Raw genomic sequence first — 243,793 nt, 5'->3', positions numbered from 1 at the left:
CAGATGATACACATTTGAGAAGGGATGTTGTCAGACCTGATTACTGCAACCCACCTACCAGGACAAAGCAGTCCCAGCTGTTGAAAGAGCACAACAAATTCTGGACGCTAATATTGGCATTAATGAGTTGAGTAAATACAGAATCATAGAATTTAGGTTGGAAAACTCTTTTAAGATCATCAGGTCTAACCATTAATCTAACACTGCAAAAGTCACCACTAAACCATATCCCTAAGTGCCACATGTAATTGTCTTTTAAATACCTCCAGGGATGGTTACTCAACCACTTCCCTGGGCAGCCTGTTCCAGTGCTGGACAATCCTTTCAGTAAAGAGACTTTTTCCTAATATCCAATGTATAAACCTCCCCTGGAGCAACTTCAGGTTGTTTCTTCTCGTCCTTGGAAGAAGAGGCCAACCCCCACCTCTCTACAACCTTCTTTCAGGCAGTTGTAAAGAGCAATAAGGTCACCTCCAAACCTCCTTTTCTCTAAGCTAAACACCCCCAGCTCCCTCAGCTGTTCCTCATCAGACTTGTGCTCCATACCTTTCATCAGCTCCACTGCCCTTCTCTGGACCTGCTCCAGCACTTCAATGTCCTTCTTGTAGTGAGGGGCCCAGAACTGGACCCAGGATTTGAGGTGGGGCCTCACCAGTGCCAAGTAGAGGGGAACGATCACTGCCCTGGTCCTGCTGGCCATGCTGTTGCTGATCCAGGCCAGGATGACATTGGCCTCTTGGCCACCTGGGCACTCGCTGGCTCATGTTCAGCTGCTGTTGACCAGCACCCCCAGGTCCTTTTCCAGCTTGCATCTTTCCATCCACTCTGTCCCCAGCCTGTAGCACTGCAGGGGTTGTTGTGACCCAAGGGCAGGCACAGGCACTTGGCCTTGTTGAACCTCAGAGCTCTGGCCTCTCCCCATCAATCCAGCCTGTCCAGATCCCCGTGCAGAGCCTTCCTGCCCTCCAGCAGATCAATACTCCCACCCAACTTGTTGCCTCTGCAAACTGACTGAGGGTGCCCTCAATCCCCTCATCTGGATCATTGATAAAGATATTAAGCAGAACTGGCCCCAATACCAAGTCTGAGGAACAGCACTGATGACTGGCCACCAGCTGGATGTAACTCCATTCACCAACATTTTCTGGGCTCAGCCATCAGGATAGCTTTTTACACAGCAAAACTATTGAAAGAAGGGGAAGACACAACTTTTAGAACGACTTATTTGACCTTGTGTGACTTAAGGGGAAACCTTATAGAATATAAGGAAAATATAATATAGGAATCTTGAGTGCAAGAAGTGGTGTTGCTCCTTCTCTTGGATTTATCTATCATAAAAGTGGGATTTCAGATTTTATGGTTCTCTCAGAGTAATGTCTAAACAAATTTTAAGAAGTGGAAGAGACTCTCTGTTGAGATTTGTAAAAACGTAAGTGCAAAAGTTCACATTGTGACCTTCCCATACTCTGTGTGTGTCTGTGGATGGACATCCACCTCCACCAGCTCTTACCTATCACTCAGAGCAAATTCTCACCATTTATTTTACTGCGTTGCCCTTCAGGTTATCCTCATTTTCTATGGTACCCACAAAGTTATTGTAGGGAAATTACAGGTTTAATGTTAGCTGCAACCTTTGTCACAAGAAGACGTTAGGACTCTCAGAAAAATCTACCACAAGCAGCCAGCACCTCATTAGAAGAAAAATCTGATCAAGTGGATTTTTTTATGAGAAGTTTGAGCACTTTGCCATGAGGATAGATGCAAAAGGTGTGAATAAATCAGGGGGTAAAATCACTGCTATAAAATCTTTTCTTGAAAACATTACACCAGGGATCCCAGATATTACTTTTCCCTACACTTATATTTTTCATCCATCAGTTTTTTCAATGTCATCTAATTTTGCAAATCCTGAAAGGTCACCGGTTGTAGGTGGATTTATATACTTCTGTTATTTCAAATAGAAATACAGCACTGAACTTTGTGTGTTTGGCCCTTTATATATCTTCAGGAAATTCTAGAAATGAAATACTGACGGATAACACAAATCCTATAACTAACCCCTGCCACTTTAGGGAGAAAGAAAACTGCTAGTGAAAATGAAATGAGCTTCTCAGCAGTAAAGTCTTGCAGACTAGGGGAATTGACAGTGAAACCAAGGGTACCCTCAGCCCAAAGACATTGCTAAGAGAATTGAGAGAAGAGTTAGGGAAAAGCAACATACCCTGTGCCGAAAGGGTGGCCGAGGAGTGAAGGAAGCATGTGCTACATGGTATCAGAATTATTGCAAATGCTTCAAAATGTTTTAAAAAGCATTCACACTTATGTTTAGATCATACATATTTAAACCACAGACTGAGCATTGAGACCTCCTCTCCAACACAGAAGAATGTAAGTATAATGTTTACTGGGGAATGGGCAGACTAACAAAGAGGCAAAGGCTTCTCTTCAGTAAAGCAGTGTTAGTGTGCTGCTGGGAGTAATCTGGCAGGGAGAGAGATCCTGAGGGACCTGAGGAGAGAGCACAAGAGTCGTCAGAGCTCTAGAAAATATGACCAAAGAAGAAAAAGATTGAAGTCCCTGTGGTAGCTCAATCCAGAGAAATCTGAAAGTGGATATGTGCAAAATCTAAATGGTACCTCCAAAGAGGAAGGAATGAATAGTTCACCATATTCACTGTGTTGGCACAGGAAAAATAGACTGACATTGAAACAGGGATAAGCAAGGATGGGGAGCAAGGTTAGTGGGGCAGGCATCTGGTTGCTAGGAAAGTCTGTGGAATCTCCACCACTAAGGAATTCTGAGAAATTACTTAATCCTAGAACAAGAAGTATGCTTTCAGGTGCATTTTAGTGGTAAAAGTGGGTGACTAAGAACAGTGGGGCAAAGCTTTAGGGGAAGAACCATTTTCAAAACTGACATAGAGGTACAGACATGGAAAAAGAGAGAAACTGAGGGCCAAAACCTCTGGGCTAGACAGAATTGATTTGCACTAGCCCCAAGGACAAATGAGAACTCTCAGAGCACAAACCTTTCTCCAGTGCTCTAACTCACCAGGATCTAGAGAGCTGTGTGCTAAATTTAACACTGTTCGCAATCTGGTATTCTCTGAAAGAAAATGTTGAAAGAAAATTTCCTATGGAACAGAACTAGCTACACAAGGCCCTTCTGCCTCTGGGATAAAAAGGAAGGGAGACACAGTACAGAGCAGATTAAAAATTATGTGGGGAAAGCCATGAAAGGCACCAGGAAACATAGCTGAAAACTAGACTATGCAAATGCAGACCAGACATAAAGTGAGAAGCTGGGACACAAAAGATGACAGGTGTTGCACAGAGATTAATAGTTCCTGTGAAGATTAAGAGTGTCCGCTGCCTCTAAAAAATAAAATGGGAAAAAAAGAAGGGAAAAACTCCAAAGCTGGCAAAGCTGCAGAGGGAATAGCAAGGTACAGGTGAGTTCTAAAAATAAGGGAAATGGAAATGAAATGGCTTGGAAAGAAAGTCAATGGAGAAGATAACCAGAGAAAAAGGAATGAGAGAGGAACAGAAGAACTAAGAGATTTAAAACCTTTACCATCACATATTATCACTTCCCAATAAAATGTGTCATTACCAGGGTGCTGCTGCCAGAATCAACAGAAAAAAGGAGAAGGGAGATAGCAAAGATGGAAGAGTACCAGGGTTTTACAGATGATTTGAAGGAGAGCGTTCAGATGACAAGAAATGAAAGATGGTAAGAGTTAGTCGACTGATAAAACTGAACACAGGAAAGAGATCAAAGAGGCAACATCCAAGGGCTGTCTGCAAGTGAGAATGCAGAGCAGGGAGGGAGAGAAAGAGAGAGATATCCTGTTTAGAGAGGTGCAGCTAAGCTTGAAATGGCTGAATTTATGGGGTGAAAACAGGAAAGACAAGAGCAAATTCAGATGAGAGTTATAGGCTGTCTCACACTATGAAACAGCCCAGGGACCATTTGGAGACTGACTGGCCCAGCGCAGACTGCACCTATAGAGCTACATGTTCAGACCGCTGAACAGGATGGCTGTGACCAGAAAGCCTGTTGGAAATGTTCCCAGGTTGGCATCAATGTCCTAACACTGCCATGGAAGGAGTGCTGGGCAAGGCCAGCACCCTCCCAGGGTCTGCAGTACCTGTGCAGGCTGGGTGCTGCTGCTCAGGACTGTGCCCTTGCTCCTCCTGTAACACATGACTCCCAAAGGGCCCAAAACTTCAAGAGAGAGGGAAGATTAAGAGTCTATGGAGGGTGCTTTACCAAGTGTCATTACCAAAAATAAGGTGGTTCAAAACAGAACAGCTGAGTAGGATCATGAGTAAAAAGCCTTTTCAGGTAAATACAGCATCATCATGTTGCTGCCAGGAACAAAGGTAATCATTTCAGCTGACAGGACGATGCAGAATTGAGTTCAACTGGCATAAATGTAAAATGTATGCATAATGCATATTCCTGGAGTAGCAGAAATGAAAATAGGTTTGGTATCATTCCACTTTGATAAACATGGAGCTTATCTTCTGTTTGCAATAGCAATTTATCAAGCCTGATGTCCTAGAGCAGTGGGGGGACAGGGGAACATCTGCAGCATAGTGAACAGCGTAGAAAGCACAGCAGAGATGGCTGGACACCTTTGTGGAGCTCACAGGGTGCAGAAAAAATAAAAGTTCTGCAAGCTTCAGTCACAGGGTGTGCCCTGGAACTCAGTTGATCTAACCCTTACCTCTCAGCACTGCAGTCTTTGTTAAGCACTACTCCTGGACATAAGAGGAATGCTGGATGAATTTTTCCACCTCTCTTGCCCCCTGCTCATTCCCAGCTGTGTGAGATGCGGCACCTTCCTCTTCCTGTCGTTGCAAATGCTGGCTCTGATGTTGCCTCAGGTGAGTAATTGAGACTCTCAGGGCTAAAAATGTAGGTGGGGTTGGAGTATAAAAGGAACACGGTTAGGACAATTCATAGGGTTCAAAGCATGTGGATGTGTTTGTGTATTTACATAGTTGAATATATGAGTGCAATGGAAGAGACCAAAGCAGAGACCTTAACTAGTATCACAGGATCAGAGCTATTCAGCAGAACTGGAAGGTAAGGGAAGGGATTTTTTCCCCAGTCTTGGGCTATTTTTCCAGCATTTGGTCGTTTAATGGAGGTACTTGGTGTGTTTGGTATGTGACAGTTCACCAGTACAAAACCATTTTCATTTACAGCAAAGACAAAGGCAAGAGGAGACACATCTGCAGCACCACTCCAAGACACCAAACCTGCACCTGTATTACACTGAATGGTGCTGTCTCCTCCTTCAACAGCGCCTGGTCTCACGCAGACCTTGGTGAACCCCTGCCACGAGTACACAATTTTGTTCTTGCATCAGGGTGGGGCTGCTGGGATATGCACTCCTGAAAGATGGGTCCCACCAAGAGGTGGAAAGGTAACCCTGACACTGGGACACTGAGCTGCAGAGAGAGGATATGATGTGCTTTAAGCAGGTGATGGAAATTTTACCCAAAAGGTGCATCACAATGTCAAGAAAAAATTTTTCATTTGGGCAGAGGTAGGGAAAGGAGAGTCCTCCTGCCTTGAACCACAGAGATGGAGGGGACCCGATCCAGCTGCCAGCCGCTGAGTTTCCCATTTATGTGTAGCATAAGCTACAGTACTGCACAGGCTCTGAAGGCACACTTCCTTTCTCTTCCCATTTTTAATGGCTTTAATGGAGCCCTAAAGCCAGCTTGTCTTCATTCTCTGGTCTTCATTTGTTGTGATTATTTCTATGCAGACTTTGTGGAGATCTAAGAGCCAAAGTTATAGAATGGGTTTTTGTAGAGTTAGGAGAAAAATCACAGCTGATTTTACCTTTAAGGAAAGAATGAACTCACCAAATATCGCAGCTGATTTTTATAGAGAAATGTGTCTACACAAACTAATTTAGCATATTGAATTTAAAAAAGCATTAAACCCCCTTAAGTACAACATTTCTGCGTTAAATGAAATTACAGAAAGTCAAATGTAATGGCTGGAAGAGGAAAAATTATCTAGTCTCATATTTGATTTCCCTGACTGCTTCTTGTTGGCTCACTGAGCACATTCACTTTTTCATCAAAATGGTCACCAGAATTTTGTTCTGCTCTGTTTGTTGCAGAGCATCACAGACACTGCAGATCTTAGGAAAAAAAATCTCTTTTCCCTCTTTCTCCCAATGTGTTAAACTGCCATCTTGTAAAATGAACTAACCTTGCAATTTGGTATTAAAATAAACCTCTATGCAAGTCGTTTTTACAGCAGGAACAAAATTTAAGCAATGAATGCTGATACGCCTACACAAATACACATACACATACATGCACACACGCCCACACACAGCCATCCAAAGTGAAGATTCAGTTCCAGATTCTGTATAAATTTGACCTGGGTTGTGCTCATTTCGGATGTGGAAATCTGTAGCTTTTGTTGAAAATGCCTTAGAACAGCACGCAGGGCAGTGATAACACATTTGCAGAGGGGCAGTATAAATAGCAGATCTGAGATAAGATGGCTGATAAGTTCTGGCTTCTCAGATAGAAGATGCCCCTCCTGCTTGTGGAAGAGAATGAATGATTTACATATATCTTAACATAATTCTTTGATATCTTTTAGGAAAAAAAGTAGAATGTTGTGAATTTTCCAAACCTACAGAGTCCAAGTCTTGCTTTCCAAAATGATTTTTAGCTAAAACATTGGGATTCAGAAGAATCAGCAGCACAGAGGCTGCCTACACTTGCTGAGATTATTAGCTACAAATGACTGATGCTGAAAGCAAAGCTGAAGGTTATGTATCTTCTAATCACAGCAGGGTAAAACCAGATGACATTGTCTTGGAAGTGAAAAGAAGACATTGACCTGAATTGTCCTTGGCAGAGTTACATGTGAAGGAAGCCCACTTTCCACAAATCCAGCAGCATGGGTTTGGATATACTTGATCTGTCTCTCACCTAGGTGCTGTTTCAAACTTTGGAACATGCACCAAGCATGGACAGAATGAGGGACTTACAGTGTCAAAAGCAACATTATCCATATCTTCCCCTCTCTGTTGTTAAATGTTTGCAAGGCACAGCATCAGTCCAGTGCAGAACTCGACGGTGTCTCTCCTTTGTCAGTGTAGACTAAAATACTGACTCTCGCAAAATCTGTGAGTGGTTTACTATTGATTGCAGTGTAGATAGATTTTAGCCTCTGCATCTATTTGAAAATGAATATGGAGTTTGGACAGACCAACTGAAAAAAAGTAGATTTTGAATAGGGAAGTAGCACTAAAACCAGTGCACTTATCAAAATAGGTCCCTGGATTATCTTACTACCACCAGTATTTTTACTGCTCTGAAAGCTGTCATTTGTGTTTCAATGAAATACCTAGAGCTGGCTGGCTTCTCTTTCAGCTACTGGAAGTTTATTTTATATGAAGAACTGCATGTCCCTATGTAGGTTACTCAGAATCAGTAAATTTACTGTATCTCAATAAAAGAAAAAGAAACTTATGCTTGGTAAAAGTATTGTATGTCTAGGAAAACTGGCAGACTGCAGTCCTGTTACTTATGCTACAATCACAGTGGGTCACTACTTACACTCTTGGAAAAGGACACACTGACGTGGCTTCCTTGCCTTTAGTCATTTGGTGCAGCTGAGTCAGAAGAGACACAGGTTTAACAAGTGACCCAGCTCATCATTCTCTTTCTGGAGCACAGTGGGATCAAGAAGCATTCTGACTCTTGAGAGAGCTAGTATTTTAGCCTGCATTGGCAAAAGAGAGGCATCAAGCCCTGCACTGGACTGATGCTGTCTCTTGAAAACATTTAATGAAAGAGAGCGGAAGGTACGGGTAACAAAGCTCTTGACACTGTAAGTCCCAAGTCCGCACTCTGTCTGCCCTTGCTGAGTGTTCCATAGATTGAAACAACAGCTGGATAATACTGCCAAGACAACTCAAGTACACCCATCCCACACTGCTGGACAGGATTTGCGAAAAATAGGCACCTTTCACGAATTATGATTTGGAGTAAGAAAATAACCAGCAGTCTATTAGATGAAAACTGAGTATGAACAAATTTGTCTTTGAAGCTACAACTTAATGTGTAACTGACACACCTTTGTTTTGATTTTACTATCTGAATTGCCTTAGAAAAGTAATTGAGATAATCAATGCAAAAACTAAACCACTGGCTATATTATGCCTTAGAGAGAGGAGTTGCAGGCTGAGGTTAGATGTAGAAAAACAGTTATCCTTCTTTTCTATTGCTGCAAAGTAGGTTGGGTTTTTTTTTCATTGGAAATCATCACTCTTTCTAGAGAAGGCACATTGAAATGTTCCACTGAAATAGCTTTCCTCTTGACAATAATGGCTAAATCCTTTCTATACCTCATCAGTATTAGCTTTCAATCTTTTCAGAAGCCTCTGATTTCTAGAATCAGTGGGGAACAAGCACTTTCTGCTGAATGCCATCCTTGCTCAGTTGAACCATAGACTCAAGTCTCCCCAGTTTTACAGACATGTACAAATATTCCCTGCTGCTCTTGAACTGACATTAATTTTGAAGATAATTCTAGAGGAATGCTGGATTGGCTGAAGAGATTTCTTCTTCTATAGGGATTTTTTTCTGAGTTCAAAGACCCAAAGCTCTTAGCCCCAAAAGACTTCTTTACCATCTGTATGAATGATGTAGCTCTGTGCATCACTATTCATTACAGGTCCCAGTGACCAGTGATCCACATCAGGAAATATGAACCCCAGAGTTGCAAATAAAGGGCATCAGTGATGAGGGACCCTAAAGTGTATCTGTCAGTCTGCTCCTACCCACTGTCTGCCTTATTTCTTCATGTCATGCCTCCCTCTTCAGTGCCAAAGGACTGCCCAGATCAACTCACAGAGTTCCCACCCCAACACTGCAGTGGCAAGTGACTGTCTCATCTCTCATCTGCTGTCCTTGCTTTATAGGGTTTGGAAGACTTTTGAAGGTTTGGCCCAAAGCTTATCTGGCCATGTGCCCTCTTGTCCATTAAAACTGCTTTCATAAATCAAAAAGATGAGTATTCTGGAGCCTTTTACATATGATAAAAGGCTGTATCATTATTTTATTTTTCTCACTGTACTACCTCCAACACCTTGCCTTTCTCTTCCAGAGTGAAGTCTGTCTGACCTATAGTCAAGCAGAGCCTCTCTTTTTTACAAGTTATTAAAAAAGGGTCAGAAAAATCAAATTTCTTTGGCTCCACTTTTTCCTTCCATCTCTGATATCATTGATATGTCCCTCTCATTCATTGTTTAAAAAAAAAGCATCTACTCTGTCTCACCTCTTGTTTTTCTGTTGAATGTGGAATGGGGCAGCTGGACAGGAGTAGGGAGAGGATAATCTGGTTTTCTTGGATAAATCTTGTTTCTTCCAAGAAGAAAAATAAAAGCAGCATTTTAACTGAGGGTTTATTTTGAATATTTTATCAGGTGAAAGCAAGGGCTGCCTCCAACCTCAAGGTCCACAATCAGTAGCTTCTGCTTTTTGCATCTTATTTCAAGTGGACAGCTCTACATGAAACAGCAAAGCTGTTAAAAGACCCACTTAACAACACAGCATAAAGAAACCATTTCCAAACAGAACTTATTTTGAGATTGTGATTTAGCTCCCAATTAATTCAAATTATTCCTCCCTTTGAAGTTTATTTTCATTAGCTGACATCTGCAAATTCTTAGAACAAAATGTAACAGGATGTAGGTTCTTGTAACATTTTAATAGGAATTCTGTATTCTTCCTTCTGTATATGAGGTGAGTGGGCAAATACTTATCTATATAAATTAATATAAATTCATTGGCTACAGTAAAGATATGCTAATCTACATCAGATAACAATTTTTTCTGTTTTATGTAACAGAGAGAAAATGCAAGATAATTTTAGTCTTGAAATAGATTTGAAAAAAAAAGTAACTGGTATAATAATTGGGAGGAAGAATACTTCATCTGGACTTAAAGTTAAATCCAAAGTAGTTACCATGCCATCATATTGCAGGTTACATCTTTGAAAGTTCAAAAAACATTTATAATGCCCTAAATCCCTAAAGCAGCAAGGAAGAAAACAACAGACAGCAATTTACTGCTGTACAAATTGGATTAGGATTGTGTACATTCATGATTTATTGCTTGATAGCAAAATTATTTTTCTTGAGATATTGTTGGAAGTACTATGAATGGTATTCTTGTTGTAAGAGAACAAATAAACCCACCTTGCCTGTGCTCTTCTCCCAGTGATTATTCTTCCCTGACAGTTCCAAAGGATGTATATTTAGTTGCTAAAAAGCACTGTATTAATTTGAATGCTCATTGTAATGAACTAGTTCATTACTGAAACCAAGGTGCTCAGAAGAAACTTAGCTACTTCATATAACACATCCTGGTTGAGATGTTATTTTCCTGACGTTTATAATGATTTCTAAACTTTATTTTTCAGGTGATTTTTCCTTTATCTCATTTTAGTGCATTTATCTCTCGTCGATTTCTTGCCTGCTTCATTCTGACCCTGGCAAGGTGCTGGACTGCTGTTGAGCTGTCTCCTCAAAGTTGTGGGTTTGAAGCTCTTGTTGAGAAGGGTCTCCACCTCTCACTTGCCATAGGAATGTTCTAGGCCCTGGCTATTAATCCAAAGATAAGCACTCTCACCACCTGTGTCTGTGCTTAAGCAGACATCCATTAATCTGTACCCAAATACATGAGTTAGGTAGTTAAGGACAAGAAATATTTTTACCCTTTGAATGAATGCTGCTCTTGCTGCAGCTAAGATTATCAGGGGATCGAGCACTCCTCCTCTCCATGTGAGTTACTGCTCACCCAGGGATGGCTGAGGGTCTGAGCTCAGCAGCTTGTTCTGCTGCAGGGGCTGGGGATTCATGTTAGCCTTTAGGCTTCATAAAAGAGGGCCAGAAATACTAATGTCTCTTTTCTGATATGGCAGTGAATCTTCTTCTACCATTATTAGGGGTGTTGCCCACTTAATGTCCTTATTTAGCACAACATTTACACTGGAAATTAAGGGGAAGTGGGATTTGCTTTGTGAAGGCAGCCCAGGTACTGTGCTAGCCATTTATTCCATTTGCTGCACACTGCCTTAATTGACACAGGCGTTTCTGGTTTACCTTTGTTTGAATTTCAAATAAAGAATTAGTGGAAAGTGCTTCAGGGATCTGACTGCTTTGGGTATGTGTTCTGAGCTGCAGTTCTGCTCTCCTTAGTGCAAGTGTGTTACACTGTGTGTCCTTGCCACAGAGGCTGAGAGCACCACCAGCTCTCAGTACCTGTGCACAGTGTTTCCCAACACTCACATCATGTCTGTAAAGTACAAGCAGAGTGGACTGTATTTTTATCTGTATTTTATATGGGCTATATTTAGACCTGAACTTCAGCATCCCCCATCTTTTCCCAACTGTGAATAAGCTAACAAAGCTTTGAATAGTGTTTATTTAAACTGTAGAGTCTGCATCTGCATATTAGATATCAGATGCAAGTTCTCCGTAAACAACTAGGTGCCAAAGTCATCAATGTGTTTTCTGACATTTTCTCCTAATCGAGAATAACATTCTCTGTTAGAGATAAGATGTAATCTTTCAAGCATATACTACCACTTGCTATTTCAAGTGTATGGGGGGAAGATTTTAAAGTTGGAAAAAAATCATGCTGTGTATTTTCAGAAAAAGAGACGAGAGAGATTATAAAGAAACGAATGAAATAGATATCACCAGAAGACTACAAAAGAATTATTAAAGTACTTTTTAGTAATCACCTAGAAGTAATAAACTGATTAAGATTAGCCAGTGTGAGATTGTCAAGAAAACTCCACATGAAACAAGCTGAATTTTCTTCTTTGACTCATAACTGACTTCATGGACAGTGATGAAGCAGTAGATATTCTATATATCTGCATCAGGAGCATTCACTATATACGTAGCTTGAGGTTCTCATCAGTAAACTAAGGAAATATTGTGTAGGTGATTCATGAGTCAGTAAGCAATTGCTCCTGAATTTATTTTCAAAATAAGTATCAGCTGTGTACTATCAAACCAGGAGGATGTTTCTAGTAGGTTCCTGAAAGGTTCTGATCTCAGATACATTCTCTTAAATAGGTTAATGAACAGATTGGCTAAGGAAATAAAAGGTCAAATCATTAGCAAATGACTACAAGAAACAAGGAGATAGTTAAAAGCACTTTGAAAAATGGAATAGGAATTAAATATAATCTGGAAAAATCAGAGGGTGCCTAAAATCACTTTGGTAAAATTCAGCAAATACAAGTACAAAATACTACCCAGAGGTAGGCGAGCTCAAATCCTCAAATAAAAATAGATTATGGATAACTGGGAAGCAATATGTTTTGAAAGGTTATGAGGATTTCTAAGCATTACAGACTTGAGTACTGGTCAATACCATGATGAAGGTAAAAGAGCAGGCAGACCTCAATGTGGGTGTATTAACAAAGAATTTTACACGTCCTGGAGAAGATGCATAATGGGAGGCTTTGTCTGGGACACCTAGAGAAACAGGCTAACAGAATGGATAGTCAAGAAGAAAACAGCAGGGCCAACAACAGTTTTGGAAAGCAAAGCACAGACTGTTAAGAAATTGGATTAATTTAGCCCAGATAAAGAAAAAAAGGAGTAAGTCAAAGCGGTCTTTTGCAGACAGATACTAGTTTATGGTGATTGTGCTCCTGAGAAGAAGGCAAAGAAACAAAGAAAGTAAAGAAGACTTTGAGTATATTATAGGGCCCCCTTAACCCCACACCTGATGCTAAGGTTATGAAATCTGGAAGAAGGTAGTTAGGGTGGCTGTGGGGTCTACCTGACTGAAAGTCTCTGAGAGTAGGCAGACAAGCCCCTGCCAGAGACAGCTGCCAGACTCCTGCTGCAGTGCTGGAGTGCTCTACTAGAGAACCTCTGTCAGATTCCTTCTGTCTCAATGTTTCTAAGAAATATCCAGTGGGTTGGAATTCCTCACTACCAGTGAACATTAACTGACAGGCAAGCTCCTGCTGCTTCTTTCATCCACTTCCAAGTAAGAACTTTAGTGCTCTGCATTTTGACTATTTCCCCCTGAAATATTTAGCTTATGGTTTTAATTCATTTGTGAGAGGAAACAAGAGAACTAACAAAGCCTGCTTTCCAATGGATTTGTGTTCACTTTTTCTCTCACTCTCTGCTGTAACACCAGCATTTCTCCCAGCCCCCATGGACTCCTTGCATTGTTTCTTAAAGTCTCACAGCACTGAGCTCACTGTCAACAGTACCTGCAACTCCCCCTTGTCTTTTTGAGTTCTACCCCATCAGCCCCCTTGGCTGTTCCCTCATTGTTGCATAGGGGGGGCTATCCCATATATTCCAGCTGTTTTGGGGGTATATTTATGCTTATTGGCCAATATGAGTGGCCAAATGAAACACCAAAGAGACCATCTAACTGTTGAATTCACTCTGAAGCTTTTCCCTCAGTGTAAAAATGAACATGGGTTGCTTTCTTTAATCCAGCTGTGAGTTTCATGGCATTTGTAGAAGCTTGTAGACTGCTGTCAAACTTACCTGAAATGAATTAAAGGGATCAGAAGTCATTGGCAGACAGAAAATATTGCTGTTAGAACATTATTTGTTTAAGTACTCAAGCTAAGAGCACTTTTAAGAATACTTCATTTTTCATGTGTTTTTAAATACCATAAGCAGTGATTTTGTCTCTGTTTTGTGAGAGACATACAACACATAATTTTACAAGTTTTGGCACTTACTCTTGTGGGTATACTCTGTATATCTCCTAAATAGCTCAGGACAAGCACTAATAAATGAGTCTTTAAATATATTTCTTTCCTTGCTTGCAACTGGTTTAACTGGTTTAATAATGCAGTAATTGTGATGCTTTTAGCTTTCAAATACTTCAGATAAGCCAAGATCTTTTTGCATAGGCCATATTTGAAGAAAGTAAGTTACACTTATTCTGGTCTGTTAATAACAGCTAACACTTTGCACTACTGTTCTTTCTACACTGTAATTAGACTCATGTAGAGCTGACTTCTATCCTGATAGTTAATACAGTGAATTTGGATGTTTCATGTGCATGTACATTGCATGAAGTAATTGCAGTAGTTGTAACAAAACTTAGAAATATTCAGGACAGTGGTCAGGTGCCTCCTCATTCCTCACCAGTGGATGGCTCGATGCAGCACCTCAGGCAGAACTGAGGCAGAAGCATAGGAATTATTCAGTCACAGCAATCTTGTGTCTCAGGGGACTCCCAGTCCATTTTCACATTGTCTTGGCCACAGCTGAAGAGATTTCTGACACACTCAACTGATTACAAATAACAGTCCAGAAAAAACTAATGCATTTTAATATTAAAATAAAAATACAATGGTCAAAGGCTTCTACACCTCTTCCAGTCCTCAGTAAACTGGTGTAAATAAAATATTTGGTAGATTTCCTTAATCTAGGAGGATACTACATTTCCATTTTGCCAATTCCCTGGATCTGGGCCATGAATGGTAGGCTTTGGGTCCCACAGCTTAGTGTTTACAAAGTCATAAGAAGATGCACATTTGCAATGGCTTAAAATCTATTTGTGTCTCATTTTGGACTGGCTGTACACAGTAGCTGTTTGGGATCAGCTCTGAACTGACTGCAGAAAGAAGCCCTACAGGATAAAGAAAGCCTCTTTGAACCCTCTGTGATACACCTGTACAAGACTCAACCATGATCCTGGTACCCTCAATGAGAAAGTCCTCATTAAACCCCTCATCCTCTCCCTCTGGCTCAAAAATGGTAGCAAAGAGACCAAACACACAGAGCAGACCAGTAAGACGGGAAAAAGAGAGACTTCTAATGCCTGAGGTTAAGGGAGACTTCCAGCAGCTGGAGATGTGCACTAACCCATTTGGGTCTTTCCTGCTGGCAAGCCTTTGGGTTCAGAACTATAGTTTCTGGGGTGTTAGTGAAGGACAAGGGGCTGGGGGAGCGGTGGGTGCTGCTGAAGAAGGGTACGTGGAAGGACTATGAGGTGATCAGGAAATACAAGGGACTTACCATGCAAGGACATGAAGGGGATATCTGATTATTCTGAGAATGTGTGGATGTGGCCATTGAGCAGGCCTAGCGCAATTCAGATAGGAATTAACAGTCAGGCTAGAGGAGGGGAAATGAATTTCCAACAGGGAACTGACCTTTCCTTTAGAGCAGCCCTTGTCTGTCAATAAAGAGAATCAGCCTAGGCACACCATTAAAAAAAATGTGTTTATGTTGCCAGTGATATCTCTCCATGTAACAGACCCCATGTTAGTTTAGCTCAGTCCTGAGAGCTGCTGCTGTCAAAAGCCCTAGTTATCTCTCATCCGTGGCAAATGATGCATCTTTAGGTATTTGCTCAGAGCAGATTTGGAAATACAGACTTCCTGTGCTGTGCTAAACTGTAAATACCAGTGTCTGAGCTTCTCAGTATAAGCAGTTTCTAAATAATCTCACAAACTCTTCACCTAAGGGAAATTTCAGTACAAGTAAATGATTGTTACGTGTTGAATATCCTCTTCAACTGCATACAGCAAGAGACAAAAAGGATTTATAATTTTCTCCCTTAACCAACACGTGATATTATAATTATTAAAGGTGTCCATAGGCAAAGTGCATAATATCACTAGGATATATGGACTGAAAATGTAATTTACATTTAGCTGTGTTAGAGTGACTACTCCATTAAGTGTTGTTTCAAGTAATTCTAAAATAAGATTATGCTTTAAGGAGCAGATATAGCTTATTTAAAAGTGGTTTAAAATTAGATCATATATTCTACATAACTGAAATAGGATGTGCATGCACGTGTGTGTGTGGGAGAAGATAAAAACAAAAGATCTTTTACTACTCTTTTCATTTGCACTTTTGAATTCCAAAATGGAATTTTATATTAAATGAGAATGGAATGTAGTTAGAAGATTTTGCTGTGGACCACCTCCTCCAAAATCCACCCTTTGCTGTCTCCTATCACAAACCCCTCATCCATTAGTAAGATATTGAGCAGGTGCATACTTCTGCCAAAGAAAATGTACAAAGTTAAACACATGTTGAATTGTTTTACTAAACTACATCCTTATTACTGATCATGATAGCTTATCTGGAAAATCCCAACTATGTCTTCTAAGCATTTGTGTTATTCCAAAGGGGTTTCCACAGAGCAGGAGGAAAGCTGGGCGATCAGCCTGTGCTGCTGTGGCTCCACAGAGGTGCTCTGAAGGTCAGTGTTAAAAGCCACTGGATTAAGGGTTTAGTTTTGAAAACAGCTGTAGGAATTAGCATCTTGGAGTTCAAACACTACGGGAAAAAAAGAAGAAAGATCACGGTTACACAAATACAACCAGCCAGCCACCGTACTGCAGGGAGAAGGCAAGTGGCCCAGTGCCCATTCCGGCGGGATGCACTCCGTGCCCGGGGCAGGTGAGGCGAGGCGGCGAGCGCGGCGGCCCGTGCGAGGCGCCCGCGGGCCGCGGGCCCGGAGATCCCGAAGGCGCAGTTCCCATTCCCACCCAAACATCGTTCACTTCGACAAAGGCATCCCTCCTGGGCAGCCCGGCTGGCCGCACGCGTCCCGAGGGAAGCCGAGGAACAGCCTGTGCCCCCGCCACCCACCCTAGAAATGCTGGAAGCAAGAGCGCCTTCCCCACAGCGGCACGCAGCCCTGACAGGCACCAGCCCACGCTGCGGATCTAGCTGGAGCTGCCTTCCCCCGGAGCGTCAGGCTTCTCCTGCTCCCTGCAGAGGAGAGAGGGAGGCGGAACGGGGTATTTTGGGCCCCTGATCCCCCTCTCCTGCCCTCGCCCCGCAGCCGCTCCCGCGAGTCCCGCCGCTGGCCCCCGGCGCGGAGCCGCCGCGGCGCCGCCCCAGGCCCGGCCACCAGGTGTCGCTGCCACGCGCCGCGGAAGAGCCCCGCGCCCCGGCCCGGGCCCCGCGGAGCCTCCGCAGATTCCCCGCCCGCGACCCCTGAGCCCCTGGAAAGCGGAGCGGCTCCGACTGGGGCGGGCACCTGCCCCGCCTCCGTCCCGAGCGGAGCCGGCTGCAGGTGAAGAGAGGTGCCTCGACGCCTCTCCGCGGTTGCAGCACCGCCTTCCCCGGCACCGCACGGCGCCGTCCTCCTGCCCCGTGAGTGGTTGCCGGCTGACTGACAGGCGAGGCGGCCACATAGGGCGGCCGCTGGCTGGCGTACACCTATAAGGGCCGGCGGTGAGGAGCGCCGTGAGGTGTGGGGTTGCCCGTGGCCGAGCCGCTCGGCGAGCATCCATCCTCCCACGGCCGGGCGTCCACGCTCGCGGAGCCGAGCGCTGGCGGAGGCGGGCGCCTGCCCGCTGACTCCCCGGCAGCAGCCCCGCCCGCCGATCCCCGCAGCAAGTGGCAGTCCCGCGCTGCGGGCCCCCCTCTCCGGCAGCGGCGCCCGAAGGATGCGGAGCGGCGGAGCGCGGGCGGCGGCGGGGCGCCGCGGGGGGACCCGCCGCTGCGCCTGGCGCGGGCGCCGCCGCCCCTGCGCGCTGCGCCGGGCAGGAGCTCAGTGAGCGCGGTGGCCGCGGCGGGAGGAGGCGCAGGCGGGCTCGGCTCTGCCGTCGCCGGAGGGGCTGCGCGCCGCTCCGAGCCGGCGGTGGGGCTGTGCGGAGCCCCGCGCTGGGGAGGTTGCGGGCGGCTCCGCCACAGGTGATTCGCGGGCCGGGGGTCGCGTTCCGCCCCGCTGCCGCTCGGCCGCCTCTGCGCGTTCGCACCCCTGCGCCGCGGCCGCCTGCGCGAAGCCCATCTTCAGCCGCCTCGCTGTGCCGGCGCGACCGGCAGCACCGGGGGACATGGCTTTGCTCCGGCTCCTTCTCCTCTTGCTCCTCGCCCAGCCCGGGCTGGGGGCTGCCGCCGACCAAGGGCAGGCAGTGCGCGGCCGGGAGCGGGCGCTCGGAGGGAAGCAGCCTACTTACAACCACATCAAGAGCCGGGAGCCTCCGCCGGCTCCGCGGAGCCGCTCTACAGAGAGCACCATCTTGGCGCAGCGGCTCGCCGAGGAGGTGCCCCAGGACGTGGCCTCGTTCCTCTACACGGGCGACTCCCGGGAGTTGCGGCGAGCCAACTGCTCCGGGCGGTACGAGCTGGCCAGCCTCGCCGGCAAGTCGCGCTTCACCTCGCACCCCTCCCTGCACGGTGCCCTGGGCACCCTCACTCACGCCACCAACTTACTTAACATGATCCTCCAGAGCAATAAGTCGCGGGAGCAGAACTTACAGGAGGACCTGGAGTGGTACCGCGCCTTGATCAGGAGCCTGCTGGAGGAGGACCCCAACATCTCCAGGGCCGCTATCACTTTCAGCACGGAGCCTTTTTCCTCCACTCCCCAGGTTTTCCTCCAGGCCAGCAGGCACGAGAGCCAGGTCCTCCTGCAGGACTTGTCCTCCTCGGCTCACCGCCTGGCCAACGCCTCCGTGGAAACAGAGTGGTTCCACGGCTTGAAGCGCAAGTGGAGGCCACATCTGCACAGGAAGGTCTTAAACACGGGCCCCAAAACTTTGGAAAACAGTTGGAAGAGGCGGGAGAGCTTCACTGCTGAGAAGAACCACATCAGGTGGTCCTCACCATATCTGGAGTGTGAGAATGGGAATTACAAACCCGGCTGGCTAGTGACTCTCTCGGCAGCTTTCTATGGGCTGCGGCCAAACCTCCTGCCCGAGTTCAGGTAGGAGGAGTGTTCTGCTTGCTTTCTGTCGAGAAGGGGAGGGGGTAGTTTGGTTCTGCTCCACTCCTAGGGAAGGGCATTTTGGGTCTCTGGGTGACCTCATCAACCCCTGCCGCACCGGCTGCTCAATCACACCGCAGAGCAACCTCAGGCCTTCTTGTTGAGGTGTGCCTTAGGGAACTGTTGCTCAGTACAAGAATCGCTGTCGTCTCGGTCTGTAAGATAGAGTTTCCTTTACCTGCTCCTACTGGAGCAGGCGTGCATGTGGGTTACGTTCCTGGTGTGCTTGTGGTGGGGAGACGAGAGCAGCAGTTGCCAGTTGAAGTTTATCTCTGTCTGCAAGAGGAAAATGTTCACCAGGGCGTTATTAAACTATGTAATAAACCTAACTTGACCACAGCTATGCTTTTAACCAGCTGGGAAATAACATTATTGTGCTGGTAAACTGCTGTTTCTAGTCTCCAGAGCACATCCACTGTGGGGTGCTCCAACCTGGTCAGCACACTTGTAGGTAAATAGGTGTTGGTGACTGCAGTTCTGTCATGCAGTTCTGTGCATGTGGCTATAACCTCGACTGGCAGTAGGAAAGCTTTCCTTAGGACACCACCAGCTTTATATTTGATACCTGGCATATGTAAAGATTTGCTTATTTTTTATTGCTTTATGTACTTTTTATTGCTTTTATATACTTTGCCACTGAGCTGCAACTAGCAGAGAGGAGGATAGAAAAAGACTCTCTTGTGTCTTTGTATTTTGACAGCAAAGAGAGTTTGCTCAAACTACTACCTGTGGAGTAAGAGATGTCAGATTTTTCCCCGGCACTTCTGCAAGGGGTTCACAAGTAGCTCTGCCCAGTGGGGAATGTCTGCTGCCCAGAAGCAGCTGGCATTTCTCAGTGTGTGAAAGGAACACAGGATTTCTTTTGTGCTATGAATTAGTAGTAAGTGAAGATAGATAAGAACATAGCAGACACAGAAGAGATTTTGCCACACCTAGGTGGCAAGGCAATAGTGTATGCAAAAGCTGTTTCTCTTGGCTTAGTCGGAAATCCAGTGAGATCAGAGATATGAGTGGAGTCATAAATCCTTGAAAAACCCAGAATCTGTTGAATGGATAATGGCTGCATATTTCTCTGTTGAATTACATTTTGCCCTGAAATTTTCACACTTATGGGAATGGTAGGGTTAAGGTAAAATGAGCTCATCTGTATGCTGTTTGTTGCTGAATTCCTCTCGAGACTAAAACCCAGGAATAGGTCTACTGTAGAGTTCTTCTGGACCCTAGGGAGTCCAGAGGAGTCAGGAAGCTTGTCAGAGATCATTGAAATGCAATGTTCAACACTTGATGAATTTCAGGATGTGGATGAAAGTTAATGTAGGCTGATAATCTCTTGTTGGGGGTAGAGTTTTGCAGGACCACTAGCTGGAGGTGTGGTGGCAGCCACAAACTAGCAGAGCATATAAATTTTGATATGAAGCTTATCTCAAAGAAGCTTCAATCTTGACCTAATTGAAGAGGAAATAAACCCATGTTTTAAGCAAAAGAGTCTAAAGCTTCAATCCCATCTCTGTGCCTAGATTTTGTGATGCCAGGAAGCATCTCAGTGGTCTTGGTTTCTGCTGTGGTGGCTTTGGTGTGCAGAGCACACCAGTTCTGTTTTGGAGTAACCCTGGCCAACCCAGGCAACCAGTAGATGTCCTCCTGGATGCGGTACAGAGCAGTGCCTTCTCTGCCTCATCTTCCCAGCCTCTGTTTGCCATGTGGGGGTCACTTCTGTTAAAAAATAGAATAACCTCTTATAACCCTGATACTTCAAATGGCATTCACTGAGCTCATCTAAGCTTGGAGAACCACTTCTTATTAAGAAGATCTTGAGATGGAGTATGCTGTGCAAGTTCAAAGTGTTGTGTTGCTGCTGTACTGAACAGTTAGGACAAAACTAACAAAGCTTTGTGGTATCAAAAGAGATGAGTCTGTAAGCATTTCTAAAAAATGGGTTATGTTTTATGCCAAACTATTAAATAAGCAGGTGGAAGAAGTAAAATTATAAATGCATGTATGCACATTCTGGCAAGGCTAAAGGATAGTTCCTGTGTTCCTGGTTTGAGGTATGCTAGCTGAAAGATGGGCTTCAATGTAAGCTTATCATTTGGGATATTGAGAAAGTAACTTCTCAGCTACACAGAAAATAGGATACACAAAATATGCTTCTTCTAAGACTTGTAGTTTGTCTCTATCTACACAATGTTTTCAATACTTAATAGGTACACAGCCTCAATGTGAATTTTTAAGAGGAAAAAATGGTTTAACGTATGCATACGTAATAGAAAACTGTAAAATCTAATGTGGTTACTAGAAAATTAGTGTGAATTACTATAAGATGCCTCTTGAAGTAAGCTTTACTTCCCCTCACCAACAGTCTTCTAGTGACACAGTATTTTGACTTTAAATCCTTATTTAAGGCTCATATGATAAACAGTGTTTACTAACCTTCACCTTTTGGGACAGCTGGGTTGGTTCTCCAGAAAATGTATCTTTGAACCATCTGTTAGAAACATTTTAATGAATCAGTGTACATGCTCCTCCTATTTAATAGTCTGGCATGATGTCCTTAATGGTAATTTAGTGTATGCCCCTTTAATATTATTCGAACTGTTTTTGTACTTTCTTTGCTCACATTAGGTTAAGGCATGGTACAATAGGGTGAGATCATGCTACATTCATGAAAGAGTTCCTTCAGATTACAGAAGGAAAAGCCATTGCTCCTTCTTGGTATCTCTTCTGTGGTAGTAACAGATGTGTTTGTTCATGTGGCATAGCAAAGGAAAGAGTTTAATGGAGGCAATACTGGTAACTACTACTGGCTATGTTCAGTGCATGCTACTACTGCAGTGCTGTTGTCAATGACATTCTGAAAGTGCAGCCAAAAGCAGCAAGCTTTGTTCTTAACACTAGGAAGAGTTACAGTGCTTTTGGCCTGAGGATGTGAGTGTTACAGGCCAGGGGGCTCCTGCAAGCAGCTTGCCTGTCTTCAGTTTCACCTCTCTCCTTCCCAAGCGATTACTGCCAAACTGCCCAGAGTGAAGGCCAAGGAGAGAACATGGTTGTCTTGCCATGACTAATACTATAGATGAATACTGAGATGAAGTTGTGCTGATAAATGTACCAGAGGCTGTTCAGGCCCAATGGGGCCACATTAGCCTAATACAATGCTAAGCTAGCAGTGCTGGCTGTCTGCAGCTTCTTAGCAGTGCTTGCTGGTATTTTGTTGTCAACATCTGCTGGTCTTTCCACCCAAAGTGCATGGAGAGAACATTACTACTGTCTTCTTGCAAGAGGCAGTGTAGGCTCTCATTCAGAAATGAGGATCCACAGAGACTAGAAGTAGTCACTTGGCGTTAACCATTCCTTCTGTCTAAACTGATGCTGTTTGTGGCTGAAATTCACCACCTAATGTGCCTTATCACTCTACTACTCCAGTGCTGCAGGGGGTAGAGCACAGTAGCATCTGTCACTGATCTTCCATGTCCCTCCTCTGCTGCTGCCTATCACATGATGAGAATGAACCATATTTTATGGCACATAATGAGCCAACTGTCCTCTCTGCAGCCGTACTGAGAAGGTGGGAAAGTGTGGGAAGCTGATTCTTATAAATACAATTCTTTCTCTAGAGTATTTTCTTGGCCCCAGAGAAGAAATGAGAGGTCTTCATTGCTTTAGCAGTCCAGGAGACAAGTGGGGAAGATCACTTACTCTAGAGGAAAGATGACCAAATAGTCAGCTAATAGGAACACACAAGTTAAAAAAAAGTCCTCCTTGGGTCACTGAGTCAGTCTTCTGCTGTCACAAGCCCACTTAATGTCATCAGCTGACAAATCCCTGTCTTAAAGTAGATGGGTTTCCCTCTTGACTCTTCAGTTCACTGGCATGCCAGACCTAATGGTTGGATAGCTTCTCCTGATTTCTGATCTGAATTTATTCACAGTCAGTTCTCATGCATTTTTTTTCTGGTCCAGAACTGTCTTCCATCTGACTTAGCACTCTTAGCTGGTCTTTACTGCCCTGACTTATTTATAGACAATGGCCCCTTCTTCACCTTTGTTTACTAGACTACACAAAGTGGCTTTCTTTAGTCTCTGTCATAAACTCTCTGTTGCCATGGTCCCTCTTCTCAAGTCCTGTCCCAGTATTTCTTGAAGGTGGTTAGTCAGATTCATGTGTGCTGTTTCAGCCTTGTGCAATGACATCAATTATCCCCAAACTCTGATGAATGAGTTGCTGCTTTTGCAGTTCAAAATGTTCCCTTGTGTGCTGTTCTCATTTTCTTTAATGTTGTATTGTAATACATCTACATTTTGGGAACTGGTCATTGGTCTCACATGATTTCTCATTGTGGAGGTCAGATTGGCTTCAGGATACAGGGCATTGGCTTTCTTTCCCCCCTCCCACCACATTCCAGCAAGTTTTTCACCAAATTCAGCACAGCATTTGCTATCTTTTTTTTTAAGGTTTTTAGGAAGAATCCAATGGAGTAATGTCTGTTTTGGGAGAAAGGTACTCAATCAGCAAGCTGAATAAATTGGGAGTGGGTTTTTTTTGTTTGTTTGTTTTTTGTTTTGTTTTTTTAATTTTATTTTATTTTGAATGGAGTCTTGTTCTGGAGCATTTACAGGTAACTTCATTCTGAAGTTTGGCCAGATTGTGCTACATCTTAATATCTTCTGTCTTCCAGAAGCTTGCTACTTCTTAATTATTGGAAAGATATTCCTTGATGCAAAGATAATCTTTACTGCACAGTTAGATTGAGCTGTTTCTTCCCTAAAGGCAGTGTAATGTAGTGATTTCCACTGTACTATTAACAATTGGACCACTCCAGTGTTGGACTATGATGGGACTCTTAGTTAAGGAGACATTACTAAAGGCAGATTAAACCATGGAGATAGAAGTATTTATGACAAATAAGTAATTTCTTAGGGATTACACATAATTTCATATTCTGCTAAATATTTCACAGCTGTTAAATTGCTTGGTAAAAAAACCTAAACAAATGTAGACATGAAAAAAAGAAATTTTAAAAATGGGCAATTATTTTAAGCATGCTTTAATTTCTTCCTTTAGCCCCCTTTTTTTAGTTTCTCCCAATCTCTCTTTAGTCTCAGTACTGAGCTAAGAGAAAATTAATTTTAATTGTTTAAGGAGGTTTTTTAATTTTTTTGTGCCATTGTGATGTGACACTAGTTGTATAATACGGAAAGTATTTTGAAATGGTGTAGTTGACATTTTTTATAACATGTCCTGGCTCTTAACATGATTGAAGGTGTGGGTGGATTTAGAACAGGTTTCAAAAATGAAAACGAATAATTTATTTCCTAGAATTTCTGAAAGTCTTGGATTTGTGTTCCTGAAAAGAAGTTAAAACAAAGAAGCTTCTAATGATTTACAGTCTGTTTGTGGAAACCCCCAGGATGCTGTAAGTGTTCCCTGGGCAATCAGTCATGTCCCTGCCAGCATTTTTCATATGAGGTCATGGATAGGGATAGAAAACTGGATGTTGATGAAACATAGGAAAGGAACAATAAATAGGGATTTTTCTTTTTAGAACCATGATTCGTCTTTCTTCAGTACTGGAGAAACAGAAGTGGGTCTTTGAAGAAAAAAGTTAAATATGGCCATGAGAGGATTGAAACACATACTGCATTCATGTCCGCAATTACGTGGCATGTGCTAAGTTGCAATAAAAGGAACTATTCTTTTTTGGGTCAAACTTCTGTTTCCAATTCCTCTGTTCTCCACCTCCATCCCCCTTGGGCCTGACTTCCAGCACAGCAGGTTATCAAAGTTCTTTTGAAGGGGATGGACATGTGGCAGTCGTTACTATCTGAGATTCAGCTGTAGGACTGTCATCTTTTCTGTTTGTGAATGTGGGCTGAGATAGAAATGTTCCTAAGGGTAAGAAAAAATGTATTGCTGTGTAAGGTCAGATGAAAGGTTTCCGTAGCCCTTGCTCCAAAAGCAGCTTCTGGCAGGTACTGAAGGAAAAATGTCAAGTTCTCCTAACCTGATTATATCCAGTTTACCAATATTAAGCAATAAAAATAAATTGTTTTTCAGACTTTATCTGAATGACTGGATAATAAATATAGATTAAACTGACCTTCATGGTTCTAATCCATGTTTTAACGCATTTGTCTTCTGCAATGTAGTTTGGCATTGTATTCCATAATCTATTTATTTATTACATAATATCCATATATTATGGGTTCCATAATTTTTTTGGTTTTAGATTCACTTTGTGAATCTAAATTCATTGGGAGATCCCAGATTCTTGAATGAACATTTCCCAAAGTGTTTTATTACATCTTTTCTGTGTCAGGCAGGTTTAGTTGTGGGTTATATTAAGTGTTTTTATCACTCACAGACTTTGTCACTGGCTATCCATTTGTGGTCATCTGTGAATGTGCCAAACAAAGAAAAGAGTTGTGAAGTCCAGCTTGTTAACTGCCCTGCATGTGAAAGCTGACTTTAGTTTCATTGATTCTTTCAAGAGCAATGAAAATAACTAATTTTTGACAAAAGCCGTCTCTACTCTGAGCAATTTTTGTATCTTGGTTTTGTATTGTGTTAGAGATTTTAGTTCAGCCTTCCACTTTGAGGTATTTGAAATGTTTTTAATTAGCAGAGCCTGTCCTTTTAACATGCTGTTTCTAAAAATGTCCTGGTTTTGTCTTACATTCTTGTAATTTGTATGTTCCTCCTTGCCCAGGTTTATGCCTTTCCATTTTTGGTTTTTTTTTTAGGTTGGCTTCCACTTACTTTTGAGTTTTAAAATGATCTTGTTACCTTTAAATAAATCTTCAGGGTCACAGGATTTGATATAGTTAGGCTGAGACCATCCCTCCTGTGTAGGATTCTTCTATTTCAAAAGCTCTTTGTGTTCCTGACATATTTTCTTCTATCATGCTCTGTTCCTTGGGACTCTTTCTACCTGCCTCTTTCACCTCATGGAGGGTAATGCAAACATTTCAAAAAAAGTAACCTGAATTTGGCTCCAAGACCTTTTTTCATGGGGGTAATCTAATGTACGTGGTACTCCACCATCACTGACATCTGGTATTCCTATACAAGGTGATGTTTTGTGACAGAGTGAAGATGCTAGCAGAAACTTGAGCATCCTCAAGCAAAAAAAAAAAAAAAAAAAAAGAAAAACCCCAAACCATCTCTGCCCTTCAGAGTATCTAAGAAACTCTCTGGCTAAACTGCAGGGAAATCCCCAGGGAGGCAACACTGCATGCCATAAATCTCAAGTCAGATTTAAATCTGAAATAATTCTTCAGACAATAGAGAATTCAGCTTTAAGTATTCTGCCCTTGTAGTACTTTTTCAAATGGCCTAGAGGGATTTTCTTTGCAGGTGAATCCTAATTTATGTGCCCACACTGCTTTACCTTACTCCTCAGTTAAGTTTATTTTTAGTGAAAGCTGGTTCTCCTTTGAAAGGAGTGTGTGTGTGCTGAAGAGCAGCAGTCATGCTGTGGCTGAGGAATTAGGGAGGTGCCTGTCCTGTTAGTAAGGAATTGGTGGTAACTCTGTGACCAGGTCAAAATTGTGTGTCATGTCCCAGTAGCCTTTTGTGAATCTGGCTGGTTAGGCATGGTGACAACTTTAACAATGTCTAAGTGATGCAGAATCCTAAATCTTAACTTTCAAAGGCAAGCAGACTGCAGAAGCTGCTGTTTGTCAGTACGACTTACGGCTGAAACTCATTTGTGAATTTGACACCAGGATTATTTTTGGATGCTCAGTTGATGGTACATTGGAGGAGCCTCAGGTGTCAAGTAGTATGCAGTATTTGAAGACTAATATTCTTGAAAGTGGCAACCTCAAAAATGAGTGGTCAGAAAAAAGGCATCTGCCCTGAAAACATTGGCTTTGCTAAATACAGTGTGTATTTGTTTAGAGGAGTGGGCATTTGTAGATTTCTGAGGGCTGTAGAGAACTTGTCTTTATCTCCTTGTTTTGTGGTAAATAAGGACTTATGAAGGACAGCATGGAGGGCTGAATGAATATGACAGCAAGAATCTGAGCAGCTGGCTAGATGTGGGGGATGATGCCCACTTCAGTGTGTGACAACCATGCCTTATACCTTAATTATGAGTGCTCACAATGCTTATGGGCTCAAAAATAAGTGTACAAACTTAGAAGGCAAACTGCGTGTTTAGCTGAGCTGTGATGACCTCTGTGCCAAAAAAGCTTTTGAAGACTTAGAGGACAAGGATGCTGTTTATCACCATTTAAATGCTGGCAGGCTATTATTTTGTACTGTTCTGGCTTAAACTGACTAGGAGAAGGAGAACATGCTCCTTCTGCTTTTTTTATGATGTAATGGTAGACTCAAAAAAATATTCTGTAGATAGGTTTTACAACATGTTGTTACAATGAAATATTATAAATACTGAAACTATCAGGATAGCTAGTAGGTTGGGAAAATAAGCTTAAATCAATTTCTGGCACAGATTTCAAGGCAAGCAGCATGCCAACAAACAGTAGTACTGGAAATACAGACAGGCATTAAAGCCTCTTAAATCAAACCTCTGACCTGACAGAAAATCCTTGATAACATCATTCTTCAATGATTATCTTACATATAATTCAACTAATTCGTTCTTAACTGTGTGTTTAGCATGGACATGCAATCCTTAAATACCTCTTTTGTGTGTGTAAGGACTGTAAAATTGTGGCAGGAAACAAATATCTATTGTTACAAGGAGATTAACAAAATACACTTACCTGCCAGATGGTCCACAATTACCAGTAATGTTGTTATTAACTTATGGCTGTGGCTTGGTTCAGCCAGGCAGCATTGCCAGTGTGGATGAATGTGTTACGCTGACAAGCAGAGTCTAGTCTTACACCCTTGATATTTGTCTTGATTGCTTCCACCAAGATAGCAACACTGCAATTATTCCCAATTAGTTCGATAAATATAACACAGGGAGTTGGTCCATATACGTTCTGGGAGGATGTGTTCTTCCATATGTTCCATTTTCCGAATGCTGAATCAAAAATAACTGGAAATGTGGGTGGCTAAACAGGCTGTGCCAGCTACTGTATTAATCACAGATGAATTTCAAAAATATATCGTGTACATATTAGTGTACTCTGTGTAATAGCAGTGGGGTACAAGTCTGAGATGGTGTTTTAAAATGGCAAAGGATCTCAAATGAACACAGTAGAAGTCTTGTACCATCACGATACTTTTTCTAAATGCCACATATATGCTTAAAGAAACTTTGCTTTTGAAAGCACTGTATCCTTAAGTAGTTTCAGACCCTGGTACTACTTCAGAAGTGTGATGTTACTATGAAACATCTATTGCAGAGGTCTAGTGAAAAAAGGATAATACGCACCATGGGGGGGGAAAACAGTTGAACAGCTTGTAACTATTGGGAGAGAGTGCTTTCCTGCTTCTGCACTGTCCTGTTTCTTCTTGCTGTGAATTTTCACCCCAGAAACTCACAAAGCTCTGAGAAAAGGGAAAACCAGAACAACTTAACCATATCAAAAGTTCAGGTTGTGCTGCAGAAGAGCTGCAGATGGGAAGAGTGTAGGTAGAAAAGTCTGCACTGAGTTCATGAAGATTAGGTTTTGTGAAAGACACACACTCTTGTAAGAAATGCTTTAGTACAAGAGAAGCAAAAGGAACATGCATTTAGTTTGAAATGGTAGAATTTTATAGTGTTTCTGGAAGAAGTATTATGAAAATATTTTCAAGCTTGCATAGCTTAACAGGGAGATCCTGACAAAACTTAAGCATAACTTGAAAGTGCAGGTGGGAGTGGGGCCTGGTAACCTGGGAGGAATATGGAGATGCTGTCTGAGCATGACTGTGATCATGAGTATCTTGTATCAGCAACAGTGAGGCCAGCAGGACCAGGAAAGTGATCGTTCCCCTGTATTCATCACTGGTGAGGCTGTACCTCAAATACTGTGTTCAATTTTGGGCCCCTCACTGCAGGAAAGACATTAAAGAGGCTGGAGCAAGTCCAGAGAAGAACAATGGAGCTGGTGAAGGGTCTGGAGCACAAGTCCTATGAGGAGCAGCTGAGAGAGCTTGGGCGTGTTTAGCCTGAGGAGGCTCAGGGGAGACCTTATTGCTCTTTACAACTACCTGAAAGGAGGTTGTAGAGAGGTGGGGATTGGTCTCTTCTACCAAGTGACAACCAATAGGGGAAGAGGAAATGTCTTCAAGTTGTGCCAGAGGAGTTTTACATTGCATGTTAGGAAAACTTGCTTCACTGAAAGGATTGTCATGCATTGGAACAGGCTGCCAGGGTTGAGTAACCATCCCTGGAGGTATTTAAAAGATGTGGCACTTAAAGACATGGTTTAGTGGTGACTTTGGCAGTGCTTAGTTAATGGTTGGAACTCAGTGATCTTAAAAGGTCTTTTCCAAGGTCTTTACTGCTGAATGGAAAAGTGTGCTTTGTGACAAAGGATGTTCAGAAATCCAAAGTACTCGATATCTTCCAATAACTACAGGCTGATCAGCCTCACCTCAGTCCCTGGGAAGGTGATGGAGGAAATAGTTGTGAAAACCTCTTCTGGAACACATGAAGAGGAGAAGTGTGATTGGGAGTAGTCAGCATGGATTTCTGAGGGGGAAATAGTGTTTAACCAACTGAGCAGCCTTCTGTGTGTGGATGACTGCTGTCCAATTGGAGGTCAGTCACTTTACTATACTCCTGGTGGGCACCAGTTTGACATGAATCACCATTGTGTGCCTGTGGCAGAGAAAGCCGACAGCCTCCTGGTCTGTGAGAGGAAGTTTTGCCAGTGGGTTGAGGGAAGTGGTCTGGTCCTTCTTTACCCAGCCTGGTGGGACTCTATCAAGAGTGCAAGGTTCACTTCTGGGCTCCTCAGCACAGGAGACACGGATGTACTGAAGCAAATCTGGTGAAAAGCCACGCAGATAGTTGGAGCATCTGGCAGACAGGAAGGGTTGAGTGAGCTGGGACTGTTCAGCCTGGAGAAGAAAAGGCTTCAGGGGCATTTTATGTGTAAGTACCCAGTGAAAATGGGTAAAGGAGAGAGAGACAGGCCTTTCTCAGCCTTATTCAATGAAAGGCTGGAAAGCCCAAGAGGCACAAACTGAAATACAAGAAATTTCATTTAACATCAGAAAGTTTCTTTTTTGACACTCTGTGTTTGGTCAGTCACTAGATCAGGTTTCCCAGAGATGAAGTCTCCATTATTGAGGGTATAAAAAACCCCGAACTTAACGGAGCAGGTGATTGGACTGAATTATCACAAGAAGCTTCTTCCAATGACAGTTGCTGAATGAATCTGATTTCTGCATCTATTATTAACAAAATAATTGTATTAAAGAGCTTTCAAATGATGTAAGTTCTTTAATCAATTCTGATGTGAGAAGTCCAGAAGTATTTTCCTTTCTTTCCAGTACGTGGCTCTGAGTGTTAATATACTCTTCTGCATTCTGATGTTTGTCCCACTAGAACATGCCATGAATTCTCCAAATTGCAGCACTTCTGGTACAAGGCCATACTCAAATGCTTTCTCAGTGCTCTTACTGACCCTAATTTCTCTGGCTTGTGTGTGTTGTCTTTCTCAAAGTAACCTCTAGGTAAGTTTTCTTTTGAAAATATAAATATTCTTTTTTTACTGACACACTGCTCCTACAGGGCTTGCTTGTGATACCACACAGCAAACTCTTAAAGGTGTTTCTTCTCTTCTGGCAGTGATTAGTTCGTCCTTTATTTGTAATCTGTACTTCTTTGCAGAAGTGTTTGAGGAGGGAAAGGTGAGTTTCCTCTCCTACCAGTTAGTTTCCCTTGTGTACAAAATGTACACAAGGGAAAAACTTCCTGTGTAAAGGAAATTAAGCCTTCTTCCCTAAGGTGCTTGAGGTCTCCCACGTGAATGGGTTGCATTTCTACTTAAGTTCAATCATCACTGCTTTTCCTACTGATTTCTTTAGAGTAGTCAGGATGATGCTAATCCTTGATAGCTTTGCTGATCTGACTGGTGTATAACATGAATTAGGAGAGCAAGGAGTAGTGTTGGTCCTGGTCCTGCTCCTGCTTTGTGCCTCTATGCAGCCATGGGAGATTATTTACTTGCAGAACAGGTCCTGTCCTCAGCCCACACACTAATATTTGTTTGTAAAGGTCCAGAAGATACTAGAAACCTACCTGATGAGATCTGCACATCACCAGATAAGTAATCTGTTACCTCTACTGGTTTGGGCATCTGTCTTGCTGCCAGGAGGGAAGAGACCGCTGCGGCAGCCCCTGTGGCCCAAGGCGGGGTTCCATGGCCGGAATGGAACACCTGGTGGCGGGGAGAGGGGCTGCTGGGGGCACATGTGCTGCTGCAGTGCAGGGACTTGGCACAAAGGCACTTCGCGTTTTGAGGGGGGGATGGGAAGGGACCAATGCAGCAATACTGAGCAATGCAGGGGGTGGGGTTAAGGAGGGGCCAAGGGTTTTCGCGCACGCGGGAAGATACAGAGTACAAGAAGAAGGCAACATGGCGGAGCCAAACATGCGGTCGTGGCCATCTTGGCTGCTACTTAGAGCCAACATGGTGGGAGTTTTGGGGGATTGGGATTAGGGTTTAGGGGGAGCTCCCAGGCCAGGGTGATGAGCCCTAGCTCGGTGAGGGGACAGGGGAGACATGGAATGGTCAGAACATTTTCTGATCTCTCCTGAGGGTCAGAGGGAGAGGATCAGAGGTTTCTGTTTCCACATGACTGAGTGAAACAAAACAAAAGTTAGTTCTTTTTATCTCTCACATGCAAGGAACCCCCCATGCACTGCTAAAATTAACTCCCAAACTGGGGGCACTGAACTTGCATCTTCTTTTGTTAGGGATGGGTTCTTTCTTGTGGGGGCTTGACACGAGGCATGACCTCCTTCACCTCAACAAGAACCCACCCCCAACCCTCCACCCAAACCGAGGAAAAAGGATTAAACTAAAAAGAAAAAATGATCCTCTGAACCAGGCCATTTCCTGGCTCCCTTCTGAAGCTTACCAGCACAAAGAGTCTCCCACTCTCATACCAGACTATCCAGGCTCCTCTTCAGGGCTTGCCAGAACAGAGAATCAACTTAAGGCACTCAGCGTGGTACATTGCTGTCCAGCTGACCTGTTTTCAAAACCGCTACTTTTCTCAAGGAGCTAATGGCTGTCCCTTCGGTCATCTCGCTGAAATGTGAGCTTTGCGTCGGGGAACTGGCTTCCCAAAGGCAACTACGCTCTCCTGGGCACCTCTTCTCAGATGCCACACATTGGGCACCATTTGTTGTAGTGCTAGGTTTAGTTTAGCAAGCTCAGCAGAGCTGCTTAGGGCAGTGCGACCATTGTCGCCCTCCCGTAGTCCATTTCAGACGGCTCCACAGTTTTGCTCTGGCAGCTATCAGTGTTACAACCATTGATGGCAAAGGAGGTGAGAAGGGTCTCTCCATAAGGGTTTCAGAGGACCTTTAATGGTTACATCTTCTCCCGGTGGCCCCCAGAGGCAGAGAGACCTCGTGATCCGGGCGCAGGGGGGTTTTGTCAGATTGCAGGGGCGGTACATGGGTGGGGTTGGGGTACAGGAACCAATAGACAGAACTCGAGGGAGTGGCCAGGGCTATGGGCAGGGGAAACCAGGGTGGGGGAACAATATGGGATAGGGAAAGCAGCGGGTAAACAGATCTCCACAAGGGAACATGCTTTGAGGTGAGCGAGGTGTTTCTGAGATAGAGGCTGGGCCATGCCCTTGTTAGTTTGCAGCCTGAAAGAAGGGATGATGGTGTTTGTAGTTGTAGAACTCCAGACTGTGGAAATGAAAATATCTGTCCCAAGTGGTTGAAATTATTGACTTGAAAGGAATGGTATTCTAGATTTAAGAAATCAACTCAGAGCATTCATCCACTATGAATGAGTTTGTGTAATGATTTAGCACCTCGAAGTTGCAATTTGACATTTTTGTCAAGTCTGGACTGCAGCAAAGCAGTCATAGATGACATACACTCACAAAATGATGCTATAAATGTCCTATATCATTCTGAAGAATATGTAAATCTTTGAAGGATTTTTTTTTAAGATATACAACTGCAGTCTTGTACCTTTCTTCTGATAATTTTCAAGTTTTTTATAAAATAGTGTGTCAGCTTTGAAATTGGCTTGTTAGGTTTTCTTTCAAAAGAATTTTTGAGGCAAATTGTTGATGATGAAACCTGGAGACTTCTTGGTGTAGGACTTACACAATTCAGACAGTCCTTCAGGACCTGTGTGTGTAGGAAACTTTTTTTTTGCTTCACAGACATCAGTGGTCTGTTGCTGGTTTGTGCAACTTTCTGATGTTGTATCAGGTTTTATTGCAGGGCCAGCTGGCAGAGGTGTGGGGAGAGGGGCTTGGATGTTTGCTGGAGGAGGATGTTGAGTTGCAGAGAAGAGGCTTGAATGTCTCTGGAGGCTGGGTTGTCACTGGGGAGAGTACAAAAAAAGGCTTTCACCAGTTGTTTTGGCAAATAGGATTCCCTGGAGCAAAGGGGAGAATGTAGTTTTTGCTGGACATGGAGTGAGGTGCAGTGCCTGGTTCCTTGCTCTCAGATTTGGCCGGGAAGGTTGCTGGCTTCAGAAAAAGTAGTGCAGGTCTTTCACTGTATTTATTTTGGGTCTTTGCTGCACTCTAAAATGTGAAGGGCATTACACTGTTTGAATATATAACTTGTTCTTAACTGCCACCCTACTCTTAATGTGTTAGATTTACTGAGCTCTTGTCATAATACATCTCAGTAAAGTCTAAAATAAGAATATGTGTCTGTGATCATGGCTCTGGGAGCACAAAACTTCTCTGGTTTTAGACATTTTATCAAATTCCATATTTAGAAGAAAGATGTAGTTCTGCTTTTCAGGCTACAGCGTCATAAAAAAGTTTAACCTATTTCTGTAGTTATGTTCAAGGCTGTTTCTCTCTGTTTTCAGAGGTGTTGTCAAAGTCGACATCAATCTGCAGAAGGTGGACATTGATCAGTGTTCGAGCGAGGGATGGTTCTCAGGGACGCACAGGTGTCATCTCAACAATTCTGAGGTACGTCTGTCCCTAAGGGGCCTCACTTCAATAACAAATCTTTACACTGAGTAGTGTTCTGTAGTATAGATGTTATTTATTTTATAGACATTAAATGTGGTTTGTAGGGCTGAAGAAATCTTTCTGTGCGAGGTGTTGTGGAATACATGAGTTTCAGGACTGCCTGCATTTCAGAATTATTGGTGTTAAATAAAACAGAAGCTAAGTTATTGTGAAGAGATAACAGTTACAGGGAAGAAGATTACCAATGAAATGATTTATGAGGTTCTGCTTTGCAAGTCTAACAATTATTTTGCACCCAAAATCAAAATAGGCTTTTAATGTCAGTGTCACTTTCCTTGGACAGCTTTACAAAATATAATAGAAGTAGCTGAAATGCTAATAGTAATTATTCAGAAAAACATGATCTTTTGATAGAGTGATACCGAATAACAGGCAGAATTGGATACTGTAATTCCTTCTTAGTAGAAATGCCAACATTTTGACAGAGCTGGCTAAAATGTTTGTGCTCAGCTCCTTCCTGCTTCCCCTTTCTTCTGAAGGTCTGCGTCTGGTTCCATCTGTCAGCGAATCATAGATCATTCTGCCTGGGAAGTCATATGTGTTCAGTGAAACTTTAAAACAAAATACATTTTGATTTTTCTTTTAATTCTGCCATGTAAAGGTGATTTCCAAGGCACCCATTTGTTTTCTGTGAGAGTAAGCACCTTGTGCACTTTTGTGCTTTTGGAAAGGACAATTAAAATGTGGGGAAAGTTGACGTTTGTCTACCAGAAGTTGGGAGATGTTTGCCTAATTTGCTGTAAAATGCCAATTTATCAAAGCCAAGTCTAAATTTAGGAAAACAGTTGGTTTTGATGAATTCAGCTGATAACATATTTGAGCAAGAAGAACTCAGAATTTTTGTAAACTTTTTTTTTGTATTTTTACTTTGATTTTTTTTTCTTGAAATGAGAAATGAAGTCTTTTATCAAAGACTGATTTATGACTAAATATTTCTGCATGTGGAAAAATGTTTTTCTTTGTCAAGTACTTTTTGACTTCTGAATTTGAGGGAATACTTTTTAAATAGCTCATGTTTCTTCCTGGAAGAAAATATTGTTTCCCATGTGATCTGGTAAAGCTTGTTTTTTAATATATTCTAGTTATCCCAAATGTGATTATATACTTTGACAAGTGCTCCTCCTTCTCCTAATGTCTTATGAGCAAAATATTTCAGCAGAGGGGTGGGATTGTAAGTTGTGTTTCTGCAGCCAAGAATAAAAGGGAAAAAAACCCAGTCTTAGGTCTCTTGTGGTTTAGCCCCAGTTGGCAACTAAGTACCATGCAGTCATTCACTCATTTCTCCTGCCCTCACTGCCATGGGGAGGAGAACTGGGGGAAGAAGATAAAACTGGTTGGTTGAGATAAGAACAGTTTAATAATGGAAACAAAATAAAATATAATAACAATGACAATAAAATATACTATTACTAAAATGATGGAGAAATAAAAAAGGAAAATGAAACCCAAGAACAACCAGTGATGCACAATACCACCTGCTGATCGATGCCTGTCCTGTTCCCCACCACAAGTGACCCCTCCTGCCCAGCTCTTCCCAGCTTATATACTGAGCATGATGTTTCATGTTGTGGAATATCCCTTTGGCTGGCTCAGGTCAGCTGTCCTGGCTCTGCTTGCTTCTTGTGCACCTCCTCAGTGGCAGAGCATGGGAAACTGAAAAGTCCTTGACTTAATGTAAGCATTGCTTGACACACTGATGTTTTGGCTGTTGCTGTCAACGTTACTCTCATAGAGAATCCAAAACACACCACTGTACCAGCAACTGAGAAGAAACTACCACAGCTGAACCCAGGAGAAGTTCCCACGTGCTGCTTTTCATACTTGTTCCTTTGGAATCCACTGTGTAGAATAGGGATAACTTATATAGTTGTGCAACAATGTTTTCCACACAGTTTTGCTTATAAATGCTAATGAAATCATATTTCCTGTGCTCTCTTTTACATACCTAGGAGCAGTTAAAAAAACACCTGCTGATGGTGGAGTGCTCTGCCCCCATTTACAAAGTCTGTCTCTAGCAGAGTAGGAAGAGAATGGAGATCTCTGGATTTCCAGTTCTTGTTAAGTTAGACCTTCCTTGCTTGCTTTAGTTTTGTTAGGTGACTTGAGTGTGCACTGCAGCATAGACTTTGTGCAGACTGTTTGGTAAGTCTTTGCCATAGTGAATTTCTGATTTGGCTCTGAAAGTGTTTACTGCATAGCCCATACCATGTGGCCAGGCTACCAATACCATTAAACCAAAGGCATAAAGATCAATATTTCAGAATATTCAAATACTTCAGAAATACAACTCCCTTCTTCCCTAATGCTTGAAAACATAGAGAGTGACTTAATGAAAGAATAAGAGGAGAAAACCAAAGTAACGGATTAATCAAAATGCTTCTTTGTTTTATATTTCAGTAAATTTTATAGTGGCTAAAATCTACTAGACACATAGCAGACAAATTCTCCTACTTTCTGTGCTGTTCTAAGTGTTTATTTTCTAAATAAAAAATTGGCTGAAATGAGGGAGATGGAGGTGCATTACAGCGAATGGAAACATATAGCCAGTGGTCTGTGTGTGCTAGACAGAAAAAAGGGAAGGCATGGGTGGCATCCAACTTCTACCAGAAAATTGAGACTGTTGTTGAAAGTACTGTGTTGCCTTCACATAGTCTGATGCAGCAGCACTAGGAGATGATGCTAGCTGTGACACTGAGATTTGTCTTTGGAAGGTCATCAAGAGCAACCTGATTATGATGGAATAGTTGTGCTAGTCTTTGCTTGGCAGAAAATAGTGTGTTGTTGAGTGATTTAAGAATATTATGACTCAAATAGGCAAAATGCTGAGACATACTAATCTTCCTTTTAATTACCTTCTGTCCTTTGGGTGTTCTGCCTTAGGATTGGTGGCTCTTAAATATCTTGCTTTATGTATGGTGCCCTTAAGTACAAAACAAAAACAAGCACCGAGAACTTTGGATTCCCCATTTTAATTCAACTACCAAATTCCTAGTTTGTAGTGAAATTTTTACCTAATTTCTTCTCTTTTGTGGACAGTAAGCATACATCTCTGATTTCATAGCAGCCTAGATGAACTGGAAGAACAAGAGTGCCCTCCTTTAACCTCAGGGTAACTGGACACTGCTCAGCCTAATTATGCAGGAAGTTAGGTGATACTTAACACCGGAAAGCCAAATCACAGCTATGACTAATGTCTATTTCAGTTGTGACTTTTTATCTTTTTTATCTCCTTTTTTTTTTTTTTTTTTTTTTTTTTTTTACCTTGACTCTGAAATAGGCAACAGCTTCCCCAAAAGCTATTGGGCAAGAGATATGTGTTCTCTGGGGCTGCAACAAGTATGACAGGTAATATCTGCAGAGTTAGAAATAATGAAGTTGGGTAGATCATAAAATGATGCACACAATTCTGAAATTAACAAACAGAAGAAGTGTAGTTACCCAGTAACAAATGTGAAGTAATTTCATTGTACAGTAATTTCATTGTACAATATACAGTCAAGGCTGGTTATAGGAGTAAAAAAACATGTACTTTTACCCTGTTTGAAATCCTTGAAGACTTTTATTATATTGGATTTCCTCTCCAAGAAGCTGACAGCAGCTGCTGGCACTTTTAGTAACAACTTTAGAGTCCTTGTTGAGATGCCAACAATAATGTCAAGGCTGAGGAGCGTCTGAAGAAATCAGCTGGTGTGGCCCCTTGAGCTTGGCTGAATCCTTCCAGCCAGCAGCATCAGTCTGTGAGCAGTGGCAGCAGACTCCACACTGCTCCCCCAGCCTTAATGAGCCTGCCAGCAGCTTGCAATGTGAGACTGGCTCAGCTGAGATCCCTTTGGGTTTCAACAGTATTCCACAAATGACAGCGTGCAAAAATATCTAGAGGAAATGAGGGAGGCAGAGTAAACAAGAAAGCTGCACTGCTGTCTGTATACAGTGTCTGCATATCTGTGTTTGTAGAAGGATGCATAGGCCTACTGTGTGTGTATTTATTCAGCACAAACACAAAACCATTTGAGAAGGGAAAACAAATGAGCAGTACAGCCAAAATATTTTTTCCATTGTTTAGCAAAACATTTGGGACCATCATATTTTATTATATTGCATGCAGGGTTACAAGCAACTGAACAAGGTGGGGGGGGCTGATTAAAGATAGATTTGTAATGGGGACTGAGTTGGGAGAGAGGGGGGGGAAAAAACCTAACGCTTTCCAGGTTTTTCAAGCAAATGCTTTTCAGTGCCCTTGTCAGACTGGGAAAAGGCTATTAATATGCACAGTCTGTGGGAGGGGAAGCATGGCAAGAGATTAGCATCTGAAGTTATAGCCCAGTGGGTCATATTCAGTGTCATTGATTTTGCTTATTACTTGCATGTATTTTCTGTCCTATCCATTAGGAAAAGTGCAGTCAGAATTAGAAGAATTAGAAAGGAAAGATGTTTGGTGATTCAGTCTGAGTGAATGGGTTTATGGACTATAGTTAGATTCTAATTTGGAAATAATAATCATTCTTGAAGTTACAGATTGCATCCAAGATAGGACAAGAGAAGTACCCAACCAGAGCAGAGAGCATTGTCTTAAAACATCTTTAGTGATAGAAAACAAATTCTAAATGCTGTATCAATTCCTGGGCTGAAGGGGAAATCTAAGGCAGAAAGGGCAGTGGCTCATTTCAGTATGCAGGTAAAGGAAACATAGCCAGCACTTCTTGGATTCAGAAGCAGACAGGTGTATCTGTTCTCTCCAAGAGCTCAGGGTATTTGAAGAGCTTGCAGTAGACACAAAGGACATTTTGGATGCTATTTTCAAAATAACTTTGCATCATCTGCATTCATGGGAAAAGTCCCCTTATGACAGTAAACCAAATCTAATCTGGCACTCCCCCAGACACTGTTACATAAAATAAGGTAGAGGTTTGTCAGAGTTCTCAGTGATAAACAAGGTGCTGTGGAAACCAACTTTCAGTTTAAGGAAAAGCCAGGTTGCTTAGCTACAGCATCTTTGCTTCTAAGACTAAAAATTTAAATGAGTCTGTTTTGCAGGAGCTAATCTTGGTTATCAATGTTTTCTTCAAGAAGAAAACCTTTGCAAAAATTCCTTTCATCCTAGTTAGCGGTCTTAACTTGAGCATTTAAGTTCATCTGGGTCAATTCTATTTGCTTCCGGTTTTCCCTCCTCCAGACTTAAAACATGAAAAGGGGTAGATGGTTGGCTGAATGATGTTGTCTGTCAAATTAAAATAGCAGGGAGATACTTGTTTTTTCTTGCATATGACAGATGATGGTAGCATTGCATCCATTCCCAGTTCTTTCAGGTCTATGGCTGCAGTTTTTGGATCTTTCTCTGCTGAGTAGAGCATCCTGTTAGGCAATGCTGATTAGTTGAACTGGTGCTTCTTCCCATTGTGTTTGGGAAGGGAAGTGGTGAGGCCCAGAAGTTTAGTTGGCTGGTGGAACATGGCATAATATACCTGGTGGGAGCAGAGGGAGGTTGCAGAGAGGGGAATGGGAAAGAGCTCTTTCCAGGAGAGAGATTGAGAAACTGAGGCTGGAGCAAGAGAAGGAAGATCAGGGTGTATTGGGAGGCACAGAAAACCTTGAAGTGAGGAGCCTGGGGACTGTAACCAGGCAGCCCCATTCTCATGACAGACTGGCTGTGAATTCCCTTTCCCACATGTGAAGTGGCAGAAGCTGTATCAAATCCAGGCATAAACAGAGCACGGCTTCATTCATTCATTCCTGTTTTGACACTGACCATGCTGTAATCAAACCTCTCCTGATGGGAGAGAGTTTTTAAAGTTCTTGCCAGGAGTTCCAGAGACAAACGGGACTCTCAGCCTTTGCTGCTTCTTGATAGTTGTTTATTAAGTCTTATCAGAGAAAAAGAGTCACTAGCATGATCCAGACATAGCACAAAGCAGGGAATACAGGAGAAAGCTGAATTATCAAGATTACATGGCCTTTTTAAAGATAAATTAGCCAATGGTTACTAAAAATGTACATTATCTTTACTTTTCTATCAATTATTTAATAACACAGCCAGGAACTGCAGAATTCTTTGTCCAATCATCCCAAACTACTTTTACTGCAGAATATGGAGGAGTAGAAGAAGGTTTGGAGAACAACAATAATCCATTTTGATGTTTTTTGCTTTTATCTGTTTGCTACATTAACAAACCCAAAACCTCTAAATTTTTCACCCTGTGACAATCTTACATAGTAGTCTGTCACCTAACTTACACTAGTACAGTTTCTAGTTCTTTTCTAATAGTAGGCAGGTTTTCCCACAGACAGAGGTCAAAAGCTGTGTTGTTCAGGGGAGTGAAACCCCTCAAAACAGGCAGAGACATATTCTCTGCACTCTGGGTTCCCACACCATTTCTTATCACTACATTCAGAGGACTGTACAGTATCTGAAAAATGCCTCTAGTAGCATTAAGCACAATTAGATATATGCAATCAGATAAATACACAGCATTTTGATTTCAAAGCATCTGGTCTGGCCCATTCTGTGAGGGATCTGACAGGCTTATCTTGGAAGGTGCCAAGAACTCCCATATCATGTGAGGTAATATAAATACTATTACCCCCATCTTCTAGCTTACCCACAGACAAAATTATTATCTCTAAACTGATAGACTGGAATTGAGCAGTGATTGCCGGGTGTGTGAATTACCTTTTCCACAGTTTGATTTCTGCAGAAAGGTGTGCCAAGCATATGAGCTGAGAGTCCTGATGTGCTCCAGCCAGGGCTCAGGCTGGATCATCTTCAGAATGGGATTTTGGAGTGCCTCACAGCATGTACTCACACCATGCTTCAGATACTTCCAGCAAGACTTAAGCAACCTGATATATTTTTGAAACCTGCATCTGATGAGCTTCGTAGTTTTCTTAGTGATCTTGACTTGTGGTAGAATTTTGGTCAAAAACGAAGTCACCCAAACTCCTCTTAGATAAACACACTGTTGCTACACTTGCTGGCATTGCAAAGGACTCAGCTTCCTATGAACTGTGCAGACTGTTCTTGAGTGACACAGTTAACTATCAGTTTACTGCAGACAGTTTTCCTCATTGTTAAAACAGGAAAATTCTGCTCATGCATACATACTGCAGTTGATTTTTTTCTTGGGAAAAAACCTGGGTTTTTTCAAGACTTGAGAAACAGTTAACCAATAGAAAAAACTTATTGCCTACCTTACTTAAAAAAAGCTTTTATCAACTGTAGCAACTGTTTTTCCTGCTTTTTTAATACTTCATGATATGTACATAAGAGGCAAGTTTAATTTAATCTAGAGAAGAAAGTTCATTCTTTTCTCTATAATAAATTAAAATTAGCTTGGAAACATATTAAAGATCTTGTGATGAAAAACTGGAGACAATTGCTGCTGAATCTTTATATTCAAAACAATGTACTGAATCATAGTTATAATCTTAATGGAAAAAACCTAATTTAGATTTATTTTTAAGCTCAATTTTATAGCACTAGACATTCAAATACGGTCATTTTTGTTGGTGGCTTCTGGTAGGAGGTAAATGTTCTTTGGAAATGAAAAATGACTGCTTTTGGGTTATCTATGTTTTTTTTAAAATCTCAGTAATTCATATGATTTTTTTCTTCTGGTTTGCATTTGCCAGTACTGATGGCTATCAGGGACTGGTCTCCTGGAAATTTCTTAGTCTTTACTAACCTACTTAGCATCATCTTTTGTGTTTCTTTAATACTTTCCTGCCCTTTCCTGTTTGAGATCGTGAATGTACTAAGCATCAGTACCAACATGGGAATGATGGTACATTTGAATTTTGGTCTTCAGCTTTTTGAGTATTACTGCCTTTCTGTGTTTTGGCTATTCCATAAGCCATTGCTGAGCTTCATCCTACTGCATTTCTGTATCTTTATTCATCTCCTATAAAGGTTTTATTCTTTCTGTCAATGAAAAGAAAAACACTTCTTCCCAACATCTTATGCGGATAAACTTCTTGAGATAAATAAGATATTTATTGTCTTTGATTATTGGTGAGCGAAAGTAGATACTGCTTAGAGGCCAATCAGACAATTTAATATTTGTTATACTGAGCTGTTTATTTCTTGGTGCAGGATCAGAATCGCTCTGAAGTTAAATTTGGTCCCCAGATTTACCATAATTATTCTCAAGGCAACCAGTTTTCATTTACTTTCGTGAAAGAAGTAGTATGATTTGCTTACTAAGCTCTACTTTTTTTTGTCAGAATGTAATAGCTACTATTTTTCACCACCAATCCCATCTAAACATTCTAATGATTTTTTGTCTTTCAAATACAGTTGGCTAGGGGAAAAAAGTATTCCTGAAGTGGTATAACCATGCATTCTAATTTAAGCAAAGTGAGTCCCATATCTTTCATCTTAACCAGTTATAGTCTTACCATTACATTTTAAAATAAAACTAACTACATTGGCTTGACCTGAGAAACAAATTGAACTTTCTCTATAGCTAATAAATTGAAATATTTGCAACCCTCAAATATTTTTGTATGTTTTATAGTAATGTTTATTTACAGCTAACCTGTTTGTGAACATCATATAAATGCATGTGTTTGAATGTCTATCTATACCTGTACTTGGAGCTGTGAAGTGCTTGGTCCTTTGCACAGAAGCATTCTGCCAGAGCAGCTTTGTGCTGAGATGTTACAGAGGCTGGGGGGATACTGGTCCTTGTCTTGCACCTCACCCCATGCACCAGGACAGGCTGTAGGGCTGAGCAGCTCGGAAGCAGCTTTATGAAAAAGTCTCAGGGGGTCCTGGCAGGACACTACGTTGACCATGAACCAGCAGTGTGCTCTTGAGGCCAACAGCCTCAGGGGCTGCATTAGGCAGAGCTTTGCCAGCTGGTCAAGGCCTCCTCTGCAGGGCTGTGTCCACTTCTGGGCTCCTCAGTTCATGAGACCTGGATGCTCTGCAGGGGGGCCACCACAATCATGAAGTGTTTGGAGCATCTGTTGAATGAGGAGAGGCTGACCAAGCTGGGACTGTACAGCCTGGAGAAGAGAAAGTTTTGGGGATTTTCTCTGTGTGTAAATACCTGATGGAAAGGTGTAAAGGAGGTAGACAGACTCTTCTCAGGGGTAGTCAGTGACAGAGCAAGATGTAGTGCTTCAGACTGAAGCAATATAAAACCCCCATTTTTTGATTACACTGTGAGAGTAGTCAGGCACCAGAACAGGTTGTCCACAGTTGAGATGGAGTGTCCACCACTGGTGATGTTCAGAACCTGGATATATGTGGCCTTGGGCAACTTGGTTTAGCTGAGCCTGCTCTGAGTAGAGCTTGGGACTGGCTGGTTTTCAGAGGTGCCTTCCAGGCTCAGCTGCTCTGTGATTCTCTGGTCAGCTGCTCTTTCATTCTTTGCATGATTCAGTTTTCCTGTCTGATTTATGTCCAGAAAATATGGCATCCCTTTTGAGCTTTGCATTTCTGCACTGCTTTATTTATACTTATGTCAAAACTCTCTTCCATGGCCAACTGCTTTTGCTCATCACTTTTTTCTTTTAAACTTCTAATAAGTGTGTGAAGATGTGTGTGTAAGTTTCTTGAGAAGTCTTTTGCTTTAGACACTTCTTCTAGAACAAGTTCAACACTTTCCTTCTACTACAATAGAAGAAAGGGAGTCAGTATATCCAGATTCTTGGTTTTTTTTAAGATGATAGCTGTAACCATCTCAACTTACTTGCTTTCAGAACTTCTAGGAAAGTTGATTTAGTAGAGAAAACACTAAATTTTGAATTGTACTGGCTTCCTACTTGCACAAGGTTTGAAACACCTTTATCCCTTCATATATATTATCTAAGTATCTAATGGTTAAATCTTTGAGTGGAGAAAAGATCTAAAATACAGATTTGGTGATGCATTTAATTGGATGACAAATGCTGCATTATAAAATGTGAGTTTTCCAAATAAACTACAATGTATCGAATACTGTCATAGAGTTAGAGAATTGCTAGGGATTTTTAGTAAATTGTTATGGGCTCTTTTGAAATTAAGACACTTTGATACTCGTTTTCATCCTAAAATGCAGTGAAGGAACACCAGCAGTGCAATTTCCTGAATTAACATGTTTAAAAAGTGTTAATTTTGAAATATGAAAACATGCACTTCAGGTAGATTCTTTAGGAAATTGTATAATTTGAAAGACTGATAAAACTTGATCAAAAATTGTGATTAAATTAATGTCTTAATCCTTTCTTATGGGCATAAAGTGAAAAAAAGACACTTTGAGAGTGTCCTGTTGTATGGTAACAGCAGAAGGCTTTGTGATACATTTTGAGCATTTCTAGAAACCTATCTAAACATCAAAGCCACACCAAATGCATGTCTTTTTTTTCCCTCTTGAAAAGTTTAGAAACTTTTGATACCATTTGTCCAGTTCTATTGCTAATCATATCTATCTTATGCTGTTGGATATTCATTGGGTTATTTCAGTTCAGCTGAAGCAGCTTGTCTCTCTTCCAAGAAAGGAAGTCAAATAAAGCAGCACTCTAGAACTTGTGAACTTTTACCAGACGTGATGAAACATCATTACCTTCCAATATGTACAAGACATGGCACAAATTGGTTTTAAGCATGTGAGAGCAAATGTTTGCCCTGTAGAGCTTAAACTCCATAATTAATATTGTTCCACTGCCCTTCAAAGTAAATACTGCATGACACTGGCTGAAGAGGCATTTCTTGGTAGCTTAGGTATACAGAATTTTTGTATGAATAATTAATATATGATGCTTGTTTGAAATAAATGTCTAAATAAAATGCTGCCATCATCCTGATATGAATATTCTGGAATATTTTTGTGAAAGACTGGGTAGTAGAATAAACTTCTTGGTAGTAGAATAAACTTTAATTTTTAAATTTGAGTTTTCTTTCAGGATACAACTCCATAATGATGATTGCTTTCTAAGGGACCATTTTATTGCTACACAGAGTGTGAACTATAAAAAGCAAATTCTCATGAAATATTATTCAGTAAGCTACTTAAGGAAGAAATATTTTTGCATGTTTAATGCACATTTCAGTTATGTTTCATATCCATAGGTGATTGAGAGTTGCTTTTAATTATGCATAAGAAGATTATTCTAACTGCTTTCTAACATTGTTTAAAAAAATGGTACATTATAGCAGTCATTTTTGTTACAAGTGTAACCTAACATATTTTCTTTGGTGATTACATGATTATATGGAGAGATATTTTGCATCTTTGTCATTGTGTTATACTGCAGCACGTTTAAGTGTTTCCCCTATTTGTGTGTCTTTGTAACACTGCCAAATGGTGAAAATGTTGAAATACATGTAATAGAGATGCATCAACTTTGAAGTCTACTTCTCACTGAATTTTCCGTAGGCTTTACGTTAATTCTGTGTTTGAATTTGTACGTGTGAACACGAGAAATGACTGCCATGTGTCACAGATGTGGGAAAGAAAGGGAAGCTGGTGTGTATGGAAAGCACTGAGTATGTCACTGGGACCCTGGGGCCACAGCAGCTGTCCCCATAAACTGGGGCTACAACCTTGAAAGTCCTATCAAGGAAAGAGTGATGGAAGAAGAGGACGGCTTAAAAAGCATGAATTCTATATTCAGCTGTATACTTACCTTTTTAGTAAGAGTCACATAAAATAATACCATTGTTGCCATTAACTTATTATAATGAAAGAATACCTCACTTGTCCATTGTAAGCATCAAGCATTTGACTGTGCTCTTGCTCCACTCCATTTGTTTTCTCCAAAGATATAAACACTGTTACAAAGAACAGTCCTTGTGTTTTGTGAGGGTTTTTTTTCCATATTATTTCTTGCCTTAAGTCCCAAATAATTTTGGGTTGCAAGTGTGAGAATGTTTGTAATTATCCATTCAGACCATCCATAGCTGTGTGAGTTTATAGAAATAGCTTTACCTTAGGAATTGGTCTTCCAGTCTGTAGCATGCAGGCATTTCTCACTAATGTCATTTGAATCCTTGTTTGGTCCTGAAGAACAGAGGCAGTGTAACCTGTGATCTTGGCAGAGAGGAGTGGAGCTGCTGACCTGTTGTGTTGGCCCTCAGAGCTCCAGTTGTGCTCTGTTCTGAGACCAGCATTTTTGAGGGCATCCTCTGTAGAGAGACATTTTAGATCCTGGAGGGAGAATGAAGGCAGGTGGGATATGTTCTTCCCTCCATTCAGGGGGTCATTCTCTCTATCACGTTTCCAGGTACTATTGATCTTTATGTTCAATTTAACCATCAGTACAAGCAACACACTCTTAGTAAACACAGTCCTGTGGACATGATCCAAATTGTTAACATCAGTCTGGTTTCTGGCAGGCATTCATTCTGACTTCTGGAGTACCTTTGTGCAGGTTAAAAGAGGTCTTTTTCTGCTTTTTCTTTTTGAAATGATGTTACCAATAATTATTTTTGCCTTTTGATACAATGTCATAATTGAGACAATCAGGCCCTTTTTTTTTTACCTTCTCCCCCTACCAAATCCCATACCACATGTTGTCTTTTTGGAAAAAAAACAACCCCAAACAACTGCATAAATTTTTCTTAAGTATGCAGTCTTATTTTAGATTGGAGTCTCTACTTAGCTTAGCCTCAGGTTTAGATTGTGTTCCTTGTTTTGGGAAGTACGCAGATGTAAATACTAACCTGTGTGCAACTCTGCCTTAAATCTGGTTTTGCTATTCTCCTCTCTGGATTGACTGAAAGGCTTTAGAGTCACAGCCTATTATTTATTTTGCCCTGATGACTGTCAGTGCAAATATCCTGATGCTGGGGATATTTGCATTGTTAACCAGGAAAATCAAGTACAAATATGACCCAACTGCTTTTCTGCCTGGTGTTTAAATGCAGACTAGATACCTTCCTGGAAAACCCTTATTGGCCATTCCCATGCCATTGGGATCCAGACAGAGATGTTTTATTTGAATTCATGTGGTCTGTTATTGTAGGTGGTCAGATTATATCATCTAATACTTGCTTTTGTCTTAAAATATACTGTAAAGTCTCAGAAGTGATGAATCATTTCATCGTAGGTATCTTGGTCCTGTGCTTCTCCTGGGGAGCACCACTGGACTGGTCACATCTCTTCCTGAAAATAGTCTGTAAGAAGAAAAACAACAACTCAATTTTGGATGCCTGCCTGATACTGGCTGTTTGGCTTTTACAGAGGAAATGCTACAGACACGAACTGAGTGCATTTTCTTCAGGACAGATAAACACCTCAGCTTTTTAAAAGCAGCTTGCAGAGTTTGCTCATTCACCTCAAATCACCGTGGCCATCTGTAAGGAAAAAGTTCTGAGTCAGAACTGTGAACTTAGACTAAATTTTTTTTTTTTTGCTATTTTTCTCTACTTGTATGAAGTAGGTTCTCCCTTAAAATGCTATTAGCACTGATCTTGTGAGAGTTGACTCAAGAAACTGTGCTCTGACTGGCAGGAAAAGGTTATGTATTGGAGGGTTAGTGCATTGTCAAAACACCTAAAGATATTTAATTGCTTCAAAAGTGACTGCCAAGTAGAACCTCATTTTTAGCTTACTGTCCTTATACAAGAACTAAGTTAATGGCATAGCTTTCATGGACAGAGGCTGACAGTAATTCAACTAATGCTAACAGTAGTTGAATGTATTCATGAATATTTTCAATGAAGTCATGAGAGAGAGCAGTTACTTTCCAAGCTTCCTATCCCTTTTCCTGGACTTGAATACAGTCTACTTGATTACCTCTTCTAGTCTGATTTACAATTGTTTTTAGGAACATTTACTTCCGTGACAATAAACGTGTGTGTGTTCCTTATTTCTGTGATGTACAGCCCATCACACTTTTTCCCAGTAAAAGTGGACTTTTTAGGCAAGCATTCTTAACATTTGTTTTCACAGCTTCATAGAACTAGAGCAACTCTGGCACATGGTGTCACACTACAAAATATATTCTCTTTATCATTTTGCTTGAAGAAACAGTGGCAGGGGCTCTTCCTGTGAAGATTAGATTGTGTCTCAACATTCAGGACCATCAGAACTGAAATCTCGATTAATGGCATTCTGACAGAGACAAACAATTCTTTGGGAGAAAGAGAAGTAGATAAAACCACTATTTTGAAGGAGTGCTGAAAAAAAAATGCTCATTTTTGAATGTACATTGAAAGGACTGATGCCCAGTTTGTCGATACACCCAAGCAAATTCTGATGGAGAAGCCACATGCTATTGCTTTGTACAACACAGCTCAGCATCTTCTAGGTCACAATGAGAAGATCCTTTCTTAGGGAAAAAACCCCTAGAACTTAAAATTTACAACAGTAAGTAAAAGGTGCTTTCATGTATAAGAAGTAATGAGGGAAAGAGATCAGCAGGGTTCTTAGAGGAAAAAAAAATTAGTATAATGAAAGATAAATAACAGGAGCCTCTTACTTCTAGATGAAATTATTTTAGAGAGCCTAGTGACAATATTAACTAAATAAATCAGATGGGAAAAAAGCCATTTTATTAAGTTTCAAATATGTAAACTGAGAAAAATGCAGTCCTAGTAATGTAATTGTTTTTATTAAGATAAGCGAACCACTTTTATTCAGTAGAGCACTCTGTAGAAAGCTATTATATGCAAGTTAAAACTAACTTATGTTTTAGACTCAAAATTTAGACTTGTATATAAATTTCTATCAGGCAGTATTTTTCTATTGGTAAATCCCTGGGTTTAATGGTAATTTTAGATTAGCTAGAATGAAAGTACTGCTGAAATAGTTCTGTAATAAGACTTTTTTTACCCAATAAATATAGTTCTGCCATTACAGGAGACAAGGATTCATAAGCAATTTTCAGATGAAGCACAGAAATTGAGATGGTGATGAGTACCTGTAAAGTTAGTTTGTCCACATGTGATCTCAGGGTTCTCAACTATACCATGTGCCCACACCCCAAAAACCTACATGAGAGCCACTGTAACAATCTGGGCAGGCCAGGCAGCCCTGCTCAGCTGCTGGACCAAACCTTCTGAGTTCTATACTGACCTTAAGCACTGTTTGAAGGACCACAGAAATCTGACAACTAATAACTTAGGTTTTGGGATGAAATGAGGGAAAAAAATATGCTATGGTTGAAGAGTTATGTCTTGGTTTACGTCTTTGTCACTGATGTTTGGCTGTAATTTTTTATGGCAGTGGAGTGGCTTCAGTTGAGAAGCAGAAAATTCCTTTCCTACTGCAGAATATCCTAGCAGAAAATTACTGCAGAGGAGCCACAGAGGAAGTGTGTCTTTTGGTTTTGAGGTGAATGTCATCCTTTCAAGGGTATTTTAAAATATTAAAAAAGAAATAAAAAAAGGTGTGTGTGTGGGGGGGGTGTGCAGGTGTGTGCAGCTCTAGTACTGTGTGTACCTGCACAGGTATGGCTATTACATGCAGAGTCAACAGAAGCTGGTCTGGGCAGGTGTTTAGTTTTTCCTCATTGGAGAGTGCTGCCCTTGACTTCAGTTTAGGACTGAACTTTTCATTACAGAACTTTGCTGCTCAAATGACTGAACATTATCAAACAGCCTTTGAATTCGTAAAGTAGTGACAAAGACATTTGAAAGCATGTAGAAGTTTCCAGAGCTTTCTAAAATGCTTATTTGGAGAGAAATTACTGTATTAAAAGTTCACAAAAGTATGTGTTGTTTATGGGTAAAAAGACCATGAACCCATTAAAATAACCTCTCTGAAATACCTTTGTGCTTCCTTCCCCTTTGCAAATTCTCTCTTGCCATCTGAGCATAAATGGACACTTATCTGCCATCTCCTCATGAGTGCTTGAGCTTCACTCATTAAATCAGGCAGAGGTGTCCAGTCATTGGTATCAAGGGGGCAAAATCACCTGCGCTATTTTACAGGTGTACCTAAAATGGCTGGAAGTTCATTAGTATTCTATAGCATCCTATGGCGTTTCAAAGGACAGGAGTTCCTGAGGACTTTTTTGAAGAAGGTGGGAAAACCATTATGTTTTGGTTTTGCTCTGCCTGAGAAGTCAAAGTAGATCAAATAACTCCATTATGCAAACTAGTAACAGATGCATTATTCATCTCTGTCGCTCCCAGTTCATGCATTTTGTATATGATCTATTTCCTTCCATTTAATGAAGAAGATAAAACCCCTGAAGTAGCTCTTTTTTTCTTCTTTTTTTCCCCCCTTTGTATTTTAAGTGTTCTTGCTGGTGCTGTCTGGTAAAAAGTCAAATCAGGGTCAGGGTGTCCAGTTTGCCCAAAGTGAAAAGGCTGGACCTACTTTTAATTCAGGACTTCAGCAGTGGACACAAATCTTGAGATTTGTTTTACTGCTGCAGTTGGTAATGGATACATAATTGCATACCTGAATGGAATGAGAAACACTTGATTTGAGAATCAGGCATTCTAAGAAAGAACCCAACTGAACTGTGTGGCAGGGAGCATCTTTCTGCTTGTTTCACATTTCACTCTTACCTTGACAGGAGGAATTATAGAATACTGGAAGATTAATACTGATAGGCTGACAAAGGGTTATGTTTTCCCCTTGCTTACACAGGGTTTACTTGAATGTGACTGCACAGATTCCAAGGAATTGCTTCTGAGTTAGACTGAATTAATCACCAAGCCTTGTGTTCCTGAGCAATTTCACCCTAAGGCATTGGTCTAGCAACTGGCATGTGTAAGGTGTTTAGTTTCCCCAAAAGTCTCACAGCGTGACTCAGAGGTTTTTAACATTATTGCTCCTTCCCTTCTTTGCTGTTTTTTATTTGTGCCTACTACCTAATTTCTGTTGTCGTGATATTTTGCATATTTTCTACGCTCTAGCTTCTACCCATCCGAACTCAAGATCTCAAAATTAATGTTCTCTGGCTTCTTTATATGAGACAAAATCAGGTTTATGTTTGTCCAGCTATGTTAGTGTATTGTATAGATACCAAGGATCTAATTCAGAAATAAGAATTAAATTCATTTCTCTACCTGAAACTAAATTACTTTAAGGAGGAGCATCTTTCTCTGAGGTTTTGTGTGTGTTACTGCTAAAATTAGGGGGAAGGATTTCCTGAACTTTCTTTGCACCCAGGTCTGCTGCAGGACCAAACTTACGAATAATTTGAACAATACAGTACTGTTTAACATTGAGTATTAACTGCAGGTATGTATCTTAACAATTTCCAGTCCAGTGTTTTAATGTCCCAGGTGTTGTTTTGAACTTGCTTTTCCCAAGTATTTTTATGCACTTTGCCTACAGTATTTGTCAATTAATCAGTAGGTAGCAATACCAGTAGTGAAAGGTAAGCAAACCAATACGTCCATGTAGTCTGTGAAAAGGCTACCAGGGCTTACCCTGTATGGTTGACTGTACCAAGATGGAATTTTTATTTATGAACCATTACTATAATTAAATTACTTTTTAAAAAAAATTTTCTTTTTTCGGTTTTTGTATTTCCCCCAGAAAATAAGAAAAGGAGGTCAGGAAGCATGACTATAAATACACAAACTGTTTTTGGAAGCAGAGCTCATCTCTTAGGGACTTTGAAAGTTCAGTTCCTTTGTGACAGGTGTTGAGCAGTCTAAATATTCTTTTCCTAAGAATGTAGTGAAAAATTAAGGAATTGCTTTTCTTAGGAATTTAATTACAGTTATCTGTGTTGTCTTGAGTGGCTGTAGGGTAGTTAGACCTTAATGATCTTATTTTAAAAAATCCCACAATGTTAGGAAAAAAGGCTTGAAAGCCTTGTTTCAGTATAACAGTGCAAACAACAATATGAGAATCAGCAATAAAGGAGCCAACAATTAGGATGAAGACTCTGACCTTGAATCTTTTCTCATATTGGTTCAAGGTCCTAGATCAGACCTCTTCTTCCCAGAGAAGTTGTGGATGTCCCATCTCTGGAAATGTTCAAGGCCAAGTTGAATGAGGCTCTGATCAACCTGATCTAGTGAAAGGTGTCCCTGCCTATGGCAGCAGGCTTGGAACAAGATGATCTTTAAGGTTCCTTCCAGCCCAAAGCTGTTATATGATTTCATGATCAGAAACACATTAGGAACAGGACAGAAGGACTTCAATGGTACTGAAATGCCACCTTAATTTTCAGCACAAGCTTAAGTGCATTCCTGATATGAAGTCTGGCTTGTGAGTGACCGAAGAAATGGGGTCAGCACACTGTAAACTGTGTCTTCAATCAGAAAAGTCTACAAGAGCATCTCTTTGGATTTGTGGGTTACCCGTCCTTGTACTGAATTTTTTATATGCCTCCAGGAGGAGACTTGTAATACTGAAAAGGATTGTTTGATAAGCAAAGGTATTTTCACATTTTAATAAGGATATAAGTGACAAAAGTTGACATAAGTGACATAAGACAACTTTCATTTGCCTGGCTCAGTTAGCAGCAGTACCAAAAAAAGATAGGTAGCACAAAATTTGGAGCAGTTTACACAAATTTAAACAGCTCTTTATGCTGCCTGGTGAGGTACAGGCAGGTGAGTTGTTCCTGGTCGTGCTGAAGACGTGATTTCCTGAGTATTGCATAAATACATGCAGGACACCACACCTCATAAGTAATGTCCAAACAGTATGAACAATATCAAGAGAAAAATACCTGAGGAGAATACCACAATGGGTGGCATAGCCTTGTCTGTGGTAATCAAATGGATGTGTCAGCATTTGTCTCAGTAGTTGGACACTAAGTAATTTAATTATGTCTGGCAGACACAAAGCAAGCCATTTTTATTTGAAGACTGATCAAGGCATACAAAGTATGCTAAGAGTGCTTATATATCATCTAGTGGGCTTGGTGAGACTCTTCAGGAAAGGAAAACCATGTTTAGAGTTTGTTTCATGGTGGGAAGGGACAGTAACAGATGTTTGCGGAATTCAGAGATGGGTTGAGCCCTGTCGATTTGTTATCTACTGGGAATCTCTGCAGTCTCTCTTCTCTGGCAAAAATGATATTTTCCCTACTGAGTAAAAGTCACATTTTTTGACTTGTCAGCATTGTCACAATAGTAGAACTGATTATTAGTTTTAATAGACCAGAAAGAAATACTAGAATTTTCTTACTGATGTGGGTCACTGTCTCTACCATTGCTCAGTAAAAATGCGTACATCTTTCTATGTACACAGAAAGATGTGTATCACAGCTTTGTTGTTAGAACCATGATGAATATAAATTTAATGAAATACAGGACGATTTCCATTGCATTCTCTGAGAAAGATGCTTATTGCACTTCTCTACTTTAGTTGCACCTCAATTCACAGGCAGCTCTAATGGGTATAGTGAGGTGATATTGGAAAAAAGTGCTTTTTAATGTAAGACTTGTGGAACCTAGGAATCCTGATTTCTTTGTCACACAATATAGAGTATATTTTAAAACATCAATTTTTATTTAATTAGAAATTATTGAAAGCTATTTTCAAGCATTTTTTTTCTTTTATCCTTCTAGTCTCCCATCTTGGCAGTCTTCAGGTTTCTTAAAATACAGAAATATTTCAGGCTGAACAGTACTTTTTGCAAAGTCTGGTATTAGCTGATTCCAAGGGATTCCTTGCTGAAAAAAGAAAGAAGAATATTTACTGTGTGGTTAACACAGATAAGATCTATTGCCCTCTGCATCCACAGCTTGTTCTGATTAAGATCAGTTATCTTGCCATTGGATAAAGATTCATTTTTCATTAAGGTTTCTTAAGGGCAAGAAAAATATCTGATTTTATGTGTCTCTTTTTGGCTTCTAAAATAATTTATTTCTATCTCTTTTTTTTTTTTTTCTTAAATGAATAGTGATGCTGATTTATTTCTTAGGAGGAATGATTCTCATTGTCACCCTAGTCACAACTAGCCTTAACTATCATGAACATTAAAAGCAGACTTACATTTTTCAGTCAAAAAACTCTAAGGGATTCTGCCATCCATTTTTACGGAAGGAATAGCCATATTCCATCAGTCTGCTGTTACTTTTATTTCAGATTGTTTTTCTCTTGCTCTCAGGAAAGTTTTCATGGTTGTGTTCACTGTATTATTGTAATAGACTGGAGCTGCTCTTTCACAATCTCCTATCTTTGCAGAACACAAAGACTGTAAGTATTTCAAGGTGAAGCAAACAGAAATCAAAGGCACCAGCTGAATTACTGAGAGAATTAAAAATCATTGAGTGGTAGCAGGCAGAGGGCCTGAACAAGAAGCATTCTCATCTTATGTTACTACTGAAAGAGACTACCCCAGGCTTTTTTTGTTACATCTTTTGTGAAACAGTTCTGTGCAGTAATTTCCTGGGAAAAGAAGGCAAAAACCAAAACCCACTTCTGCAGCACAGGTTCACAGAATCACAGAATATACTGAGTTGGAGGGGACCCACAAGGATCATCGAGTCCAAATTTTCAGCAAGGAATCCCTTGGAATCAGCTAATACCAGATCTTGCAAAAAATACTGTTCAGCCTGAGATATTTCTATATTTTAAGAAACCCAAAGGCCGCCAAGATGGGAGACTGAAGGTAGAAGGATAAAAGAAAAAAAAAAAGCTTGAAAATAGCTTTCAATAATTTCTCATTAAATAAAAGGACCCAAGAGTCTCACCATGTTCCTGAGAGCGAGATCCCCTTTTGTTTTTAGATTTCAAATGGAAAATGAACTGTTTGGTGGCATGGTACATTTTTCAGCAAAAATAAGTCTCTTGTCCCGTATCTCCTTTACTATTGGCTAACTTCTGCTATAGATATTTGGTAATCAAATGAAGTCTGCCTTGTTTGTGAAAATGTGTTTCAATCTAAACTATTTAGCCTTTTTTTGTATCATGAAGTAAGTCTTCTTGTAAAACCCATTATCTGGTGTTCAGCTCATTTTTATGGGTCTTTCTCTGGATTTACTCTAGTGTACCACTGATCTGTCACAAAATGTATACACCAGGAATGGGCACACATCCCAGAATGTGCTTCACCCTGGCTGAATTCAGTCATGATGTAATATCTCTACTTCACTATTTGATATTTTTTGTGGCATTATAATCAAAGATTATGTTATCTACCAGTCTTCCAGGTGACTGCAATGTTTACTTTTTGGGTTTTTTATGTATTTTGACTTTTAAGTGCATCAAAACTTAGAAAGAAAAAAATTTAAAAATTGATTGGTATCCTTGAATGTAGCCTTTAGTAAAATAGGAAGTGGTTTTCATAAGCTCTATATGCATTGATATTTTACTTCTGCTTTTTGCTGCTCTTGAGAAATTAAAATGTGAATTACATGCAAATATTGTGTTTGGATATCTGTAACTGATACAAAAAAGTAAAAGAAATGGAAATTTGAAGTGAACTGCACTTGCAGATCCATAATGCTCCAGTATTTAGACAGGATGCTTCCCTAAGCAGGTGGGTTACTTGAACCAATTGTAATTATTTTTTTGATTGACCTGTCACTGATATGTCTGTTACACCTTGCAACACTTAAAAAGTATCACTGAAAATAGCAGATGGCATAATACCAAATGATTTTGCTTAACACCCTTCTGAGGCAATATTCAACAATATAACATGCCTAGGTATCACTTTTCCTTAAAACTTCCCAAATACATTTACTTCGGATTGAACTGGGTGTTGTCAGCTGTGATGTGTTACGCAGAGTCACTGTGCCAGTGCTTCATGCCAGGTGTATTGAAGCAAGTCTTGGATAAATTACCTGAAATCAGTGAAGTTGCCTTGATGCACTGAATTTTGAAACTTTTAAAACAGCTTTGTCAACTTAGGACTGAGAGGAACCACTGTTTTTGTATCACTTCAGTTAAAAAAAATGTCATTTGTCTCTACAGCATGTTTGTAATTACTCATTCAGTTTCAATAAGGTTTCTATAAACATACTGGGACATGGTTGAATTTCTTACAGTCATCTCTTGCCAACCACAGGAGGCAACAGGTTGTTTCAAAAGTCTGTCACTTTAACTGGAAAAAGTAATGAACTTAATTACATTTTGAGCTTATGTAACTTCAATTTCTAATAATTGAAATGACTCAGGCGCTTTTGTTGGATAAAGGCAACCAGTAATAAAAGTCTGTCTGGCAGGAAAGTATTTATGAAAATAATTGATTGTTATTTTATTTTTTAATAAATCAGATTATCATTCTCTCCCAACCTTTAACTCATTCCTGTAGCTGTTTTTGACTTCTTCATTTTATTTTTCCTTACATTTTCTGAAATTTGGATGCTAAGACAAGATGCTACCTTTTAATTATGGCTTCATGAATGCCACAATATGATATTAATGTTGTCTCTTCACTCTTGCAGTATTCCTGTCTTGATATATGTCAGCATTAACTCTGCTGACATAGCAGTCCAAAGTAATTGGTGATGATTTTTGATCACTGATTTCTAATAATTCAAAAGTCCTTCAGAGTTTCCTTTTGCTGATTTCAAGTTCAGTGGTTAGCAGATTCCTGTGACTTTTCTGAAGATCTGTACTTCAGTCATGTTCTGTGTAACTGCTTTCTCTGACTCTGTCTTTCATCTGCTTTAGCTCCTTGGTCCTTTAGGTGTAAAATTCAGATTGCACACTCTGTGAACCTCCTTAACTGGCTATGAAGTTCCTATTTTTCCTATGTGGTCTTGGTAGCACTTGTTCTTGATTATGCCTTCCTTCTAAACAGTGGTTTTCCAAGTTTGGCTCTGCATTTCCTAGTACATCAGGAGGAGTTTCTCATATATTCCTCTTTCATGAAAGCTTTTTTACATTAACTACTTATGCATTTCCTACTAGAGGAAGAAGGTGAGTGAATTTATTAATTCAAATTAGGTATCTTCAACATGTAGCTGAGTTGCCAGCCCATTTTTTGTTTAAATATCAGAAGACTTGAGTAACCCTACCCAGACTGCTGGCCCTGGATTTCTTGCTTCTAGGAGTTAATGGTTGTTGTTATTCAGAACTGAAGAATTTTGAATCATTATTTTGGGTATTTTTGCTTATAAAGGTGGGAAATGTTTGCAGATGTTTCTGTAGCAGAAGGGCAGTGTAGCCTATTGGACATAAACTCTTTTCTTTGTAGTTTCAGCAGTAGCCTGGCAGCACCAGCAACCAGGGTACAGGTGAAGCTTCATGTCTGTAGTAGCTACATGACATGTCTAGACATCCCTGTCTGGCTAGGACAGTTCTGAATGCAGAATCTCCTGGCATCCTAATGGAAATGGTCAGGATGGTTTTGTGCTGTTTCTCAGGGCATGAGATTTTCTTTCTGCAAACTACTCTCCCCAGTCTCCTCCCTCTAGCTGCAGCTGTAGGAATTTAGTGGTTTCTGGGACCTGGATGTGCAATGTAATAACTGCATTGGGTTATGGAACCTGACACAGAGCAGGTCCCTGTCACATGTACTAAGTGGCCAAAAGGAATACAGGGAAAAAATTTGCAAAAATCACAAACAGGAAAAGACAAAGCACATGTATTTAGTAACAGAAGAAATGACTTTGTATTCCTGAGGTTATTCGTTGAACACTTGAATTGCTTATAAATATTAGCTGTTGCTGCTCATTAAAAATCTTTCTTGATAAAACTGATTATTGCATGTTCTGTGGCCTTTTAAAATTGACAGCATTTAATTTTGAAGACCTACAAATTAATAAGGTCCAGCCAAATGAATGAGTCATTAAAGAGATGCAGCATCCTGTTCCTGTCTGCTCTTTAGCCATATCATCACCCTTTTCTTCTGTGTCAGAGACACCCACAGGCACTTTTTCTTCAGTCAGTAATTTGGAGCATAGAGATCACAGTAAGTGGTTGAAACTCCCATCAGCTTGTACCATTTAAGATCAGCAGTGGGAACGATTCACGGGCTGGGTAGGCCTAAATCTTTTCTAATGACTTTTCTAGATGTCTTCGCCCACACTCCAAACAGAATAGTTTGATCTCTGTTATCTTGAAGATGCTGACTGGGCTACTCTTGTCATCCAAACTAAAAGGCTTCTCTTTCTTCTCTGTAATACAGTTAAATATTTCTGAAAGGCTAACCTGGTGGGTCAAAATAAATCGTGTCATAAACATAAAGTGAAAACGATATGAAAAATGGTGAATCCTTTACAGAGCTAAGATAGTTCTTCATCCTGTGTAACTGTTAGCCTGGGAGAAGCAGATCTGCCTCTGTTAGCACAGAAAGGGTAGGTCTTTGGTCTTCAAAAGCATTCTTAGCTTTTTCAGCCACGTTCTGAGAGTTTACTCTGTTCATGTATCGTGTAATATATTTTGCTTTTAATTAGTGACCATTGCCTATGTAGAACCAGCATTTGCTGGAAAATGGATGTTTTCTGTGTCTGTATTTTTTGGTTATATCTGGAAACTTGCTCGTTGATATTTTTAGCCTTTTCTTGTCTCTCCACATTTCTAATTTTTGCTCTATTTTTTTGCTTGTGTCTGAACAGTTTTGTTATTTCCTGCTGGCTAATGGCTTCTAGTAGGAATGGCTGCTGCTGTAGTAATGGGTTTTGATAGGCACATTTCAAAACTTCAGGAGAGCAAATATGATCTACTTAGGCTGTCTCTAACGTAACAGAAGAAAGATAATTCTGTAGAACAAATTAAAGTCCTTTGGTCTTGTGAAATTTTGTTTCTGCTCTTCTGGATAAGTTTTCCTAGAACTGATGCTCTGCTATGCTGAGAACAACAAAACCACTAACTTTATTTATTAATATTCATGTCTGTGTGTTTCTCTCAACACACACAAAATCCTTAAGGGCTGATCAGAGTTCAGTGCTGACTTGACTGGCATAAAATATCTCAGTTCCTCACCCCGTACATCTTGTGGGGAAAAAGTAGTTTTCTTCTGCCTCCAGCTGTGTTATAAAAAATTGTGAATTGTCCTTCCCTGTTAATTTGCTTGGTGTCTGTCATTTTGAAAATGTCAGTAATACCTCTAGTAAAGCAAGTCTTTGCCAAGCTGGAGAGTCAGTGAAAACACTACTTGGAACATGTCTGGTATGCTAAACACCAGCAGAACCCACTGGATAATGTTTGAAAAGCAGAATGCAAAATTTGTTATCAAGCATCATTCCCAAATTTAATCAGCTACTAAAAAAGTAAACAGACAGTAATTGAAACTAAATCAAATGGGAATAAAATAAGAATGAAAAATCTAAAGTTGTTCTTGTTACAAATGTCTGGTTATTTTTATTTCCTACTTAAGCATTAAATTGAATTTCATGTTGATGAAACACACAGTGTGAGATGCTTAAGAAATGAACAGCCAAGTGAGATGGTGAGTAAAGAGGAAAAGGAAGAGATCTTGTATTCCCTGGTGAACGTATCTCTGTTGTTCTGTATTAGTAAAAAGAGCACAATTTTTTGTTAAATGGATAGAGTGTTGAAAATTATCTTGGAAATGTGCTTGATTTTGACTGAGGGCTGTCTTTAAAACAGTGGATGTGAAAAGGCATGGCTCTGTGTGTGTATATGTGTGTACATAACATAGCTGTTGAAGAGCTGCATTTTATTTTGGAGAAACAGTTATTTGAAGAAAGGTTTACAGAAAAGGACATTTATTCCTTTCTCCAAATAACAAAACAGGAAAATGCAAAACCATTAAGATTTAAAACATGATATGCAGCAAAATCAAAGATTTGTTTTTAAAATATGTGAATATCTCTTAAGTTCAGAGATTTTTTAAAAACAGTTCTGTACAGTATGGACTAGGAGTCTACAGGGTATTTTGTGTATGGTGTGTAAGAAGTGCAGGGGTGCACTCCTTGTTGGAATGGGGGAGGAATGCTCATGGTGGCTGATACCTGCCTCCATGCCCAAAGTGTGCTGTTCCCTGTGCCATCAGACAGGCTGTGCCTTTCCTGGGCTCTCTGGTACAGGTCAGCTCTGCTCCCCATTTATTCGTAGCAGTGGTTACTTTTAAGCAGAATCTACTGTCTGTCTCCCAGGATGATACGACATTATTGGAAGACTGCAGTGGCAAAAGCTCTGCAATTTTTTTTCTTGTTGTAGGCTGGTTATTTTCTCATTACTTTCAGCTCCCTTCCTTGGGATTAGCTTTATATTAGTTAAATTTCCTTAGTCCATGCTTATTGACCCTCACATTTTTATTTAATTGCCTGTCATGTTCACCTGAGAAATGCAGTTGGAAGGAGTTCTCTGTGAAAATATGTTGAGCATTTCTGTTTCTCTTGGGAATATTCTTTCAGCATTTATGTAAAATTCTTGTTAAGTGGCTGGATATAAATACACACTGGAGCATGCACATAACTCCTTTGGATGTGAGTAATTTTATTGATTAGTCTGTTATTACTGTATCCCACAGCCGTAGGGAGGAGAGGAGAGAAGATCCAGCAGGCAGGAATTGTGCAGCAAGATTGATTTATTTAAGTATTTTACAAACTCTTTTATAGACTTTTTTATTCATCGTCTAATTGGACAAGGATCAGCCACCCCTTGGGGGTGATTGGCTAAAATCCTAAAACATCCATTGTCAAAATATTTTTCTACTGTACCATGAATATAGTTCTACAAGGTCGCAGGTGTTCATAGTTTACAGAACTTCTGCAAATATCTTCGTGAGAGAGAAAAGTATCTCCCGGGCTTAGAAAGAAGCAGGAAAATTTCTAGCTAACAGCATTTTTGTATCCACGGTCTGTTAAGTGTGTTTAACGTTGCCTCCCATCACTCCCCAAGAGGCTGGGAGACCGAGAAGCAATTCAGGTTCCTCCCTGGCTGATACTTGTGGTGGTGACTTGACTTTCTTACAAGAGCCCAGGAAGGCAGAACCGTGCAATCTCTGCTACTGACTACAGTTACAACCACAAGCTTTAATTGTTCGCTGTAGCCTTTTGGATACAGCTCCATCCCACGGAAGAGAGGTCTATTTTTTCAGGTTGTTAGGAGAACACCATCCTTCATTGTCCTTCTCTTCCAACACTGGTTTGTTGTTGTATACAGTAAGATCTTATTGTTTTTCAGTCCTTCCCCCACAAATGGAGAATAAGTACCAGAGATACTTTTCTCTTTCCATAATAGTGTCAGTGTGGGAAGGAAGATACCAAACACATCAAGCAGGTAACAAAAAGAAGAGAGGATTCCTTTGTTTGCTGAATAGTTCTGCACTGAAATTCCTTGACAGGGAACACTGTGGAGGCTCAAAGTTCACATATGTTCAAAAACTGTCTGGACACATGAAAGGAAGCAAAATCAAATGGGGATTAAATCAAATGCAGATTATGAAATTCAGTAATACTGCATCTTCCCCCTGAGCTGGAAGTTGGGAGAATGTTGTAGAGGAATATCACTGTATATTATTCCAGTCCATATGGGCTTTCCTACATTTCCTCCTACCCATGGTACCAGACTGGATGTTAAGTGACTTGTTGGTCTGATTTAATGTGGCTGTCCTGTCCTCTTGGCAATTGTCTTTAAACAATGTTCATAATAAGAGCACCAGATGAGGTCTCTGGCTGTATGGAGCAGAACGTAGAAGAATTGTTGGCCCTGTGTGGCTTTCTGGCTTTATGGAGAATGGGAAGGGTTAAAAACAGTAGCAAATTTCTCTCTTTTGCTTAATTTTCTGAAGTCTCCCCTTGTTCTCTATCACCATACCTTACTGAGTCCTGAATCTATGGGATTTTTTTTTTAAGAGATCCTCTTAGAAGCAAATTTTGGACAGGACACACACAACTCTGCAGTGATCTCTTAGAGGGTGAAACATTATAAAAATTCACATTAAAATTGGAAATCTACCCTACAAATCACACAAAAATACATGGGTAGATGAAGAAATTTTATCCTCCTGCTAAGTATGGTTACATTTTATTTTTCTGCTAAGTCTACTGCATGTGTGATTATTTTTTGATTGTTGATGGCTAATAGCTTCTTGAGTTCTGCTACAGTCAACTTGTGGTGTCAAGCCAGGAGTGGTTCCTAGTGCATGTATGGCCCATTGGTCTGCTTATCTGGGGCTGTGCTGCAGGTCATACAGGCTCTTTCATATGGCCCTGGGTTTTCAGGATGCAAAAAGGAGTAGATGACAATTTTGTGTTTTCTCTGCAGTTTTTTTGAGCTGCCTGTCCTGTTGGTAACTCCTACCATCAAGGGGCTTTACTAACTTGTCTGCAGCACTCACTGTATGCAGACAGTGCAGACATCACTCTGCATGATGCACCTTTCCATGGAGAGGTGTGAGCTTGCTCTTGTGTTTTAGCATCTATGATTTCAGGACCCTTAAGCCATGAACATGATCCAACAGCAGAGTTCCCTCACTGATGCAGCACCTCCACGAGCCCACACAGCTTTGCTATCCAGCATCTTGGTTTATAGCTCTTTTCTTACCCAGTACACCTCCCAGTGTATCACATCAGGCAGCTGCTACTTTTCATGCTCCAAGGGCATATCTCTGCCCAGTGCAAAAGTATGCCAAACTTGCTCCTTTTATTCCTTCACGTTTTGTGTACACTTAAAGTCTGTAGCTGTTTCAAATTATTATGGTATGCAAAAAATATGTACTGTTGATGGCATGATGATTTTTTGCCTTTTCTTTTATACCACTTTTATATACCTTTTTATAGCTTTTTGTATTCTTAGTGTTTTTTAGCCTACATTCTTAGACTTACTTTATTAAGCTAGGAGACTAAACATCTTAGAAGCTTTGTAGGTAGGGATCAGTGTGCCCCAGACCCCAAGGTCCTCTCCAGAACACATTCTGTAAACTAAGATAGAACCATCCAGGGGGGGTTCCTTGGGGAGGGGGGCTCACTCGAGTCTCTCACTGGGGAATTTTTGATAGATATGCTAATTAGTAAGACCTATAATGTTATACCTGATCTTTTGGGGGTGTGCATTTTGGTGTGCATTGAGGTGCATTTGACCTGGATGTGGTGCACCTAAGGATCTTTAAAATAAATACCAAGGTAAAATCCCTTTTTCCCTTCTAACCGTGTTTGATTCTTGATTTTAAGACCAGCAAAAGGCATCACTGTCTTTCCAGATCTAGTTATTTTCAGTTAAAGCAGTAAATACAGGAGTTAGATTGAAAGCATTCCAGTTTTTGTTAGCTTTGCTAGTTCTACCTGCTTCCTCAACCCTGTCTGTACTACTGGGATCATCACTGTTACTTTGACTCACCTACAGGTTTGTGCAATTAGCATAGTCCCTCCACAGTGTAAAGCAGTTTTGCCTGTTGGCATGTGCACTATATATTCAATGTATGAAATATCAAGCCGTCTGAGACCTTGCTGAGCTGTCATAATAACACAGCCAAAAATCCTACTGCCTGATACCCATGTGCTCAGCTGGCAACATCCCTCAGTCACTTGAAGTGGTTTCTCTGGATGAAAATGGTCAAGAGATCATAAGACCTTTGATGAGCCTTGCAGTAATGTCAAAGTGGTGACAAATCCTGTCTCTGGTATGGAGAGATAATCTGGGTTCTCCTATGATCTTGGGTTTGCACTGTGTTTGAAAGGAGACTTGAACATGGTTTCTCACAGAAGCTTGGATTGGACAGTAGCACTACAAAATTCAGAATATCATTCTACACCACCAGTGGTTATTAAAATCAAAGTATTAAATAAATTCTTTTTTTTTATAATCTTGGTGTAGGTACTGAAAAAATAGAGACTCCAAATTTTATGTGTAGTGGGATCACTGGAAGATTGCTACAACTTCTATATTGTTTCTATGAATTTTTAAAAGAGGTTCTAATCTTTTTTTTTGTCAATTTTGAGAATTCTTTAGAGTGAGACAGAAAGTAGAACAATTCTATTTAACTCCACAGATTTAAATTTCCTCTATATTAGGCCTGAATGCAGCCTTATATTTATCCCCTTTTGCTGCCACTGGAGTGTGGTATCACAGAAGGACTGTGGTGCCTGTTTACTTCCCTTGATCAAATTTAGCCTTAATGATATTTTTTTCATTTCAGTGGTTACTGCAGTGTAAAAAGCAATGAGACAAGGAGTGTATTGCAGTTGGTTACAGAGTGCTTTGTGGCGCTGCTACAGACAGAGCTTTTAGGGTATACTTGGAAATTCTTATGTAACCTTGTATCATTTATGCCTTTGCCAGAGTATTTACTTTGAATTGTGAGATGTGACCCTTTGATATCTGCTTCTAATCTTGCCTCCTCCCATTTCAGATATAACTTAAGGATCCAGTATATAACAATTTTTAAAAATAATTAAAGGAGAAGGTTAATGCTTCATAGCCTTTGAAATGTTTTTAAGCTATTCTTGGCTAGTACAAGGATCTGATTTCTATTTCTGGCTGCACTTGAGTTATTGGTTGCTAATATTGCATCCAAATTGAAATAAGGGAAAAGGAAAGTAAAAATGTTATAAAAATGAAGTTATGTGATTTTAATGTCTGCTATTGTGCCACTTGCCAGGAATAGAATAAAATGCTTTCTACCATTTGGTAATTGAGAATTGCTGTGTTCCATTAGTACAGGCAGTGTTGTGCTGCTGCTGGCCCATGAGATATTAACTTTCCCAGCCTTGAACGATTTTCTGTGGGGAGCTGTGGAAATTTGAGTTCACTGAATCTTGCAGAGTAACATTTATTCTTTGAGTTCTTCAAAGACATAGAAGTAATATGGTAAAGATTACACAATCAGTATTCCTCTGTCTCAAAATAATTGCAGGTCAATAGTTATAAAAATGATTGTATTAATGCTATTGAAAGAAAATATTGGTGGGTTTTGTTTTCTTTCCCCCATACAATCTAAACATGATTATTAATTTACTTTAGGGCTATGGCTGGTGCATACATGAAATGTTCCCTAATTTTGGACTTGGATTAAACCAAAACTAAGAAACGTGTTCTTATCCAAGAAGACTGGGAGCTGGAATCAGTCAGGACCTCGTAACTTGATGAAGTGTGCCACCTTAAAATTGTTTTGGATGGAGACCAGTCTGTAAAGGGAAACATTAATTTGGAACTTCTAGGACACATAAAATCACATATCATGGCCTCAGCTGTGGCTCACCAATTTCAGGGCCACAAAGAGAAAATACAAATAACTGGTCTTACCAGCTACGTAATTCAAAGCACAAAATGTCACTCAGTAATTCCTGCTTTGAGGAAATTCATCTGTTCTAAGGTGTAAGTAAAAGCAGTCAAGTCTGATAAATTGTAACTGAACTCAGTATCTTTGAGAGAAACCTACCATATGAAATTAAGGACTAATCATCGAGAAATTCCTTAGTTTCTTTGGTGATCACTTTGTTACTCATGGCTCTGACTAGCTCATACTCTGCTGTTGGGCTGAACGCAGGACTTATTTGAGTGGATTCAGTGTATGCTAATGCTGTCCTTTCTCCATTTCTGCCTTTGTCCTAGTGCAGTTTTTACAAACTGTAGTTCTCAACTTGGTGAAAAACTGCACCATGATGTGAAATGACTAAGTTATAGTAGACTGAAGAGTAGCGGGAAATAAAATTACCGGAGAAAAGTCAATGAAAGGAGAGAATATCAACCATGGAAAGCACCTCATCCTGTAATATAGCGAATATTGCAGCTTCTTTGCCGATGGGCAGAAGTGGTGCGTATCAACTGAGATAATTATGTAGTAGTGTTTAAATCACCAAAGTTGTTAAAGTTTGATTGAGAACAGAATTTGGCCACTTACGATCCATTTTTAGCATGTTACTCATATAAAAACACAAAGATGGGTTTAGTTTTCTGAACAGATGTCCTTAATGTTTATTTGAGCAGTCCCATCCAAATGTTCTAGAATTCCTGCTCATCATGCAGGGTATTTCTTGAAGCTCTATTTGCAAAACTCTTGTATAGGGAGAAGGATGTTAGGTCTTGCAATGCAATTGTGAATTTAGGACTGCACAACTAACCTATATTTTGAACTGGGAATTGTGGACAAGGTGATAGGAAGTTATCTTGCTTATCTCTTTATTGATTCAGGAAGGCTTAGCAAGGCAGGATTTTGAAAGACCCATCTCTGACTTTTGAATTTAGCAGGGTTCTTCCTTGTCTGCTGTGCTCAGTTATTTTTACTTTCTCACTAATTCTCGCCTGACTTTTTGGTGACTCTTCTGTTAACAAACTGTTAATTTCTGGGTACTGAGCTCAAGAATGTTTTGCAATAGAAAATATTTTGGGAGGGGTTGTTTTTCCTAATGTCACCCATCTCTTATACTTCTCTCTCTGTGAAAATCTGATTACAAATGAATGCTCATGCTGTGATTCCAGCTTGGAAGATGGTGACACCATTTTTGGTACAGCCAACTACTTTGTCAGAATTAGTAAACTGTAAAGTGGTTTTATAGAGATAATTTCTAAATATGACGTAATGCAGCTTTCCATAGGTTCTTCCAGTTGCAGTGCAGCCCAACATCTAGGATGTTGAAAGATATATTCAAATATGCTCCTTTATCCACATAACTTTACATTATGTTTCAGCTGGCTGTGTAAACAAGAAAAATCACAATATAATCTAATCCTCCATATTTTTGTAGTAATGAACATTTTCTAAAAGGTATTGCTTTCAATTTTCTTCAGAACACGTTTACAGTTATCTCTATGTACTTACTATTGTATTCTGAGCTGTGTTCTTAAGCAGTGAAAACTGAACAATTTACTTTTATTTCCAATTTAACAAGACACTGCTCTAGTACCTTAAGGTGTAGACAGATCTCTTTAACAGTGTTTATTTACTTACATTCAAACATAATGTCAACAGTTGTGAGTTTAGTTTTGCCAGCAATATTGTTTTAGAGAATTTAGATGGGTTACCCTGATCCCTGAATGCAAGGGGGATCTTTAGCATCCATGTGCTCAGCAGCCAGGGATAGGCAGAAGGGACTTAGTTTTATCCTCTTATCAAGGCTATAAATAGCTTTGTAATTAAAACATACAGCCTTTGCGAGTTGAAGTTCTGAAGTAATTTCAGTGTTGAATAGTATCCATGCCTTATCATTAGACACATGATCTGCTAATTATGTCTGATTTGGGCTGTTCCTGGAGTCTCCTGTAAGTGAGGACCATGAATTTTGGCCTTGGTTTCATGGAGGTTGTGGATTAATAGAGGCATTAGCACTGCTGTGTGGCAGCTCCCATTTCTGACGTTGATGTAACTCAGGATCTTATCAATTGCCTGCAGAAGCAGCTTGTGAAGGTGGGGTGTGATGCAGGGGAGAATAAGTGTCCTCACTGTTCACTCAGCATCTTTGAGTGAGTTTTTCCACAGAGAATGACAAGAACTAAGGAAAGAGCAAAGTTTCTTACACTGAGAGACAGGAGAGCTCACAGATTGAGCCAAGAGTATGGACAAGCCTGAGCCTAATCCAGGTTTTAGCTCCTGGAGCTGCTGAAGTTCTGTTTATCGGTTCTCCTTAAGAATAGTTGTGTATTTACCAAGGTGTAAGTATGTTTTGCAAGCTACAGTGACTCCATTGTTCTCACATCCAGCCTTACTTTGCAATAGCTCCTGAAGTCTCATGAAAGTTATTCTGGCTAGTGGGAGAAGTAATAGCAGGAGACAGGCAGTGACACTGAAGGTGCTTAAACGTAAAGAGCCCCAAATTAGGGAAGAGCCACTCTGGCTCAGGAAACTTGTGCTTTCTTGGAGCAGCCTGGAGTTCAGTCCTGGCTGTGCTGCCTGACTGCTGTGCAGAGAGCACGGGCAGGCGGCTCTGCCTCTGCTACTGCTTTAACATTTTCCACATGGTTTGCGCACTGGCTGAGAGCAGCACCAGTGCAACCTGCTTCAGCCTGCCCCCATCACACTGACTTTGACTTTAACACTACAGTCAAGGAGCTAGGGATTCATGAAAAAAAATTTTTTTGGAAGTCTTAAGGAATTAGCATGCAAACCTGGGTGGATGTGCTGGTCCAAACCAGAGCTCTGCGCTGCTGCGGCACCACGGTTTCCCAGCGTGCCAGCCACCCTGTTTAAAGATGGTATCTCTGTGCTGCACTGCGTCCTGCAGCATCAACACACCCACTGTCTCCTCTGTTTGGTTCCTCCTGTGCTCAGGGAAATAGGACTTTTATAAATATAAACACAGTTGTGTCAGAGGATTTCGTGGATCTCTAATCAATTGCTTCTCTTTCTGCAGGCAGCCCTCAAGCCACTGATACTAATAGTGTATGTCAGAAAAAGTAGCAGCATCATGCAGTCACATATACACACAGATTAGCAAGTCAGTTTGGCCTGTTTTGTACTTCTCTTTTGTGCTTTTTCTTCTAAGCTGCCTTTACTTGCTGCTTCAAAATAAATGCTCTGGGGTGTGACCTCAAGCTTGTTTTGAAGAGGTAACCAAAAAATATGGAAAACTGAGAGAACTGAAGGGCATTATGTCTGTGTCAACTGAAGCAGAAAATCTGCAAGAAGATGGTAACAAAAATTTCTATTAGCCAGTGGAAATTTTGCTGATTCACACCTGCCATAGATTTCCTAATGAAGAAGAGCTGGGGAGACAGGCTGTGCAGAGGGACTAGGGGGCTCGGCTTCCTCCACATGACCTGCTTCTGGAGAGAGCTGGCACTTGCTATGTTTGTTAACAGGGCCTTTTCAAGTGTATTGAGCTGAGGCATCCTGGAATCAGAACACATACAAGAGCAGGCTGCTGTAGAAAATGCTACCAAGATACCTTTGAGGTAGTAATAGAAATGTCAGAGGGGAGCATTACTCCACCTGCATCCATAGGAAGACAAAAAATTACCTGAATTTAAGACCAGGGAAATTGCAGGCTGTGGCAGATGTTTCCTAGCAAACCTGTGTATGGTAGATTGAAGCACTGCTACCACCAGCCTTCTGTCTGTCCCTGCTGTCAGAGACTTACGCCCCTGCTACAGGGTGCTGCCAAGAGATTGTGGGCAGGTACATTACCTGCATCAATTTTCCATCCTGAGCTTTAATGCAAACCCACCTTTACCAGCTGATGATGATAGGGCCATCAGTAATTTAGATGTGTCTGAGGCAGAATAAACAGCCAGGACAGCAATGTCCTCAGCAGTGGCAGCTGGAGCCAGCCCTGCTGACTGTCAGGCTAAATATTCAAGATAATTAACCACAGGTAGGTTCTCCAGGGAACATCTGTGAAAATCTGTCTCTTTAGCATGCTTATGTGCCTCCTTTCCTTGTGAAGTATCTGAACACTGCCAGCCTTTAGAACAGCCCTCTGTGTGACTGCCTGTGCTTTAAGCATGTGCTGTAAGCTGTGCCTTCAAATGGGGATGTGGTCTCAGATAAATGTCAGAATTGTGTTGGGATAACAGACTGCTGTTTTTTATTCGAGGCACTGTAACTATCGACTGGATAGACTCACAGAGTGATTCAGACTGGAAGGCCCCCAGGAGTTTATTTAGATGCTCCTAGTCTTCCCAAGTAAAATGTATTAGCTTTAACATTTTTGCTGAGGTTTTACGTGAAACTCCATCACTTCATAACTTTAAGTCAAATATGGGGAATTGAAACATAAGAAGAAATTCAGGGGAATGGGAAGCATGTTGAAGAGAAGGTATTTAGAGACAGCCATTGATTAGTCTAGTCCATGAGACAGTGTGCTTAAAGGACATTGCCAGAACAGCCATAGGTAAGATGGTCAATTTGAAGGAAGAAAAATCAGATTTCTAGTGCCAAATCTGGCAGCAAGGGCTGAATCTTGAAGAAAAAAGTGATCTGGCACTGGAAGCACTCAAGAGGCAACTTAATCAACAGCAGTGCAGACCCTGTGGGCAGCAGTAAAAAAATGAAAGAGACCATCTTCACACTGTTTAGAAAAGAAAACTGTTGTGCATTGTGGTTCACATAGTCCAGACCACATGTGATCCACAGATGGGAATTAGCATGACTTCTGCCATCACATTTGGGTTGTGACTTTAGATCTTTGCACATTTTCTGATGAGCAGACTTATAATTTCTAGCTGGTATAAAAATTATGACCAGTAGACATACCAGTTCATACTGTTTGTTTCAGATTATCCTGTCTGATATTTTTACTACCATCATGTGAAGCTCAGTGAATAAATGCCTAATCATGTTTACATCTAAAACCATCGAAATCTGTTATTCAACATGTCATATTTATCCACTTCTGCTGACAGCTTTAATGAATTGCAGGTCTTAGAAGTTTTATTTTCCCCATGGTCACTCATGAAATCATTATTGAAGCACCAATGGAGTCAGGGAACCAAGCCCTTCAACAGAAAACCTAACTCTGTTTAATTTTCCATAACAAAGAAAGAAGGATGCTGTGTATTAAATGGATGATCTAATAATGACAATATGACAAGTCACCATGTAACTGGTGGGTTTCTTTTCTTTCGGTAATATACATGTTGTCCCTTTACTTTTTGATGATATAATTCCACATCACTCTTTGCTTCTCCCTTCCCCATGATTCAATCTGCCCTTATGGGAAGCTCCTCTCTAAGTTATATATTTGGTAAAGTAGGACAATTTCAATTCTTCCTCCCAGAAAGGTGCCTTCTTCTCAGGCTTCTGAGTCATCATGGCTGTGACTCACATGGCTTGCTTTCATGAAGATGAGTCACTCCAAATTTTCTGGCATTAAAACTGTCCTACTCTCTATCAGTGTGTTATCTGCTGTACACTGGAAATGTTCTGAAGCACGCAGTTTTAAGTAAGCAGTAGTGAGGGGTAACAAATGAGAGGGAAAATCTTCAAGTGATAGTTTGATTTATCTTCTTGGGGGAGATCGGAAGTGGAAGAAGATGATGGGGATAAAGTATAGATTATTCTGGTGACATTAGCTGATGTTCTTCTTTGGACTGCCAAGTTCCATGGACAACAGTTCAGGAGACTGCTAAAGAGAAAGTCTTTGCCAGTTAACTGTGAGAAAGATGGAAAAATCTTTAAGAGACTGAAATAGCTGATGTCTGAAAATAAGAAGCCTTTCTCCCTTCCAATAGCTTTAGGAAGCAGGTCAGCAGGTATAGCAAAAGCCATAGAAGTGGGATAATGATCATGTGCTGTATAAACTACAAGAATAAATATTTACCTTTCTTGTGAGCTGTTATTTCTTCTCTTCAAAGGACCTAGAAGAGAATGGTTACAGCAAAAATGGGTTTTGCTTTGATCATGTGACCATGGACATGCACTCTGAAAAGGTTCCCCAGAGCCCGGGCAGGTTGTCTCTTTGAATCTTCCCCCACTTGGCTTTTTCTCTCCTTTGTCCTTTTCTTGAAAGTAGAGGAATGGCACCTAGACATAAAAGCAGCAGGGGGGGAATTGTGTGTGTGTTTGTGTGTGTGTGTGTGTCTTCTTGGGTTTGTCCAAGAGGAAATGTGCTGAAGGGCTTCAGGAGCCTGCAAGGCAAACTGAAGGAAAGCTGGGGAATCTTGGGTGGCTGAGCTCTACTTCAGCACTGGAAGTTGGGAGGTCAGAAGATGCAGCAGAAAGGGTGCTGAGTTAGGAGGCAGATTTAGATTCCGTTCCCCACTCTGACCATTGTATGACTCCTGGCAAGCCACTGAAGGCAGCAAAGAGGCTTCTTTCCATGCTGGTGAGCCCCCCCTGCATTATGGGCAGCCTTTTTTATGTTTTCTCATGGATCCTCACCATGCCTCACTCCTTTAATTTAAAACACAGCTGGAAGAAGAGCTCCAGCTAGTATCCTCATGCTGCAATAGCTCAGTAATTAAAGTTCTCAGACAGGAAAAAGGAGACCAGATTCCAATATTTTTCTTTCTGAGTTAATATAAAACCTCTAGATCAAAGGAGTAACATGCCACATGGCTAATGCTTTTCTTAGGTGGGACAATAACCTTTCTTCTTGTTGACTTGTGTAACCAAGGAACCAAGATAAATCAGATGAGAGAAAAGGGTTGTGGAAAGCTCTGTTCTGGAGCCAGATGGTCAGGGACCTCATTAGATTTGGAGGAAACTTGTCCTCTTCCTCCTGCATGTGTAATTTCTGTGTCTTGTACAATGAATCTTTAATTGTGTTTAATAATACTTCAGCTACATGGCTGAGGAGCACTCTCACCTCCGCCTGCCCTTCATCTCCTGTCACATGTGCAGAGTCTGGAGTCTGGTGATTAATGCTCTGTCTTGGGATTTGTATGGTGAGAATTGAACCGTGTTCAGACAAGAGGGACCTAAACCTATGTCTTTTTGTGTCCTGTGCAACTGCCATAATCCAAAAACTACTAGAAAAGTGGTGGAGGGTGGCAGGATGCTCAACCAGGCGAGTGCAGCAGCTGCTTTGGGCAGGGACCTGCTCCTGTCAGCACTGATGTGCCTGCCAGGTACAGGGGCAGAAAGGTCAGGAGTACTTGAGTTCTGCACCTTCCTCGGGTGTCAGCCTCTGTTCAAAGAGTGTAAAAGCCTGGTGAGCTCTTGTTAAGGGGACACTGTCAGCAGCCCAAGGGCCTTCAGTACTCTATGACCCAAGTTGTGACTCTTTTTGTAAGGGATGGGTGGGTGGGTCATTAAGGTTACTAATGGGATAAGTGTTAAGACTGAAGTCCACCTGCTGGTTTTGGATGTTGTCCTGAGTGGACTGAGGTAATGGATACTCAGAGCTGAAGGCTGGGGAAGGTTATGTCACTGAGACCAGGAAGTTTTCAGACTTAACCAAGATGCTTGAACTTCCCTGCAGTACTATCTTTTCTTTCGATCAATCTTTTTAGAAGATCTCAACAGTGGAGCAAAGAAAGATCTTTGCTTGGGAATGTTTGTGCAAAAATAGGAAAACATTTCAAGTAATATTAAAAATCACATCATTTTGATTATGTAACAGTTTGCATAGTTCTTTCTACTATATACTTGTTTTGCCATGGTTATGTTTTGGAAGGGGCTTCGCAACTTTATGAAAGGTAATTTGAAGGAATTCAGTTTATTCTGAATTAAAGTTTATTATTTGTTGCAACATGCATTTTTGTAGTTATTAGACTTGTTTAATATCCAGCATCTCCAAACACGTGCTGAATGTGAATCAAACTAGTTGATAGTGTCCCTTTAAATTTGTTATTGCGGTGCTTTCATCAAGCTAACTAGCACAATAGTCAGTGCCATGAAGAAGCTTAAAACATGCATATTTTATGAGTGTTTCAGAGAACTGCCACACAAAAAGAGAAGTAGGCTATGTCTACAGCACTATCACTTCACCTATTGTAACCTTCTCAAGAGGTTTTTTTTAGATAAAAGGAAAACTGCAGTGTATGATCACTGCAGTGCAGGGTTAGAGATCATAAGAAGGGGGGAGGAAAACAATGACTTGTGTCTGAGGACACTTACTTCTTGTCACCTTGCTGCATGCCATCTGATCATCAAACTGTTCAGAGCTTTATACAAAGGTTATTGCTGGAGTCATTAAGAACATACTAACGCCCAACACTTGTTTCTGGATTTTGAGGGGTTTTTTGCTAAATGGTTTGAAATGTTGGCTGGGTGTTTCCGGTTTTTTGTTAATTCTGAAGGCTTGTGACATCTGGGAACCACACAGTATTCATAAGATATATATAGCATCCTTTTACTCAGTTTCTATCAACCCCTGTGAAAACAGCTTTCCCCTTTAATGAGAATGAAGGGAAAGGCTTGCTAGAATGAAATGCAATAGTTGCCTGTTTAAAAATAAACCAGCACAGTCCGCATCCTAGAATATTTACCAGTTAATTCAACTATAAAACACCATTGGGAATAGTAGTTTAGACATAGCATTACACAAGTAAAACCAAGTGTGCCACACACCTTGTGTTTGCTCGGCCATGCAGAAATATGTAGAGCTGTATTATTGCGTGTAAATATATAGGAAGAACTGCAGCTGTTTTTATCCATTGGCAAAGGCGGCAGCCAGGGACAGGGGTGACCTCCACACAAGATGTAGATGGTGTGTGCAGAGTGCTTTGGGGCCGGGTGGCTGTGCAGTGAAGCCAGCAGAGCTTGTTCCTGCTGCCAGAGCTGAGTGGTGTCAGGATCTGTGCAGCTGGGAGGGTGAATGAGCACCCGGTGAGTCCATGAGGATTGTGCTTGATGTGTTGGATGCTCCTAACCTGTGGAAAGCTGCAGGCTGCTGAGCAATCTTGCGTAACATTTATTTCAGATTTCTCATGAGGCAACCTTTGAAGGACTATTTACACAGCAGTTTTAGAGGTACTGTTAAGACAGCTCTCCCTGGAACTATTTTCCATTTTTACTCATCGGCTTTGTTTGTGTGCCATCTTCTCTTGTTCATGCTCCTGTCTGGCTGATCATAATGTGTGATTATCAGACTGCTTCAGCTGGCTTCCCTCACAGCAGCCAAAATGTGCGATTCCAATGGCATCTGCAGGGCACTTGTTTCTTTCTTCTGATCTCTGCTGCTTGATTTAACCAAAATCCTTTGTGTCCAGGCTTTTTCAGATCTCTGCCTCTTGGAAAACCCTTATTTTCCACATCTTGATAGGATAGCTGTCAGGAGGACCCCAGAGAAGTGTTCCTAGCTGCACACCTTCCTTTCAGCAGCTGTTGAGAAAGGGCATGACCTATCCCTGACTGTGATGGGGTTCAACCAAACAGACCTCAGTAGAAAAAGTCACGTTCTTAATACTTCACTATACTGACTTCAGACACCTTACATGCAGCCAAGAGCCTGACTTCCTGCACAGGGCATATGAGCCTGGGCTTTGTGTTCTGGATGTGCAGAGTCTTGAATCAGCTCACTGGCAGGGTGAGCTCAAGTCTGCCAGATCGACTACAGTACCCTTTGCAGCATGGGCTGGAAGAGGAGCTTGTTCTTGATCTTCAGATCATGAAATCATCCTGCAAGTCCTCTAATGCTTTGTCTCATTTTCAGTGTACTGATCAACTACAGCAGCAAATGAAGCAAAGGTTACTCAGAAAGCAGGCACTGTCAGCACTGAGATTTGTCCAAAACCCAGGTCTAGCCTGAATGAAGAGGCAACAACCTTGGACTTGTACAGTTACACACACTATCCTGTGATTCTCTTGCTTGTCTCAGTGTTTGCTGGGCCATCCTCAATTTCTCTCCTTGCTTCTGGTGTCAGATGAAGCAGTCCTGTAAGGGTCACAGAAATATGAATTTCGGGACTGTGGGGTGGAGGTAGAAGATGTAATCAGGCAAGCCATCCTAAAAAGTCTATTGCTATGTAAAAAAATAAATTAAAAGAAGGCCAGGTAATTTAGTTGGAAATGGCAACGGGATAGAGCTGGATGTGATTTGTAATGGAACAATCAATCATAGAATTCAGAGCAAGTAGATGTGTGATATTTATGGTACATAGCTTGAGAATATAGATAGGAAAAGGAGCCAGTGCAGGGCATTCAGAAATGCTGCTAATGGCTTGGCCGTGAAAGGACAGTCCAGGGAGTCTGCAATGGAGACCAAGGCTGGTGTGTCCCCAGGAGTGTCACAGGATGGTGATCAGGAGTGGTCCTCGCCTGCTGGCATGGTATACATCTTGGTGAGCTGTGTTGGAAAAATCAGAAAACGAAGGGAAGCACAAGAGGGGAGTGAGGCTGAAGTTTGCTCTCCCCAGCTTTCCCAGGAGCAACCTTTCTGATTGATGTAGGAAGGAACTGTGACCGAGCACGGGGGCTCCTGGGAGCCATGGTACAAGGCAGGGCTGGGGCTAAAAACGCCTCATGAGTAGTTACTCCTTCCCGTTGGTCAGAAGCTGTGGCAGAACTGGTCAGAACTGGGGACAGACTGTTCACAGTTTATGCTGTAGTCCTTTGAAATACAGTGTGTCAGGTACATACGTGTTTGAGACAGACTCATGCCTTCTGCAAGTAAAGCATGGGCAAGGTTTCTAAGAATGGGAAGATGAGTTTTTAGTTTAGAAGGGGTGGCAGAGACACCCATGACCTCTCATGTTTCTGTGGCCAGGTTTCCACACTCCAGGTTTATACACATAATGCTACTCCTGGCAGTCTAATAATACAGTTGGTAGAATTATGTATAATATATCTATGAGTAAGATGACTTGCTTTGCGTCATTTGAATGAGCAGAGTTTCTCTGAAAACTTCCTAAGGTGGTGGTCTTGCTGCTGCCACAAATTGCTCAAATGGCAGGAGACAAGCCCCGGCATAACTGTGAAGCATTGAATAGGTAGTACTGGATTTCACTTTTATGGTGAATAACAGGATGGATAACAGCTTCTAATGGGAATGAGTAGCCAATAATGACAGAAATGATCCTGGGGCAGATTGAAATTATTCCCATATGGTCTGGGAAAGATTTGTGGTATCTATAAATATGCAATTAATCTTGTGAGGGAAGGAAAAAAGAATAGAAGAAGGAAGCTACCACTACCTGAGCAGCCTTCGTCTAACTGTCTAAAGGAGTGATGAAATGGGAAAGGAGTAATACACAGCAAAGATGTTGTGCAACCAATTACCTAGTAAGGCAAAAAAGAAAACAGGATGCTATGAACTATTTTTCTGCAGAAATCTGTAGAATCTTTGTGTTGGTATTGGTTTAAAGCTTGGTTCAAATGCTGTAATAAGGCAAGAGGGATTTTACTACTTAGAGTGTATTTGACTTAAATTGTTTATTGCACAATTTTTTTGTTCTTTTATTTCGTGCATACTAGTTAGAACTGAAAAGAACTGAAAAATATACAGGCTTGTTTTAGAAATTGACTTTGTAGATATGTTTTTTTTCTTGGTTTTCTCCACAATGTAATATTCCAAATTCAAGCAATCTCTGTTGGTTTTCTTGGAACATATTTGTCTCATATGTTCTGTACTCTGATTTATCTTACAAATATCCAGCTATTACGCATTTGTCATTTGGTTTTCATTGTTTGCACTGCTATTTCTGTGGGTAAACTGTTTAGCTGTTTATATGTGGGAGTTTAAATAATGGAAGATTCATTGAAACTTTTAATCATTCCAGAGTATTATGTGAAAAATATGAAAAGATATCAAATTTCCATTTAATGATTTAAAACCATTCTTACGAAAGATAAAGATAATGTATATTTGAAATTATATCTATTTATATGGGTAGAGAGTTAAACAAAGCATCACTTCTTATTTATGAAAGCAATACAATTATCCTAATATAAGCACTTTTATCTAGGTAAATGCATTTTTGAACTGCACAACCAAAAATGAAGAAGGTATATAAAATTTAAATCCTCTTGTGGATAGCCACTTCTAGAGAAGTATCAGCATTGTGTGCTTTCAGTCCATATCCACTGAGAAATTAAATGAAAAATCATGTCATTCCCAGACAAAAAAATTCCTTAATTTAGCTGAAAGTGTAAATACATATCTGCTAATTAAAAATCTTATTAGAGTGTTGTTATGAATGGATGATGTGGGTTTAAATAAGTCCCTGCCTTTTGCCCAGGACTCTGGCAGCAGGCAGTTGCATTATTGAGGTGTCCAGCACTCCAAGACCCACTCTCATTCACAAGTTCTTTAATAATGGCTGATTCAGTCTATTATAAAATGGATTATTTCTTTATAGACACAAAACTAACAGACATAAAACTTAAAACAGACTATTACTACACAGGAATAAGACAAAGGGAATGCTAGTATTACACACGTGGGGTTAATGGTACCATTAAATTTACAGCTGGCTAAGAAATAGTATAACTTAGGATGCAATGTTTCTTACCACCAAATTGTTGAAGGGGCACACATCGAAATCCTTTCCCTCAATTTCTGGAAAAGTAACCACAAAGTTTGCGTCCAAGCTTCAGGGAGAAAGCGTCTTGTATGTTCCAAAGAAGTGTGCAAGAGAATTCTGCCTCTGTGATAAACTGTAGTACTTTTATAGTGTAAAACTGGCTTTTTGGTCACCCATGGTTTTTTTATCTCTTTCCACATCTGTTAAGCTGGCAGACCTTCTGGTGCCAAGAGATGATACCCACTGGGCCTTGCCTGCCTAGGTTGTCTCTCCTATATGCACAGGCCACCTGTGGTGGGGAGAGGGGTGATATGCCCTGCCACAAGTGTTATTAGAATTTCCCAATCCACCAAAGAGCAAATCTTAAATTCAAACAAAAGGCTAAGCACAAATGCAAATGCATACCTGTATCTTCGCTGGAAGGAGTAGCAGCACACAAATCAAAGACATTTTTTGTCTGTCAGTAAGAATAGTTGCAAAACCCAATAGTGGTTTAGTCAACCTTGAACTTTATTTTATTTTTTTAAATTATGAAATTACCTTAGCGAATTGACACTTCAGTTCCTATGTTTTCTTGCTATTCATATGCTTCTGTTCTCACATTGAAACTCTTCCTTAGTGAAGGCATCTAATAATTGTTAAAACTCTGGAGACTTACTAAGGGGAAAAAGAAAATAGATGTTGCTGTGTCCTAGACTCTGACTTCTATTTCTCCTAGAAATCTTTTGACACCATTGTTGCAGTGCTTAGGGAACAGCAAAGCAGTGTTCCTCATATGTGGGAGAAGGAAAATAGGTTTCTTGCTGTGTGCTTGCTTTTAAACATAGCCAACCAGAATGTCTTGAATTGAATTCATCAGGAAAACAAGACTAGAAAGTACATTTTTTTCTTCATAAGTGTTTCTCTGTAGTCCAGTCTCATATTATATCTGTAAAGTTGCATCTGCAGCCTTGTTAAGATTGAAGACAGTCTGATTGACAATCAGGTGTCTCAACAAGGTATAGCAGCCCCCTGCTGTGAGGAAATTTCCAGTGATTTTCAAATTTCCAGTTATTCTCTCTCAAATTGGTATGATGCATGTCAAAGCTGCTCAGCTTGCTGTCAATGCTACAAAGGTGGCAGATGGTGGATCAAATGCTAATGTGTTTTTTGGCTGGGAGTAGGTCAGTGGTACTTACCAAACTGTTTAGGCTGCTTTGTATTATCTTTGGACACTTGGATTTTAGGACAGATTGTTTTAGACTGAAGACAAGTGACCTTCCTGGTTGGGAAGGGTTCATGAAGAAATTATTATAGCAATTATTAATGGGGTTTTTTTTTAGGAGGGAAGGATAGAGTATCTAATGGTGAGGCCATTGGATAAATTTTGCCCAGGAAGCTGGTTTCTGCTGCTGATAATCAAATTATTAACGACCAATAAGCAAATTGGATTGTATAATTATCCTTGCTTCATTGCTGCTCTGAAATGGTTGGAAATTATATTATAATCCCTTTGCTCAGTAAGCACAAAGTTTTGGGCAATTCTCTATCTTTTCAAGATACCATCAGTCGGTAGGTTCCCATCTTCTTTCTGCTGTTGGGGTACTTGCAGCAGCTATTAGTGTGCTAATGTAATGACTTTTATCTGATGTGCTTCACTCAAGTGGTGATGCTGGACACAGGAGACGTGCTCTTGATTAGCTGTAGTGAGATGACCTAATCTGCAGCCAGGGCAGTGCTTGTGCAAAATGTGGAAGCTATGGTAGAGAGAATTCTAAGAAAAAGAATGGGGTTTTTTTTTCTGATGATTTCTTTTAACTGATAAAATGTCAAACATATTGGAAACTGCTGTGTTTCTACAGTCACTTTTCTATCCAGGTCATACATTTGAAGTTCTGATTGCAGAAATCTACAAGCTCAACAGTAAAAAGACGCTGAAATAGAGCCCTCTCTAATGGTGTTCAGTGCAGCCCTGGGATAAAGAGAACCAGATGTTGTCTAATTTGTCAGCACATTCCAATATCACAATTTTACTAAACTGGAAGTCTGCTTGGACGTGTTTGGGAGGCAAGCTGTCCAGGTTAAGTTGGGACAGTCTTGTAGCTCACTGGGTAATAAACACAGAACTTTGAGTTCTTCTAGAGGGAAGAGTGTGTTACTGTTGGACGTATTTCTATGGTAATTTTAGCCTGGACTTCCACTGAAAATATGTATTCACCAACCGTGTTGTGTGACTGTCAGATCATCTCACACAGAAATTTTGAGCCATTTGTCAATATGACATTGAAGTCACAAATATGTTCTGGTCCTGTGTGTTTTATGAAGAGAAAGGAGTGGAGGAGGGCACAAACTCTCCATGAGGTGAAAGATGTGGGGCAACTTCACGTGTTTCAGGCAGGAGATGTTGTCAGAGTCCCAACAACGTAAGAGGATTGAAGAAGAGCTCAGAGTGAAAGATGAGGTGCATCTCTTAAGAAACCAGACTTCCTTCATTGTACTGACTGCAGAGATTTTTTTTTTAGATGGTAACAGTGGTATCCAGAGTAGCAGGAGAGATGTTAAATCCTATTGTCAAGCACCCTTTATATAGTCTAAGGTCTAAAAGCAGGGACTTTTATATTCTGCCAATACTATAAAGCACTGCACAGCCTGGGCAGGCATTTTTCAGAAAACTAATTTTTAACAAAATTCAGGGGACAGAGCTTTGTGCCAGCCCGTGAGCTTGCTGAATTCTTGCCTACTAACCACAAAGGGTACCTCTGCAGATCGCTTTGATGGAACTCTGTTCCTCTGTGGCCTTTTGACGATTTGCTATTCGTATAGCACACAAATGGGTAGTAAAGTGTTACACAAAGCAACATTTCACTTGTCAGCTTCACCCCTGCTGTTGATGCTTCCCACTCGGGAGCCATTGAGTTAAATGCAGCATAGTCAGCTGGATGTATTTTTCTTCTCTCCCATGCAATGACTTCACCTCATTACCTCCCAGGTGAAACTGGATCTGTCTGCATCAGCAACCTGCTTCTGATTTCAAAGAATGAGTTAGAATTTATGATTTTTGACTGTGTGAGGCAGGGATATTGGAGCACTAGCCTATTTTAAATCTATTACACCAACTTTCTGTTGCAATCACTGCTTCTGGAATTAATTGTTGGGCTTTCTTGGTCAGTTTTGTTTTCTAGTACACAGTAGAAAGCTGAAAAACATAGGAAAGAAAAGGAGGGCAACACTACAGAATAAAATTTAAACTCTTCCCTTTGACTCCTGAGAAATGGCACAGCAGTGTTACTTGTAATATTCAAGTAGTTGTTGCAGATCTCCATTTATCAGTTTAAAAAGTGTATTGCTAAAAATTGACGTATGCAGAATATAAAAATGCATTAGTAAAAGAAGGGGGAATCATACTAGTTTGTTTGCTTCTCTGCTCTAGCAGCTTAGATAACACAGGCTGAATGCTTTTAATTGCCTTTGTAAGATATGTTTGGAAATTCTGAAGCAGTTATTTAAAAATATGTAAATCCTTTAATTTCTATGGAGATGAGCAGTAACAAATAATTACAAGTGTAAGCTCGGATCCAGTGTATCTGCAATTAAAAGCCTGTGTTCTCCCAGGGTGTCCGCATTTCCAGAGTGCCTGAATCCAGGCTGCCCAGTGAGAGATTCCTTGGCATTCATCTCCTCGTAGGCTAATCCTACACTGACAGCTTTTAAGAAGAAATCTTTTTTGTTCATTCTTCCTCAACATTCAGCATAACCTATTTAATGCAGAGACAACGACTAAAATAAAAAATAGCAAGCTCAGCTGGTTCTGTTATTCTAAAACCCAGTATAGAAACTGAAGAAGTTGGATCACATGGAGCAGTTTCACGTGTATTTACGGCAGCTGCAAGCAAAGTGGACTGAAAAAACATTCTTGAATACTGTCCCCAGGTGTTGTTTCATACTTCTGCATGTGGTGCTATTTGCAGCACTGTTTCTTACAGATCCCAGGTGGGAGAAGCACTTCCCACAGAGCCCTTGGGAGCACTTAGTGTGATGGTGCTCTACCAGGCTGCATCCTTGTTTCTGTTTCCCTTGGAGGTTACCAGCTGTCCATTAACAACTGCACTGATGACACAAAAATACTGTAAGTGTGATACAGATCTCTGGAGACAAAGTGCCTGGGGAAGTGGACAGAAGTTGTTTGGGGCTGTGGGGAGGTGGTTTATCCTGCCTGAGGACACCCAACTTCTCCAGCCAAAGTAAAGGTGCCTTCTGAGTTGCTGTTCTTTTTCGATTGTGTAGTTTCTTTGAAAAATAGCTCACGTAAACCTCTGATGACTTCTAAACTCTTAAGCATTTCTTGTCACCTGTGTTATTGGGAAGAACAGTGTGATTGAGTTTGTCCTTCATTCATTAATCAAAAGTGGTAATCATATGAAACTGATCTAACAATAGAATTGAAAAGAAGGGGAAAGTCAGAAGCAGAAAAAGATTCTGAAGGAAATTTGAAAAATGGAAAAAATAGATCAGCAGAGTAATTTCTGCAGATGCAGCTCAGGACTGTGAAGATGTCTCTTTCTGAAAGTTAAGTGCTCTAAAAGGCAGACAGGAGGGGATGCAGCACTAAGTAAATTCCCAGGCAAAAGCCTGGGAGGGGCATATCCCAGAGCTCAGAAATTCTGACACCGACTGCTTCTGCTGTCCTGCTGCCTTGTCCCCGCCTGCTTCACCAGGCTGTGAGTTCCTTGGGCAGAGATCATGTGTCTCTGCCATCCAGCACTCTCGTGAGTACTATAAAATATTTCAGTGCTCTGGTGAAATGTGAAAACTGAGAGGGCACCTTGAGGACGAAAGTGTGTGATAAAAAATGTACCAGGGTTTTTTGGTGTGAGGAGATGGGACACTTCAACTACACCCTACTAAGTGTCACTTAATAAATTACTTAGAGTGCTGCCATGAGGCATGGAAAGCACCAAGAAGGTGTGAATGGATTAGTTGCCTGGTAGATAAAGGGTGCATTTGAGAGGTGAGATGCTTTTTCTAAGGCACATTCAGACAATTGAACTAAAATGCCCAGAGATCATTATTTTACAGTCTTCTGTTGAATCTGAGACAAACTACTTCCAGAATAATTATGAGTGCTAGAGCAGCCTCTCGGGATGAGAGATGCAAGTTTGGGTCCTTCAGCACAAGAGAAGGACCTGGACCTGTGATGCCTACAGTTCAGTGGTAGGTGTAGGTTCTCCTGGTTTTTCAGTGCCCAGCTGGAGACGAGCAGTTCTGCAGCCAATATTGAATCTGTGTTTTAATCATACAAAATTTAAGCTCTCCCTCTCCTCAACAGTATTTTTCACTGGAGTGGATTCAGACAGTTAAATAATTTAAATATGACCCAGACAATTCTTATTTTGCAAATAATAGTTGAAAAGTATTTTCTCAGCCCTGCTCTAAGGTAGTGCTAGAGCTTTCCTTCAGCCCATATCTCATAGCCGTAAGTTAGCAAAATAGGAATGGCCCCCATTTTCAATGGAGGCCTTGGTTCTGCTCTCCTCAGTTGGTAAAATTCAAGTATTTGTGATACATACTTCACATGACATAGGCTTGTTAGGGAAAAAGTGGTGTCACAGCTGCATTGCTGCTATCAGCACTCACAGGCAGATCTGGTGCACATCCATGGGATAGGGCATGTAGTAGCTGAGCATGACAGGAGGTGAGGGAATGGTCTTCAGTTTGATCTGCTGATTAGGCTGACTGCAAGAAATGTGTGTGGTTAGCTGGAGAGATGGTCCTTTCCTCCTGAAGAAGGATGGCTGTGGTCCCTGTGTGGTCAGCAGGGACTCCCAAACAGGCAGCTGGGTGTGAGGGCGGGTGCCCAAACCCTCCGTCACTCAGGAGGGGATCACAGGGGACGTCAGGAACATCTGCGCTGTTGGTTTCCCCTGTACAGGCTTAACTTCTCTTTGGAACTGAACCTTTTCCTCTTGCTCTTGTTGAAATAAATAATACTCACATTTCCCAGGCATGGTTTTTAGGCAGGATTCTGTCTGGCTAAATTGGGGAGGACCGTGGACCATAGCCTTTGCCACTGGATGGGACTGATGCTTTCAGACCACTTGCTACCTCCTTGTGATCCACATTAAATAGGGCAGAAAGTAACATAGTGCTGTGCTAGGTATTTTTTGGCAGAAAAATTGCAATTTGCTGATGGCCTTTCCCCAGTTAAATGCTGTACAACTACATTCTTGTAATTAATATTTAATCAGACACTAATAGTACTTTATGCAGAATCTAGATGTGCTGGTGAGACCTTGCTGCATCTCAGAGCTTAGAGCTGTGCTGCTTAGAGAACAGTTGTGTCTATATTTTAAAATGATAGATCGACAGATAGCTCTGCTTTCATCTCTGCAGTCATTGTAGAGGAAATGTATTATAACATAGGTAAGCATTACTGCAGGTCGTTTCACTCTATGAAATTTAACAACACTGACAGAAAAATAAGAGCTTTGGGGACTACAGTTCCTTCAGAAGACTGGACAATACGTTTAGGAAAATATAATGATTATTGGAGTGAACCAGCATTTACTGTTTTATTTGGTTTGTTTACTGTTGGTTACTGTTCCGAAAATTTTACCTACAAAATTGAAAGTTAATAAAAATTACAGTAAGTTTTTCTTACTTTCTTCTCCTTTCTGACCATCAGATCTTTTAACTGTGCCATCAGGCAATGTGGCTCGATCTCTTGCTTTTCTGAGAATACAACTTTGGACTGCACTGCTAAACAGAAAACCTCAAAGTCAAGCTATGATTAAAAAAGTGAAATTAAATTGAAAGTTGCATGTGTACAATTAAGAATAATAATGGGGAAGATCAATCTTCCTGGTGAAGCAAGTGTTGACATAGTAGATACTGCCTTTCAGGTTTGAATGAGACTGCTTATAATGTTTTTCTTCAGTTGTCTTTCAACGCAATGTTAATTACGCTGTGGGGTTTCCCCAATGACATGTTTGTTGAGCTATATGTAAGTGACAAGATGATTATGTCTAAATGATTGGTAAATGTTTTGGCTTTGAGGGCTTAAATGTTTGTATAAATGATGCCTCCAAAATTCGAGAAACACTTGACATCTTCACAGGGTAACAGCTTTTTTATGCACCTTATTTTAGGGCTATATTTTATTTGTCTTGCTCATTTTGGTAGTTTCTTGCACCAGCAAAGCAACCATGAGAATATAAAGGGTTATTTCAGTGTAAGAAGCAAATCAGGATAGGGAAGGTGGCAGACGCTCCCATGCAAAGAAGGAATTTCTGTTGTAGCCATAAGACATATGCAGCCATGACACCTTCTTCTCTTAGAGCAAATGAGGAGAAAATATATCTGAAGTTAGTGTCTTTAAGTGCAGAGTGCTTCTTACCTCTGTGAAAGGGTTTAATAGAATTCTGCAAAGTTATTTTAAAGGATGAAATTTTGAATCCTGATTCAAATCTATATGATCCTAATAGGAAAAATATTCTAATGATTTCAATTTCTAAGGAGCTGCTGACACATCCAGTTAAGGAGATGTGTAATGAATATGAATTCCAGGGTGGTTGCCTAAAAAGGTTTAGTGACTTTCCTCCAGTTTTTCTATAAATTAAGGAGCATGTCTTGGACTGAATTGAAAAGTGGAACAAACGAATATGTGAAGTGGGAAAGAGAAAGCGAGAGCTTTAACTGGCACAATTTCAGGTTGTGCAGGTAGGGAAGCCTCCCAAGACAGCAAACGGGCTGCAGACAGGAGAGGGAGAGGGAAAACCCAACCTGTGCTTTGGGGCAGATGGCCTTTCCAGTCCAGCAGACAGCTCTCATGAAAAGTGAGTTAGGGCATGAAAAGCACAGTGGGTTTACACAGTAAAGAAAGAGGATGCTGTGCGTAGAGAGATCTGGGTGATGACTGAAATGGGAAATTCTCATAGCTCAGGTGAATGTTACTGCTGTGTAAAAACCAGCTAATTTACTGACAGGGAAAAGGTGCCTCTGGGCTGTCAGTTCTGCCAGTGCAACTGCTCTTTTTGAACAGAGGCTTTTTGCAACCTATTAGCGATTTTGGTTGGCTAATAAAATGGGAGTCGGGCATAGGACAACAGGCAACATGCAGAAACTGATGTGCAGGAAGTTCCGCCTGAGTATGAGAAGAACTTCTTTGCTGTGTGATGACCATGCACTGGAACAGGCTGCCCAGAGAGGATGTGGAGTCTCCCTCACTGGAGATACTCAAGAACCATCTGGTCACAGGCCCAATTAATGTGCTCTAGGGGAACCTGCTTGAGCAGGGAGGTTGGACCAGAGATGTCCAGTGGCCCCTTCCAACCTTAACCATTCTATGATTATATTCCGAGCCAGCTTTAGCTGTAATCTCAAGTGATGCTATAAATAAATATTCCAAAGGATCTTTGGTTTTCATGGAAAGCAGTCATACAATGGTATTACTCTCTTCCTCCTTCAAAGATCCCACAATCCACTTTATGGACTTCTATGATAGCTCAGGGATTTTTTCCCACCTCCTAATACTGAAATCCAGCTGTTTCAATGATAAAACTTGGCACCTCAAGGCGAGTTTGCAGTTTGCAGCAAGGAGAGGGGCTTGCTCAAGCTGTGGATTGAAAAGATTTGGGCATTTAACAATTTTAGGAAAGTATTCATTGATAAAGCTGGAATTTGATGTGGATCTGGGGAGTCATGTGGCTTAATGAGTGCTATTTGCTAATTGGCAACAGTAGCAGGGCTGCCCTACTTTCTCATCCTTCTGGAATCTGCTGGAAGCTGGTGTCAAAGTGGCACTTAATGCTGAGGTGATCTTCATTCTTAGGTTTTATAACTTCTTAATAGTCTCAACAAATGAATTTATATTAAAGAAATTGGGTATAAATTAAAGTATAAAAGCTGAAGGAGGGAAAGTGGGTTTGATTCAAGCATCATTAGCCAGTAATTCCAGTGAGGTGACTGGAAGCACTGGAGTCACTGGAATTTTGTTTTATTTAAAATAAGGTCAAATGAGAATAGAATTGAATCCTTCTCATTTTGTCTTTCAAGTGTCTGTTACAATAAACTTCATGTGACAGAGGCTGTATATGTCTTTTGTTCTGTGCAGCTCTGTGCATATTAATGTGATTCTGAAAATAGCCTCTAATCATTTCCTGAAGAATTGTCCTTTTTGATGAACTGCTGTTTATTCTCAGCAGCTTTTGATATGCCACTAAAAGCTGGTTTGCCTTTCAAATATGTTTCCTCAGTTCTAGTCTGGGGTTCAGCAGCACAGGATAAATGGCTTTGTCTGGAAGATTTAGAGATTACAAGAAGTATGAGGGAGAATGGGGTCCTTTTTTAAAATTAACTTTATATGGTTGGTAATCATGTGAATTTATATAATTAATATTATTTTAAATTAACAGTAGTATTTACTTCTATTACTAAGACATTAGTACAAGATGAGATTTTTTTTTTTCACTCTCTGTGTATTTATTTTGGTGTTTTCTAATAGGAGTTTGTTAGGAGATGTGGCTGAGGAGCGTGTGGCATATTTCTAGGGAGAAAGACAGTTTTAAGTATACTAATAGTTTGTATGGATACCTGTGTAAAATTTTGTAAAGTGCTAAAGAATGCAACTGAAGGTAGTTTCTATGTTAAATCACCTGTCTTGTAGGTGTAGAAACTGTAAAAGAAAAAGCCTGATGGGTGCAATATATCCAGGCCCACCCTTCTCCTGTGTCACGTGTGACAGCTGGAGGCGGATGAAGGGGCACGGCACTCACCTGGCTGCTGCTGGAGGCATGTGTTCTGTGGGTGGAGGTGTTTAGTTGCCCATTCACTTTTTTCCATTTGGTCCTTACACAGGGAACTTTGTGTTCACAAAACCAATTGCTCTACCACAAGCCTACAAAAATGGTGGATTGTAATTTGAAAAGTAGCCAAATGCTGAGTGCATCCCAAATGCACTATGTTTTCCAAATTTGCTTTAGTTTGAATATAATTAATTTCAGTGTCTGTAACTTGCTCTGTCAGTACCAGCATCACTACCAACATTAACTGTTTGGGTTTTTTTTTTTTTACAAGTCAGAGTGATTATAAGCAGCATAACGCTCTTAAAAGATAGCAAACCCAAGTACAATTTAGCTTGTCAGGTGACTTTCTGTATGTCACAGGAATACTTAAAAATACTTACATTGGAGTGAGCAAGTTACTACTTTTTAGAGCAAGAAACCTTTCTTTTTTTCTTTTTTTCTTTTTTTTTTTTCCTCTATTTCCCTATGGGTATGATGCTGACTAAACAGCCTGATATATATACTACTTCACCAAAACACTTCTCATGGTACAAGGCTGTATGAAATCACTAATATTGAGATGCCTTGAGGATTTGCAAGTGGGACCTAAAAAGAAAATCCCCCACCCCGGAGAAGTCCATAGACAGGGAGAAGATGTATCATCTACAAGACAAGTGAGAAAGAAGCCTGTAAATAAGCAAAGGAACAATTTTCCTGTTGAGAGATAGGTAAGGATTGTTGGTAAATGAGTCACATTGACAGTCTGTGGAAGCATTTGTCCTGGAGTAACCATGCCTATGAACTTCTGAACACTTTGAACCTTACCAAGAACCTCTGAACTTGACCTGGAAGCTTGCAGGCTCTGCAGGTCTGCGGGGCTCTCATACTGCTAGTAGAGAGGGCTTTGCTTTTTCCTCTGATGTTTCGGAACTTTTGGAGCTCTCAAAACATTGCCTCTGGGTTTTAGGGTTTTCAATACGTGTTCTGCAGCTGACTCACTGAAAGGTTGGTGTGAGAGAGGTGGGCTTTCACCATAAGCTTCTGCCATGGTCCATTCATGCAGTTTTGTAATTCTGTAACACAGTGAACACACTCATATATAATGAGATAACTAAGATTGAACTTTTGGATATAGTTGCCATACTATGGGATTGTTTTCACTATATTATAGAATTACAACTTTAGTATATAGAATTCAGAAACTTCCTGGAATCTGTGAAGCAATGATTCTCAACATTTTGAGGGTTTGCTCAGATTCAAAAAAATTCAATAGAAGCTCTTGTCTACAAACTCTGCTGGTTTATAATTTGCTTACCATGCAGAAATATGTTAACACATTTTACCTGGTGGTTTGTGTTTGTTTGTGTTTGTTTGTTTGTATTAATAAAGTGAATGGTTGAGATGGAATTTTTCAAATCTCAGAAATCTGGAAGACCCAGTTTGTGTCCTATTTGCACTTTTAGAAGATTGGGAAAAGTACTGGTCAATGTATTTGAACTGGGAAGGCTCTTCAGACTAAACAGGCTGGTTCCTGGACTTGTGTCTTGCTTCGTGAGTGTTTGAAATACAAGTCTGTTGGAGTGAGGCAAATGGAGAGTCTGTGTCGTTCCTGGGGTGAGGTGGGAGGCTTTTCTGGGAAAGTCACAAGTCCCATGTCCTTAGTGATGTGTTGCATTTTGCAGCAGAATGAGAGATGAAAGGACAGAGAGGGGAAAGCAGTAACAGAAAACATAGTAGTAATGTAATTTTACAAGCCTCTGTGCTATAATAATGTTGTTCTGGAATTGTTAACCCAGGAAACTGTGTTATTTATTTATAAATACGAAACAAAACCTGATGCCTTTAGAGTGCAGGTTAATGAAGTTACTAACCAAAAAATTTCTCTCTTAACCTAAGTTGTTTCCTCTTCCATTGAGACCTTTATAGCATCTACATGTTACCAACTAAAATCGATGGATGTGGGAAAGGACTTGGTTCTGCCTTCATCAGTCCTGGCTGTAGCTTCACTGGTCTCCAGGATTTTGCTAGTATATAGAAGTGGTAACTGTTGCCACATCTTCAAAATGTTATTTTCAAAAAGTTATTTCAAAATGAGAGTTAAAAAGTAATGATAGAGAGCGAGGGTGGGTGCCTGTGTGCACACGCCTGTGTCACATTAAGGCTGGCAGGTCTTTGGTGCTATTTCTGTAGTGGCTTCCAATAAAAATGGGTTTGCTCTGTCAGACGGAAAGTAAACTTGACATTTCGTTCAGTCTGAGGCAAACTCTTCCAAACATCCTATTGTCTGCTGAGGTTTGTATGTCTACAGTGTACTGCTACCACATGCTGTTTCACCATTTCTGAGAGCTCTGAATTAATAATGGAAAACAATTTCACTTTTAATTTTAATGATGTCAGAAAAGATCCAGTCCATCATGCTTTGTGAACCAGCTCCTGGCAGCTGCTGAGCAATAGAGAGAAAACTCCAGCTTGCTTTCTCTTCAGTTGATGTACCATGTTACTTGTTATTCATTAAGCCTGTTTTCATGCAAGTTCATTAAATAGAATTGGTGAGTGATAGGTACTGTACTGCCTGAAGGCCACTTTGATTCCTGTGTTTTAGTGGTAGTCTTCTGCTACTGTATACTTGCAAGTACTTGGGGAAGAAATAGTTACAGTGCGAGTAAACTTGCTGAATTTTCTGACATTCTTAATGATTCCTAGGAAACTAGCTTCCAAATTTTCAGTCATGTGTGCTTCAAATAGTGTTATCAGTAGTTACCCTGCCAGGAGAAGGAATACAAAGTTCCAGAGTTTCTGTTTCCAAAGACTGTTTGATGCTTTGCTGTAGCTTCATGCTGCAAGCTGGAGCATCATCATGTATCTATGTGGTGTGGCCATCTGCTGTTTGGGTTAGCAGGGAACTCATTTTGGAACTGGGCAATCTGTCCCAAGGTTGGGACCTTGGCTCAAAAACAAGGCATTGCTGAACCAAGGGAAAGCAGAGTACTGAACAAATTGAAACAAAAGTAAATTTCATCCTTCCAGCTTACATTTGAACTTCACCGCCATTTTGGAATGTGTAGCGTTATACATCTCAGAAGGCTGATTAACTGTGGCTGCACTTCTGTGGTAAGGTTAGTTATACTATAGATTTATACAAGAAGAAAGCTGTCCTGGTTGGAGCCCTCACAATGCAGGAACCTGTACTTCATATTTATACAAGAAGAAAGCTGCCCTGCTTAAAGATCTCACAACAGAGGAGGGCTGCTACCAAGATTTTAAGCCACCTTGGCACACTTACGAGTCTGGACGGTTCTGTGGATTCCCTGGTATAACACTGTCCCACAGCCCCTGCAGGGCTCTGGGACCAGTTAAGCGTGGGTGATGTGCTCCAGCAGAGTCCCACCCACTTAGAATTTCTGTGGGTGTGAGAGGACCGTGTAACACAGGGTCTCCCTGTTGGAGACAGGACAAGGGAATATTTGCATTCCTATAGATACCTGGACACAAACGTTATTCTTAGTCTGAATGCTCTTTACAGGGCTGTATCAAAGCTCATGTTACACCGTGACCTTCAGAGAACAGCTTTATAGTGTGTGGCTTTCCTAATGTTAAATGGAGGCTGGCTGTAGCCTCCTAAGGAGCTCAGCTTGGGCAGGAAATGGCAGTCGAGCAGAACAAGGAAAAATGTCTTTTAATCACCAGGGCACAGGAATAGCCTTGTTGGAGTAAGTGCAAACCTGAAGGAAAAATAATGATGGGCAGAGAGAAGCATCATTAAATATCAAAAGCAGCCATTTAGAATGGAACTTCTAAGAAATTTACATTCATGGCCAAACCCTCCAGCTCCAGAAGGCAATGAAGGAGTGAGGTATGAGTCATCAAAGCTACATTGGCTTTGGAAAAAAGTAACAATCTAGATTTGAAATAAGTGAAGCAGAAGAATAGAGGAACTATTTTCAAGGTGTCTGTCTAGAATATGGTGGCTTCATATACTGGGCTTGATCACCAACCCTCTGGCTAGCCTTAGACCTAGAAGTGAGGACATGCCTATGGAACAGTTACTATTCAGGACATTTTTCAGCAAATCTGATAAAGGTTGCAGGAAAAAACAAGTGTTCAGAGCAAAAAGCAGGATTTCATGGTGTGTTCTCCTGGATGATCTCTGAGGTGTCCTGGATGAGAAGCAGTAAGCAAGTAGACAGGTATTAATTTATCAAGTATATTGCTGTTTCATATTAGATTGTTATAACATTTTGTTTCTGATTTGTTACCCAAAAGTTTAACTGTCTTGCCCAAAGCATTTTTAAAAACTCTTGTGCTTGCCTAGTGCTGAAGAAGAGGTGGAATGAGCTATCAAATAGCTGGCAAATGGTGGGTGCTCTGTTTTCATGGTGCTAGTGGGATATGCAGCACCTCTGTGAGACTTGTGCCTCGTAATGAGTGAGTGTGCAGCTCCAGGCTGTGGAGATCAGTGTGAAGTTGTTGCTGTCAAGTAGTGGGATTTGGGGAGGATTTTTTTCTGACAGCAACAATATGGTGCTTCTTCTCACTGAGGTATTGAAAGCAATCAAGAAGAATCTGTAATTTAACAGAGCTCAGATCGTGGTTAAACCCAGAAACTGTGCTCTGAACTTCAGTTCTGGGGGACATTCCAACTCTGAGGATGGGAGACTTGTGTCTGAACATGGAAATATGCTTGACAAGTAGAAAAACTCAAATTCTGGCAGTATCTTGTAATTAAGATTAACTTTCCTGGTGAGTTGACACATGGTCAAACTGTAGAGGCTACAGTCCAGAATGAACCAAAATTAATGAAAGGATATTGACCAAGTTGTGGACAGAGAGTGCACTCTGCTGCAGGACTTGACTGTCTTGAATTAAAGAAATATGCTTTTAAAATGCATGCTGCTGATGGACAGAACATATCTGAGAGTTTAGTTTTACCAATGATCACCCAATAGACAGAATGACTTGTGTAATTGCTTATGTCAGACCATGTTTTGTGGTAGAAGATGCCATGTCTTCATTCACGTAGTAGTGAGGTGGGTATTTTGCTTCAATTTCTGTCTAATGTGACACCAATATAAAAGGGAAAAAATGCTGTAAAATTGACCAAATATATCAAAATCCGAGCCTTTATGTAGCTGTCTTCTCAACCATGTTGCACACGAAATCCTCAAGTAGAATTTCAATAAGAATTTTGTAAGTAGGAACATCATTTATTCAAGTTCACACAGTTGGACTCAACTCAAGACTCCTGGCAGTCTTGAGTAGTCAAAAGCTCTGGAAAAATAGGCAACAAGTCCTAAAGATGGGCTGAATACCAAGGAGTGGGGTAGCCTGGTTTCCTAATATATTTTCTTATCATAGATCGCAGAATGGGTCAGATTGGAGGGGACCACAGTGAGTTATCTGGTCCAAATTGCCTGCTTGAGCCTGGTTCTCCTAGAGCACGTGGCACAGGATTGTGTCCAGATGATTCTTGAGGACTTGCCCCTGCTGAATTTCAGACAGTTCCTCTCTGTCCATCTCTCCAGCCTGTCAAGGTCTCTCTGAAGGGCTGCACAGCTCTCTGGGGTATCAGCCACTCCTCCCAGCTTTGTGTTGACAGTGAACTTGCTGAGGAGGCCCCTCTGCCCCTTCATCTAAGCCTTGATGAATAAACTAAATAATACTGGGCTCGGGGGACCCCACTAGAGACAGGCCTCCAACTAGACCCTGTGCCACTGATTATGACCCTCTGAGACCTGCCATTCAGCCCATTCTCAATCCACCTCTCTGTTCACTCATCCAGTCCACACTTCCTGAGTTTGTCTATGAGGATATTATGCTGTTCACTGATGTCTAAGATGGCACCAGTGCCAGCTAAAGCATTCCTTGTGACTGTGGCATGCTCAGAGAGCATTCTCTGGTGTCTAATAAAAGGTATGTCCTTGTGGTGTAGTGTCTCCCTCAGAAGGGACACTCAGAGGGTGTATCTTCTCTACCAGGATGTTATTTTCATGAAGCTTGTGGGAGCTTAGCAAGTTTTTGACCCCCTTGCACTGTCTGAAACCAGGCAGGAAGTCCAAAGAGTGATTGAATTGGGAACACAGACACAAACTGTTGCAGATCTTTTCAATGTGGTTATGGTTGCTAGTGTGTTGAATCAGCCTAAAAATCATGTTTCAGGAATAAAGAAGTAATTACATGAATGGTTGCTAGGAAATGCAATAGAAATGACAGATATATCTGCTGGCTAGAAAATGTTGGTTTAGCAATGTTGTCCACGTTAACTTATTAAGATATCATGCACTGTTTTCCACCATTTTATTCCCCTCTTTGAATTATGCATCTAAATTACCTACCGATTATAGCAGTTATTTGTTAGCTTTTGGATGAACGATAGAAAATTTTTTCCCTTTTCAGCTAGCAGGGCCAGCAGGCTGTCCATGCTGGAAGCACTTCAACAGTCAGACTCTTTCCAAAGAATGGTGCAGTCTCCTGGGTGTTTGGCAGAGCCCTTCTGTGAGATGAGCTGTGGAATTCCCGTGCACCCCCGTTACTGTTTCCTATTCTAAATGAGTTTTCTTTGCTTAAGCACCACAATTGTCTTGATGAAGTTACTGGGTTGGATTGGCTATTCTAATAGTTTCTATTGGCCTTTATAAGAAAATGTGAAAGACTGTTTTTAGTATTGTAAATAAATATTTTCAATAAAGTTTATAAATGTGCAAAATGGATTTCAGAATGGAACTAGATTACATTGTCATAGGGCCATTAATTGCATTTATTGGCAGAGGTGGGCCAACTGAAAATTTGGTTAAAAAATGGACATCGATAAGTAATACAAAGCTGAGGGGTTCTGTGTTTCTTAAAACACTGCATCTTTTGTAGGGATCAGAAATAGATACAGCTTTCCTCCCCGCCCCCCTCCCCAAATGGTTTCGGAAATGAGTCACATTCTTGCAGATTTTGGCAAGCTTTCTTAATCCCCTGTCTCACTGTGTGGCTCATCTTCCAGGCAAACTTTGCAACAGTTGCTGCCAAGCTACAGATGAATGCAGAAGTAGCTGGCAGAACCAGACATCCAGAGGTGAGGGACCTCTGTGTATTTTGGCATATTGTTTGACACCTTCTGGAAGGTCTTCTACTGATGTTTGATTTTTCCAGTGTTGCCCGTGTTTAAAGCCTGCAGTTACCCTAGTGATAGGAAGAAAGTGTTAGAGAGACAGCATGAAGAGAATTCTCTCTTAGTTAAGATACTGAGGAAGTGAACTAAACCTTGCTCTAAATGGAGTTTAACCTGTGCTAATGATGAAAAATATCTTAACTCATCTTCAAAGCCAAGGATATCTGGCCCTGAGAAAGTGCCTCTGAATTAATTACACTGCATTATTTAATGGTTATAAAATCCTAAGTCCCTTTGGTGTCTGTTAACAGATTCCCCTGTAATTGCAGTGCAGTTTTCTAGGAGAGGAGAAATTGTAATTTTATTGTTTAGTATGTTAACCAGAAGTGAAGTTTGATGTGTTCTAAAGTGATATTCAGGTTATCAATGTAAATTCCAGACTATCAAATAAAGAGAATTTTATTTTTAAAGTAGTCTGATTGTAGATTGCACAGATATTTTCAGCAGTAATGAAAAATCTGTCTTTAAAAATGCCATTGCTGAGAACCTATGAGTGTCCGAGCTACCCATCCTCTGAAAATTGCTGTAATTGTTGTACTTTGATCTGTCTGTAAAGGATCTTGTGGGAAGCTTAATTTGTAAGCTGACCACAGGTTCTCCATGCGTATGACAGCAGCTGTCAATGAGTTTTCTGCTCCTTATCCCCACCATGGCCCCCAAGTAACCTGCTTTTAAACACTGCTCAATTAAATTTTTTCCCCTTTCACCATCTTCCAAGAAGGTACTATGATTTGTACATATTTCTGATCTCCTCTCTTCATTTCTTTGCAAAGTACTCCACTTCCACCATTATTCCACCATTGGTTTTTTTTCAGTAGTACTTGCGTGTTTGTAGTTTTTGTTCACCAATGGGCTGATAACATCATCTTTGAAGTGAAGGAGATGAGAACCAGAAGGGAATCAATCCTGTGTGTCCTCAAACATACAGCCTGATCACCAAACTGAGTCACATTTCAAAAGAGGTTAATTAGATGTTAAACACTAAATGTCCCTTGCATTTAGGGAATGACATTAACTTTTCTGCTTATGGTTTGTCAGTAGTCATGTGTCATTTATCATTATTTGTGTGAATGAGCTGAGGCTCCTTTCCATCACTGCTTACTCTCATCCCATGCTTAACAAGACCAAAATAATGAAAAATCAAATTTGAAAGCACTGAAGAATTTTTAGCAAAGCATCAAGCTATAAAGACAAATATTGTCCTGACAGCTACCTTTGCTCTAAGCTGAATCAGATCAGCTCTTGCTGTGCTTTGACTGACTCAGATTTAAACAACTCAATGTTATTCTATGTCTCTTGTTGTTGGAAAACACATTTTTAATTTGAACATAAAAAATAATTTAACTCCACCAATGCACTCAGAAAGGAGGAGAAGAGCTTCAGGGGCCTAAGTAACCCTGCAGTAAAAGTATGGAGTGTCCAACCCTGTCCTGTCTCTTGGAAACAAAATGTTGTATTTGAAAAGAAAGGTTAATGAGTAGTGTGGTTGGCAAGCTGGCTGCCTCCTAAGCTGTCTGGAGGCAAGCAGGGCCTCCCAGGTGATGCACAAGGTTCATGGATGCATGGATGTGCTCACTGCTCGCTTGTGGGGCTGCAAACACAGTGTAACACAACACTCTGGTCTTGAAGAGTAAATGAAGTGAGAAAATGCAGTGGGTAAAGCCTTGTCAATGACAGAGCTGTCACTGACTTAGGCAAGGAGACTTTGGCTTTTATCTTCTTTTTTGTTGTTGTTTCCTTTTATTTTGTTTGTTTTTTGTTTTGTTGTTGTTGGTGGTTTTTTTTCTTTTGGTTTTTTTTTAATGAGTGAGTGTGCTTGACTTGAGTGGTAAGCAGGATCAGAAAAATCCTCCTGGGGTCTTGCAGGCCACCAACCTGCTCCAGCTGCTATTGTGTGCCAGGCACAAAATTACTCTACACATTGCAATTTCTAGGAATCCCTTATGTGCTGCCCCTAACCAAAGCAAAGAAACATGGGCTGACTTGTAATATCTTTGTTAAGCTTTATCTATCCTGACATTGCTCTTACTATGTCCTTTGAACAAGGAGTTGACTTTAGAAAAGGGAGACATTCTCACTGCTGTATGCATGTGGAAATACAGATTTTGAAAGCTGCTCTTTAGAGAAACTTGAAATACCCAACTCAAGGCTGGCTGCATTTTTAGTCTTTTTTCTTTTTTTCTTTATTTTTTTTCTCCTAAACTCTAAAATTACTGGTTTTACCCCCTCTGCTCCAGAATGCCAAAAGATGGATTTGTTTAGTGCTTTATCTCTGAGTCTCTAAATTACATGTGGGACACGATGCCACATGCTTTCTTGTAAACTACTAGTTTGTTTTTGCCCTGTTCTCCCCTTCTGGATGTCGCACCTGCTTTGTGTGTCTGCTGAATACTTTGTCACTTGGTTTCTGGCTAATCACATCTGATGAAGGGCTTTGGCTCAGACTTCCAAAGCAATTGCACAGGTTATTTGAAGGGTTTATTTTCTTTCCAACAGAGATAATCTTTATTGCATTAGGTTTTACCAACTTAGTCCTTTACAACACGCAGCATAAAATTAAACCAATACAAACTTTTAAAAAACTGGTTTAGATGTTGTGTTTAAATGTGTTAGAATCTTGTGTTGGTTCAAGAGCTATTAATTTATAATTTCAAGATAAATATTCATGGAATATCTAATTTTTTTTTGAGCTGAACATATGATTTAAAGCTTACTATATAAAGCTTGGGAGTCATTACATTATACTACTGCTGTAAAGCTAAAAATATAATACCAGGGAAGAGACAAGTGGAATAAATGCACTGTGTGAATTCTACAGACATCTATTACTCTCTCTTTAGCAAACATGATGATAAAGTTGATCTTAATTGTAACCAAGCTATCTATAAGAACTAATGACTGGAAGTTAAAGCGATACCAATTCCATTTAGGAGTGTGATGTCCTGAAGGCCATATGGGTGAAGGATCATTCAATAGCCACCTGCATCTTTCACTGTTTGCCTCAACACTGGCTGCTGGCACATAGGAGGTGTGATACAAGCCTAAATGGAGCTACCTAAGGTAGCTGCTTTTATGAATTGAATAAAGTATGGTTTTAAAAAAGCTGATGACTACTGATGAGGCAAAAATACTCAGGAATATGGTGGGTTTATTCCCAGAGCTTTGCTTTCACATTTATAATGAAATTTGAAACCAGGTCAGTTTTATGCTTGCCTCTTTTTTGCTTATGTGGAAATAGATATTTTTCACACATCTGCTTTTATTCAATGCTAAATTCTATATGGATCAAATCTTAGGTAATTTAGCAGCAGATTAATATTTTACTGGCTGTGTCTACACAGCATGTTGTGCATCACTGAGTTCCTGTGCTCCTGAGGGTCTGAAGCCCATGGCCAGTTCTGTGGGCTGAGCTAGTACAGCTTTGCAGGGCTTGGGCTCATAGTCTGCCACTGGGGCCACTGGAAACAGGTGCCACTTGTCAGGGCAAGGACAAAAGCTGCTTACTTGTACCTGCTGTGTATTGTGTAGATTCACCTACAGATTCACCTACAGGAAAAGCCTTTATCTGTAAATAAACATTACAAACAAATCTGGACTGCGTTTGCTAAACTCCTTTTGTATAGCAGAAAACAGTTTATTTATTACCCTTTTCACCATAATATTTACCACCATTGCTTAATAAAATATTATCCGTTAAATCTTTTGTAAAAAGAATGAAATTTTTTCTTTCCAGAGAAAGTATTTTTCCCATTTTTGGTCTCATGGTATTTAGTGTTTTTTCCTGTCTAGATGCTGCAATTTCTTTAAAAAACTGAGGCTGTAAATAGTTCTGTTTGCATGCAATGTTGAGCACAGTGGAATTTCAGAGTTTGAAATTGCATCTAAAGGGATCTAGGCTTCTTTCTCTCCTTCTCTGCATCCCACTTTTCAACATGATATTCTGATCTCTATTACGCCTTTGCTTGGGATTATGTGGACTGCAAGAAACAATTTGACTGATGGTTTTTAAGCTGTATTACAGCTGCCAACATCTGGAAACAAGGATAATGTCCTAGACCAATGAAAGATAACAGCATTTGAAGTATTTTGTCCATTTTCAAGTTCTAGACTGCTCAGTGACAATAAAATAAAAGTTACAGGCGTTTATTTGGCGTGAATATTGGATGTTTGTGAAAGGATCATTGGTAAAGCATTTGTTTTAATGCAGAACAGATTCATGAACCTTCAGCATATTTGATATGAACAATTCTGTGACTCTATGGATTTGTTCAGTGGCAAAGGATTATGAATGCAGTACTAGGGGTGCTGCAGTGTTCACACAAAACAGTAGGAGCTGCTTCTTCCTTTCCTTCAAAAAAAAATACAGTCTCTACAGCAGCATGTATCTTCATCTTACAGAGCAAGAAGCCAGAAAGGTGATGAGAATTTTTCTCTGAAAAAGTCTTTTTGCTACTTTAACTACCTTTTTGTGCTTGGTTAAAGAGGTTTGGCTGTCATTGGACTTGCACACACACTCATCCCACTTCAATTTCTCCCGTCCCTCACCCTGTCAACAGTCACATTTCTGCAGGGTGAAGATAAAGTGTGAAAAAAAAAAAAAATAGGTTTGGGCCTTCTCTTTCCTTTTTTTTTTTTTTTTCTTTCATGTCTGTACAAAGGCTGAATGAATTTTCAGTGTTCTTGCATACCAGTTTCATACTTACTAGTTGTTTTCCAATAATGCCTGCAGGCCTGCACTGCCTGCACTGCCATCAGATTGGCAGAGTGCAAGAAGAGACAATGCTATCTGGGGAACTGAGGCAAAGAAAAGCAAAGTGGCTCTCCTAACATCAGGCAGAATTATGTCAAAAAGCTGAAATTTGAGATAATACGAGACTCTTAACTTTTTTTTCCTGAGTTTTTCTCAAGTGTCTACAGTACAGACTTGTCCTCTCTTGGTGTACATTTGATTTTTTTGTACTCAGGTATTTTTTGCTGAACTCTGTCCTCTGCATCTTCCTCCCAGTCACAGGCAGTTAGATATTGAAGCATATCCTAGAGTCACAGACAGTCACAAACAAAAAATATGGAGGTGAGAGGACAGAGGCTGTTTTAGTTAAATCATTCAGTTGGTCACTGAGGAACTGCTAGTGTCTAGTTCATATTCATGGTACACCTACACTATAGGTACACCTGTACTCATGGGAAAGGCAGCTAGTATAGTAGACTACTTTCATCTGATGAAGTGAAATAAACTGTACTGGGAATCATCATTTTACAAGTGTTTCTACCTTTATGTTGCTGGACTGTTTCTTCCCTCTGTACTAGGCAAAGTCTATTTGATGTACAGAAATGGTCTGACAGTAGATGTTCTGTCATGGTAATAAATTTGCTGTGGCTGACCTGATGTCAAAACTAAGCAAGCGTGAAGCTGAGTTTAAACAAAACCTGTTTCACACATTGCTACCTTGAAAAATTACCAGAGATTTTAAAAGTAAGGGGCTCCTCTTGGTGTAGGTTTTCTCTCTTTCACCCAGGTCAGATTTATGTCTGCAGCCATTTTCTGTAACCAGTTGTTGTCTTTCTCTTAGCTGGACTATCTCCACTTTGCTGTGGCTGCAGGGGCACTGGCATGTGCTGCCAGCAGGAGGTTGGGGCTTGGCTGCAGGTGTTCATGGTCTTCCTCATGTGGTGTGAGCTCCAGCTGTCTGAAACCCACCTGCTGGGCTGGGAAAAAGTGCTGGAAACCCCTCAGGAAAAACCACAACTGTCTGATGTCCTGTCTAGATCAAATGTGCAAGAGTCAAATTTGTCACTTGGTCAGTTTATCAGTGGGACAGGCTTGATTATAGCTGTCTTTGCTCTTTGTTGGAGATGAACAACAAGGCAAAAAAACTGGAGTGATATATGACTATGGGAAAAGCTGCTGAGAAAGTACTGTCAGTCTGGAAGGAGTGCCTATTTGTTCTTAGAAGTCTGCGCAGAGAATCTTGTAATGTTTTTATGCTTGAATGTACATCTGAGTATCCAGTTGTATGATTATCTGCATGACTTTTTTTTTTTTCCTTTCTCACAGTGCATGCCAATTAAAGGCCTTGGATTTGTGCTTGGAGCCTACAAATGTATTTGCAAGGCTGGATTCTATCATCCCAACATCTTCTCAGTGAACAGCTTTCAGAGTAAGTGCCTTTGCTTGAGTAAAAAAAAAAAATAAATAAAAGAGAGCTAGCATTAATAATGCAGAGCTGCTTTTTATCCTCATCAGGGTTATACAGTAAAATCCCAGTGGTTTGCAACTCTCGGATTATATAATCACTTAAGGAGTTCTAGCCCTTTGGTTTGTCATTCACGATACTCTTGAGAATCCTGTAAAACATACCCACTTGAAGAATATTTGATTTGTAAATAAATTAAAAAACATGAAAAGAAGTCTTGCTAAGGGGAAATAGAGATTTCTGGCATCTGGGCTCATGCACAAGTATTCTGAAAATTAATCTACTCATTTTCTGTTTAGCCAGAGGAAATGAGAATGCCCTAGCCTCTGGCTTTGTGCGGGCTTTAATTGTTTTCATTTTACTTCATTTGCAAAGGAGAATTCAAAGGAGCATCCAAACTCTATTATGTGCTGATGAGGTAATAGAGGTGGTTCAAGCCTGGGAGTCTGTTGGGCTGGATGTATGGATGACATACATCCTGCACATGCCCAGGACACACATCGTATGGCTCTTAGACTGTGTTGCCCACAACAGGAGAAACAGAACTTGGCTGATGCTCAGCAGGGAAGACAGACAAACTGCATGCCCAAAGCTGGTGTCTGTTACTGTCATCCTATGACCAAGTCTCTGTACAGATTTTGTGCTGAAATTGTTACAGTTGTACTGGTAGAGCTCATGCTGCAGTCACAGGTGCAAAGCTACTGCTTGGAAGTGTAACAGGGTATCCTTCTCTGCCTCCTACTTTCAGGTTCATATCATGCCCAGCTTCTTTGCACCATCTTTTCACCAGAGGTTCATGTCATCAGCTCTCACTGTGAGATCAGTTTGTGTGAGATATCCAGGGAATGGCAACGAGTAACTTTCACTGAGCCTGGTCCAGGACTGTGTGCATTATCTCCTGCCTTGTGTGCAAATAGCTGTTTCTGTTCCCCTAGAGAAATACCTCTAGTACTAATCAGCACTTAATGTGTGCATATATATAAGTAAAAAAATACATAAATATATATATAGGGTATATAATGTTTTCTGTATATATTTGTAGAATAAATAGCACAGTTTGTTCAACAGTTTATCTGCTGACTGTTTTCCCTTTTCATATTGTAAAGTGTTGCAGAAGGCAGCCTTGTGAGAGTGCTGTTTCTCTGGGCTGTGTGAACCTTTTGCTAGAGTAAGGAAGATGTTTGGTTCTTCCTGAAGTGCAGTGACTTCTGGTGGAATTAGGATTTAATTCCTTGAGAGAGCATATAAAGAAAAACTTTGATTTTTGTCATACCAAATGCTCTAGAACACATGCAGAAATGTGGCTAGAGATCATAACAACAGTGATCATTAGGGATGAGATTAATTTTATTTCATATCAGTTGTGCAAAATATATATGCTTGGTATGTATTAGTCACCTAGGTTTCAACTGCAGTCAGCATGAAGAGCATGACTCCTCTGGAGGATGATTTGTCTTTAGGTGGAAAAAGTAATACCTCCATTTTTTTTCTCCATTTGCTGTAGAATGAAGAGTCCATATAGTTACCTTAAAATGGCTATTTAGCGCCTGATAAAGTGAAATATGTCTCAAGAAAGTTTGTATATGCTGATGTTGTAGCATGTGGGAGGCCAGTTTGATTTGAGCCTTTGTTGCTGTGAGGTAACTTGAGTTTTGGAACAGTAATGAAGAACTTTTTTAATTCATCCAGATGAAGCTCCATCTGCCAAGTTGTATAGATGATTTCAAAAAGTGAACAGTGAGACTGGAAATGACTAAAGTAATGAGGAAAGTCTGTGATTCAAAGGAAACTTGGCCCTGTCACACAGCTGCATTCTGTAAAAAGAACAGAGGAAAAAACTAACATGGCTAAAATGGCTGTAGTATGTATCTGGTGGTTCAAAATTATGTTAACATAGGAACTCTAAACACGAATTCTGCAAGCAGTTTTGACAGAAGCTGTCTGACCTGAAGATCTCTTTGTGGAGCTAGGTTGGTGAAATCTGATGATAAAAGAGATGAAACTGAATAGAAATGTTAATCATTTAGAAAATATTCCTAGTGGGAAAAAATAAGGAGGCAGCAAAGATTTGCAGGTCTCAAGATATAAGAAAGAAGATAGATAGGAAAAAATGACCAGTTTTGTACTCCACTCCATTGAAAAATTGGGTTGTATTGTGTCTTGACGTGGGAGCATTTCTCGATGACACTGGGATTCTGCTCTGCAGCAAAACATGGTTAACTACAGTTGCACATTGTGTCCGAAGTGTCCAGCTTTTGAGTGGGGGAAAGGTTCTGCTTTAGGCCCAGATAAATGCCTTGGTTTGAGTCTGAAAGATAGCTGTATGATATGGCTTTGCACAGACATTGAATACTCTACAGAGTTTACTGGAAGACTCTTTGGGAACCTGCAACGTGACATAAATAGTGTCTTGTGTAGGAAAGATTCTGCAAATCAGTTGCTTTTCTATCTTAAAGCAGCATGGTGTTGCTGTTCCCAGGGAGGCTGCATGTGTTGCAGGTTCCCAAAGACTGTGGGACAGGAGCACAGCTGGAATTCAGGCTGTTCTCTTACTGAATAAGAAGCCAGGCAGGATGGCATTTCCCTCCCAAGTCTGTGTTCGTTCTTCAGAACTGATGGTGCCAAAATATGTAAAACCTTTCTATTTTTTCTACATGTGTTAATGAGGACCTTGGGTACTAGAAGGGCACAAAGTTATTACCATACTTCCAGGGTGTGTTTTGAGGTTGGAAATTGATTTTAGAAAAAACCACATTTCATGTACACAGGTTGTATTAACCTGTAAGTGCTTGAGTACATGATTATGCACTTTCTCCTAATGGCTTATTTTTAGGTAGCACTATTAACGTAGGTAGAATAGACTAACTGTTGACTACTTATATTTTAACATTCCTGTAACACCCTTCTCCAAAGCACTTCTGTTCTCTGCCTCCTGGGGTAATCAGGTTTGCACTGGAAAATCCTTAGCAGAACAATGGTGCTTTGTTCAACCTTGAAGTTTGCTCTTTAGCAATGCATCATCCATATATTGCAGAAATTCTCAGCTCTTGCTGTTTGGATGTGAAACCTGCTCTGCTTGCACCAGCAGTGGCTCTTTTGTCTGAGTATGGGACTTTGCTGTCTCTAACATTGCCATGATCACATAAAAATTTCCAAGAGGGGTTTCGAGTTCAACAGGAATTCCTATTTTTTACACCTGCCTTTTGGCTTTGCTTCTTCAACAGAACTCACATGTGCAGATCTTTGCACATAGGAAGGTTGTCACTGACTTCAGTGATCCCTTTCTGGGGTGAGGCTTATGACCATGGCTGATGACCAGGTTTTGGTGCCAAGAGGTCCAGGTATATTCTCACTAAGTTACTGCAACATTGCTGATGTGACTGGAGTGTTCCTAATTTACTCACTTATAGAACAAGAGCAGAATCAGTCTTTTGTTCTGCTCAGTGCTCAGCATGCACTGTGCTCTCTGTGTTCCTGTGCTGAGTTCTGACTGGAGTGCAGGATGATTTGGTTAGGGACAAAGCAATCCCTGCCCTGGCTCTCAGCGGTCTGTGGTGCCATTCTTACTTCGCAGGAAGATCTCAGCTGGCAATGTCGCAGCTGCTGAGGCATCCCTTGCGTGGCAAAGTGTCCTTAGGAGAACCACAGCTGATGAAGAGTTGCCCTCAGGAGAACATTTCAAAAACAGATGGGCCAATCACACAGGAAAATAAGGCTGGGATAGAAGAGAGAAGAGCTAAGAAAAAAATATGGTAGACTGGAAATAGACGAAACATTTAAGCTTTTTTTGTTTTATTATACTTCATGTTAGTTTGTGTCTCTATTCCTACATTCCACCTACTTTGCTTTGCTCTTTTCTCCTTCTTTTTTATCCTTTTTATTTTTTGGTTTGCTGCATTTTTTTCTGTTCTTCTTTCCTTTAGAATGGTATTTTTTTACACCTTCCTCATTTTCAGTTTTAACTCCTGCAGCACAGTGTTTGCTTCCATCTCATTTGTGACAGTGCTAAAACTGCTGCTGCCTTACACAGAGCAGAAATGACTTCTTTTCCATCTACCTTATCAGTGTCTAGAATCTTTTGTCATCTTTTGAGGTGGAAAAACTGTTTTTATTCACTGCAGGAGATGTGTAATCCCAAAGAACTGCTGAGATAGGAGAAGGCACAATGAAACATCTAGCAGTGCTGTTAGAGGCACTCCAGGCTTGGCTTGGACTGTGTTTTGAATTGATGGTACATTGGCTTTGGTAAGAGAGGACAGGACCAGACAAAAAGGGCAGAAATGTTCAACTATGCATTGGGCAGCTGTGCCCTGAGACATGCAGTCAGGGCAAGGGTGTGGGTGGACAAGATCCCTGTCAGTGGTATATACAATGAACAGTTCTTTCCCAAGAATTTATTTTAGAGAGTCTGAAAAAAATTCTTTCTTTTTGTCAAGGAGAAAAAAAAAGAAAAAGGAAAAAAAAAAAAGGGAATTTTTAATTGTTCCTTATCACATTGTAGAAAATCTCAGATCAATTTTTTTTGATCATTCTTTTATTTGGTATAAGGAGGAATCACACAGAAACACAGAATCCAGTAGGTTGGAAAAGACCTCTGAGATCATTGAGTCCACCCTATGACCAAACACTGCCATGGAATAGACCATGGCAACGAGTGCCATGTCCAGTCTTTCCTTAAACTCCTCCAGGGACGGTCACTCCACCACCTCCCCGGGCAGCCTCTAAACGTGATGCCAGACACATCTAAACAAAAGCTTGCTGTTGTGTTATGAAGTCATATCCATGGGATACTTCAACATGCAACTGTTTATTGGCTGTTAGCCCTGTAGTATGTGATGAGCATCCACATGAAGAAACTCCCACATATGATTCAGATAAGAAGCTGCTTGATGAAATGGAATATAATGTATTTGCAATGACTTTCAAGGCTGAACATTTCAGAAATAAAGTGATTGCATCAAGTTCAGGATCATGAAAAATTATCCAGCCATATTCATATAATATTTGTGACAAGTAGTCTCATAACTGTGGGTTTTAAACTATTTTTTTCAGTGTGTAAGTTTTTATACTGCAAATAATTTATTTAGTTGACACAATAAAAATATATTAATGAATGGCTCATGGGGCTCAGAAATGTGAGGTTTAAAAGAGATGGGCCAATTGAAGGGCAACTATAGAAGAGATAAAGGAACAGATATATGGTGGAAAATCAGGTTGACATGAGCTTAAATGTTGAGGAAATGAAGTGGAAAACTTGGACAGTAGGGAATGCACTCTTGGTTTGGATATGGAGATGGGAGGCTATGACTTCTGTCTCTGACAGAGGACAGTATGAGTCTGTTGCTCTAGCTGTAATTAAGAAAGCAGGGATTTAATGTTAGATTTGGAGAAGGTGGTTTCTGTTAAAGCTCTTGGAATGATAAAGGGCTGAGGTCCATGGGTGTGTGCTCTGAAGAGGAATTCCAGTCCTAGGGTATCTTCAAGCTTAATGTTCCTTAGAGGTTCTCCATCTGCTTGGTATGCCCAAGCATCATTATTTTCCAAGATTTCCATTCCTGTCTCACACAGTCTGGGTCAAAAAAGCGCAAGATCTTTTCTTGCTCGCTCCTTGTATCTAAAAATCTGACTTCCAACATGAGTCAGCACTATGGTATATTCAGGTTTCCAACATCTTTGTTTAAGAAAATCTCCAAGGAGGAATTCATGATTTTCATGCGAAACACCATCCTGTTCTCTGCTCACTATGGGATGTGGAAGCGAGGCATCCTACACTGAAGACAAGGAGCATGGGGCTGCTGGAACAACAAGCCAGATAAACAGACCTGAGTATGTGTCCATTTCCCAGGCTTTTCCTGGCAGCAGATGTATGCTCATGTGCATTTGGACATAGATTTGAGAAAGCAAGAGGTAATTTCCTGTATAGATAACCTTCCCTTCAATTGTTTCAAGCTAAAAGTCTGAAGAGAGTTGAAGAAGGCTATGTGCATGTGCAGCATAGGTGGAATAGGCTGTCTCTTGGAGGACTCAACAATGCATGATTTACTACTTTCACTGACAGAGAAGGAGAGTTTTGATCAAAGAAATTGAAGAAATTCTCTAGAATTGTGAAAAGTGAGAGCAGTTATCACATATTTTAACACACCGTTGATTTGGCTTTAGCCACATTCTCTTGTTTCTGTGAGTTCCTAAGGTTGTCTTGCCTATAATAAACATTTTCCACAAATCCATTTTTTCCTTTTATTTAACAATATTCTTTTTTTTTTTTTTGCCCCCTTTCTCTTTTACGTTTTAACTCTATTCATGGCCTGTAGGGCAAGCAGCCTTAGAGGGGTTTATGGGCCAGTGTCATGGATCAGAAGAATTAGGAATCCTGTGTGCACTGTTGATGGGTTCACTTTGATGGATGAGATGTCAGTTCAAGAGTCATTGATTTTCCTAGACAAAATATTAACTTTCCAATAGGTTTTCTTCCTGGTGTCCTTGTGTGAACAATGGAAAATTATACTTAGTCTGAGTGCACTGGTTTTGCTTTGGGGATAGAGTAGTGCAATCATGCAACAGCCTGTTGAACAAATGTTAATTAAGAGGGGTTTTATCTAATTTGAAGCTCATTAATTCACTAGATAGCATGTTTATAAAACTGAGGGACAATCTGAAATAGGATCAGAGTTTGTACTATGAACATTAGGTTGTTAATGGGTCTGCCCTTTATGTGTCTGTGTAAAATCCTTTCCTTATTCCCAAATATTTAATGTAATTTTTTCCCCATTCAAAATCCTTCTTTGTAGAATTTCCCGTGCAGATTTAGCCCACTTTAAATATAACAGGAAAACATTTTATGTTTAATGTTAAAGTTCACATTCCCTCATGTCTAGATGGGTCTGTGTTTTCTGAATGTTATAAAGGATGGTTCAGTGAGAAAAACAGCACAGGCCAAGCTATCCTGTAACCTAAAGAGAGAGAAGGGGAGGGAGAGGAAGCCCAGCAGAGGACTGGCGCTGAACTCCCCATCCTGTACAACTGAAGGTGTCTCCCCTTGCTCTTCTGATACTTTCAGGAAAGGATGCAGAGAATCGCTTTTCTGGTGGTGAATTGTCGGAGGAAGTGTACACCTGCCTACCCTGCAGAGAAGGATGTTCTTTCTGCACAGATGATACTCCCTGCTATGCACAAGAGGACAAGTATTTACGGCTGGCTATCATCTCCTTCCAAACGCTCTGTATGCTGCTGGATTTCATAAGCATGCTGGTGGTCTACCACTTCCGCAAGGCAAAGGTAAACCCGCGTGTTTTACTTTGATCTTCCTGCTCACTGTGTGGTACACAATCATTTATCTCGGATGTATAACTTCCCATTTGGAGAGTCAGTTTCTCATGCTAGGAGCTCAGCACAAGGGGAGGATGGGATTTCCAAAACAGGAATGTTTTCCTAAATTGTTGATATAGTTTTAGAGGAAAAAAAAAAAAGCTGAGTAATTTGTCTCTTCCAATGAAATATGCTTACATTTATAGACGTTCAGCAAAAATCAAGGAAACTATTATGTTCAAAGTAATTTTGGAAAATCAGACTGATAATGCACGTATCTAGGGGGACATGGGGATTTTAGAAACTGGGGATCTTGAAGGTCTCTATTTTGCCACTATTGGAAATGATGTTTGGTTTCAATCTATTTGAGAGACTAACTGGAAAATAATTACAGCAAAGAGAATTTTTTCTGAATAATTCTAGTTCCTAGAGAGTTTAAATGTGATTCTATGGTTAAAGATTATTATTTTTTTCCTAAAGCATGAGTATATTAAGGAATGTCTCTAAATTGCTGATGCAGCATTTATATACTAAGCTAACAACTTTCACCTCACTGAAAATCTGGTAACATCTCTTGGAATCTCACTGTTGCCTCAGTAAATGCAGAGTATTCTCTGAAACTTCAAATTTACTAAAAAGAAATTAACTGAAGCTGGCATATATTCACTACCTACATTTGGGAGACGTAGGTGTGCACACAGTATGCTACATTATTGAAATTAATAGCTTCATCCACATTCTATAACCAGATAAGTATTTCCATTTTGGTTTTTGGAACACTTGATCCGCCGGTCTTCCTGATCCTGCAGTGTCTGTGTTACAGATGCATGGCTCATTTTGAAAGACTTTAATATCCTGCCAGGAAATCACAGAACGAGCAATAACATTCCTTTTTTTTCTTCTTCTGTTTCTGACAGTGTCTTTGTATTTAATGATGTTGCCTTAAATGAGTCAAATTACAGACTTAATTGTATTCATAAAGTTTTTTGTTATGAAAAGTTTGTTGTAGGCATCTGTTTAGTTGCTTGACATTAACTTAGCAGAAGAACTTCATTCTGATCTTGTGAGGTTTTAATATGGTAATGTTACTCACTTTTAATGTCATAGACAACATAATGACAGAAGCATTTCTTGTGAGTGAAAACTATTTCTAGACCTGCAAGGTGATATGCAGCTATTGCAAGCTGGACAGCTTCTTTTTTGCACACTGAAATATTGGTTGTTTTATAGGAAATTTTTATGTTTTCTCACAAATAGGTTGAGATCAGACACATGTAAAACTGTGTACACTCTTGCACTTGTACATTTGCATAAGTTCTGATATAGATATCTGCTACAGTAAAAAGATATATCTTTATTAGACATAACACAAAAATCTTGTGTTTCGCAAAACCTGCTAGTCATGAAAAGCACATTTTTACGTTTGTGATGATGAGTCATTTCTCCAAAGTAGTCTGTGAGTAAACAAACACATGGAATCTGAATCTTTCATACCAAAGCAATACTAAAGAGGCATATACACATCTTTCATTGTTTCTGAAGTGCTTTTCAGTCATAAAGAAAAAGTTTGGTATTTTTTCCATATTCCCTCTTACCATTAGAAATCATGACATATGAATGAGTGAGAACCAGACATAAAACAAAGCATTCTTTTTCCTAGAAAGAAAAATGATGCCTTTGAGACATTACAGTTCATTCAGTTGACCAGAGATGGATTCAGTTACAATTTTGGTACCTTACAAGAAAGTTGACTTTTCTCTAAATGTGTACCTCACAAGGAAAAGGGAAGGAAACATGAGACAAAAAAAATAATATGGTGATTAACAAACCTTTCCATTCTGATTGATGTTTTCAAGGAATAGAAACTGATAGAGTTTTCATTGCTTTTCATGTCATTCAGTTGAGTTTTTCTTGGCTATTCCTTTCATGTTCTTTATCTTGCTGGTACAGCATGAAAAAGATCTTGTGTGTTTACCATGAAATGAGAAGTTGTATGGAGGGTAAATTTGCTGAGAACAATGAGTATTTGCATGAGAAACTGCTGGTTACATTGGGAAATGACAGAAATTGGGAGTGAAGAAAGAAAACTGGTAGCTTAGTATGTACTCTCTGCCAAGGAGGTAAAATCATGAAAATGAAAGAACACATATTGAAGTATATTCAAAATATCTGCCTTTTTGAGAATTTCCAACTGTTAGTGAAGCAAACCACAATTAGGTTAGTATATATGTCTGTGATTAAAGTTGCTGTGTTAAACTGCTCATTTCCATTGTGCTGTGTGGGTGTCAGAGAAGAGCATTTCTTTGGATTCTCTCCCACGTGTAGCACTACAATATTCAAATGGTTGCAAAAATAGTTTTTAATGCAACATTTTAACAGAAAGAACGGTGTACTGCTACTATATCAAGAAGCAAACTTCCAAGTGTTTAAGGGAGCAGAAGGTGGGGGCTGAGAATAAAAGATATTAAATTAAAGCCCTTTCAGTGCTGAAAGGAATGAAGAGTAGATTTGTGGCATTTTGATTCGGCTGTTGATCAGTAAAATCAGAATACAAATGGGATCAGGTAACCTCTTTAGTAAAAGTGACTGCAGAGGACTTCTCAATGCTTGTACTTCATGGGGGTAATTACTCCTGATAATTACTACCTTCAAAAAGCTAAGGTCCTGAAAAGTTAAGGTCTGCCAACAGAAAGCACTTGGGAAGAAACACCCCAGGCACCTTGGCAGTGATATTGTGAGTATAATAATTCACAGAAAGAATGATAAAGGTCTGTAAGCATCCTTTAGCTTATGATGGAAGTGACAAGACATTGTTTTGTCTTAAGAAATCACCATATCAGTAAGAGCAGATGCAGATCCTAAGTATTTTAGGGAAGTGAAGAAATACCTCAGCTATTCAGATCATACTGGTTGCACTTCTTATGACCAGTACTTAAAATGGAACATTGCCATCGGCCTAGTTTTGTCAACAATGCGGAATATACGCGAGATCCAAGGCAGTTACTGAAGCACCAACCATGGGTAAAAGACAGAGTGCTGCACTGCCACAGAGCGTGGCAGAGAATGGAGAATGGATGAGAACAGAGACCCGGACAATTACTGCCAAAGTGTTACTGACAAAACGTGATGATACAACTTTCATTTTGACATGATCTTTATTACTGACCTAGGCCATAATAATAAGACTCTACAGAAAACCTGGTAAATAACAGCTTGTGAGTTCCCACTCAGATATTGGTGGTTAATGAATGGTAATAAACAGGCAAAGCCTATAGCAAGCCAGATGACTGGCTTTTAAAAGCCAGGCTTCTTTTTGGAGGAACTTTTACAGGACTCTGAAGTTTTGAGTCTCTTCTTCTAGAACTTACTAAGGTTCCTCTAAAGAATCCTCTTCAGACGTCTGTCTAGAAAACTGCTGAACTATTTACTGTGTAATAAGTTTACATTAATAGCAGTAGAGGAGCAATGGAAGATAGGAAATGTGACATCTGTATTTATGAAGACTCCCCATAATAGTGACAAGAACTAAAGACCAGTAGGTCCAACTTACACACCTGCAGATTTGGAGTTACAGTAATAATAATAGAACTACTGGGTCCGTGGGCAAGTGTGGGAAGTGCACTTTTGTGAGAAAGTGATGCCCTACAAATGTATTTGTAGCTCTGTGAATGAGGATTATAAGCATGAGGGGGATTATGGATATGAGAATACTTCTTCCAAGGTCTGCCACCAAAAGCTCTTAAAAATTATGGTCTCAAAGGACTAGGTGAGCTGCACTATTTTTAGGTAACCAAGGGATGACAGAGGAAAAGACAGGACAGGAAATATGGTATAAAATCATGTACAGCAGAGAGATGTGGATGTGTGAACATATTTATATATATATTCATGGTTCCTCTTATGGTATCGCTATGGGGATTAGGGATCAAGGGGTCTCTCAAATGTTCAAGAGATCTCTCAAATGTTTTCAAAAGATGAAGTAGTTGCATTACACCACTTTTAATTGCTTTATGTCACTCATTGGCAAAGAATATCATAGATCCCAAAGTATAAAGCAATTCAAACAGGAAGGAATCATGGAGGATATTTCTATATTTCTGTATAGGTTTTTATATTTCTAGGGTGTTTAAACACAGTGTTTTTGGTGAAATATCTGGTGCCACAAGGCCATAATTTTGTTGTTGGAAACTTGGAGGACAGATCAGGAAGGATCACTCACTGCTTCTTTAGTAATGCAGCACAGACTGTGAAGTGAGGCAGGAGTCTAAACCAGAAAACCTTTTGCTCTCTTGGCAAAGAGTCATTCAGTTAGATTTCATGTCTCTTTTTTAAAACCTTGTGGATACTCTTGTAGACTTGCACATTTGATAGGTGGCAAAACAAAATTCAGCTTGTTCATTCAAAACACAGTTGGTCCAAATTTCTGGTACCACTGACCAATCTGACCATTGCCAACCTGTAAATGTAATAGCAAAGTAGTGACTTCAAGCAGTAGTCAGAATTGGCCAAAAGAACAAAATGGAATGGCAAAAAGATACTGTGACAAAGCTCAGATCAATGCTGAAGAATTCATTTGAGGCTTTGTCAAACACAGGTGAAAATGACTCAGCAGCTCTGAGATGAGCTCAGCAGCAATGGTATTAAACTGCAGGAGTCATAACTGGAGAAAGTCACATGCAGAAAATGTAGCCCTTTGCCAAGAGAAGGAAGAACTCCAAAACGATAAGAACAAAAAATTTTGAAGAAGGTACAGAAGAAGTAGCAGAAGCTAAACCACTAGTGAAAAGCTTTGTAGGGAAAGACAGAAAAAGATGAAAAATATAACAGATAAAGAGGAGGTGCTACTGCTATAATGGGAAAAGACGAAGCATTTCAGCGGGAGAGAAATGGGGGAAATGGGCCAAACAAAGAGAAAAGAAGAAAAATTATTCACAGCTAATACAGAAGGGAAATCAGATGTGTGGATCACTCCAAAGAAATCTTTGCTCCGGATAGCCCTCATGCCAATCAGTAGTAAAAGCTGGAAGCCATGAGCCTGGAATTGACACAAGGTGCAAGAGGCTCAAAAACTCAAGGGAGATGAAAATTTGTGAAATCACATCAAAAAAGCTGACAGCACCAGTTTAATGACACTGAGGGAGTTCTGTGATGAAGCATGGGAAAAAGAGATTTTTCCTCAATAAGGAAAATGTTGGAACTCTATTTGACTGCTCTGACAGAGTGATTTTCCTGAATCTGACCTGGGAAGATGGTGAGGCTTCAGAGAAGTAAAGGGACGCTGGATGCAAAACCAGGAACAGGCTCAGTGCTTCTGATGGTCATGATATGTCTTAGCAATCACAGAGGAGTCTGTAAAGGAACAGGCTTCTCTTACTTCCTTGGTTTCCAAAGGCTTTGACAGAGTATAAGTACAAGAGGATCTTGCAGAACAACTTTCAGCCTTACCAAGTCAGATTTTCATAGCTGTATACAGATGTGCAAAACATTCTCTAAGTTGAACAACTAAGGAGCAAAACAGCTCAAGGTGATACTAGCAAACATCTTTATGTGCTGTGGCATTATTATTGATCAAATAATGCAAACATCACTGCAAAAAACATGTCCAGAAAGTATGAGGCTAAGCTAACAAAAGTAGCTGGTTAGACAAGGACAGAAATCGTGGATATTAAAACAAATATTCTCAAAAATGAGAAGCTGAACAATGATTTTGTAAGAAAAAGCATCAACAGAATAGGAGAATTCACCTGTGCAAGTAGTGCTATGTGGACCAAGAGAGAGCTCAAACAGGGAATGACCAACTGCAGTATTGATTACATGCAGTGTGAGGGTAGCAAAGCTACTGGAAAGAAACTGAACATTTAAATAACTATGAATAAAAATCAGATTTTTTTCTTTTAATTTCAGACTTAACATAGGGCTAATAATATACCAGAGCCTTAAAGAGAACACCAGCTGCATTTTAATCATGTTTTTGTGAAAGTACTGGACTGTGGAAGGACATTACCTGCAAAGAACCTAAAGGGCTCATCAGTTATCAGGCTGCCTTTTCAAATGAATCGGAAAGAGGAGCTGAAAATAACTGACCTTTGCATAGCAGCGTCCCAACTCAAACAGGGAGCTCTCGGGTGGAATACAGCTGCTGTGAGAAATTGTAAGTGCCCTTAAGAAATGCCAAGAACCTCTACTGGCAAAGAGAACAGAGAAGTTGGTCTCAGCTATAGAGTGGAAGAGACTAATTGCTACTTTGTGATGAAGGAGAGATGAGAATGTGCTGCCAGCCTTGACTCATGCTAGACCTTTTCAGAAGGGTCTTGTTTGCTGGGAATTCTCGTTCAGATCAATGCTGAAGGCTTCAGAGTAGTTGCACTGAAGCCAAACTACTTTGCCCTCATCTCACCACCCTGTGGTGCTGCCAGGTTCTGAAAGTAGGGGAATGAAGGGCGAGCGTGGGGATCTGGTCTTTCCATCTTCCTGGTGTACCTGTGGATGTAAATCCAGCATGTCAAGGTAAAATTGGTAGCAGTGAGCACACTTGGAAAAGATTTTCAGCTCCATAAAATAATGGAAAAAATGCTTGGAGTCCAACACTAATTTGGAATGGTGCTGTCATATGGCATTAACAATGATGAAGGACTGTGATACAGCCCATTGGAATGAAGGGCCTTGCCCTGTTCAAGACTGTTTCCAACCCCAAATATTGGAAATTTTTAGCTAAATGACCTTTCATTGTACTGGTCTTCCCCCTCCCTCCCCCATTTATGAACATTCAAGAACTGTTGGAAATACAGAAATACAAATACTTTTAATGAGAGGAGGAAAATACTCATCTTGGACACTGATGAAGATAAAAACTTACTGTTAGCCGGACCACATGGCTAATCATCAACAGGAATAAATCATTTTACCTCTCTTGAGGGAACTGGGCAAATAATAGCTACAGACTGTTTTTATATGGTTTTTATTCTGTCAAATACAGATTTTCAGTTTGGAGTTCAGGCTGCCACCACTATCCCATTTTTCCATTTAGTGTAAATATATTTAAGTGTTCTGCTAAATATGATTTCAAAACTGTGAAGATAGTCCCTAAACTGCAATTTTAATACTGCGCAGAACTGCATGTAGATGGAAAGGCAACATGCAAATTTATGCTGTAGTTCCCCTTTCTAATACTGAGAAATCAAGAATGTCTTTTCTCCCTTGCTGCAGCCATGATAGGATACAGTAATTCAGAGTGAGGTAATCACAGACTATTGATGTGTGTTACATCTTTAAATATGAAAGCATGCTGGCTTTGCAAACATACCTCTTTTTCTAATGTAAATCAGCCAATCCTTTTTCCTTTTTTTGACTCCACAGTGGCATCTCGATGTGCTTATGCCTGGATGCCTTTCATCTTTGGTGCACATTCTGCTTTTTTCTCCCTAGACAACAATTTCTGACATTTCAGCTGAAGTGGAAACTTGATAGAGGGAAGAGATCTTGCGCAGATGGAGCAGCTGCCTTTACATGCTGTGCTGGTGGGCATACCTGATAGTTCACTCAGCATATCCACATTCTGCGCAGTGCGTTATATACCCTTTCTTCATCCTATCCTAGGGTGAGAACCTAGTTTCTTGTGATTTCACAGGAAGTTTATTGTAGCCTTCAGGTGTGCAACTTTAAAGACATTGCTGATGTTTTTTTCAAAACTCTTGTTTTTAGTGGAATTCGCATTTCCTTTATTTGCATGTCCCTTCCCATTTTTCTGTGTAGTTAAGATGTGCATTTAGGGGTGCTGTACTTTGTTAACTCCCACACAAATAATTTAGGAGTGCCATGTTGGAATGATAAGAAGTGGAGGGTCTGTTAGCCTGCAGCAATAGCTGAGTCTCAGGGAGGATGTACTGGCTGCTGGAGTTCCCAAAGACAGCAGGCATCGGTGGGCATGGCTGCAGTGGTGGCATTGCCATGTGCTTGCAGGATGTTGTGTGTATTCACTTCATAAAGCCAAAGGTTTCACATGAGTATGTATTTGCATTCTAATACACAGCTTAGAGGCATTAAATACTTGCAAATAGAAAAATAAACTACAGACACTTTAGGCCTAATGAAAACTAAAGTGTGAAGAAAATAAAGATCTAGATATGAAATATGTTCATTGATTTCAGTTCAGCCTCATAAAGAAGAGCTAATGAGAAGAGCAGGGTGGTAGGAAGCAAAAAAAAAGTCCTCTAGATAGAGTCTATTCCTAATGGACAAGGTAGGTCATAAAAATAACTTTTCATCAATACTCAGCAGTAGCTCTCAGGATTCAAAAGCTACAATCTTCTCTGTATAACTTTATATTAAGCCAGTGCTTGTCTGTACAAAGTTGAATTGCGCAACACCTTAGGGGGCCCATCTGGAAAACAGTCGTGGTTTTTCAAGGAGTGCACTGCCTTCAAAGTGATGTGAATCAGCCATGGATTGTGACACATTTGCTCCCCTTTGACACTGAAACTGATTCCTGGCCTTTGCTTTCTTAATCTTAATGTCTTGCTGCAAAAGACCTCACAGACTGTGAACCACTGTTACCTTCTGTTCCACCAGTACTCCACAAAACTCTACAACACAGAGCCCCAAAGTTCAAATGAATGGAGCTGGTAGTGCACTTCCAGTGTAGGGTGCTGGCCAAGGATATAGCTGTGACCAAAGACAAAGCTGTAGTAGCCTTGAAGGCATATATTCATTTGATTCTATTACACTATGATTTCACTTATAAAATAAATTAAGAAAAATAAAGTAATTTGATTCTTGAATTCCAGCAAATATTTTCCAACAATGACAACTATTACAGCATAGGAAAGCTTTTCCAAAGTTGTTTCAGAGTCACAAATTAAACTGAGAAAAATGCTATGATTTTTGCTTGTCTATTATTCTCTGATTCCTGCTGAGTCTTGTACTTACAGCCTTTACAGGGTATCTGAGTAGACTGAATAGTCTGTCCCATGATAATAAGCTTTCCCCACTAATTCTTTGATGCAGTAACTTCAGGACAGTTGCATTTATCTGAAGTTTCGTTTGGGTTCCTGAATGAGCATTTGCAGATTTGCTGGGAAGAGACTTGCAATCATGTCAGCAGAATAACAGCTACATTATTTATTTATCCTGCTATTTGTCTTGGAGTTATATCCTGCTGTGAACCTTCCTTGGACAATCAATAGCAATAGCAAAGTCCCTGGTGGCTTGCATGAGGTCCTTGGCATGCCTCCCTCTCCAAAAGAAGACTTCTGTCTGAAGCAGAGCTTTCTTTTTGTTTTAAGGGTCTAATAGTAGGACCCCATCTTGATGTTGAAAAACCAGTTTAACTAAGGAGAAGCTCTTATGAAGATGCGAAAATAGGGTTTTTTAGAATTTTTGCTCAGAGAGAAGAAAGAAGTAACATAAATTAAGATACAGGGAAAGAAAACACCAGAAAAAACTGTAGCATGAGAACTTTCAAGCAGTAGAAATAAAACTGTATTGGAAACCTTATTCTAGGAAGTCTTGCATTTTTTACTGGATATTTGTAACTGCAAAACTTTCAGTTAATGGTAGAATGTTCAGAGAAACTTCGTGCTGGTTTTAATATTTTGGTCGGTTGGTTTTGGCTATATCATGGGGTACAAGCTGAATACAGATCGCTCAGACTAAAACATATGCCTGTTCTTCATTCTTTTCTTCATTTCTTTGGGTGAAAGCTAAAGGTTTTTAGGAGCAAGCTCATGCTGTCAGCTTCTCATTAGGACTTTGTGCTATGAGCACAGTCAGATTGCTTTCTGCCTTCCTTGTCCCAGCTATGCCTCCCCCTGTCTGGAATAAAATCATGACATTTTTCTCTGACATCTTCTCATCAACTTCAATATAGCAGAAAAGAAACCTTGATCTCCTCCTGCTTCCCTCTAGGACATCCCAGCTACTGCTTCCCTAGTTTCTGCAGCAACCTGCTTGTTACCAAACGTCATTCTGGACTCTGGAGCTCACTGTGCCTCTGGCTATGTCTAAGCCTTGCTGAACTCCTGAACTCCCTTTTAATACATGTTTTCTGCTGGTCTGCAAACCTAAGTTTATTGTCTCAGCTTGGTGTCTTGTGAGTTGGCTACTGTGATGTCCTTTCATCTGGCCTTGGCAAATGCAGCCACGGCCTGCTCCTGTCTGTTCAAAATGATGCTGCAAATGCTTTACTCCTCTGCCACTTTGTGTTGTCCTTGTTGCATCTCCCTCTTGACATCATACATGAGCTGTATATCCCTTTTTCTTCAACTCCCACATGAACTTTTTTCTCTCTCCTAATGCTGTTTCTTTGGTGCAGATGTTTCAACACCAGGCTCACCTTGTTACCTTTTCCAAAAAACACTCCTTGTTCCTTTCATACTTTCCTCATGCTTGGTGGAGGCTTTTTGAGAGCATCCCCTGCTCTTCATATCATGTCTTCAGATTCAAGTGCTGATAAAGTAAGTGACTTAGAGTGGGATACTGATAGGCTGGGACTAATAATTTCTAGTTCTGAAATGTGACATTGCCTTGTTATTCCATTGTTCTTCTCATCTGCCCTTATCCATATGCTGTCCCTTGTCTTAAACTCTTAACTTTGTGCAGATAGTACAGCCATTTTCACTTTTTCCTTGTGCAGGGTCTGCACTAACTTGAAGCTTCCCTGGGTTTGGGCCTTTCAGCAATACAGTGGTAGGAATAATAATTAAGTTATGCATAGCAGTATTTCCTTCAAAGATAAATGTGCTTTTATTTCCAGTGAAACACACATTCCATGATCTAAACTTAATGAGAGATTACTTAGCATAACAAATTCTGAAGAGCTGAAAAATCTTGCCATTTTTGGGATCAGGATTTCTCAGATCCAGTCATAAGGTATTAGTTTGGAGTGGTTTAGCACTTGGCTCTTGTAAACTAAAAGTGAATAAAATAAACTGAAGTTGGATTCAAAATCTTCAGAATTATGAGGTTTTGACTGATCTGAAATTAATATAATGATTTTCATCTATAGTTCATTTGCCTTCTAAGTCATGAAAATAATGAGATTTTTTTACCTTAATCAGATTTTTTCTAATGCTTCTCACATCATTCTCAGTTTGTTTCCTCAGATATTATGAATCTTGAGCTTTGCAGTCAGGTTCATCTTTTTATCCTGTATTTTACCATAAACTGTTTATTTCTGCATGATTGCACTACAATTTATACAGACAACTTTGGTGAGCTGTGGTGTTATCTTCTGTAATGGGTGAGGCCAAGTTGAATAAGAAAGCTGAAATTCAGGTATTCTGAAGCTGTTTGTAAACTAAACAGGGGAACTGCTCCTGAAATTTGGTTTCCTATTCTATCAGATTTTTTGTGTATTCCATTTAATCTCTTGGTGATTAAGCAACTATCAATATTGGAATTGATTTTATTCTTGAAAGTAATGTCTTAGGATCTTAATTTAATTTCTGTGTTAATTGAATGCATAGCCTAGTGAAACAGGTACTTCAAGTGATCCAGATTTTTGATGATTGTCATTGTGCGTATTCATCTTTTAAATTAACAATAAAGCTTTGAATAGACTGAAATTTAATTTAGGTGCTATTTACCTCATTACTAATTTTCTTTCATATATATGTTCACCGCTATTTGATGAGAAGCAGGTGTCTTGATCTAAGCAGTATGTCCCCAAGGAAGGAATTTCTGCCCGTATAAGAAAAGATGTTCCTGGAACATTAACCATTTTTATTGTGAGGGTTCTTCACCAGCAAATACTGTTTTCTCAAATGTCTGTCTTGTAGGTGATGTAGCACAACTTAGATGCAGCAATGCCCATGTTTCTAAATGCAGAGCACCTTACCTTCATCATGGTATGTCTCAAGAGGTTTCGTTACTTGCATAACAGAAAGGATCAAGGGCCACATGAATTGAAAAATAAAGTATTTGGGGATTTCTTGGATGCCTGACATCTTGTGCACTTTTAATGAAATTGCTTTATGATTGATGGCCTTTGCTTTTCCTGTCTTTTTTTCAAGTAAAAAGTAAATTTAATAGTTATATTCTGTTTGAGCTCAGCTATAACTAGTAATAGAAAAAGAAATTGACCTTCACGTAAGTATTCTTCAAAGGCTTGAAAGGGAAATGAAAGAACATGAGGATTATATTTATTTGGTTTAGGAATACTGCACAAAACCTGCAAATGCCAGAAAATTCTGACAATTTGTCAATACAGTTTAAGTGGCAGCCCATAACTGTAGGCCTGCCTTTGGAAAATTTGCCTTTGGTATGAATATTTCTGTACTTGCAATCTGTAATCTATTCGGAGGCTATGATTCAAATAGGTTAAATGTATTTGTCAGTGTGATGAAAGGTTGAGCAGGACACACAATTTCCTTTTCATTATTTTACAGAGAAATTTTTAAAAGAGGTACAACTCTTTCTCCCTTGAATTGAAGGGTGTTTCCTGCAGTTAGCTGGGAATGAGTTGCTTGAATTTTGTACCTCAACCAACAATAATAAAATTAAAGCAAAGCCTTGTCATGGAATTTGACATTTATGTTTTCCTGGGTAGCAGTCCTAATCAATCCCTGAATTTATTATCAAGAAAATAAATAGCTTATGACACTACTGTTACAGGGTACTAACTGAGGATTCAGAAGACTCCTTCCAGTTAGTTTTGTGCCCATTCTTTAGTCCCCAGTACTTCTCTTCCAGGTGTGAATAGTATTAGGATAACCACCGCAATGAAATGTAGTTCCACTCTTTTCTGCAACTCTTAATATCATTGTCTGGGAACTGGCAAGTCTAACTTCTGTCTCTTAACAGAAGAGCCAAACATCTTGCTTTCTGCCCCAGGCACAGAAAGAAGAACCTCTGTGTTCTATTTCTTAAAAGTAAATTTTAATTGAGATAAAATTTCTGAAAATTTTCTCAATCAGCTCTTTCACTAACAAAGATAACAGTGTCTTTGTGGTTGGGAAAAGGTCTATAGGATAAGAAAGAGGAAAAAGGTTCAATGGGCTTTAGAAAAACACCACATGGAAATCAAGACAAAAATATAGTCATACTGGAAAAAATTTATTTGTTGGGAAGGTGTATTTTAGTAAGAAAAGCAACTGGTAATAAAACATTTCAACCAGCTCCAGACTATGTATTTTCAACTCGACAAAAATCTCTTCTCACTTCTGTCATTTAAGAGAAGTGAAGAACCACCTGTACCAGGAAAAAAAGAATTTGAACAGGAAGAATTTTCAGAGAAGTAAGAGATAGATTTGGGAGCACAGTCCTGTAAGGTCTCATCACATCTGCCATGTCCTCACATGTAGAGTGGGATGGATCTGCCAGATCTGCACCACAAGGGTTGTCCTGGGAGCGCTGCAGAGTTGGCACATTGCCTTCACATGTACCTTTGGCTACGCTTTTTATTTCACTTGTTTTGAGAGAAATTTTGATAGTAATTTTCTAGTCACTTCAAATACATCAGCTTAGCATAGCTGAGCAAACCTGTGCCTATTCTCTAGATTTCCTTGCTTCTCTACCATTCTGTCATGTATCCATACGTGTTTTCCATGGAGTGATAGATACACTGTCCAGTTTAATAAATATGAATGTATTCAATAAATATGAATGTATTCAAAGTTCAGATCAAAGAAGACATGTATCTGAATTTTTTTTCTCTATTAATTTCTGACATGCTTCATTTATCTGAAAGGCAAGCTCACATTATAGTGAAACCACCTTCGTAAAAGGAAATTTTCTGTAAATCACAGCCTTCTTTGGTCATTCTTTATGTTACAGAAGTTGTTTAACAAAAGTAAAAAAAGTCAAAATATGCCAACCTTTTCCCCTCACTAGGTTTCCATGGTACCATGCTCATATAATACACAGTGACATGTGGCCCTGGAGGAACCTGCAGTCTTCCTGGACTGACACCAAAAGCCTACAGTTCAGTTAATTCAGTATTACACAATGTAACCGATACAGGATGACTTAAATTTTATTTTGGCTTTTAATTTCTTCTTTTTTCTCCACTATGAAAATGCTCTGACACTCGTATCACTTATTTATGTGATGACATTCAGGAATTCAGTACTAATTAATGCTGTTGTATTTCCTGGATTGCTTAGGACTGCAGACAATTGAAATGCAGTATCTTCTGTGCTTGTTTATACATCGTTTCAGCTTTTGTTTTGTTACACTTGATGCAACTTGGGCAGCTACACTTTTAAAAATTTTCCTTATGCAAATAATTGTTAAACATTTATTTATGACCGGTTAGCAGTGGCCAAGAGACACCTATGACTTTCTTAATGTGATTTTTCACAGAAATGGTGTTACTTTCTGAGATTCAAGGATAAGGAATGACTGTTTATCTCAAAGGCTACTAATGTGGTCTGGATAGAATGGATAGATGGAAGACTGAGCAAATCCCAAGGCATAAATCAATCTTTCACAAGCAGTACTCTTTGCAGGCTTAGATAAGTAAATGGTGTAAGTATGAAAGTTAGTATGAAGCTAGAAACAAAATAAATTGCAGTATTACTTAGGTGCCAGCAACATATAACCATTGAGTGAGACAAAGAAATCCAGAAAGTACAGTTTTACTGAGACAAATAAGTAAACATAGAAATGAAACCCTGAATGGGAAATGAACACACAAAGTGGCAATAAACTGTACACAAGATAAACAGCCAGAGAACTAAATAAGTAGAACCAAAATAAATGCCAACAAGCAAGACAGATGCAAAAACCTCCAAGCAGCTGTTAAAAAAGACCAAAAAAAAAAAAAAAAGCACAAATATTACGTGCAAGTGGAAGAAATTCCCACTGCCTGAAATTTGAGGGCTTTATCCTAAAATGCCCTGATTTCTGTGAATTCTGTTAGAGAATTTTATTTGTGCAGCCTCTATAGGTGGACACCAGCTGGTGGAGACTTTGGGTTATCATTAGTTTCCTTTCTTTTGTTTATTTTCTTAAAAGAGCAAGGGCTTTTTTTCCTGAGGTGTGTGGGCGTATTCACTGCTGTGTATGTTGCTGATGCCCATAAAGTCAAGCATTTGTGATCCTGCCCCCAGCCATGCCTTAGGGACCCGTATTTGCAACGTCTGTACAGTGGAAGATTCAGCTTTTGGTGGAAAATCTATTAGTCAGAGACTGCTGGAAATACCTGTATATCTAATATAAAATATTTTGAATAAATTAATTTTGAAACATTGTGCTTTAGTTTTGATTTTCTTCTCTCTAGTTAATCCCTTCAGTGCTAGGTAGTCTTTTCTTCCTGGACTTCTTGGGCTATGGTGGTCATTATGGAAGAAAAAAAGGAAATTAAAATCAAGTGTTAAAATATGTCTTTTTCTTTGCAGTAGAGAAAACCAACAGTTTCAAAAATGCAGTTTGGGAGAATTCTTATACTACTACCATTTCCAACTGATTTCTTTTTCTTTTCTCTACACTTATGCAAAAATAGTTCTTTTCTTGTACTAGTTTGTATTTGAAGTTTTGAGCTTTTCCTCATCATTGTGGATAGCATTCATCTCTGCTAGAATGTCTATTCCATTTGCCAAGGATCCTGTTTAGAAGAGCTGTGATATCTGTAAACATTGGGTGAAACCCCCTGTTCTCCTGGTATCAAAGACTGAGGTGAGAGTACAGTCAAAACCTGGATTCAAGCTCATTTTGAATTCCAGCATTGCTCTGCAAGCCACACTTCTTTTAGGGCAGGAAGCAGAAGTGCATAGGTAGAATTCACAGAGAATGGTCCCTACTGGAACACAGGTGAGAAGAAAATCATGGGATAATTTATTGTTATGGAAGAAGAACTGGAAATGCTGAAGTTCTTTGCCCTGGCAGGTTACCTTATCATCATGCTACCCAGAAACAATCTTGATAAGAAAAGACTGATCAGGATGTGAAAGACTCGTTTAGAAAAGGATATCCATACAGAAGTTACATGGAGATCAGATGTTTTAGAGAATTTCCATCTTCTCTGTATGAAGCTCATTTCAGTTGCTTTGCGGGTCATTCCGGTATATAGAGATTCATTGCACATAATAAGAAAAAAAATATTCTTTAGTGGTTTGAGCATTGCTCAGTCATGAGAGACATGAGTTCACTGACCTCTGCCAGTGTCTTGTATGATGTTGGAGTCACTTGTGTGAGGGAGGGCACTGGAATGATAAAAAGCATTATCCCACCGATCAGGATCTGATTGTTCTTGGCCCCATCCCTTATTTGTCTCAGCTTCTTGCTAAACAAAGGTTGGTTTGTTGTGGTCATCCTCTGGTGCTCCCAGCCTCTGCACCTGGGCTGTACCTCACACATCTCAGCAATCCACCCCTGCTTTTGCAGTGGTTGATTCTCTGAGTCATTTACCCTTAACGTTTCTGTTTCTCACAAGTGTTTTGTCTCTAAGATAAGGCACAATTGCACTGTACATAAATCATCAAACTTACTGGAATACACTTTGTATTAGGGAAAATAATTGATTTTTTTTGTTTAATTTTAAGATGTAAGAAAACCACATTGGAGAGACTACATTAGAATCAGTGAGGAAATGGCATAATATTTTACAATCCTGATAAGTTAATGAATCAACATCTTTGTACAAAAATTTCAGAAAAAGCAAATGCACTTGCAGTCTAAGAGCACACTCTATATTCAGTGAAGTTGTAGATTATTCATACTTATTATGGAAACCAAGTCATTAATATTAAATAAGCATAATATTCTTCAAGGGACTTCTTGAAATTTAAACAATGCAGAACAAATCCTACAGTAAAATTCGTGTCTGTAATTCCCATGGTCCCTAATTTTTGACACTTGAGAGCAAATTTAGCAGTTTCAAATCATATTCAGGTAACGTGTGTTGAATAGTATTTAACATAGGAAAAAGATTTTTTAGATTCAATTTTGTAAAACACAACCATTCTAACAGGCCTGTGAATTAAAGAGTGTAGAGCATGCAAGTATGACAGACAGCTTAATACTGTGCTTTAGTAAATATTACTGTGGAAATGTTATACTGACAAAAGTGAAGGTACCTTTATCAAAGTGGCAAACAGAGAGAATTTTCTAATATTTTGTGTTGGCTTTTGTCTTCTAGAGTATCAGGGCTTCAGGGCTGGTGCTGTTGGAAACCATTCTTTTTGGATCACTTCTTCTGTACTTCCCAGTAAGTCAAACTATAACTTTTAAAAAAAATTCTATCCTTGCCAACATCTTAAAACATTGTATGAATGACTGTGGTGAAAATACATATGTCAAAAGTATTTATTAATTATTAGTTTAATCTGACTACAAAATGTGCTGTGTTCTGTAAATATGCTTAAAAACACTCAAATGTTTTACTGTATTTGTAATAATTCTCCATTTTCAGTTTAGTAATATTGCCAGTGGTTTAATTGGAAGTTTTTGGGTGTTCTGGGTTAAGCTGAGATTTGGCTTTGAAAGACAATACCTCTCTAATCTATGCTATGGCCAAAAAAAGCAAGGTATGTAAAACGAAGACACTGATTATACCAAGTATTTCTCTGGAATGTAGTACAAAGAGATTAATTATTTCAGTGACATGTATTTTGATGTTTCTGAAGGTATGTGGCATCTTCAGTACCATGTCTCCCGGAAAATTAGATGCCATTACCCTTACACTGTAAGTGGAAAAAAAAAGTCATGTGAGAAATAGATCACAAAAGTCATAGAAGCACATGTCCGTTCTCTTTTCAAAAGTCCCAGAAAAACTGAGTTTGTTAATTGCCACATAAACCCAAAACAATGACTAGATAAAACAAGACATCAAAGTGTAGATTGAAAGAAGTTGATAGAAAGCATGCATGTCAGGAGATAATCAGAGATGGAGTTGTGGACTTTTTAGAATATGTTTATGTTCTCTTTCCCTCAGTAGTCAGAATTTTCTGTGCTTTTACAGACCATCATGTAGTAACTAAAAGATGAGCTGGATAACAAAACTCTTCAGTAGTTGCAGAACAAGTAGGAAATAAACTGCAGTAGAACGTGTGAAGAATACTATAATAAACACAAATCCTGGTGGAATTTTTATACATTGCTTTTTGAATCGTGTGGGCCTTTCAAGTTCTAAAGAAAAGCTGTATGGATTTCTAGTATAGTTTTATGTATTTTTTCATCTTTCACTTTTCAGAAGTCAGGGAAACAAAAGTTTTTGGTTTTTTCATATTGTACAAATGTTTTTTACAACTTACAATAAATGCGCCTCCCGTGGGTTTTTAGAGCTTCTTTCACATTTCTTTCCGGTGAACAGAACTGAAAGCCCATGCACTGCTTCCTCAGCTGGTGCTGTGGAGCATTTACAGGAATTCATGGCATAAAGCATTATGCAAGGGGTTTCCTTTCCATGTCTGTCTCCTCTGCTTTCTCAGAGAACCCTGGAGCCAGGGAGTGGCTTCCCCAGGCAGATGCTCGATTAGAACCCGTCAGTGTCTGTACAGCCTCAGCTCCAAAGTGTGAGAAGCCTCATCACGGCTCATCAGAGTTGTGTCTGCAGTCTGCTCACCTGTTGCCCATTGTTCAGTTCATTTCCCAGTTCTTGTCCTGGTCCTCCATTTGTTGTATTTCACAAAGGACAAATGTCCTTAGGTGGCTGTCTGTCTTCAGGCTTCAGGTCTTCAGCACCAGGGACACTGAGATACTGCTGTGGAAAAAGACTTCTCTCAGTACTTGACTTGAAGGACCATGCCATTGGATGCAAGACCTGGTGACCATCCACAACCTTTAAATGCACAGGAAGAAGAAAAGAAATGGTTCTGGGAGGGAGCAGTTCAGTAACCCAAGCATCCCCTCAGCTCTTCACTGACAATTAAGCGTTTCCCCCTTTTTTTCACTGACATTTAGTATGTTAAATGTACAGTAAGTGCAAAATGACAGTTTGATGTATTATGAGGAAAAAGTTTTTGCTGGAAATTCCTGATTAGCCTGTGTCCCAGGTGGGATGTAAATACTTGACCAGAGTTTATCTTTCTCTGCACATCTCAAGCTCCTACTGTATAAAACTCCACTGAGAAGACGTTCTATCAGAAATGAATAGGCAAAATGTGTGACTTAGCTTCTCTCTTTCTAACAGTTTTATGTTCCCACACTCTTTGCTGGGGCACTCTTCTTTCTTACAAGGGTAAATACTAATCAGGCTGCTTACTCCTACAGGGTGGAAAAAAAAAAGAGAGCAATTTTATCATTTCTAGTTTTAGGGGAGGGATGTTGCAAATGTGATAGTGGGAGGTCCTTTGCATGTTCAGACAGAGAAATTAATCCTGATTTCACCAACCAGAAAAATATGGTTTCATAAAATCAAAGAAGAGCAGAAAGATCAGCTTTTCAAAATCCTTGTCCCTCAATTCACTGCAAGGAAGTTTTCATTAATTGCTGATTCAGGGCAAAACAGTGAAGCGGTAAATGTGTGAAAACTATAAAGCATAGTCTTTTTAAGAAAGAAAAACTGCAAGGCGTGAATTATGAGGGGTGAGCCCTTGGAATGTGAACTCTTGATGTTTTGCTGTACATGTCCAGAATCTAAATGTGCTCACCTGCTTATTGTCTGGGAAAGAAGCACAAAGCAGAGCAGAATGACGCAAGAAAACCCAAGCTTTAAACGGAGTCATGTTTGCATCAGCTGACATTTACACACATGTTCATTCATAGCAGGTGCAGAGCATATATTATCAATATACATGTTTGTCATAAGTCAGGTACCTGCAAAGCAGATTCTGCTTTTCCTGGGTTATATACATTGTTTATTTACCCCTTCATGTTGTTTGGTGTTTTTATTTGTTTCCAAGAAGAACTGGGAATGTTTTGTGTCTTAGAGGTGTGATTTAAGACGTAGTAATATGTTCCCAGAGGTCATTGTTTCAGCTATTTGATTTGGTCCTCATTTTATGCTAGAGGAGTACATGAGAGCTCTAAGGCTAGTTAATATGGATCTCACATCTTATGTACCCAAATTAGGCTATGTTTTCCATAGATAATATGAAATGCGAGTTAATGTATGGAATGGAGTTCATAAGCATTACTGCACTACAGTGTTGTCTTTTAACATAAGGCTGTTTTACTTTTGTATCATCTCTTCTTCTATTGTGATTTGGAATGTAAAACTAAAAATATGTACTTTCACACTCAACGAAGTGTGGAATTACGCAGCTTGGCTTAGTGCATGTAACAATGTAAGGACATTAAGTGACGGCATTTCAGTTCTAAATAACTGAAATCTCTATTCATTTGAGGATTCAGTGCAAAATTACATTCTTATTTAAAAAACAAAATCCTCTTAGATTTTTTCAACACTGCTTTAAGCCTTTGGCCTCTTTGTTCTCTGCTATTCTACACTTCCATAATTCTCACTTTTTTCTAGATCTGTTTACTCAGTCTGTCTCAGATTGTTTTGAGAGCCTTCAGCATACAAATTTCACTGTGTCTAGAAGGGGTTTATTGCATCTCTGACTTTCCCTACCCTCCAATTAAATGGAAGCCAAAACCTACTTTGTTACATTGCTGAATTTCTTTCACTAATTGTTGTTGTTTTCATGCCTACATGCAGTGATCTATTCATAGTGTAACATCATTAATTGAAAAATAGTATCACCAGTCAGCTGCTTTTGGTGAGAAAAACAGCTGTTACGATGCCCTTCTAACCAAATGGGAAGTGCAAATGATGGTCTCCACCTAAATTTATTATTCAAGTTCTGCTATACTGATAACAACACTGATCTTTCCTGAATTATAAGCAGGCAGATGAGCTTTGTCTATTACAAATGCATAGATTTTACTCAGAAGTTGCCGGGCAGCTCACATTTCTGAAACTCTAATTTCTTATATTTTCTGTAGTCTCATAGTAACATCTCTAATTTCCCTTTACTTAGTCTTTCCAATTATCAAGGATCTCCTCTAAATGAACACTAGGCTTTCTAATTGATTTTGTTTATTTCTTTGTTCTTAGATTTTGAACAGAAAGCGAAAACCCAACCATTTTATGGATGGGTCTCTTAATTTCCATACTTGGCATCTGAGGGGAGGATTCTCATTACTTTCCTTTTTCAGAAATACTAACTATTTTGAAACCTTTAGACCTTTCTTAATTCCCTGTCTTGCTAATGCTTGGAACATGCTACCACAAGTTTAAAGACTCTTTGCTTGCTACAAAGACCTTAAAATAAAGTGAGCAGTAGCACGATGTTGTAAGAGAGTAGCCTGTTAATTGCATTAGGGGTCAGACCTTAGGTGATTTTAGACATCTGTAATGGGCACAAGTTGAAAAATAGGAGATTCTGACAAGATATCAGGAAACCTTTTTTTAATTGTGAGGGTTGTCAATTACCAAAACTGTTTGTCCAGAGTTTATGAAATATCCATCTTTGGAGATGTCAGGACTTGACTGGGCTCAGCTCTGAGCAACCTGACCTAGTACACCTGTTTTGGGCAGGGGGCTGGACTACATGACCTCCAAAGCTCCCTTGCAAATGAAATTCTTTGAGTCTGTGTTTCTTAAATATGCATCAATAGCTGAGATTGTCACCCTATGCTCACCAAATCCTGAAGAGGAACTGGGCCTTTTACGAGTTGTTTTAGACTTGGAACTTGAAGATGAGGTGCATCGTGGACAGCACTTCATGGACTATAAACAAAGTCTGAAGTGCTTGCCTCGAATGGTGATGAGTTCCACCCTAGGCATCTGGGATTATCTGATATATTAAATAGTTAGCATGCTCCTAGTCTACGTTAACTGAAACTCCAAAATCCATGCCTTGGAATGGATTGCATGATGTGATATGATATGATATAATTTGTACAGTCAGTGATTAAAGTTAAGTGAGTATGATGATTCAAAGGGCAAGGGAATAATTTCTTCTCCATGTTCTTGATATAGCAGATAAGAAGTACTAGATTTAAATTCCAGTAAGTGAAAGTTGTTAGACAGTGAGGCTGAACCTTATAACAGTAAGTTCAGCTAGATCATAAGATGGACTAGCTTTGGAGGCTGCAGAGTATAATTTTTAAAACTTGGGATTTTTTTCTTTCACTGTTCCTTTGGCTAAAAAAATCCAGATTCATTACAGCTTTGCCCTGTTTTTCCAAACTGCAAATTGTAACAAGGCAATATTGTTATCAGTTTAGAGAAATGGAGCTGTGGGGTGGAGGGCATTGACTTCCTAATGCTCATGAAATAGTTCAGTAGCGAATCCTGGAGTAAACTTTGTGCTCAGACAATTTGTTACATGCATTAGGTGTTAAGATCTGTTTCTGGGATTGTCTTACTCCCTCTTTCACACTCAAGCTAAAGTCACCTACTCTTTTGTGTTATGAGAAGGAATAGAAGGTGGGGAGTCATGGAGCTTAGATATGGATATGGGTTTTTTTCCCCTCAAATGATCTGTATGTGCATTAGCATGGAAGAAGTGAGTGGTGAGGGTTGGGAGCATGAGACTGTGGTAGGTCCATTAGTGGTAACAGTCATGAGCAGAGCAAGGTCACTGGGAAGCTCTGGTTTTGATGCTAATGAATGTGAAAATGGAACACTGCAAAATACTCTTATGCATTTGTCCCTCAAATGAGGGATGTGTTACTAAAGCACAGTCACTGTTTATTCCATACACATTGATGTGCACTGAGGCCAACTGAAAAAATGGCTTTTTCCAACACAATTAGCACTGCAAGTCTGGTCTGATACCCTAGATGTTTTAGGTTGATTCTTTTTTAGGATATAACTACATTGCCTTTACTCACAAAATAGTGCTTAAAGCTTTTAGAATGAACACTTGTCATTTTATTCTTTTTCGGGTAAAGAACTTGCCTTTCTTTGTTGTTAGTGTCACTGAAGTCCAAGGACACAGTGTAAATACCTGCTCTGAGCTAGTCACTGCAGATTTCCCTAGTACTCTAGGAAAGAGTCTTTCTATTTTATTTGGATCACAGTGGATTAGACATCCAGCCAATGCAAAAAGCAGATTTTAAATACCATGTTGCAAGGATTTTATATGTGCGTTGTCTTGCTTGGGCATAGAGGTGAGGGACCCAGGCAGAAGACAATGCAGTAGTTAGTCTTTCTTGGTCAGTGTCCTTGTCAGACGAGCATACTTTTTGAAGTTAACATGCAACCAGTAAACCAATAGTTTTTTTGAGAGCTTTGAATGCAAAATCCAGAAGTCAGCTGGTATAGCCTCTGCATTAGAGGCTACAAAGTACAGAAACATCATAGGTACTGGAAACACTTGTGTCCTTGCCCTGAACCATGCTAAGAAAAATGTTTGTGACTGTTTTTACTGATAGGAAGCAAGCACTGAATATTTTCTGCTTTTGAATAAGTTTATTTTAAATGTCAGAAAAACAAGATACATGGTGTGATAGTTCTTCATGGTTGTGTCGCCACTAATCTACATACCTATCCTAAAAAATTCTGTCAGCTACTCTCAAGGCTCTAGTTATCTCAAGGAGATAACTAGAGGCTGTTGTATATATTATCCCCTTTAAGAACTGTGATTAGGCAGAGCTATGTGTCTCCTGATCTTAATTACATATTGGTATATATTGGTGTATATATATTGGTGTATATGACAAAAGTTTGGGGTATTGGAAACTCAGTAGAGCTATGACATCATAAATTCTAAGAGATTATACAAGTGGAATTTGGTGAAGAGTATTTGGTGTGTTCTGTGTGCTTGTGTGTATCAGTGTGCTGTGATACCTTAGGCTGGAAGGGACCTCAGGAGGCCTCTATTCCAACTTCCTGCTCAAAGGAAAGTCAGCTATAAGACTTTATACAACACAAGGTTACAAAGGGCTGTATCCAATAGGTCTTAAAAACCTGCAAGGATAGAGACTACCCAATCAGGCAGTGTGCAGGCATGCAATAAAGTCACATGGTTGTAGGTTTTTGGATAGTGATAAAATATGTGATGCTGCTGGAACATATTTTATATGAATTTATACATAGGCTGAAAATAGGTCAGTGAAGGTACAGGTACTGATTTTACTATTCTTTCACCTCTTGGACTCCCATGCACATCCTTGTGGCACTACTTGTGATACCATGACAAAGCTCGATCTTCCCCTTCTATGAATTTGAGGGTACAATATGGTATTGTAAGAGGGCATTGCTATTTTTGCTAGTCTGAAAGCTTTTTTTGAGAACTGAGTTCAAAGGGCACATTTTTCAGAGTCTGGGTTCACTGAATAGCCAAGTGTATGTGTGAAGGGCTTGAGAGTAGGAGAGAAAAGGACAGCAGCCAGTGACCTGAGCCAACTGCCATGTTGGGTTTTCCTTGACCTTTTTGTTTTAAATTAATATGTTGTGCTGCCAGCTTGCAAGGACTTATGTGGTACAGTCTTGCCAGCCCTTCATTCAGAGAAATTAATCTTGTAGTGAAGGGAGCAGAGAAAGATCTTGTGGTCTTTCCTCTTTACTCATAATTCCACTGAAGTAACTTGAATGAATAAACTTACATATATAAGAATTCATAGATAAAACTCTATATGAATATATTCTTTTCAGAGAAGTGATATAAAAAACCAGACTGAAGTCCTAAAAAACAGTGAACAATTTTTAGCCAGGGGATTTAAATTTTTTTTGATATAGCATGAGCAGTAACACATGCACAAGTTAAAAATGTGCTACATTTGAAAAGTAAAAGTGTGGGGAACTCTTTTCTGATCACAGAAAGCCTTGAAATACAAAAATTATCAGAGGGTAAAATGTGGGGGTGTTCATATGGAGGAAAATAGTGCTGGACATATTCATGGTATGTTCCTTACTAAAGCCTGGACCATGCTCTAATAATCCATCCTCATTGTTCTGCTCTCTAAAGCTGAACCATTCGGTGCTTGGCGAGCACTTGAGCAGGAGACCACAGCAGGGCCACTTCCATGCCAAAGAATTACTGAAAAACACCTGATTGAAAAAATTTAATCAGTGGAAGTCTTCATTTGGCCTACTGTTGCTGCTGAATTAGAAAACAGGAAGAAAGTCTTTTACAGAACTCTTTTATGTATAGTCTTTTATATATCTTTTATATAATGCTTGTTGGATCTCAGTGCAAATAAGCTAGAAAGGAGTGGAATAATTTTCTCAGCCAAACGTTTTGATGACCACATTGATCACTTGGCAAATGAACTGAGTCAGTAGGCATGATGCTTAGAATATGTTTGAATTTTACTGTAGTGACTTAAATTTATGAAAAAATTGACACATGAAAAAAGGCACTCTCATGTATTAGTTCAAAATATGTGATAAAACTTTTACAGGAAAGATATTGAAAGACAATATATTAAATTTTTATTAAATTGTAAAACTAAAGAGGCAATAGGTTTTGATAGTAGAGATGAGCCAGGATTGAACTGTGCTGGAAAGGAAAATATTAAAAATTGTAGTCACCATGTACATATTCTCAGTGAGGCATAGTCCTTGCATCAGAGATTTACCTTCACTCATTAGTTTCGCACTGGAGAGACTGCATATTGGTGGGAGATAAATTTCAGTCATTCTTTTTCACTTATCCAGGTGTCCTTCAGTGAAAGCTGGGGGCATGTTCCTTTTTATCCAACAAATGCCTTTTCTCTTTGTTTATTCATGCTTTCATACCTAAGACCCGAGGAACAACAGCTATAGTCAAGTGAAAAGCCTGTATGAAAATCTTGCTGAACTCATTAGATTCAGCTGTTGCCTGCTTTGTGGTTGTTGTGATCTGCATCAACAAGAATCTGAAGCTAAGTGAAAGCAGAAGCAGTTCATGCCTAAGGAAGACTTGAGTTAGATAAGCTGATACTACCATGCTGTTTCTGATATGAAATTGGCTGCAGTTGTAAACCAACGCTGTCAGAGGAAACTGGCGGTATCGTAACTCACCATGCCTTGGAATATGAGGTTGAGGTAAGACATTGACCAGTACAAAATGTACAGGTGAGCGAGAAAACATGATATCCTACCTGTCAGCTTCTGTGTCACTTGACAGAGTACTGCATCAACACAGAGGAAAAGTCAGTCTCCATCTCAAAGCCTGTTCCCTGTGAATAATACAGGAGCTGAGTTATGGGTTTTTTTCTCCTTTAGTTTTTCTTCTCCGTCTCTCTTCTTTTATGTATGAATGCATTAGGTATTTCCTAACCATCTACTCAGATTTTAAGTGTTGCACCATGAAGGATGATTAATGGTTAATGATAGGAGAGATAAGAAATTCAATACATTACAATGGAGGAAGAGAAGAGTTGATGTTTTTGGAAGAGATCCTTAAGAAAGGAGAATTTCATCCATCAGAGCTGAGGCTGCTCTTAGTCATTCTACAAGCTGAGAACTGAGAAGATGCAGGCAATGGTACCTTTATGGTTTTTAATATCAACTGCTAGAAGTTAAGCAGTTTGCAGGCAAAATTATATGACAACTAGTGAAATCTTTGCACTGGAAAAATTTTAAAGAATTATAACACTGATAGTGCAAAGTTTTCATTACTGTATAGCACTTCTAAACATCTCATTTCTAAACTCTGAGATAAGAGATCAGTGGAATTTAAATCAGTGCTTTTAACCCAAAGCCACGTATCATCCGATGTATATAGGAAATTAGCTTTTTACGTGTAGAGAGGAACTGGAAACGCAATATAAACAATTATGAGAGTAGAGACAAGTTTGCAATATAAGTTGCAATATGAAATTATCAAAACACATCAACAAGTACCAGTGTACAAGATATTCTGTGTTTCTTCTAGTATTGACAATAGTAGAGTCGTCTGATGAAAATACCGAAGTTTTAGTTTGCCAGGGTTAAAAAAATGAAGAGGGAGGGCCCAGCAGGTAAAAAATTTGCCATGTAACTAGCCAGATGGATTTCTGAAAAGGAGACATTCAAGCAACTCATGCCTGGGTCTAAATCTACATCACATCAAGTAGGGAGAGATGAGATTTCTGTTCTTAGAAGTAACAACAGTACTGCAGATGCAACAAAAGATGTTCATTAGAGCAAGAAATTAGTCTTTACAAAAAGATGCTTTTTTCTATGTGATACAAATTTTCTGATTTCTTGGATATAACTGTTTATTAGGATCACATACAAAAAGCACTATATTTTCACTATTTGATTTCTAGATCTTCTTCCTTTGTGGGACTAAGCACAGATCTGCAAATATATGCAAGTTTTGAGGAAGCTATTAGGAAATATCCTGTCCTTTATAACAAATATACAGTATCCATTTCTCTGATCGCTCTGAAATCTGAATCCAAAGTAGATTTCTTGTAGTGGCGTGATGCCGTGCAGTAAGTTCTGCACATTTTTGGGTAAAAAAACACTAACCAAACAAAAACCAACCAAACAGCAAAGAGAAATATATCAGTTCAATCAAAACTCAGAAATGGGTGGCAGGATTTCCAAGCTAAAAAAAATTTAAAGCAATTCCGAGATAATACATATGAACAAAATACATACAGAAAATAAGAGGATGAAATGAGACTTTCTTTGCACAAAAGGTTGTAAGTGGAAAAAACCAACATTTTATACAGTTCTCTTACATATCATTACATGATAATTTATCAAACTTCAATTATTTCAGTCATCCACAATTTTATTACTATTTGATGTTAATATTTTAATAAGCCAGAGCCTTATTGAATGTGGTTTAGTTAGTAAAAGCAAAGTAAAGAAAAAAGGAAAAGAATGATAGTGAGAAAACAAAATAGAGAACTTCCCCCTGAGGATTAAAACACAGCAAAAAGTCTAATATAGCAACTGGAAAATTTATCCAAAATTGAGCAACCAAACAGTACAGAAATGAAAACAAGACACAAATGACATCTTGCACCTTAATACAGTGAGGACTCTTATTGTCACGACTACATGTTATAGGAGATATTTATAAAACCACAGATTGTACATTCAGTGCTTGTTCTTTACTTGCATACAGTTATTTCTCACTGCTCCTTGCAAAATTTCTTCTTTCCTAAAACACCACTTACATAATTGTAGAAGATAAATCTTTTATTCTTTCTTTTTGCTTCCTCTTTATTGATGTGTGGTTTCTCTTCTCATATTTAAGTTATGAACCCTTTGGTACAGGAATGTTTGGCATTGCTGTGCCGTGCACGGCAGGGTCCTAATCAATGAGTAAGAATCACATTACAAATGGCTGTTACTAATAATAACAGTGAAAGTGTTTAAAAATATTTTATTAAAGGTGTGAGCAAGGACACATTTAATGGTGAATTTCTCATCTCCTCAAAGGACTGGTAGCATGCAACTGTTTTTATACTGCTAGAGAGTATAGGAACTTCCTGAGAATTATCTGAGAATATTTGAGTTATGTTTGAAAAGATTAAGCCATAATAATACAAGCAGAAAAAAGCCTAATACTGATCCCACATGAAACTGCTCTGCTAATTTCTGTGGAGCTGCACCCGACTTGTATGAGAAGACATGTGTTAGGTGATAAACAAAGCCGTTAGAAATAGTAGAAGAAAATTCATTGCTCTCAGTAGAAAGGATCAATCTGTGGGATTTAAGATAATGGGGAATAGTGGAAAAGCTGGCAATGTGAAGGGGCAACAGCAAGAAGAGGTCTCAGTTCTACTCAAATGAATATTTCTGTCTTCTTCTGTATAGACACAGAATGATGATTTTGCCCATTTTTAGGGGGCTGACCTGAGCTCATAAGGTGCAGACTGTCACAGTGAATGCATTCAAGCATTTCATGTAAACTGGAGCAGCTCTGTTGGCGTGGGTTGTAAATCGGCCAGCTTCAGATCCCTGAGTTGCCTCATGGTGGGCATGCCTTTACACATAAGGGACTTCAGACTCTCTCAAACTAACCAGGGATTTAAGACTGCTTTTCCACAGCCTGAGTAGGGTCATCAGTCCCTTGGTTTCTCCTTGGCAGCAAGACTGGATCCTATGCCTTAACAGCTGAGGAGGGCTTAGAAGGGAGTTAGATGTTACATAGTTCAGCACTGTCATGAGTTGGGTGGGTTCGGATACTTGCTAGGTTAGACAAGGTTTTTGTGACTTACAGCAGCAAATTGGTCTGGAAGCTAGTCCTTTAGATGCCTCAGACCCCTTGGCAAGTAATTATTACTGGGTTACTTGTCTGGTTTTCTCTTATATATTGCAGACAGTAGTGTAGAGTAGAGAGGGTCCTTGCTTTGTATGTCCTGTGTGAGATTGACTCAAGGCTGGTGAGAAAGGCAGTAAGCCAAAAAGCAGGCAAAAGTAAACCTAAGCAGTTATTTGGAATACCTGGAAACTTTATCAGTGTCAGGGTCATTGGTTTTAAAAGTAATCTGAAGGGCCAAATGCATGGGGGAATGCAACCCATAGTCATAGCATACACATAAATTCTGACATATTGTGAATGTGTTGCTCTGGTGCACGTGGGCTGATCCACCACAGCGTGTGTTCCTTCGGTGGGCTGCAATCTTGGTGCTTTGTGGTGGAGTAAAGTTGTGTTAGGAATTCCTGACAGGAGAGCATTCCCTATGCTGCAGCCGTGGCTGGCTGCCATTCTGGCAGCAGTGCTTCATCTCTGACAGCATTTGCAAACTGAGAGGTTGTTACAAAGAGGTTTGGGTCTACTTCATGGTGCATGTACAAAGTTTGGGGAAGAAACAGCTTTTGATAAAGGGAAATTTTAATAGTTCTTTGTTTAACTTATTTTTTCTAATTAATTTATATTGATGCAGCTTTTGTTATATAATCAAAACCTTTTTGATCAATTTCACTGAAAGAAATATTTAAACCCATCACATGTATATCACACGGGTATATTTTGTGTAGCATATGCTGATACTTACGCAGCCTATGATGAAATTAGTACAAGAAATCTAAAAAAGATAAATATAAGGAATATATTAAACTATTAGAGAGTGTCCAAAGGAAGGCAATGAGGATGATGAAGGGCCTTAAGGGAAGCCATGTGAGGAGCAGCTGAGGTCACTTGTTCTGTTCATCCTGGAGGAGACTGAGGGGAGACCTCATTGCAGTTGCAACTTCCTCGTGAGAGGAAGAGGAGGGGCAGGCACTGATCTCTTCTCTGTGGTGACCAGAGACAGGGCCGGAGGGAATGACCTGAAATTGTGTCAGGGGAAGTTCAGGTTGGATATCAGGAAAAGGTTCTTCACCCAGAGGGTGGTTGGGCACTGGAACAGCTCTCTAGGGAAACGGTCACAGCACCAAGCCTGACAGAGTTCAAGAAGCATTTGGACAATACCCTCAGGCACTTGGTGTGACTCTTGGTGCTGTCCTGTGCAGGGCCAGGAGTTGGACTTGATCCTTGTGGGTCCCTTCCAACTCAGCATATTCTGTGATTCTGTGATTCTGTGGCATTTAGGAAGAAAAATAAAGGAAATTACGCTGGCATAAAGAAGTCCTTTCCACTTTTCCTTCAAGTATTTTATCTTGTTCAGACTTTAATCTTCCTTTTAACTTTTGGAATTTTCTATAGGAAATAGTTAAATAACCACTGTTTTTAAAACATGGAACTATGATTTAATATTCAGATATCTTCTTCTATGTCAGTCCAAGTGTATAAGTTCTCACATTAGTCAGAGTCAAAAAAAAATTGTACATATTCCAGCAGTGTGTTGTTGAATGTATTAATCTTGCTCAATTTGTTAACTACCTAATCTTCAGCACCTACTGGAGTGCTATATACAGAGCAAGTGTTCTCAGTGTTCAGCTCTCTCTCTTAAATTCTTAATCTGGCATCACCAGCATGCTGAACCCTTGAATTGTGGGGGTTTTCTTTAAATCTGACAGAGCTTGCTGGCCCATAGAGTCAGCTCATCCTTTTTTCTGTCTTTATTGATGGCATTGCCTTGAAATCTGTAGAGAAGTGATCTATAGAAGTTACTTAGTCAGCTATTTATATCCATATTTATTAAATTTGTATCTACTTTCCAAGCCTTGAGGCATATTTACATCTTTGAAATCACAATCAAAATAAGTTACTGCCAAAGTGGCAGGCACTCTGTTCAAGTAATCACCAGTTGTTGCTACAAGAAGGCAAAATGCTGTCATAACAAGTATTTTAAATCCCTAAGGAACATGTTTGTTGACCATTAATTCAATGTAAGGCTCTGTTAGAGTATCATATGCTCAGTTATTTGAAGACCCAGGAATTTTGAAAGACAGCTGAATCAGAAACATACTCTAAATGCTTACCATGTAAGTCTTAAGCAAGATTAATACGTTTATTATTGACAACAATAAGATATCTGCCAATTTCAGATGTCACCAAGAATACATTAAAAAAATCAAAGTTTCTCTTTTAGCTGCTCTTCATGTAACTTTTCTGGAACCAAAGCACATTCCGAGTTACTAGATTTGCAGGACAAGAAACTTGATCTATTTTGATCCTGAGCTGAGCTGACTTTATATGGGCTGCAGTTACTGCTGTCAGTGTGGGATTAACAAATAATAAGGAGCACTTCTTTTCTCAGGCAGGATATCTTGTCTGTTTAGGATAAGGGACATCAGTGCTTACTACATTTGGAAAGCAACCCTCTAGTGTATTAGATTTTTCACAAGTGTTTACAGACTGGGCTAACCTGGTTACATGGAAAGCCTTTCGTACCAAATGACATAGTTGTGCACGGCACTCTTTTCTGGTTTGACTCTCCAGTGTGTATAGCAAACATCAGATGTGATCAAGAACTTGTAGATGTGAAATTGATAGATAACTAATTATATTCGATACCATAATTAGTATGTGTTGCTGTTAATAGTTATAATGATAATAATGGATCAGATTAAACAAGGAAGTTGGCAGAATGAATTCTTGAGAAGACAGTAAAGGGGAGAAAAATTCTGGTTAATTTCAACAAATGCAAGAAAAAGTTTGGAACCTTGATCTAACTTCAAGTAATGTTTAGTCTTAAATCATTAAGAAATAGGTTAGAGAACAGGAAAAATGTTGAAAAAAATTGAAAGTGTTCAGAGTGAAAGAGAGAAAATTGTATAGAGCACAGAGAAGTCCCTGTTGCTAAACAGAGTGCTCTATTGGTCTAGAGAGCACAGCAGACATTCTTGAGATTTTGAGTTATCTTGAGTTATCTAAGAAAGTTCAAAGAAATGTGGTTTTTTTCACCCTCCATGTATGTCTTTCATAAAGTAGATGAAATTTTGTGGCATGATGCCCTGAATCTGCTAGATTCATTTCCTCAGACTGTTTAAAGTAATGCATTTTTCTCAGACATGTCACAAACAATCCTGTCAAAATCTGCCTGGATGGACTTGTTTTAAATCATAAATACTTGTTATATATATAGTAAATGTTCAAGAACCTTGAAGAAAAAGAAGGTCATGGCCTTCTGAGTACTCACAGCTCCTCAACTAAATATGAGTCTTGAAATGTTTGTTTTGGGCAGTCTCACATATGGAGTCTCACCACTTGGTTGGTTTATCTCATTGCTATCTCTCTATCTGTTTTAGCAGCCTGACTTCTCTTTTAAAAAAGAGAAGATTCTCCCTGGCCCTCTGGAGTTCAGTTATTTTGGTTTCTGTTTGCCATCTCATTCTTAGCTCTGGTGACAACTGTTAATTTTGCTCTTAAATATTTTGCCCTTCTGCTTTTATGCTCTTTTTATTGTGCAGTTGTTTATTCAACACCACAAGCATCTTGGTAGGGAGGATGGAGAAGGAAGTTCATATAAATAAATAATTGCAGTTAAATGCAGAGGACTGCCTAGCAACAAAATGCAGTGGAATATGTCTGTCCTGCTAGAAGATGGGCCTTTTCTTTGATAAATTGGTGAAATGTTTGGAGGACTCCCCCTGCGCTCAGGAAGGAGTGGAACATTTGAAGAAAGCCTCCTTCTGCTGTTTTGTTAGCTGTTAATGAACGCATTTTGTGGACCGTGCAAGTGAGCTGTGCCAGGAATGCCAATAAGCAATCTTGCCTGAGAAGGCTGCTATTTCTAATGCTTTATTTTTGCAGCTGCAGCAACAGGAGGGAAGCAGCAGGTACTGGTTATAGGTATTTTGGTTGGTGTCTCTCAAAGGAGGAGACCAAAGATGCTTGAATAGTTTAGCCATTAGTAGGGAACATGTTTCCTAATACAGCCTCAGTTTTTATCATGCCAAGTCTTTTAAGGACTCAGCTTACCATTGGGTAAGCATTGCAACTTCAGATTGCTGTGCTCAGTTTTGGTGCCTTGAGGTCAAGTGAGGTACTCTGTGCATGAGATGACTGTGCTCAGTCAGGGACACAGACACCAGCACGCCTGCTTTGCTTGCTTAGGGAGCTGGATGTCCTGCAGAGAGAAGGATTTGTGCTTATCATCTGCCTAGTTTTTCTGCATGGGAAAGTGCCTTCCTTCGCCAGGGCTGCAGACTCGAACCCCCTCTTCAGGTACAGAATCCTCACTTTTGTACCAAGGGTAGGTGGTAAAAAACCCAGCCTATAGACAGCATTTTTATTCAGTATCCCACTTGGTAATGTTTTCCTTCTGGATGTGGCACTTGGGTTCTGTTCCTCTCTCTGGCTCAGAAGATACAAACTTTTACCACCTTGAAGAAAGATTTACTGATTTGTCTCTAGGATGCCATAGCATGAGAGGTGTTCAGCCTGTTGTGCTGATATTGTTCCATTTCACATTGCTCCACTAAACAGTAGTAAATGGGTATAAACACAAATCCAACTACAGAGCAGTAGGAAAGGTATTGTACCCATTGGTTAGATTACATATTGGTTAAAATGGGGTGACCTGGCTTTATAACTGCTTCATGGAATGGTTAAGTTATTTTTAGGTATGAGCAGAAAGTAGCATATGGGCCTCAACTGTTGTCACTGAAAAAAACACAGCTTGAATTTGGTTGTTTTCCAGGTTAAATCATTCACAGTCAAGAGCTTTCCTCAGAAACCTGCTAATTGTTGTACTGCAGACAGGTGTGTTGTTTTGTCTAATCCCACTAAATTTTCAAAATAATAAAAAATTGGCTCCTCTGAGGGTTTTTTCCTTATTCACAATTAATTTCTCTGTTGTTAATGCACGTTTGAAATAAATGGCCATTATAATCACATGAAACAAACCCTAAGTTACAGGGGAAGCATAGTTCAGCAAAACAAACTCCAAGTCCCAGAGTTGTTCTGAGTGTCTGAGTTCAAATCTTTAGGACCTGAAAAGACTTCATATCATGTGAGGAAAAGGATTCAAGTTTTTAATGATAACTGAAAAACATTAAATATCAAAGATATGCCTATCTAATGAAACCTTACATCTCAAATGTTTTTGTGGTGTCTCAGTTTCTTTTTGAAAAAAACATTGCCCATGTGAAACAATTAAGAATTCATCAATAAGTTAACTTGTGCATTTGGTAGTGTAGTTTTCTGGAAAACCTGAATGTATGCAAAGGTTAGAAAATGCAATATTTGGAAGATGAGATGTGCCTGTTATCCCTTAGGGATTGTACTGTTGCTGATGTTACAGGTGATGAGCAGCTATATAGATTGTTGAGGTGTCATGAAGCTTTGTTTTCCAGAGGAGGAGAATTTACTACTCTTAGTTTCTCCCAGTCAATAATTCCACATTGTGCAACCTGATTCCTCTCTTTCCTGCATCATTGTACTTCAGACTTCTCATCAACTGCTCAGTGACCTCCACAGACTCCTTAAAGTTTTTCAAGTCCACACTCAGTTTCCTAAAAATCTGTTTCAAGATTCATCTCCTACTTTCCACTTCCATGCAGTGTTTCCAAAGGGAGATTTCTGTTCTGAGTTGTTCTGTTTAGTTGGTTGCCACCTACACGTGTTGAAGCTTTTGAAGACTGCTCTTTCAGAGTAAAGTATGTTGTTCTCAAACTCTTAAAGAAAAATTCTTCCTGATGAAGAGTTCTGTGATGAAGAGTTCTTCTCAGGCTCCACTCAGGCCATCCAGCTCTGTTGCCGATACATTGCTTGAGGTTGCTTTGTGACAGCTTGTATGCCTAATCTTGAGATCAGTGCTTTCCATTTCAGGACTTTTTAATTTTTCTTCTGTAATGGAAATGTCACCTGTCCATTGAGAACATGGTCCTCAACGTGCTGATGTCTCTGTTACTTTCTATACCATCTTACTTCTGTGTTTCTGCATTTTTCAAGAGTTGCATTAGATCCATGAAACATGACTTTTGTTCTAGGCCCATTTCTTTCCAAATCAGTTCAGTGTTCTAAAGTTCTTTGCTTCCTTTGAGACACCCAGTTTAAAATAGCAATAAATATGAAATTAGTCTAAATAGTCCTGAAGATTTTTCCAGCTTGTTCTCCTCTGTAGTATTTCAGAGTTGAAGGATGGGCTTTACATGGTCTGACAGGTTACTAGCTGCTGCCTGCACTTGAAAAAAGAGGGAGTACTGAAAACTCAGAGTAAAACTTTGGAGTGGCTATTTGCAGTGCAGGGATTTTATTTTTTTTTTAATTAATTTTAACTCTGAACATCACATTTAACTCTAGGCTCCCTTTCGCCTGTGGAGGGAAGTAGGCACCTCTGGAGGACAGCACTCGTAACCCACCTTAGGTACCTGTAGAAGGATGATGTGGTTTGCCCTCTGCCTACAGTGCTCCCCATTGAACACAGAGGGAGCTTGGGCCATGTCTTGGAATTTAATGATTCACTTGTCTTCCCTAGCTCAGGTGTGTAGAATATCTACTCCAGATTCCTAGTCCCAATAGAAATAGAAGGATTATAATATCAAACCACCCTAGTTGAATGTGGTGAAGAGAATGCATATAGAGAACTTCTCCCATACTGTGTGAAGGAGTGGTTTATGGCTCATGGAGATGCCCTGTGAATCATTCTGCAATAAAGTGTATTTCAGGGCTGCTTAGGATTGCAGGAGGCTGATGCTGATCACGTTCTGTGTTGCTTTTCACAAAGCAGAAAACATTGGCACAGATACACTCAAATTATGCTGCTATTTTGGAATCAATGTGCTTTAGAATCTGCATGAAAAGCAACTAACTTTTGAAAGAGAATCATGATTTTACAGGCAAAAAAATCACAACAAATGCACCAAATCTGTTTCTGTATTTAAATATATATGTATTCAAATATTTATACAAACGTGATTAATTTTATGCTGTTCTTTAAAAATCACCTGGGTGGCATATGTGACTGAAAGAAAATGATAGAAGAGCTTGATCATCTTGAATACAGAAATTTATTTTGCTGAATTTGTTTTAATTTCTCAGTCATAATAATTTTTCAATATCTGCTCAACACTCTACAAATATTCTTCTTGCATAGATTTCTATTAAACAGGGTTTTTTTTCCTTTTGACTAGACGAAAAAAGTATGAGCACTCTGGCCCTCTTAGGCAAGCAAACTGTCCAAATAATTTTTTTGGAAGGTGGAAATGTTTGTATCCATGTGATAAAAGAGCAATAAGAATATCTTCCTACTAGGAAGAAAAACTGTTTCATTCCTATTTCCATAGTTTCTACTATGGAGTGAATTTTGAGTTTGCAGGTGTTGGTTGGTTGGCTGGTTTCTTCTGGACTTCATTAATTACCTGTAATGAATTAATTATGTTAATAACATAATTTGTTTGATACAGTTAGTGTAGATTGAAGGTTAATGTAGATTATGCCAGCAAGGTATGTCACTCATTTTTACAATTCATCCAATTACCAATAGCTTCAGTTTACCTAAAGCAGATTTATGAGACAGATATTCTTCATTAGGGAACATTAGGAGATGGAGTGTTCCCAGCACTTCTTCTGGAGGCTGGTCACGCCATGGTCTCTGGCTTGTCCCCACTGCTGTTGTTGCTACAGGTGCATAAGCTGAAAATGAAAAGTCAATAGTTCCAGCAGAGATGTCTGCAGTAAACTAATCAGCACTGGCTGGATTGAGATGTCCGGCTGGTGTTTCGTGGAGAGAGTTTTTCTAAATTGCTTGTTGTCAAAATAAATACCAACAAAAATTGTCCTGAGGAGGATAGCAGACAGTTCTGTCCTGCTCTTCGCTGCGGTTTAGCAGGGTATTTCAAAGTCCTGGTCTGTCCCCATTATCTTTTCCAAATAGCCATCTTAATAGTTGATGTCAATAAAATTCCTACCATGACTCATGAACCTGCCAGCATGCAGTTCAGACAGAGCACGCAGCCAGAAAGGAGGCATTTCTGAAGAACCTAAACCATCAGATAGCTTTTTTTTTCTCACAAAGTTTGTATTAAATACTTCTCTGGCTTTGTTAGATTAAAATGAGGAGATAGGTATTTTTGGAACTGTGAATACTGCATGTTTCCTTTTCCCCAGGTAGGAGTCACTATTTGGAAATACTCAAATAACACTCCCCCCCCCACACATCTTACACTGTATATTTGTAGGGATTTCAGCTATAATGTAACAAGATAAAAAAAGTCTGTGTGAGTCTCTTTTGTGACCTGTGTCTTGCATTAAGTATACTTGACAAATTGCTGTGAATAATTTAATCTATTTTGTCTTGATTTAGCTGTAGCTCTTGCAAGATTTATTTTAATATAGACTACTTCACAATTATGTTTTTAAAAGATTCCTTTTTCCTAAAATCACAGATGTGGTCTTAAAATTAATTGTTAGATTTTCCTTAGTTTTAATAAAATAATGAAAATACATGTCCTTAAAACTATTATTAAAATGTGTCCGTGATTTGGCAAATGAGGAGGCTGAAGAGATGTCAAGGTATTTTCATTAGAGATGGTTCAGCTTGTTAAAATGTTTCTCTTTCTGCTTCTTTGGTTACCACATTCTTTTTAAGAAAAGATGATAGTAATGCACCCAATAAGTAAGTTAAGGGGTTTTTTTCACATAGGAACTAGATAAACTAGGACATTTAGTTGACTGTTGTCATTTACCCAGGTGGCATGTCACATGGAAGAAAATGTATCTGAACAGATGAAAGAAGCAGTTGGATTATAAAAGTTAACTGGCGGAAGAAGCAAATATTTTAGAAGATATTTTGACTTTGCAGCTTCCTTTGATTTTCCACTTTTATAACATCAGCATGAACAATTTTTGGTGTGCCTGTACATTGCCTAGATAAAACATTCGGATGAAATTATTTCTATTAATTTTGAATGACGTTTTTTGAATGTAATGCAAACTATGAAAATAGAAGCTTTGAATGATTAAGGAGCTCAGCTTCTCCTCTGTATTTCACTTGTGTTTCTCTTCTCAGCCTTAGTGTGCATGAGGCTGGAGCCCTGAATGCCCCATCTGCTCATCTTTGCTTTTAGTGTTGCTGCTGGCAGATCATGTCTAATAATCTTCACTCAAAACCTGACCATTTGCTTGGTCAGGAAACCCACATTTTCATGTATCTTTCGGTATTTAACTGGAAAGTAATTGAAGACCTTTTCATCTAAGTTTAAAAAACATCAAATGAAAAAGTGCAGAACATCAGTGCTATCTACACTGCTCTTAGCACTCTTTTTGAAGACAAGAAGCCAGATATTTTTTAAATATTTGGTAGTTGCCTTTCAGTGAAGTCGATGGCTCCTGACTCCCTTGCTAGGCCCTTAGAATCTTTAAAGTCAGATCAATGACTATGCATTAATTTTGTGCTTCAAGGCTGTGGTTGGTGACCTACGTGAGTCAGGAAAAGCATTTTGCTCTGTACACAAACAGAGAATCCACAAACTACGTGGATTCTGGTAGGCTTTAAATTTTCAAACACAACAGTTACTGTTGTTTTTAAAGAATCTTGTTCAAACACATTTTAAACTTTCTGAGGCAGTGTCTTGATTTCAGAGGAAACTTCAGACCTCCAGCCAAGTCCACATCTGGCCAGTTTGAAGTGTCTGAATTGCTGAGATGAGCCAACTCTCAAGTCCTCAGGGACTGAGGCTGTTCAGGCTGTTTTTAGGGTAACTGTATTAAAGACTGTGAGGTTGTCAGGAGGGAGCCAACGTACATGTACGGCATAGACATCTACCAAAGACAGAGAAATAAGTGGCACATCCAAGCAGATGAGTAGGAAGGTCAGTTGGGTCAACCAAGCTCATTACTTTTTGGACTCCCTGAAAAGTATTTATTTGCTTCTTTTGCTTTATGGTAATGGTGAAGCAGAAGTACCTTTGAGTGAAAGGGAAAGCATAGTGTGCAATTCTGACTTTATTTTCTCTTCTGCCTTACATGGGACATGATTAAAGCTAGCAGATTTTTTTTTCAGCTTGGATTTTTCAGTGTTAGGTAATTTGTTCATTGTGGTACACTTTGGCGTGGTCTCAATGGAACTTCTGAGCCTCAGACCTTCTCCCTGTCTTGTACTGCTTCTACAGAAGCATCCAATAACCAGCAGTGGTCAGGAAGACACCTGTCTTGGACAAACATTTGCCCCTAAGGAACTGGACTTGCCACCTCCATCACCTCAGTGCCTACAGCCCCTTAGACTGGAAGATGTCATACTTACTGATTGATCATGTTTTACCTGTTTAGTATCACCACTCCCTGGGCCAGTACCACTGAAATCTCTCCTTGTATTTGAGAGTTTTGCAGCTGAAGTTAAATAGTTTATTCTATTACAGTGAAAAGCTAAGCATGATCTCTGTGTTTGGAAACAGATGCAGAGAACATATGTGATAATCCAGTGTTTCAAGGTGATTCCTGTTTCTCCTCAATTCCTCAAAGGGTTCCCACAGCAGCCTGGAGGAGAAGTCTAGTCCTTTTGGTAATACTAGTTTTTATGCTTTTTTTTTTTTTTTCCCCCCCAAAGAGGGTGCAGACCTGGTGTGATATCTTTCTTTGTATCTCTTTTCTCTTGTTGGTTGTGAATTGACACTTGGAGTACCTTTCAACCCTTAGCATTTATAACCAATTCAGCCAGGGCATCAGTTGATGTCTATCATAAGCTAATGAACTGTTTTGTGACCGAGTTTTATCCTTTATTAGGAAAAAGTCCTGGATTGCTCTTCTCTACTGTGTGGACCTTGTTGGACATAAAAATTCATTTGTTGTGATCAAATCTATCTACAAGAGTGCAAGCATGTCTCTTGTTAAAGCCATTGTGGATTACATGTTGATTTTTTTATTACTTGACTTTAAAATACTATTTATTAGACCAAAGCAAATAGGAACAGTGAAGCTGGATCATTAGTAAGGCTTAAGCAAAGGCTAGAATTTATGGTAAATAAATGCATTTTCAGGCCATGTGTTCAAGTCATTTATAAATAAATATTTCCAGAGCTGGTAGGATCTGTGGCATTTCAGTTTTTCTCTTTGGATTGGAGGAAATACATGACAGCATCTCGGAAACCACATGGAAGAGGGTTTTTTCCTCAAAATAACCTATTCAGGGGTGTCTTGTCAATAGTTAGTTGAGATCTCCCTTATGAACAGAGGAAGGAAAAACAAAGAGGGAAAGTAATTGAAGAGATATCCATAAAAAGGCATTCTAAGTATGCAGTCTTTTGTCAAACCAGAATGATCTTGAAGGTTCTGTTTGCTTAATCTCCAGTGAAATCTCTCAGGAGGCTAAATGAGCTCTACTGTAAAATATGCGTTCCATAAAGAACTTTAGAGTTCTGTTGTTACTGTCTAGTGAGGATGAATCCAAAGGGTAATAAAACCTAGTGATAGCAAAACATTCTGATGAATCGAGTTCTAGAAGTCTGCCCTTTCATTCTACACTGGTGTTGGTGGTTATGTGTTTATACTGGGTCTTGGTCTTCCAAAAGATTTTACAGGCAAGACATATCTTTGCTAAAACACAGATAGAGGTTTAATAGGTATTTTATTACTAGATATTTTAAGATAGGCAATGAAGAAGACAGCAATATCTACAGTTGAAAGTATAGTGGGAAGGAAAAAAAGATTTCAGTAGGTAGAATTTTAATCTGGACTTTGTGTGGGTGATGAGGAAAAGTTTGTCTTCTTTTATGAAGAAACCCAGAAGATTTTACTTAAATGGCTGCAAGGATTTTGCCTATGAGATACTTCTTATCTGAAATGCATTGCCCCCAGCAGCAGAGTGCTTCCAATGCTGTATACTGGGAAGTTGATTCAGTTCCAATTCAGAGGCATATAGAATATTATTCTATTATAAATACAGAATTTATAATGATAAAACCTACTGAGTAGTTACCATTGTTTTGTGCAGCAAATGTGTGCTTTACAGAGGCATTGAGCTAATGATCCGGCGCAGCTTGGCTCTAAAATGGTGAGATTTGCAAGGATAGCAGGGTTTGATGTACTGTGTGCTCACAGGCCTATTATAGGAAGATGTAATGTCTCAAAAAGCACATGTGGTTTAAAAAATGGGGTGGAAGTGGAAGGAAGTGTTCTTATATTCAGCTATTATCATACTAAAATGTTGTGTGTAGCTGCACCGGAAATGCTTGTGGATGGTACAGGGCTGGATAAGGAGCTGTGCATTTGCTAATATTTAAGCAGATGATCTGAGCTGTGACTCATGCTGCGAGCAGTGGTATGTGGAGCCCGTGCACAGGCTCATGAGTGCCTTCATTCATCCCATCTGTTGAGATGGCAGTGTGCCCACATACAAGTGGATTGGTCCCTTTCCTAGGAAGTGTAGTGCCAGACTGTTATGAGTTTGGATGGCAAGCTTATCTAACATTGCAAACAACATCTCTGCTGCAGGAAATCCCCCCTCAGTGTTAGGATTGAAGCATTAATAGGTGACTTGAGATACCCTGGAGGATATTTGACTAGTTGAAAGAAACTGCTGAAACACGGCAGATGAAAGAAGACTGCCCATCCCTCAGCACGGCAGGATACTGAGAGGAAGTATCTGATGGCTTGTTGCATAGCAGAATTGCCTAGAGACAGCCCTAGACAGCTGTTGCAGTCAGGCAAGGGCAGATGGTGCTGGGCAGTGGAACAGATCCGATGGATCTCTTCACAGTATCTCCTAGATGCTCGTTAATGGAATTAGCCCAAAAGGCATTATCTTGAATAGCTGTGTCATGTCCTGCATTGAACTGTGCAGAGTACTTTCAGAAAACTCTGAAGTTCAATTAAAAAGTAGGTAGTTTTCCTGTAAAGTTTTTTGTGTTAAGTGGGCACAATTTTAAGATGAATTTGGTTATTTGCAAATGAGAAAAAACCCATTACTTTTGCATCATTTTTGTCTAAAGTGGGTGACTTGCACCTCAGATCCCTAAGCAGATGATGCTTATGCTCAAATTCTAAGCTCTGAATTTCATTTTCATCTATAGAACGTGGATAACATCCCTGTCCACAGCACTAGGAACTAGATGATCTCTAAAGGTCCATTCCAACCTAAATCTTAGTGTGAGTCTACAACTGAGGGCAAAAATAAGAAGAGTTAAAAAATTTCGAACACCTTGGGGCTTTTGGAGTTAAGGTCCTGCTCAAAATTTTTCATGTTTAGCTTTAGGATTATTAGCAGTGACAATACTCGTATTTTTTAAAGCTCTTTGACTTCTGATCTTTTGAGATGTTGTAGTGTTGCCAATTCCCTCTCAACATGAAGTATAGCAATTTGATGATTGTAGAGGAAAATGAGTTTTTGATCTATTCATGTGACTTCTGTGGCTTAAGAATTTAAGTAAAAAGTACTTGTCTTAAGTACATTACAAAGTTGGCTGTATAATTACAGCTGGCTATAAAGTGCTTGGCTTAGTCCTCCTAATGCAGATTATTAATTGACATATAGTGAAGCAACTTCCCTAAAATAAATGCTGTAGTGCCTTTCTAGTCAATGGAGATGTGTATTTGAAACCTTTAGGCCAAGCTCCTTTCCAAGTAGCTGAAGCTGAATTTCTTCAAGGTACTGGGTTATCTATGAAACTTGCATTAGTAGTCCTGATTTACTAAACCCCCTAAAACAGTGTAGGAAGAAATTACATGTTTGATTTAGCCAGACTAAATCCTGGTCAGTGCACCTTGGGGAAGTGCACAGTATAAAAATATTTTTGCCTGCATCTGATGCCGAGGTGAAAGGCAGCATTAACCGTCTTTTAATATGCACAGTAAAGTTAATCTGAAAGACTCAAGAGCATTTTGTGATGCAGTTTTGCTCACTATTAACATTATAGGGCTATAATAAGGTGTATTTTTTTTTTTAAAGGATCTTTCTAAAATGCTGTTTATCTTTTAAGAAGCAATGGCACTGAGCCTCTAAAACTCAATAATTCCCAATTTTTTGTGTGGATGAACTCTGTTAGCTTTTTGAATGTTCAATTGTTCAGTGTTATTGAACACTTTTACTTTCCTACCTGTCCCGATAAGGAAAATTTGCTGTAATGTGTGAGGTGCTTTTATTGACTTCAGCTGTTGTCTTTAGAGAGCGTGTGTGTCTGTTCACCATGTCAGATGAATAACTGAGCTGGCTGATCTCTGTGTCAGCAAGCTAAGTCCCTCTTCCGTGTCTGTAATTCTCCAGCTCTAAACACACTTGACAGTTAGCTGGTGACCTTAGGAAGTCTTTTCATCTCTGACTCCACAAGTGGTAGCGTGACTACTGGAACAATGTTTTGGCAAGGATAATAACAGCTTAAACCACGTTGAGTTTAAAAGCAAACATCTAAATGCATTTGTCCAAATGACAGAGATGAGCCACAGCTCATGAAATCTCACGCACAGCTGCAGTAACCAGGACAAGAACAGCCATTGTTTGACTTATCTTCTTCTGGTTACCAAATGATTTTCCCCAGATCTTTTTGTTTAAGTAGCAGAAACTGATGTCTAGTATTTAAGTGGATGCCAGGAGCTGGCAGAACTGATGATAACACATTTCTTTATGTACAGTAAAAAGGTTTTGTTACATCCATCAGCAAAACATCCCAGCATTTTTAAGGAGATCATGGTCTAATGGATCACACGTGCAAAAAGGGAAAATGAAATATTGTCAGATTTTTGGTGGGCAGGGTAGTCTTTTAGAACTGAGGGATTCCCTTGTTCTGCTGAGAGCAGCCTGGATATGTGGGTGAATCTGATGCTCATCCTACACTCCTCACTTGGAGCTCAGCAACCCTTTGCTGCACATTTGTTGTCACTTGAGGAAGGCTTAGCTCTGGGGATAACAGTAGGGAATGGGGGTTTTGATAAGGTGGGAGAGGCTTATACAAAACAAACTGGAGACTTTTCTGTGTTATGTTCCTCTTTTTTTTTTGTTTGGGTTTTTTGGGGTTTTTTTTAACTAGGGGAGAGTGAGGGATGGAATGCAGCAGCCATACCTTGGACCAGATTCTTTGCAAGAATTGTATTCCACCTGGGTTAAAAAACTGAGCAAGGCTTCCAGGGCAGTGTTTCTGTAGCCTCTTGGCTCCAATCCATTAAAGATTCTTCAGTTTAGAAATTGTTCCTCTAAAATTCATGGTGCTTATAAGAGATGTAATGCTAACAAGAACTTAGAGAGGGCAGTCACCTGAACATCCTCGTGAGCCCTGATGGGAATGGGAATGACATATTCTTAGAATAGCCTTCTGCGATGCCTAAGAATAAAGCAAAATGTACATATAGCAATTCTTGCTCTTCAAAGCCTGGGTCCATGACAGACCACGTGCAAGAATAGGCAGAAATGGACACTGGCCCTACTGAAGGCACTGTTACAATTCTCCATCATATAAACACTGGAAGATCCAAAAGGGACTCAAACTTGGGTGAAGTGTTTCTTCTGCAATATCCATCCCCACTGGGTGAAGGAGCAGTTAAAATGTGTCTATTTCAAATGGCAGCCTTGCCTCTGCAGCCTTCAGGGTGAGCTGTCACATGCCGGCTCACACCAGGCTGCATTTGAAGTGGTGGTTTCTTGGTTGATATCTAGCCAAATGCCTCAGCTGCTCATACAAATGATTCAATGCAAATCAATGAGATTTTCTAGACACAAGCAGTTAATGTTTCAACAAGCAGCAGCAGATGAAATTGCTGTGTCAGATTGCATGGCAAAGAGAGCTGTTGCCCTTGTTCAGAAAATTTTATGCCTGGAGAGTTTTCAGACCTTCCCATTTCAATTATCTGAAAAATTCTGCTTTCAAATCAACTTTGAAATGTTCAGAGTCTCTGTATGCCAGTCTTTTTTTGACATTGTTTTTCTTTGGAAGAATCAAAGATGAAACATGGTGTTTCCTACCCCCTGGCAAACCTCAGGAGACAAGTTACTGCTACAGACTTTGCTCAGGTTCTGCAACTGTCCTAATGTATATAACTGTATATTAGGATAAGAGGTCATTGCTGCCTTTCAGGTCTTTCTGAGAAGCTTTTTGCTGGATGTTCTGTTTGCCCAAGCGTGGTCATGCACGTGTTGATGCATTTTGGTTTTCCAGCTGATTATCCAAGGAGAAAAGCTGAATGCTGCTGCCTTTCCAACATGCAGAATTTGTCAGAATCCCAGAAAATGTCTACATTGAAGCATGTCAAATCAGGAAACAGTTTTTCACCCAGAGGGTGGTTGGGCACTGGAACAGGCTCCACAGGGAAGTGGTCACAGCACCAAGCCTGACAAAGTTCAAGAAGCATTTGGAGAGTCTCAAGCACAGTGTGACTCTTGGGGTATCCTGTGCAGTGCCAGGAGTTGGACTTGATGATCCCTGTGGGTCCCTTCCAACTCAGTATATTCTGTGATTCTGTCAGTCCAATAACAGTGAACAAAAGTAGGTTAAAATTTGCAGCACAGTTTGATTCAGCAAATCATATTTTTAAAAGAAATAGTTTGATTCTGCTGTATAAAAGAGCATGCCAGTGAAGCACAGCGGCTTCCATCTCTCTCAGCCCACATGTGCCATTTTTGCCCCCACTCTTCTAAAGAAGTCTATGTCACCCAAAGGATGTAGTCCTGGGCTTTTGGCCAATATCCTGAACTTGAATTCCACATAGAAGAGCATTTACTTAGGGAAATAATATGTGACAGCCAGTAGGCACAATACTACCTCTGCTGCCAGAATGTACTGACTGTAAATGAAGCTGTGACAGATGGCCTGAGATGTTTCAGTGCTTGCTTTCTCTAGACCAGGATTACCTAATTAATTTGTACTGTGGTGCATTGGGTTGTTTTAGCAGGTTCTGGTCAGACACACTGAATGCACGGGATCTAGGTTTGCTGGACCAAGCAGGGTCCACAGGTGGGGTAAGGACAGGTTACCAATAAATCCCTGGGACAGCAGGCTCCTGGTGGGACCAGATGAGTGGGAAGGTATATGGGATCAACCCTCAGGACACCAGGGACAATGTCTGTTGGAAGGAGAAGAAATGGACTCCTGGTTCAAATTGTGACTGAGTTCACTGAGCAACCCTGTTTTAGAGAAGAGTGTTATTTTACTTGATAGTGAAGTTTCTATATGCTACAGAAGTAGCTTTCAGTTACTGCTTACGGAGTGTTGTCCTTGTGCATGGTCCTTGGCAGACAGGGCAAAAGGCTTGTAGGACCTCTTTTGTTGTGATTAGAGAAATATGTAGGTGAACAAAAAGCTTATTTTCCTTAAATAAGTGGTGATGCATAGGGAGATTTGATATAGCTTAGATAAAATATATGGGGCAGAAAGAGTTAAGTGTGTCATAAATATTTCGTATTTTGGATAGAGAGAGACTAGTGCAATCATTTTTTGTTTGGCAGAGAAAAATGAGCAGCTATCATTTTGCTAGGTTTATTAGGAGTGACTTTGAAGTGTAACCTAGTAAATACAGCCTATCAAACCAGAATTAAGCCAGCTGCGTTATTACTTGAATAGCTCAAGGAAAATGTCCTTGTCTGTTCTATCCTCTTCTCTGGGTACATGTTTTCACTCAGTTAAGAAAAGTCAGTGGAACTGCATTTAAAAGTGTTGTCACTTCACAGTCTGTCACAGGGTTTTTGCCAGCTCTCTTCAAAAAGGAGTTGGTGCCTAGAACTGTGCCAGCTGGTTGATCTGATCATCCCGACGCTTTACTAGAAAATCTGAATATACAGCAGTACGAGCTGAAATGTGTCTGCTGTCCTGTTTTGCAACTATTCTGCATTTGAATGAAGAACTACTTTTTCATGAAAGCAGTACTGAAGCTCTCTCTATCTTTCTGTTCTATAGGTTGTCATTTTGTATTTTGAGCCAAGTATATTTCGCTGTGTTCTCCTAAGATGGGTTCGTCTTCTGGGCTTTGCTACTGTTTATGGAACTGTGACACTCAAGCTGCACAGGTATTTCACATATTAATTTCCATCTCTGTGGGAGTATGTGCAATCTGTGTGGGTACTTAGATGGAAGAGCTGCAAATATTATCATAAACAAGTGCCATTTCTGGTTTTAAACTCACTGTGTATTTCTCTTCAATTTTCCTGCTCAAATTATATGCCACTAATCTGAGTTGAGCGCTATAAATGCTGACAGGATTTGATGAAAAATATATATGCATCAACTGTAAAATTGAGCAAGAACCCCTTTTCACAGGAGGTGAATATATTTTCTTTGAATATAAAAAATACAGAAGTGTTCATAGAGTGTCCAAAAGTTTCCCTGTGAAATGTTCATGGAGAGATGCTTTTGAAGTGTTTAGACACAGCAATAGTGGGTAAAACAATGGACTGTGGTGCATGTACTTACTATGTTTTCTTATGGCTTTTAAGTCAAGGACTGTTTTCTTCAGGCAGTCGTAGCAGACAGGCTACACACTCACAAGCATCAGTACCTGCCAGCAAAAATGTGGGGCAGATTCTGGGTTCCATGGGATTGGCAGTGCATTCACATGTGACTCAATTTAGCAGCCCAACTTCAATTCTCACTCCTACAGTCCCCTTAAAAATTGAAGCCTTTTCTGTGTATGCTGGATAAAATCCTAATACTTTTCCCTCTTTAAACTTTAATGAAAAAAATTACTGATACATTCTGTAAGTATTTTTATTCAAGCAAAGAGATAAGCAGTATATTGATACTTGGACATATTGAATAACATACACTCGCTCATCTTTTTATCTTATTTTCATTACTGTGTTGGCATGTTAGATAGAGGAGGTTTGATATTATGCTCATAAACTGAATGAGAACTAAAAATATCTTGTGTTTCATGATGCATTATTGGCTTGTCACATTTTGGGTGGAAACCCCTGTTTTCCCATTAAAACAGAGTTCCTTCTTGCAGCTTCCTTTTATTTGTGTCCCTGGTTACAAGTGTACACTTAGGCTAGTAAACTCTAATTATAAAATGCTGTGTCTGGTCACATCTTTGCTTTGAAATTGATCAAGAAAATCCCACACCTCCATGGTATTTTCTGGGATGAACAATTTCTGATGAAAAAAGTGAAACAACTAGAGCAGTAGAGAAGAGAGGGAGCTGGTAACTTTGCTTGGATGCTTTGTTATCTATAGATCAGATAGATTAAAAGCCTATGACTGCGGGTGGCTCATGTTGTCACTGCAGTTCTACTATCCTAACAGGTTGTTTATATGATTTTACATGATGTGAGGAAGCAGCTATCCTGACAGGACAGTTGATCTTCCATTCATATTAAGTGAGGATAGGCTGCAAAATTGGGCAGAAAGTCTTCTGCTTTGCTCATTCAGCTGTTTGGTGTTACTTGGCACATGTGCTGACAGGGTCAGCAAACAGGACAAAACTGAATAAGAAACCAAGAATGCACTGCATCCTTATCCTTGATCATCACAAAGCAATGAAAGCAGCAGACTGGACTGTATCAACGGGACAGTAGTCTGAAGGCTGAGGGAAGTGATTATTCTCCTTTACTCAGACCGTATCTGTGATGATGCCTCCAGACATCAGTGAACTTGGATGAGTTCAGTGAAAGGCCATCAAAATGGTCAGGGCTTGGAGCACTTGTCCTGCAAGGAGAGGTTGAGATAACAGGGTTTGTTCAGCATGAAGAAAATATAGCATTGGAGGGACCTAACATGAGCTATCCAACACCCACAGGGAGGTGAAGCACAGGGAACTTCTTTACAGCAGTGTATAGTGGGAGAACAAAAGACAATGACAAATTGAAATAGGAGATTTCAACTTCATATAGTATGAATTATTATCAGGGTCAGTGTTATACAAGGAAAGAATTTTCAGTATCAGGTTGCTGGTTGCTCATGAGGTTATTAATTTCCATACTCTGAGGTTTTCAAGACCCAACTGGATAAAGCCCTGAGCAACCTTGTCTGGATTCACTGTTAAGCATGCTGTGAGCATTGGATAGCCTTCTGAATAATTCTGTATTTCTTTGTGTAACACAAAGAGGTGAAAAACCTATTTAGTATGTTAATCTAGAAGTACTTCTCTAGGAATCTATCTTTTGTTTTCCACCCAGATATCCTAACCATTCCTTTCCTACATTTGTGATATTGTGGTCTCTTTTGGTGCTGAATATCTCAAGTCCCAGAGTGTGCCTTGCAAAAGACTGAGTCAAGGTACATATATATGTTATTATACACATTCACAGCAATTATGCTGTTAGGAATAATGTGATGCTAATAGAAATTTGGTAGAAAATTTTGGCAGATCTAATTCAATCCACAGTTCTTACAGGGCTGAGGAATGGCATACTGCAGACATCACAAATACTCATGACAAGCACTGGTTCCCTCCCACAGCTAACCTGTGTCCTGCCTGGGGGAAGAAGCAATTGCCAGCAAGGAACTTGTGATTTTTCTGTGTTAAATGGGAAAACCAATACTGTGTAAAGGTAGCTCTTAATGATAATGAGAAAGTCTAATGCTGTAGTTCTCAACAAATGAGGTGCTTTGAGTAGCACTGGAGCATGAAGGTTAACCAAAGCCAGGAGTCACTGGAAACACTTGGGGTTTTTGTAGCTTTTTTAGTTTTCCTGTAGCTCCTCACTTCCTAAGGAGGTCTCAGAGGTTTTGTTCAGGTCAGGCATCAAGGGGAAATCAGAAAATAAGTCAAAAGCAGATGCTTAAGGAAGAGTAAAAGAACAGGGAAGTCATGTACTGATTCATTCTTTGAACACCTGTCACAGTAAATTTCTACAGTGCCTCATCCTTAATTGCCTCTTTCTTATTCACTGTGCATTTTTAAAGTAACGAGCTGATGTTTATGGGGGTGGAAGGATGGGGGCATGGAAATGAGCTTAATTTAAGAAATCTAGCTGAAGAGCTATGAACATAAAATAAAACACTTTCCTTAACAATGAATTTTTCAAAATAACTCAAGAAATAATGATGTTTCAAATTTAACCTTTTGGGTTTAAAGGGGCTGCTGATGCTGCACCTTTCAGTATATTTCTGTAACTGAAGATTCTCTAGGTCCTTTTTCAAGCCCTGTATTTTATGAACAGGTTATCTCATTATTTTTGATGTTGTGTGAACTTCTGTCATCTTCATGTCTGGATTAATACAGAATCCTTAATTCTGGACTAAAGCATAAGAATGAAACAAAGTTACTTACATACAGACAAAAGTATGCATATGTGTGTGTATACATAGGATAGCTTTCAGCTATTTTAGGAAAAGGAAACCCAGGTATGGGGGTCTCTAGTTTGTGGGAATCTCCATTTCTTATATTACCAAGAGAAACAGAGGAGAGTGGGAAAGTGAGGAGAACGAGAAGGTATGGGGAAGGTAATGTTTCAGGTATGGGAAACATGACAGTGGCATAATCCACACTTTTTTGACAGCAGTGATGGTGGGATGGGAGTGTTAGTGGGAGAACAAGATGTTAACACTATGATGCAATTCTGCGTTTCATCTAAATGCTGTGCTAAGATTATATTGCTGTGCTTTGCCATCTGGTACAGTTGGAGCAAGTAGTGGACCTTCCTACAGGTTTTGGAGGTGGTAAAGAACAGAGGAAAAAAGCAGTGTGTGTAGGTAGTGTGCAGGTGTTTAGAGGCATGTTTTAGTGGGGGACATGGTTTAGTGGCTCTTTTGGGAGTGCTGGGTTTATGGTTGGACTTGATGATCTTAAGGGTCTTTTCCACCCTAAACAATTCAATGACTCTCTGTTTCTCTGGATTGTGGTTCAGTATCTAGCCAAATAGGAGACTCATGCTAGCAGAGACCCCAGAGAAGTTGTCAGTTTGCTTCTTGAAGCATCAGTGGTGAGGACATGGTGTCCTGTTCCAGCCAGGACAGGGTTAAAGTTAGCATCAGCCAGGAGGGGCACAGCCAGGACCCTGGGGTTATTTGATATCGACTCACACCATGTGCAGGGGGACTGAGGGTGAAGGGTGGGTGTGTGGGTGGGGAGCACTCGTGTATGACTCATTTGCCTAATTTGTACACTCTGTTATTAGTATTATTTGTTGTTACTGTTCCTTTTCTTAGTTCATTGCTGTTTCTGCTAAATTGTTCTTATCCTGTGATCTTTACCTTTTTGTGCTTTCAGTTCTTCTCTTCATCCTGCCACAAGGGAAGGTTGGGGGAAGTCAGCAAGCAACATGGGGTCTGGGGTGTTTCAGTGGGAACACTAAATTTGGGAATACCGTTCCTAACTACAACACATGGCATATATGACCTCCCCTAGGTCAGCTAGGACTGGGAAAGAGGATACAGATGAACTTGTCTAAAAGTGTCTGGTGGGAATGTGGTGCAGAAAGGAGCAGAAGGTACCTTGGCAGTTGGAACCTGTACAGCTGGATAATCCCATAGCCAGTATTTCACAGGTCATAGTGCCAACAGGTAACAGCTCCATAGTGCCAGTACACCACTACCCCATGGTTCCATGAAATGGGACACTGGTGATGAAGCACTGAAGAGAGAAGTTTTGTCTCGGAGAAGTGGTTACTGGTAATAGCTTAAATTGGCAGGCAAAGTGAGATGGGCTTGGGCTGTAGTGGTGAACCAGCCTGTTTTTTTGAAATGAGTCAGGCCCTCATGGTTATGTTGGTTGAACACACAAAAAAAGTGGAAGATTTACTTCCTATTGAATTATTCTTTTTTCTTGTGGAAGGTAAGAGTGAAATAGCTTCAGACAGATGCATTCACTGTTTTGATGGATTTTGCCACTGGATGTGGTCCATAGTGATTTCTGTAGTCATTGTTATCTCACATGAAACAAAAGGAGGAACATCTGTTTTCAAGGCAGATGTTACTATTGCAGAAAGGCAGTGTCCAGAGTGCTGGTCTGATACTGCCTTGTTGAACTGTTTGGGTTTTTACTGCTTTAACTTGACTGACAGGATTTCAGTCTGTTTGCAATACAGGAAAAGGAGTGGTTTGGTCAAGCTGTAGAGATTTTTACACTGTAGGGACTTTCTGTAACTCTTCCAACCATTTATCTATTTCTTCCCTGGAAGTGGCATATTTCAATACCTGAGGTTGTATACGCTGAGTCTTACTAAGCTTTGTGAAAAGCAGTTTTGGGGCAGAAAACAGACCTTATGAGTGTTCCCACAGAGCAAAGGCTGAAACCTGCAGCATCAGGTCCTTCTTTGCCTGGTATGCCCTGGGTGGTCAGTAGGCACACTGTGCTGGTGGCTGCCACACTGTGCCTCGGGCCTGGCTGCTGGAGAAAGTGGCAGAGAAATGAGGTTTTAAGGGCTGGGGACTGAGTGAAAGGCTGGGGATCCAGGTTAGGGAGGGAGGAAGCTGGGCTTGCTGAAAAAGTGTCCGCACATACAGTAGGAGTTCATAAGGAATGAAGTTTCACTAATTAGACAGGTCATGGAAAAATCGGTTTTCTTGTTAGCATGCCTTAATTAATTAATTTCATGAGTATAATTCATGCCTCTTGTCTGCTGCAAACCCTTGCTACTTTGTTTACTTATTTTTATGGTATACAACAAAACAGGGCTTTAGAGAGTAAATTCCAAATAGCATTCTTGCATGATGTACCTTCAAGATGAAATTCTTATTTTTGCAGTTCTTCTAGATTAAATGAGTCACATTCTGTTGTGCTGTGGCTTTTTTCTCAATAAAACCTGCATTATTAAAATCTTATTTAGCTCTTTTGTATCCCTGCCATTGTCAAGCAATAACTAGCCTTAACTAGACAGTATAATGGTTCAGTTTCATATCTCTGAATAAAGTATCTACTTTCTTATGTATAAACTAGCTGTTATGTAGCACAGCTGTTAAAAAACAGTGCAGAACTAACCTTGATGGAGCATCATGTAGAAGTGGGATTAATAAACATTATCTTAAAGCAAAAAAATCAGCAGCATATAATGTATTTAAGATTATTAGGGCACTGGGATCCTGGAAAATATTCTCATCCATATTCCTATTAATATTTAATTTATATAAAAATGTTGTAGATACAGCTGTACAGTTCCAAGGGCTGGGTTTTTAATCACCTTAATGTAGCAAACATCCTGCTTTATCATAGCAGACTGAGTTTGGCTAGGAAGGTTCAAAGAGAAGATAAAGAAATTATCTGGTGTTTTAATATTCAATTACATTGTTATCATGATTAGAAAAAAACCAGCGGTGGGTTGGAAGGCACTTTGTAATGATACACAGGTATCACAAGGCCTCTCAGATGTCTTTCCATGGCATGCAAGAGCACCCTGGCAGATATGGTGAGAAAGGGCTGGTTTTGCACATCAGGTAAACATGATAGGAGAAGGGCTTCAGAGCTGGATCTGGAACCTATCCTTTCCAAGACCTTATCCAAGTCCAAGACCTCCCTCGGGTAGCAAAACTTTGTGTGTGATGCAGTACCTTCCAGGTAGGTGTGCATTTGTGCGTGCATTTGCAATACAAGTAATAATAGCTCTACAGACTGGTTTTTTCTCATTATGTGGGAAGGATGGAACTGGTCAGTGGAGCAAGGTGTCTCTGCTGAGTGGGATTATGGTATAAAAGAGAAACCAGGCATTACACTGCAATACTTGAGTTATAGCTATTTGTGGAGGAGCATGATGAGGGAGTGAAGTATGTGACTCACAGGCGGGCTGATCACAGTGGAAGCAGAGATTTTCAGATCACATATGCTGATTGTCAGTGAAGAATCATGACTGGAGAGGAAGCTTCTGGTGGGCTACTCTGAGGGATGAGGAGTAAGCCTGATACTATTTAGCATTTTCAGTTGCAATGAACAACCAAGCACAAAATGATTACTCACAAAATTTTGGATAACAAAGCTTGGCGAAATAGTAAATTCTGTTTCAGAAAGTATAGTAATGAAAAGTATTCTTCACTAGAATCATAGAATACCTTGACTTGGAAGGGATCCACAAGGATCATCCAAGTCCAACTCCTGCCCCACACAGGACAGCACCAGGAATCCCACCATGAGCCTGAGCCTTTGTCCAAACACTTCTTGAACTCAGACAGGCTTGGTGCCATGACCACTGGCGTGGGGAGCCTGTTCCAGTGCCTAATCACCGGGTGAAAAATGTTTTCCCAATATCCAGCCTAAACCTCCCTGACACAAGCTCAGGCCATTCTCTTGTGTCACCACAGAGAAGAGATCAGTGCCTGTCCCTCCTCTTCCCCTCATGAGGAAGTTGCAACTGCATTGAGGTCTCCTCTTCTCCAGGCTGAACAGCCCAAGTGATCTCAGCTGTTCCTTATACGGCTTCCCCTCAAGGCCCTTCACCATCCTCATGGCCCTCCTTTGGACACTCTCTAATACTTTAATGTCTTTCCTATGTGGTGTTCAAAGTTGTGGTGCCCAAAATTGCATGCAGGACTTGAGGTGAGGCTGCCCCAGTGCAGAGCAGAGTGGGACAATCCCCTCCCTTGCCCGGCTGGTGATGCTGTGCCTGATGCACCCCAGGACACGCTTGGCCCTCCTGGCTGCCAGGGCACTTCTGGCTCATGTTCAACTTGCCATGGACCAGGACCCCCAGGTTCCTTTCTGTGGCACTGCTTTCCAGCCTCTCATTCCCCAGTCTGTCTGTACATCCAGGGTTGCTCCATCCCAGGTACAGGATTTGGCAGTTGTCTTTCTTAAATGTCATGTGGTTGGTGATTGCTCAGCCCTCTGATTTGGCAAGGTCTCTCTGCAGGGCCTCTCTACCTTCAAGGGAGTCAGCAGCTCCTCACAATTTAGTATCACTGGCAAACTTACTTAGTATTACTTTGAGTCCTGTGTCCAAGTCATTATGAAGATCTTGAACAGAACTGGGCTGAGAGTGGAGCCCTACAACCCTTCTATTGACCAGTCAGCTGATGTAACCCATTTACTGTAAACCTTTGCACCTGACCCATGAGCCAGCTGCTCACCCATCCCGTGATGTGTTTATCCAGCTGTGAGATGGGCATCTTTTGCAGAAGGACACTGTGAGAGAGAGTAACAAACACTTTGCTGAAATCCAGAAAGATTATATCAACTGGCTTTCCTTGATAAATTAGGTGGGTTACCTTGTCATAAAAGGAAATTAAATCTGACAAGCAGGATTTTCCCTCGTGAAGCCATGTTGTCTGTGAGTGGTGACTGTGTTGTCCTTCAGGTGTTTTTCAATAACTCCCACAATAATAATCTTCTGAATTTTACTGGTCACTGAAGAGACACTAACAGGCCTGTAGTTCCTAGGGTCATCCTTTTTGGGACATTGGGACAACATTAGCCATCTTCCAATCAACTGGGACCTCTCCAGATTCCCAAGACTGTTCAAAAAGCATTACAAGAGGCCTTGCGATGAATCATCCAGTTGAATGTTCCTGGATGAATCCCATCAGGCCCCATAGACTTAGAGGGATCCAGCTGGAACAGCAGATCCTGTTCAGGGATCAACTGGGAGTTTTTGATTCTCATAGCCATGGTTCTCCTGCTCAGGGCACTGGGACCCCCTTAGCCCATCATCAGTGTTGCAGACAGAGGCAACAAAAGCATTAAACATCTGTGTCCATGTCCCTGTTGCTATTGTTTGGTAACTTGGGCTTTGTCAAAGAGATGCATTTGAATGTAAGCAAAAGGTAAATTACAACTAGGGACTATTTAAAGACAAAAATGTATGGAGAACAGGAGGTTAATCAGTAGGGAATTGATTTTACAACAGGAGACAACATCTTCAAAACTCGTATAAATGCATTATGTCCTATTCTTGAGATGCATTTTTAAAGGAGGTGTACAATAGATGGTTGTGGTTCAGAAACTATTTGAGGGCTGGGAAAATGCTTGATACTGTGAAAGCTAATCTGGTTTTTAGATCTACAAGAAGATTGAGAGATGACTTCTGTGGTGTATAAACAAGCAGGGAGAGGAAAAGTAGTCACAAAAGACTCTTTAATCTATTGGACTGAGGTTTAATCAGATCTGGTAGCTGGAAGCTAAAGCCAGAGAAATTCTAATGAGCAATCTGGCATACGTTTTTCTCAGAAGGGTGCTTAGCTATTGAAAACTCCACATAGATTGGGGGAGAAATGAAAAATTTTTGGTGCTGCTTTCAGTTCAAGACTGATTCCTCTCTAGGAAGATTCTCTAGCTAAGTACTACTACAAATGGCAGGAGTTTCAATAGAAAAATGTAGTGGTCTGTGTTACACAACTGATCAAGCTGTATAATTTAGTGGTTAATCCAGCATTTGGCCTATATTTTACAAATATGCAATAAAAATTAAATTAAGCATTCTTTTTAGTATAGATCTATTAAGATATTAAGTGTATTTGTAAACTGAAATGACATATAGTGGTACTGTTTGTTGGAGTGTACCAGCTGCTTTGACATTCATTATTCCTGATCACTTACTCTAATGTGGATCTTAAGTATGGGGGAAAGCAGTCCCTGGACCATATATTCTCACATATTAGTTGTTCTTTTCTGGATTTCTATGAAGGCCAAAAATTGCCATTATGTTCTTGAAAAATTGAGTATCTGATCAGTGGTAACCAGCTACTGGTGACATAAAATGCTGTGTTGCTCTGCTGTAACATAGACAGGGATAAAGCTCATTCAGCATTGTACTGGTCTTCACATTGGTGAGTTACCCTCATAGATGGTTTTCTGAAAGAGGCCCGAGGTGCTCTAAGAATTTAACATGCGGTATATTGGATCCATGATCTGAGCTGGAAAGGCCAAGACAATGCTGGCTTGACTGCTTGAAGCTCAGGAATACATACACAGTAGGTCCTGTAGAAAGTTTCAGTATTAATTCAGTTGTAAGTACTAAGCCATTCTTTTTAGAACTAATCTGTAGTATTTTCAATTGATATTCACTACCAAAAAAATAGTATTAAAAATAAAAACTGTTTTTCTGCTGTAGAGTATTACAGTACAGGACAAGTTTTGGATGTTCTTGAGTCCTACCTCCTTTGTGTGCACAGTGTCAGCCTCTGTTCATACTTGCAGTTACTGTACTTGGTTCAAGCTGGAGCCTCTGTTTCTGGCAAATCTAAAAACACTAGGTGTTAGTAATTAGTGTAAAATTTTGAGTGCCTATTTCCAATGTGTGAACTAAGTTAGCTGGGGGTGCTGAATTATTCAAGGGTCTCTGAGTCTCTTCCCAGCCATCAGCAGTGCTATGCTCTGGCAGTTCAGGGCAACACAGCTGTGCTGGTGGAGCCATGTTCTGCCCTTGGCCTCTGCTACAGCAACGTCTCTCCCTCTGAGATTTTCTTGAGCAAAAAAAATCCTTCTCCCCCCTTGTTGGGCTTTTGGGGAGATGTCACCTGTTCCTCCCAGGTGTGTCTAGGGGAGGTTACAATTCCATGTGAGTGTGGGCCTGCTGGTGGGGAGGCCCCAGCTTTTGGCAGCCTGTGCCTCAAGAGCTGGCTTGCACAGAGCTGTTGGGAAGTGGCAGCCACTCTTGTGACCACAAATCCTACTAAGCTTTTTTTTTCTCCTTGCCTATCTTTCTATGCAACCATTAAGCCTCTCTGGTATCAGTCCTCACCAGTGCAGGTATTCTTGTTTTCACCATTCTATTCTAAGAAGCACCAGGCATTGGCAACCAGGGATTCACTGGTTCTGCTTTGTTGCTCTGTGTGGATCAGGGTCTTTGTCAGAGATGTTTTTCAGCAATTCTTTGATAATATTTTCCACTGTTCGCTTGGGAATAATGCAAATAAGCATTACATGTCTGAAATCATACTTCAGTTCAAATTACATAAATTCATGGCTTCTAAACAAGGAGAAATGTCAGAAGATACTGTGGCAATTTCACAAGGGCTAGTAACAAGAAAGTTGATATGTATAAGCAAGTATGGTACCACTGTCTTACTGAAACAAGGCTAAAAATCTGTGAACTGTTTAGTTCCAGATGTTGCAATCAAATTTTTGAGCACATTTTTGCAATCTTCTAGTCTTCTCCTTGACTTGCTTTTCTAGTTTTTGCATGTGACAAGCTTTTAGGACTTTTTTCATGCCACTGTTTGTAAAGTTATGTATTAAAATTAATATTTTAAATTATTTTTTTCTTAAACCATGTACTTTCTAGCTCTCCTATGGTTTCCTTCAGTCTGTAAATGACCATCATATATTCCTGAGATATTTCTCTAGCACCTCAGAAATCACTCTCTTGTTGGCTTTGAACAAAACTCCATACAGTACTGAGAGGCTTGAAACTGATAAAAGGGCTGGAATTACACTGTCCCAGCCATCCCTTAGTAAAAGCTTTAATTGCTTTATGCAGGATCTTGCCTCAGCGATAAGTCTGCCTTCTGTCTTAGACTGAACAGGCTTTTCTTTCTTTTAAATCGGATTAACATAATCCAGCTCTGGACTTTGCTCCACTGCACTTTTTCAAATGCTTTGGAGAATGTGGCTGCAATGACCAAATTTCAGTTCTAAGTTTCTATTCAATTTGAAAATGATACTTTCCTAGTTGAGAAAATGGCCTGTGTGTTGCTCTGAGATCCTTGTAGGGCATGACTGTCAAACTTGTGTTAAGGTAGCAATTGATGGCTTCCAGTGAGTGTCAGCTACCATTGGCCTGTGAGGAGCAAAAGCCTATTAGTGTTAGTTGGTAAGCCATGACACTGTTGTACCCAGGAAAAAGAGACTGTTTTATCATTTGAATGTATGAAAATGTAGGGGTTTGCAAGAACATATGCTATGGAATGTTCAGTCTCTTATAAGGAAATTTTGTCAGTGTGTACCCTCAGAAATATTGGCTGGTGCTCTGTTTGCTTCCTAAGATGTTGCCTCAGGTCTGGAAGCTCAGTGAACAAACTCCTACTGTTTTTTGCATTCTTTATTGGGATTTGCACTCACGTGTGCTGCACAGCTGCACCATCAGGGCCACAGATGTGAGCAAGGCACAAAATCCTTGTTGACCATTCTGTTGACCATTCTGTGACCATTCTGTGTGTTTTCATACTCCTTTTAATTTGGGTGGCAAACATGATGGTGATGCCCACTGATTAGTTATACTCATCTTTGAACTTTGTTTCTGTGCTTGCTGTTTCTCTCATGTGGCATTCTGGCACTTGTTTATCTTTGCTCCGAACTCTTAGGTCTCATCAGAGATTCTCAGGATCTTGGACAGCTATTATAACTGTCCTGGAGTTCTTCCTGAATGATTTTTGTGCTAGCAAATGGCTTTTGTTTTTTCTGGCTGAAAATTTTGGTATGCCAGAGATAAACTACCTTGCCCAAAGGAGAACATGAGTATGTGCCGTGCATAGAAGCATGGGGCAGGACTACCAAACAAATGCTATTACTTGATGGTTTTCCACATGATACAACATCATGTGGATACCTAAAATACATAGAGCCCCGCAGCAGTGTGCCAAACACTGAATCACAGAATCATTTAGGTTGAAAAAGGCCTTTAAGATCATTGAGACCAACCATAAACTGAACACTGACAGGCTCACCACTAAACTCTGTTCCTGCGTGTCACACTTACACATCTTTTAAATACCTCCAGGGTTAAATACCTCCAGGCTGCCACTTCCCTGGGCAGCCTGTTCCAATGCCTAGCAATCCTTTTCAGGAAGAAATTTTTCCTAATATCCAATCTAAACCTCCCTTGGCACAGCTTGAGGCCAAGCTGAACAAAAAATCTAACTCTTAACAAATAGCTGAGGTGGGTGTCTCAGTAACATAGGGATGGTGCTTCCAGTCCTGATACTGGTGTGCTTTTTAACTAGTACAGCATTTCTGTGCTATATCCATATTGTCCCTTGAAGATGAGAGTATTGCACAGTTACCTTAGCATTTGGCCTAGTCCATGTCCTCCAGGTTTTCCGTGGTTAGGACAACCAAATATTTCTTTCAAATTCCTATTTGTATTTAGCCTTACTGAGGCAGGGTTGCATATTTAGCTGTCTTTATTTCCCTTCTGGAGAACCAGAACTACCTACTTCCTGCTTGTTTGTCAGAGCACCGAGTGACTCTCTCCATTTAAGCTGTTGCCCTGTGGTAAGCAGCATAAATCACCATAAAACTATAGGTCATTTGGACTCTTATGAATGTGCTGTGTTCTGCCAGGATGTTCCTCAGTTGCCTGTTCCTTGCCTCTCCAAAGCTGAGGAAGACCAAGAATGAGGCATGCTGTTATCCTCTTAATTCACTCATGTTTTTGTTGGTAAAAGCTATAAACTGAGTAATTTCCAATTATCTATTTATCTGTATGTATATTTAATTAGTCAGCTTACAGGATGTTTGAGCACTAATCAACTCCGAAGCTACACTTACTTTACATCAGCTGTGCATTTACTTTGAGCACTAGGCATTATTTCAGCTGCCATTTTGGCTTGTAAGTCCTGGATCACCTTAAGCTTGACCACAGGGTACTTTGTTGGTTCATTCATCACTCCTGTGGAGCCAGCAGCATTGCTGGTTTAGTCCTGTGTAGGGCGTAAGGGCAGGCAGGTTTGTGTGGCTCTTCAGCCCTTCTTCAAACAGGCATAGATGCCTCTATGTAAGGCATCTTTTTCTTCAAACACTGTAACTGGTATTTGAAGAATACAGATGTCTTGTCTAGCACCATCAGGTGCAGTGCAGTGTTTATTGTAGATTTTTCACATGCCTTTTTGTCCCACAGGTCTTCTGATCCAAAGTTCTGTTTAGGTAATTTAATTGCTAGACAAATTCTTGTGGCTTTTTAAAGGGCTAATTCTGGGGTCCCAGTAATTCCCTTCTGAGTTTTTTTTCAACCAGATGTCAGCCACAACCAGGTCTGTTGCTCAGTTTCTCCGCCTCAAATGACAAGACCAATTCTTTGTCATAGGTACATTACAAACTCTCTTGTTCCCTTCTTTTCACCTTCTCTTGTTCACCTTCTTTGGGGTGTCTGTTTGAAATACCACTTCTGAGAAGGAGGTCCTGCACTTTGAAGTGTCAGTGCAGCAGTTCCATAGCTCGCTGCTACTGTCTGTGCCTGCTGCCCATGCCTCAGTGCTCCTGGTTGCACATGCACAGCTTGCCTGGGTTTATCCCCAGGCACCATGAAACACTTAAACCTTCTGCTTGCGCTGAGAAAGGTAGATTGACCACAGAGAACTAAGACTTGTCTGTGTTTTGTTTTCCTTCTGTATTGTTCATGCAGAGCCAAAGTCTGCTTTACTCAGTGGGCACAATCCAGTGTTGTGTGACAGGAGGGGCACAGCCACCAGCTGCCACACCTTCCTAAAGATGCAGTTCCCTCAGCTGACCAACACTTTCTTGTACAGAGTCACAGGGTGGACAGAGTGTCCTGTCTGTGACATCTGCAGTCCAGCCAGAGTGCACAAGCCTTCTAAAAAAAACCACACAAAAAAACAAAACAAAAAACCCAGAGCCCTTGAGACTTCAACTGTGAGGCTTTTTTGTAAGAAAAAAGGTAGAATTTATGAATCAAGTCCATGAACTTTGTAGTTGTTTTCTGCACCTATTTAGTAGAAGCATAGTGACTGTAGTAAAACCACTGACAAAGATCATCCTACAAACCCACACAATGCTATTTGTCCCAAATCCCAATAGGGTTTCCTGGGTGTGCTCCTCAGTTTCTGGAATAAACACAAGACTGTTGAGAACAGCAAAATTGAGTACCCTGAAATATATTGGAAATCAAAACTAACAAGACAGGTTTTGTAGCTGTCTTCTCAGAATGCAGTGAGCATTGAAGCTTAGCTGTTTCCTAGGTTTGCAGCCTGGATGCAGCCCTAGCAGGCTCAGATGTATGAAGAGCTGGCAGCACGCCCTGCCCTGGACAGCCTCAAGTCTGTCATCATGCATCATTAGCATGAAAAGTCAGAGTCATCAATGCCATTTGCAAGACTTATCAGATAGAATACAGAAACCAAATTATGTATCTAGACTATTTTCAGTGAAAACACAGTGAGTGTTCTGCTCCTTTTTGTCTGCATGCTCAGTTAGACCAGGCTTATTTATTTTCATCTTCATGCTACATGAAACACCACATTTAAGCTGTTATATTCAAGAGTACAAATCTGTTTCTTGTGTGATTAGCTCTTATTGCGTGGATGTCACCAAGTCTGAACTTGAGTCAATATCTGACTATTAATTAAAGAGGAATCTTATTAATTCCCCCTTTTTTCCCCCGTTTTCTTCCTTGGGTTATTTGCTTGTGAAGCAAGGTCATTGCCACTGCATTTCTTAGCACTGTTTGATGTCTCTCTAATTGCAATATTTCTTTGTAAACAACTACGCTTTAAAAAACATCATGGCTATCAACACTTCTAATGTGTATGTGACCACAAAGTAAAGATGGGGTTGGTCTGCCCTTAGTCTTTGCAGATTTTATGGAGCTTCAGGCTTATTGCATTTTACTCCCATTCTGTTCAGTCCATGTTGCTGGCAATAGGGTCTCATTGCTCTGTGTGGGTAGATTGCCTGTGTCTGTATTTTTTACATCTTTTACATTTGATTTCAGTGAGAATACAAGAGTGTTTTATTTATCTCATAGCAATCAACTGGCTCTCCTGTGTCTCATTAAATAGAAACATTATTCTTGTTTTTCTTGACAACTAAACCTTTGACTGCAATTTAAATTACAATTTCTTTCATTATTTTATGGTCAAAACAGAAAACAACCATTTGTGGAATTCAGCTTGTCAGATGATGCTATTTCTTCTTCTGTTTGTGAGACGAAACATAGAAGATGAGAGTTAGTATTTCTTGCAGTTAACTTTTTTAACTTGAGTATTTTATGGCAGAATGACAAATAAAGAGAACATTTCATTTATTTATTGAAGTTTTATGTTGCAGTGATGTATATAATCGTGCTGAGGATTATGAGTAATTGCATTGCCCTCTTCATTAGAATGGATGACGGCACTGTATAGTAATAAATTTGAGGGAAAAAAAAGTGAAAATGTGTACTTTAGTGGGCACCTGAGAGCATAATTTGTGATGCCTTGTAGAATATTTAGTCAAAGCTCAGAAGATCATAGAACAAGTTATACAAAAGAGCTTCTACTGCTAACTGCTTTTAATACTAATACGGTTCTAAAGCATATTAAATCTTAAGATTTAAGATCTGATTAAAAAGCTTGTTACAGAAAGAATACTAAGAAAATATATTTTCTTCCATCTATACATCTGTATATCAACTGCACAAAGATTACAGAGTCACAGAAAAGCTGGGGTTGGGAAGGACTTCTGGAGATCATAGGGTCCAACTTGCCTGCTCAGAGCAGGCTCAGCTGGATCAGAGTGCTCCGAGCCATGTACAGTCAGGTTCTGAATGTCTCCAAGGTTTTTCTTATGTTTAAATGGATTTTCCAGGGTTTCAGTTTGTGCCCATTGCCTCTTATCTGGACATAGGGCACCACTCAGAAGAGTCTGGCTCAATCATCTTTACTCCCTCCCATCAGATATTTATATACGTTGGTAAGTTTCTCCCTGAGCGTTCACTTCTCCAGGCTGAACAGTCCCAGCCCTCAGCCTCTCCCCTTGCAAGGTGATCAAGTCCTTCAGTCATCTTTGTGGCCCTTCACAGGGTTTATCTCCATGATGTCCATGTCTCTCTTGTACTGGGGAGCCTGGAGCTGGACACAACACTCCAGCTCTGGTCTCACCAATGGTGAGTAAAGCACAGGATCACCCCCCTCAACTTGCTGTACATGCTCTGCCTGATATGTTCCAGAAGGCTGTTGGTCTTCTCTGGCACAAGGGCACACTGCTGGCTCATGGTCAGTTTGATGTCCACCAGTATCACCAAGTCATCCTCTGCAAAGCTGCTTTCCAGCCAGTCAGCCCCCAGAATGTGCTGCTGCATGGCATTGTTCTTGCCCAGCAAGCAATTACCGAGACATGCAACTTTAATCATTTTCACAAAATTTAAATTCAGACAGACATTCAGAAACTAGTTTCCAAGAAACTGTAGCTTCCTCAGAAGTACTCATTATTAACCTAATTAGCATTTTTTTCTGATTGCCACACATGCTTACACATATTGAGAGTAAACATAGTCGATTGAGCATTTACCTGGCAAAAGATCATGGAAGCTTATCAATGAATTAATTTTAATCAGATATTGTTAACACTATACAATGATTCCAGGCTACTATTCTTTAAATGTCTTATAACTGTATATTTTATTTTATATGCCAGAACACAGGGTTCATTTGTATTGCTGTGTACTGTGCTGCTTGCACAAGCCAAGCTGAAGCTAATTGGAGCACAGGAATCCATAGGGATGCATTTTATCAGGTGTCAGTTTTATACAACTGGGGCTTTTTGGCTGCTGGATTTTTTAGTTATTTGCCTTGTTACTATAGTATTATAAACTGAAGAAGTGCATTCTTCTAATCCTTCTGTATTTAACTTTGTTCTGACCAGAATTTGTTTTAGCTGAGGAACTGTTTTGCACATACTAATGTTCATTTTCTTGCATGGGCACTTGTTCTTCCAGCAGGAGAGGTGTTTGGCATACTAAAGTACCTAAAAAATTCTCTTTTGTTCTGCTTACCTTTACTGAAGAATTTTTTTTTCTAAAGTTCCTAGTGAAGGAAACAAGTAATTGGGGCGATTTGTCAGGGAACTTACATGACTCTGCTTGGTTATGAACTAATGTCTGTTTGTCCTCTATATCATCTGTCTTTAGAAGAAAAGACAGGAGTTTGAAGTAATGAAGGCTTGGAACCCTTGCAATTGTTGCGTTTGAGAATGGAGAATGTAAAATAAGATGACTAGCAAAGCAAGGAACAGACTGTAGTAGTACTGCAACCTCTAATAGCCATATCTGCACCCCTATATCGATAGATTAGAGGCATATTTTTATATGATGATTTTCCTTCATGTTAAGTATCTCCTGAAAGCCTGGAACTTGCAGTGAAAGACAGGAAGCTTCTATGAGAACCTTTGCCATTTAACTTGTATATTAGACTTTCTATTCTACAGAGGGTCACTGCTCCTCCATGCCAGCAGCTGGTCTCTTGCTTTCCCCTCTGCAGGAGTTTCTTGACATAGTCTAATAACTCAAACCCCAACTGTACAAGGTCCTCAGTAACCTCCTGTCATTGATCTGGCTTGGATCAGGGTTGTATTAGAGAATTTCTCAATTTCTCTCTTCCAACCTTGGCTATTCTGTGAGTTAATCAACCAGAGATGTAATAACTCCCCAGATGCCTGATGAGCTTTAATACCCCGGCCAGCAGTTTCCCTCCATTCAGTGTAAGTTACTCCAGGTGCACATTTACAGAGGAATATTTTAATAATAACAATATAGCATGTAAATTTTATTCAATGAAGTTAACATTGTTTATGGTTTCAATTTCTATTGGCGTTGACACTTACATTTTGTGACAGGTAGAGATGTTCCTGATTTTATCTGTTAAAAAAGTGGTTTGAATCTTATCTTTTGCAGGCAAGCTGAAGAATAAACTTTCCTTTCAAATACACATGAAGGCCTTAGCCATGATACCTGCAAGCACAACCATGAGATAAAGTTAATATTTATTCCACAAGTGGAAGGAGAACACAGTGCTGATAAAGAGCTTCTTTTGCAGTAGGGTTTATACAAAACACTGCTGCCTGTCAATCTCATTATAAATTGGTGAACATTTGTTCTACTAAAGTGGGCAAAAAACTGGCAACAAATATTATAACTAAATAATGCAGTTATGTGTCTTTCTGTACCACATTTCATTAACCCCTGTCAAGTTGGCATCATATAATAAGGGTGTTGGCAACCCAGCACCTCTTCTGAGCTCTGCTAGGTACAGCAATCTGCATTGTGGATCTGAGGGAAGGATTGTGTCCAGTGGGTGTGATTATTACTCTTTCTCACACCTAAAAGAAGGAAAAGAAGTCAAGACAAGTTCTTTCTGCTACATCTGAGCTGTTTAATTAGCTGGCAAGGCAATGAATGTATCTAAGTGAAAGCACAACTCATCAAAGACTGGACCTTCCAATGTATCTTCCTCTGTCCTCATGGTTGAAAAGAAATGCGTATTTATGATTATCAATGAAGTGATAAAATTAGGAGGATGATGTGTTAAAAAAGTAAACATTTAGCATAAACGTGGCTTTATTTGGATATGTAAAGATGCACATGCTTCTGGTCATTTAAAATGGAAGCAATTTAGCCAGTTCACAGTAACTTCCAGCACTGAAACACTCTGACAGAAGGAAAGTGAAAGAACAAAAACACACTCCAAAAGATATAAGGCATAAAAATGGTGGCTTGTTGCAGTGTATAAAGACAGGACAGGCTCCTGTCCCTTTGACTGCTGATGTTTGCTTCCTGCATCTTTAATAATGAATTGCCATTTTAAAGTTCGGTGTAGGAATGTCATTGCACAGCAGAAAAGGAATAAGTGCTTGCAAGTAAATCTGTGAGGAGATACTTTAGTGCCAAAAGATTTTGTGTATGGTGCTTTAGTCAGTGCTTCACAGATACAGTTCTTTTCCTAGACTCCTTTTTACTGGATTTTTTTCCATGTAGTATACTTAAACCAGTCTATTTAAAAAAATACTTCTCTTGAGCATCCTCTGAAAATGCAGCTGGACCCACAGTCAGTGACACCTTTGAGCTGTTTGCAGCTGCTCCTGCAGGATCCCCCTCCAAAAAGACAAAGAGAAAACTCAGAAAATCAAGGTGACTTATTTTTTAATGGAAAAACCTCAAAGCAATGAGATGCATCAGACCAGACGTAGCAGTGCTTGTGCCTAATTCTTGATTCGTGTGCCAAGCTCTTGCAGGGTGGTCTTGATTTGGTCTGGCTTGGTGAATTTTGAAGTTACATCAAGTTCTCTACAGTCTTCTCTGTTTCTTGGGAATTTTGTTTCCAGATTCCTGCATCTATTCTAGGTCTCCTACTGTTACCTGCTGCTGTCTCCCAGATCTGAGCTTGCCCAGCAGTCCGTAGATTGACAGAGAAATAGCACTTCTGTCAGAGAAGTCTACTGACCCCACTGTTTCTTAAAAAATTGTATCTTTAATGTCTTACAAATATATCTATTGCCAGACATCACATGGAGTTTGAAGATCCACAAGAGAATCTCATCATCACAAGAAACTTTATAAAGGAAACACAATTTTACTTCCTTCCTGCTTTTCATCTCCTGCAAGTGGAATTTTCAAAAAAATCATTAGGTCACTGAAGCTTCTGTGATAACAAATCCAAACCCAAACTCTGTGGTTAGATCTTGTAAATCAATGTATTTGTTCCTTTAGTGCAGAGTTGGGAACCTCTTCCTTGCTGGGGCTGTGGAGAGTATGCAAGCACCTGTACTGGTCTGTGCATTAATGGGGTCCCAGGGATGTCAGCCATGAACTGTCAGCCTTGGTAAAATGAAGAGCTACATCTGCCCTGCAAGCTGCAGGATCACAGATGCTGCTCTAGAAAATTCAGTAGCATAGTTGTATGGTATTATTCGAAGAACACTATTAAATAGTTTTTAATATTGTTAAAACAGCTAATAAGACAAAAGAGATCACATAGCAACACATTTCATTTTATTCTGCTTTAGTGTAGAAACTCGCTATGTAATTAGGACTAAAAACAAGTAAAGGATGAGATATTTTAAGTGAAAGCTTTTTATCTTTTTCAAATCCACAATGTAGCACACACAAACTAACAGTTACAGTATCATATTAACTACTAGTGAAGTAGGATACAAAGGGTAAAACAATGAGGCATCTATCTGCGAACATGAAAACATTTATCTGTGAAATTATGGTTGTTTTCCTTCAGCTGCCAACTACTGTTTAGTGCAGTTCTCAAAAAGCGAAGTATAGTGATCTGTAAATATGCCATGGATATATAGTTCAGTCCTCACAATAAATAACTGCTAGCAGAGTGAATTGTAATTCACTCAAGCCCACTAAATTTTTATTCACTATTTTTTGATCCAGTGAAAAGCCTTAGATTCTTCTTATGCAGTACCCGAATAAATTAATCGAATGCATTTATAGAAGTTGTGAAACACGTAGTACAGCTGCAGTGGATTGCTAAATCTTTAATAAAGTGGCAGCTTTTCACATCATGCAAATGGACCAGAATATTTACCATCTTTAGCTTAAAAAGAGTGAGGTATTTTGGTTTTCTGGCCACATTAAAAATGCTGGAAAAGTACTGTCTTTTTTAGGTGGGGCTTATTATTCTCTGATCAGAAGTACAATGCTTGCCAGTGAACTTAAGGAGGAGAAGAAAGGAAAGAAAATCATACAATCACAGAATATTCTGAGCTAGAAGGGACGCACAAGGATCATGAAGTCCAACTCTTATATGAATGGCCTGTGAGGGAAACGAACCCCGACCTTGCTGTTATTAGCACCACGATCTTCTTTCATCAATATAAATAGCCGCTCTCAAATTTACTTGAGTTTGGGTTTGGGCTTTATCCATTTCAAGACTTTCCTTGTTTGTAGTATGACTATTTTAAGAACAAAAGTACAAGCTTTGGCATAAGGTTTTGCCCAGCTACCTTATTGATGATGGTAGAAAATGCCTCTGAAAATTGAAAAGGTTGTTGAAATTGTCTGTGAATGTTTTCAGTGGTAGAGGAGCAGTGTTAGATAGAGCAGCATTAACAAGGAGGGGAATTTTTCATCCCAGCTGGTTTTACTCATCAGCCGTTGTCAAATGAAATGTTGTAAGCCAGGTTAATGACAGGAGTTGCCTTTTGTATATTCAACTCCACAGCAGTCTGTGAAGCAAATTTTGGAATTAAAGCCTTGAAAATGTTCTTGACTTGTTGTAGGAAAAGATTACCAGGAGGCAACTCTTGCATCTGTTTTCACAGTGTAAGCTTCCTGATAAATAGTGACCTTGAGATCTTTTGTACTGCCTTTCTGAAAGTCTTTGATAAGGATAAAGAACTCAATGGCTTTAGATTTGCAAAAAAGATAATAACCACCTGATGAATTTTAAAATGCAAATAATTAACTTAGCCAGAGCTTATATAGGCTGAAGGATTTATAATCTTTAGACCAAACTACTAGTGGCAGGAGTCTTGAGGATCTATGAGTTAAAGTTTTTGTCACAAAGTCACTACAAATTTGGATGAAGGAAAGACTTCAACAAGATTGGTTTGCTTTTGGAGAAAATTGTCTGAGGAGCTGACCTCATTTTTCACTGAGAGAGTGATGTAGTTATTTAAACAGATTTGTTAGGAGGAGAGTATTTAAATGGCTGTGTTGACCATTCAATAGCGAACTTGGAAAGAGATGGCTTTGTGCTTATCCCAAGGACCTGGGGTTTTCAGAACTTTAGGCATCAGATTCTGTGGTCATGAGCTCGGTGTGATGTAACCTTAAGACCAAGTAGCTGACAAACAGGAGACATTAAAGTGTTCAAGGCCAGGTTGGACGGGGCTTTGAGCAACCTGGTCTAGTGGAAGGTGTCCCTGCCCATGTCACCAGGGTGGAACAAGGTAATCGTTAAGGTCCCTTCCAAACCTAACCATTCTGTCATATGTCACTGCTAGTTGTCTGGGGACAGACTGATGGGCTTTTTATTTGATGGTTTATGGTGTGCTCTGTAACAGCTCTGCCTCATCAGAGTTTGACAGTGGAGTGTCAGATGTTTCACTGGCCCTCTGTAGTTCTGCTAATCCCAGCAGCATTCGTGGGGGTATTAGTGCAGTAAGTAGTTTATTAGAAGAGATAATTAGCACAAAGCAGATGAGGATTTAATAAATAAGGAGACTTGGTCTGCATCACTTGAAACCTAGTTACGTGACATGGCAAGTCCCCTTGTTGAGACTTTTACCTCTGAGCTCCCCAGTGCCTAATACATCCATCAACACACATTCAGGGTGAGCAAATCCTGTTGAGGAGTGACCATTTCTGATGAGACGTACCTGGATGATATGGTGATATAAACAAAAGCACATCAAAAAGCAACACACACACAGGCAGAAGCTTCACTATCTCCTGCAATGGGAGCTGGCAGGCAGCTGGAACAGATGCAGGCGGCAGGGCAGTGAGCTGGGGAGCAAGGAGTCACTGGGGAAAAGCAAAGCTCAGCTGGTCTGTCAAAAGACTCCAGCTGCAGTTCTTGGAACTAGCTCCAGGCAGAGAAAACTTTTTGTTCTATGATCCACCAGGAAATTGAGCTTTTCTCAGGTGGGAATTTAGACTTGCAGGTGAAAGGAGAAAATGAAACCTATGCATAGCATGAGAAATGTCAGAATCCTAGGCTACGTTTAAAGAAATAACGTTGTTTGCTCACTCCAGGCTTACCTACAGATTGGTAGACAAAAGCTACTTCAAATCAATAAATTTTCATCAAAGCAAGCAATATTTTTAGACTTTTCCCCTGTTACTAAATATGCAGGAAAATATGAGTCCAGTGCTGCTCAGATGGGAGTGAGTGGATCTGATTGCAGTGGGAAATCTGTTGTTGTCCTGCTGTCTCCCAATACGCAGAGCCTTTCCTTGAACTGCATGTGATTTTCCTCCCACCTTCCAGTTTAAACTCCTGGAAATTATGTCAGTGTTGATCCAGAAAGGGAACTTTCATTTAAGCACTGTAGGATTACCTTTATATATGTAGAATTAAAACTAATCTAGGAAACTCTTGTGCGGAGTAGGTTAGCATTAAGTCATGACACGTCTCTTTGCCTACTAGTGGTAGATTTTACCAGGCACTGAGGTAAAATACATCTTCACAGCTTGTTATGCTCGCCCTACATTATAAATTTGTATAGCATTAATTTCCCACAATGGAAAATCACTTTAAAACTCTAGGGAAGATGTGAAGGAAACTGTATTTTCAAAATAACAGTTTTGAAAGTAAATATAATTTGTTGCAGAAAGTGCTTCTGCAACAGAAATGTTGCAGAAAATGTTTTGGAAACAGCACTGTTTCTCTCATTATTCAGTATACAAAATTATCTGGTTGGGAATTTTTACTGTACCATCAAGATATCCTCACGTATTAATATTGCTGTTTATTAAACACAGACCTCCAGGTAAGGATTTGAAGTCAGGTACACTTCCAGTATGGAGGAAACAGTCCTGCAGCACAGTCTGCCTCCCCCTGTTTCCAGTGCTGTTGGTACCTATGGTTTACCCTGTAACTATTGAGCAAGCTTATGATACCCTTAGTGGCCTCAGTGTGCAGACCGGCCTTCACAGAATCACAGGGCGGATCAGGTTGGAAGGCACCACTGTGGGTCTGGTCCAACCTCCCTGCTCAAGGAGAGCCATCCTAGAGCAAATGGCACAGGATTGCATCCAGATGGTTCTTGGATATCTCCAGTGAGGGAGACTCCACACTCTCTCTGGGCAACATGTTCCGGTGTGTGATCACCTGCACAGTGAAGAAGTGTGGTGGAATTGAGATATTTTGATGGTGGTATGTGGCCAAGTTTGCTGGCTACACACAAGATGGGGGCTCTCAGAAGTATTCATATGCCCCCATAATTGCCAAAACTTCTTTTTCTAGTTGTTGTATGTTTTCTCTGGACAGGACATGATGCATGTGATGCAGGTCTTGCCATGCTGTTGTCATGCTGTTGACATGGCATGCCTCTCAGTCCAGGTTTGCTCAGGTTCAGTGTGGTCAGAAACAATAAAGCAAAAGGTCATCCCAAAAGAGTGTTCTCTTCAGTGGTGTGCTTCTAGTTTGTTCTGTGCTGAGGTCTTGAGAAATCACTTGGGAAGTAGATAATGACTAATTTGGACACTTTCAGCTGGGGATTTGTTTAGAAAGCTGTTAATTTCTCTCCCTCAATTGGGATTTATCCTTTCCAGTGAAAGCCAGTAACTGATGGTATAAGTCTATCTAAATATATTTTCTGAGGTCTTGGGCCTTAAATGTTGATACTCTTTATTCAGCCATCTTTCCTGATGTGGAAATTATACCTGCAGTCAGTATCTGTGTGTGTGTGTCTGTGTGTCAAGTGTGAAGTGTAGGCAATCTTTTGTATTGACGTGGTGCTATACATGTCCCACTGGTACCTTTTCACTGTTAGTAGAATCACATCAGTTTACAAACTCAAAGTAACTAGTGGCATGTTCACTGTTAGTCCAGAAAATGTAGATAAGACATCATCCCTGCACTGGAGGAGGGCAGTATACTTCCGAAGAGCTTGACCTGTTGTCTTTCTGATGTAGCTTTTGTATCACAATAAAAACCACCAGTCTGGAACAGAACAGTTTGACAGAATGACTCAGTCAAGCTGCAAAATGACAGATGCTAGAAATAAAAAATAAACTGTGCCAGGTCATTGCTGTCAAAGCAGGATCCTTCACCTGTTGCTTCTTCTGCTTATGCAGTCAGTGGTAGTTTGGGGACCATCATTTTGTTGATATGACATGAAAATTTAATATGGTTTTATTTATTTTCTAAGATTACACATAGCATCTTAGGATATAACTACAGCAGCAGCCACATGCTTCACTTAATGTTTCCAAGCTGGTGATCCCAGCTGGTCCTGTGAACTAGCATGCTCTGTCCCTCTGCTTCAGATCCACTTGCAGCATTGCCTCCCTTGGCTCTCAGTGTTTGCAACCAAGCCCTCCTTTTTTCCATTTATATGGAGCCAAGCACCCCAAAGAAAATCCTCAGACCATGTAGCTTAATTCTCCCCAGACTTGATGGTGCAGCCAGCAGAGTTGGGCGTTACATGTGATCTCCAGGCAGTTCATTCAGCCTGAACTTCACCTTCTGTTTACTCTGTAAAAAGAATGGCTATTGCATATCAGCTTTAATGCTGCCTGTAGCTGCCTGCGAGTCAAAGCTTTGCTTGAAGGCAGCTGCGTCTTCCAGAAAAGCAGATAAAACACATTGCAGTGTTCTGTCTGATCTGCCTGTAAACAGAGCTGATAACATGTCACTGGAAATGATTGTTCGATGATCCAACAACAGTGCAGGAAAGTGGATTGCATATCCTGAGTGGCTTTAGGTGGGAGTATAGCTAGAAGATGATGAGGAACAGTTAAGTTTCCTCTTCTGCTTTAGACCAGAGACCATGTCTCAAACAGACCCCTGAGCTTCTACGAGGGCACTGACTGGCAGTACTGGGAATTTTGGATGTAGATAGGACAGGAGGAGGAGTCTGTCCAGTTTGCCTTACTTGATACTCATAATTAAACATTAATTTGCTCAGGAACTTGAGTCTAGAGCTACTTTTATATTCATAAATTAAGTAGCATCTGAGAACATTCCTGGGCACTGGGACTCCATCCTCTGTCCTGCTGAATTGTAATGCTGAGGGTAATAGTATGGATGCTGGTTGTTCTGTGCCAGTTGGCTTCCATGCCAGGAACAACCCAGGGCATATTTAATTTCCTAGTATCAGTGCAGCCCACCAGCCCCATTTCTTGCCTTCCTGTAAGAATTCTCTCTCATTTGTTCAATAGCTAGTTTGACCCAATATAGAGATATTGAACTGAGTGAAAAAGGGGGGCTTGATCATTGTCTGTCCAGAAATCAGGACAAGGATTTGAATCAAGAACTCCTGTTTTCTGATAGAGGGTACCAGTGATCAAACACTGTGTTTGCTGAGGCAGTTTGGTCTCATACTGCAACAATTCAACTTTTTTACAGTGAACTTTGATTGTATGAGTGAGAGGTACAGGAAGGATAATGACCCTCCAGTCTGGTGAGAAGGCGTGCCCTTGGGAGAGGAAGTCTTGGGCACTTGTCTCTGCTTTGATACGTGTTCAATAATACATAGAAGATGAGAGCAGACAGAGCATGTAAGTCAGTGCCGAGGTGGTGAGCAATTCTTTGGATTCACATTGTGACAGGAGGATGAGGGAGTTGCAACTTGGGAGCTTGTGTTCTGCTTGACTGCTTTTATACCACAACCTCTGAAAATGAGATTTGCACCATTACTAATGTAACCCAACTTCACAGCTTTTCAGAAGAAGAATGTTTGAAAAAAGAAGCATAAATGCTGGCTTACTTGTAAGCCTACGTGTCCAAGGTAGAAATTATTGTGGTGGGGGATGCTTATTTTTGTGAAAAAGAGGAGAAAAAAAGAAATGTGGTTTTATCCACATTGGAGGGGGTTTGACTGCTGTACTGCAAAATATTATTTGTTTCACTGTGCTTAGGTAAATAATGTAACAGCAGCCCACATCTCTCCCTTAGAAGGCTGTTAATGAACTAGTACTGGAAAAAAATCTAATGGGTTCTGCCTTATTATGCCCATAAAAGGCTCACATGTTGACTTTCAATGGAATCATCAAGAATTGACTTTGGAGCCAAAATACAAGAAGTTTCTAATAGTTCTCAGCTGGTTTGTGGTATTTCTCTAACAATTAAACATTCATAAGAATGTACGATGAGATTTTTCTCAAATGACAAACTATAGCTGTGAAATTTTCCAGTTCCTTACAAAAAGAATACATTTTTCTTCCCTTCAGAGAAGCTGACTATTGACCAGCATTCAGAACAGGGAGAAGGGAAGCCTTTGCTTTCTGATTTTTATTGTTTAGAAAATGAGAGTTCACCAGTGCTGCCCGGGAACAGTAGTGCTGTAGCTGAGCAATGCAGAGGGAAGTGGCCTGCCTTGCCTTTCTGTCTCTCCTGGCTGAAGTCTTTGGGAGTCTGTTTCCAACATAAGGCAGTTAGCATCTGTAAAGCGAGAGTAGAACATCCATCAAGCATGGAAAGATCAAAAACTGTGACTCCCTGTGGAGTGACTGTTGGGGGGAAAACAGCTGAATAATGTTGGACATATTCAGATCTCTGACTTCGCCTAATGCACACTGGGAAGGCTGTGTTTGTAGTCAAATGCTGATTCATTTTTATGGATGCAGAAAAGCTTTTGTGCTTCTGCCTTTAAAGACACTGCTCTATTAGTTGTTTGAGAGGCAACACTAGTTGATTCTGCCTTCTCTCAGACAAATATAAGCATAAATGTTAATCTGAAGTGTGGTTTTGTATTGCTGAAAAGGCAGGCCTGGTTGTAGGCCAATGTCTTGGGAGGTGGTGTGGTGCTTGGTACACTGAAATAACTTAAGAGCTGACAATGGCATTTAAAAACTCAACTTTAGGAAAAAAAATAATCAAGATCCCGAAACTTCAGTGATAATTTGTCCCTTCACGGATATCAACATTGGACATGCTCATGCTCAGGAGTCAGGAACCACCATGATTTTGAGAACAAAATCACTGAAACAGCTTACCTCTTCAATTTGAAAGACTCCTCACCCCAGTCTCTAAAACAGCCTTTAAACTTCTGCTCATCTGCTTCTAAAGGTCTGGGTACATAAAAACTTCCGTGATAGCCTTTCCTCAGTGCTCATCCTTGGTAGCTGAACAGGGCCAAGGCAGGAGCACTGCAATGCTCCCAGAAGATGCTTCTGGCAGATCCCATGCTACAGGCAGCACAGAGAGATATTTTGTGCTACATGAAGAATCAAACTACTCCTTCTTCCCAAGGGGATTTCCTCAAAGTTTGGTTGTTCTCATGCTCCCAGGAGGACCTTTTTCTGCATTAGCAGGTGGTGATGGATAGAAAATGCAGGTGATATTTGCTTGAACAGTTCTTGGTGGGAGTAAACTTATCCCAATAATAAGTGCAATTATTTTTAAAGTGAGTGTTACATGTTCAGTAGCTGTTATGTGGTGTAAGTGCTTGACGTGTGGTGTGGCTTTTCTTATGATGGTTCTGTCCTAGCTCAAAAAACATGTTGTTTCCTCTAAACAAATCAAACCCCATTTAATTAGCAAAGTGCCTTCCACAGTGATTTCTATGATGAGTAGGTTATTGTCTCAGCAGCATCAAACTCAGTGGGAAAAATATCTAAGAAGTGTTAATTTGTTCTCTGGAAATAGCAGGATTAGGGGTGAGCATCATTTTTGACAGCATCAAAACAATAAAATCTCACATACATGGTTGCTGTTTTATGGAAATGACCTTTTGTCTTTTAAAGACAGAAGTCTTCCACTGGGAGATGAAATGTACAAAACAGCTTGACAACACAGCCTGTAAATGTGTGTCTCTAACATAAGCATAGCTAATATTTTCTAATATTGCTATATAACACTCTCTGAGCAGCAATCAGTTCCATTTAAATATGATTAATATGAAAGTAATAATGTTCCAAACTTCACTCTTGTACATACTGTCAGAGGAAAGACTGTTGATTTTTTAAAAATAATCTGATACTGAAATAAAATGAAAGTCTAATTCCTGCGACATTGCTAGTGCTCTTCTTAATTCTGCACTGTCTGAATTTTTCAGGGTTTTGAAGGTATTCCTGTCCCGAACGGCTCAGCGTATTCCGTATATGACAGGTGGGAGAGTGATGAGGATGCTGTCTGTTATTCTTCTGGTAGTCTTTTGGTTTCTCATTGGCTGGACTTCTGCAATAACCCAAAATTTGGAGAGAAACATTCCACTCATTGGTCAAGGGCAAACATCTGACCATCTGATCTTCAATATGTGCCTCATAGACCGCTGGGATTACATGATGGCTGTTGGTATGTTAATTTTCTAGCTTATCTTTAATTTCTAAAATAAAGCTTGGTTGCCTTTTAATTTTTCTTCTTTTAGAATATCTTAAAGTTTTGTCAGACTGCCTAATATCATGTGCAAACTTATATGGAAGTAAAATATCAGCATATATGTTTTTTAAATTTGCTGAGAAGTAAAACAATATATGCTGACACTTCTATGACTTTCAAAGGTTTGTAACTTGGATTGTAGTAACAAAGTTATGGGTGCTCAAGACAGTTCATCTTTGAAGGCAGAAGGGAGAACTAGCTCTTCTACTATTGAAGATCTTCAATAGTTCTTCTACTATTGAAATGAGAAATTGTGGCTAGTTTAATGAAGGCTTTTTGATTGTACACCACAGAACTGGGCAGAGGTCTTGTGTGAGGAGGGAAAGAACTTCCAAGACTGCTCATTCATAACCTTACAGAAATTCAAATCAAAGTACAGGGAATAGGAAATGAACATCAAATGCACCAGCTTGTTGTAGTTGTTAGATGTGCATGGAAAAGGCAGGAACTAAAAAATGACACCCTGCAGAAGTCATATAAAGGAGAGAAAAGATTAGTTTTTGTTTCCTTAACTCCGTAGCAAACAGTGGGTTCCCCATGCCAGGGTTCAGCTAAATGGTGTAATGTGCTTTCTCCCACGGCCTCTCAGCTTCAGTGCTTCCACCTAGAGCCAGTGTTTCTTGTACAGCCCAGGCCAGCCACCCACTGTCTCAGATATATCAGTGTTTTGAAATCGGAAATAAATTCTTACTTTTCTGCCCTCTCCCTGCTTCTCCCATGGACGTCCCACTGACAGAGCTCTGCTACTGAGGATTAGGGAGAGGTAATGATGGCTTCTCTGCATGAGAGTGCAGATGAGATGGACAGAAGTGTTTTCTCTGAGCGTAGTGTACAGAAAGTCAGTGTATGACAAAACACTGCTGCCAGATTCACTGATGGCTCCAAGGTGACCCTGTGCTCCACTTTTCTCTGCTTTGTGTAAGTTCTCAGAGGCCGTCAGGCACAGGGGTACCCCATCTGTCAATGTGCTCACTGGTAAACCACACAGAGAGGAGTAGAAAGGAGCACATTTTGAAATGCATCTCGATTTGGGTCCCTCTGGAGGGTGTACTTTGCAGTAGTGGAATACTATTGTTGCCAGGGATGTTGTAAAATTAACAAAAAAGAATTAAATGTGAAACACTTGATGATGTCATCTGCACTAACCCATTTTGGATCAAAACTTTGGTGCATTTGGCAGTGTAGTTTTATTAATATTTTGATAGTGGGGGTTTTTGCATAATGGCAACAAATGTTTTTAGCCTCTGGATTTTGTAATTCTGGTGGTGTAGTGATTCACAATTCAGATCTTCATACCCAATTATGATCAATTGTCTCTTTTGGCAAGAAATTACATCAGTTGCTGTCTGCACAGTTTTGAAAAAAAGTAAGGATTGGTTTTTTAAGGTATACTTACATTTTGAAGATTTTTTAATGTTTTTCAAAATACACTCAGGGGTAGTAGAAGCAAAGTGAGTGCTTGAGCCTGAAAAATCAGGCAGAATTTATTTTGTTCAGTCACTTTATCTTCTTACCCACACTACCTCATAAACAGAATTATGCAAGTCTTCAGTAAACTATGCAGTCATATTAGTGGTACCAGGAGATGTGCACCTACAAGACTGTAGTAATGTGTGGTCTATATATATATATATTTATATATGTGTATGTGTGTGCATGTGTACTTCAAGATTTTTATTGCTAATAGCAGCTTGAAAAGCTTACAGTCAATAGAAACTAGTCCCAGAACTAGATACTTCATCTCAGAAATGTGTCAGAAGTGATGTCCTTAACACAGAACTCCTTTTATTCCTATGGCAGCAGCCTTGCAAGATATAATATGTAATAAATTAATCGATAGATTCTGCTATTTGATTTCAAATGCTAAAATAAAAATGGTGGATGGTAATTTATAAAAGACTTGTTATTTCATTTCATTTAGTCAGGCACAGTATTTTATATAAATCTAGTGAGTGTTTTGCGATATATTCTGTCACTTGTAGCCCTTGCTGGAATGCCTCCCTATTTCACTTGGCTGTCAACACTTCACTGAAATGTGGACAGGGAATTTTCAAGGTCACTGATTAGTGAAGTGAGAATTAACAAGGCTCTGCTAGAAAGTTGTAATGAGATGAATCCTTTATGCTACCAGAGATTATTGGAATTGGGATTTATGAAGCATTTTCCATACTAATCACACTACTTAGAGTCTATCTCCGGAGACTTTTATTGCAGTGAATGTTTTATATTTACATTTCCATTAAGTTTAAGAGGATGCTCTCTGTGAGAGAAGAGGGACTTAGACACAATGGTTATCACCATTTCTAGCATTGCCTTTGTACTCTGTGATACGCTGATGAGAACAATTAGCATTCAGTAAATCGTATTTTATCTACATAATATAATGTAAGTTAGTGTCTATTTCCTTAGGGTTTGTAAGTTAGTGTGTATTTTCCTTAGGATTGTTTACTTCTGGGTAGCTTATTTGTTACTTGCCTATATTCTTTTATTTCCTTTGTGTTAGTTTCTGCATCCCTTTCAAAGTCGGGGCATCTGTCTCATTGACAAGCCATGGCATGGTTGACAATCTGAGATTGCAGAGAAAGACCTGAGGCCTCTAAAACACTCACCCACAAAGCCTTTTTCCTATGGCCTGAATATATTCTACACCACTACCTGTCGCCGTCAGATTGTGACTTAGAAAAAAACTCCAAGTGATAAACTTCTGGTACCTAAGGGCCTGCAGTGTCGCAAATCAAACTATTATTCTTTATCCTGAGGGGAAAACATCCTGTAAGTGTAACAGATATTGGCACAGGATTTAAAAGAGCTTCCCAGAAACTGGGAAAAGAGACAATATAATAAGTTTAATGAACAAAGCCCCAGGGAGGAGACAAAGGCAGGCAGAGAGATAAACATGCACAAACACAAACAAAAAGCAGAGGTGAAATCTTGACAGGTGGATGTTCCTGACTTCAGCAGGGCCAGTTTTGCCCACAATAGATAGGGTAAGATTTTTTAAAATCCCCTTTGCCTTCTGTGTGTGCTTTTAAGTTTTTATTTAGACCAGAAGTGAATGACAGGTATTAAGTAAGCACAGGGAGATGTTTTTCCCCTGCATCTGTTTGATTTCTGGCTGGCCGGAGCAGTGCTACTCCACGGCGCTGAGCTGCTGCCATGGGCCACACATCCATAGGTCATGCTTTGGGTCTTGGCATCAGGATTGTTTCAAATATGAAGCTTCTTCATGATTACTGCGTGCTCTCAGCCAGGAGAAGGAACAAAGTGAGTATTTTGGACTGTTGCCAGAAGAATTCCTTCCCACTGTTCATTTGTTGATATTTAACGTGTATAATCTTTGTATCTAAAGAGGGCATGAGGTGTCAGGACAGGCTCTGACAAATTTGGCATTAAGACTGCCTGTACAGTTTTGAGCTAGGGCATTGCAATACATCCTTATGAGGCCCTGTATTAAATTTTCTACAGGCCTTCTGCTGCATTCAATGAATGAGTGATTATTATTCCTTTTTTGTTATCCCCATTTGATGTGGCCCTATGCCATATTTGGGATGTGTTGTTCAGAGCATGCAATGAATAAAGAACTGTTCGTTTCCAAATGGGCTTTTTAAAACATGTTCCTCTTAGCATCAATGTGCAAAGATTAAAGCCAAAATTATCTATTTTTGCTGTCTGTCTTGAGACATGGAGGGACTGGTTTTTCAGAGTACTGTTTATAGCCTCCTCTGTGGAAAGCACAACCAGGAGATGCTTAGAATTCAGCACTGGTGTGGATCTGGCTTCATTTCTCACATTAGATACTTAAAAAATGTATAATGTAAAAATAGTGATCACTTGAGAAAAGCTTACTCTAAGTGATAAGGCCAGGGCTGTATAAAATGTTTGCAGCAGAAATAGGAAAAGAAGACTGTTTTACAAAGTACCTTCAGCTCTGTCCCTTTTGTACTTGTAAACCACTCCTCCTGCCACCCTGTACACCTCTTTCACAGTCCTTCCACAGTCCGCATCGCCGGCACTGTGTGCGGTTTATGGCACTCATCGCTAGGAAAAGGTAAATCTGGAAGAGTATGGGGGACAGCACCAAAGATGGGGAGTGCTGCTGGAACCCCCAGGTTCAGCATTTGAGTTGCATTACCCCCTGCAGTAACATTGCTGTTTCTTGTTACCTGCTACGTGATAAGTGAAATCCCATACCCTTTACTTAGGCATGGTTTCTACAAAATACTTCTGTTCAGGAAACCATGTTAGTGTTGTCTGAGCCACGTGTTTATGTATTGGTGAATGCCATATTTAGTTGCTTCTGCAAGTCACCTGTGGTTTGGGAGAGGCTGGAAGGTGCTCTGGCTTCCTTTTGTCTTTGCACTGCTCTTTTTGGAGTCCTCTAGTGGCACTGCTCCAAATCTTTCCAGCACTTCAAGTACTTTCGACACCATTGGCATTTGCTTGCATCCTCTTTAAGATGTGAGAGAAGAGGCCCCACACTCAGCCAGTTTTTAGCTGATCCTGTTCTCCCTCTTTCATCCACAAGCAAGTGAAGAGGATGATGGGGCACATGGAGACAAGAAGAATGTCCAGCTGACTTTAATACCAACAATGAGCTATGGAAGTCACGAGGCAGGGCAGCATATCTGAGTAGAGGAATTAAAAAATGCTTGAGTACAAGGGCTAAAAGAAGTGCAGAAATGAGGGGAGCTCCTAGAGACCCAAGCACTGGCATGTGTTTAATGCAGTGAGACTCCTAGGTGTGTTGCTCGCACTTAAGTCAGTGGATATGTCTCCATTGCCAGCAAAAGCTATCTCTAGGGCACCCTGAAGCCATGGGGCCCACAGACCATGGTCAGCATGTCCCTTGAATTACTTTGAGTGGACCTGCAAGGCAGTCTTGTGATGGTGTGGGGGACAGAGTATGCTATGCCTCCCACCAGCCCAAGGGCCCCAGTCACCTTTCTCAGCCTTCACAGCCACAGGCCATGGAAGTTCTGGGAGGCAGAAAAGTCTGAATCTGGCACCGTCAATTCCTTTACCACACATAGGTCTCTTTATTGCTGTGCATAGCTAATTAAAATGATGCTGAGATATGGTGGGAGAGACAGATAAACCTCTGGTAATTTATAATTTGCTAGGAATAACTCTAATAACTCTAAAGACTTGTAATCACAGTTCATTGAAATATATGAAAATCCTTTCAGTTGAAGAAAAAAGCTTCTCCTATGACATGGTGCAACTCTCCAGGTGGGAGATTGGGCACAGCGATGCAGAAAGAGATTGTGTTGGCTGGCAACACAGGAGCAATCGAGGACACAGTTTTTTTCCAGTTTTAAAATGGTGCATGCTCAGCTCCAGCTGGCACGCTGAGTGAATGAATGGATGGAAGAGCTGTGCTTCCAGATCCATAGCTCACTTTATTTCAGTAAACGGGATTTAAAATGTAGTGAGGTGGTCGAGAAATAGATGAGTTGTCGTAGCTGTGTTATGGATGTAAGTACAGTGGAAATCAGTAATTTGAGTTTAAAACCTGGGGAAATAATGGTATAACTGTTGGAATGGTACTATTTTACAAACAGTCTAGAGTTCAGAACACCAAGTGAACGTAGTCAAGTCACAGCTTTAATGTCACCATCTCTGGGGATCAGTGGCCTGGTTTTGGCATATGATGGTGCTTTTTAAACAAGTAAGTGTGGTCAGACATAAAGCTTCATAGAGAATCATGAAAATGGGCTTTAATCTTTCAGGGCTGTCTTTGCAAGTAGCTTCTGGACAACAGAGTGCCAGCGAGCACAGGAATGGGTGTCCTGGCTCCAGAGAGCCCACAGCCATCTTCACCGAGGGGCTGGCATGAAGAAGAGAATGTAGAGAAAGTTATTTCTGCCAGGGTAGGAGGGCTGAGAAGCAACCAGGAAAGTCTAAAATAATTCACTTTCCTCTCCTGACCATGGCAGCAAGGAAACCCACAGTTTAGGACTTAAGCTCTTCACAAATATGGGTAAATTTATTTCCACTGTCATTGTGCAATGGGGGTGGCATTACCCCCATTTTACACAGGCAGAGCTGAGGCACAGTGAGATTAGGGTTATATGGTCCATTTAATCCGGGTGTCCATATTGCACCGCCTTTGGCTCAGTTACAGAGTTTAGTCAAATGTATTTGTAACATTATGTATGGTCTCACTGGCTACAAATACAGCCCTGCATGCTTATTTTTGCTGCAAATCTCAGCAAAAATGCATATTTGGCACCCAAATAGCAAGAAAAATACTCCTACCTCTGCAAAAAATTATCACCTCTGCAAAGTTTGGATTGAATGGGGACCTGAAGTTGGGGCTTTTTTCATATTCATAGGAGCTTGAGGCACAAGCAGAGTTAGAAGTCAGTTGTGCATGTGTGCTAGACCACCTTTCCCTCTTGCAGTCTTTCCTCTCATTCACTAGACATCTAAATGTCATTTGCAAAAAATTGCAGAGCTTTCTTCATTAGGCAGCCTTGATTTATCCCTGGAAATGCTCTGTCACATGCATTAAATGAGTCTGGTCTCTTAAGACATTATATATTTAGCTGAAGATGATATATGCAAAAGAGAGCAAGTTAGGGCTGCATGTGTGGTATTTTTATTTGAGTGCTGTGCAGCTTTTAGACAACAAAGCTGTAGAAGTAAGGGTGAAGTACTTTGCTGAGGCCTCTGAGAAGAGTTGGTATGAAAGCCATGTTCCAAGGTGCATTTTCACATTTCTTGATTTTTCATGTTTCCTTATATGAGTCTCAATGACTTCTTCAAATCTCTAAAGAGAGGACAGTGACTTTGGTCACTGCTCTCAGTTTGTCATATTTTGCTCTCTAGTTCAGTGCAGTCAGGTGAAGTACAGACATCTGCATAGCAGGAGTGAAAGCAGCGATGGATTAACTTGGGGATTTCCTTCTGCTCAGAGCAACACACACCACTGCACATTTAGCAAAACCTAGAAAATATATTAACCCAGATCTTTTGAGGAAGTTTGGTTAAGTCAGTAATAACAACCCTGAGTCCATCCTTTTCTATAAAGCAGATACATACCTCCAACTGTGAACATATATCATTGTCCTTCATTATCAGAACATGCAGAATATAAGCAATGGCCTGAAAAGATCTCAAGTGAGTAGACATGACACACTCTTCGTTGTAACAGGCCCGTGGCATCAGGTGAGTCTGGCCCAGTGTATTGGATGATCAAGCTAAGTGCTCCAAGTTGCTTCATTTTCTAAAAACGTAATCAGCATCGTGAAGACAAGGAAGAATGCTGCTTTTTAAGCACCAAAGAATATACTAAGCAAGTTGATCAGATAATGCAAAGACCAGATAAAAGGTTCTGTGGATAAGAAGTAGGTAGTGACTAAGAGATATATTTAAAGACTAATTCATTTGTGCACATGGCATATTGAGGTCACTTTACATTTTCATCTCCTACCTTCCATTTATATTTGCATACATTTATGCCTTTAAAGCAACTGTGCTTTTTCGTAATCTCTTATCTAGCAGAGATTTTCTCCCAAAATCTGAACACCTGGTTTGGACAACTATAGAGTAGCTACTGCAAGGTTTTTTTCACAGCTTTTATGTTTTATTGTTTTGACTCTGCATTTGCTGTCCAGAGAACAGTTGACGGCTCTCTCTCCTAGGAGTTTCCGTAATTTTTCAGAAGGGGAAAAGAAGGTTTTCTTGGTTTTGTGCTGAATATGTAAAATGGGATCATTTATAAGCCTTGTGCTAAATCATACTTACAGGAGCAAGATCATGTGTTTTGAGCCTTGAGTTTGCTCTTGACAGTTATGCAGTATGCTAAGATATTCCTTTAGTGGTCAGAGAGTCACTCTTCTACACCAGACTATTCAGCAAGCCAAATAGAAATTTCATGTCACATTTCACAGATTTTGATCATTAAAGATATTTGGTCCAAAACAGTTGCTAATGTCCCGTAAACAAATCTAATCAGATTTGAGTTGTACATTAGAACCTTGCTGCATGGTGGCCAGATGTACTCAATTATCTGTCTATTGTTAGTTAGTTAGTTAGTTATATCTTTGTTTTTCTTTGGAGCAATAAATACATTAATATGTCACCTTACTTTATATTGAGAAAGAAAAGAGGCCATTTAGAAAAACAATACAGCAAAATTTTATAACACCTTCAGGTTTTGTTGCAAGTTGCACTAATAGTCTGTAGCTAATCTTCCCCCCTCAAACACAGCTTTTACATGATACATTTAAGCTGTCTAATTAGTGGTTTAGATAATAAATTGGTTTTCTATCAGTCTGCTTTGTTTTGCCATTGCTAATGAAATTACTGTAATGTTGGGCCTAGCAAGTAAAGGAACTCTGTTATTTTACCTTACGTTTTAAGAGCTCTTCCCTATTTGTGTTCCATACCAGATGTCACTGTAATTATTATCTGTAGACAGGAATGCCAACTCTGTTCTAAATGTAAAGCTTTTCTAAAAGCATTATGCACTGATGGTACAAACTACTGTTATGCTCCAGTATATTAATACTTTGTAATTGCCTCTTGTCTTAAGAACTCCTTGTAACTATGATTGTGAAACTGAAAAATTTTCAAAATTAATCAGATCTGGAGATCAAATGCTACCTACCTTCCTACTTGGCCCAGCTAATTGAAATGTTTGGGTTGTAAAGGTTGGGGGTTTTTTAATGGAAGTATGGCTTTTTCATTTTCATTTGTTCTGTATGCAAAAAAACCAAAAAACAAACAAACAAAAAACCTAATTCTTGTTAATCTTCAAAATTACAGTAATTTTATTTCTTCTTCTAAAAATAAGCAAAATTTGGCCTTCACTCTTTAGTTCAAGTAAGAATACCTTCAGCACGTGAAATTTTACCCATACAATGGGTATTTTCATTACTTTGAAAGCCAAACCTTTCCAAACTCTCAGCCTCTGTTAGCACTTTTAACTGATCTTTTCAGTCAGAAAGAGACTTGGGGCTCTTCTTGCTTCAGCTGAGAAAGAGGAAGAAGAACAGACCATGGGTAGTTTTGTGGAGTGTGCCTGTTGCTGCACAATTAGCTCATCTATTCAGTTCTGCTTCTCATGTTGGGGAGCAGGGGAAATTTGGATGAAAGGCAAAATGTGAGGAAATAGGCATTGTCTGGCATGTTAGAGGAACCCTGCTGAATTGTGTTAGTATGAAGAGTTTCTATGGAAGATAGGACAGTAAGATACAGTGATTTGGCTTTAGCAGCCTAATTCTAACCATTTTCTGCTTTTCAATGACTTCTAAATCATTATGGAGCAATTAATGCAATAAATTACAGTCATTTTGATGCCTTTTCCTGGTCTTAAAATCAAGAGTCATGCATGATTAGAAGGGGAAAAGGGATTTTACCTTGGTATTTATTTTAAGGATCCTTAGGTGTACACGTCCAGGTCATATGCATCGAGACGCACCCCACCGAGTCTCTCCCCAGTGATCGGGTATAACATTATAGGTTTTACTAATTAGCATATCTATCAAAGATTCCCCAATGAGAGACTCAAGTGAGCCCCCCCTCCCCAAGGAACCTTCCCCTGGATGGTTCTATCTTAGTTTACAAAATGTGTTCTGGAGAGGACCTTGGGGTCTGGGGCACACTGATCCCTAACTACGAAGCTTCTAAAATGTTTGGTCTCTTAGCTTGACAAACAAGTCCCAAGAATGTAGGCAAAAAGCACTAAGAATACAGAAGTGGTAAAAAGGTATAACAGGGGTATAAAAGAAAAGGCAAAAAATCTTCATGGCATCAATTTGAAGAGCAATACGTTTCAGTGCCGTGATTCTGCATATGTGAGGCAATGACCTAAAGAAAAAACCCAAACTACTAACATTTGTAAAAAACCATTTATTCTTATTTTGTTGAAGCCAAATTTGTATTCCACTTGTTCAGGAAAGATGTCAGGATCAAAATGCCTGAGTAAGTAATTCTGTGCAGAAGGTTTTAAGAAACCAGAATGATAGACTTCATTTACAGAATAGCTAATTTTCTAGGAATTAAATGGAAGTAGCATCCAGTTTGCCCAAGTGTATAGGGAATTTGGGAAAAACATACCTGCGTGTGTGGTTTTGTTGAGCTCAAAACCAGACTGGGACACATAGTCTCAGAAGATTCATACCAAGCTTTTTTTCCTTTTGACACTCAATAAGGCCTCAAATCATACTATTACTTAGTCAAAAGATCAAAAACTTTATTATTGTTAGGATTTGGTGAGGAAGAACACAAAACCAGCAGTATGGATGGATTATACCTCTTCAGACGTTTAGGTTTATGTAACTGGTAAGGCTGCTGGGTCTATGAAGGATGTGTTCTAGTAAAAATTACGATCTTGGATCTAGAACATCTATATTTCATTAAGAAACGTGCAAAGTGTTGTTCAGAGTTCAAACTGAACTTTTATTGTAGCACAAGATAGCTATGTAACTGAATTAACTTTATCCAGACTTGCCTCCTACTGATTTTAGCTGAAATTAATAGCAAAATTAGAAGTTTCAAAATGGTGTAACAATATATTATAGGTAAGTTACAGCAGTCATGCACTACTAAAAGTGGAGGAACTAGAGGACCTTTTCTAATGAGATATCCAGTGCTGATGTTATATGTTAGTCTGTTGTTAATGGTGGGGTTCACAAGCATTTGTGTCATTATCGAAACCAGACCAGTAATCTTTTGCTGATCACTTCCATGATGTCACTGATCACTGGGTTTAGTTACAGTATAGAAAAATAATTGGCAAACATAAGTCTGAAAAAGAATTCATTTTCCATTATACTGCTTTTAATTGTAGTTTTTAGTGCAAAAATTCAACAAGACAAAAGCAGTGTGTGAATAACAATGGGATAACAGTTTCTGAAGCTGGTGTGGAGCAGTGCTGACATTGCAGGGGTCTGACACGGAACTGCACATTGCTGGATGACACTCAAACACTTCCAGCCACTGCAAGGCAAGAGGGACTGGCACCTGCTCTATTCATAACTGCATGGCAGAGCTGTAGGGTTTTTTCCTGGGAGTTTTTTCAAGATGGTTAGGAAATCACTTTGTTCCTATCAAGATCAAAATGATGTCACATCAGAGTCTGTCCACTGGAAGCTGAAGTCAGCATACTGCTGGGTACAGATGAGCTAGCTCTAACTAAATAGTTTAGGCTGATCCAGACATTCTACTTCTCCTTTCTTCCTCTACTGATTTTTCTCCTAACAGAAACACATAATTTGTTTTAATTGCATTAAACCCTCAGAAGTGACTCATCATATTATGGGTATCAACAGAATTAACTATCATGAAGAGGAATTTTTTAAACACAAAATATATTGTTTTATCTAAGTTATAAACCTTTGAAATGGAAGTGTCTTAAAAAGCATATAGCCTGGTAGTAGCACTGTATCTGCCTCTGTAACAAGAACCAGAGCTACAATTAAAAATAGTTGGTATTTGAAGTGATGTCAGACTTCTGTAGTACTGATTATAAAAGCAAGACATTTTTAGACATTGTCTCAAAGTTTGTCAATTGAAAAACTGAAACACCATGAATGTAAAGGTTCCTGATCTGGAAAAAGATGTGTAAAATTAAAACCAAATATATCATGTACAGTGACAATATCCAAAAGAGTTTGAATGCCTATGTGTGTACATATATACATGTGTATTGTCTTTGCATAGATACTCACACATACAGAAGATACTGTAGTGCTTCAAATTTCCTTCCATCTATAAAACTAATTGTAAATTATTTCTTTTTGTTCTTCTCACAGCTGAATTTTTATTCCTCTTGTGGGGTGTTTATCTCTGCTATGCAGTGCGGACAGTCCCATCAGCATTTCATGAGCCACGTTATATGGCTGTTGCAGTTCACAATGAGCTCATTATCTCTGCTATATTCCATACAATTAGGCAAGTGATCTGTAGATCTAGTAATTAACCATTTATCTTTCAGGTTTCATATGGTGCAACTTAGAATGGTTGAATGGGATAGGATGCATAATGGAAGGTCATATAAATATTTGTTTCTGCAAATTAAGTGATTACTAAACTTAAAACTGTTCCCATGAGATTCAAGGATATGAAATTGTATAATTAGGGTTTTTTTCAACATAGTTAGGTGATGTTTTCTTGGATCAAAGTTCAGTATATATGATAAATTAGGTACAGAAGAACAACTGTCTGTCTTCAGTCATCTGCATACTGCTCACTGTTTTGTATCCCTAGAAAAACAGCAGGTAAGAATGTTGGTTTGTATGAACTTTTGCTGGTGTGTCACAGATTGGTGAGCTGCAGCTATATGTTAAGATTATTGTACTGGTTTGGGCATGAAGCATAGTGTTTTATATGCTAACACAAAAAAGCTGTTATGGTATGATGTTGTATCAGTAATATAAAGCCCATGTTTCTTCTAAAGTGTATAATGAGCTCTACACTTCATACTTGTGAGTTATTTGGGTAGTAACAAATAAAAAAGGGTCTTTGCTAGAGCTACATGAAAATTACTAAATCTGCCTTTCCTACAGAGTACCCTGTAAAAATGAATTGGTCCTAGAAAATGCAAAAGAGCAAGATAACATGAGTTTCATGTCACCCTGTAAATTGAGGCTTTCTTCTGACATTCTCACACCTTCTTTTGCCTCCTAACAGACCTTATCTACTAAGTTGGTTTTTTTTTTAAATTTGCATTGCTTCATTGACAGTCTTCAAAGACTCTTCTGTGTTCCTTGCTCTGTCTTGGCACTAACCTTTCTCCCTGTCTTCTTGATTTTTGCTTTTGTGTTTTTTTCTGAGTAAACATCAGCAAAGCAAGTCCTTCATCTCTCTTCCTTCCTGATGTTCTTTTCTCTTATCATTGTTACACAGTTCGCTGCATTTTTCAGGCTTGCCATTTTTTTTCCTTCCCGTTCTCCTAACCCTGTATCTCAACATCCACATACTCTCAAAATCTCTACTCCCTGACACAAACATCTGCAAAGTTATTGTTTAAAATCTTTATTTGATGGAAGCATTTTTCTTTTAATTCCTGATAGATATAAAATTGACTTACAATGCTTTTGAATTTATTATAACCAATATGACAGCTTCTCAGTCAATTTTTCCCCCATTAATTCATATTCCTAAACTGTGTGTTGAGCCATGTTAGAAGATAGAGTTCAGAGCTATTTTGTGGGCTGCAAGTTTCTTTTAACAATAGAACAGGAGGCAGGTAATCTTGGATTAAAGAGAGGGGAAAAGGGGAAAATGTGACATTTTAATACATGCTTTATGAAGGAGACACAAAAGGATTAAGTCTTTCAGTTTTTCTTATTGACAATCCTGTGCCTGCAGCCTAAGGTCTGCTGATCTTATTCTTCCTTATTTTCTTCTTTTTTTTAATGTACATTTTGTATTGATTCTCTGCCATCTGTCTGATATATGCTGGTTTGTTGACGAAATATCGTGTAGTGTTTATAGATAAGATTGAATAAAATGCACATGATCCCTCCTGAGATTATGTCCATTTCTGCATGCACAACTCTTAATCCATTTCCTTACCTTTTTTTTTTTTTTTTTGCTTCCATCTTCTCTGCCAAGTTCTGGATGCAACTGAAAGGGCGGAAATGTAAAACTTAGATTTATATGACATACCTGAATTGTCATGAAGTTGAAAGTACTGGAGCCTTGAAGGACACCTACAAGGCAGCCATCCAGTTTGAAAACTCCCAAAGCTCTTAGGAGATTGATGTGAGCACTAAATAAAACCTTGAACTGTTTGCATTTTGTTTTCCTTTGAAAGTATTCCCATTTCAGAAACAGAAGGTTCTGGATTATCTTCAGATCAGTATAGTATTAAATTCCTGCATTGCTCTTTTTCTTATATTACTGAGAAACCCAAAATTTATATGGAAAAAATCTCATTCAAATAGAAATTCCATCTTTCTAGGGCTGAATGGCTACTACAAATGCAATTTTGCTTTCAGAGGCATGGTATGGCTTGTATACCTTAATCAGTCAAGGTCTCAAGCATAAAACAAGCAAAAAAGCCTTCACAGAATTTGAGGATTGGATCTCGTAAGCGTTAACCAAATCCAGTGGCCACCAGGATGTGGGTGCTTTCTCCTGTCTGTCTGATGGATCTGGCTGCTGCTGGTTCCATTTGCAGGTTGAGCAAATCCGCATCAGGGCAGTCACACAACACCTGGCTGGCCACAGGAACAGCGCAGGTCCAACATTCACAGCCTGGTCCTGCTCCTCCTCTGCAGCTGGGCCTGGCCTGAGACCTTGGGTCTTCCCAGGGGCAGGTCACCCACGTGCTGCCTGAGGTTTGCTCATCAGTTGCACATACCCACATGCACCATGGAGAGAAGTGCTATTGATGAGCGGGAAAGACTCCATTACTGGAATAAGTAGTAAAGTAGGTAGGTTTATTCCAGTGCTGGGACACATGGGGGATGCCATGTGCGCCCACAGCTGCATTCAGCCTGGTATTTATCGGGTTACAAGTTCCATATTCACTGAGTCTCCCCATATGCCTATACATATTCATCACCTGGCCCCGCCCAGCCTCGCTTCGTATTACAGTGAGCCCAAAAGTCACTGACATCCGCGTTGCGCTTGCACAGTGCTGTCTGCTGGTCATGGGCAGGGGTCTCCGAGATGAAATAAGAGTCTTCCTCAGATGAAGTAAAGGGTCTTCCTCATCCTGAACTTTTCACCTTTCCTCCCTGCGCATGCTCTTTATGCCCCTGGGCTAAGTCCAAACTTCAAGACTGGTTTGAGTTAGCTCTAGGTTAAAAACAGGATCTTTGGTCAAGATTCCTTCCCTTTATCAATAGTCTCATATCTTCTCATCCTGCTTTGGTGGGTACAATAAGTGTTGGGCAAGCGGTATGCATTGCTTCTAACAAACCAATTCCTACTAAATCATTTAATCTCTGCTTCCCCGTCCCCCTGATTCAGTATCACACATATCAGAAGGATTTAATGAGAAGATAGGAGATATTTCAGGTACAGGGCTCAGTGACAACTTGCTTACATGTCACTAGCCATTTTACCCCCCCCCTCCAATCCCCTATCTGTCCCAGTCCTTGTCTTCTCCCAAATAAACAACCCACCCTCATTATTTTTTTCCTATTGGTCACAGTTTTGCTACATCTGTGCTCAAATTTGGTATCTGTGATGCCATTAGCTAGGTAGTCAGTGTCTTACCTGCTTTTACTGGTATGTTTACATTGGTGCCACTGACCTTGCAAGTTCTACTCCCTCAAAGGTCCTTCAATTACCTGTGAAGTTTGGCCATGTTTCAAATGACTCCCTATTAACCACCTGTGAAGTCTTGCCATCCCTTACAGCACTGTCTGTAACTTTTGTTCACTTTTTGCTCTGTTGTTACATCCATCAGTTTCTCATGTCATCTTCATCAGTTCAGTTGTGTTCAGTTTACTAAAAATCTCAGGCCTGAGCTTCCTCATACTCCTGCACACCCCAAAGCAACATCTCTCTAAGAATTAATTAATTGGAATATTTTGTTGTGTACATAAAACGTTTCATTTACAAAGTATTGAACAAGTAATTATGACTGCATTATTACAGCATGTAAGCCAGTGTTTCATGCCAGACTATATCTGTTAACAAAAGCTTCTTCAAAATGTGCATCTGTGAACTTGGATAAGTTGCAAATGTCATTCCTGTCTGAATGATTTTTTTAAACCTGGAAATTGCAAGCCAGCAGTACATCCATTCATCCATTGCATTGCTTTACTGCTTCTATCTTTGGGAGCTCACTAAACCAGACAAGCCAAGCATGCTCCAGCGTTAAATGCACCCCTTGTTCTACCACTCCTTTAGAAAGCTCAGCAAGGAACTGTTTTGTTTGAGTAGTTCAGCCACTCACTTCCAAGCATTCACAGGCTCTTGGGCCCCGCAGCAGTGAGCTGGGCAGTCCTGCAATAAAGACCATTTCTCTGCTCCCTGCTAAAATGCTTTTCAGTTCAGTTCTCCCTTGGGTGGCTTATCAGCTGTACTCAGTAGCTGTGATCTGTGGACATCCTGTGTTTATGAAGTGCACTGCAATTCACCATAGTACATGTGCTTACATAACCTAAAATCATCCCTTCAGCTCCTTAATGTATGTAAGCTGCCATAACTCAGGCCAAAGAAACTGTGACAATATACACAAAAAAGGGCAGCTCAATAGAGTGAGAAAGATGGAATATGGAGTATAGTTTAAGGTCTGGTGTTTCCTTTTATATTTTGGTTTGTTGATTGTTTTTTTCAGAGTTGTTTTGAAATTGTAGCATATATGGAAAGCATGTGGATGTAATTTTTAGTCCGTATGAAAGAAGTACAGAGCAAAACCAGTTGTGTTTGGCCATTCTGTGTAAAGAAACCTAAGGAATATTAAAGATATTAAATCTAGTGCACTGGAGAAATGCAGTGAATTGCAACCCTGAATTCTATTTTCAGATTCATTCTTGCTTCAAGACTTCAGTCTGACTGGATGCTGATGCTGTTCTTTGCACACACACATTTGACTGTGACAGTCACTGTTGGGCTGCTTCTGATCCCTAAGGTATTTGAGTCTCCTGTCTCTTTTCTTTTGCCAAGACTGAGGAAGATAAATGTTGTCATGCAGAAGCAATTCTGTTTAAATCTAGCTAGCAAGCAACTGATAGAAAAGGAGGATGCAAAATTTGGCTATTTTACCTTAAAAGCTGTAACTTTTTTATTTTTAAAAAGTATAGATTTTCAAAGATTCTTTCTTTCAGCTTTCAAAATTCCAGGAGTTTAAAGTACTTAAAATTTTGAAGTAATTAATACAAGAAGGAAAGAATCCTGCCTAACTATGCTTTTTGTGTGTGTGTGACTGTGCTGCTGCCAGAATTAGCTGAGATCAAGAAAAGAATTTAGGCAAGGGTGTAGAAACACTGGAATCAGGAGGCTGGACTAGCCATGAGACAGGGATGTAGGGATTTAAACCAGGCAGTTGCAGGCTGGAAGAGGAGAACCTTTTGCAAGTCAGAGCCTGGGACAGACAGATGCTGCATACTGGGAGGAGATATGCCTGTGACAAGGAGCCAGGAGAGGTGCTGGGTGCCAAGATAGGTGTGTAGGGGCACAAGTAAATGGGGATGGCAGGAGTCAGGGAAGAGCAGGGAAAGCCCCTGAGCTGCAGCCCGGACACCTCCCATGGGGCACTGGGAGCAAAGCCGCAGTGTCACCGGGGGCAGGAGGTCTGCAGGTGGCTCCACCTGTCCCCAGCAACAGTCCCCAGGAATGGAGTGGAACTTCCTTTTTAAGACAGTATCCCAGCAGAAGGAATGATTGTCTAATGGCTTTTGAAATGACTAATCATATTAATCAGAAGCTCAAGAGTCAAAATAGCAGTAAAGGTGAAATCTACATATGAAGAAGGAGCATTAAGTAGTTCAAGTTGATAAAATTTCCAGGTTAATGAAGCTGCTATCCCTGCCCATTTTCCTGTGTGTCAGAACAGGATATGCTGATGACTGTCACATATATGTACATTGAACAGTCATAACAGGGGACTCATTGACGCAGCCTTAATACGCATAACCTTGTTTTATTTTAAATTACTTTTCTGGTCTTTAGCAATAATCTTATATTTTCTGTTTTATATTCATGTACTTTATTAGATATCTTCAGAGGTGTCTTTCTAAAATAGCCTAGAAAATTTTGTTGACCTTTCTGAAGCTGACTCATAAGTACTGATCAACATTTTCATTTTCAGCTTATTATCTGTGTAACGCTGCACAGACTTGCCTTCCAGCACTCCAAAGAATTCAGAGAATTAAGATTCACAAGGTTTAGTTCTATTCATAAAGTCCTGAAGACAGATGACTATGTGGACAATAGTAACTCCAGATGAGTGAATCAATATGAACAAAACAATAATGACAACCTCACTCCAACTCCTGATTCAAGGATTTGCTAAAACATAGAAGAGAAAAATGGTCTATTTTTTCATTAGTTTCTTTCTTTTTTTCTCTCCTTTTTTTGTTTATTTTTCCACCTTATGTCTTCCTTTTCAGGGTCAGGATCTAAAATGGGAGAATTGCTTTCTGCAGGATTATTAAGATGTATGTAGTATAAAATAGTGTCTTACTGTTTTAGCAGCCTAATTGGAAATACTGTTCATGCCAGCTTAATTGAAATGCCATTTAAAGAGGTTCAAATAAGTATCAAAATAAGTAGGATTTTTTTTTAGCTGATGTGAATCTCTAAGATTTAAAGTTAAGCCATCATTAATAAGAGTTCCTTCCATACAATACTGAGACTCTATAGGACACTATTTAAGCGAGTGAAGCTTATAGTAATGCTTGAGTTTGAGAATCACATCAAATCTGTAGAAGGGTCATTGTACCATAAAAACTGTTGTAAGCTCTTACACTGATGTTGAAATAAACTTTTGCACTCATGGCAACATATTTTTTGTGAATACTTATTGCAGTTTTCACATTCAAGCAATAACCCAAGAGATGATATAGCTACGGAAGCTTATGAAGATGAGCTTGATATGGGTCGGTCTGGATCCTATCTGAACAGCAGTATCAACTCAGCATGGAGTGAACACAGTTTGGATCCTGAAGATATTCGGGTATATATAACTCATTTAAATAGCATTTGTTTTCAAGAATACTTCTTCCTACAAGAAAACTCCAACCTGCATGCATTTGTTTCTCTTTGCAGATACCAGCTGAAAAATGCCAGCTTAGATTTTTTATGATTGTGGTATCAGGTCATGTAAACTCTCATGGAAAGTATTTACTAGTGTGAAGAGATGCTGCATTACTAGTTGTAGTAAAAGTCATAGTGGTGGCTAAGGAGGAGGAATCATCCTTAGCAAGAGCTGTTGCTCAATTTACACAGGTTCTCTGAATTATCTTGAAGAGCAAACAGCTTTTGGTTTCAGTGTAATCAGTCATTTGTATGTAACATATAGATAAGCATACATAACTATAAAGATAAAACTTTTAAAATGTGATTAATGGAGAAAAATACTTTAGTCTTATTTTACATGATTAAAGGTGTTATGTTCTGAGAACAAAGAATAGCTATAGAGTTCAGCAGGAAGGCATACACTACAGCATTGTGAAATCTGAAGCAGCACAAATGAATATGAAGTGTGCATGCTGTGGAAAGTAACACATTTGTGCATGAAGGTTGAACTTTTTCTAAAGTGGGAAAAAATGGGATTCAAGTTGATGGAGAAATGGCATATCCAAGAATTAGAAAAGACAGTGAAATGAATTTAATGCCCTTTTTAGAGCAATAGGTCTTGCATTCATCAAGCTGCTTGTTTGACTATCCTCTCTGTGTACATACTAGTTTTGCCATTCACTTTGCTTTGCAGGATGAGTTGAAGAAACTATATGCTCAGCTTGAAATCTATAAAAGGAAAAAGATGATTGCTAATAATCCACATCTCCAGAAAAAAAGGTGCTCTAAAAAGGGCTTGGGGCGCTCGATAATGCGACGTATTACAGAAATCCCTGAGACAGTCACCAGGCAATGCTCCAGGGATGAGAAGGACCTGATGGAGCACAGTGCTGTGAAGAACTTGGCCACAGTGAAGAAAAACACACCGGATTCCACAAGTTCTGCAAAGCCAAAAGAAGAGACTTTGAAAAACAGAGTCTTTTCCTTAAAAAAGTCCCACAGCACTTACGATCATGTTAGGGATCAAACAGAAGAACCAAATGGCTTAACTACAGAAAGTGCAGAAGTTATAGCTGCTGAGAAAACGCTTCTGGACTCCTTGAATGGTAACAAATTAACCAAAAATGCTCCCGAAAAAGTTGAAGCTGTCTCCACTGAATCGGTCCCTTTGGTGTGCAAATCAGTAAGTGCGCATAATTTAAGTGCTGATAAGAAGCCTCTGCATCCAAGAACATCTGTGTTACAAAAATCTCTCAGTGTTATTGCTAGTGCCAAGGAAAAGACTCTGGGACTAACGGGTAAAACACAAAGTCTAGAAGAAAGCACTAAATCTCATAAACCTCAGCAGAAGGGTAAGGAGGCCAGCAAAAAGCACTCAGCCTCCGATAAAGGGGAACATAAGGATTCCCACCGGAAAAACTCTACCCAGTCTGAGGAAACAAAGAAAACCCATAAATCTGGAATTATTAAACAGCAAAGGGTTAGTCAAACACCTGCAAATCCAGACACAGGCCCAGGTAAGTCTCTGCACAAGGACAATTTCAACATAGGAGAAGTTTGTCCTTGGGAGATATATGACCAAATTCCTGGTCCTGTGCCTTTTGACTCTAAAGCTCAAAAACATGTGTCTATTGCTTCCTCAGAGCCAGAGAAAAATCACCCTTCCCAGCCAAAGGGGAAGACTCATCATAAGCTGAAGACACCTGAGGGGTACCAACAGTCAAATCAAAAGAGCTCAGAGAAGGTGGAAACAGCCACTCAGGAGATGCAAGAGCAGCAGATCTTTGAAAATGAGAAAAAACAGTCAAATTCCAAGTCCCAGGTCTCTCCTGGGCTGAAGTGTGAGAATGTTAATAGATATACACCTAATACTCGTGCTGTGGAGCAGGAGGAGCTGCCCCAGAAAACAGCAGAAAAGGAAAACCTCAATAAATTGGCTGAACAGAAAAAAAATGCCTCTTCTGAGGGAAATGTGCTTTCATCTAACTCCCATAAGCCAAGTAGTTACCTACAGCAACCTTTAGCATCTCGAGCTGAAGTCTGCCCTTGGGAGTATGATACAGCAGATTTACCAAATGCAGAAAGAAGTGTAGCTTTATTGAACACCTCTGCTATAAGTGCAAATAAAACAGCAGCACCTCGAAAATAAGAGGCTTTTGGACTGAGGAGAGTAGCAACATTGAGAAGACAGACAACAAGAAAGACAGAGGGGACTTAGGCCAAAAGGATCTGAAAATTCCTAAGGAGCATCACTTAAATCAAGGGAATCAGCACTACAAATAAGTAAGAATTAAGCAAAGTAAATTATCATTAATGTTGTTATTATTTATATGTTGAGTGCCAACAGTGTGATTAGCAGTGCCCAGAATATGGTCCCTGCTCCAAGGATTTTACTGTTTCAATGAAAGAAATCTGCCTTTGTGAAATCAATTCTCTTTTAAAAGAAAAAACAAATAAGATGGTAACAAACGCACAGTGTAGATCTTAACCAAATTATTTCTGGATGCCATAACTGGCTGTAACTTGCCCTTGGGACTTTAAAGATCCAGCAGAAGTAGGGCACAGAAAATGTTCTGATGGCAAAAAGGGGTATCAACGAGCAGCTTATTAAAATGACGACTTTTCACTTTACATATTTAATCTAAATAGCACTGCTAACTCAATGCATCCCAAAAATATTTTATAAAATGATTGCTCTCATTTTCTTATTACTGTGTGTTTAAGTACATTGTTGTGTCTCATATTAAAGCATTCCAGATTATATGATTTTTGCAAATAACTTTGATATTATGTGACACAACAACACATTTATGAAATCTGCAGATACTGTCTTCTAATTGCAAGTTAAAATACCTGCTGTAGACCTTTTTGTTTATATGTAGAATTGCGGTAATCTTTCACTGGCTATGGAAGCTGTAATTCATATCAGGAAATTCTTTTGGGCTTTGGAGATTGTATTTTTTTCCTTTCCTGTGATTTATATAGAGTGATTTTTTTTTGTTTGTTTGTTTACTCTCTGTTATTTAAATTTATAGTTTGACACTGTATTATTCAGGGGTTTTATATGCAGTAAGTTATGCACTTCCCTGTTAATGCTCATAGACTTTGTTAATAGTGGAAATTCAGTCGTCTTAGCTGCCTATTTTGGTGTGTCTTAGGACAACTTACATGGGTTTTTTGTTACTAATTGGAAAATACCATCTAAGAAACCAGAAATCTTAATTTAAGCATCAATGGTGATGATCTTGTTCAGTATTTCATCCTGAACCTATCCTGTTAAATAAGACAAGCAAGAATGACAGTGAAAATACCCCAGAAATGATCACCTGTTTTACTAAAACCAGACACCTCTGGAAGATATATCAGTTAGCCTGTATGGAACAACACTGTACTGTTTATCCCTGTTGGCAAACCTCAAAAAATTGTCTAAAATATTACTCTTCCCCCATATATGCAAATGTGATAGATACTGGGAACAGAAATTATGGCATCTCTCTCCAACTCTCCAAAATGCTTTGACTTTTTTAAAATTTATATGTACATTTACAGTAAAAGTTAGTGTTTGATACAGTGCTACTTTTCAGCAATAGCTACAGTCCTCATCGTGCATAGGAGCTTAATTCATAGGTGGCTCATTCACAACTCTGAGTCTTAGTGGCAGTTCACCATCAGGGCCTGAGGATGTTGAAAGGTTCTGAGGAGTATCAGTAGTAATGAAACACCCCCAGCCATCTCAATGCAGTACCAGTAAAGTGCTGTTCACAGGAATTGGCTATACGTAGTGTACTCCAGAAAACCAGCTCAGTCCTAAAGAACTTGTGCAATTTGAGAGAAGTGATGGGATTCAGACAAAGAACATGAAATGTGGATGATTTAATAGAATGTGTTGTTAAATATATATATAATATATATAAAAATAGATATTTATATATGTTTAATATATATATATAAATGTCATATCTAATACACACATGCACATACACATATGTAGTACAAACTGATTTTTTGTGGCATCATAGAAAAAGTGGCTTAAGATAAAATGCAGTGAGCAGAGGGACTTAGACAACCTGGGCGTGAGGAGGACTTTTTCTGTCCTTTAAAAAGGAGAAGAGTTTATGGGCATGTCTAGACTGACAGATCAAGATGGACCTGATTTTCCTACTGCCGCTGCTAAGCCCAAACCTGGAATGTGCCAACACCTGAGCCAGCTGGGGACAAGTTGACTCAGGTCTTGGTGCTGTCTAAGCCTGTTACCTCACTTATAAATTCTGCTCATTAGCTCCAGATCAAGTGGCTGAACTGCCCCAGCCAACCTGGTTATCCAGGATAGTGCTCAGTTCCACCACGGGGATGTGCTGACTTAGGTCTTTACTACCCTGGGCTTGTCTGACTCTCCCACCCCTCTTTTGTAGGGCATAATTATGGTCTAGGAGATCTGACTGTTCCACCCATGAAAGGGAGTCAGGCATATGGGTCTGGGTGCTTTGGACATCAGTGCACCCACTTTGCACACGCAGTGCCACTGGCATCCTATGTGCAACCCAAATCCAACTCTGTCCTTCATGTGGAAAAGAGTTGAGATTAGACCTGGTGTGCTTAGATTCTCCCTTTCCAGTCCCAGACACTTATGGAATTTGTCTGTAACTTGTCTTGTCAGCTTCAATGGGACTTGATCAGCTTTTCTGAGAGAAAGTAACCCTGTATTTCCATGGGAAGAAGTCTATACTAGGAACAGAAGTTTCTGGGAGACCTCCAGGAGCACACTGACCCTGTGTGCAGAGAAATATGCAATTTTACACCTGCTGAAAAGGTGACCATCCCACACCTCTCCTACCCTTGAAAGGAAGTTCTGCAGTCTCAGCAGTGGGTTTTGGGACTGGGATGGGGGGACAGCTTATGTCAGGCCCTGACTCACTTACAGGAGCCAGACTGTGAGGTTAGAAGTGGGCATCCATGGAAGAATCATGGAAGGAGATATTTGTATGTACTCACTGCCTCTTGGAGACAGATGGTTGCAAGGTACCAGCCCTTGTGCCCTTGCTCATCTGGCCCTCCATCCTTTACCTGGGAGCTGGGCAAGGCCACACTCTGCTCTGCAGGAGTTGTGTAGAGAATCCTAGCGTGCACCAAGGATGAGGGGATCCACATCAGCAAAGTGTCCACACAGTACCACTGCCCCTTGCATTCCTGGCAGGATCAAGCCCTTTATGCATGACTGTGTCTGTGCCATTGCTATATATCTGTACTTGCTTGGTTTCTTTTCCCGTTCTTTCTTTCTTAAAAGGTAACTTCATTAGAAACGCAGAAACAAAGCCCACTCCTTGGCTGGTGTAAAACAGCCCAGCTGCACAGCAAGCGAAAGCTGATGGCTGGTTTACCAGGGAAGGCATTGGCTTGTATATTCTCATTTGGTTTAGATTTCTTTCATCCTGACCCTTTCCCTCACTTCTTAAAAACTGTCTGTTATGGTTCTTTAGGCTTGTTGAAGTTACATCCCTTAAGACTGACACAATTGGAGAACTTTCCTTTAGAAAACAACAAAGCTTTCCCCAGATCACAACTGATCTTTGGGCTACAGATTCAATTGGGACTTAAATTATTTCACATTCAAGAAAATGAGGGGCCAAACTTCACTCAACTGTTCTATTTCACTATGATGCTGCTAGAAGCATTGCTTAATGAAGACATACTAAGTTAGACATAAATAATGTTCTGTATTTCATAGATTTTTCTCCACCAGCATATATTGACTAGATTGCTTAGATGTCTTTTTCTGGAATTTCATTGTCATTGTTCAGCCAAGAGAAGTGCAACTAGAGTAAAGATGTTATAAAGATGTTTTCTAGCAGATCTGTTAAGAGAAAAGACAATAAATGTGAAGGTCACAAACATTTGCTAGGTTGCCCTTCTAAATGCATGTGCAAGCTGCATTTCTCCTTTATTTCTAAGCCATGGTTTATAAATAATTAGATTTATACCAGTCTTATTAGACCTGTATAATTTATGCAAGATTATGCGCTTTAAAATATAAATCAGTACACACCTATCATCAGCTTTGGTGGCATCATAGACCTGAAACCAGACAAGACGTTTATATTTGCTCTCCTTAGGCTTTTGCATGCATATGACAACAGGCAGGCCTGAGAAAACACTGCCTTTGACTTTTAAAATTTTAGCTACTCCAAGATGTAGAGTATATAAAGCTGTAAGTCTCTTCACTTTATAATGTGGTTCTTATGACAATGTTGTCTGGCAACCAACAGCATCCACCATGAAATACTTGATAGATTTATGTTGTAATGTGTTGCAGCATGTAAATAATGTAACTTCTCTGCAATAAAGCACATTTATATTAAATCTGTCTGCAGGCTTTTGTGTTGTGATTTTGTGAAGTCATTACTGATCCAAACTGAACGGGTTTCCCATCAAACTTGTGAAGTAACTAACTTTATAGCTTCTATGATCTGATCATGCCATTATCATTTTCTGGATTTTCCTTATATTTTCATCAGAGCAGATGTGTACTATGTTCAAGATTTCAGGTTAAGGAAATAGCTCTCTTTTCTCAGTGGTTGCAATTTTGAGGTCAAAATTGTAGAGTGTGTTCTATATTCTTTTGAATTTAATGGCAACCACAATGTTAGAAAACAATAGAAAATAAATAGACTAAATTTTACAATGTCATTGTAAAACCCTATAGCTCGTCTGTACTATGTGTGCACATGCCTGAATTTCTCATCTCAAATATGTGTCTTAACAGGTATAGGAAACATACAAAGAATGGTAACAAAAAAGATGAGAGACAGAGAATGGCAGCTATGTAAGTGCAACTTGTTTACCTTGGGAAAGAGATGACTCAGAAAGAGGGATGAGACCTATAAAAATTTTGAATGATTCAAAGGTAATTAGGAGACTGGAATTTGCTGGATTTTGTCGTCAGGAGCTACAGAACACCCAGGGTGGCTATCATGCAGCAGCTTAAAATAAATGAAATATTCTTCTGCATCTGTCATAAATAAATTGTGGAGCTCATTTTAACAGATCACTGTGCTTATCGTGGGCTCAAAAAAGCATTGGAGAGGTCATGGAAGACAAATCCATCAAGATCCCTGAACATGGTGGATAGAAAACTCTTAAATCCCTAACCTCTAGATAGCTGATAAATAGTATAATTCTCTTTGCATAATCACCCAGTTCTCTCAGCTTAATCACCCACTGCTGGATATGGTGCTACATGAACATTTCATCCAGCACAGCCTCTGTACGTTCTTATGTCTGCATAAATGTGGATAGTGTAGGCTCAATTCGTTTCTTTTCAGTTGTCATCCTGGTGATTTTTATTGACTGATTATTGATGTACAAGCTCTGGTAGGTTTCTGCATGGGCATATATATGTGTTCACTTGTACCTCTCCCAGTGTCTCCTGGGTTGAAAAGCTGCTGTTTGGGTAACCAGTCTGAGTCGTGGTGTCACGTGTAATGGAAACATGAGGTGTGAAAGAAGGGAAGGGAATGAATTACGTTCTTTAAGTGAACTGTATACAAGTCCTTTGAAAGCAAGAAGTCTAGATATCAGAAAAATAAGGCCTGGAGATTTGTCACTGAACCACTTCAAGGCACTCAGCTCAAACTGAGGGCAGCTTGCTCTTTCAGGTGCTGGGTGCCTTTGGAGCCCCACTTCTAAATTTTTCACAGCTTTTAAGAAGTAAGGAAATTATTTCCACAGTTCTGTGGCTTTGGAAATCATCCAGAGATGTATTTTCACACACCCTCTTGCTTCTCCTGTTATATTTCATGAGAGGAAACTGGCTGCACCTGCACAGCCATGCGAGTCTGGGGCAGGGGGTGTCCCACCATCAATCAGCCTGCTGGCACCCAGGGGCAGGGTATGGAGAAGACAGATGGGCTCTTCACAGTGGTGCTTGGTGGGAGGAAGAGAGTTACAGGCCTAGACTCAAACAAGAGCAGCTCAGAACAATACTCAGAAAACTTTTTCACCGTAAGAAGTCAAACAGGAGAGAAGGTTACTCAGAGGCTGTGCCGCTCCCATCCTTGGAGTTTTTCTTGGATAAAACCTTGTCTTGTAGCTTTGGGCAGCAGGATGGGATTGGAGACCTCCTCAATGATCCTATCATCCTGTGAAGAGTATTTGCTACTAGAACTTACTCTTCCCATCATCCCCTGGAAAACCAGGCAGCTCCGACTCCCACCCGGGAGCACAGGACACACTTTGATTTATACAGTACGTAACTCTGGACAAGCCCTCCTAACAAACACCAGCTGCTGAAATAGAAAGGCATTTGGCTTTTCCTCTGACCCCACAGCCCAGAGTTACCATGGTAAAAAAGTGAAGAGGAAAGTCATTTTGTTTAGAGCTGGTTGGGAAGAAGTCTTAGCTGTCTGTGTTTAGTACTTGAGCTGATGCACAATTGAAATAAACCCTATAAAAATGGTAATGTTTTTATCTAACAATTTGAGGATTTTTTAAAAATCAGTACTGGATTCTGAAGGAACCTTTAAAGAAATTCCAAATTTTGGGAAGTTTTGTGAATTCAATTCTTCAAAAAGGCAATTGATTCGATTCAGGGTTACAGGACTGCCTGCCTGCCTGCCTGCAAAGAAATTATTTCAAGCTGAATGTGCATTTTTACAATAAAATAGTATTTGTGACAGGTTGAAGCCAACTTTTTCCAGTTCTGAAGGAGCTTGTTCATCAACAAACAATGCTTGAAATTTAATAAAAGATACTGATCATTTCACTGAGTTGGCAGGCTGCCATCATGTTGCAATATTCAATCTTCTGGTTCTTTTAACACCTGGAAAATTAAACATTGTCACTCCATTTATGCAGATGATTTTTTCTTTTTTTTCTTTTTCATTTATTTATGAGTTAGCTCTTTTAGTCACTGAAAGTGTACAACTAAATCAAACCCTGGATATTTTACCATGAAATCACTGGATTTTAGATTTCTGGATATATGAATCAGGTTAAATTTTTCATTGTGTCAAAGCATGAAAAAGCATTAAATTGTATTCAAATTAGCCATATATATTTTTGAAATGTGCATTTATGGTCTTCTATATAATATACATATCTTACATACGAGGCACAGAATGATTCCTGCAGCCTTGTAGCTGCAGAAGGCAAGGCTTTTCAGTAGACAAGTGGCTGCTTTTAGAAGCAATTAAAAGAGAAGATTGCTAAGCCTGCTTAATGGAAGTCTTTTAATGAAATGCAAACCACTGGGTGTCTTTTGGATCTGTGGGTATAAAATGTGTGTGAAGTTAGGGCTTGTCTGTGCCTTTGCTTCTTGGCTGTTGAGGAGATGTTCAGAAGAAGAGCAAATGCAGATACCTCTCTGGTCCCACCACAGCCTGGGTTGTCATGCCCACATGTGTGACCTCTGACTCTCCTGCTTGCTGTTCACCTGCTGTGCCCTTATTTAATGATGCTGAATCATGGTGTAGACATAAAAACCTGTATTTGGCTGATCTGCTTGGCAAACGCCCATGGTGGTGGCTCCCTGCAGTACCTTTTCCCCTGCTGCTCTGCAGAGGTGACCAGAGCAGTGGCCATGAGGTGGGTTTGGATGCTGCAGGGTTGCCAAAGCGGGGCAGAGTGGAGGCTGCCTGACTCTGTTTGAACACTATTAGTTGTACTGCTTGTCAGATGATGTTGGCAAGGAGTTTAGACTGGCTGCAGTACTACAGATAAAAACCAGGTTGATTTGACATACTTCAGTGCTAAAAATAGTATCATATAATGATGTCTTTGTCATGAAAGGGTTTTTTTTAAGCTGCAGGGGGGTAAGAACTGTGTGGTTCCAAAGCAGTCATCTTGGAGACATCATCAAAGGAAAATCACAGCAGCACTGGAGAAGCCACCTGTCCAGCTCTGTTCTCACATCATGTTTATGACATCCTTGGCAAATGCACAGGATTTGTGTAAGCCAGAAAAATTGGTTAGTGCTACTCTGTATGCAGTGCATTTTATGTTTATATTCAGTTTAATGCTTTTGGTGTACAACATCTCAATTTCTCTTTGTTTATAGAAGTTTTGTTAGCTCTGTGATGATTTTTTAAATCCTTTTACAGGAACTTGCTACTAAATTTGATTTGTATCTTAGCGGCTCCATTGCAAGGCCAGCATTATCCCCACAAAATTATTGTGTTTGAAGTCAGAAAGAAGTTCCACAATTTGTGGAATTTCTTTCAGAAATAGTTAAATGTTTTAAAATACAGATTTTGTTATTTTAAATTCTGATTAATTATTTATTCTGTTTTCATGACCAAGAGAATTGCAGTAAGTAAGAATTGGTAACAAAAAGCTACATTCATTACTTTCTAGGTGTCATTTAGGTGCATTTTTCCTTCTACAATTTATGATTAATTGTAGATTGCAATTGTGCATTGCATGACCTTTCCATGCAACTGTTTGTTGTCTATGTTACAACTAGAACTGCAAAGTCATATTACAAATAATCATTGCCTAGGTAGGGATTGGATTTTTTGGATTTGCCATCCCATGCATGTATGACAAGCATTTTTACACACAAGCTAAACTTCTTACTAAACTACTTGCTTTGGTGTTTTATTCATTGCCTTGTAAATGTAGATAGTGTTCTTAATTCCTGGGGAACAACATTATAATTCAATATAATGGACAAACAGATAAAAATCAAAAATTGATAAAACTGCATATTCTTTATTTTGTTAAAAGCGTGAGAGTGAAAATGTGGAAACCCTGGCATTTCTGGGGAAGAAAACAGAACAAAACAATGAGGATTTCGTTTATTCTTTCACATTCTGAACAAATTATTTTAGTATTAAGAAGCTTAGAGAAAACTTGTACGTTTCTGATGATTGATCAAATACTGCTCTGTAGATTTCAGCTGAAAGAGGTATGCATCTTTTAGTTCTTGCCCCAAACTCAATTTTTACTAAGGATAAAAATTGCCCAGGGGGGATGGATTTCAACAGAAGGTGCGAAAACCACATATATGTATATTAAAGTTCCATGCCTGCTTATGATTTTTGGGTTTTATCCACCATTTTATGCTGTTCCTGCTTTTACCTTGCAGGAAATTGCCTTTTGCTGGAAGTAAATTATTTGGATATTGTTTCTTCAAAAGTGTGTGCATGTTTGAAGTGTCAAGCAGGTAGGTTATATAAAGAAACACATTTACACAAAATAAACAAAGCAGCATTTTGGGGGCTGCTTAAGCAGAGCTCCCATTTTCCTCTGCTTGTTTGTTGTCTCCTCACATAGGAAACATATTTTCTACTGTAACTTAAGATAACCCATAAGAAGACTTAGAGGACAATATCAGTTACTGAGTAAGAGGCAAACTGTAAGTTAATTCTTAGTACAGAAGTTGCTGATTTTAAAAGCCACTGGAGAAGAAATTAATTTCTCTTTGAATTCAGTGACTTCTTTGAAAACTCTAGTCTGACAAGCTAGATTATTGGTTTTGATGCTGTGCCAAGTCTTTACAAATGGCAATAACAAATCTGCAAAGTCAGCAATAGAGTCCATGCCCTTGTACAGCTGCTTGGAGAAAAAAGCTGGTGGGAAGCCAGGTGGGCTCTTGGCATGGGATGCTGTTTGTAACAGCACACAGGACCACACATTGACTATATCCAGAATTAATTTTGCACTACCAGGAATGAGTTATTAGAGCCAAACAGGAAAGAAAACTTTTCACAGTATAAACACCTTTTCAGCCAGGCTGGGATGGAGGAGGCTCATACAAAGTAGGCCACCGAAGAGCTGGCCCATGTTAAGTCAGGATCTGGTTCATATTCATACCGGGGAAACAGAAACCTGCTGTCAGCAATCCACCTGATACAAAACCCTGAAGGAACAAAAAAGCATTCATCATTCCAAGAGCTGCCACTGCTCATTCACTTTCCTGCTTTCCAGCTGGTGGTCCCACCAGGTGCTGACTGCCCTTTGCCACCGTGCAGGTAGTACAAAAGGTTTGCCTTTTCATTGGAAATGTCGCAGCGGCTTACACTTGCTTCTGCTCTCTTTTCAGCCAGAGGCCAGAAGCATTGTGCTGCAAACTAAAGCTCTTTTCAGCTTTTTCTCCTGGCTGTTCAGGTCCCTTCAGCTCCCTTTAATCACTTTCCCAAGCTTGAGTCCTGGGCAGATGGCAGCACTATTATCTTCATCTCCTTCAAACATTCCACTTTATTTTTAAAAAACATGCTACCATACAGACCAAAGCCATCTTTGTGAAATACCTCCCCCCATCTCAAACCAGGACAAAGCCACACTCATTCACTTTTCTGCCTAACTGTAAATTCCCAATGTAATACTTGGCAAACCATTAAGGGGCACACATTTTACACAGGTACTGGTCTGGCTCCCAGGCTCCCTGTGCCTTGATTTTCTATCATTGTGTGAGGAAGACCTGACTGCTTCCTACTGATGGGAAGAAGGATGCAGTTAAAATCTTACAGTCTTCAGGTACTTTTGATAGCCTTAAGAAACCCATGTATGATACCGCTCCTCACCTTCTACATGACAAAGGATTATATAGTGTTAAATGACACTAAAAGGTGATTCACAAAGCAGGATATTACCAAGTTTTGGGTTATGGAAGCTGGGTTAATTAAAGCATTTTATACTGTGTGAAATTTCCTCTTGGCTCTTTTATAATTTGAGTTTTTTCTTAGCAAAATAAATAAAACCCAGACAAACTCAGAGCTGAAATGACCTAACCTTTTCCTATATTAAAATTCATATAGTCTCCTGAGTTGTTTAGATGAAAGAAATTAATATTTGTTTGGTTTTAGCACCAGTGCAAGAGTTGTCCAGAATTTCCCCTGCCCACCTGCACAGCTTGCTGGTGCTATTGCAGCATTCCTGTGTACATGTAAAGAGCAAATTAAAAATCCTCCTTGCTTCTTCAAATACTATCCAAATGTCACAGGGAGGGTCTTGGGTATTTGTGTCTCTGGTACATCTGGTACAGTTTTATATGTCTGTTTAATTTCAGCAGGTCTTCGTCTCAGTTCAATTCCATGGAGTCAGGTAAATTCAAATAACTAATATCAAAGACTGTTCCTCTTTACATCCTTAACTAAAATAGCTGGGCTCTGTTAAACAGAGCTAACTCTGCTCAGAAGAAACATTTTCCCTGCTGCAGAAAGAGTGGAATAATTATTGTTTGAACTTGATGGGGGGTTTGGTGATCCCCCAAGGGTAGGCACAATGTGGAGACCAAATCTATTGTAAGCATCCAGTTCGTTTGTGTTTAATGTCACTGTCACAGTTTTCATGCATAGTAAACTCAGATCTTGAAGAAAGCTTTAGGTTCATTTCCTCATCCTCCTTTCTACTGTTCTCTACTATCTCCTTCAAGGGCTGCATTTTCTCCCCCTCTTCTCTTACGAAGAGTGATCATAATGAGCTCATGTATCAACACTGGCTCAGATGCACAGATGTCTCCTAGACTTGCGTATTTCTTTTATAACCTCTTTTGCATGCCGGATGTCCAGCTCTTGCTTGCCCTGATTGGAGCTCTTCTCCTTCAGGGGGATTTGTCAACTCAGCCTGTTGCTTCCAAGTAGGACACTGAAAATAAGAGACACTTAGAAGCCCTAAGAATTTAGGTGTTCTCAAAAATCTTGTTTACCCCATCTCTCCCATGTGCTTCCTTGTCTTTTATTCTCAGCTTCTGCATCAGACACAGAAATTTTGTTTTACAGTTTTCCTCTGCCTTTTCCACTAGGTCTGTGCTTGTGCTTTTGTTAAAGCCCCCAATTTTTTTCCTATTCTTTCAGCTTCAAGATCATTTCAGCTAGCAAAAACCATGTGTTCCATTCTGACATCCCAAACAGTCATCACCCCTCACCTTGACATCTGCTCAAATTCTCTTCTCCCCATGGACATGTGTTTTGCTCCAGACACTGCTGCCCACCTGAGCAAACCCCCCTCTGCCTCATCCTCCCCAGTCTTTCTGAATTCCCTGAGCAGCACAGGCAGGAGTGACAGCATCATTGCATCAATTTAGGTTGTCCTGGGAACTGTACAAAAATGCACATGCAAAATTAAGTGCCAATTTTATTCTTTTTTTAGTCTTTACAGCCTACGATTATGGGAAGACAAAGACAAAAGCAGAAGAGGAAGAGGGATGACTATCACGTGAGTATAATGAACACATCACTGACACTAAAAAAAAAATTCCTCAGTTTTTCAGCTATACTTGCCTATTAAGATACTGTTTAAGATCCGTAAAGAGTATTTTTCCGGCAAAAGTAGAATACAAAAGAGACAAAAATAATTTTAAATTATTAAAATAATTCTGTTGAAACTAAATTCTGCATGTATCCATACTGATTCATGAAACAGGAACTCTACAATGATGTAGGAAGACTCCATGCTTGTTTACTTACATAAGCTACAGATTCTTAAGAGAATTTTGTAGCTCCTTTTTCTAAATGCTTTGCTGACAGCAGTATAGCCATGTGCACAGACTGCTGCTTCTTTCAGGTCCAGCTCCCAAACCCATTATTTTCCTTTCTTCAGACCATGCTGGATTAGGATTTGCTTTGTTTAGAAAAAGCTGTTTCATTGGCAGATGGCTGTAGCAGGGGCTGTGGTGCTGATAAATGAATGACATGGAAGGACAAAGTCTCTGCTGCTGTTCTGCTGTACCTTCCAGATACATCCTTTGAGTACCTTGGATTTTGTATTGACTGCTCCCTTGTTATTATTACGACCAGGAGGAGGAGTCCTTTGACCTTGCTGCTGTTGTCCCTCTGCCATGTGACATCCTGATGCTCTGTTTTTCATATGCTCTGTTTTTCCCAGCTCTGTGTAATGCCAGACTTCTCTGTCTTGCTGCTCCTAACCAGATCAGCTTTCTGGATGAGGTACTGCCTGTCTCCTGCTACTTTGTAGTGAATTTAATGCCTTGCTCTTTGGAGTCTGTAAACACCTTTTATACTTGTCATGTAAGTGTGGTTGTGGTTAGCAAGTTGTCCATTTAACTGGACATTTTCTCTTGTATGCAGCCCTAGGGGTTTCAGCATGCAACTGCAGTGTACAGTCTACTCATTGAAGGGTTTTGTGCTCCCTTAGTGTCTGTGTCAGACTCAGCTCCCTCAGGGGTGTATTGCAGCAGTTTGGCATTGCCAAGGAGGGATTCTGCCCATTCTGGTGGCATTGTGTACTGGCAACTTGGTGTTTCTCTTGCCTTGTGGTACCCAGCAGCAGATGCTTTTGGGTGTTTGGGACTGCCTTGAATGAATCTCCCCATGTAGAAACCTACATGGAGGTGATTCTTCCTTGGGCCCTTGTATGGTCAAAGGAGACTTACTCAGTATATTCCCTGGAGTCAATGGCATAATTCCTTTCACACTAAAGCCAGTGCATACAGGAGGTAGTTGCCATCTTTCCATTTTCTGAGGAAGATTAGGATGACTATCTCAGATTTAGAGGTATCCAAGATGTCTCATACTAGGTGAGATGTGGGATCCCACATAGGATGTGATTCATTCTGTATTGTACATATTGGCACTGCCAATGCCTTAGTCTTCTTTCCAGCCTCCCAACTTTTCATCAGGCAAAGATAATTCAAATTCCTGATCTTACATCATTGGTGACTGTCTGAGTAAGGCAAAACAGACACCAGCCAGACAAAATCCTTCGCTTTTAAACAGAACCTAATAGTATTGAGTGGTCATGTACACAGAAATAATGTACTTCTTATCATTAAAAGGGAGCTTTGTCTGTTGTGAACTCTCCCAGGAGCTGAGTGGGGTTTTCATTAAATTGAGGTGTGTCCATTTGGGTACTGATGACTCTGTTTATTGCACACTTTGTATGGCTGCATGTTGTATGTATACTCTCATTTGGTCCCTTGCACCCAGCAAATGGGTACCAGCCCACCCTTGGGGGATCACCAAACCCCCCATCAAGTTTAAACAATAATTATTCCACTCTTTCTGCAGCAGGGAAAATGTTGTGCTTTCTGCAGTAAGGTGTCTGAAGGAATAAAATGTAATTACAGTTCCACCTAGAGCTTGGTCAAGCTCCATCTGTCTTGCTGAGATGAACATTACAGCTAAAGACTGCCAGAAGCTGATGTGTAGGAGTCTGCCTGAGTTACCAGCTTGTTGTCTGCTCCTTTCATGAGTGTGGTTCTGTTATTTAGTGGCAGTCTGATACGAAGCACAGCAAAGCCACAGGCAGTTTTTCCACTGACTTAAGTAGGTTTAAATTAGGCCCCACAATAAAAATTCTCTCTTTAGAAGACAGGATATAACAGAATGGTGAGGAGCTGTGAGTGGCTTAATCATTACATTTACTCAGCTTTATGACTAATGCCTGTGTCAGTTAACAAGTTTTATTAACAATATAGTGACCTTGAAAACTCTGTACAATCTGACTAACTCATTCTCTTTTATGAGTAAATGCTCTCTATATTGATCAAGGATGTAATTGAAATGATGTCATGTAAAGTGACTGGAAGCTTAGAATTATTTAAATAATATATGGATTGCAATTTAGCTTGAAATTGATATAGTTTTTAAACATTGAAATAACACCCTAAATTACTGAAATTAAGGGAGTCAGCATACTATCAGTATCAGGTAAAATGTATGTGCATAGTGAGATGAATATTAAGGCTATTAATCATAGGTAGTGCTAGGTAGTACAGTATTATTCCAGCATTGGAAACCATTAAATATGGATATGATGAATTTGGAGTCTGTAATTTGCCAAGGTTGAAAATATGTATGACAGTGAGAATGGATATCCATGAAGTGTATGGATTATAATGCTAATGTTGTGGCAGGTCATGCTTAACATGAGGTGAGGCTTTAAAGATGCTCCATGCACAAACAAGTGCAGAGAGCTGGACAGTCACTGTAAAGTTACGGGGAGCAGCTGAGATTCACCGTGTCAATGGTGAAGGTAAAAACTGTACATCATACTCCAACCCATTCAGAGATCCAGCCACCCCTTTGTTCTGCCCCTGAAATGTCACTTATCACTGAGGTAAATCAGCACATCTACTTAGCCATTTCAGTTCTTTCTCTTCCTCAGAAACTTATATGCCATAGCACAAGTGCGATATATGCGGTGTGATCACACCTCCCAAGTCACATAGCTGGTCTGCTTGCTGTTGAAGCCAATCTTCTACACCACTCAACAAAATAACATTCTTTCTTTGACAAATGGATATCCATACATTTCTTTGTACATGAATGTTGTGTTTTGCCCTGCATTATAGCTGCAGTCCATAGTAACCATCAGTGTAGTAAACTATTTGCATCAGTAATGCACCGTGGATACCATGTTCCCCCAATGGCCTCAAGAACAGACAGCAGAGCTGCACGCAGATGAGACCTGACCTCCTTCCAAACACTTTCTTACTTAAACACTCTTCTTAACCCTGCTTAAGTGTGCAAGGACAGCTCTCCTGTGTCAATATCTTCATTCAGGAATACAGTAGTGGTACCAAATGTTTCTGAATGGCAGCAGGACTCTGCAGCCTTGGGGTGTGCTCAGTCATCCCAGTGCACAGAGGCTCCTCTCACCTCTTTTGCACATCTAATGTGGCAGGGTTGGCATCGTGACCTGGTGAAGGGGCTGAGCCCAGTGCAGGCAGGTGAAACGGAGCTTTCTGTCAAACCTGCTGTTCAGATCACAATGGTTCACTGAGAGAACTGCCCTTCACACCACGTTCCAGCCAAATCTGTGCTGGGAACCAAGAGGAGCCATGATTTGCATGTGCTGCAGGGGTTGGGGAAAAAAGCAGCAAGAGAGAGAACTCCACCATGAAAGGTGTGTGGGAGGGATGAAGAAGGGAACTGAGGAAACCTGGGAAGTATCATCAACTTACTTTGCAAAGACTCCCCAAAATAGTATCCATCTGAGTAAGAGCCAACATATCTGTGAGTCTCCCTAGGTCCCCTTTACAGACATTGAATCAATAAAGTTGATGGAGACTGGGACACAATTAGTCTCCTTTTAAATTCCATATCTAAGACATCAAATAAAACATCCCCCAAAATTTCTTGCAAAGCACTGGAACAGGCTTGCCAGGGAAGTAGTTGAGTCTCCATTCCTGGAAGTATTTAAAGATGTGTAGATGTGGTGCTTAGGGACAGGGTTTAGTGGTGAACTTGGCAGTGCTGGGTCAACAGCTGGACTTGATCCTAATTGTCTTTTCCAACCTAAATGATTGTGTGATGCTACTAATTTCTCTCTCTTGAACATGAAGGATGTCAGTGTTCAAGTTCAAGCAACAATGCTGACCATGTACATGTCTAAAGTTTAATTGGGGTAAAAGCCACCACTGTTGTGTTTACTCATAAAGCCATATTTTCTTCCCAGAATATTGTTAAGCAGGATTACTACTTAATTATGAGCAAAAACACCTTTGCATGTTAGGCTTGTCAAAAACTGTAATTGCCAAGTTTCACTGAACTTTAGTGGGTATACTGTAATTTTTCCCCTGATATTCCAGAATTATAATTATCCATATTAATCTTATTTTGAATATGCTTGAAACACTTCATAGAAGTTTGTGTGAGTCTTGAGTTTGCACCAATGCAATTAGTTTGCTGTCAGTAGGTAAGTGAAGTTCTTATCCTTCGTGCTGTCCCTGTGCCTGCAGTCCCTCACCACCTGCCCCCTGGCCACCCTGGGCTCTTCACTGTGCTGTGCTCTCCTGCCCCATGAAGGCTGCTTTGACTTCAGCCAGAGTCCATCTGCGAGAATTGACAGTAGGTGGCCAGCAGTGGATCACAACTCTCTGCCAAGAGTCTTCAAGCTCTGTCTTGTACTTTACTTTCATGAATACCCAACCAAAATGCATAGCAATTTATGTGAAAAACATAGTTTGTGCCTGTGTTTTTGTATATATATATACAATGTATATACATACATGTATGTGCGTGTGGTGTGTGTATATATATGCATTTAAATACACAAATAGGCAGACACAGAATCATACACAACTATATCCAGATATCCCTAATTTATCTCCTAGGTGCTGCCTAAAGACCCTGACATAAAACAGCAGTTATCTAAAAAAAATCCAACCAAAAGCTCTAAAAGCAGGACACTGGTACTACATGGTAACTTTCTTGTTATGCAGATGTATTCCATCACCACTGTAGTTGCAAATCTATCAGGCTACACCTTTCTTCAATGATGTTTATGCAATGCTCCAGAATTTAATTGATCGAGTTAGATGACAGTCAGTCCATGTACATTGAATAAATGCTACTTTGGAAAACTGTGACTCAGAATGAAGTGCTGTTGGGGAGGTTTTCTGTCTTCTATCCATAAAGTGAGTCACTATGGAGTGAACTGCTGATTTTTGCAGGCAGACCTTTAGACAAGAGACTGAAATATCAAGAAGCTCTGAAACATCAGCCTTGTTCTAGAAATCCCTTAATGTAAAAAGAAGCCTATCTACTCCAGTGTACTCTGGCATGAGATGCTAATCCAAGTCGGCTTCTGTCTCAGTTTATTTGGTCCTATTTGGCAGTGGTTTTTGCCAGAGTCAGGAAAGTTCTGATGGTGTTACTTTTCTCATTCAGAGGGTTACCAATGTACAAAATGCATGTACATTTGTATATGAGTGTTATACATGACTATGGTATTGCATCTATAGTCTTGATTGATGCTGGCAATATACTGTTTTCTTAGGATTGTACTGAACATGGTTAAGGTTCATCGTATATGGCAGCAGCCTGAAGAGAACAAAAATATTTAAATTACAAGAAAACCTGTAGCAACTTACGAATTCAGCCTCTTTTTTAGACCTAAAATATGAGCATTTTTGAAAGTAAATCAATGTATAACTAAAATACCTTGGAAACCCCAGCTCTGCCCCTCTAGGAACAGGAATCCAACTTCCTTCTTCCTGACAGAGCTTCTCTGAGATATCTGTGCTTTGAGTCAACATAAAGTGTGTTGCCATTAGGGATGGACTAAGGAGGGCTGCAGAAATAAAAACCCTGTTCTGTGGAGTGTCATTATTTGCTTAGGTGGGTTTTTTTCAAGCTTAATTTAAAAAATCTGGGAAGACTGACTGCAGCTTGGAAATCATGGCAACACCATGCAGTGTTTTCGTCTCTTGTTTGACCATGTGTACATTATGAATTCAAGAGGCTCCTGCTGAGGAAAGGTACAGCAGTACATTGCCATCAAAACATTCAATGGGATGGCATTTTCTGGCAGCAGTATGAAAGGCTTCATGAAAAATAAACCTTAACCATCTCAAGTGAGGGTGTCAGTGCTATTGTCCTGGCACAATAAGCATCCTCTGTAGCTTAGCTTTTACCCTTTGATATGCTGCTTTCAGAAAGGCTTAAAAAAGCTTCCTGTAGCTATTGCTGCCATCTCCCACTAAGACAGATCGCTGTGTGGCATTACTTCTCTTCCTCAAAGTTAGTGCTGAGGAAGTCAACAATGCTGAGGAAGTCAACAATAAGATGAAAAGGTGATCTTAAAACTGTGTCCAAGAACCATTGTTTGCTAGGAAGGGAGCTGGAGGGGCATCTTCACTTAGGTTTTGCACCTCTGTGGTTGAATCAGAGAGAAATGCATTCCTTCCCTCTCCTCCTCCTCCTACACCCTTAAGTAATAATGCAGGAAGACATTTGAAATAAATAGTTCCTTGATAGGAATGTGTATCATTAGTTTCCTTACTTAAATTAAGGGACTTTATTAATTGGAAAAGATCAGCTTTTGCTTACAGGAATTTGTATGAAATAAATAGCTGCAAGGAGGATCATAAAAACATGAATCCTAAAGGCTCAGACATCAGAGGCAATTAAAACTTCAGGCTTTGCACATACTGAGAGAAAGAGTGGCTATACAAAAATAACTTTGAGGAGGATACTTCCACGGCAGTGAAGCAGCTACCTCCTACATGCAGCAACACATACATGCAGCCTACTTTTTGTCAGGAATGGATTCCAGGGTCCCAGGGGTCCTGTGTGAATGTTGTCACTCTGCACTCACAGCTTCACACACAAGAAAATCCACTGCAAGGTGCACTTAATCCTTCACAGGAGCCTGGCAAACTCAGCCTGGACTTTGCTACATTTCAGAAATCTTCTTACAAATCCATGTTCACCCCACACAGGTTTCATAAGGATGCCTTCACCACCCAGGTGAGTTAATTCTTCTCATCTCCTCCTCCTTTTCCAGTAGCAGTGGTCTCTGGGAAGTAACAAGTCAGGCAATCATCAAAATCTTTCCTTCATGCAGAGGTGGATATAGCTGGGTGAGTATTTAGGCCACCTAACAATATGGAACTGCACTATTCCAGCCCTTTCCCACACAGCTGGAGCATCACTGATGTTAGCTGCTGAGTTTTCAGCATCTCTAAAATACTCTTTTTACAACATCCTTTCAGAAAAAACCCACAATAAACACTTCAGATTCCTACTCTTATTTAAGTATTCATTGAACTCTTTTTAAATCAGGTGCAAAACAACTATATCTCCAACACCAGTGACTGTATCAATTAGTAAAAGATCATATTTTAAGCAGAATTCTCTGTGGGAGGCTCCATTTTCCCATTAGAAACTTCCTGATCCTTGATTATTTCTCTGTCATCACTGGTGTTTATAATTCTCCTCATTTGCTGAGAACATCATTAGTATTATGTACCAGATAGGTAACAAAGTGACTTTTAAAAAAGGGTAAACTAATTCACAGTAGGAAGCCAGAAGTGTACCAGGCTGTGGATAAATCTGTAAAAAGGATCTCCAGTTATGAGGCCAGAACCTCACAGCTATGTGGATGTGTATTTACAACTGTCTCTTATTTATTTATTTATTCTTTCTCTGAGCCTCAACTAATGTTACTCCCCAGTGAGGCTGTGAATGCATTCATATGTGAATGCATTAATAGTGGACATAAACTGGGGAAAAGAATTCATCCCAGTATGTCTCCGTCCAAAGATGTAGAAAACTTTGATTATTCATTAGGCAAGAAAGAGCAATAATAAAATCCCTTTTCTTGTACTAAAATTAAATCAGAAATGCAGGAAAGAGCAGCTTGCCACTAGCCTGATTGTTCCAAGGACTGCAGTTTAGGCCAACACTGAGGCAACTGTATTTACCTAATTCTGATAGGATACTGTCAGTCCCTCAGGGCTTGAGAAGTCAGCTTTCTCTCCACTGTGTTTTCTTTATTTCTCCATAAAATTTTTGCATCCAAGTTTGGATCTGGAAGTTTTTCTGTATCAGGTTTGTGCATATCTCAGGTGTTTTTGTTAAATGAATCTTCCTGGAGTACCATGATACTTGCCATGTTACAAAGAAGCACTTGATGCTGTGAGAAATTTGGGGTAAAAACAGATCATTCTTATCCTTGGGCTTTCCACTTGGTTGTTATTGCTTCCTTCTTCCCCTGCAATAGCAAGTACAAAAATCCTATGAATACCATGATTGGGTCATTTGCTGGAGAAAGACAACCTGGAAATGCAATGTCTCTCTTTACTATGGCAATTTCTGTAAGTCAAAACATGACTGGCAAAAGATGTGAGACCATTTTCTCACTCAAGACAAACATAATTTGTAATAAATAAATAGTTTTAACAGACAGGAATAAAAATATAATGTATCTCTGATTTGCAGTTTTCTCTTTTAAGTCCTCCCCAATAAACTATCTGTATAGACAAATTAGACTGCACACATGAGGTCAGTGAAAACATACAAAATAGGCTGATGAAATTCTTTCTATTTTGTGACTCCAAGACTTAACATGGATATTAACTTCAGAAAACAGAATATAAGATATACCAGTCAAAACTATAATAGTGGTCGGAATAATAATATTAAACATGAGTGAACCTTAACATAAAAACAAATATACCTCTGACCCAGCAGACTGACTCAGAAAGGAACCAAGTGGACAATCCTAGAGGGAGGACACAAATAGGTCGTCACTGCTTTCATAGGTCATTATAGAAGGAGCAGCCTGTCAGGAGGTAGCCCTCACTCACAATAACTGTATCCTGATGTTCACTCTCCTGTTGTTAAATCCTGCTTTGTTGTAGTGACCAGATTTTAATTCCTTTTTCTAGCCACAGCCAGACTGAGGATTTGTGATCTGCAACAAAAAACCCTCAGTGCAATCTCTTGTGCCATTTTCTTTTCCATTCTATGATTCTTCCTAATCTAATTTTCCCTGTTCCCTTCCCTGCTGCCACTGCATGCTGAGCAGTAGGAAAGCCACTGCCAAGCTTGGGGTCCTGCCTGTCCTGGGAGGCTGTGGAGGGCCCCTCAGGCAGTGTAGGAGAGGAGCTACCACAGGCCATCCATGATCCACCTCAAGCACCTGAACTGCAAACCTGTTTTTTAACTGGCAGTACTAATTCAGATTAACATAAACTCTAATTATTCCTGCCAACCACCACTCTCTGCATGGCATGTCCCACCTCATCGCTCACACAATTTTGCTGCCGTAAGGCTTCCTGAACTCTTCTCCATTTCTCATATTTTAATGTAAATATTTTTGGAGGGCAGTTTTATTTGCAAATTATCTCATTTTATTTTACTTTTCCTGCAGTATCCAGTAAGCAGATTACATACCATTTCTGTAGAGAATATTGTAGGCTTACTTTGTGCCTGGCTGAAAAGGTATGTGTTCTGATTGTTAACTGCAATTGACTCTGGTAAACAAACAAACAAAAAAACCCCCAAAACACCCAACAAACTTACGAAAGAGAGCCACTTCTTTTCTTTATCAAAGTTCTGGCAAGAATCTCATGATATCATGACTACCTAACAGTTTCACCATTTCACATTTAAAATGATTGCTACAGCAAGTTATATACTTCTGAAAACAGCCCTGGATGATGTATGTTTTTCCTGAATTATCCCTATTTTTTAATAAAAAGGACAAACACTTGTGGCTTTCTGTGTTCCTATTACAGCCATTGCATTTTAAGAGCCAAAAAAAGCAAACTGAGAAGTGGGAGATCCCGACAGCAGGGAGGTGTTTAAGCCCACTGCAACTGGGCCGTGTCCAAAGTGAGTCTGTGAGCAGACGTGGTGCAGAAGTTGCAGACAATGATTCAGATCCTGGTGATGGTGGATACAGTACTGAGCATAACGTAAGGCTGTAAAGGAAACAGCTAATGCCTTAGCCCTACTAAATACAGCATGAGGTATCCAAAATCTAATTGTAAGTGTATAGTGGTGACACTTGAGTAAAAAACATGGTAAGATATACAAACCAGAACTTTTTTGTCATTCTATTTGTTCTGCATTTTTTGCTATGTGAATAAAGCAAACCTGAGGGGATATCCTGTATGAAAAACGCTGCTTGTCTTGAAAGTTCAGTTCATTAAATCAAAGTCTGACCTTTTAGACTTTACTCTAGCTGAGCCTTTCTGCTCCCTGGATAGCAAAACTGTTGATCCACAGATCTGACTTTTTCATTAAACATTTCTCACTGTCCCGACCATTAAATGACCCTCCTTGCTCTTGAAGTGTTTTCGCATCAAAATGTGAACAACTAAAGGGCATCTACAAAGCAACTGTTGAAACAACATGGCTTCAGTTCTAAAGGAAATACTTTGCAAAATAAAATCATTCCTACAATCACAAATTTCCAAATCAGCACAAATGTATCTTTGTAAGAACATCTGCACACATTAACAGGCACACGTGTACTATATATAAATATATATGTAGCCACATGCACACTCAAGCAGATAAGACATGCTTTAGCTTGCTGTGCTGGCTGTACTGGGGCCCTCACCTGTACATATACCTTTTACCTATTACCATATACCTGATCACATACCTTTAACTCCAGCCCAAAATGAACAGATTGCTGGCTGAATGGAATCTTTTTATAGCACTAGTCAACAAAATGCTTTTCTGATCACATTTGCAATTCATATATGCTATGAACAGGATTCTATTAACTGAACACTGAAAAACATTCCTAATTATTGCATATATTATTAATGACCTTCATGCCTCTACAATAAGCAAATCAGCAATGTTCAGTATCAATGCACGTTCTGAGAGTTTTCTCACTGTGGATTCTGTACAACTGCTCTTCAAATGGTTATTTTTTCCTGAGGATTTCTACATTTAGATGACAAATAAAGCTTCTCTAATTGCCAAATTGTATCTGCTCCTTCACCAAGAGACACCTTACGGAGTTTCTGAGTCAGAGTAACCAGGCAACCCTAAGTCTCTAGACTAGGAGGCAAAGGAAAACATCTACTCCTACACCAAGAAGAAAAATTATCATTTCAATCTCTATTCAAAAATTTGTCATAATAGAAATAATGTTTGCTGTGACTCAGACATTTCAAAGGGTGATATAAATCCTCAAGCTCAAGATGTCCCAGTCAGAAGCTGAGGAGTTTCCTGCCAGTTCTCCCAAGGCTGCTGGGCAAACTGGAACCCTGGCAAGAGCTGGTCAGGCAGCTCTGGGCCTCTGAGCTCCAGCATGGTAATGTCTTTTGATTCCTGTTAACTGTGTAAAGTCATACCAGGGAGATACCAAGTGCCAATCTGTTGTTTTGCCTGGGCAGAAATGTCCTGGTGGTTCAGTCAAAGCCAAGACTTTATAGTGCAAATTTCTGCAAATCCCAATGATGACCTTCCACCAAGGGCAGCTGCGTAAGCCCAGCTTTGCTTTGACTCACTGAGGTTTATCCAATGACCTGACAAAGACCACAAAATCACATTTATTACAGAAAAAGCCCCAACCTTAAAAATAACTATATATATGTCTTGGAAGAAGAAGCCAGAGGAAAGGACCATTAGCACTGGTTGTGGTTCAAAAGGTGGCTAAACTGAGAAGCCAGGGCATTTCTTGGGGTGCTCCCCCTTCCTGGGGGGTACTGTCTGTGTTGTGGGAAGTGCAAAGAACAGTACTGCCATGGCTTCAGCAAGGAAAGCAGCAGCCTGGAGGGCCAAATATTCTGTGGTGATTGTGCATGTCCCTCTCTCAGAGCATCTCCCACATCTGGGCAGTTGGGAGACATAGATGAAATCCACTTTCCACAGAAGCAGCAGTTTAGGCCATCAAACAAACCCCTGTCCTGATTGCTTCTGATCAGCTTGGCTGCTGGATGCAGAGTGCTAAAATAGCAGCAAAGTGACAGATACTCCTCCTCCCAGCTCTCTAACCTTCCCTTCTCTAAAAGGATGTGTGTGCTTGCTGATGCCCAGCCTCCTCCCTGCTCACTCTGTGGAGCTTTTCCCCTGCTTGTGGCTGGTAGTGAGGTCTAGTGAGTCCCTTTTGCATCGGTGGCTGTGGCTTAAAGACTTTCACCCCAGCCTAAAGAAATGCTCTCCTGCCTTTAAAAAGCTGACACGACACTCCCAGGTTATTCAACAGCACTTAGGCACCACAGGGTGCCTCGGGTTCAATAACACAAGACCATGAAATGTCTCAGCTACACTGCAGGTACACAGTTCCCAGGGGGGGCAATGATTTCTGCAAGGGAACATCAGAACTTCCTTGAGTTTACCTAAAAAGGAAAATGAAAACTAAGTACTTGAATTATCTTTGCATGGATATGTTGCATTTATTCTCTTGTTTTCAATGCTGGAGAGTTACCTTATGGGAAAGACTTCTAAAAACGTCCTCTGGGACTATTACTCCTTGCAGCTGTTTGCAGGTCTGTACTCTCTCTGGGAGGTGCAGAAGGGAGCAACAGACTGTGGTGGTCCCTCTGGCTTCATCTGACAAGGGTCTTGGAAGATATTTACAGGATCTTGGAAGAGCCACTTTTTCATCTCTTCTCTCTTCTCTCCTCTTCTCTCTTCTCTCTTCTCTCCTCTTTTCTCTCCTCTTCTCTCTTCTCTCCTCTTTTCTCTCCTCTTTTCTCTCCTCTTCTCTCCTCTCCCTCTCCCTCTCCCTCTCCCTCTCCCTCTCCCTCTCCCTCTCCCTCTCCCTCTCCTCTCCTCTCCTCTCCTCTCCTCTCCTCTCCTCTCCTCTCCTCTCCTCTCCTCTCCTCTCCTCTCCTCTCCTCTCCTCTCCTCTCCTCTCCTCTCCTCTCCTCTCCTCTCCTCTCTACTTTCTTTTCGTATTTTCCCTTTCTTCTCTCCTCATCTTGCATCTCCTCTCTTTTTTGTTTCTCACACATATCCATTAGTTTCTTCCAGCCACTTGCACTCTGGGCACTGGCCCAGGGACTGACACTGGTGCCTCTGCCACAGAATTCAACATCCTTACAAAGAAAAATTTTGCTCAGAGCATTTCTCCTAGCCCCATGAGGGGAAGAGGACAGGGCCCCTGTCCTGGATAGCAACCAGCTGCATGCTTAACCTCAGCCCTGGACCTATCTCCATTGGTTTCACTGGAACATACGTAGATATTTCCATGATTTGCCACAGGTAAAGGGATTTAGATATTTGTAAAAATGCATAAATTAAGGCCTTAATTGTCCATTTGTTTTAAGTAAAGCCGTTCCTGGAGTTAGATGTAGTTTGATGCATTAAGGGATGTGACTGGGCCTCATACTGAGTAATTTTGGATTCCTGCCGTTGTTAGAAGCTTATTGGATTATTGTGTTGGTGTGTTGTGAAAAAATCACAGCATGAGAAGTGCTGTGATCCTGGTATCCGAGAAATGCTGCGATCCCGGTGTCTGACTCTGGGCAGCCCGGCCGGACGAGGCTGCACACGGCAGCAGGGCGGGCAGGAGAGAGGGCGGAACTGGGTGACGGGCGAAAGACGTGGGAGCAGTGCCGGGTTCCTGCAGCCGGGCTGGAAACCGGCAGCGCGGAAAGCGGCCGTGACGGGCGGAGGGAAAGGGCTGCAAGTGACGGGCCCGGGGCACTGCCCTGCAGACTGGCGGCACAGCGCCCCGGTGCCACCCAGCACTGAAAGCTGGGCCCGGAGGGTGCTCCTGAAGGCCCCGTGCTCGCGGGACGCGCGGCCTGGCCCGGCAGGAATTTGGGGGTTCGCTTTTGGGGGGCTCAGGGCTCCCCCTGGTGGCGGCGCGGCGGCTCCGCAGCTCCGCGCTGCTGCCCGCGGCCCTCCGCGCCCGCCCCGCTCCCACCTTCGGCCCGGGAGGCCCGAGCAGCGCTTCAAATAAAGGCGTTATAAGCGGGAAAATCCATACAGGATTCACACTAAGCTGTGCTGAACAATCTCTAGCATGACGTTACCCTAACTGTTCACAGCACCGCGAAGTCCTATTTCGCAACTAAGTAACATTTCCCCATTTGTGTAGGTCACAAAATAGTTCAAGACTAAAAGAGCTCTTTCAGTGCCAGTTCAATGCTTAATTAGGCACTCGCTCAAAGTTTCCCAAACTATATGATCAGAGTAAAGAATCTAAAGAATGCTTTATCTGCAAATGTCCTAAGTATTAGACATTTCGTAGTGAAATCTGCTGGATTTCTGTGATATGCACTGCTCATAAAAGCAGCTGAGTCAGATCCGTAGGTATTTTTGATAATAGTCTTTTATGTGTAATTAAATGCAGTGGGAAAAGTTCCCCCAAGTGGTTTCCAAGTCTATTGCAACGTAAAGTAAAACATGTGGATGACAGAGGAAGGAAAAAATCCTTTATTTATATGATGGTTCCAAAATAATAGAAAAGAGAGATGCAAGGTGAGTGAATATATAAGGATGCTACAAAGTAGTGATGCCTCCCTTCTTTACTGTATTGCTCAGTCATTTCCAGATGGCATTTTGGTAATCAGAATAAAAGGAACTGCCTGTGCTTCCAGGACAGGAGTTTTACACCTCGGTTTGAGGCGATGAACATGCATATGAAGCACCCTCCCCGAGGGCTGCCCTTAGCCCAGGCTGCAGAGGGTGGGCACAGGCACTGAGAGCAGCCCTGGTGCAGAGAACTATGCAGGCAGCACTTTGTCACACCCATGGGCAGCCCCCTCTGAGCAGGCATGGGATAGGAAGAGCAAGTCACCACAGCATATTTCTGGGTTTGTTCTGGTGCTTTCTGAGACCCTGCAAGTAAAGAATGACAGCAAAAAAAGTTTAACCTTCAGGGTAACGTGTCTGCAAACAGACATAAAGTCACAATGGTTGTAGGCAGTGGAAGGATGGGGCTATATAACCAAGCCTGTCTAAGGTATGGGCTAACAAGCAACACACTTCCCACCCCTGTAAAATCATCTTCTCAAACAAGAGTGGATGCAGAGTGAAAAGGAGCAGCATCTACCTGAGCATAACATGCAGCTCTGGGAGGGTCTCATCATAAAAACAGAAGCTGGTCTTTGTCAAAATGCACAGGGTAAAGGAATGAAAAGTAGAGCAGAGACAGTGGGGATGTAACAGCTGGAACACATCAGCTCCTTATTATTTCCATACTTATCCTCTTACTCCAAGAGGGTACTTAGCCTACAAGTTAGTGAGCACAAATTTAGGATTGGAAAATGGAGGATTTAATTTTAAACAAATAGCCGAGGTTTTGATGCCAGGTTGCTGATGGCATTGAGGTGCCAGACCTTGCAGGGACCCCCATAATCTTCTCAGGTCATGCAAGTGGCCATGCCTTACCCTTGCTGCAGGAATGGCAGGTGAGCAGGAGACAAAATACAAACTGCAAATGGAAAATGGCACCTGAATAAGTGAGAAAAACTTCCCAGAGTCCTAGAAAAACTTAAGCCCTGTTCCTGATAGCAGCCAAAGAGGAAAGTTAAATATTCAGGAATTAACAATGGGAGTAACTATAAGAGGCAATGCCACATGCCACAGTGTAAATACTGTAAAATTTGATCCACCTTTCCCCACACTATAAAAGCATAAAATAGGCCTTAAAAGGTATTCTTTAAAATGATCAGTGTATGTGGCAGCTACTGTTTGAAGAGAGTATCACTGCAAACATTATGATCAAAGGGAGAACCACTAGAACATTTTATAAGTGACAGTTTCTGTAAGGTGAGCAGTTACTCAGCAAGGCTCCACCTACAACAGCTGGGAGTGACCCTGCAAAATTTGTACACAAGGGACTTAAAACAAATGAAGGCTTTCAAAAATTTTTGTATCCACCCACTGCGGGGATGACAGCACAGGAGAGTGGAGCAGCAGCCATTGCTCCTTCCCATGGCTGAGACCCTCAGAGTCACACACATTTTCTTCATTTTGAAATTCAACCTGTGGATTTGGTGCCGTGTTTTTCACACTGGTAGCTGTTTCTCTCATGGCTGTTGCATCCTCTTTCTGCCTCAGTTTCAAAATATGCACTTACTGTGATATTAGCAAAATGAGAGTGTTTCTGATGCTATATAAAATGGAGATGGGCAGGTTTGGGTGGCAGGGGTGCTGTCTGCTGAGCTGTGCACAAGGAGGAACTAAAATTCAGTGTGAATGGAGATGGCATGGGAGGTGACAGGGAAGCCCACAACCTTTACAGTGCAAGTTTTGGCCCCTCCAGGAAGGCAAAAGGAGCCAGAGAGTTCAGTGAGGTTCCAGATGATCAGGAGATTGTATTTCTTAGAGCTTCAAGTTTTCATCTTTGAGCAAAGGGCATGACCTATGTGCATTTCAGTCATGCTTTGAGGGACAGAAGCATCCAGGACAAGCTCATCCAGTCACCTCTGAAGTTGAGTTTCCACAGAAAATTTATGAGAAATATTCACTTTCCTTCAGTCTGCCCTCATAGTCGTACTCCAAATCTGCTTTGTTGCAAAGCAAAATGTTCTAAGCATACCAATTCTGCCTCCTTCAGTGGAAGTGCCTCCCTATGAAAAATTGTCCCCGATCTTCAGTTGTTGTGAACCATATAATGAAAATGAGGCACCAAAATGTGGTTAAAATTGCATTAGTTATTTTTCTGTGGTGGGGAAAGAGCAATAGAAATACTGTTAGTTTCTGGGAAGAAAGAAATGAGACATCGAGAGTGACAAAGGTCTCTAAATTTTCCATGCACATGTAATTTAGAAGGCAATATAGTGAAAAAATAAATGTAAAATACTTATTAGACTTAATTTCAATATACAAAAGAGGAAATGTATTAAGCATTGCTCCCCCTTTTTCATAAAGAATGCCACTCTTCACTCACCTCAGAAAAAGACATGCATAAATCTTTTATGTGATTAGAATAAAAGTTGTGAGATATTTCATTCAAGGAAAGGTCTATGGAAAGAAAGCTGAAGGCATTGACATACCCTAAAAGGACATGTTGTTTAACAAACGCCTTCATTACGTGTAAGACAGTTCAAGTTGCCGAACAGTTTGTGGAAGTCTGTGCTTGAGCAGCCATAAAATCAGAGCCCCATTTAGGCTGGATGGGACCTTCAGAAGTCCAGTGTGTGGTAGCAGGAGGGCTGGAGTGAGCAAATGTCATACACTTACAGCACAGAAATGAAAATCACAGCACAGCTGTTGATCTTGTTCTCGGCATTCTAATAAGATGCTGCCAGGGCAGATCACAGCATCTTTCAACAAGTTGAAAGAAAGCTTTCACTAAGAGACATTCAGCTGAAAGTTCAGTAAGAGGCCAGATTGAGAATAGTCCAAAACCCAATTCCTTAACTTCGTATTTCACCCTTATAAATTTGGATGCCAAACAAGAAAACTTGGAATGTAACAATTTTAAAAGGCCACTAAACCTCCACAACATGACAGCTACAGAGACAAGCAGGTATATGACAGGGCAAGCACTGGAGATGTATGTGACTTCCCAGGAGGATGTGAGGTGTTGCCTAAAACCAGTCTCCATCAGTCCATGGGGCAAGAAGTGAGTAAAACAAGTTGTGCTCTGACACATGTGCTGGGTAGCAAAGCCCAGCTGGGTGCCCAGTGCAGGCTTTCTCTCAGCTCTGACATGGGAGAGAATCCCAGAGCATCTGCCAGGGGAGGAGATGTGGATGCCAAGGCTGGCTCTGCTTTGGCAGCTGCTGCATCTCCCTGACACCCCTTTAGTTTGCATTTGAAATTTGAAATATTTCTGATCTGGATCTGGGGAAAATTATGACACAGTTATGTGCCCATTCCATGCTACTTCCCATTTCAGTAGTAGAGACAAGACAGGATTCAAATAGCAAAAATTTCTAGTTCAGAAGGTAAAGTCTGGCCAAATCTGACATGATTTTGTCATAATGTGTGAACCTGCCTCAATCACTCCTGTCATCCCAGGTGGACATCACTCTCATAAAGTGATGGCAGTGTGTTTTGGTAGCACGTCTTCCACCTTCTTCCTCCCTGCAGGAATGTTACTTTGCCTCCTGCTGCTGTGATCAAAACATTTTAAATGGCAAAGCATCTGTAAGGTTCCCAGACATGTGTGACTCTGGGCTCACATGCCAAGGTGGCATTGCAGCCATGGGGCTCCCAGCAGTCAAGGGGGACCAGTTGGCAGCCCTGCCTCCCTCGTGCCCTCCCCAGAGCCATTCTTAAGGAACTAAAACACAGGTGCAGGTTTCTTTTTTTTTTCAGGGGAAAGATGTTTTCCTTGTCAGTGGGTCAGCAGAGAAAGCCACAGAGGAGAGAGGGAAACTCATCTGGACAATGAGTGGCACCTCAAAACAGGAAGCCTCTGTGGTGAGGGGGTAGCTACCTGTCCTCTGCAAATGCCTGCCTTAGGTGGAAGTGAACTGCCTTTTTTAAGGCCAGTCTTGAGCCACTGACTTTTCACTGAGGTAATTATTTCAGCTGAAACCATTGCATTTTAATTTTCCTAAATTAGACGAGAGAAATCTCAGGGACAGACAGAGAACGGCACAGGCAGAGGCATGGACACGACAGAAATTCCAAGGATGACTGGACAGATGAAGACAACATCCTAAAGTTCAAGACTCTAGAATATTTCCTGTCTTTCTCTAATATAACTTAAAACAGGGTACAGTATTCCTGTAACAATAGCAGTGCAGGAATACTCTTTACTGACACTGACTCTATTTTATTTCTATCTTTTTAATTTCTGAAAAGATTAACACTAGGCCCATCAGAAACTAGACTTTCTCAAAAAGATGCAATCATTCACATTTTGATCCACTCAAAGAAAGATCCATCCTAATATTTGAGAAAGCATGAATAATCCTGTGTCCAAGAGGCAGGGGCACAGCGAGGAGGGAAGGTGGAGGAGCCTGTGTGGCCATGGAGGGGACAGGCTCTGGCCATTCTTCCTGCTATGGCTGCCTGCATTGCCAATTCGCAGTCAGCCCTGCCAGGGATTTGAAGGAAAACAGCCAGTTCTGTGTTTTCTGCAATCCCCATCAAATCCAACTCCCTGACTTTTTCACAGGAGCTAACAAACTGGTGACAAGGTAAAGAAATATCTTTGACATTGCAAAGAAATGACTTTGAAAGACACAAAAACAAGTAGATCCTAATGTGTCCACAAGCCGCTGTACAAATGTCATTTGGCATTGCTGCTTGAGTTCACTCATACCCCAGCACAGAAATCCATCCAGCACCCACACCACTGTCAGCAGGGTTAAAGACCTCAAGCTCCTGTGCATTTTCTGACTTAATGTTTTTGAGGTGTAGATGTGGATGGAGATGAAAAGTTTTGCTTTGTTTGAAAAACAGACCGTTGTGAGTGCATTCTTCTGAGATACAGAGAACGAGATACACATCTCATTTTCTATCAGACCAGCAACTCCTGCACCTGATACCTAGATCCCCGAGTCAAAATTTCTCATTTCCAGGAAAGCAGGGCTCCATCACACATAACTGTTACTTTGGAAGGCAAGCACCAAATATCCGCCCTTTCTTCTTTTTTACCTCCAGATTTTACTGCTGAGAACCATGTAATTCAGTATGGGATATCCCTCTGCTCAGTTAGGGTCAGCTGTTCCAGTTCTGTCCCTGCCCAGCTTCTTGGCCACTGCCAACATACTTGCTGAGGGAGGAGCATGACAAAAAGAGCAGGTATAGAAGGTATGCCTGTTTTGGAAGCACTACTAAGAAACAAGCAAAACATTGGTGTATTATCAAAACTGTTTTGGTAACAAATCCAAAATACAGCACCATTTGGACTGCTACACAGAAAATGAACTCCATCCCAGCCAAAATCAGTACACATGGAGAAGATATTTGTGATACCTACACTGCCTATTTATGGATGATCATTCGCACTTCTTTTACCATCACTCAGCACAAATTGCCATTTGCAGGTTGCCCTCCTGTGGCATTCTGTAATAGACAAGTAGTGAAATTGCTCCACTGGTTGCTCCCCTAATCCAAAACTGGAAATTAGTCAATGACAACATTATATAGACGTTTTGCTTCCTTTGAAAATCCTGAGAAATTAACACCACCACATCTTCCTACACTGACTATTCTGAATAGTCACAGACTAAGAGGTAGTAAATGGATCTAGATTTGTCATGCAGAAAGCCAGTCTAGCCAGCTCAGCATTGCTTCCTCAGGAGTGTAGGCAAATTTACCGATAGAATCAACCAAATTAGCCAGGAGGCATTTAGCCTAGTCTGGTAGTAAATGTGCCCTGAAAGCTGACACTCATCCCAGGGATAAGGTCATGCATATTGGAAGTTGCCTGCCATCAGGTACAATTCATAGGGCCTTTTTGGAGAAAACATTCCTGCTTTACATGTCTTCTCAGAGCCAGATAGGTATTTATGCCATCACAGCACATCAGTGACACAGGTCACCGGTGGTAGGGGATGGCTGGTGCTCCTGGGGTGAGGAGCAGCAAGTTCGTGGTGGCTCAGCAAATGCACACCCATTCCAGCTGTGTGCACATTGGGAGCCCTTTGCTGGTGAGTGAGCACCACTATTCTGCTGTGATATGCAGACAGTGCACTGCAGGCGTCCCTGGGGGTCAGATGGAGTCTTAAACTGGTATCAATCAAGTGCTTTCAGTTGGAGTAGTTAGAAATTGAGTCCAGGCCACTTCACTGCCAGTTGGTTACTCACAAAAGAGCTAAACAAATGTCAGGGAAACAGAAAACAATGTTAATTACACAGTTTTTGAAGGCCCCTAAAAAAATATGGTATTCTACAAAATCCAAGAGGCAGACAGGTGACTTCCTGTGAAAGCAACACAGTAGGTGGCAAAGTTCAGTAAAAGACTGAAAATGATATAATTTTGCCTAAGCAGCATTTTCTCTGCTTAATGTTTAAATCATTCTATTAACCAGTTATTTTCAGCATAAGACTTTTCTTGCTAAATGCTGAAGCTACCCAGCTAATCCTGTACATGCTCAGTTCAAAGATAACTGCACTTGAGGCTCAGAAGCAGCCTCTGGCAAGCACAAAGCCTCCATTCAACCAGTACAATGCCAGAGCCCCCACTGAGCCAGGGGATGTCCAGGAGTGCCCTGGTCCTTAAGGGGTGCTGGTCAGTTAGAGCCCCAGGTGGAGGCACAATGTGTTTGTGAAAATCCAGGACCTGCAAGGTTTCCAAAGGAGAGAGAACTCTACACATCATCCAGAGTGGGATTCTGCTTGTGTCTGAGACATTGAAATGTAGATGCCAGTGAGATCTGGTCTCCACTAGTTTCAGCTGCATCAGGATGAGGGGGAGCAGAGGTGCCTGACCCAGCCCCATGGCCAGAACCCCAACCAACCTACACAGCTGTGGGCAGTTCGCCCCTAGGAGCCTGAGAGGGATGCAGCCCACTGTGCCAGGGAAACCAAATCTGTGACAGTCACACTCTACACTTCACCAACATTATTGACTCCATCTGCTGTAATGCAGCTCACATGCTTAGCTCACAGATATATGTGTGTATAGATATCAGTTACTCTCATGCTGAGTTCAACCCCCTGCAAAGGCCCAGGTAGTCAAAGACAGCCAAGCCACTGACTTCCAGCTTAATTATAGAGCTACATGTAAATTTAGGACAGGACAACTGGAACATCTTAATGTAACACCATGATAAAAGATGGGGAAACTCTTCTTAGAGCTGTAAGGCTTCTTTGTTTTCCCTCAAGCTAAAAATAAATAAAGTGGTTTCTTTCTGCATTGAGGAAATCTATATGACTATGGCACATGTTTTCTCCCTTGCATAGCATGTCAGATCATGATTGCTTCACCTGCATTGGGATACCAGGCATACAGTGCATACTAACCTGTTCCCAGATGGTGCATGACTGTCAGAAGACAACAGGATGAGCCCTTCTCCTTGGCTGACTTTCTCCTTGATGCGCCTGCACTCACACAACCAAACTGCCATTGGTTTCCTCACTGAAAGGCTGCAGAAAAAAATGAAATGAAGGCAGGCTGCTATGCTGAGGAGATGCCAGCATGGCCGTAACACTGTTGCCAAGTGAGTGTAAGTGATCCCAGCTGCAAAATAGACTAGCTGGCTGTTAGAACATCTTTTTAAAGTAGCCCCCCAAGATATTAAATTCTATCTCATATCTTAAATATGTTTTGTGCTACCACTAAGATGGAGCCAGCCTGTTAGCTTTTCCTTTTGACAGCCTGTGTCAAAGCCCCAAACGTAAGTACTCTCTGCTGTGGTGTGTCTCATTTAATAATTGTAATTTTAAAAGCTCCACCTTAAATGTTTGTTCCTAAAATTGGTGCATCTCTGTACAAATGCAAAGCAGGTGACTAAATGTTCTAGGACATGTGGCATGGTGACAGTCTAAATCAGGTGCTGTAATCACCAATTTGCTTATCCTTACGGGTATTCAATCTGAGTGATTCAACACCCTGAACTGGGCCAGCTGTGAGCATGGGTGCCTTGCAACTCTCCAGTACAGATTTATGATGCATTTTGGTTTCCTCCTTGTACTCCACCAGCAGGTGTGTAAGCACTGCCTGTGCTGGTGTGCTGTCACTACTCCAATAGCACTCACCCTTTACTCTTTGGCTGAAGGTGTATCACAGCAAACCTGTCAGAGCTCGGTCATATTATACACATGGTTTTGGATTCCTGAGTGGTGAAACTTGTGATAATCACATAAAGCTCAACAAACTCCCTCTTCTTACACTAGGCAGCATCTGCTGATATTTAAGCAGCATCTACCTATCCACCACATCCAGGGCATTTTGCTTCAGGCTTATGGATGCAAAGGGAGAAAAGCAGAGCCAACAGCAGCTATAGCCACTCAAGAAGGTGCCGATTCCCTTTCTCCTCCAGCTGGGGAAGAGATGTGAACTGTGAGGTTTGAAAGACCAGTTGCACCTGCTGCAGGACCCAGCAGAGCTGTCAGAGTGACACTGCCCCACCAGCCAAACACATGTCCCCTGGGGCAAGGGGCAGTACTGCCTCTGGGCAGCCATGAGACCATCCGGCCAGCACAGGGGCACTTACAGCTGCGGGGTTACTCACAGTGACCTAATAATACAGATTTTATAAGTTGTGGATTCCCACTCAACTACTTCTACAGGCTGGTTGTGATCTACTGAAAGCTTCATTTCACTCTGAGCAAGATATAAAAATTGTAAATCAGTGTACTCGAGGATACTCTCAGGTTTATCAGCTTCATTCCAATGCTGACTGGACTTAATGGATGCTTTCCAAATGAACAGAACTTTAGGATCATTAAAAACTCCAAAGGAGGGAGAGTTACCACTGAAATCTCAGTTGCTTAGTACAGACTAGTTAGAAATAGACTAACACTTGCACAAGGCTGTATATGCCATCCAGAACATATAACTCATATTTGGAATGTAAGTCACAGCATTTGAGCATTTCAGTCCTTTCTGTAGCATCAATAAATATTTTGAAAGTTAAGTATTGAAACATATGATGTCATCCTCCAAATTATGAGAATGAAGTTCAAGTATTGCAGTTGAGGATTTTAAAAATTATTTTTGGCTAAAATTTATAAAATAAAGCAGAAACTGAAACGCTAAGGATGTCCCTTATCTGCAAGAACTGAGATTTTAGAAAAACACAAAATATTAAAGGAAAACTGAAAAACTTGTGAGAGTTGGCACAGGTAGAACACTATGTAAACAGACATGTAAAATTGTACTAACTGTCAGGCTGAGCAAAATGCTGTTTTGACTCAGTAAGAAGTTAAAATAAATTGCACAAAGCAGTTGAAATTCTTTTCTTTAAGGCTGCCATATCTGTCTTATGTAAATGTGAAAATGAGGTAATCTATTAGCTCACCACTCACTGTGACATCAGTTTCCAGTTCCTGCCGTCAGCTCCAGCATCCCACACATCTCCCTGTCAGCAATTTACTACCCTCCGACACTTAACAACATTTCTTGTAGAGAGTCAATGTATTACATAGCTGCCATGGAAATTTGTGGTGAAATATCTGTTCCGGCTTGAAGAGATTGGAGCTTTGTGGAGGTAAAGCTGCCTGGATAACATGGCATTTCCCTCTGAGAAACTTCCTTCTGGTCAGCAGTGTAAAGGAAAGCCCTTTTCGTGTCCTTCCACCTGGCATGTCATTTGGGCATCAGTTGAATGGAATCATAAAGTCACAAGAGCAGCTTCTGTGTGACTTGAGGCAGGCGGCCAGGGAAGAGGAGCTCCCACCCAGGGGGTTTGAATCTGTAAGCAGTAATCACAGCATGTCCCCTCTGTGGTATGTCTGGGTGAGGGGGACTGCTGATATCTCACACTTTAATTAAAGTCAAAGTCCCAGAAGACTTAAGCTGTAAGGTCTGACCCACTTTTCTTCTGAGAACACTAGAGGAACGCTTTGAAGGCTCACTTGCACTGGGCCTGCCCTGTGCCTACAGCCATAGCTCTGCGAGGAAATCTCCCTGCCACTCTGTTTTGCCCAGCAGGTAAATCGTAAAGTGAATATCAGAGGTGGGACACACAGAGGCAGTGTCCTCACAAAGCCATGTCTCTTTAGGAGAGCCCACTCATGTGATCTCTGAAGAAGAAGCTCTGCTGTCTGAATCCCCAGATTCCCGAGACTGGCTCCCCCACCAGGGGTCATTCCTGGAAGCATTCAGGAGATGTTGGAGAAAACATGTGCAGGGATGGAGAAAACCTGAACTAGGATGTGACTTCGGTGGCAGGGTGTGCACTGCCCAGCCACCCACCTGCTCGTGATTCCCTGTTCCACACCAGGTGTGGTGGCCTGGCTGAGCACACAGTGAAGCTTGGAGCACCCTCCCAACCCAAACCTGCTATGCATAATGATTGAACTGGTTTTGGCTGAAGGGGGTTGGATGAAATAACTTTGTTTTCTAGTTATAATATTGACATGAGTTTGGAGGGAACTGCCTTTCATCATCTCTTTGAAATGTCTGGGAGAGGTGTGATGGATGTAGTACCACTTCCTTAGGAGTTTGTGCCATAGCATGGGCAATCCTATAGCTGTGTGACCAGTCTTTACCATGATGTGTAGAATGCTTCTGCCAGCTCTTGGAGATGTAGGATAGACAAATATCTCAGCTTTCACCTTTTAAAAAATTACTGCAGTTGTGAAGATAGGCATGAAAACACAATGCAAGAGCAGTCTGTAGGTACAAAAGTGAAAATACCCATCATGCTTCCATTGTAAAGGGAGTCAGTTCATTTTCACTTTTGTCTGTTAATGAGATGGTTCAGAAACTTTGCAGCATTTCCAGGCTCAGAATGACTGGGAGGGGACTCTGTCCCAGAAAAGCCTCAGTTGCTGAAGTCAGTGGTACAAATGAAGGTGAAGGTTTGCAAAATCAAACTTTTAAAATGCATGTAACAAAAAAAAAGAGATTTGTCATTCTTTCAGGGTCTCTCTAAGTGGTTGTCTTTTCTGTGGTGAATGTCATCTATCCTACAGTGAGGCAGCGCTGCCAATGTAAGCAACCACCTGCATCCACCATGACTCCAAACCCAGATTCTCAGAAGTTTCACCTGTATGAAATAGTGGTGTCAGTTTTGGGAGCCCAGCCTGCCCTGGAACTGCACATCACAACCACCTCAGCATTGCTGTTCTCTGGTTGAGTGCAGAAATGCACTTTCTAGGTACTTTATGGCACCAAATGTCATCTTGACTACACTGAGATGAAGATTATGGATTACTTCTATTAATAGACTGCACATTCGAACACTTGTGATGCAGAGCAGCAGGTATGTATCTGGCATATGGAGGCATGGGGCTCCTATTGTCACCAGGAGTGTCCACCCAACACTGCCCACTCCCATAACAGGAGTCCCCATCCTCACCTACCCACTGAGGCTGATCCAGTTGCAACTTTGGCTCACCCTGTACTTACAGCTCTTACTTATAGAAAAGTATTTTGCTTTTTTAGCAACTGGTTTTGAGGTAAGTTTTTTGCATTTCCATGATAATAACAACTCTCGATTGTTTGTTTCTATTGCAGAAGCCATTTATATTTATGAAAAGGAATGTGTCAGAAAGTACCAGCAAATTATACCAAGGAAATCTCAAGTCGTTATTATCATCCTGTGAGGTCAGGAGGAAACTGGTTTGTTTAGTGACACATTGTTTGATTTAGCAGCTGAGTGACTCACACCAAATTGAAGATTTGTTGCTACATTGAATGCTTAATTGCAAAGATAAGCTGTGCTGTTAGTTCAAAGATAGTGTGTAGGCTGAGATGAGCAGATGCCAAAATTGTGAAGACAATTGCTGAAGTTTAAATTATAAAGTCTGAATTGAAAGCTGTGATTAAATAAGGACTGTTCTTCATTAATCACTATTTAGGTTTTCCCCTCTTTGTTTCATTCTTTACTTCAACAGAAGCAACACTATAGAGAGGACCTGAAGCAGAGCTAAATATCAGTGACTGATTTGAATCTTGCTTACATGAATCCTCCATTTCCACTATGTAATTAGCACCAGTGAAACTCCCCAGGTGCAAAAGTAATCAGAATTTTGGCTTTACTCATTCATTTATTCTGAGATGGGTTGACAGCACGCAGACCCCTCCCATCACCTCTGTGTCCTGTGCTTGTCCCGAAAGGCACGTATGTGAGCATCACATAAACTGTTCCATGAGATTACTGCAGCTCACTCCTTCGTCACTTGCTGTCTCTGATGCAAACAGCAG

The 243,793-nt window shown here is 40.2% G+C and overlaps 1 protein-coding gene across 1 annotated transcript; it reads left to right on the top strand.

Annotated features, from left to right (window-relative positions):
- Positions 1–17,862: 17,862 nt before the first annotated feature.
- Positions 17,863–205,115, top strand: GPR158 (G protein-coupled receptor 158; the record flags this gene model as incomplete). The annotated part of the gene is made up of 11 exons (XM_082300225.1): positions 17,863–18,734; positions 33,725–33,830; positions 100,350–100,452; positions 107,546–107,763; positions 124,868–124,936; positions 154,697–154,806; positions 183,993–184,231; positions 196,078–196,216; positions 200,753–200,858; positions 202,758–202,904; positions 203,661–205,115. 11 exons carry the CDS (start codon positions 17,863–17,865, stop codon positions 205,113–205,115), a joined length of 3,564 nt encoding a protein of 1,187 aa, XP_082156351.1.
- Positions 205,116–243,793: the final 38,678 nt, after the last annotated feature.

This window comes from Coloeus monedula (assembly GCF_965178545.1).
Source record: "Coloeus monedula genome assembly, chromosome: 1".
NCBI lineage: Eukaryota > Metazoa > Chordata > Aves > Passeriformes > Corvidae > Coloeus > Coloeus monedula.
The sequence above is the reverse complement of the archived record's forward strand: the minus strand, read 5'-3'. Positions and strand labels throughout refer to the sequence as shown.